The following is a 288,358-nucleotide window of genomic DNA, read 5'->3' as shown; positions in this document are numbered from 1 at the left end:
TTATTGGTTTGACTGAACTTTTTAGTGTTCAAAGTTCTGGCCTTCTAGGACTCAACTTTTCTTGCAGTAGCAGGATATGTGAGGAAGACCCTAGGAAAGGCCCCAATAGTAGTTCAAAACATTGAAGGTTCTCACAGAAATGGAAAAGCAGGTCACTAAATCATATTGCCAGTTGAATAGAAACTACCTTTCTCTGTATCTGCCTAATTTGCTCTTGGAAGAACTAATTCTTTTTATACTTGGGAACCAAAGCTTCATGGAAAAAACACAACGCTTTTTCTGGATTCCCCCCTGCCCCTCGCCACCTTTTTTTCCAGACTTAATTAAAAATTTCTTAAATCAGATCAAAGGGAAAATGAACCTGTGCATTAAGCTATAGAATTGCAATAGCTTTCTAAGTAGTTTTCTGATTGCCTGCGCAACCCTCCTCCCAAACATCCTACATTTTGCTGCCAAACTCATCTTCCTTAAGTGAACTTCACAGACATGGATGGTTCCCCATTGACCCCTGAATTGAGTACACACGTCTCAACTGTCATTCAAGATTCTCCACAGGGTGATATTTAATATGTCTTTCCATATTTATATCCTAGGGCTATCCTTCCTATACTTTGCATTTCACCTATATGGGACCATTCACCCAGAGATGTTGCAAATGACTGCACCGTCTGTGTATGGCACAAAAGCGTAGAGATAAGGAAGCTGAAATTCAGCCCGCACTCTTGCCTAGCTGAACATATTTGGGGCTGTGCCTGCTCAAAGGAGTGTCTTTTCCTAATTTGTACAAAAATGAGATAAGCTAGAGATGACCCTGTTAACTCAATATTCACCAAGAACATCTTACTATTTCCTGTAACTGTGTCTTTGTTCATGCTTATCTTCTGTAGATTCCTTACGTCTTTTTATGCTCTATAAGTTTCTTTTCATCTAATCCACTGAAGCTGTCAAACTTTACTAGTGGCCTCCCACTGGTCCTCATGTTTTTAATCTTTTCTGTGGTAATTTATTTGTTGACTCTTCCTCTTAAGTCTCTCTTATCCTGGTTTCTATGTCATATTACTTCCTCTACTTTTCTTCTAAATATCTGATTAATCAATATCTGATTAATCATGTTTGGGTTTTTCCTGGGTTCCTGCTACCCCATCTCTGCCCTTGCCCTTAAATGTTATTATTTCTCAGGTTTTTAGTTTTTGTCTTTTTTTTGTACTGGCCTACAAGTTCTACCTGGTTTATCTCCTTTTTAGCATTCCTTCAACTCTCATCTATGCCTTGACTTTAGAGAAGCAATTCTGACATCTTTCTTGAGCTCTAGACTTATGTCTTTAATCGCCTACTTAGACTTCTCTTCAACAAGCATGCCTAAATCAATGTGTCCAAAATAGTAGAGTATCTACCTTCAGATCATCTTATCCATCTGTATTCCCTGTCTCTAGTCCTGGCAGCGCCATTAGTCAGTTTCCCAAATACTAATTATCATATAATTAATATAATTTAATATTACATTATTATATACTTATTAATTTATCCTGTCCCTCTTCCCCACTCCTGACAGTCAACCAATCATCAAAGCAATTCTACATTTGAATGTTTCTCATAAGTCTTTTCTCTTTTCTGTCGAACTGATATTGCCTCTGTTCCCAATTCATCATCTTTTGGCTACATTATTGCGAAACATTCCTGACTATCCTACATTTCTTGTGCTTCTTGATATTTCAATCCATTCTCCACATTGCTGCCCCAGTTACTTTTCTAGAACATTAATTTACTATATCATCACCCTATCCTCAGCATCTAATCAAAAAACAAAACACATGTTAGTTGAATGCTTATATATTTATCTCATATAAAGTGCACAGTAATCCAGATGTGAAGATAACCTTGTGTTATAGATCAAGAAACCAAGGCTCAGAAGGGATAAATAATTTTCTCACATAGCAGTGTCAAAGCAGTATTTCAAAGACAGGTTATTCTGATTACAAAGTGCTCTCTCCTACCAAAGCTTACTGCCTCTTCAGAGATTTGAACTTAATCCTAGTATTTCATGTCCCTAATGGCCTTGTCAAATCACCTAGGTTGGGTATAATAACAATAATGACAATATAAAATTCAGAGGTATTTCTTCTTTAAGGAAAAACTAAATACATATTAAAGTACTTGCAAATTAGTGCTACACAGATGTAAGTTATTATTACAGATCCTTCAAGGCCCTGATGATATCTATTTTCTAAAGTTTTCTTGATTTACCAAGTTGAATTGATTCTTACTTCCTCAGTGCATTCATTGCACTTGGTGCATATCTCAGAGTTAAATGTATTTACTTTAAAATTTTTTCTCCACATACTGTGAGTTTTGGTTGGGGGGGGGCAAGATTATGTCTCCATTGTTACTATATATGCAGCACTGAGAAATATGCCCAACAGAGTAAATTGAACACTGTCTGCCTCCAAAAGAGAAAAATAAAAAGTTTGAGTTGAAACTAATCCATTAGCATGAATGATATTTAAATATAGAAAGATGTCTCATTCACCTTCAAAGGTAGTAAAGGTAGCAGAGAGTAAACTCCAAAGAGAAGAATTTGAGAAAAGAAGTAAAACAGAAGATCAGAATCTCGATTCAAATATAAATTGTTTAAATACTCCTTCCTGTTGAGCATCTCTTTAAGTAGCCCTTTCAAGTCATTCGACAACAAACCATTTATTGAGGATAATTAAGGAACAGGCTCTTCCCTTCTTAATGTAAGCCTGCAATAGAAAGAATGTGCTAGACCCTAGATCTCTAAGGGTCCAAGACTATGGATATGGGAATCTGGGGCATTTTCAATATTTCAGTAATCTTTTGGAGATTGTTCAATTCATTGGAATTAAAATGTGGGCTGAAAGGAAGCACATTATTTTATTTTATTTTATTTTATTTTATTTTATTTTATTTTAGAGAGAACATGAGCAGTGGGGAGGGAGAGAGGGGCAGAGGAAGAGAGAGAGGGAATCCCAAGCAGGATCCTTGCTTAGCTCAGCATGGGGCTCTATCCCACAACCCTGGAATCAGGGCCAGAGCCAAAATCAGTAGTCAGTCAACTGACTGAACCACCCAGGTGCCCCTAAAGAAGCACATTTTTAAGTTAAGAAGTGATGACTTCTTTAAGTTAAGAATTGATGATGTCCTGTTGACTTCCTGGAGATCATTGGAACAGGTAGTGGATCAGATACTGTGACTAGAACAATCAGTCAGATGGTTACTTTAATGAAATGATTGTCCTGTGGGTGATCACCCTTGCATACAAGTGCTGAGTGACATTGAAATGAGTAACTGGTAGCATTGAAAAGTGCTAAGTGTCTGTGGACTTAATTTTATTACTTATGAGTATCACAGCTGCTATCCTGACTTATGAAATATTGTAAATAATATTGTGAACTCAGAAATACAATCACTAGCTAAAATTTGAAAGAGTGTAAGAAGAAAAATAGTGCCAACAACTAATGAGTGTAGTTTTGTTAGTAGACTAATCCTTTCAGATTGTGGTGTCTACAGTTGAAAATAAGCAATAAAAGTAAAATGTACTGATGCAAACGTTAGCTCCTTACAAAAGTGCATAATCTTAAGGACACAGTGAATTTACTTTTACTGAGTGAACACACCATGGTGTAAGCACCCAAATAAATATATTGAACATTACCAGCATCTCAGAAACCTCTCGTGCTTCTCCTGTTACCTATTGCCCGCCACCCCCCCACCTGCCCCGAACCCCAGACCAAAGATAACTTTTATTCCGACTTTAATATTACAGATTAGATTTACCTCTTTGTGTACTTTATGAAATCAAATAGTATCTCATGTATTTTTGTATCTGGCTTTTTATACCCCATTTTATGATTCAGTATTTATCCATTTGACAGCATATAGTAATAGTCTTTTTTTTCATGTTTATCCATTTATTTTTGAGAGAAAGAGAGTGCACACATGTGCACACATGAGAGCGGAAGGGGCAGAGAGAGAGGAGAGAAAAAATTCCAAGCAGGCTCCATGCTGTCAGCACAGAGCCCTTTGTGGCGCCTGATCCCACAAACCACAAGATCATGACCTTGTGGACATTTAACCCACTGAGTTGGACATTTAACCCACTGAGCTACCCAGGCACCCCAATAGTAGTAGTGTGTCTTAAATCTTTGTTTTATAACACCTCATTGTTTGAAAATACACTTTAAAAATGTGTTCTCTTGTTGATGGACATGTGGGCTGATGCTGACTCATGGCTATTACTGATAATGCTGCCATTATCATTCTCATATACATCTGTTGCATATCTGTACACATTTTGGTTGAGTATATAATTAGGAGTGAGCTTGTTAAGCAATAGGAAGGCATGTGGTCCAATTTGGTAGATTCTGCCAAATAATTTTCACTTAACTAACAGTATGAGAGTTTCAGATGTTCCATATCCTACTAGTTGGTATTGCCAGGTTGATTGATGGATAGATTGATAAAATTTCAGCCATTCTGGTGGGTGTGTGGTAATATTTTATTGCTACCTCAGCTGCCATCCCCTCACCCTCCTCTTCTCACTATAATACATTATGGTTTAGTATTAATGATATCTCATGATTCTTTTTTTAAAAAAAAATTTAAATGTTTATTTGAGAGAGAGAGAGAGATTACAAGTGGTGGAGGGGCAGAGAGAGAGGGGAACACAGAATCTGAAGCAGGCTCCAGGCTCTGAGCAGTCAGCACAGAGCCCCATGCAGGGCTCGAACTCATGAACTGTAAGATCATGACCTGAGTCGAAGTCAGACACTTAACCAACTGAGCCACCGATGCACCCCATGATATCTCATGATTCTAACAGTGTGTTTGTTTCCCTGTTTTTCCCATATGTATGTATGTATATATATGTATATGATATATGTATTATATAACATATGTATGTATATATATCTATATATAAATATGTATGTATATATGTATATATGTATATACATATGTATACGTATATACATATGTATATGTATATATATGTATATATATTATATATATTAATTTTTTTAACGTTTATTCATTTTGAAAGACAGAGACAGAGCACAAGTGGGGTAGGGGCAGAGAAAGAGAGAGACACAGAATCTGAAGCAGGCTCTAGGCTCTGAGCTGTCAGCACAGAGCCTGTTGTGGGGCTCAAACCCATGAACTGTATGACCTGAGCTGAAGTGGGACACTCAACTGACTGAGCCACCCAGGCGCCCCATCCCACTTATATTTTTTAAGTCTAATTTCAGTAACTGATTACTGCCTGTTATTGTTGTTCCTTAATTGTGTGTTTATAATAATATATATACCAATTTTGAATTAGTGTGGAAACAATTTGTCCTGTTTCTTTTGGTATGATATTGATCTGCTGAAAATTTCATAGTAAAGTTTTGGGATTGTGGAGTATACGCTAATTTAGAATGAATGTTCTATGCATATTCTCTCAGGCCAATTCAGGAATTGGAATTTACTTGCCTCTCAAACTCCCCATTGATGATGAAGGCAGAGAAGGCTACCAAGCCCTTTCTGCAAACAGATGTGGCCCTTTCCATACTCTCCATTAAATGTGAATAGAAGGGATATGAGTTTTTAAGATATGGTTTATCCACTGGGTCTTCTCCTTCTAATAACATTGCAGATTAATATGGTGACCTTGGAAGACAGTGATGCCATAGGTAGAAGCAGCCTAGTTCTCTGAATTACCATTGGGAGGGGAGTCTTCTACGGATTCAGAAACATTTATTTTGGGCTTTATAGGAGTGAATGATAAACTTCTAATGTGTTTGGACCATTTAAAATTTGTGGTTTATTTGTTATGTCAACTGGCTTGTCTTTAATTAATATGAAAATTGGAACCTTGAAAAAGGGTACTTCTCTAACAACAATTAAAATATGTGGCATTGGCTTAATAGTCACAAGATAGCAAAAAAAATGCACATTGAAGACCAGAAAGATGGAGATCTATATGTAAGGGACAAACATTTGGCAAAACTGTAATCAGTTGGAAACAGATCAATCACGTACAAAATCGATAGCTCTAGGGGTGCAGACACCTGATTGTGTGCTGGTTGATTCTTACTGTATTTGGCAAGGTATTATAAAAAAAAAACAAGTATAGGAAGAATTATAAGTTTGAAAGCAGAAATAAAAGGGGATAGAAAGCTTCTAGAAATGTTGTGTCTTGCAGAGTTGGAAAAGCTGTCTGCTCCTATGTATTTGAACAGTAAGAAATGAAACCGAAAAACCTTTGAGCAACAGAGAGTTATTAAGACTTTTCCAGGGGCGCCCGGGTGGCTTGGTCGGGTAAGCGTCTGACTTCAGCTCAGGTCATGATCTCACAGTCCGTGAGCTCGAGCCCCGCATCGGGCTCTGTGCTGACAGCTCAGAGCCTGGAGCCTGTTTCAGATTCTGTGTCTCCCTCTCTCTCTCTGCCCCTCCCCTGTTCATGCTCTGTCTCTCTCGGTCTCAAAAATAAATAAACGTTAAAAAAAAATTAAAAAAAAAAAAAAGACTTTTCCAGGTAAACAACAGTGGGACAAAGATCAGACTATATTCTCACTCATGCATAAAGTATCATAAGGCTTCATGGTAGACAACACTGAGTTCAAGAGAATGGCATGAGAGGAAGAACTAAAGAAATCAGGTAGGTTTGAAAATTATACCAATAAATTTGGCCATGTTTTCCATCACATGGAACTGAGTGGAAGTGGATCAGAATCTACTAAGATGTTAAAGGTTTTTTTATTGCCAACTTCTCCGTGGACCTGGCCTGAAAGGCCTGTAATTGTAAAACAGTTTTTGGACCCCCAAACTTTCATCAGCAGGGGGTAGGCTCTGCAAGACCCCAAAGAGTGCTTATACCTCAATATTTATAGAGGATAAGAGGCCAGGACAAACCTTCTAAGGCTGAAGCCAGTGTCAATAGACAACAATGGGCAAGAGAGTTCCTGCCAGAGAGGAGGATGGTAGTCTAATGTAGGAACATTCTCCACCATCAGGTAAGAGGCAGATGTTAATAATGCCTTTCCATCAATAGCTAATTACTGCTGTGACTTTTTTCCTATTGGGAGTTTTTATTATAGTTTTCCTGTCCATGCTTCTCTATTTTCTGGGTAAGAGAGAGAAAAAAAAAGAGGGAGGGAAGGAGGGGGAGAGAGATGGAGGGAGAGAATGTATGTGTGGTAAGTAGAAGATAATTTATTAACTTATAGGACCATAAGGAGGTACATTTGGACTTGATGAGGACAGTTGCATTTTACTGGGATGTTTTGAACTTTGATGTGGATGGTTTCTGGATGGACTTTGGATGGTCTCCCTTAGGGAGAGCCTGACTTGAAGAAAAAGATGGCCAAAAGGGTGGACTGTTTTAAAGAAAAATAGTAGTCTCCTTCTAAATTGTGTCCCTTCTTCCATAATGTGGAGTTGTCACTGGGATGTGGTTTCCCAGTTAGAAATTACTTTCATCAATTTTAGGTTCACTTTTTAGGCCAGGATTTTTAACAATATAGTATGCCTTCTTCACTTGCTTTTTTATATTTCTCAACATCTTCATACAGGGGAGCATGACAACTTTTGAAGGCACATATTGAAGATTGTGGAGCCATAAGATAGGAGTCTCTGTCCCTGAATTACTGCTTGAAGGACAGTTATAGTAAATCAGGAATACATTTTAGTCTTTATAGGAGGAAGAAATAAAATTTTAATGTAGTTGACCTGTTTTTAGGTTGGTTTGTTACAGTGAGCTAGCATTACTTAACTAATAAACTGAGTATGGCTTTGTATGACTTTGTTTTTGATTATACTACAATAAAGAAAGAGATAAGGAGAAGAATTGCAGATAAGAAATACTTTGGTGATATTTCAGTGGTGAGATGCCAAGTTGAAGAGAAGTTCCTAGTGGTATGCCATATGATAGTGTCCTATCTGGTATGACATGCTTTGCAACACTTTGCGGTTTAATCACTTCACAGATGAACTACATAAATGGCATGTTCAAAATTAAATGGTTATCAACCATTAAAATTAACTGTTTATAAAACAGGGATAAAAATTTTATTTTCAGGTGAGAAGTAAATGTAATTAAATATGTAATATGTAATTAAAAAAAGGATATCACTGTATTTATATTTAATAAGATGAGTTTTAAAAACGTCAAACTCTTCTTCATTGCAAAGGAAACAACCAACAAAACTAAAAGGCAACCAACGGAATGGGAAAAGATATTCGCAAATGACATATCGGATAAAGGGCTGGTATCCAAAATCTATAAAGAACTCACCAAACTCCACACTCGAAAAACAAATAATCTAGTGAAGAAATGGGCAGAAGACATGAATGGACACTTCTCTAAAGAAGACATACAGATGGCCAACAGGCACATGGAAAGATGCTCAGTGTCACTCCTCATCAGGGAAATACAAATCAAAACCACTCTGAGATGCCACCTCACACCGGTCAGACTGGGTAAAATGAACAAATCAGGAGACTATAGATGCTGGCGAGGATGTGGAGAAACGGGAACCCTCTTGCACTGTTGGTGGGAATGCAAACTGGTGCAGCCACTCTGGAAAACAGTGTGGAGGTTCTTCAAAAAATTAAAAATAGATCCACCCTATGACCCAGCAATAGCACTGCTAGGAATTTACCCAAGGGATACAGGAGTGCTGATGCATAGGGGCTCTTGTACCCCAATGTTTATAGCAGCACTTTCAACAATAGCCAAATTATGGAAAGAGCCTAAATGTCGGTCAACTGACGAATGGATAAAGAAGATGTGGTTTATATATACAACGGAATACTACTTGGCAATGAGAAAGAATGAAATCTGGCCATTTGTAGCAACATGGATGGAACTGGAGAGTATTATGCTAAGTGAAATAAGTCAGGCAGAGAAAGACAGATGCCATATGTTTTCACTCATATGTCGATCCTGAGAAACTCAACAGAAGACCAGTGGGGAGGAGAAGGGGGGAAAAATGTTACAGAGAGGGAAGTAGGCAAACCATATGAGACTCTTAAATACTGAGAATAAACTGAGGGTTGATGGGGGTGGGGGGGGAGGGGAAAGTGAGTGATGGGCATTGAGGAGGACACCTGTTGGGATGAGCACTGGGTGTTGTATGGAAACCAATTCGACAATAAATTTCGTAAAAAATAAAAATAAATAAATAAATAAACAAACAAATAAATAAATGAAAACAAAAATACCCCATCAAACTCATAGAAATAGAGAGTAGAATGGTGGTTGCCCGGGGCTGGGGGATGGGGCAATGGGATGATGTTGGTTAAAGGGTATATAAACTTTCAATTGTAAGGTGAATAAGTTATGAAGACCTAATGCACATATGATGATTATAGTTGGTAGCACTACATTGTATACTTGAAATTTGCTGAGAGACTAGATCTTAAGTGTTCTTCCCTCACCTCACCTCCACACACACTAGTGTAGCTATGCGAGGGATGTGTTATTTAACTTGATTGTGGTAATCATTTCATAATGTATGCACATCTCAATGTGAAATCATCATGTTGTACACCTTAAATACATACAAGTTTATTTGTTAACATATGTCAGTAAAACTGGTGGAAGAAGTTAAGTTGGGTAATTTCCCTGGTTAAAAGCTCCAGTAAAGTGCTGAAAAGAAGTGGCAAGAAAGGACGTCCTTGTCTTCTACCAGTCTTTGGGTAAAGAGGTCAGTTTTTTACTCTTAAGTATGTTAGCTTAAGGTTGTTTTGCACATGTTCTTTATTAAGTTGCGGAAGATCTCCTCTATTCCAATTTTTCTTGGGGTTTTTATCATGAATGAGCATTGAATTTTGTCAAATGCTTTTTATGTACTGATGGATATGATCATGTGAATTTTGGTTCTTAGCCTGTTAATATGGTAGATTCCAGTGATTTTTCAAATATTGAATCAGTCTTACATCCCTGAAATAAATCTACTTGGTCATGAGAAAAAAAATACATGGTGGAACCTTAAATGCAGACTCCTAAGTGAAAGAATCCAACCTGCAAAGTCTGCATACTGTATGATTGCAACTGCCTGGCATTCCGGAAAAGGTAAAACTATGGAGACAATAAACAGATTAGTGGTTGCCGGAGGGGTGATTAGGTAGAGCACAGAGGATTTTTAGGTCACTGAAATGATTTCATATAATACTGTCATGGTGGATGCACGTCATAATACATCTGTCAAACATCAAGAGTGAACCCTAACATAAACTATGGACTTTGGGGGTTAAGGGGTTGATGTAGGTGCATCACTGTAACAAATCTACCACTCTGGTGTGGAATATCTGGTATGGGAAGCTGTTTGTGTGTTTAGAGAGAGGGCATATGGGAATGTTGTACTTTCTGCTCAATTTTTCTGTGAAGCTAAAAGATGTACAAAATATAAAGCTCATTAATTAAAAAAAATAAGTACACAATGAAAGATCTATGACTGGATTCGATAGTCGTTCACATAAAATATCTTGAGATTTTTCGTTGACCATAAGGTCAATGCAAACAAAAATTATGAAGTTTCTAAGAAAAAAAGAAGAAAACTTCCTTTTCTCTTCTTGATTAAATAAAAATTGAGGAAATAATAGACACATTTTAATAAGCTTTGATCTAATTACATCTTGTATTCAGATATTAGACCCTGCATTTTAAAAAGAAACATTTTCATGTAAATGAGATCATTGCTAAATTGTGAAAGGTTCTTGAGGCTTGTCATTTTAGAAACATTTGAGAGAATTAAAAATGTATATCCTAAAGAATAACTAAAAAAATACAATATTTGCAATCTGAGATTCAAAACTATCATGTGTAGTTGTATCCACTATAGGTCCAAATGCCAAGATTTGCATCAATTTACAGAAGTTAGATGGAGATTTTTTAACCTCTTTCTCTGGAAGATCTTTCAGAAAGAGTTGTTTCATGAAGTATTGAGAAATCTGTCATGGAAATCATGCAAACAGACCTCAAATAATCGTTGTAGCAAGCATTTCTTTGTGAGTAAGTTAGACTATGTGATCTCCAAGGTAGTGAATCCCAGCCTCTTCTACATCTAGGCGCAAAAGAATGAGCTGATTAAGGCTGGAGACAACTGGCTGGAGCTCTTTCCACCATATTTCTGGTGGTGGGGGAAATGCTATCTCCACCTCCCTCTAAACTGTTCAGTGTAAACCATGATGCTGTGGCAAAAGTTGGAAGAACGTTGCTTAAAAGTCATATCCAACTGTAAGATTGCATGATTCTGCATAAGAGGATGGAAGTATTTGAAATAGATTTTTGTTTCTTCAAGGAAGAAATGACTCCCATGTTGGACGATAAATGATAGAAAAGAGAACAAATACAGATTAAAAATTTCTTCATGCTTCCAGTTCTCATGTCTCTGCTACCCTACTCTGATCCTCAATGTTGGCATTGGGCAAAGTATTCTGTATTCTGGTCATTCTGAGAACTTGTCTCCAAAATTAGGCTACTACTTCATCATAAGTCAGTTGATTTTTTAAATCTGTGTAAGGAAGCAAGGAGAATCAAAATTGAATATTTGGTCTGTAGCAAAGAATTCAGGGCTTCTGGAGATGAAAGCATGTTGAACACAATGCCAAAATAACAAGTGATGATGATCTTTCCAGAGGGAGTAAGCCAAGCTGCAAGATCTTGGACTCTGTCCATATTTAGTCAATTTCAGTTCTGAAATTTTAGATCTAAGTTTTATTTCAGCTGAAGGGATTGTGGCTATTTATGTCACATTCAAGATACCAAGAGTGGTAACCAATTTGTGGCTACCATCAAAGGGAATTACATTATATATTCAACCATGAGCTTAATATTAATGCGCTAAAGAAGTTTCTTTGCTAAAGGAACTCTCATCTTTTCCAAAAAACATGGCTTTTTGGATTTCAATTCTTTTGTGAGATGTTTTAAAGTGAGGGAAGAAGATGAAGGATCTTGCCACAAAGGGAAAACATCACTCTCATATCTAATGCATTTTTCTTCTGGATTCTCACCATTTAAAACTTTTTATCATTTTATTTAAAAATGCACACTAGCAGATAATGGTGTGTGTGGTTGTTTCTTTCTTACTTTCCCTTTTCTTTTTTGTAACTGCTGCTGTAATTTTGATGCCTTTTAAATTAATATTCATTCATTTGTTCATTCATTCATTCATTCATTCACCAAACATTAATTTAGAACTTATTCTGTGCCCAGCACTGCGCATGATGTTGGAAAGGAGAGCTGAACAAGAAATAAGTTTGCCCTGAGAATATTAGGTGAGGAGATAAATATACATGCCAATGTTTTTCATAATGTAGTGCATACTCTGATCCTGTGTCTTTGGGATTGTGTACGGGGTGAAAAGAACCAAATTAGGTGGGAGGATGATTTTGAGGAATAATGTCACAACTGTGTTAAGCCTTGAGCTGAGTGTTAAACTCACTACGTGCTAAATTTTATTTAATTTAACTTACTGGATTATTATTATACATCCGCTTTCTGATTATTCCCTAATATCAGGGAAACTGTGATCCTTGCCCTTCCAAACAGGCATTACCAACTGATCCATTTATTCTGGCTGACCCCTGTTATTCACACTTAAGCCCTTTCACAAAAGCACTTTATTTTTAAGGTAACCTATCTTGCATGTCTTGATTTTTATAACTAGGCTTCCATTTAGGCCTCCTTGGATCTAAGCCCTATATTTAATAATAGATTATTCAGTTTCTACTTGTAGTTGTGTTAGTTTTTCCCTTATATACAGTCAGTTCTCATCCGTCTTGATAATTATGTTCTATCAATTTACCATGAGTACTGAAATAGTGAATATTGAACCATTCCTCTTAATAATGCTCTCCAAATGGGGCTTTGCTTTCTGCCTTGCTCTTGTCTGTCTGCCTTGGAAAACTGCTCATCTGATGTCAAGATACTCTCTCAAGTGTATGTGTGATTTCTAGTATCTGCAGTGCCTGGCTGCAGTACCTGATAAATGGGCATACTCAGTTAATTGCTTTGAATGAACAAAACTTCTTTACCAAAGCCTGATGGCCACCACTAGCACTTGATCATTCTCCCTAATATCCGTTTCTAACCTGCATTTTGTCTGTTCCATACTCCTTGTTGCTGTTCTTCATATGCTTTATTTTGGTCTTCCTTACTAACTTTACAATGATCTTTCATTAATGAATTTGCTTACTAGGAGTGCAAACTATTTTTATACAACATCTGGTAACATACTTTTCCAATTATGCTAGCCTCATTTCTGGACTTCAGGTTTTATTTAATCAATTAATTAATTAATTTGTTATTTACAACAGCAAAACATTTAAATAGTACATGTTTAATTTTAATCTTAGAAAAGTTTCAAGAGTAGTACAAAGAACTCCTGTATATCCTTTACTAGGGTTCACCATTTACTTATTCTTGTCTCATTTAATTCAGGATTTCCTCTCTCTCTCTGTCTCTCTCTCTCCTCTTTCTCTATTATATTTCAATTTAAACCATTTGGGAGTAAGTTGTGGACATCATACTCATGACCCCTAAATACTTCGGTGTATATTACTTAAAAAATTAATAATAATTATTATCAGTGCCATTATTATCAGGAAATTTAACATCGATACTATGCTATTGTCTAATCCATAGTCCATAATCAAAGATTATCAATTTCCCCAATAGTATCTATAGTCTAAAATCTATATTTAAAATTTTGTCAGTTCTGTCAGTAATGTCTACTATAGCTATATTTTATATGATTTTATAAGTTCTAACTCAGGATCATGCATTGCCTTTTCCAGCATGTCTATTAGTCTTTTTTAATTTACAATATTTCCTCAGTCTTTTTCTTTCATGACCTTGACAGTTTTGAAGAATGCAGGCTCATTATTTTGTAGAATATATCTCAGTTCGGTCCTGTCAGATGCTTCCTCATGATTAGAACCAGATTATACAACTTTATAGGAATAGCACAGAAGTGACACTGCATTCTTGTCATCACATCCTATCAAAGTGGCTTGGTGTTGATTTGTCTGTAGATAAAATATGTTAATTGTGTTGTTAAAATTTTCTATATCCCTACTGACTTATTTTTATATGTTTGATCTTCCGGATACTGGAAGAAGTATATTAAATCTTTCATTTTGATAGTGAATTTATCAGTTTCTACTTGTAATTCTGTCAGTTTTTGCTTTATATGTAGTTAGTTCCCACTGTTTTTGATAATTACATTGTATAAAATTACCATGAATACTGAAATAGTGAATATTGAACCATTACTCCTAGGGGAAATACAAGGTTAGGTTCCTGTGAGCCTCTGATAACACTATTTTTGTCAACTGACCAGTACATAATTTTGTTTTATATATGTTTCTGTTTAAAGATACTTTATTTAATACATACTGTTGACTCATTAACAATGATTTCACACCAACAGTGCTGTAATTCATGCCTGGACAAAGCTCATCTAACACATAGGTTTCCTCTGTGAGCAAATCACACTCTTCTAGTGCTTATGGAAACTACGAAACTATAGTAGTACAGATGGGGGCCACGTTAAGCAGGAAAATCACCAAAGAAAAAGCACAAAAATGCTAAAAATAAGGCATTAAACAGTTCATGAAAAAGACACCTGCTTACTGTATGAAAACTGAAACTTTTAGATAAGGCTATCACCTTGTTCATCTTTAGTTAGAAATGTGCATCTGGGGCTACTCAAATTTTTTTCTCTCCACGCATGTCTGTAGATGACCACAAAAGTACTGTATTGCTTTTGGGATTACAAATTAGGTTTGCCTGTAGGTAAATTTGCAAACATAGAATTCATGAATAATGAAAATTGTTTGAAACTTTTATTTTGTTCATATAACTTTAGAATTATGATGCCTTCTTAGTGAATTTAACTTCTTAAAAATAAGAGGATACTAGTCCTTTTAATTTATAGTAATGTTTGCCTTACAGTTCTTATATTTGATTTTAATTATACTATTTCAGCTTTCTTTTGATTCACATATATGAATGTTTCTTATATTCTGCTTTCCTATATTCTTATATTTAAGTATGTCCTTTATAAACAGCTTTTGGTTGATGTGTAAAATAACAATTGAAAAAAAAAGTCTCAGGCCTTTAATTGGAAATTTTAGTCCCTTTATAGTTGCTGTAATTATTAAATATTTGGATTCCTTTTTACCCTCTTATTTTGTGCTTTCTATTTTTCCCACTTTTTAATTTATATTTCCCCACTATATATTTTTATTTCACTTCTTTATTTGTATTGAAACTGTTTTTTCTTTTTATTCTTCTCTAATTATAGAAAGGATTTTGGCTATTTAGATAGATTATTTAATGTTTATAAGGCCAATCAGATTTTCTATTTCATCTTGGATCAATTTAAATTTTTTTTTAACTTTTATTTATTTTTGAGACAGGGAGAGACAGAGCATGAACAGGGGAGGGTCAGAGAGAGGGAGACACAGAATCCGAAACAGGCTCCAGGTTCCAAGCTGTCAGCACAGAGCCTGACGCGGGGCTTGAACTCACGGACTGCGAGATCATGACCTGGGCCGAAGTCGGCCGCTTAACTGACTGAGCCACTCAGGCGCCCCTTGGATCAATTTAGAGACCATGTCCATTTCTTTTCTCAAAGTGGTTACCCTAGATATTTTTAGCATGTTTGTTCTCTTTAGGGAAGGTATCATAGTAGGACTAGGCACCAACACTGGAACAGTATCCATACTGGAACTTTTGGTTTCAAGGAAATGTACTTTATTATTTTTGGAGTAGAGTCTAAAAATTACTTTTCTCTTTGAGTAAATGCTGGGCTATTCTCTGTTCTCCATAATCAGGCAAATTGGTAGTGGATTGAGTAATGCAGTTATTCTGTGTGCAGAGTTTGAAGGAATTCCCCTTGTTTTCAGCTGTTCTTCCTTTGTCCCTAGAGAGTCTGAGCTCAGAGATTTTCCTAGACTCTGATGGGTAGAATGACTCCCTCTTCCACTGCAGTTGCTTCATACCACCTCTGGATTATAATTTCCTTCAACCTCTTTCATCTGTAAGTATATTTCTAGCTCCTGATTTCTGTCAATTTTCTTCTCTTCACTCTAATAGGTTGATTACTTTTTTGTAATTTGGTGTTTTAATAAAGCTAAATACATTTCCTTTTTTTGGAGTCTTGGAGTCTGAATATTGAAAATAAAATTTTATTGGTTTTATCTGATTTTAAAATAATAATGTATATTTAAGTAGATTGGGAATATGGAGAAAAATTTAAAATCTACCCACAATATTATAACCTAGGGATATTATTGATATTTGTGTATTTCTCTCATATCTCTATAGTATCTGAGGTGAGGCACAGCTTAGATTCTGAATGTGTTGACATGTGGATTGACTGGTTTAAAATCTTAGCGTCACCGATAACTAGGTGTGTGGCCTTGGGTCTGTTCTTCTGGTCTGTTTCTTCTTGTCTGTTTCTTCTCTCTCTGTCTCTTTTTTAAAATTTTATTTATTTATTTTGAGTGAGAGTGAGAGTGTGCCAGCAGAAGAGGGAGAGAGAGGGGGAGGGAGAGAATCCCAAGCAGGCTCTGCACCGCCAGCACAGAGCCCTATGCAGGGCTTGGATCACAAAGCGTGACATCATGACCCTAGCCAAAGTCAAGGATCAGGTGCGTTAACTTACTGAGTCACCCAGGTACCCCTGTTTCTTTTCTCTACGGTGGAAATAACATCTCATTGGATTACTGTGAGCAATAAATGAACTAACATATGTAAAATGCTTGGGAGAGTGCCAGCCACAAAGTAAACACTGGATAAGTTTAATCATTTTTATCCATGTGATTTCAATTAACAGCTACCATCTTTACATGGATCATAGTGACTGGTTTAGGCATGGGAACTTGTTTTAAGTAGTTGCTAACCTGGAAGGATAAACTAATAGGAGGGGTGAAGAGGGAGAGCTCTTGTGGGGCTTAAAACCCTGGTTCCAATTGTTCCTTACATTTATTGCATTATTCATGCTTCTGTGGGTTGTGTTCTTGTGGCTCTGTCAGGTGAGCCAAATCTTCCTTTTGCCTCTGCTAGTCTAATTTATAAATTATTTTCAAGAATCAAACTAAAGAATCTTGAGGAATACATTTATTTCCTGGATATTAACATAACAGAGCCACATGTTTATTCAAAAAACAAACCTAACAAACATTAAACACTTTACGTGCATATAACCTTTTAGTCATGACCACAACCCCATGTAATAGGTATTATTATTGTTATTCTATTTAATATATGAAGGTACAGTGACACAGAGAGGTTAAATTTGATCCCAAACCAGGCAGTCTGGCTCCAGAATCTCTGTTCTTTAAGATTACGTACTATACTCCGGTTTGTAATGCTCAAAAACAGTGTAGACTCCTCCAATAGAATTTACACACTGAAAACTCTCTCTTCCAGGTATGCGCACGTGTACACACACACAGAGTGCATACAGATAACTAAACTTAACCTAATCTGATAAAATCATTCTTAGGTAATAACTTAATTAGCGTTTTTAATACTGCAATGTCTTTTGGCTTAAAAGGTTAGTGTTTTAGATTTTCTCCCTTTTGCCCTACTCCTCAAGGTGTCTCTGGATTGTAAAAGGGAATTTTCCCCATTTGAGATTTTGTCTCACAGGTTGGTCCAGAAAGAAGCCCTGTGTGCGACCCTTTTATTCTGCTTGTGTGAGTGATGGTAGGGGAAGAATTAGCAGCAACTGTCTCCTCGGACCAGTTTTTTTGACGTGCCTTCCAAGCTGATCACTGACTTCTTTGACATAGGTTTTAACTTCGCTCTATTTCCATGAGCAATTACACTTCATATGATAGCAGACATGATTTATGAAAGAACAGGTAATATTTTGTAAAATATTATCATTCTTTAATGTGATCATTCTAGTTTCTTTGGGTATGCTTTTGTCTGAAGTGTTTGTGTTCATTTAAAAAATTTTCCAATTTTCTCTGTCAGTTTGTTTTATTTGTTGTAAGAAACATATAGCTTTATTTTGTTTAAAACCCAAGATCAGGATTTTGATTTTTAATTGGTGTGTTTCACTGCCATGGAGTTTTTGTGTCTATGTGTTTTTTCCATTATTTTTGCCTATGATTTGGTGAAATGTTTTGGTTTGCAGCCTTGGGTATTTTTTTTAAGCCCAGAAAAGTTATTTTGTATATCTTTGATTCTGTTTCTATTTTTCTTGCTTTTTCTTTGAGATCCTCTATATTTGTTAGGTTAGCTCTCTCAGTTCCTATGTATGTCCAGTTCTCATTCATTTTATTATCTTTGTTCTTTGTCTTTACTTTCTGAGAGGGTTTCCCCAAATTTTCCTCCATAGGACTCACTTGGTAATCTGTGGTGGCTCCTCTGCTTTCTTAGCCATCTTGGTGGGCTTTAATTATGTTTTGTGGTTGAGATTTTTTGAGATGTTTTTCTAAGTATAGACAGATAATTTTGTATTTCTGCTCTCATGGTGGGCCATCCCTTTTTGTTACATACAGACCATGTACTCTTGAGCATCTTCCAAATTTTTTTTCTGTCTTTTGGAGAACACCTTTTTCAGTGATGTTTTTCATCTAATCCGTCAAAACAATCGCTCCTTTTCCTTGATTGTAGACATCTTTTCAGAAATCTCATGACCTTTGCCGTATCTACTCACTCTGGAAGAGAAATTTTTTATTTTCCAGCAGGTGGATAGGTGACGGAAGTAATGTCCTAACCTTTGTCAGTGTCCACTTCAGGGCATCTAGCCCTGAAAGGCATTTTTGTGTTCTCAGTCCTTAGGCTCCGTCCAGCATGGACACACATCCACTGAGGCTCTGTGGGAGGGCCCACTTCAGCTTTCAGCTGTTGGTAGCTTTGTGTTGTTGAGTCGTATTCCACTGGCCGTCTTTCATTATAAGTGTGGGATGTAAAAGCTGCCCCTGCTGCTCAGAGCATCCTAGCCCATCATCTGCCTGATCTTCAACCTGGACCTGCCCTTACTCCCTGCCCTGCCCTACAGCCCCCCACACACCCAGAGCCACTAAGCATACCTTGTGGTCTCCAGGTGCTTCCTATTTGCCTTCCTGGGAAACACCACACTCCACCCACCGGCTAGGCCCTGCCTCTGGGGAGCAAGCATCCTCCTTAGTTCAAAAGAGGAGAACATTACCTGATGGAAGGGCTTGGATGAAGAGGCTTGCACCCCGTTCGCAGGCTGCTGGCAGTCAAGGGAAGTCAGAAAGAGAGACTAATGACCTGAGGTGATTCCTAAAGGGGATGGCTCCAGGAGCAGACAGCCATGGTTTCCTGGGACAATTCTAGAATAGCTCACTGCTGCTGGGAGGAACAACAGGCCCAAGGAGGATAACAGAATGGAGCATGCTGGTTGCTGTGGCTCTGGAACTCAGCAGACATTGGATTGCCTCATGGCCCATATCAGAATTTCGTGTCACTGCTGTGACAGGATGCCTCCTACCAGGATGAAAGACTTTGTGACCTGTGCACTTGTAGTCTACTGCCCCCATTCTGGCCTAGGGCGTTCCTGCCCCAGTACAGAATTTTGGCCAGAGCCAGGGCCCCCACAGCTGGCTGGATGCGGGGGACAAGGCAGCACTTTGACTTTGGGGCATGGTGGGAAGCATCAGCGAGAACTGGGATTGCCTTGCTAGGTGACCTGAGCCAGGCTTCTTTAAAATGAGTCTGGGAAAAGGAGTCTCTAAGCTGCTGGGGCACACAGGTGTTTCTCATCCCCGGACTCCCAAGCCAGCACCTGTAGAATTCCCGAGATCCCATGAGATCGGACTTCCTTTAAGAAGGGTGGTCAGATTTTCCATCTCTCCACTCTGATTCCAACCATTCTCTGAGCTGCTCCTGATGCTCAGAGCATTTCAACTCCTCTCTGCTCCGCTCCTTTACTTGGACCTGCCTCAGACCTGCACTTACTCCTCACCACACACCCTGTGGACTCCAGCTGCACCCTGTTGGCCTTCTGGGCAACACCACACTCCACCACCAGGACCAGGCACCGGCCCACCGGCATCCTCTGTCAAAGAAAAGGTAAGTTACTGGTGCTTCTATTTGCCACACACCCTGTGGGCTCCAGCTGACCCTGTTGGCCTTCTGGGCAACACCACACTCCACCACCAGGACCAGGCACCGGCCCACCGGCATCCTCTGTCGAAGAAAAGGTAAGTTACTGGTACTTCTCTTTTTGCTTCTAATACTTTTTGCGCAGTTTGACATTCTGTTAACTTTAAACAGAGCAAAGAACAATTTTATTTAAGAAAGTGAGTTTATTTGGGAATAGCAGAGGAATTGCAATTCAGGTTAGCCAGCTATAGGTAATCCTCTACAAATTCAAAGGGAAAGTCAACTTTTGTTTAAAAGTTGTAGGAGGAAATTGGAGAAGGTTGTTCTGAACAGGAGCTCATTGGAGAAGAACAAGGGTTGGAGGTTGCGGCGGCTTCTCATTGGCTGCAGGTGGTGGTTAGTGCATGGTTGCTGGGCTGGGAGGGTTCTTCCTTTTTTTTAAAGGCAGGAGATACTTTCTTAAGTGAAAAGTGCCTTTCCTTGTCCAAATGCTTATCTTCCTTTTGCCTGGCTGTTATGTTGGCTGCAATGAGTGGTACTTACTTTAGAGCTCCCTCTTTGGTGCTTCCCGACTACATTTTAAATGAGGTTTCCTTTACTTATTTTCACAGTTCCTTCTGCAGCACATAAAATGTATAGTTCTGCCTACTGTTGCAATGTATACTGAGAGTTTTTGTTCTGTGTGGCTTTGAAAGTAAACAATGTGATGGGGGAGTAGCTGAGAGGAGGACGAGGTTCTGGGGTGAATGGGTTAGAATTCTAATTCAGTTGAACCAGGTCCTTTTTTTATAGCAAATTTATCCCCTGCATCCCATAATTAGTGATGCTTGGCTGGAGTCACTCAGAACATTTTTTTCTAATGGTTTTTGAACCTTCTATATTCTGGTGCGGTTTATGGAATATATTGAAGATCTTGGTTTCTAATCAGTATCCATCGAATGTTACCATTAGTAAAAATGTGGTTTGGGAAAAGTGATATTTCTATTTTTTTATTTTTAATGTTTATTTTTGAGCGGGAAAGAGAGCAAGTGGGGGAGGGGCAGAAAGAGAGGAAGATAGAGGATCTGAAACAGGATTTGGTATGTCAGCACAGAGCCTGATGGGGGGATGGAACTGACAAACCATGACCTCATGACCTGAGCTGAAGTCGGATGCTTAACCCACTGAGCCACCCAGGCACCCCAAAAGTGCTGTTTCTAAAGCTTTGATGTATATTGCCATTATAGACTTCTGTCTTCTCATGTATCTTTATAGATTGTTAGTGCAGTGCCTTGCTTCTAGTCTGATATCCTGCTCACCTGGGAGATTTAATTCCCAGCCTGATGCTATATATATTTAGACTACCTTCTTAGAGGATGTAAGATCTGAAGCATGAGAGACTGTGTTTGGAGAATGATTGGATATCTGGAGTGAACAAATCTGTTGTTCATCAGTTTATCTATTTAACAATATGTCCTCTAAATCTGAAATTTCAATAGCCTTTTAAGTTGAGAGGAAGAGCATGTGCAAAGGACTGGGAAACCATCCAGCACATCATACTGGGAATGTTGGATGTTGCTTTGAGCATGGAAAATGGGAATACTGGGAGAGCTACCTTTGGTAAGGCTCTGGATGAAACCAGATGAGTGTTTGAAAGACTTCACCCTGTTGCAGGCGTAGAAGCAATGAAGGTCATCAGTCACCAGCGTGACTGGATTCAGATTTGTATTTTAGGAAGTCAATAACTGAGGTAGCCACAGATGAGCTGGGAAGTAGAGGGACCACAGGCAGAGATACCAGCTTGGGAACTATTATAACTTAGGTGAAAGTGAATGAGAGCCCACGGTAAGATGGCAGTGACATGGAGGTTGGAGGACAGAGGAGGAGGCAGATTTGAGAAATACTTAAGTTCTAGAACAGATGATAGATTTGATGTGGTAAGAGAAAGAACAGTAGAGGACTATACTGAGGTTCCTAGGCATGTGTTAATTCCTCATGGCATCAAGATGTGTGGAAGGAGCAGCAAGGATCTGGAGATTGGTTTTGTGACACTTAAAATTTGAGGTTTCTGAGGGATAGCCAGAGGGGAAAAGGGTTTTAATGTTTACTAACCACTTAATGTGCACCCGGCACTGTGTGGTAAATTGACACATATTGTTTCCTTTTATCCCCCCAACATCATGAAACCTAAGAATTCCATTTTACAGATACATCTGCCTGTGGTCCAGCTTCATTAAATTGTCAAATTCTTATGAATAACAAAGTTACATAATTAAGGTAGTGGATCTGTCCGTGTTTCTAATTCACACACTTGGATCAATGAACGCAAGAGTTTGAGGGGTGGGGGTTAGTGGGCCCTGAGCCTGCGTGCCTGGCTTCATATCCTGCCTCTGCCAGTTTTCAGCCATGTGCCCCGAAACAAGATACTTAAACACTCTGTGTCTCCTTTTCTCTTCGATTTCGGGGGCGGGGGGGGAGACAATAACGGTACTTACCTTATAAAGTTGGTTTTTGAAGTTTAAATATGTGTGTGTCATGCCTGTTGTGCATATGTACAATTTTGGGTATATGTCAGGTCCTAGGTAAGTGTCTGCCAATAATACTATTTCTATTCTATGACATGTGCATTTAGGGTGAAATTATTTCTTAGAGACTTAGGGGTACAGATAATAAAGCCAGGAAGAAAGGTTAAACACTATAATGTAAGTCAGAGTCACTGCACTAGAAGACACTATGTTCTTTTTGGTCTTAAAAATTATTTTGGATATATAAAAATATGAATTTCTAGAAAAACACTTTTCTACAATGCCTTATATTTCTGATATAATTCCTCCAATAGTATATGCTTAAGAAATCTTCACTTGTGCTTTTAGTATGGTAAAACTCCCTTTGGTATCTTTGATAAATTGAGTTTATCTAGGTTTTTCTAGAAGTGCTTTTGGGACCTTCGTGAGGAGGGGTGGGGGAAAGCAGTTTTTATATGTAAGCATAAAGCACAAAGCAGTCTTTTTCAGAGTAATAGGAGAGATCCACTGAAGTCTTGATGGAGTCAAGCTCCAATTCTTGCACAGTACTGCAGAAGAAAATTAGAATAAAGGGAAAGCATGAGAGCCATAGATACATGAAACTGGAATTTGCTTTCAAAATGATCTTCTAGGGGTTGGAACTGGTAACCTCATTTGCCCCAGATATTCTAAAGCTCTGTCCAAGCTGTTATGGTAATCCTTTGAACTTGTCATTAGGTTAATTTATTCATTGATTTGTCAAATATCTCTCAATCTCCTTTTTGGCTCCAGATACTGTGTAAAGGGCTCAGATACAAGATTGACCAAGGAACAGTTCTGTATGATAAGCAATTAACAGTCACATGGGAGAGGCCGATATGCCATGGATTACTAAGCACTTGGTATTCTGTAATACAGAGTAAGGGCTAATACTGTTGAGGGGTAAGAAAGTCTTTCTGGAGGAAATGACACTTTAGTGGAATCTTTAAGGAAATGCAGGGTCAGCCAAGTAGAATGGTGGAGAGGAGGGAATGATGCTCTTAATTAAGGTAGAATGAAGTTAAGGTAAGAATAAAGTCCTATAGTTTAGAGGTGGCCCCACAAAGCTAGGAAACTTGTAGCCTTTCAGTGTTGTTAGAGCATAAAAGGCAAGGCTTGGTGAATTCCCGGTGGGAGGAGGAGAATCTTCTTCTTTTAAGTGTATTTATTTATTTGGAGAGAGAGTGTGTGCAGGGGAGGAGCAGAGGCAGAGGGAGAATCCCAAGCTGGCTCTAAGCTGTCAGCACAGAGCCGGATGCACGGCTCAAACTCATGAAACTGTGAGATCATTACCTGAGCTGAAATCAAGAGTTTGGATGCTTAACCAATTGAGCCACCCAGGCACCATGATTTTTCTTTTCTTTTCTTTTTTTTTTTTTTTTTTAAGGGAGAGTCTTAATTAGGCCAGTAGTAAAGATGGAGGCAACAAGTACGGACACACGTTAGAACTATGTACTGTTTTAGTGAAGAAGGCTTTCTCCTCTAGACACAAAATTCAGAAGACTAAAAAAAATTGCAAAACCTTAACCACATAAATACTTTCCATAAAATTTTGTTCAGCAAAAAAACATAAAGCCATGTGCAAATAACAGCTAAACATCTAAATTTCTTGGTATACATAGTGCTTTTAAAAATCAATAAGGAATGCCCATGCTAAAGAGTGGATTATTCCTGCACCTGGCAGGGAGGGCGTTTGTCCTTCTGAAGACCTAAATCCTGAAGCAGGCTTCTGTGCTTGCCCTGAGTCTACAGTCTCTTACCTGCCAGTAGCTATACCATGTCATTTGGTTAAGATCATAACTTTTCAGCCTATCACAATAGAAAGCAAAGAAATAAATGGAAAGCTACTTATGTCTTAGCTTAAATTGTCCTCTAAGCTAAGTGATATATGTGGGATGATGTATATGGTGACTGTACATTTCAATATCAACTATGGGGTGTATTAACTAAGAAATCTTGGAGATTGAAGAGTAATCATACATTAATTAAAGGAACTATTAACTATATCTTTAACCTAGAAATGTTTTTTTTAAGACTTCTTATTTAAAGGAAATAAAATTCTTCCCACTGGACCAGATCTTTTCTTTTTTAGCAAATATTTCTATATTAAAACAGGGAGGTAATGTCTTTTATAGATTTAATTCCTCTTAGAACTGATATTAACTGACTTTTGAAATTTCCAAAATAAAATTTTAGTTTAAGAATTGTAGAGGTGTTTTTATTGTACCATACCTGGTGCCTAGGCAAACTTACACTTCATATGTATAACTCAGAAGGGAGTGAGGTATGCACCCTACCCTTAAACCTCATGCGTGGTCCAGTTTATTCATTTCTCCTCCAGACAAAATATGTAGCTTCTTCCTACTTACTTACTCTCTAAGATGACTGAGATTAATCTTTTTGTATAGGAGCAGCTTCATAGACAGGACAGTATACTGGATTTTCATGGCAAGGATAATTTGTCAGAACTTTGAATGTATTTACTTTGGTTTCCTTTTGTAAGACATTAGATACATTTTAATAAAGATAAATTAGAATGGGATATAAAAGGAAACAATACCATTTCCCATTGCACATATTGTGTAAATTTTCAATATAGTGTTGTTCTCAATAGAGAATTGAGTCCCCGGGTCCTATTAGAGAATATAGATTGGGTTTATAAACTGAAAGTTTGGTTGTAGTTTGAGTTTTACTTAGTTATGAATTCTCTAAACTAGAATCATTTCTATTCTTAGTCTTACCAATGACAGAAACAAACATGTATGTGAAGACTTGCTTGCCATACTTTAGACAGGCTTGAATGAAGTGGTCCAATTCCTGTATAAAAATTGTAATCGAAAAAGAGGAAGAAAAAACAAAACCAAAACAGTCATCCTTAGCAACATTTTTTCAGCCAGATGCTGCTTGAAAATTCAAGAGACTGTCTTCAGAATACTTTTATATGTTGCTGAAAGAAAGTACTGCAGCTAATATAGCTACAAAGGAGAAACAGTTATTCTTAAATGTCCTCTATTTGCTGGACCTGAACTGGGTAAGGATTCAGGCTTGATTCATTCAATTACTGTTCCCAGCAGTGTTCTCACCAACATATTGCTTTTTTGGCTGCTCACGATAGCTGAAACAAGATTGGGCTATATGCAAGAAGAACCACAAGGAAAGAAAGAAGGTTATTGGCTTTAAAAACTACCAACAGTCCATTTTATACCGGGTGTTACTTGAATGAATTGAAACATAAAGCTTTTTTTCCCCCCAATTTCAGAAAACAGAGCTTATAGAAAGTCATAAAATTGATATTAAGTCCAAAACATGAGGCCAGAGTGTTGTCTTTTGTGGATTTCAAAACAACCCTTTAGTTTTATGATACGTTTATATATTTTATATCATGCAGTGTAGAAAAAAAAGTTAAAAACTAGTAAAGTTAGATAAACGTGTTTTCCATCACTATTATGCTCATTTTCTCTTTATACATCCAATACTTGTGAAAATTTCTCCTGCATCAAATATGTTTTATAATATTTGAAATAGTTTGCTGTGTCTGGAAAATTTCCTTAAGGTATTTTGTTTCTTAACTGTAGTAGTAAGCTTTGTCTAGTGTAGTTCTAACTATTTAGTAAGTTTTCAGTAAATTTGCATCAAATTGGACAAACTTGAAAGCTTTCTGACTTTAGACATCTAGTCATATGTTAAATATAAAATTAGGACCATAGTAAAATTTTCTTGAGCTTTATTTGCAAATTAAAAAAATTACCTATTAGGAAGTTATTGACTGTGGATTCATTAAAGTTACACAGACAAATAATTATTGGGCACCTTTTTTCTCCCATGTACTGAAATAAAGATTTAAAAATGGTTACCTCTAACCCTAGAACTGTAAGTAGAGTATTTGTCACCAAGTGGATCTCACTGATAGTGGAATGTTCTAGCTGATTGATGACTGAAGTTATTGTACTGCTCTTTATTTTCAAGACTGTGCCAACATACACAGAAAGTATATTTTTAAGGAAGCTGAGCCCCTTTGTGATGAGGAAGTACCTCCTGTGAGTCGTTTCCTCTTATGTTCTCCTGTAGTGAGTTTTAGAATTTTATAATTTTAATAAAGTTTATAGGAGAGTATTTCCTTAGAGGGCCATTAGTATATATAAGAATTCTGCTGTGTTTGACAAAGGAGTTTAAAAAATCATGAGTAAAATGTATTTATAGCATTTATTTTTTCTGCTTGGTGATTTTTGTGGTGCCTCTTTTCTCAGTACTACAGAGTTTCTCAACACTTAGAAAATACAGATTTGGACCTTAGTCTTGTTTGTCTTATTGTACATCTTCTGATGGATTACAGACAGAATTACATCCACTAAAACATAGTGTTAAAACAAGGTTTAGTAAAAGCCCATAGAAATCACAGGTGGATTATGAAGTGAATATTAATCTTCCTCCATAGCCATTTTTTTCAAGATGGTGCTCTGGTATGGGAGGTAAGTAGAAAAGACTGATAACATGACTGATGGTATTTTCTCCATCAGGTTCTCAGGAAAGATGCCTGATGACCTTCAGAGAGTACCCATTACCAGCCCCGATGGGGCCTAATTCTCTTTGAGGCACAGCTTCTTTGCCTTGTGGCCCCAAATTAACCAACCATCATTGATTATTTTGATAATTTCCCAACACCCCACGAGTGTATTATACTAACTTATTTTATTTTTTAATTTTTTTTTAAATTTATTTTTGAGAGACCGAGTGAGACAAAGTGAGAAGGGGAGAGGCAGAGAGAGAGGGAGACACAGGATTGGAAACAGGCTCCAGGCTCTGAGCTGTCAGCACAGAGCCTGACATAGGGCTTGAACCCACAGACCTTGAGATCATGACCTGAGCTGAAGTTGGATGCTCAACAGACTGAGCCACCCAGGCGCCCCTATACTAACTCATTTTAATGGAGTAGAAGAGGGGTACTTAGTTGGTACAGTGGGTTGAGTGTCAGACTCTTGATTTTTGGCTCAGATCATGATACCTGGGTCATGGAATCAAGCCCCATGTTGAGCTCTGGGCTCCGTGATGAGCATGGAGCCTGCTTGAGATTCTCTCTCTGTCCCTCTGTCCCTTCCCCTCTTCCTCTCTAATGGTCTCTCTCTCTCTCTCTAAAGAAAAAAAATACAGAGTAAAAGAAAACGGATTCTATTTATCTGAAAGAATTAATGAGGCTCCATAGTAAGTCACTATGATGCCCAAAGTAAGCCAGCTTTAGGAGCCTGGGGAGTTGGTTCAGCACTTTAAGGTCTGTGTCCTAGAACTTGATATAATAATGATTGCAGGTCTTAATTCTACCTCTTTCCAGGGATTCCTGACACACTCGTGGAATGAACAGAAGTCCATATCAATAACCGTAGTGACTTTATGTCTGGTTTTATGAGACAGGGATGATTGCAAATATTGGATTCTTACAAATATATTCCAAATGTGTTCTGACGTAATATTAAATGGGATTCGGAGGTCAAATAATTTTGTTGTTTTTCATTGTGTGACTATTTACTCAGGAATTTGAGAACTTTATTATGTTCATGTATATTGTGATTCTCCAAGCCTTATTTATTTGACTGTAGATCTTTTATTTTTTAATTATGATAATCCACTTGGGAGGTCTATAAATATTCGACTTATGATGTGGGCAGTAGGGTGGCTGTATACATAGCACATTTTCTCAACTACAATTTCCAAGGCATTGAAAATAAAGAATTCATGATCCCACCTATTGACAAAAGCAAAGTTTGCCTATCTGTGGTTTAAGCGCTACAAACCACACTGTTAGCAATAGATTTTTCCATTTTAAAGTGTTCTAGTAATGAACTGTGTGGTACGAAATATTGCTACATAGCTGTCTTTTTAATTCTCTTACTGGTTTGGCTTCATTCTTTCCTTAAGGCCAAGCATTCAACTTGAGATTTGGAAAATGTCTTCATTACGCTAGGATGTAACTATTCTTTCAGTTGTAAAAAGAGGCAATAAACATTACCAAAGATCAAGATAACTCTTTTATAGTATTATACCAGGCCATCAGAGGTCCTCTGAAGTTGATAAAATAGTTCCTGTGGGAATGGAGACCTTTGACTTCCACAGTGAGAACAGTTATAATGTCTTCAGTTAATTGACCCACTCTGTAAACTTGTTTTAAAATAAAAAGCCTAATTTTTTTTTATTGAAATGATGTTTTCTAACAAGTACTTAAAATTTTACGTGAGCTTAGACCCAAAACCTTATAAAACAATTGAATTTGTAATACTTTCGACTCAATGGCTAATAGCTCGCCTTTTCAGAAACTTCTGGAAACGCACATTTGCTGCATCTGCAATAAGGATGGAGCTCCACTCTGCCACATTGCAAGTGAAGCTTCTTCTCTTCCATGTTAGTGTGCCTCCTCCTTGTGTCCTCTGATTCTCTCAGAACCCTAACCAATGGTAGCATTTTTGGAACATTAAAAGGCAGGGATGGAGATACTTGGGAGCTGGAGATCTGACCAGTGTTCTGAACATCAGTACCTTTTCAGTTTATTGTGAGGTGGGACTGAACAAGGTGGGTGTTTAGCCCACTTTAAATGGATGGCCATTTAAATGGATGGTCTACAAGCACCATTTTGGCAGCAGCCTTACTATTCAAGTAATTCTTATGCTAGTGATAGTTTCATTTGTGCTTTAATCTAATAAAATAAATTAGCTATTTGAGGTGTTCCACATGCATTGTATTAGCCTTGTAAGGTGGGCTGCTAAGTGAAGTAAAGGTGAATGGTGAAAGGAGGTAGGAGGAACCCAGGATGTGAAGATAACTTTGTCAGAAAAAGGCCCAGCAGGAAAAGTAACTGTACTTACCAATTATCTCCCCCTTGTGTCTTTGGCTACCATTTATGCCACTGTATTTATAGGAGTTCTTGAGCTCTGTGCTGCTTTCTGTGCAACCCAACATGAGTGTCAGAAGATGGCATGTTAAGGTGACTCGCCTTCTCTCCTTGCCCAGCCTTGAAGAATTTCTGGAATGCAGGAAACCTGGGTGTTAAACCAGGATAGTCTGGGGCAAGCTGGCCACCATAGTTAGTAAGCAACTAAATATTCTTTGACCTTAACTCCCTTTCCCACCAGCGTAGAGCTATGGTAGCCATGGTAGCACAGTGGAATGAAGAGATCCTTTAAGATCAGCAAGTTACTGCTTACTTTGTGACTAACTGAGATAGTAAAAGTTAGTGACCCTCAGTCTTTAGATATGTAAAATGAGGATGATAAAGTTTATTTCACAGGATTAAAGGAGCCAACCCTTGGGAAAAGCTTAATACACAGAAAGCACTAAATGTGAACTTTCTCTCGTTTTTGACAAGTGATGTGACCCTTGCAGCTGTAAGAGCCCCCTCCCTTCTTTTTTTTTAACAAAAGACATGTAAATCGTGTAAATCCAAATTTATGTAATACTGAGCCACTCTAGTCCTTAATATTGGGAAGAAGAAATAGTCTTGAGAGTTATTTTACAGTTCTTGAATATATCTGACCAATGGCCTGTGAGACTGTATTATATTAGGTGGACATTTTTTCCAGTGAAGTTGTTTGCATAGCATTAGATAACTTTGATCTGGTTAGCCCAGTAGGAAAAAGTTAACTACTCCTTAAATTCCCAGTAAGAAAAAGTCACTTACTGTTTTCTTGATTTTTTTTTTTTTTTTTTTTTAAACATCTAAGTTTTGTCAAAGTGGTACATCTGGTAACTCTAGGATGAATTTATAGAACAGTTCTGGGATACATATGGCACATTTCAATAAAGACAAACCATTTTATCTCCCTTCCATCCGCCTCCATTTTCCAGGAGTGAACTAGACTCCCGAAGTCTAAAAATATAGCACCATTCTGGTATAGAAAACAAAAATACATGTGCTTTGTGACCCTTAATGATACTTGGTCACATTTGCATTTTTGAAATTTGTGGATATTTTTTCCACATAGTTTTGTTGATCATGGACTTTAAGGCACATGCCTTTTGCACATCATTAGAAATCTTTAAGAACTAAAAATGGAGTTTAAGCTTTTATCACTAAAAGCCAATGGACTTTATCATTCTTTAAACATCTATTTTTTTTTTTTTTGGCTCTACACATACATTTACTTTTAAAAAGTCAGAAGTCTTATCCTCTGAAATCCAGCAATATTAAAAATTTTGTATACATATATGTAATTGGGAAAGCTATTGTGAGGACACCTCCTATACTCCACTGACTCCAACTGTGTTCAATGTGCTGTAAAACCATAAACATCTCATGCTGGTCACTGCCTCTATGCTTTTGCTGTGCTCCCTTCCTGGAATGCCCACACTTCACACTTAGCACGTTTTTATTCATCAGTCAGTACCTCACTCAAATGATCTCCAATATAAAGCTTTCCCCAGGAAAAATGTAATGTAGTTTCTTTCTGTCCACATACCTATCTCCTCAATAGACTGTGATCTCTAATGATCGCCTTATTCATTTCTAATATACCAGATCCCAGTTTAACTTCTAGCAATGTATATAAAAGTAAAATAAAGCTTTGCTGAAAGGAGGAGCAAATAGATGGAAGACTTGAATTTTAGGTTCAATTCTGCCATTAATTTATTGTATAAACATAGGCAGGTCATTACCCTATTTAAGCCACAGTTCCTTTGCCTATAACATGGTGGCATTGAAATAAACTTATCCTTTTGGTATATGCTATCATTGTTCCTAGGTAGTTACGCCTCCTCCCCACCCCTAGAAGCAGAGTATACATCCCAGGTCAGTGCCAGTTAACTCCCGGCTTTTCCTGAAGTGAGGTGTATGTACTTTCCACCCTTGTGCAAGATGCCAGTGGAAGTAACAAAGTTTCGATTTTGTGCAGATGCTTTAACAGGGATCCTAAATTTCCATTAGTGCTTTTGGTCTCACAAATGGAATGTTTGAAATCGGTGCAGCTGCTTGTCTGGATGCTGGTATAAAAGACACGTGGAGCAGAGCTAGAGCTTGAATTAGAGCATAGCTGACCTGAAGCCCTACATATATTATGATTATTAAGCACTTGTTATTATAAACTATTGGATTCCTTAAATTGTACTTTTTTCTCTATATTTTTGTAATAGTACTAGCATTCACTAGAATCTCTCTAGTGCTAATTATTACTGCTCAGGTATTTTGCATACATTTAGATAAGATGAACTTAGGATCTGTGTGAAGCAACTTCAGTTCATTAAGTATGTCTTCTAACCAGTTGGCCATTGAACTTTTGGTTAGCCTGTACCATCCATACAGATGCATTTGACGGCCAATAGAAGCTTGTCATAGATGTTCCAGTACAATGCTTGGTACACATCTGTTATGGTGGACAGACCCAAAAATGGATCTCCCATGATTCTTATCTCCTGATATTCATGGCCTTGTATAATTCCATTTCCTGTAGTAATTTGCTTCTAAGCACTCTGCCTCAACATTGAGGGGATGCCACTTCTATTAGATTTCAGAAGATTCTCACTTTGGTCTTGGTAGCAGACTCCTTTGCTGGCTTTGATGAAGTAAGCTATATGGAGAGTGAGTCTGACAGTCCAACGGCCTGCAAGAAATTAAGTGTTGCCAACAACCACATGATCTTAGAAGCAGATAGTCCCCAGTCCGACTTTCAGATGAGATGACAGCCCTGGCTGCCGCCTTGACTGTCCCTGTGGGAGGGAGAGATCCTGAAGGAGCAGACCCAGTGAAGCTGTGCCTGGGCTCCTGACCCACAGAAACCATGAGATAATAAATGTGTGTTGTTTTAATCCTCTATGGTTAACTAAAATACCTCTGATTTATTCACTCAACCGTCTGTTCGTTCATTCCACAAATGTTGATGGAGTATTTTTTATATGCTAGCAACTGTGTTGGCACTGAGGATTTAACAGTGAACAAAGAAAACATGGTTATTGTCTTTTTGGAGCTGATTTTTAATTGAAGAAGATATACTCTCAAGTATGATACAGTAGTGGTACAGAATGGGGATTATGGGACATTTTGTGTCTATATGGCAGAAAAAAAACTGACTAGTAATGTTGGTATTGGGAGGGTTTGTCTAAGAAAGTGACCTTTCATTTGAGGTCTGAAAAATAAATCCATCAACTGAAATATGAAGGGAATGCCTCAGGGAAGAGGAAGGTACCTAGAGATGAGAGTTTGAGGAAAGGGTAGAAATTCTCTACCTTTGGAATTGAAAGAGAGGACCCCAACCTTTTAATGGGCTTATCTTGAAGGACTGATAAGCCCATTTTTCAAAAAGAGGGCTTTATCCTGAAGGAAATGGGGCATCACTGACGGATTTTAACAGGTAGAGGACACACTATGTCCTCCGAAAGAACATTTTGATTGTGCTGTGAAGAATGCTTTTCATATTGGTCAGAGTGTAATTGGGGAAGCTGTGCTATGATGATTTTATAGGATTAGAGATTGGCTATAGGAAATGTGCCTTATACAAATGTGGGAGGACCAGGAACAAAATAACTGGAAAGGGAGCTTTGCAAGGCAATCTAAGAAGCTAAGCACTCCCAGCCAGTGGAGGGAACCTGAAGGGGTTGTTCATGGAAAAGTCTATGGAAAATGATTGCCTCTGTGTGGCTATTTCCTCTGAGATCCATAGAAAAGGATCTGATGATGGGCTTTGGGTGGGAAGATGAACTGGACATTTTCCTATTTTCCCCTTTTTTTGTTCGTAGTACTCATCATCTGCTAACCTACTATATAATTTCTTTCATTATATTTATCTCCTAGTTAGAAATATCTGCTCCATGAGTATAGGGATATGTGACTGTTCTGTTTATCCTTATCTCCTAAGAAGCCTAGATGTAACCTAAAAACAGTGCCTGTCTCGTAGAGACACATAAATAGTAAATTCATGTAATTTGTTATAAAGGTGTATATGGGGTTTTTTTGAGGAGATGATAATTCTCCAGATTCATTAATGGTCTCTACTTTGCTTAGGTAAACATAAGTTATCCTGTAATTAGACTTTTAAAAATGTTTGGATACCAGGACTGCATACATCTTATTTTAATTCTTTACATGTCTTACTTTAGAGTTGATAATCAACCTAATTTGTCAAAAGTTTTTTACCTTCAAAAATTCAGGTAATGATTACATATATAAAAATAAAAGGAAATTATGCCTCTGAGTTAATAGTCACATGGGAACAAAGATCATTTTTCTTTTTCTGTAATATTTATCTTCAGTTTATAACTGACAATCTATTTTGGATGAATCACTTTCAGAAAATTAAGCTCTCTCTGTGGTTCTGCATTTCCATATTATTAGACTGTTCCAACAATGGTAACTTTCCTAATCTCTAATCCTTGTAAAGTTCTTATGCTTGTTTTGCATACTGGGACTTAGATCTGGAAGTAGACGCTTTCTGTTTCCATTAGAGATTATGTCTTGCTAAAATAGAATGGATTTCAATAACTTGTTCTCCTGAGATAAAGCCACTTTGAAGTTTCTTGAATAACTTGCCATCACATTTCTCATTATTGGTGCTCAACAATTTCTTCTGCCCTGGAAGTCTTTATACATATTAATGTTGCAAAGATATGCCTAGTTTTGATTCATAGATTCAGGTGTGGTGGTTCATTCCTTGCCCCCTGGGAAGCCCGAAGAAGTCTTTTTGAACATGAGCTTGTTTTCATGCATATACAGTGAGTTCCTGGGGCTGTGTTTGTGAAAATTTTGCTGGAAATGAATGCAGGCATCATGGGCAGGGGTGGTATCATTAAGAATGTGGATTCTACTTACATTTTAGATCTTCTTTGTTTGGCTGTTTCTCCTTCTACCTCCACTGTCATCCTAAATGATCTAGTCCTGTACCACAGCTTAGAGCTCTAGACTGGCATTGCAGGAAGACGCTTTGTCATGAGATAGTTTGGGTTAAATTATAGCTTTGCCATTTTCAAACCACATGGCTTTTGGACATTTTACTTCATTTTGTTGACTTTGTTTTCTCCTCTTTAATAGAAATAATGCCCACTTCAGTGTTGTATGAGAATTTAAATTTGTGTGTGTGTGTAGATATGCAAAAAATGGTACTAAGGTTAAAATAGGATTGAAAACGAAAATTGGATAAAAGCTTGTACACTGAAAACCAGCTTATTTATTAACTGTAGAAAAATCCACAAAGGATGGAATTTAAGGATGTGGGATTTTTTTTTTTACTCCCCTCTTTTTAATCATAATTTTTAAGGAAACGTTTCTGATTGGATTATGTGGTAAGCCCAGCTTGTTTTATTTTTAAAAAGCTGTTATGGAGCATTCTTCTCTCGATTAAATTTTTTTTTTTTTTTTTTTTAAAGACCTGGCCTTTCTCCCCCTACCTAGCAATCACCTAGTTACTACTAACATTGAGGCATCATTTGCAATGTGCCTAGAATTGTTGATAGTAAAAAAGTTGGCACTAATTTCTTATCAGAAAGACAATCTTATATGCTGATAAACATTGAACGAAGGGAGAACTAGGAAGCCAGATGAACTGAAACGTCTCTAATAGAGTGATGTTGAGTCTGTAACATAAATTTGATGTTGACTCACATTGAGTTTAAAAAAAATATGCTGCCTTCTCCATCCCCTTTATCACCCACTTTTCCAAAAGCGATGCCTCTACAGTTGTGTTGGAATTATGTAAATTCAAAACAGGCAAATTTTAATGGTGCGGTATGACTCCCTACTAACATACCTATGTGTACAAAATTTGAAGTGATGCGAATCACTACAAATAAAATCTTAGCCAGAAATCGCTTTAATCAAAAGTTGGCATGTGGAGTTTTAAAATTTTGTGTTGCTAAGAGAGCAGATCTTAAAGAGTTTTAATCACAGGAAATGGAATTTTTTTCGCAATATATGCATATATCAAATCATTATGATGTACACTTTAAGGCAAGGTTTTATGTCAATTACATCTCAAAACTGGGAAAAAATTTCCTGTTAAGTCACGTGTCAATACCACTTTTACCAATACATAAATGTCTAACGTGGTTTGTCAGAAGCGCTCTTGAGTTACAGCAGTCTTGAGTTATTCAAATCTTCACAGAATTTGTTTTTTCCTTTGATCAACTGTGCTGTCTTCATCTCTCATCCCATTCTCTCCACATCATATCACTAAACCAGCCCTTTCTATGAATTTTATACCATTAAATCTGATGGATTTGGCATTGTTAAATGTTCTCTCTTTCTTGAAATAATATCTTTCCCAGGCTTGGGGTTTTTGTTCCCTTTCTAGCTACTTTGTTTTTATTTGCAAACACATCCTATCAAATATGACATCTATAATACAGCCAACCGTGAAATATTACAGTTTTCCTAGTTTCTGTCCTCGGCTCTCTTCTTTCACACCGAACCTTGCCTTGGGAAATCTCATTCATGTGTTTGACTTTAGTTATAATAGGCAGGAGAGTTAGAAATACAAATCTCCTATTTCTTATGTGCTATGATATCTTCTTCTCTTCACTGATGGGTTTGTTTGCTTCTTTCCAATTCCAGCCCCACCGTGGTTATCTGAGTTACTATAAACTCTCACATGGATCATGCAGTAGGTTTTGGATTGGTCTTCTACACTTACTCTTGTTCTTTTTCCAATTCAAAACCCGGAAGCCAGAGTAATGTTTCAAGTGCGAATCTGATTTCTTCTCATGTCTCATCACCTCATTTTTTAAACTTTCCATAGCTGCCAGGATGAAGAACACAATACTTAAAATTTTCTGTACAGCCTTGCATGGTATGTCATTTAAATATTTCTCCAGACCATTTTGGTGCCATACTTCCTCCTATTGTATTTGGGACAGTTACCTTAGCCTTAATTTTTTTTTTATTTTTTCTATGTGCAGATTTTCTTGTATATGCTATTCCTTCTGCCTGGTATACTTGGCTCACCCTACTCAACCTTAGCCTAGCTTTCTATCTTTGGTTCTTCTTGGTGGTTCTTTAGAAAAGTGGTTCTTGACCACCTTAGCCAGATCAGTTGTCCCTATTAAGTACGACGTACACCCCTGTCTTGGACTGGTGGCTATTGTCAACCAACAGTTATGCAATTTGAGTCCTTGAGAAAGTTTCTCTCTAGTTGGAAATTAAAATTTTAGGGTTAGGGTCCAGAAGAATAGGAACACTGTTCGATTTCTTATTACTGTCAAACTTCACGACTAAGCACAAAGTAGACAGCAGAAGTATTTGAATGAGTGACTGAATGCATTCATCGAGAACACTTGAGATTCTATTCTTGTTTATAGAATAGTAAGTGTAAATTCCAACTATCCCTTTTTGGCCAAAGCACATGAAAAAATAGAAGCATTGGAAGAAAGTACTAAAAAGAAAAAAATGAATGGGTTGTAGGTCAGGTGATGCAGGTTTTGGCATTGAATCTTCAATTTACTTGTACCACTTTAAGCAAGATTCTGCCTTAATATCTTTAAAATGGAAAGAATAACAATAATAATGGCAATAACAAGAGGCTAACCTCTATGAAAATTTAGTATATGTAGCACACACCAGATTGAATGATGTAAAGGCATCATCTCACTTCATCCTTAGAGTCCCTATGAGCTACATATTAATATAAAAAAGTGGCATCTAATATTCATATAGTACTGTGTGCTCAGCACTATTTTAAGCATGTTATGTACAAGTTTTTAAAAAGTTGTTTATTTCAAGAGGGGGAGAGAGAGAGGGAAAGAGAATCCAAAGGAGTGGATATCCGTGCACTGATAGTGCAGAGCCTGAGATGGGGCTCAATCTCACAAACCATAAGATCATGACTTGAGCCAAAATCAAGAGTAGGATGCTTAACCGACTGAGCCACCAGATACCCCACATGTTACATATATTATTTAATATTAGCTAACAATGTTGTTAGGATCAGATGAAATATTTATGAGAAACGCTCATAATGTATATCAGAATTTGGTTTCAGATAATTATATCTGTATAATCTGGTTAAAAGTACATTTTATTATAATACGGGGATTAGTTATGCTATATTATGGCTAGTATCATACTATGTAGGTGAATTTGTTCTAAATTTCTAAAAGTTTCTTGACTAAAACTTTTTCTTTTATGCCCTCTTTTACAATGATCCATTGCTATTCAATTTTCACTTGTGAGAATTTTGGCATATTTGACATTGCATATTTAGTTTTCACTACTCTTTAATGCTGTATGGCTAGAGGGAAATGCTGTTTTACATTCTTACCATGTGAGATAACTGCAGAGAGTCGATAAATTATTTTTATACCCTTGAGGCCTATAAAATTAAATTTTAAATATGTTCACAGGCTCAAAAATCAGAACTGTTGGCATATCATAAACAGGTTTCTCTTACATGTATTGAGATATTTCATTAAATTAGAAATAATTACTCATTCATTTTGCAAAACTATTTGGGATAAAAGAGACAAATGACCTGTGGTCATTTTCAACTATTGCAGAAGATACTTTAAATAGTGGGGCATCTTTTCTTAGACTGCATAGAATACTACATTAAATTTACTTGTTAGGCACTAAATTGCTTTCTGTGTGAAACCTTATGGGAAATAAAAAGAATGGAGGAAAAGTATTAAAATGTTAACTTATTGCATGAAGACTGCTTTCTATTTTTAAGTTATAAGTGTATAGTTTAGAGCTTTCTTCAAGGCACAAGTTCTTTACTTACCATATTTGTGTTGGCCAGTCAGCCCATTAATAGTTAACTCCCAAGTATTTCCTAGCAAATTTTTCATACTCCCAAATAGCCAGCAGGAGTGATAATAGTGTGTAAAATCACACTGCGTTTACTTCCCAAATAAGGACACTGAGAACAGAGAGACTTGGTTTTAGTTCTGCTGTATACATAATTGAGTTTTTTATATTTCATCATGTGTGAAACAAGGAAATTGTACTAGAATTTCACTTACTCATTAGTTAAAAAAACAGGTGATTAGTAAATGTTACTATGTGCCAGGCACTGTTTTAGATCCTGGGAAAGACAAAATTCTTCAAGCTTACTTTATTTCTAGTAGAAAGAGACCGAGAATAGTGATAATAACACTCTGTGATGGAACAACATTGTTATTCCATGTCTTCTGTAGAAATATTTTTCACCTTAATTTTAATAGTACTTTGTGTTTACATCTATAATTTTGCTTAAGTTTTGTCATATCACTTGTTTATAAGGAGAGTTTCTTTTGCGACTTCCTCAAAAATTGGCAATATGTGTTATTTATTTTTTATAAATTGCAGTACACAGAGTTACTGGACTAGTATACTTAACGAGAGTTTGTTGAGTAGATGAATACGTGGATGGATGAATTGATTAATGGAAGAGGAGGAAATGAATAACATTTTCTGGAATAATCTCTGGCCAGTAATCTGTGTGTGTGGAGTCTTCCTATGTTTCTGAAGTCAGACATTCCTTTACCTTAGTCCCTTAAAGTGGAAGAGCTCATCCCACAGACCTCCCTTTATTAGCATTTTACTAACATTCTCGGAGGTTAAAGAATTTTGGTAAGCAGTGAGGATACGTACACACAACACACACACACACACACATATATATATATATATTTATTTATATATATATAAAGTATATATGTATAAATGTATGTATATATATATAATGTATGTGTGTGTATACATACATATATATAGTTTATATATATATAAAATTTTAATCTCCAAAAATATATATGGAAGGCTGAAAGTCCTTATTTATTAAATTTCTTCATTTCAGATGCTGCTTAAGCTTTCTCCTCATTATACAAGAATTCCTATCTATATGCTATATGTTTCCTATATCTCACAGACCACCATTTTTCACATTTTTCACATTTTCACTAAGTTACTTATTCTATTTGCCCATATTCATTGGTCATAATCGCTTTTTTGGCAATATGACAAATTTAAAAGACTAAGGTATCATATAACTGTGATAAATACAAATAAGGGCCATTTAAAAGTATGTGAATTAGAAGTGGGCTTGAAGAAGAACTTGCTTGTGGACAAATAGAATCAACATTATTAAATAGCCATTCTTTTGATCTGGTGCACCAGGAATTAAAACCTGGCAGCCTGTATCAGCCAAGCAAGTGGCCATGGTCATGTTGGTGTTCCCATTGGCAAGAGAAAGGATTGTAATGAGACATCAGATGAAATGCCAGAAGGCCTGGCAGCCACCTCCAGTGGATAGTGAGTCCTAAAACATATAACCTGTTTTACGTTTCCCTCTCCATTACGTAGAGGAAGACTCTACTTCTCTCTTATCCACACAGTAGTCAATGCTGCCTAGGAGCAAGAGGGTTAATGTCTCAATAGTGTTAAATGATGTCAGAGGGAAAAAAATTTTAAGGAGAAATGACCACTAATTAGTTTTATGAATGTATATTTTATTGTTTTTTAAAATGGCATTACTTATTTTTAACCTCTTAAAAATTAGTTGGGATTAATAATTTTATGAGACCCTTATTTTGGTATGAAACTTTTATTCCAAATACCTTTTATATGTGTATATTTACCTCACAAATTTATAGAAAAATATACAGTAGGTATTATATTCCTACCTACTCTGAATTGTTTTCTCAAGTAGAGCAATTTGGATGTGTTTTATATCAACTTTTTAGGACTGTGATAACCATTAAAATAATCTAGTTACACATTATTAAATTGTCACAGAAAACATAACTGTATATCTAAATGTATATCTTAGTACAGATACAGCTTTTCTGTATTCATAAACGGTTTGTAAAGGTAAAGGAAAATAAAAAATTCTTCCATGTTCTAGCACTGTTTAAATTTGGCCTTAATATCTTCCCTGAAATGTAGATTTTAGTTATATTGAAAAGTGAAATCCATAAATCACCTGGGCATTGGTAGAATCATTATCCTGGAACTAAGTTCAGAGTGTCAAATTTGAATGGCATTCTGTACAAGTCATGATGAAACATTTGTGCTTTGCTGGTGCTAGTGGGATGGGGTTTTATCTGAAGGATAGAGTCCTATAACAAATTCAGATACAAAATGGCAAAATCTAAAGTCCTTTTATAGTGAAACTGGGCTTGATTGAAGCCATGAAGAACAATTTAAGGGATTTACCTAGTTGAAGGGGATGGCAGCAGGAGATCCAGGCGATGACTATATTCGTTTTGGCAAACTCTGGTTTTTATACTGTTTTGGCATAGGACTTTTGTAGATGGTTAGGATATGGTTCATTATCTCCACAATGTGAGCCATCAACAACTAATCAGACATCCTGGACTCCAATCAAGTGGACTGGCTATCTTTCTTGGGTTGGTTTGTATTGTCAATATCACTTCATATTAACTACAAATTTACTCATTCTGTTACTCTATTCCTTCTGATGTCCCCAGGTTTCCATCTTGGATTATTTTGATACTTTTCTAGTAACCTCCCTCTAATATTTTTTTTCTGTGCAGTTTTGCCTGGTGACATTGTTTCCTTTGTTTTGTTACATTTGAAAATTTCTTTATTTCATCTTCATATTTGAAGGATATTTCGTATGTGTGCAGAAATGTAAATGGGCAAATATTTATTTTAGTACTTAAAAGATCTTGTTCAGTTGTCAATTGGGTTCCATCATTTCTATTGAGAAACCTGTAAAATCTTATTTTCAGATTTTCCCATTTGGCTTCATCTATAGAAAAATCGTTTTTATTGTGCTTAAATTTTGAAGTGCTTCTTGAAATGTGTGGATTGCTATCTTTCCTAGGTTCTGGAAAATTCTCACCCATTTTCTCTTCAAATTTGGCTTCTCATTTTTTTTTTCTTTTTCCTGATTGCTCTTTGTATCTCTTAGTAATTTTATTCTAGCTATTTGGCCACATTGTACATCTCCTATGTTTCGTCTCAATTTTTCATTTTTTAATATATACTTTTATTTTGATTATCTGCTATTAAGATCTGTTTAAAGCCTTAACACTGATGGGGCACCTGGGTGGCTCAGTTGTTAAGCATCCAACTTTGGCTCAGGTCATGATCTCACAGTTTGTGGGTTCGAGCCCTGCATCGGGCTCTGTGCTGACAGTTCAGAGCCTGGAGCCTGCTTTGGATTCTGTGTCTCCCTCTCTCTCTGCCCTTCCCCCACTTGCACTCTGTGTGGGTCTGTTTGTCTCTCTCTCTCTCTCTCTCAAAAAATACTAAAAAATAATGTTTTATCACTGCTTTTTTTTTATCAGACTTTCCTTTTGAGATCATTTTCTTTTTTTCATGAAGCAAAGTTTTCACATACATTTAATAATTTTTTGATGGTATATTTTTACAGTTTTTGTCTATTGAAAAATATTTTAAAATTTGTCTTCATTCTCAAATGATTATGTTTGGTATAAAATTAAATATTGGCAATTATCTTCTCTCAGGACTTTGAAAATATTATTTTACCGTTTCCTGTCTTCCCTTGTTGTTGAGTATTCTTTTAATCTAGTTGGGCATTCCTTTACATATAATCTGTTTTTGTTTCTCTCTGGGTATTTTTAAGACCTTCTCTTTATCTTTTTCTTCTTAAGTCTTGATATGAGGTTTCTAGATGAAAATTTTACTTTCTGTGCTTGATGATGGATATTCATTTATTCTGGAAAAGTCTAAACCTTTTAAAACATTTTACTGAAGTATAATCAAGCAGAAAAGCGCTTTTGGGTGTACAATTTAATGACTTTTTACAAACCATGTTTATTGGTCTCTATCAGCCCACAAATCAAGAAATACACCATTTATAGAACTCTACATGACCCCTTCAAGTCCCTACCAGTCACTATCAAGTCCCTACCAGTCACTATCAAGTCCCTACCAGTCACCATCAAGTCCCTACCAGTCACCATTTATTCTAAAGTATTGCCATTGTCTAGAATTCTATAACTTACAGTATAGCCAGTTTTTGAACTTTACATAAATGGAATTTCTCAGTACATATTCTTTTATGTATGACTTAATTTTGCCCAATATTTATTTTTATTAATGAGTGGAAGTCCACTATGCAAATCCAGTCACTGTCTTTTCAAATATTCTTATTTTCTTATGAAAACCCAATTACACATGTGTTAGACTTTCTTATTTTGGCTTCCATATATTCTATCTTAAAACTCATTCTATTTCTAGCCTGTATTATCAGTAATGTCTTCATATGTACTTTTTAATTTATTTTCCCTTGAGCTATTTATTACCTGTTTAATGTGAACATTTGTTTTAATCTAGATCTTTAATTTTAGCTTAACATTTTTATTTCTAGAATTAATATTCACTTATTTTAAAACATGCCTTTTAAATATCTTATTGCTCTCAATTATTCCATTTTAATCTATTTAAATATTTTAAAATACTTTTACATTCTACATCTAATAATTACATTGTATGACATAGTAGGATATTTAATTCTGCTACTGGCTATTTCTGCTGACTTACTGATGGCATCTTATTTTCTTAAGGTGTATGTAGTCTTAAGATATTCATATGTTGCATGAATAGTTTGTCTCTAAGAATGTCCAGGGTTCTTGGCATTTTTGTGCTTCTCTCCTGAGAAGATTTGCCTTTGAGTCTTAAGAATGCTACTGGTTTAATTTTCTCTTAGACCTTGAAGGTAGAATGAAACGGAGTTACATCTTTTCAATCACATGTAAGCTTGTTTTTTTTTTTTCTTTTCTTTTTGTTGTTGTTGTTGTTGTTTTGCATGTAGATTCTCTATAAAAGCTAACATTTTTGTTCTTTTTTTTTTTTTTCCCTGGCGGTATTGTATTCCCCTCAGGTACAGTTTGACTAAGACTATACACTTGTGAGGCTTCCATCTTTATGGAATGATCTCATTTCTAACACCTCACCTTATGAGACCCAAGATTCTGCTACTTGGACCATATATGGCCTAAAAACCAAAGATTCTGTTTTACTGAGATGAATAAATCCTCTTTAATCATGACTTTGGAGTGTATATTCTTGTTTCCAGTGCTTCCTGCTTTTGCCCTCTTAGTTTAAGAATTAAACCATGTCTTTAAAATGACATTTATTATACTTTAATAAATTTATACATTTCTAATTTTTTTGTGTTGAGAGTTTGTATAGGTATCTATTTTGCCATCCAGAAATAAAGGTTTTCTTATGTCTCATTGGATATACTATTTTATTGGGTAGCTCCTCCAGTAATTAACTGTATGATTGTGGGGAAGTTACATAACTTTTTTCTACTTTGCTGTTTTTTTTTTATTGATAAAATATATTGTCTATTCCCAATGTTTTAAGGGTCTAATGGTATATGTGAAATTCTTTGAATATTACCAGACACCTACCTACTAAGTTAGATGGTACTGTCTGTACTATTACTATTGACCCTTTGAAGAGGTTGGTTTTCAAATATTCAATTATTATATTGATTGATGATAATTACTATGTTTATGAGTATATTGATAGCTTTTCTATGCCACACCTTTCATGAGTGCTTCAATCCATGTTGCCAACATTTATTTGCCTTTTTCAGAGTTTACAGTTATCAAAAATGTCCTCTGTTCCAAATTCCAACCTTTGATAATAATGTTAGATTACCATACAATCTGTCTTAAGACATCCATGGATGTGGAACTCAAGGAATGTGTTTGGTTTGTAGTTATCTCCTATAATCTATTACCTATCTTTCTGTATCTGGCTTATGGAAATGATACACTAAGGTAATGAGCCATATATAAAACAAAAGGATGTGATTTCTAATATTACCCATTTCTAATATTACCCATTGTGTCTAATTGACACATCATTCCCTAGGAAAAGGGAGAAGAGAGCTCAGTGAAGAAATACACAGTGAACATGTTGGTCTCCTTTGTCTTTGGACTGTTTCAGGAAGCAGCTCAGAATAGTTTCTAGATCCAGTGAGACTATATGTCTGCAGCTCATGTGCTTATAAAAGGTCAAACAAGAAGAAAGTATGCTCAAGAGTGTTTCTGTTGATTCACTTAAGATTCTTTTTTGATTTAATGTAGAGACCAGGATTAAATATCCTTTGGGATTAAGGTCATAGATATGACATGTTTTATTGACTTCTATCCTTGCTAGGCTAACACAGCAACACTGGTGTAGTTTAAATCTGATAAGTTTAGGCCAGTTATAACAACTAATGTTTTTGCTTGTCGTTGTTTTCCCCTACCATGGCATTTTCACTGCTTTGCTTGAACATATGAGAATGAGGAGTATAGATTCTATTTTATTTCTCTGCTTCTGGCATAGTTTTAAAACCCTCATAAAATAATCAGGGAAATTGTCTCCATGAACAATTATGAAAAAAAGCTATTCAAGCTGAATGCCTCTAAGTGAAGCTTCAAGAATGATGTTAATTTGTTGTAAGATACATTTCTGATGAGAATTATTATAAAGGAAGACAAGACATACCAGAACTCTAGAAGCCCTAAAGAAGTATAAGAGCACTCATATGACAACTTCCTTTTCCTTTTCCTCCTTCAGAATTTTGAATGGAAAATATGTCTCATTTTCACTTATTGTGTTTGAAATGGGCATTCTCAGATGAAGCTTGGCTCTTTTGAACTGTAAGCTCTCTACTTAACCATCGCAGCAGAGATGAAGCCTGCCACTTTTCTGACAATTTGAGCACATGGAGAGAATCTAAGTTTTTACATCAGCAATTCAAAAGTTTCTTTTCCTGGTACAATATTATGAATTTTCAAGGATTAGCAACACTTTTGGGGTGTTAAGAAAAGATTTTTTTCTTCAAGGAGTACATCTCTAGTTGTACCCATCTTTTCTTCTTTTTGAGAAGTCCCATTGGTTACCATTGACTCATGAATGATTTGAATTTGTTTATGTATGCATGTATATATTTATTTTGAAGAGAGCACAAATGAGGGAGAGGGACAGAAGGAGAGAGACCATCTTTTTTTTTTTAATCTTTTTTCTTTCAATGTTTATTTTTGCCTGTGCATGAGAAAGCGTGAGCAGGGGAGGGACAGAGAGAGAGGGAGACACAGAATCTGAAGCAGGCTCCAGGATCTGAGCTGTCAGCACAGAGCCTGTTGACGGGGCTTGAACTCGCAGACCATGAGGTCGTGACTTGAGCTGAAGTCCCACCCTTAACTGACTGAGCCACCCAGGCACCTCTAGAGACCATCTTAAGTAGGCTTTACATTCAGTGCTGGAGGAGAGTGGGGTTGCGGGGGGAGCCTGAACTCATGACCTTGAGATCATGACCTGAGCCGAAATCAAGAGTTGGTCACTGAGGTGCCTGGGTGATTCAGTTGGTTAAGCATTGGACTCTTGTTCTTGGCTCAGGTTGTGATCTTGCAGTTCATGGACTTGAGCCCCACATGGGGCTCTGTGCTGACTGTGCGGAGCCTGCTTGGAATTCTCCCTCTGTCTCTGCCCCTTACCCCTCTTATGCAATCTTTCTCTCTCAAAATAAGTAAACTTAAAAAAAAAAATTTAAAGAAGGAGTTGGTCACTTAACTGAGCCACCCAAGTGCCCCTAAAATTTTTTAATTTTGGAACTGCACACCTGTGTATACAATGACCTGTTTTCATCCGAATGTTACACAGGGGATGTAACATTCCTTGAATTCCTTGTCTTTTCCCAAACTCTTCTTCTCTTCCCATATTGGATAAATATTTCAAAGTTGGACACATTTCCACCTACAACACCTACTAAATCCTTTCTGCTTTCTTCCTCCATCATAGATCTTAACCTTGTCTCCATGCTGATCTACTTGCTGTTCCTTCTACAGGATGCACAACTTCACACCTCACTACCTCTTCACACTCTGTCTTTCCCTGGAATACAGGTCTCCTCCTGGGCCCCTTTATGTCTTTTACTCATCCTTTTGGATTCCTGACTTTCTTAGGAAATAATAACTTAAGATGCTCTTAGTCGAGAATGAAAGAGTATTCTAATATAGAAAAATGTAGAAACTGTCACAATAATTTGTGTATGTTTTCTTTACCTTTGAATTTTGAACTTTTTGAGCTCATGGGCTTTGTCTAATTTATTTTGTATATTTGGAGTTTAACCTAAATATCATTGTATGTTTATTGCTGAATAGGAACTCAGTAAGTACCGAGTTACTATAATTCTCATGACCTACAATTAAATATATTACTTATACAAGTATTAGTAATGTTTCTTTTGTCATTTGTCAGCTCACTGAGAAGATTCAGATTTACATGAAGTTGTAAATTCTGAAACAGAATCCCAGGTGCTTTCCAAAATTAGCATATATATTTCAGACTCCACCACAGACCGTGCTTTTGAAATGCAAAGGTATAGATTAAACTAATAAATGAGTCATTAAAAGTGAATTTTTGTAGGAGTTATTTTTTTCTCTGAGGAAGGCAGCTTTATTTCCTTAGTGGACTCTATATGAAGTTCTATTTTGCTGTTGGTTTCTAGTTCTGGCTTTTGTACATGTTAGCTATATAACATATGAAATTTGCTTTTGTGGCTCAGTTTTCTTAATCGTAAACGCGAACAATACTTGCCATGATTATCTGACAGATATGGTGAGGCTCAAATGAACCAATGCGCATGAAAGTACTTTGAAATATATAGTTGCTGTGAAAGTGTAAAGTATTATGAATAGGCAAAATGTACTAGTTTTGCTCTAATCATGAAATAGAAGAAAGTATCTTTGTGTAGAAGATAATGTGAATTTTACTGGATAAAAATTCCTATCAATACTTACACTAGCATTACTGGGGCACCTGGGTCGCTTGGTTGGTAAAGCATCCGACTTGATTTCGCCTCAAGTCATGATCTCACAGTTTGTGGGTTTGATCCCTGTATCGAGCTCTGTGCTGACAGTGCAGAGCCTGCTTAGGATTCTCTCAAGAATGAATAAATCTTAATGAATACTAGAATTACCATAATACTAGCTGAACGTTTACATGTGTACAATGTGCTAGAACTCCTATGAATTACCTTATTTATTACAAATCTGTACAGTAGGAATGATAGCCATTCCCTAAGGAAGCTGAGTATTATAGTTCACTAAATAAGGTTACTCCACACTATTGCCAAACTGTAGCATCTGTTGAAAAGAAGACCACAGGCCTGAGATGGTGTCACTTAGCTTAAAACCTAATTTCATTGCAGTTTCAACCTCCCCCAGAAATGTAGTCGTAACCAATGAGTTCAGGAATTTTTTGGTCCGCACCAGTGTCTACCACGTGGGCCTTCTCCATCTTCCAAATGAAGATGAAATAATCTGTAGGAAGAGACCCTGTTGCTTTTTCTCCTAAGGGAAAGTGACCTTGCCTGGAACAATTCTTTGCTTTTGCTGACAACTTTCTTGCCCCACCATACTTGGATAAAAACCTTCCATTTTGTAACTCCTAGGAGTTTCCCTCTACTTGCTAGATGATCAAACAATTTGTGAATTGTTTAATAAAGCCAATTAGATCTTCTAACTTACTTAGTTGGATTTTGTTTTTTTTTTTTAACAGATTTAAAATAATTTTATGCTTTTTTTTAAGTGGTCATTGTAGGGACGCCTGAGTGGCTCAGTTGGTTAAGTGTCCGACTTTGGCTCAGGTCATTCATTGTCTTCCTGAGTTCGGGCCATGTCGCGCTCTGTGCTGACAGCTCAGAGGTTCTGTGTCTCCCTTTCTATCTCTGCCCCTCCCCTGCTCAAACTCTATCTCTCCCCACCCTCTTAAAAAAAATAAATAAAATCTTTAAGTGGCCCTTATAAGGGGGGGGGGGGGAATCTCTAAATGCAAGAGTATATTCTTGCTAATCGTGGAGTTATTTACTTTTCCCATACTTTAGCAAGCATTATTCTAAGGTGAAGATTACTTTGAGCATATTTACACATGTCTGATTAAAAGGAAAAAAAAAAAAAAAAAAGGATTCCAGTTATCTATTCTCAGAGTATTACACCAGGGAAGAGGGGGGGAAAAAGTGAGAAAAAATCCGTAAGGGATGCTATAGTTTCCCTTAAAATCCTCCCCTGAGGCATTTCTTACTATATGTTTCTTAAATCAGGATGTTCCATCAAATATCTTCCCTCTTACTCAAACTAGAGCCATTGGGATTATTCTTTTTCTCTCCCTCATCGCTACTTTCAGTCCTCATTCCATTCAGTCATTTGTCATATCCTGCTCTTCTACTTTGTACATCTTTCTTTAGTTTTCTTCTGTTTCCTTTTCACTACATGAGTCCAAGCCAGAATGGTACTTTGCCTATAATGTAACAAAATATATTTGAATTGGTTCTATCGAATGTACTTTTTATTCCTTCTAACCCGTTCTCTGACAGCTAGATTAACATGCTCTAATTTGCAATGTAAAAAGTTTATACATTTGCTTAAAACAGTGTGTGGATTCTAATTCTTTGAATAAAGTTCAAAGACTTTGATGTAAGCTTTGAGTCTCTGTATGATCTAATTTACTGAGCCTAATATACTATTCTTCTCTCATTGTATGATTTTTAGTCACATTGGCCTTATTTCAGTTTAGCCAATGCCCATGCGTCTTCCAGCATTGGAAACCTATGTATGAAAATTCCTGTGCTCGGAATGCTTTGTCACCCCCGTCCTGTCACCTGGCAAACATTCACTTGTTCTTTAGGCTGTGCTTTACATGTCATTTTATAAGGGAGGCATTTTTTGATCACTCTAAATTAGGTCAGATCCCTCTGTTAGCTGCTCTCACAGCATACTGTGTTTGCTTTTTTTTTTTTTTTTGATAGTCTATATCACAATAGTTTTTAACTATTGGAGAAATTACCAGCGTAACTCAGGTAAAACACATTTTGTTTTCCTTGTATCCTATTTCTTAGAGCTGGGTAGTGTAAAAATATAATTGACTCTCTTAGAATGTGTAATAGATTATAAATGTGCTCTAAAGTTTCCTCTGTTATTCCTATGTAATGTGTTAGGCAGGATTTTGTTTATTGCTGTGTTTTAGGACTGTAACAAAGTGCCTGGCACAGAGTGGGTGTGCAATGACCATTTAGTAACTATGTGAATACATGAAGTTTCTCTATGAATCATCTAGAACTCTAGGATTCTACCTAGGATAGAATAAAATACCATGCAGGTATTCCTACTTACATTAGTGGAGACTATCCCTTATTAATTTCTTCTAAAAATTAAGGGCTCTTATAGATATGCTAGCTAACTTCTATTTGTTATTGTTGATAATTAACGTATGTATTAATTTTTATCGTTTAATTTTCGAGATCACAGTCTGAGTTGGATGTTATTTTTACAAATGAAGAAACTAAGTATGGCAGAGACTTCTTTTCACCTTCCATATCCTTTTCTCCTTCCATTAGAAATAGAATTTTAGTTGGCACATGGCTAGATCACATTTCTTTGACTCTTACATTGAGATTTGGCTGTATGGCCAGTTCTCTACAATGTCTTCTAAGAGAAGCAATGTATGCCACTACACCCTGGAGCTCTTCAGAGAATGGATGTGTTTTCTGCATCCCTATAAGCAGGAAATAAACCTCCAATATACCTGTGCCATTGCAATTAGGAGTTCAGTTTTTCAGCAGTATAGAACTGGACTCAGAAACTTAAGTTACTCCCTGAGGCCACCAGGTGGCAACCAACCTCGACTGCTTGGCTCATAGACAATCCATCTCTTCCAAGGACCTCTCTGCTGTGGACATAATTTGGAAAGGTCTCTAGTTTGTGCACTTGTTTAACCCTGGTCATGTATCCTAGTTCTTATGTGATTTTTTTTTTCCTCCAATGTACTTTTTAGGTGTTAGTATGTTTCAATTATTCATTCAGTCATTTCTTCAGTTTACTTTTAATGAATGCCTATTCTTCTGAAGTAGATTTAAAGACCAGTTAAATAGAGTCCCTACTGTTCAGGAACTCATACCTTATTCGTGGCCAGGAGGAGAGATAAAGATTGTTAAATAATGAAAACACAATTTAAAAAATATTGCAGATAGCAGAATGTGAATACAGGTTTAAATGCTATAAGAAGGAAGTGCCTGTCATGTTTCTGATGATTAATTAGCCAATATCCTGCCTAATTTATTTTCTGCCGTACAACTCAGTAAAGCCAGAACACTTCTGACATCTCTATTTGGGATAGAGAAGGTTTAAGCTTAAAAGAGGAGGCCTGTGATGAGAATCTAACCCTTCATCTCCTTGTAACAACCATTATACATTGAGCTCTACAGGTTTCTAATGAGATCTAAATTGTGTCATTAGGCAGGTAGTTTGGTTTCATTATCACCAATTCTTTCAGTGTGGCAGGGCTAATTTTTCCAATTAACCAAGGAAAATCACTGTCAACCAATCCTATAACTGGACCAATGAGAATGGTTACTGAGAAGTGATTGGTTTAAACCACAATAGTGTGCTCAAAAGACTTTAGAGGAAATAATTCTAAGGGACATGTCTGGATATCAGTAGTTTTAAAAATTGATCTGAATATTGCATTTGCTTATTTTAGGAAAACTCACAAAATAGAATATTTTCAGAGATGTGATGAATTCTCTTGCTCTTCGAACTCTTGTATCTTTTCTGTGATTACGTGGGTATTCTTAACCATAGATTCTTATGTCCCTGCACATATTCAATTCACATGCTCACAAAACATTGATTTTATAGTGTTGTCTCTATTGTCAAGAGAGAATTAGTGCAGGTAAGCCAAGTTTTAAACACATTAGTTGTCTTTAACTGACATAATATTTAAAATTTAAACCAATTTTGTTCCATTAAAAGAGATAAAAGCAGGAATTTTATATCAATTTCTATGGTGCCATTTCCAGTTTCCTCCTAATCTTTCACATAAGAGCATATCAATTTTGAATTAATAGAAATCTTTATAGACCCCACTTAAACTTAGCTTTAACGAAAATACATGACCTTTGATGCATCAAGTTGTAATCATATTCTAGGGCCTTCTAAAGATAATGGCTTAAGGAATGGCTCTTATTTCATGGTCTTAACTTCAGTAACACCAATGGTTAATAATTTCAAGTAATAGAAGTACAGTTTTTATAACGGTATGTTATTCAACCAGTTTCTCTTGTTATGAAAATGAATACCTTGCATTGCTTCAGCATTTATGTACAGCAAGAGACCATTGAATAGCAAAAAAATAATTTATTTGGCATTAGTTTTTAGTTTTACTGTGTGTTTTATAAATGCAAAAAAAAATTTAGATGTTGAGTCTTTTGCAAATGTAAATTGAGAGAAACAAGCTTTTCTTACTTGAAGCCCTGTGCTTTGTTTATATATGTAAGGTGAAAATGATGACAAATGTTATTACTCACCCCATATCATCCCTTTTCAAATTTATTTTTGTTTATTTAATGCCTTAAATTATATTCTACTTTTTTCTTTTTTTATGTTGTTTTTTATTTAATAATATTTATACTTAATATAAATAAATGTATTTATTTATTTTTGAGAGACAGTGTGAGTGGGGGAGGGGAAGAGAGAGAGACACACAGAATCTCAGGCAGGCTCCAGGCTCTGAGCTTGTCAGCACAGAACCTGATGTGGGGCTTGAACTCACAAACCGTGAGATAATGACCTGAGCTGAAGTTGAATGCTTAACTGAATTAGCTACCCGGGTGCCCCCCCCCCCCCCACTTTTTTTAAGTAGGCTTGATCCCCAATGTGGAGCTTGAACTCATGATCCAAGATCAAGAGTCACATGCTCTACTGATTAAGCCAGCCAGGTGCCCCTCCACTACTACTATTTAAGATGTTGCTTGTATAACCCTCATTTTTCACATGTTCATCTATTGCAGTTATATAATAATTGTAAACCAAATCTCACATGACTATATAGTGTTAAAATTTTGTAGAAAGAAATGTTTTAGAGTGAGGTCTTCAGTACTATTTTAGACTCACTTGGGACTAACTTCTTGAGAGTCAGCAATTTGTGTGTGTGTGTGTGCGCGCGCGCGTGTGTGTTTGTGTTTGTTAGCAAAGCAAGCCAAAGGGCATGAATTACTTGTATTAAATACAATCCCTTTGGTCTTCTCTATCAGTTCATGCAAAGATTCTGTCTGTCCTATATGTTTAGGCAGAGAGTTAGAGATGATTGAGAGAAAACAAAATGTAATGGTATTAAGTGACAATTTCAATGAGGAGCCTCAGGACAGACCAAGAGATCTGATGGGAATTCCTTCCAAGAGATCTATTTAATTGGGATTTAAACATGTTTTAAAAGCTGAGATGAATAATTCTCCTAGGAAAAAATGTATCTAATAAGTAAAATTACTAATTGAACTGTAATGCTGACCTTTAAAGTAACACACATGATTAAATGCATATCGTCAGAGTGGCTTTCCTGTCTAGATATAAGGCTTTTAAGTGTTTCGTTCTTCCCTGCTTATTGACTTTGGTTAATCTATTCTGCGGATTTATACGTGATGTACTCAGGAAAGTAGAAAATAATTAACCACTACTTAGGTTACTGTCAAGAATGATGAAGTAACAGATCACAAGGCTTTCATAGACTACTGGCTTCACAACATTTTAAATCTTGGGGATCTCGTCAGTATTACCTCTAGTACAGCATCTTTGAGATGAGCCTTCTACTTTATGAAAGGGATACATGATGTCTTATAAATTTAACCTAATAGGAACAAATTTCAACAAAAGTAGGGTTTGAGAGCTACGTGTGACTGAACGCTAAGAAGCGAATGATTGCTAGGATACTACAGTTTTGGAAAACCAATAGGTGTAGGAGGGGAGAAAGAATCTCATTGCTTTTGTGTAGAAAGTGAATTAACTAATGATGTTTGTAAGGCTGTGCTACATGCCAGGAATATACATTTAGCAAGTAGAATTCTCACAACAACACCATGAAGTAGAGACTGTTATTTTTATTTTTATTTTTTGACAGATGTAGAATCCTGGACTTATTGGGGGAGGTTAAATACCTTCCCTGAAGTCCTTGTGCTAGAAATTGAATACAGGTCTGTATGGCTTCAAACTGACACTCAGTTCAACACTGTTTGGACAATGAAGCAATAGATTTTAATCTGAAAAAGAGTGAGGATTGTTACTTGATGAACAGAACCATGGAGATTAAAGGAATAACTTCTACAAGGGTAAGGTAAACCAGGAAGGCTTCACCACGGGATCCTTTTGAGGCTCAGGGTGAAGGCTATCTTGTAAAGAAACAGACACATTTCACATTTTCTGCTAGGCTTCATTTTAAAAATGCAGAAAATCCGAATAGCTGCTTTCATTTTCTACTTTGTTCTAAGAAGAGACCCACTTAAAATCAAGTGTCAAGTCAGATATGAATCTGTTTGTACTTGTTTTATATATATATTGCCCACTTAAAATTCATTATTTCATACTCATGATTTAGCATTGTTCTTTTTTACATAATTAATATAGGATTCACTGTGGAGCTCATACAGCTACCACCTTCAGCTATTAATTAAATCATTCAAGTCAGAATGGTGAAATCTTGATGCCAAGTCATTTCTCTTTTTGTAAAGATCATCAGAATCACCCATAAAGCAAACAGTAACCTACTTTAAGTTCTGCAATAAAATTATTTAGAATATGATGACAGTTTGGCATTTCAACTAAGACTGTGTCCATGTATGTGCTGGGAATTGGTTTGATTGTGACAATAACAACTCACATGGTGCTTTTCTGATGGTTTAAACATCACCACAAATCTGTCATTTGTTTGCTGTTACTTCTTTAAGAGTAGAAAGAATCGTTGTGAACACTGCCTCAGCAATAAGTTTTACGCACGTGCTCTCAATTTACTCCTATTTAAAGACCTATTTATTAGTGTAAGAAATAACAAAATGAAAAAATTCCATTTACTTTCACTTAGATCAGAAAACAGCAAACTTTTCTTGTAAACGGCCACATAGTAAATGCTTTTCACTTCCCCATGGCTGGTCTATGGACTCTCACTGGGTAGAGGCAGCCATAGACAAGACATAAACAAATGAGTGAGTCATGTTTCAATAAAACTTTATTTATAAAACCAAATTGCGGGAGCATCTGGCTTCTGATTGTAATTTTCCCATCCTTAGATCAACAGCTAATCTACTGGAAAGATGTGGTTAATAGAAAAGAGAACTTGAGAAACAAGAAATTTTAGATGTTTTCTGCCATTTGTTACTTATTTTTAAATGAGACAACTAAGGCCTACAAAGAAGGACTGAGTTGCCTAGGACAGCATAGGTATTCAGTCACAAAAATAAAGAAGGAAAATCCTAGTCTTTCAGGTCCCTGCTCCTGCATCATTCTTACCTTGGTTGCCCAGATAGTCACAGAGGAAGACGACCTACCTGAATGTGTGGAAGGACACCTTTGGTAGTCTGGCAGTGCGTTTTTGTGCATGTCAATATATGCAAATCTATGCTAATTTAAATGGGATATTTGGCAGGCTTTAGGGAACCCCATTTAGCTGCTAAGGAAGTTATCGCCAAAGAATACAAACTAGAATAAAATTGTTCCAAACCTTGATTAATTTTTTGTGGTCTGCATAGAGCTGCCTGCTCATTTATCTAATTCCCTGAGCTGAGTCTCCTCTGTGGTTATTTCTTCATTTTTGCAAAGATCACACAGCAAACATGCTCAGATTCCTCTTTCATGCACACACGCACGCAGCCACAATGGCTCACTCAGGCTTTGTGGTCCCTGGTGTGGAGGCAGATGCATGCTGTAGCTCCTTTCAAGCTGAAACTTTTCATGTTTGGAGTTGAGTGATTTTTAGCTTCGAGTGAGTTCTGTGGATTAAAGGAAGTGGTTTGACTTTGGAAACCAGACTTATCTTAGAGTAGGAGACCAAAAGTGGGAGCAATTTCCTTGAAATCTGTTTTTGCAAAGAAAATGCCTTAAATACTAAAGGCAATCTCAGTGGTTTAGACATTTGAATATGAATGTGAGTAAATCAGAAAAAAACTGAAATAGAAATTCTTAAACCATAAATATGGGTCTGATAAAGATACAGTAATAAGTATAAGGTATTGTAAGTATTGTAATAAGTATTGTATGTCAGACAGTTCTAAGTGCTTTCATATATATTGCTGTATTAAGTTCTGTACAAAACCCCTCAAGTCTCTTCATTACATACAGAATAAACCCCAAATCCTTACCATGTAGGTTAATATTCATCCACATTTTTAGTATTTTTATTACTCTCTTGCATCTACCATATGCCCCAGACAATAGCAAGACTTGGTATTTTTAAAAAGCTTTTTATTTTCTCCATTGGGCCAGACACTGCTTAGGTACTTCGAACACAAAAAAATAAAAATTACTTTTCACTTTTGAGAAGCTTACTGTATCACTGGGGAAATAGCCATTTCTAGACTTTATCAGCCTCCATTTCTTCCAGTTGAGTTTATAAAGACCTATGTTGTACCCTCAAATAGTTAACTAGAGAATCAGAGCAATGATACTATATATTTTGATCTTTTCATTCAAATCTTACCTTTCACTTATTACTTGAATGCTTTCCAAGGTACTATTAAGTAGAATACACGCTAAAAAAATTGAGTTTTTTTTTTAAGCTTGTTCATGTTAAGGGAAACAGGAATAAGCACATATGGAGAAGCTTTTCCAAATGTAGATGGAGTATTTGCATAAGAGAAAGGAAAGCTACTAGAATTAAAAATATGGTTAAAAAAAGACATTGAAAGGATGAAAAAGAGTGAAGACTGAGAAAAAGACCCTTTAATTTGTCAAGAAAGAGATCTTCAAGAAAGCATTTTTAGCAGATTAGTAGTAATAGAAGACAGATGTCTAGTAATTACAGAGGAAACAAGTAAGCAGATTCTACCATGTAGTCATTTAAGTAGTTAACAGTGAATGGAAGTAGCCCGTAGTAGCTTTAGGAACAATAGACGCTTGTGATGTCCAGACTTCAGAGTTGCCATTAGTTAGTTACCTGCATTATCCCTAGGAGGATCCTTGGCTCTGTTTATATTAATGTACCTACACGAAACATCAGCATTTGAAAAATTTCTTATTTTGATACTGTGAAGTCACTATGGTCAACAGACAGAGTATATTTTTAAGGAAATGAACCCTAATGGACCTTTCAAATCATTTTAATAATCCAAAAGCAACTATCTTTGGGGATATGCAAGAGCTTGAAGCAGTCCATAGAAAACCTAGAAGAAATAGGATTATTTTGAAGGCCAGTCTTGGCTCCTTTTTCATGGGTTCATATACCAAAGAGTTCTTTGTACCAATTTTAAGTTACAAATACCATTTTTAATAAAAGTGTTCTCAATTCTTAAAGAATATCATAACTTTAACACTCATTTACTTACCAAACACAGAGAACATGCAGGTTTCGGATAATATCAAGTCTATAACTGGGGCCTCTTTCCTTACTTCAAGCATAGTCTGATTTAGGAGCAGAGCTGGCATGATGGCTGAAAGTTCCTTTTTCCTTTATTCTCTCATTTTTGATAGGAGTAAATTAAAATTCAGATCAGAGACCACATTTTTAACATCTGGTCTGCCTTTGTATTTTAAAATTTTGGCAGGGGGAGTTTCATGGACATGTTTGGATATTAGTGAAGAAAAGTTGGATTTTGATGTATAAATGAGAAAAAGAGCAGGCAGTATCACACTGTTTATTTTGCTTAGACAGTTAATTAACTTTGCTTAGATTTCCAAAGATTTTTACTACTACTTAGTAGGAATCATGAAATTTTACTCAATCTTAGGGCATGTAGTCTAATACAGCAATTTCTAGCTTTGAGGATTTAAGGGAATTATAACTTTTTATGAAAGTTAAAAAACTGATACAGCATTATCAAGGCATCTTTTTGGCAAGACTAGTGGATAGCTGATGTTTCTGTTTAACTCAAAATTATTTACCTTCTCTCTGGTAACATGTACCCTGATTTTCTTAGAGGGTCACCTCTTCCTCATGACTACTCCATTTTGTTCAGAGGGTCTGACTCTGTCTTTGGGTTTGAGTAAACGGACCATTGTTAAAATGATTTATACATATATATGTATAAAATTTATATTTATATATATTTATATTTATATATTTGTATATATTTGTATATATAAAATATAGAATGTTATATGTAAACACAAAATATATATATATATATTATATATTTTTTCTATGTGCCAATAAATTCTGTTTAGCTTAAACTAGTTAGAGTGAGGTTTTACATATGTGCAACAAAGGGAGTTTAGACAGATATAGCAAGAAAGACCATTTCGATATACAAACAGCTACCATTTTTATCACAGTCATTTAAATTTTTAAAATAAATTTTATTTATTTTACTTTCTAGAAAGCATGTAAGTAGGGTGCAGAGGGGTGCTGAGAGAGAGAGAGAAGGCAAGTGAACATCTCACCACAGCACACCTAGGAATGGCTGGTCCATTAGGATGGTAACAGATCTGAGACTCGAGAGCAGGGTTAAGTTTCACTTCTGTGAGTAAGTATTGTATTTTATCAGGGAGTTACTTAAATTATCTTTATCTTTACCCTTCAGTTTTTAACGTGAGCAAGTGATTTCTGTATAGCTACCTCATATTCTATTTGTGAGGGGAAAAGTCAGCTAATTTATATAAGAATGTTCCAAAGTTTCTAATCACCATAGTGCATAGTTATTACTTAGCTATGATTATGACTTGAGAGCTAGAGAAGTTTTAATCTCCAGTGACTGGCAAACTAAGCTGTGTGTCTGCTTTTGTGCAGAAGTTTTCAAAGATTAAGACATTCATACCAGTCACTACAATATATGGTTTCAATTTTTTTGCTAATATTTTGGGTTCAGTTTTACTTTGATATAAAATGCACATCCATTGAGAATGTTGGAGTTAAATAAAATATTTTTCAAGAATGTTCACATTGTGTGAAGAAATGAACATCTGTTTTATAGGCTAATTATGTGATGTGGAAGGCTTTTTGTTGTTCATAGCTATGTTTTGAAGGATTGGTCAACGAGCCATATCATAAACACTGTTAAAATGGGATTTTGGTGGATGAATAAATCAAGTTCTTTTCTATATTCTCAGCAGATTTTTTAAAGAGCCCTGTTTTTAAATGAATTTTGTAACCAGAATAAAACAACTGACTTGAAATAATTTCAGCAGATAAAAAGTCTGATTTAGTGAAGTCCAGTGCTTCTTTAAGAGGGGACTATTCTCTTTGATTTTTGTTATTTTCAGTTCTGGACAATAAACTGAGTTTCTGTGAATTTGGGGCCAATGGAGAGAGATGCGGTATGTTTCTGTGAAAGAAAACCTTCATAGTGGAAAATTTGCATCACATCCAATCACATTTGGCAGAAGAAAGAGGAGAAATAGGAAAACACACAAAGCTGTTGCTCAGAGGGGTCTCCAGGCCACCAAGCCCCCTCCTTCCCTGAAGGGACACGGTGTGTCAGTTTACATTGTCGGCTTACTGGCAGCTTGTCATTCAGATTCGTGTTTCTCCTTCTCCTCTCAACTTGCCTTAGAAGTTTCCTATTGTAGGGACCAGAAGTAATGGGCCATTTTGCACAGTTGATAGGAGCAAAGTGAAAGCAGCAATTTCTCCTTCAGAAAGCTACTGAAATGTCACCTGCAGTGAGCATATGTTTGGCAACAAAAAGGTCATGTACTTGGCCATTTAAACAGTTTGATCGAAACAAAAGAGTCATGGGTTTTTGGAAGGGCTACAACTTTATTGGAGGTATTATGACTCAGCCCAAATATGTCAGCACCTTTTTTAGGCTGGCAATCAGGTGGACACTACTTCAATATTTTTCCAAATTGAACTGATCCACTGATTATACCTGTGCTGAATGTCTTCCATAGCTGTGGCTTTGCTAGATAACATCGATTTACCTGCTTCTAAAAAATACGGTAAATGAAGCACGTGGACTCTGGAGCCTGACTGTTGTGAGGCTCAAGTCCTGGTCTGTCATTAGTTAGCTGTAGGACTTTGGGAAACTTACCTAACTTCCCTGTGCCCCTCTTTCCTACGTGTAAAATAGGGGCAAAGTTTGGTTGTGAGGATTAAATAAATTAACATAGGTTAAGTGCCTGGCATATTGTAAGCATTCTGTCAGTATAATTATTACTTTAAATTATGATCATGATCCTTTTTTGTTTGTTTTACTAAGAGAGAGTGTGCACACTAGTGGGGGAGAAGGGTAGAGTGAGGGAGAGAGAGAGAGAATTCCAAGCAGGATCCTGTCAGCACAGAGCCCGAAATGGGGCTTGATCCAATGACACTGGGATCATGACCTGAGCCAAAATCAAGAGTTGGATGCTCAACCGACTGAGCCACCTAGGCACCTCTAAACGTTGATACTTTACTCAACTCTTTTTTTTTTTTTTTTTTGGCTTACCCAGAAAAAATAATGGTATTGCAAAATTGATTCTGAAATACTTATTGACCATTAGTTCTTGAATATCTGTGGTGATGTCTGACATAAGCATGTGTGTGACAAAGAATAAACATTGGCAGCTTTCGAGAGACCTTTGCAATTTGTTTTGACTGGATCAGTTAACAAGCAAGCAAAACATGTATAGCACTTGATGCTATCTATATTGAAGGCACTGAGCAAGGCATTGGAAGGTCAAATAAGTTGAGTCCTTTTTGGATGATTTGAAGCACCTTGAATCTTAGGGTCACATTTCTGTGCATCTAGGTTTAACATAACATCTGGTTTCTAAGACAGTGCCTGACACATAGTAAACATTTGTTGAGTAACTATCATTTTAATTTACAAAGTAGGTTCACATATAACATCTCATCAAGAGTTTCTCAAGCTTGGAACTATTGACTCTTCTCGGCCAAATAGTTCTTTGTTGTGGAGGGCTGTTCTGTGCTTATAGGAAGTTTGGTAAAATCTCTGGTCTCTGCCCACTAGATTTACTCTTCCACTTCACCTCAACTATGATAACCAAAAATAAATGCAGACTTTATGAAACCTCCTCTGGGGGTCAAAATTACCTTCATTTGAGAACCACTGATTGTCATTTTATCCTCAAGCTTTCTTATGGGAGTGATGATCATTATTAGGTTTCTAGTGTACAGCTAAGCAAACTAAATTTTAGTGTTTAAGTGGCTTATGCAGTATCCTTTGGCTAGTGATCTATAGAGCCACGACTTGAACTTGGAAGGGGTTTTGACTGAATCCTATGCCCTTCTGACTTAAATGATTGTACACAGCATAAAGGTAAATTCGATTGAAGCAGGTAGAGTTTAGTAGCATTCAAAGGCCACCTGGCTGAGGTGGGTCTTTCTGGTGTAGGGACCATATAGCAACTCTTCAGCTAGGTTTCCATTCTCAGGGTCATCTTGGGCAAGAATAAAAATAGCCACAGTGATTGTTGCCCTGTAGTATAAGTAAAGTAGGCAGAATGTCCCCTTTGGGAGTATCCCCAGAAACAAAGTGTCTGTCTTGTTTAGAGAGATGGGAAGAATAGCTTACTTAAGTTTTCTTGGTGATGGACCCAGCTTGTTGATATGGAAGGACATTCTGATTGTTTGTATTTATGGTAGTCTAATTTCCTTTCCTTTCTCTTAGAGAACAAAATATTCAAATCTTTCCTGGGGGAGGGAGTAAGGTAAGGAAAAGAGCGCCTGCTGTTTAGAGTTTGGTCTAAATCATTTGTGCAGACCAACCTGTGAAATACAATTGCTGCCTCTTCCAGGTGGGTTGTACAGACACAAGAGATCTAAATTTTACATAACTGTGAAAATAAATTAGGGCTTCTCCAGATGATGCTCCCTGAACTATAAATCTCCTTTGCAGTTTCAAATTCTATCTAAACAACTTGGCATTAAAATTCATTCATTATGATAAGCTGGGCTACAGCAGGTGTAAGCAATGATCACGATTCATATAAAGAGGCCAGAGAGAAAGAGAAAGTGGGAACAACAGACATGGAATGAGGAAGCTGAAGAGAGAGTTGGAGGATACCATGAAAATGAACGCATGAAAATGATTTATATGAAGAATTTGGTTAAAAGGAGAGAGCTTTCCGTTTTTAAAATCAGATCTGTTTATATGCATCACTGTGAACCTAAAGACACTCAAGACAGATTTTAACTAAGAAAGTAGGCAGTGACAGAACATGATTCGACAGGTTTATTATTTCCACAGTTATTAACATTATCAATAAAACATTTATTACATCAACACCAAAATCAAGGTAGTTAAAGCAAAGATGGAACTCAAAGCGTTCAAACCAAGGCTTTGCCATCATGACGTATAACTTTATGAACTTAGACCAATGGTTCTCAGATTTTAGCTTAACATGAATTATATGGAGGGCTTGTATAAACAGATCACCAGGCTTCAACCCAGAGTTTCTGATTCAATAGGTCTGGGGTGATGAGACAGGATTTGCCTTTATGACAACTCTCCCGTGAAGCAGATGACAAGGAGGCCATACTTTTCCAATCCCGGGCTTAGGTCGTCATTGGACCTACACAAATGTTGTTCTCCTTGCACATAGAATGTGACTGAAGACTATCTACCACCACAATATTTCTGTGTGGGGAAGTCTTTTAAAAGTGTAAATTAAAAATAAAATTCTTTCAGCTGCAATCTAGGACTATTCCACTGGTTTGACTTATTTTAGTGGGAACATAATCAGATTATTCTAGCACACCAAGCCTAGCAGTGATAATTTTATTTTTTAAAGTTTTAATTAATTTTGAGAGAGAGGCATGTGTGCAAGGAGGGGAGGGGCAGAGACAGAGGTTGAGAGGGAGAATCCCAAGCAGGATCCTTGCTGTGAGTGCAGAGCCTTACGTGGGGCTCTGTCTCACAAATCATGAGGTTATGACCTGAGCCCAAATCAAGAGTCCAACATGTAACCACTGAGCCACCCAGGGACCCCCCCAAAATGGATTTAAATTTATTTTGGGGGAACAGAATATTGGCTCTCAGGCCTTTTAAGATAGCACACCTCTGGCTATGTTTGCCTTTGCTTCCTGATTACTTTTGACAGAAAATGGGAAACACTTTTGTAACAGACAGAATATGGAAATAACCCTTCCACAGATTATTGATAATCCATTTTCAACTTCTCAAAATTCTAGAATTCTAGATAGCACTAGCAATTGCTATCCCTCTATATAGTGTTAAGTTTTATACTAATATAGTAACTTATAAGCTCCCTTTACAAATGACCCACGGAGACCCCTAATTGAGAGAGAGTAGCTAACCTGAATTATATGGATTTCCAGAAGACAAATATGTTATTAATTAAGACGTAATGGTGATTTGAGTTATTTGTAATCTCCTCCTCCATCCTTTATGTAGTTACATAAACAAGAAGAGACACTTCAGACATCTGGGAAATTAAATTATTATTCACAAATTAGGAAGAATTCCTACATGTTTAAACAAACATATTGAGTCATGCTATGTTCTAGGCACTATGCCAGTTGCTGGGGAAACACACTTAAATGAATAATTGATTCTAGTTTTTAAGAAGCTTACAATGTATGAAGAAGACAACTTACAAATAACTAATTATGTATAATAAATACAAAGTGAAAACTGCTGCAATGGGAATACATACAAAAAAGTATGAGAACAGATAAAAGGGAGTAAACAATAGAGTATGAATGGGAAACTGTTTCTAGAAAAAAAAAATGCCTCATAAGTTACCAAAGAAGCTTCTAAAACTGTTTAGCTGTTTAAAACCATAAAAACTATATCTTCAATAGAGCTAATTAGTAGAAATAAACTGCCAGAAATTTCTAAGATTCTTGCTTTACATATTATTCAGACCCAAATAAGTATACTCATACTCTATTATCTTTCCATACATCCTTACATATTCTGAATGGTTCTAAATGGTTCACTGTATTTGAAATAATGATCATTTGCTGATGAGTAAAAGGATATCCTGAGGCTGGTAATCATTTACTATTATGTTTTACTACTGTTCCTCAAATACATATATCAAAGTGCTTGTTTTCTTTTAATCATAGATATTTTTGAATCTGGATTTAATAAAATATTGAGGTTGGAAGAGAAAGAGGTTATAGTGTCACCGAATGTGAGAGCTGGGACTCCGTTTCAGATCTCTTAATATGAGCGACATTTCTGTTACATGATATTGCTTCCTTTTGAAAGCTGAAATTGAGCTGTGTTTTGAACTTACTGAAGGAGGAGTAGGCTTCAGGTGAGGAGTTTCCTCGGCTTGGAGTGGCAATTGTGTCGGTGAGTGGGTCTGGGTGTAGGGGTACATGGAAAAGTGGAATTTAAGTTAAACAGTGAACCCCAGAATTAACTTCCTTTTAAGGGAATAAAGATTTTAAAAAATATGTTACACGTGTGTATATATGTTATGTCCTTCCTGATAAGAGTCATCCCTGTGTCTGTGGTTTCCTGGACATAGCAGTAGGGTCTTTTCTGTTTTATTGACTAAGATGGAAATTACTTGTTATTGGCTGAATTGTATCTCCTCAAAACTCATAGCTGAAGCCTTCACCTCCAATGTAACTGTATTTGGAGATGGGGTCTTGAAGGTTAAATGAGGTTCTAAGGTTTGGGCCCTAATCTGATAAGACTGGTATCCTTGCAAAGACAGGAAGAGACCTCAGATATCTCTGCACACAGAGAAAAGACCACGTGAGAACACAGCAAGATAGCAGCCATTTGCAAGCCAAGGAGAGAGGCATCAGCAAAAGACAGCCCTATTGTCACCTTGTTCTTGGATGTCTGGCCTCCAGAACTGTGGGAAAATAAATTTCTGTTATTGACCCAGTCTGTGCTATTTTATTATGGCAGCTGGAGCTAATACCTTACTTAACAGTAAGAAATCGCATATCTTGATTCTATCCCTTTGACCTTATTGGTCTCAAAATCTATACATCATGTAACAAGATGAAACTGGAAGTTACATTTTTCCAAATGGATTGTTCTAAAATATTACTTTTGAAAGGATGTATAAGCTCATTGTCTGAAAGGTTAGAAAGCAATGGTCAGAAAATGCCTTGTGACAAAGATGGAGTGATTCTATATCCTAATTTAATACAATGATGGACTGTTTGCCCTTGAAGATGTCTAAATATTCATTTAAATCTACAGATTACTTCCTGGTATATTTTAACTTTGTTTGCTCAATACGCTTCTTAAATTCATGTGTGGCATGTACTGTGACTAATGCAAACAGAGCAGCCATCAGATCCATTTCATTAATAGAAGATTAGGTGGAGATTCTGAAAATTTCCCATGAAACTTTGCATGATTCATTCCTTAATTAAAAGCAAACAGTGTTGCTTTCTGGGATTAGACCACCAAATTATGTAAGAAAAAAGAGGAAATATGTTGATAAAGGAGTGTTTGGGTAAAAATGAAAACATAACCAAAATTTGCCCCAAATCAATGCCGTTCAAGAAAGTGTGATGCAGGAATGACAACCAGAAGCATTTTTGAGTAATTCTGTGGTTCTTCTATCTCCTGAAGAATTAAAATCCCCAGTGCTCTTGCAGCAGGTAGGGGTTGAGCTGCTAAGACTTAGGCAAGAGTGCAGAGACTTAGAGACTCTGGCTCCAGACTTACAGAATAATTGGGGGTTTGTTCCCACCTCCACTGCTAACTCACCACATAACCCCAGGCAAGTGAGTTAATCTTTCTGTGACTTCATTTGTGCCTTTGTCAAATGGAAATAATAACACCTACTTCATGGGAGTATTCGGAAGTTTAATTAAATTAGTGCTTTCAGCTTCTTAAATGAAAGTTGCTATAGAAATGCAAAGTGCAATTATTGAAGTCATTTTTTTTTTCCCTTTTCTTGTGTGGAACATGATGATTGAGACACATTTATTTTAATTGGAAAATTGACTAATTGCCTAAAGGAACCTTCCCTCATGGCATGTAATACATGTGACAATAGGTCATACTTCTTTATAATAAATTGGATCATAATCTAATTCTTAATTTAACCATAAAAAATCTAATCTGTGTCAAAACAGTTACTTCAAAAATCATTTAATAGGTAAAAAAATTTTACACTTTGAGGTGGTAGCAGTGGAATCTGGCTTATAGTCTAGTCTAGAAATGTGGTGTTTGTGTCTCCCATACCACTATTTGGATTGGTTGAATTTGCCAGCTCTTTTTCTGGTGAATTGATTAATTTTTGCTTCGTGGTTTAAACAAAGAAATGGTGGTGTTTAAGAAAAAAGGATGCCAACTCTTTGAGGAGAGGAAATTTCCAACAGGAAACTATTTGTGTATATATAGTCTTGTCTGGGGTATGGCCATGTGGGCAAGTGGCTCACTGATGGAAAAGAAGTCAAGGAATTGAGAGGCACCAGTATTGGAAGATTATCTAGAGTGGTAGTGTTGGAGACAGTGATGATGAGCCAGGGCACAAAATTCTGAAAACAAGGAGTGGGACCTGAGGGTCTACAGATGATTTTATAAAGAGGTGTAATGAGTAGTGAGGTGTGATAAGAGATTTAAAACTGAGTCGTGGCACCAATTCCCACTTGGGCACTTAGTTCCCAAGAACTAGGACTGCAGGCAGGTTTCAGTTAGAACAAGAAGGCAAAGGGAACATTGAGAGCAGAGGTTAGAAAGGTAGGAGGTTTTGCTTAGATGGGTTTTGAATGCTAGAGGACACTTAGTGGGAGTGAGAAGTCTTAAAATTCTGAGTTTTCTGAACCATATAGAGGTTAGACTTGATGACCACAGTTGTGAACATTGCATAGTGGGGTGGGGGGTAGGCAGGGAGTCCTCCCCAGGGGTGTGTAGAGTTCTCTGGCCCCCCTTTCTCTCTTCACCATTAAACACAAGGAGGATAGGGGAGGGAAAAACTTTGTTCTTAGCAAGAAAAGCCCTCTTGGCTGCCAGTGGGACTGGTGATGAGTACAAACAGAGTCCAGACTACCCTTTTATTGATTTTGCTTTATTTCCAATATGTTTTGGTACCCAAATATCAGTCTTGTTATGTTTTTTTTTAAATTAGCATTATTAATATACCTTATAAAAATTGTGAATTTTTGTTGCATGGTCATTTTTTATGCTTAGAAAACCTGTGTCTCATGCAGGTGAGTACCTTAGGCTTTGATGAATGAGGAGTCAGTAGTGGCTAGTATATAGATGACATTCAATAAAAGTGAAATCATCTTGACACAGCCTGCCTGTTAATGACAGAAAGGTAGAAGCAGGCCTCTCTGTGGGGGACTAAAACAATAGGATTCTTCTGAGGCTTAATTTCTGCAGTCTGGCCACTTGAATATCTGTAAGTTGCTGGTAAAATGAGACTTTACGACTCCTGTGTCTTGGTGGAGAGAGTAAGTTACAGAAAGAAAAATCTACATCTACATGAACTGAAGACTCTCTATGTTTGACTTAAGAATTTGGGAAGTCAATAAAGTGAACATACCATTTATATGTAGAGGATAATTTTATGGGACTTAAATTTTCTTATCTCCTTTTTACACTACAGTACTTTCGTGGCATTTAGGGAAAACAGAACTTACACAGAATGAGAATCAGGAAATGTCCCAGTATATCTAGTTTAATTGGAACAAAACCTATGTCATATACACCACTGCAAATGTTATGCCTTCTTTACCTGACTGTATTCTCTTCCTTTAGACCATTACATCACTCTCACAAGGCATTTATCTTTTCTTGTTGAAGCAGTGGGTGTAGGCAGAGCTCTGAAGGAGGTTCTGGGGAGACTCTAAAGGCAAGTTACTTTTGACTGCAACAGATGTTGCTGATTTTTAGGGAAATGCTGACTTTATATTGTGAATCTCTATCTCTCTTAGGAAAAAATGAGGAATTTCCAACGGCCTGCTAGCTGTAAGAACAGAAGGGCTAAACAGCCTAGCTGTAAAAATGGAACACTAAAATTCTGCAAGGAAAAAAAAATGAAGACATCTTAATGCTTATTAGGAAGCAAATTTCTCTCTCAGTAGTTCATTAATTTGGTAATGGCTCCACGAACGGCTCCATGATTAAAGAAAGAGGTAGAAATTTAACCCGTAATTCAAAATACTTGTCCCTATTATTTAAAACAAAACTAAATATAAAGGCTGGTTGTAGAAGTGCAGACAGACATGATCTTCCTTGCTGTTGTTAGTCTAGTGTTATTAGTAGTAGCAATTGTTGTAGTAGGAGTTGTTACAGAAAGTCTAATAAGCATACTGTTCTACTGTTACCTCATAGGTAAAAACATGGGGTATTTGGCTTGTGTTATTGCAGACTCGAGACTTGGAATTTCTCTTAACCAGTTAATCACTGTGTTTAAACCAACAAATATTTGATCTTATGGATATAAATATAAAAAAATTGAAAGCAATTCACAAGTTATTGAGGAAATAAGCAGCTACTATCAGATGTTGAAATATACAATCTGAAGTTCTGAGTGAGATAATTGTTGATATTTTTAGACAATTGGTTGTTTCGTTCATTCAACAGTTACTTAATGGGAAACCACTTTATTCCAGGTACTGATTTAAGCACTGCAGATAAAAACAGGTATAAGACAACCATAATCCCAGCCGTGATGGAGTTTACTTGCTGTTTGACACTATATGAAAATTAGAGAAAATAAGCAGATACAGGGCATGAAATTGAATCTTGCAGCTGAGTCAGAAGCACAGCATTTAATGAAGTGAGGAATGTCTACTTCCTGTTCTTAAGAAATTCAGAGCGCACCTAGCCAAGTACTATGGACTGCAAAGTTCATAATAGGGCCTAAGTTGGCCTTTAATTTCTGCATCCACGGTAAGTAGTACCTAGTTACCTAGTTAGCTGAGAATAAACTTGTGTATAACCTAAACTTCTTGTTTTATTATTAAAAGCTTTTTTTAGGGGTGCCTGGGTGGCTCAGTTGTTTAAACATCTGACTCCTTGCTTTCGGCTGATGTCATGATTTCCCTGTTAATGAGATTGAGCCACGCGTCAAGTTTCTCGTGGACAGTGAGGAGCCTGCTTGGATTCTCTCTCCTTCTTTCTCTGCCCTGCTTCCACTCTCATGCATGTGTGTGCACGCTCTCTCTCAAAATAAACACTAAAAAAAGTGCTTTATTTTTTATCTTACCCTATTGCCTGCTTTCTTTCCTTCCTTCATTACACATTCGGATTTAAATTCCCTTGTTTGGGGGGAGTTGAAATACTCAGGTTCCAAGAAGCTTTCATTGGGTATAAGTTTCAAAATCAGTCTAAACGACATCCCAGGGAGGTTAAGGCTCCCAAAGAGGAATTTCAACACAGTTCAAACCAATTTATGCTATAATAAATACTCAAATTTCCTTTCCTTATATTTCTCAGGAGCACTAGAAATTATATCCTTCCTCCAGGGTAACATACCCAGTGGGAATTAATTCAGTGACATGTTGGTTCAACTATAGGGTTTATTGGAGGAGAGTTGATAGCATCATTAGTCAGCTTCTGCAGAGATTTGGTCTAACAAAACAGCTCAAACGTATTTGGGAAAGTAATTAATTGGACTGTAGGGTCAAGGGCAAGGTCTTAAGTCTGTTTGTTTTATAAACATATAAGCTAGTCCTTCCCTTAAATTTATTTCACCAATACCACAATATACTTCTGCAGAGACAAAAACCACATGTTTCCTTGCAAATTTTTGATGCCTATTTTCTATTTTTTTTCTTTTTTTAGTTGAAGTATAGTTGGTACACAATATTACATTACTTTTTAGGTGTACAATATAGTGATTTGACAAGTCCATATGTTATGCTGTGCTCATCACAAGTGTAGTTAACATCTGTCACCCTACAACACTATTATAATAGCACTGACTATATTCCCTATGCTGTATCTTTTATCACTGTGGCTTTTTCCATAATTGGAAGCATGTAGCTCCCACTTTACATCACCAATTTTGCCAGCCCCTCTACTCATTTTCTGGCAGCTACCAGCTTTCTGTATTTATGGGTCTGTTTCTGCTGTTTTTTTTTTCCTCTTGGTTTTTGTTTCTTAGATTTTACATATAAGTGAAATCATGTGGTATCTGTCTTTCTCTGTCTCATTTCACTTAGCATTTCATTATACCCTCTAGGTCCATCTATGTTATTGCAAATGGCAAGATCTTATTTTTTATTACTGAGTAATGTTTCATTGTTTATGTTCACCCCCTATCTTCTTCGTTTATTAGTCTATGAATGGACACTTGATTGCTTCCATATCTTGGCTATTGTAAATTATGCTGCAGTATACATAGAGGAGCATATATGTTTTTGAATTAGTGTTTTCATTTTCTTTGGCCATATGCCCAGTAGTGGAATTACTGGATTATATGGTATTTCTATTTTTAATATTTCAAGGAGCCTCCATGCTATTTTAAAAAAAATTTTTTTTTCAACGTTTTTTATTTTATTTTTGGGACAGAGAGAGACAGAGCATGAACTGGGGAGGGGCAGAGAGAGAGGGAGACACAGAATCGGAAACAGGCTCCAGGCTCCGAGCCATCAGCCCAGAGCCTGACGCGGGGCTCGAACTCACGGACCGCGAGATTGTGACCTGGCTGAAGTCGGACGCTTAACCGACTGAGCCACCCAGGCGCCCCATGCTATTTTTTTTTTACAGTGGGTGCAATAATTTACATTCCCCTAAACAATGAGTACATGAGGGTTCCTTTTTTTTTCCCACTTGTTACTACTTATCTTTTTGATTTTATCCATTCTGATAGGTAGAGTGATATCTCATTGTGGTTTTAATTTGCTTTTTGCTGATGTTTAGTGATGCTGAGCATCGTTTCACATGTCTGTTGGCCATCTATGTCTTCTTTGGAGAAATGCCTTTTCAGGTCTTTCCCTTTTTTTCAACAAATTTTTTTTTTTGGTGTTGTGTAAGTTCTTTATATATTTTGGACATTAACCCCTTATCAGATATATCATTTGCAAATAGTACCTTTCATTTTGGTGATAGTTTCCATTGCTGTGGAAAAGCATTTAATTTTGATACAGTCCCAATAGTTTATTTTTGCTTTTGTTTCCCTTGCCTCAGAAAAGTGCTTCTGTGGCCAATTACAAAGAAATTATTGCCTATGTTTTCTTCTAGGAGTTTTATGGTTTCATGTCTCATATTTAGGTCTTTAATCTATTTTGAGTTTATTTTTGTTTATGGTATAAGAAAGTGGTCCAGTTTCATTCTTTTGCGTATAGCTGTCTAGTTTTCCCAGCACCATTTATTGAAGAGACTTTTTTCTATTGTATATTCTTGTCTCTTTGTTGTAGATCAATTGACTGCATAAGTGTGGTTTTATCTCTGGGCTTTCTGTCTTATGCCACTGATTTATGTGTCTGTTTTTGTGCCAGTGCCATACTGTTTTGATTATTAAAGTTTTGTAGTATGGCTTGAAATGTGTGTTCTCTCCTACTATCTAATATTGATGCTCCTTATGGAATTATTTGGGCTGAGTGGGCTTTATCTTGGGCTGAGAAACATAAGTAAATTCAGAATGTGGATATAAGCTTAGAGGAAAGAAAAGTTATGTATGTGGTTAAGGAGGGGGGCTTTATGACTGGACTAGAGAAGTATGTTAGGTAACAATAGAAAATAAAGTCAGAAATGTCGGGTGTATTCAGTCAGAACAGCCTGAAATTGATGTAATGGGAAGCAGAAAACTGGTGTGCTAATGAACAGGGAGTGTCATAATACTTTGTCAAGATGAGCCTGACAGAAGAATGCAGATTAGATTTTGTGAGGACAGGTTGGAGATAGAGCTATCTGACAGTAGAATTTTGCAGTACCTTTTATAGATAGAAGATGAGACCTTGTATCACTGTGGCACTGGGGTGAGTCAGTAAGATGGAGGAAAAAGTCTTTTTAAAGAAGAAACAACTGATTTTTGTATTTTAGTGAGTTTGAACATAGGGACTGAAAGTGATGGAAGAATTAATGTCTAAAACAGTGATATATTGGTGAAATGTAATGGTTTGATTGGTAAAACCAGCAACATAGAGAACCTAAAATTTACCAGGGAATAGTAGGCTAATATAGATGTGATGTATGACCTCAAGAAACTTACAGTCCAGGGTGGGAAGCAGACAAGGAAATGAATAATTTATTTGTAGGAAATGTGCTATAATCAAGGCAAGTACAAGGTAATAATGACAGTATAGAAAGAGATCAGATAGCATAGCTTAGGGAATAATTAGGAAAACTTTCTAGGAGAAACAAACTCTTAAGCTTATCTTTGAAACACAGGCAGGAATTAATCACATTAGAAAGACACTACAGGTAGTGCTGTGAGAAGCAGGAATAGCAGGAGAGGAATGATGAGAAGTGAAACCTAAGTGTTTCTATGTTGAGCATTATAGGTAGTTGTATTGTTGTGTTAAGGAGAGTAGACTTTATCCATCAGGGAAGCTATTGTATGAAAGATTAGCTCACTTATGGATATGTTGTCTTTTTTTTTTAAATTTTTTTAACTTTTTTTTTAATTTTTGAGACAGAGAGAGACAGAGCATGAACGGGGGAGGGGCAGAGAGAGAGGGAGACACAGAATCGGAAGCAGGCTCCAGGCTCTGAGCCATCAGCCCAGAGCCCGACGCGGGGCTCAAACTCATGGACCGCGAGATCGTGACCTGAGCTGAAGTCGGACGCTTAACCGACTGAGCCACCCAGGCGCCCCGGATATGTTGTCTTTAAGGTAATGGAGCATTTGTGTATGGGTATCACATAGATAGCTTGAGATCCTCAACTTGGAAACATGAAATGAATTTGGAAGTCATTCAGTAATAGCTGAAACCATGTGAGAAGGTAAGCTCTAAAAAGGAGTGTAAAGAGGAAGGAACCATGGGTTTTTAAGTGATTTGTAGAAGGGGGATATCCCTAGATAGGTAGCGAATTTTAGTTTTGGAAACTGAGTTAGTAAACTTTTCATTTCTATCTCTTTTCCTTCTTGTATTTTCCCTTTGAGTTTGAGCTATACAAGGATCTGAGTCCCAGTTCCTACACAGCCTTTATGGATCATTTAGAATAACAGATTAGGGGAAAGTTAGAGCTAAAAGGAACCTTGGGGACCATCCAGTTAAGTGGTTTTCATACTTTTTTTTTTTTTTAAACATCAGAAAACATTTTCTTACAGTAAAGCTAATAACATAGGAACATTTTAAATGGTAAAAGTGAAGTTGCTTTTATTGGAAGTGGTAGGGAATGTGGTTCATTTTCCCACCTCAATTAAGGTTGTCTGGTTTTTTTTTTGTGGTAGACTCCAAAGGAGTCCATAGAAACCTCCAGCTCTAAAGGACAGCATTTGAAAATTTCTGACAGAGCCCAGTGTTTTCACGTACAGAAACCAAAAAATTTTCTCAAAGGCGTACATTTAGACCTACTTTAGAACTAATATTCTGCCTCTCAAAGAGAGAATAACTCATCTTTACTAACGTTACTTAGAATCACAGGCACATTAATGCACATCAGGTTTCTTGTTGGTGTATCCTTTGAAAACATAGGATAAGGAAGAGGGGGGGTAGCATTGAGAAGGGAGGAATGTCTCCTTTACTTTTCCCTGGCCTGGTAGCATTTACTCTTTTGAGAAAATCTTGTTTTGCTGAAGACAAAGTATACTTCTAAGAGAAGTCTTTACTTACAGAGGAAATAAAGGCAAAATAAATCAAAAGTTGGGTAGGTGAAAATGTAAATGCTTTTTCCTTTAAAAAATGAATGTGAAGGAGAGAAATAATGCACATAACTATGGTAGCCCTTTTAAGGTATTTTGTCCTATAATAAAATTCTATATCATGGAGAGAACTATTCACCTGAGAGTAAATGAAGCTATTTTTACCTTTTTTGTACTTCCTGTGTTTAAAAGCTTAATTTAGTAAGAGATGGGAATTTATTTCCAATACAGTACATTTGGAAAAGTTAATTTCTCATGATGTTCTTAGAATGGAACCAAGTGGTTAGTGTTTTTAGGTATGAGAAGATATTCCATCTTCTTTGGTTGTTAACATTTATTGTGCGATTATTCGGTGTTAGACACTGTGAAGATGTATAAGGGAAATAATTGCCCCTACACTTGAGAAGACCACACTAACTTGGAGGAAACAAATAATGTTATGCTATAATTTCAATAATACAAGATTAATACTTTGGAAGCACAAAAGAATGAATTTTTTTTATAGACTTCAGATATAAAGTAATTTTTTAAGTGAATTGTGAATGATAAATAAGAATTTAATGAAAGAGTAAGAGGTCAGTCTTGAATGTGGATTATGAAAGAAGGTATAAACTTTACTCTTTAGTCTGAGTTAGAAGGTGAGGGGCTTGCTTGGTCATGGAGCATTTCATAAAGCCATAGCTGATTGGTAGTGCCCTTGGCCAAAGCAAAAAGTAAAACTGGAGAGGAATCAGAGGTCAGTATTCAAAAGAAGCATTTCCAAACAGGGTACTCAATTCTGAGTCTAGAAATGGAGATGAGAGGGTGGATTGAAGAGAGCTAGGAAACAATGAGTGAACAGAACAAATTGGGAGGTAATCGTTGAGAACAAAACTGAAATAGGCATTGATTTAGATTTTAAACATGTTTAAGTTTTATCGTATTTTATTTATGGAAATGTTATATGAGTGAAGGTACATGTAAAGAGCCAAAGATATAAGAAGGGAGGCTGAGGATGGGATGATATTTTTGTTAACTGAGGTTAAGAAGGAAAAGCAGAGTTGAGGGGGCAGGCAAAGGAAAGCTAAGTATTTTGGTTTGGAACATATTTAGTGTAAAGTGGAATATCTGTGGAGAAACATAAACATTGAAACGTAAATGCTCTGCTTTGTTACTTGTAAAATAAGGATAATAACGTTAGCCCTCCCTTTTCTATAAGGATGTTATAAAGCCTTACATGAAAAATAGAAATGAAATTGCCTTGAAAAACAGAAAGCAGAGCAATGGACAATGGAAAGGGTTCTTTTGGTTATGGTTTTTTATTAATTTTTTAATTTTTAGTGAACATTTTTAAAGAAGGGCAAGAAAAGCTAATTGCAAATTAATTACACATTTTAGCCACTTTGCTGGGCCAAACTTTACCTGAAGGGCAGAAATATCATATAAATATAAGAACTCATTACTTATCTAGAGACATGTTTGGTTTCTTTTTCAGCGCATACTTCGTATTCCAAGAGTAGTTTCTAATGGAGTTTAATAAAGACACTGGAGAGAGAATAAAAATACTTTTTTATTATTTTGGTTCACATTGAAGTTGAAGCTAATGAATGTCTTAAGCTCTTGGGTGGGGGGGGGGGGAAGAGAAACTGACTTCACTGACAGAAGTGGCACTGACTCTATTTGTCATGACTTTATAAATGTGACTGGAATTTTTTTTTTAATAAAAAATCTTTTTATTTTTTATAGCTGTAGATTGCATGCATATCAATTACAATAACGTCTGAACCAAGGCAAGTGTTAGAACCTTTCTTTTTTGCTATTTCTGTGTTGCTGCAGTTGCTAATTTCAGAAGAGGAGTTTGCAGTTAAATTTGATGAAGCACACCACATCTGCTCAATTTCAGTCAGATTCTAATGGGGCTGCCAAGAGGCTGCGTTAGAATTAAAAAGAATGTTTTCCTGACTCAAATAGTTACAGGAGCCTTATAATAGACACTCTGGGTCACTGAATCTGGCAAGAAGGTGCCCTAAAGACTGGATTGTAGAAAAATAGTAAGATTTGTAAAATATTAAATCCCTTTAGAGTTCTTATAGAGAACAACTGAATCTTGAGTTCTGAGGAAAAAAAAATACTGATATTAGGATGTTGATAGAAGCAAGTTTTCCTCTCTGCTGAAATTCTTGGATTACAAGACAGATAACAGACATTCAGTGCTTGTCATAAAGACGTTAATAAATTTGGGATTAAATTAGATTGCATTGACATAGTGGTGATCTTTTGGGTCATGGTTCTTTGAGAATATGATGAAAGTTGTAAATCCTCTACATGAAAGAATGTATAGCCACATATAAACACTAAATTTAACACATGTTTTCAGGGTTCATCCATCCCCAGAAGTGTATCCTTAAACTCTTGAGTTAAAAAAAAAACAACAACAAAAAAACCTTCTGTAATAGAGAAATATTAAGAAATATTTAATCTACGGATATATAGGAACATAAGGAAGAGGTTACATTTTGTATGGGGATGGGATTGTGACATTCCATTCTTTGACTGAATTTACCATGGTAGGCTGCTTCTAAGAGAGATATCTCTTCACTATTCCTCATTACATCACTTCCTACCCACCTCTGCCCTAGTAAACATCCACTCACTTTTATGACTTAAAGTATTTATTTCCTTCACAACAACTAGTACAATCAGAACTTATTTTTCATTGCAGCCTGTTCTAACAAAAATTTAAGCACATGAAGACTTTGTTGACAACTGTATTGTCTAGCACATAGTTTTGTTCAGGAATTATTTTTCAAATAAATGAATAATGCAGTATTAACTAGTTGGAAAGCCCATAAAACTATATATTGGTAATATATATGAATTCATGTGAAGTTAAGAGTGATACAGGGGCACCTGGGTGGCTCAGTCAGTCGGGCATCCGACTTTGGCTCAGGTCATGATCTCGCCATCTGTGAGTTTGGGCCCAGCGTCGGGCTCTGTGCTGACAGCTCAGAGCCTGGAGCCTGCTTGGGATTCTGTGTGTCCCTCTCTCTCTGCCCCTCCCCCGCTCACATTTCTGTCTCGCTCTGTCTCTGTCTCTGTCTCTGAAAATAACCTTAAAAAAAAAAAAAGAGTGATACAAAGAACTTAGCTGGGTGTGTCTTACCAAGCTCAATATGATAAATTTCTCTGACCTGCTTAAATTTAAAATGGCTAATGTTTCTTTTAGTCAGTCTGTTTCTTGAGATCTCTTCAAGACCTTTGTCATAAATATTCATTTTTTGGAAATGTCTGCTGATAATGTGATACTTCCAGGTCTGGCTGCAGTAGGGAATGATATATTATGGCAATATTTTAGTTTATATTCTTTAAGAAAATGGGTGCAAGCTCTTCTAGGCAGACTATGGCACTGGTAGGGATGCAAATTAGTATTGAACTGCTTTTGTGTGTATGGTTTATCAAGAAACTTCTTGCAGCACTAAGGTATTCCTGATAACTTCTCCACATTTACCATGCTGTTTCACATCTGTAACTAGGATTAATGTTTTAAGATGGTTGTAGTTATGAAAGGTACTGTGTACTTTTGGCAAGGTACAATTCTATGTCGTTATATCATTTCCAAGTTGTGTTTAATAATAATTTATACTTGTAAAGCTTATATGGCAATCAATAAACTGAGCTTCAAAGGGGATAAGTTTTCTGCCATCTGGTTTGACATTTTGGAGACAAAGCAGGCTCTAAACAGGATTAAAATTCCTCTAAGCGTAATGGAATTGTTCAACCCAAAGGGATAAACTGTATAACATAATTTTAAGATGGGAATCAGATAAATCAGCTTGGTAAAGTCATTTTGGGAGGCTTTCTTTCTGATTGGTTAAAGGGTAGAACAATTTTCTATTCAATAGACTGTCATCAGTTGAATTCATTATTTTATAGAAAAATAGCTAAAAGAATTTGAAGTTAGTTTTTCTCCCATAAGCTAATGTTTTCATTGTATTTTTTCCAGTGTAAGCTCAATTCAAAAGAATATATTTTATAAAGCCCCCAGACCTTCTCTGGAGAGTCACTCATTATGAAAAAATTTTAGTTAAGAGATTTATTTATGCTGAGCTTGCTTAATTGTAGAACCAGAAACCATTCCTTGATCTTAATTTCAGTATGGATACAGCCTACTGAATTGAGTGATATTTAGTGCCTCTGAGCCTTTTGAGAAATGACTATTTCTAGCTATGAGAAGTCAGAGATTAAGGCTTGGTGTCCTCCTATAACAGCTAAATTTTAATTTAATGCTCCCTGCCTATAGTGAGAGGTAGACCACTTTATAGTAGTTCTTGTGGTCGACTTACCATGTGGTGATGAAGACGGCAAAGTAACTATCTGTAAATGCCCATTGTTTTATAGTGCCTTAGGAACTCAAGGTGTACATAAAGGATATAATCATACCTTCCTTGTCAAGTCAGCAAGATGCCATTTTAAAATTCTGCTTACAAAAGTATCTGATATATATTTTTAGAAGGCATAGCTTTTAGAAACTCTGAAATGTCTATATTTTCCATATTGATTCTAACTCAAAGGGATACTTTAAATTTTGCTATCAATTACATTCAAATTTAGCATTTGCAGAAATGATTTGGTAATCCTGAGTGGTAAGGAGACCAGTAGGATTTTATTTTTAATTTGTTTTTGGGGGAAAAAAAGGAAAATAAAGGATTATAATATGTAACACTTACCTTAGTAGGAAAATACCTTTTATTTTTAGGAGAACATAAGAAAAACTTTATATAGTTACATTAAAAAATAAATCTTCTGTTGGAAAAATTTATACTTGTAAGTTTGGTAGATATTTTCCGGTATAAAGACCATTTTCTTAGGAATAAATTATTTCTGAAGACAGTGTTGCATTAGAAGGAGTACTATAGATTGCAAAAATGAAATGACTGAGTATGGTGATAAAATCCAAAGATTGTGAGTTTACGGTAAATCTTATCCAATTATAATGTTATATTTAGGTATCTACCATTATTTTCTCTTTTATCCTACATATTGATAATATACTAAAACACTATCATTTTATGAACTAATAGATGTAAGTTTAGATAATAAGTGTTGTGATTCAAGTGCCACAAATCCAGATGTCACGTAAACTCAATCAGACCATGATTCTGTTGTTACTTGAATGACATGGCAGTTTGTTAATGATCTGATTAATTCAGAAAATACCAGTTGCACAGTTCATTTAGGATTAAGACTTTCTGAGCTCGGATTTTTTTACTGATTGGATTATGTAGGTGATTTAAAAATATTTCCCTCATAAAATTTGAGATTAAAAAAAAGTGATTAGAGTAAGTTCTTATTTCAGGCACAAAACTGATAATTTATTAAGAAAAATGCTTTTGAACTGTAAATGTTTAATGCAAATCACACTTTAAACTCTATGACAATAATAAAATCTGTGCTTGCCCTAGCAGCACATACACTGTAAATTGGATATGGTGATGAAACCTTACATAGAAAACAATAGAGTGCTTTACAAGCTGCACATCTCACAAAAAAGCTGTGATCATCCAGGTTTCCAATGTGTGTGATACTATATTACATCATTAAAAAAAAAAACAAAAACAAGTAATGAAGACCCAGATATCCATCAGAGGCCATCTCCTTAAAAATTCATTCATTTTTGAAATTGACTTTCTTCATACAAACTCTTGATATACAAAGTACTGGCTGATTATATTTGTGATGTGTATACAATGGCAAGTGAATCCCCTAAATTTTCTAACTCTCAAAAACAGAGGAGAACTCATATAAAACATTTTGAAAGAGAAGACAACCTTGCAAAAGGACCCGAGTGGTCACTAAGTCATGCTAACTTTTTGTAGGCAAAAAGGAAAAGAAATCTTTGCTAAACTTTCACAGTCTCGAGAGTGAGTTATTTAATCCTATGACTGACAGTGAGATATTTGAGAAGTATGTTTTTACTTGTGACATTTGAAATGAATTACTCTTAAGTGTTAGCATTTTTTTTTACACAATGCTTTATCTGAATTATTATATCCTTACTTTAAAAGGAAGTTGTTAGTATGTATGTGTGAAACTAAACATTTACCACAATTTAAGTTATACATTATTTGTTATAGAATATACTTTTTAAGTTATGAAACCAACCCACACTAGTTTCTGCAAAACTGCCTTAGGTAAGTATTCTTAATATATGAAAAGTACGTCCAAACTCAGTGAAATGTGTGATAAATACTGATTATGTTTTTGGAGTTATAAACATAAAATATTACTAAAGCTTTCTTTTTTAGTTACATTATTTTGCACACATAGCGAATCAGGGTAACAAAGGGTTGCTTTCTCATCTTGTTTTCTGAATTGTTTTTTTGTACATTTAAACCGCACAGACAACTTCCAAGTCTTGCTATTTTCTTTCACACTGATATTGCCAGTAACCCTCTACAGCTCATAATGTAAATCTAGATGACATCACAGGAAGATTCTTTCTAAGAGTCTTTTTTATGTGCTTCATGTACTTTCAGATTCCTGACACAAGTTGCAAGTTGTGTGTAAAAACTTAAGTTACAACACTATATATTAGGAAGAACAAAATTTGTTTAGTTGAATAATAAATGAGTAAAATCCAGTCAAATCCAAATTTTCTGACTCTGTTGCATTTTTTGCGAGCGACAATAAGGGTTGCTTTCAGTGCAGTGAACAGAGTAACTCATCCTTACGGAATCAGTTTTAGCGTTCAGTGTTAGTGATCTGATAAACCTGGGGTAATATAAATATTCTATGTAAGGGATTTAGTTTGATTTTTTTTTTCTTCTGGTTTATAGTTTTAAATAAAGGGTTAAGTTGAAGATGTTTCCTTCTTGACCACACTTGAAAATTGGCCCATAATAATTACTGAGATTAAACTTCAGTGTATTTTATAAAAAATATTACTTACTTTCACAGAAGTGAAGAGATACAATTGCACAATGGTGGTTGCAATGGTAGAAATACATATTGCCAATAAAATGTTAGCAAGAGATTTAAAAATGACTGTACAGCACCGCATCAGAGAATTCTAGAACAGCAAAATGAGTACTATAATTTTTCCATATAAATAAAATCCTTAAATCTTTTTTAGAAATGGGAGGAAAGTGCTTTTTTTCCCCTAATTCCTACCAAAATATTTCCTGATGTAGAGCAAAAGACAGTAAAAAAATGACGATAAAAAAAAAAAAAGACATTCATGCATTTAAGCCATCATTAGTCTCTGACTCTAATATAAGGCAGATCATTAATCTTTTGCAAAACTATGACTTTAGCTATTTAAACTCTTTTTAGTGCTTTTCATGACAAGGACATGATAGGCCCTGTAAATTTAGGAGTTAAGATGTGTTTCCAACAGGCTGATTTAGACAGGCTCAGCTGTATTTTTGAAAAACCAACTTGATAATAAAAAAATGCTTTGGAGAAATGATGAGGATTTCTAATAAAGGAACAACAGAAGGGATTCTAAAGAGTTTATCACAAATGACACTGTTTAGATAAATGAAAACAAATTACATTTGCTTATGTGTCATCCTCAGTCTTAATGATGTGGAAAAGTGTGACATTGAACAGGACCTGGTGACCGTTGTTCCAGGCATAAAGAGCTCTATCTCTTGCATTGTAGTCAAGCATGGATATGTGAAAGTATTGGTTATGAAAAGGAATGTCCGTGTACTCATATGTAGAGGTTTTGGTGGAATATGAATAATACACCTTGGCTCCAGTTAAGTGGGAGTTGGTGACATATAGTGTCCCACAAATCATAAAAGATTCCCCTGCACTTCTTTTAGGATAGCCAGTGCTCCAGCTCTTCATCACCTCCAGGGTATCTTGGTTAAGTTGACTGATGACAATATTGCCTGCATTCTGGTTAGTTGCATACACAGCCCACAACCCAATTTCATCAGCCATTAGGTCGATATCAGAGAATCCACCCCATGTATAGGGGTAAACATTGTGAAAACCAGCATACTCCAGACTTCGTTGGGCAAGCACTCTCCCCATATCAAAGCTGTATTTGATGATGATGTTACTCTGATACTTGTTAAAATAGAGTGAGCCGTTGTAGACAACGTGGTTAGTTCCCGCCCATTTGAAAGGGAGGTTGTATGTCCTTGATTCAGCCCCACTGACAAAGTCTGCAATTGATTTGTACTCACGAACAATTTTATTGTTAGTATAACTGTCCATGTACCAGACCTGAGGAAAAGGGGGGAAAAAATAAAAGGAGTGACTAAACTCTGTAATTTTCTGAGAATTCCAAAATAAAGACAGAGTCAGCATATATTAATATCCCTGTTCTCAGGATCTGGAAACCACATCATCTTACTGGTGACCTCTTACAATGTGATAGTACTACAGGCAAAAATAGTGGCATTTTCCATGTGGAAAGTAAACAACTGACTTTACTGCTTTGAAGTTGATTTTCTTTTTGCCCTTTTTATTTATTTGACCATTCAGTGCATATGACCGAGTGAACTAAACACGTGTCAATGCAAATCACATCACTTTGTCCAGTTTTACAAACAGTGCAATGTGATAACTGCAAAAAATATCACCTGCAGCAAATTTATTCCATCTTTTGCTCTGAAAAATATATGGCCTAGTTTTACACATTTAATTTATTTCTCCTTTATTGATACCATAGAAACTTCTAGTAATGCTTGTTCACTGGATCGCCTTATAAGTACAACTACTCTTTAGTGAAACTATTTTACTAATTTAGCTACTAATCTCATTTGGATGTAACCCTTGAGAATGTTAATGTAAACTGAATTCTGTAATAGACTGTAAGTAGAGCTGTGGTAGGTTTCCAGTATGTTGATTTGCCTAATACAGGCATTGTGAGCTTATGAAAATGCACCCCAAAAGTTTCAGTGCTATTTACTTTAAAATTACCTTTAGATTCCAGAGACGCTTCACCTTGTTTAGCAAATTGGTTAGCTCTTGAGTTTGTCATTTAGTGTTTTTTTTTTTTTTTCTTACGCTAAGGAACAGGTTTTAGAAGGAGTATATAGAAAATTTTGTATACTTGTAATAAGCATTTTTTCCTAGCGTAAAACAGACTATTAGAGCAATTAGACTTACTTGTGAATTGTAAGATGGAACATTTTACCAAAATAAGGTTGCTGGAGATATGCTAATGTTATCAAACTAAGAATACTTGCAAACAGTGTAACACTTTTCAAGTTGAAACTAATATTCCTGAAGAAAACAAATAGTTCAATCGATATAAAGTGCAAATAAAACATAATCCTAAACAAAGACATTTGTGGAAGCAACATACTCGGTTATTTTTTTCAGATGCTAAAGGATCTGTCATCCAAGCACCAAATCGGGTTCCAGATGTCTTGACTGTAATTGGGCCTGTGATTTTCATCAATTTGCCACATGCTGAAATTAGAAAAACATAAACATGTTGGGTGAACATGACCAATGATTGTAACACACATACTTAAACCACAGTCAAACTCCTACCACACTCATACGATTTTCAAGAGTAAGAAAGGGATCCTGAAATAAAGCAAAACCATGAGATTAATATCACATATTCTGAATTAATGATCATTCATGTAGGGTACTGTGCATTTAACTATAATTTGAACCATGAGTACTTGGCTTTTTCAGGGCTCTAAATCTCAAGAATGGGTGTTTTAAAATGGGAAATGATTTGTACAATCTGGAAAGAGATAGTGAGGAAAGCCATTGTCTTTATACCACTTTAGCAGCTGCTTCATCTTAATAAAGAAGTCAGAAAAAATAAACAAATTAACCACGGGCCTGTTTACCTGATCACCTGCTCTCCTATCCCTCCTCCACCCCATGCCTTGAGATTTTGGACAATTTATGCAGGCCAGAAAGAACTCTGTAAGCTGATTTAAAGTTTGTGTTGATGAATGAGCAGAGCAGCTCCTTTGAAAGATACATTTATAGAATATACAATAAAAATTCAGTCTACCTGAAAGAGGTAGAGTTTTGAAGGGTATGCCTTGTGCAGATGGCAGGGCCTGATACAGCAGCCATTGAAGGTGCAAACAAACACAAAATCACAAAAAACTCAAGCCCTCCAGACCCTGTAGGCACATGCAGTGAAAGATATAGAGTATCAATCAATGCAATACACATGAAAAATTAATGACTTTCTTGAAAAATTATGTTTTTATCACCCTAAGTGTTAGATTTTAGGAAAGCTTCAGACTTCATAAATGCCAAAACATAAGCCAAACAGAAACCCAGGCATTTTAAAAGACTTTAAATAGCAAAAATTAAAAGTGACCTTTACACATTGTGAAGGGCAATATGAATGCCTATCAATGTTGACCTTTAGTGTAAAAGAATATCCTGTCCATTTACACCCCCTTTTCCCCCCTTTATGTTTTTTTTTTACCTACTTTTTCTTTGTTGTTCTGTTTGTTCAGTGTTTCTTCCACCCTTCTCTGCCTATCCTTGGAATTTATAAATTTCTAGTTAGTTCCTATTCCCATGTATTTGGAAGATAACAGATTCCTGGGGCCCCTAGGTGGCTCAGTCAGTTAATGACTGACTCTTGATCTCCACTCAGGTCCTGATCTCACAATTCATGAGATCCAGCCCCTTGTTGGGCTCTGTGCTGACTGTGTGGGACCTGTCTGGGATTCTCTTTCTCTGCCCCTCCCCAGCTCTCTCTCTTTCTCCCTCAAAAATAAACAAACTTCAAGGAAAAAAAAAAGATTCCTAAAGCAAATCAAGGACATAACTAACTCTCTAGCTTGGAATTTATTTTGACTCATTTTCTCTATATGTGCTTCTGGTAAGAATAATTAGTAACTGGCAGAATACTAAGCTGTTCAGGTAGGAAGATGATGAGTGATAACATATTTTGTATTATTTCAGTGATAACTGCAAATTTAATAATATCTAATACTTCATGAAACCTGAATGGAATACATTTTTTTCTCCTTTTGTGAAAGAAATTAGATATGATGGCATTTTTATATACTTTATATAAATGAATTTAGTTTCCTTATACCTGATAAACTAGGCAGATAATTAAACAGATTTTATGACATTATCTATATTGAATAGCAAATTGTTGGGTTAAACCTGTTTAGACTATCAACTCGATGTAAACATAGGAACAGTATGTGGGTAAGTGGTATCAGTTTGAACTAGACAAAAACAAATACATTCTGAATGAATCTTGTTGAGTATGTTCTCTGAAAGCACAGTAAATGAAAGTAATATGATCTTTAATGATGTCCTATGTAAATATTTCTAAGTTCATGGATGATAAGTGCATGAAAATCTCAAGTGAATTGAAATCGGAAGATATCCCATCTACTGAAAAACACCACAGAACATATTTGCTCCCTTAGGCATGAATAATGAATTCTTATTAAACAAAATAGAAGTAGATAAATTAGGTAAAATATGAAAGTAACTCTGGCTTAAATATGATGGACTAATAAATGTTTTCATCTCCTTTCTTGTCTAAGATCTAATTAAAATGATAATAAAGGAGAAACACACGGGTGGAAAAAAGCCCAAAGCAGAGAGAATGGTATAAGAGACAGTGGAGAAGAAACTTCAACCAATTTCTAAAAGGCAGAAGGTGATGGAGAGTGGTAATTAAAGATGTAGGATAAGATAAGATGCATTAGTGTCCAGGCAGAGGAGGCAAGTGCTAAGAAGGGAGCTGCTTTGCTTTGAAGAAGAGAAAGGACTCAGAAACGGTTCCTGTGAGGGTATTGGTGATATAGGGCCCTGAAAGCAGGCCACCACTGAAAGCATGCCTGAAGAGCAGTTGATCCTGTCTTCATCCCTAGATCCAGGACCCCAGGAGGCAGTTTTAAAAAATCTACAAATCTGTGTTAAATACTTGAAAAGGATTAGGGCAACTGATGTAGGCATTGGAGCTCCAGAATGAAGGCTCTTGCATTCTGACATTGGTAGTCTCCTACCTTACTCACTAGGGAATAGAGTGACAAGCCCTACCTAAATACAGTTTCCAAGTAGATTTATTGTTCAGATCTTTAAAAATGAATGGATAAGCAAAGGTAAGCACGCGTTTTCAAAAAGCTTACAACAAGAATGACTAAAAGTGCAGACAAAACAGACCCCATAAGAAGAGAGATAATACAGAGAGAAGAGATCCTAGTATCTGTAGAGTTTTGCATACTGTGAACTGTTCACTGTAAAAGGAAAACACAAAAGAGCTACTGGCAATTAAAAAATAGTACATTTAAAAAAATAGGTTGGAAGATAAACATCGGTCTCAAATCAAAAAGATAGACAATACAGAAAAAATATGGATGCGTGTAGAATCAACCCAGAAGCTCCTACATCTGAAGGCCAAGTTTTTAGAATGAAAGGAGAGAGAAAAAGTAAATTATCAAAGAAATTATACAGGATATTTCCCTAGTTACCAAACCTAAAAACAGGTATCCTCTGCCCTTCAAAAGTTTGTGTTACCCCTAGAAGTGAGAATGGCATCACCAAACTCCCTGGGAGTTCATACTACCATATGGTTCCCTGGGAACCACACTTGGCATCTTACCATCAAGCTGCCATAGCTTTGAACTATGTCTAAGAGCATCCGTGCTTTATCTGGATTTATTTTGAGCATCTGTTAGCAGATGTGCCCTAAGGGATCAGAAAAGCCTGAGAGATTATTTTTTGGGTCTGGAAATGCTTAGAAATTTCCATATACATTAATAGTAATTGCTTCTTTACTTTCTACCATTTTGGCTTTGGAAAGTTTTCATAGGAATTCTGTAGTAATCTGAGATAGTGGGGGAAACCTTTGTTCAGATTAAAAGGTCATGCCATACGGGGGGCGCCTGGGTGGCTCAGTCAGTTAAGCATCTGACTTCGCTCAGGTCATGATACCTATATTTGTGGGTTCGAGCCCCGCGTCGGGCTCTGTGCTGACACCTTGGAGCCTGGAGCCTGCTTCAGATTCTGGGTGTCTCTCTGTCTCTCTCTCTTTCTCTCTGTCCCTCCCCACCACATGCTCTGTCTGTCTCTTTCTTAAAAATAAACCTTAAAAAATTTTTTTAAAAAAAGGTCATGCCCTAATGAATGAAAAAAGATTTACTCTTAAAGAAATTACTGAAATTTTAGATTAATAATAGAGAAGACATTGGAACTTTTTCAGAGAAAGAATGGGAATTGGTCACGTGCAAACAGATGGGAATTAGACTGGCATTAGGCTTAGTGATACTGGATGCTGGAAGACAATAATCAGTATATTCAAGGACAAAAAAATCAGAGGAAAATAGAATAAGGATCTGGTCTCACATGAAAACTTTCCAAAAGTTACCTACAATGTACTTTTTCTTAAGAAGTTACCTGAGGATATACTGTAACAAAATAAACAGTAAGCCAAGACAGGGAAAGGCATGAGATCAGGAAAACAGTAACTTCTTGCCCAAGGAGGACAACTGTGCAGTAGATCTGGAGAGAGATTAGTCCAGAACAAACATCTGCAGGAAGGAGGTCTCAGAAGAGGAATTGATACAGAAATATTGGGTGAGATCCTCTAAGAAAAGGTGGGTATAGTGAAGGTAATTACTGAAGTACATACGTAAAAAGAAAATTTATTTGAACTTAACTGTAGTAATTTTCACTTTTGAATGGCACGGATATGACCTTGGACTTTTAGAGAAAAGGAATATATCAGAGTCCCCCACTGAGCTCCAGAAGAACAACATGAGCATGGTCATAATAATGACATAAATAACAAATAATAAAACTCATGTTTGGCTTGTAGAATCAGCCCATGAACTAATTACAGAATACTTAATAAATATTTCATCTATTCTGTGATTATAGAAACGACAAAATGTTTCCAACCATGATAACCTAGAAGAATAAACTTCACACTATGAAAGAACCGAAAATTAGGAAAAGAGATGAAAGAAAGAATGGAGATGTAATTCACCTCATACTTAAAAATAGGGTGTTAAGAGCTTTCCTGTAGTTGTTGAAAAAACAATAAAGTTTTAAATAGGAGGCTTGAAGTTACAAAGTTGCTAAGGGTTGAACTGTGAATAGTCCTAAAAGCATATAATGAGGAGACAAGGAAGTGGCTTTGGCTAAGTGACTTAAGTCTGCATTTTGCAGAGCAAAAGTCAGTAAATGTTGTCCAAAATTGATTAAAAAAAAAAAAAAAAAAAAAGGAAAAATAAACATAGCATTAGAGGTCTGGATTTCACCACCTGAAGCCCTAAAGTTAAACTGAAATATGGTTGCTCCTGGAGAAAGGAGGCTTGCTTTTTATTCTAAGCATATAATTTTCTAGTCATGTCCATACAGTAATTAAATTATAATTTTAAAAGTTAAAACAGTTGCAAAAACTTAATATTAGTCATTAAATTTAAAAAAGTAAAAATCACATCTATATATGTTCTATTGAAAAATAATTTCCAGGTTTTTAAATGCCTTGCTTCCATGCAAGTTTAGGAAGTAGATGGAAATTGAAGATAGAAATAGTCTCCAGAAATGAAGCCTGTTATTATTCTGATTTTTAATTAGGCTTTAGTCCTGTAAGGACCAGATTGAAATTGTGTTTTTTAAACTTGTATCTCCTTCTCACAATGGACATGGCAACCTTTCCCTCTAATTATTTCAATCCTAAAAAATTAGGATCCTTACCAGGAATTACATCCATCAGTTATTTCGTAGAGAGGTTAAAAGTTAATAGGTGATTACATTTGTTAGTACATGTGTAGGAGCTGTACTAAGAGGTATTATGCATGTAATTCAAGGAGAAATGGTGTGCATTTTATTTCAAACTAATGACTATGACCTAGGAAAAACATGACCCACTTTGCACAGGCATCTAAAATTTCTTGGAAAATATCTTAGTTTTATTTTTTAACAGTTTTTATTGGAAGTTGTATATAAGATTACTTTTTCCTGTACCTCTCAATTGTTTCTTCCTTATATTTGCCCTCTTCCTTTCTTACTTGGTAAGATTTAGATTTATTATGTTCGAGAATCTTTATCCACTTTTAGTCTACCGATAAGCACCTTGCTAGTGTGAGTGCCCACATGGATAGTTGTGCCATTTGCCTCTCCCACTGTACTCATTCAGTGTAGGTTATATATTTCTTCTTGTGAATCTGCACTACTTTGCCAATTTGCTGACCTTATGTAGTGTCTTCATACAACCTGCACCTTATCATCTCTTTGTAAGGGCATAGGTTGAATATTGTACTTCTGTCTGAGCTTTTGGAAAGAGGGGAAGACATCGTCTTCCTGCTGATGTGTGAAGGTGCACTGAAATGCCTTTTACAGTTCCTGCTGTAGTCAGAAGTCACAAAGGGATTCAATTTCATTTTGGCCACTGGCATTCGGTGATGGCCACAAAAGGGAAGAGTGAAAAGTATCTTTTAAAGATGAATGAACTTTTGAAAAAAAAATACCTGAAATCTCAGAAGTCAGTTAAAACTTATCTGGATATAGATCAGTATAATGTCTCAGTATGAAACATGAACATAATGGAATGTTCATTTCCATAACACCTTATATCCAGAGGAAATGGCCAAGTGAAAACACAGTAAGAAGTTATACTGATCTCAAATTGTATTAATACTGAAAGTGAATGGAGAATTTATAGTTATGGAGTTTGACTTAACATTTTAGATGGCCAGACTATATCATTAAAACTCAGAGTGAGATTTTTAACCTTTATCAGCAAAGTCACCTCCCCTAACATAGGTCTACTGCCTGATGACTGAAGCACAGTTTGGACAAAGCAGGACAGTCAATATATGCCTCAGATATGTGTGTATTTCACATGCTGATTGATTTTATGGGTGTGAATGAGCCTCTGGACTCAGTTTATGTAACATAGCTTTAATATGAATTGAGTTGGATAGATAAAACCTGTATAAGAACTATATTTGGGACTAGGAATCATGCCAAGAATCTGATATAATCAACCTTTCCCAAAACTGACAGCACTTGGGGTGTCTTGGCCTCTGTGGTGTCTGGATTTACCCAGCATTGTATCCATATGGCAGAGGGATACTGCTGAGCCTAGATCACTTAGACGAGGAATTAAGATAGAATTTATACCAGGACTTAAAAGCTTCTGACACATAAACTAAAAATGATTTGGCTTTCTTCTTGTAGCAATGGACATTTTATCTAAATACATTAGAGAATAAAATAAATATTTAATATTTATTTATTTATTTGGGAGAGAGATAGAGCAAGAGTGGGCGAGAGGGGCAGAGAGAGATCGAATAGAATCTCCATCCCACAACCCTGGGATCATGACCTGAGCTGAAATCAAGAGTAAAATGCTCAACGACTGAGCCATGCAGGCACCCCCAATATTTAATATTTAAATGTAAAATAATTATTCATTTAACAACCATTCCTGAGAGCTTAAGTACCAATACTGTGCTAGGTGCTGGGGATATATGGGGAATAGGGAGACAAAATAGGGCCATATGTTGTAGCTTCTCAAAATACCATGCTTATCCTTCCCATTTCTTATTTTATTCTTTTTCTTTTTTGAATCAACAGACAAGGAAAGTTAAAGAAGTTATTTTAGACTAAAACTACATGGAGAGGAAAAGGATGTAGCATCAAGTGCACTGAATATCTGTTGATATTAAATAAAAATTCTAGAAAGCCAGCCCTGAGTACTAAAATTTATAATGGCACTGTTTCCATTAAGATAATCCTCCTTAAAATTTACCTCATTTTAAACCACATTTACCTTTAGTTCCCTACAAAACATACTTGTTAACTGTCAAACATAGAAACAAGCAAGTTCAGTTAGTTTCCCATGTTTAATTTTCTATAAAAAAATGTGAGGGTCTAAAAGGACACATTTAGCAATTGTATTGATTAGACCTATTTGGTCTTACATATGTGTCTTATTGGTAGTTGTCTGTGTGAAGGAAACTTATCTCTATTATTTAGTAAATCAATACAATTTTGTAAACTTTGAGATTTCAGTGAATGTTTTTTAAGTTAGAGGTGAACTGTTTTTTTTTTTTTTTTTAATGTTCTAATGTTTGTTTTTGAGAGAGAGAGACAGAACATAAGCAGGGGAGGGGCAGAGAGAGAGGGAGACACAGAATTCAAAGCAGGCTTCAGACTCTGAGCTGTCAGCACAAAGCCCAACTCAGGGTTCGAATCCATGAACTGTGAGATCATGACCTGAGCCAAAGCCGGATGCTTAACTGGCTGAGCCACCCATGTGCTCTCAGATATAAACGATTTTAAAAATATGCATGTGAAACCATGTAGGCTCTGTTTCCAAATAAAGATATTTTATATATAAGTCTCTGGCCAGAGATATTCCTGTGAACATTTATGAACTTTGTGTTTTACATTCTTTGATTCTTCTCTGTGACTCCTCTCTCCATCATTTTCCTCCATGTCGGTCACCTATTAGCTATCTCCCATCTGCCCAGTGACTCACAGTGTGCAGTGCCAGCCTCTATATTCCTGGTGCCACCTGCGTTTGACCTGGGTCCACTGTAACTTCCCATCGCACAGTGACATTCTTTGAGTAAATGAAATTTTATAGCATTAATCTACAAAGCACACTTCAAGCGAAAAATTAAAATCCTAAAGTTATAAACATTTTAAAATAATAGCTTAAATGAGTCATTTATTTACTCATTCATTTCATTAGTCATTCATTTATCAAGCTGAGATTTAATGATCATGGAGCACTGTTCCTATGTACTAGAATTTCAATGGTAAGAAAGAAAGGACACCTTTTTTTGTGGTGAAGCTTCCATTTTGATGGGAAGAAAGAGGGGACAAAAGAAAGAAGCAAATAAGGAATATATCAGGTAGGAAAAATTTTAGTGCAGATATTTAAATAGAATAATTTGATAGTGACTCTGGGGCTGTTTTAGATTGGATGAGTAGGGAGGACCTTTCAGAAAGGGTGATACTTAATCTGAGATCTAATTGACAAAAAGCCCTGAAACCATAAGTTGAAGGAAAGGCCATTCAGACAGTGGATCAGCTAGGAGAAGGCAGCATCTTAAAGCTGGGGGTATGAATTAAGGAGTCTGACTGTCTAGATTTGGATCCTGATTCTATCACTTACTCTCCAGGGATCTTTTACAGTTTTTAACATCCTAGTGTCAAATGGATAACAACAGTAATAATATCTATTTCACAGGGTCATTGGTAAGTTTAAATTATACACACACACACACACACACGTGAAGATACATACGTGTGTGTGTGTGTGTGTGTGTGTGTGTGTGTACAACTTTAAAAAATGTTATTCTTACTGTTTTTGCAGAGGGTCTATATCTGGGCATACTTGGTGAGCAAGAGAAGCAGAAATTAAAAAAAAAAAAAAGGCCAGTGTGTCTAGGGCACACTTGGAAAAGTAGAAGAGATTGGAGAGGTGTTCCAAAAAATAAACTTTTGTAAAATCAGAATATTTGTATTTCATTCAAGCTATGATGGGAAGCTATCAGAGTTGTAAGAAGATGGGGGGAGTGAGGGTATGTGAGCTACATTTTAAAAAGATCACTCTAGCTAGTATAATGGAAATTAATTATAGAGGGAATACAGTATAGGCAGAAAAGACCAATTAAGAGATTGGCTCATTTGTCCAGGTGAGAGATGATGGAAGTGGTGACGGGGATAGAAAATAGTAGATGGCTTGGGTTATGGTTTTTTTGGGATAAAGTTGATAGGACTGACTTCAGAAGAGATGCTAGGATGTAAAGTGAAAAGAGAAACTGAAGAAAACCTTAAATTAAAAAGATAGTCCAAGATAACATCCAAATTTTGGCTTGTTCAGCTGGGAAGATTGTAGTGCCGTTTACTCACATGAAGTGATTAAAGAAGAAATGGGTTTGAGAGAGAAGATCAAGAATTCAGATTAAGTTGTTCATGATTAGTATGCATGCCAGTGGAGGTGTAAAGAAGATAATATAAAAATCTAGGGAGCAGAGACACCCTTTGAGACACAGTTTGGACAGTCTAGTGAAAGGCAGAGGCTAAATACTGCCTTAGAAGGGAGGGTATATACAGAAAAGACAAAAAACATTTAGAACAGAGCTCTGGGGCATTGCAACCCAGCAAAAGAGCCCCAAAGAAGCTACAAATGGGACTTAAAAATAGTGTCGTGTTAAGGGAAGAAAAGACAACCTTTTAAGAAGGATGAAGTTCTGACTTGGGGGGAATACCACTGAGATATCTAATAAAAATAAGATAACAAAAATGACCATGGAAGTTAGTAACAAGAAGTCACTGGTGATCACAAGAATCAAATGAAGACAGTGTTAAGAACAGAAGCTGGATCACAATTGGTTTTGAAGACTGTAAATCAAAGCTGCACTATTGAAGATTCTTTCAAAGGAGAAGCAACAGGGAGATGGGGGTGGAGAAATATCGGGCCATGGGGACGTTTTATTGTGCTGGTGCTACTGTTTATTCCTAAAGGCAAACAAACTTTTCTTAATCTAGTAGAGAGGGAGAAACTGAGATGGAAAAGAGAATAAACAAATGAACCCCATGAGTGGATGGTAGTTTAATCTATTTAGGGACCATGAGTAACCATGCTCTGTCCTTCTATACTTTTTTTTTTTTTTTTTTTGGTTGGGGGAGGTGTCTGTGTTTTTACTTCCACAAATTCCCAGAAAATTTCCAAGGAAATGTTGTTTGTGTAGTATATTCCATTCAGCTTAGAATGCTGAGGTGGGTGTTAGGAAATCTGGTTCCTAATCCAAGCTGCAGCGTTAAATCTCATGTAAAATTGGATAATGCACTTACTCTGTGGAGTGGAGTTTCCTCATCTCCAAAATGGAAGTTCTGAGGCTTGCCATTTTGTTATTCTAATTAAGGGAACTTTGGACATGGAATCAACAGACGTTTTTTTACATGTTGCTGAGAAGAAGGTGGTATTTGTGGTTGTGGTAAAACACATACACACCATCAGGGTGATAATGGTTGTTGGCCATCATCATCTACTCTTGGGAAGCAAAAAAAGCAGGGCTCTCACTGTTGATTTCTTTCCAGTTGAAGTTTATCTTCCAAATAGTTACTTGATTCCAAGCTAAAATTCATCCAAAAATTAAGGTTCAGGAATTTATAAACAATGGCTGGTTTTTTAGATATAATTTTATGGATCTTAGTGTTAAGAAAACAAAGGTATTTTCAGATTCTGATGGAGTGCAGAAATTGTAAAAGTAAAATAAACAATAGAAGTCATTTCTAGTTCTTGGCTCCCATAGACTAGTTTTTGTTCAAATAAATCATTATCTTTCTTATTTCATTCTCACTTTTTTATGAGGACAAAGCCAGACAGAAAGGATAATTTCCCCAAATGCCTGGAAGACAAATGTTCCTGCAAAAGTGGATGGCAAAGAAGGAAGTTAAGAGTTTTGCTTCACTGATTTTTATCCTGCTGTGCTTCTCCGTCTACTGTGAGACACATGAAAATATTAGCATTTTGTAATATATTGCATGTGTATGGTTATGTATGTTCACAAAATATGCAAATAACTGAGGAAAGTGACTGTTTTATTTTCTGATGACTTGTAGATCTTAAACTTTTTATAATCTGTTGCGATCCGTATTTATCAATCAGTGGCTTGGGGAAAGCTATCATTTGGGATTCAGCAGATCTGTTGTTTGGATCAATGAAGCATAAAAACCATCTGTCTTTTGTTTATTTCTTTAATATATAATTGTATTTTTAATATCCTGGACTAACAGTTTCTGGATTTAAATCCTAAGGCTATGCCCATGTAAATAAATTAAATGGAGTAGTGAATATATTTATGACATTATGTTGTTTCTTTTTACGTAAGGCCATTGGGGAACTCATTTAGCAAGTAGTAGATATGATTTGATCTTTAAAGTCTATTAAAGCTACTTAAAATAAGTTTGTCCCTACTTTACATAGTGAATTCAGTAAAGTATAGTAAAATCTGTGTGTATTACTTAAACTTTTATTTGCATATTTAATCCTACCGTTATACTGCTGAGAGAAAGGTGGCGATCATGATGGATATAATCGATGTAGTATCGGAGACGGCACTAGAATGAATTTTCAGTGGTGTCTAGTAAAAAAGATCAAGAGTAATATATTTCTAAGTACTTTCACTTTTCCAAAATTAACAGTTTTAAACTAATTATAATTGATGTTTATGCATGTGTATGATTCTGTATAATGATAAATATACTCAATATGTAGTTGAGGAAAGTGACCATTTTATTTGTCTTTATTTGTTTCATGAAATATTTTTAAAATTGTGTCAACTTTTTGTGGAAGAGAGCTTATACTATGAACATAGGTTTAAGGAGAAGCCTATGTAACATCCAGATTGAATGAAGAACTAATTGTATTATGAAATCCCAAATAAATTGGCAGTTGATGCTTGCCTCTGAAAGCACAATTTTTATATCCCTGAACGTCTTATAATCTAGTTATAATTTAGGGCAATGTAGGACATAAAAAGGAAGATAAATAATAAATAAGTTTATGGTAAAATATACCTATTACCCAAAAATGTGCTAAAATAACTAGGTTCTGGGATTCTGGAAGAATGTGTCATCACCAAGTACATGGGTAGGAGCAATTGCATTCTGTGTTACAATCTAGAATTTTAGGGAGTGTAGGGCTGTCCTTGGTGAATGACTCATTTGAAGATCTCAATTTAATCCATGGGGTTATTTTTGTTAATTTCCCCTATTAAATTTCCAAGTTAAATCTCACAGTTTGACTTTTCTGTTAATTCCTGCTTTCACTGAGATTTTCAATGTCACTTGTTTTAAGTGCTAGGTAGAACACAGTTTCATGTGTTTTATAGTGAAATGTTGCATTGCCATGAAGAAAGAACAGATGGCAACAGAAACAAAGGTGAAAAAAGGATGTGCTTTTGTTGTCTTTTTTTCCCCAAAAGATTTTTGGTTTTGTAAAAGATACAGATGTTTTATATATTTGACATATCCTCATTTATTTGTCGAAAGTAACATAAAGCTTTTTGCTTTGAAAATATTTGCTCTCAAACTCTCTGTAGACACTAATTTTTACCCATTATGTTATGGGTGTTTTATGATACTTTATTCAGCTGGAATAAGACCTAGATGGCCCCTGACCTGTCAGAGAAAGGACAACTTGTCTTTAAGGCAGTAAAGATTTAAAAAATTTAAAAAAATGGCACATTTTTTCAGAAAATTTCCAAGTTTTATGAGAAGTGGGACAGGGGAATGTGGAAGACTATGCCAGGAGAATCCAGCCACATAAAGGAGCAGTCGGAGAGGGCTCCACAGAAAAGTTGGTGTCTCGTGTAAAATGCAAAATCATTAGAATTTTGATAGGTAAAGTGGAAGAGCATTCCATGAAAGGGGAGAAGAAGGTCAGTGTCCGGATTAGAAAGCACGCATGACTGAGGAACTGAAAGATTGGGATGGTTAAAACTTACAGTGAATACATGGGGAAAACTTGTGAGAAAAGGGCTAGAGAGTTAGGCAGAAGCCATGTCATCAAGACAGACCATGAAAAGCTATTTGGATTTAATTTTTAAAGAAAATAATTTAAACATAGGTGTAATATGACGAGATTTGCATTTGGAAAAGACTACTCTGAACACCTACTGTGGTGGAGAGGGAATAACTTCAGGTAAAGGGGAGTGGGTAGGACGCCATTGTGGCAATGCAACTGAGAGCATGAGGAAGGCCTGTCTGGATTAGGGTGGTAGAAGTGAGGAAGCAGGACAGAGGTGTTTTTGAGAGATTGGTTGGAGAGAGGAATGATGTGTGAGTGTATGTAGGTGAGGTTTAGGGAAGAATGAAAAAGGACGCTCTGGCTCCTTGCTTTCTACATCAAGAAAGAAAGCTGGGGAAGAAATCTGCCTTTGAACTCAGAAGGGCTTGGATTTAAATATGTTGCCTCTAACATGCACTTTTGGTAAAATAATTTAAACTGAGTATAAATTGCCAGTAATATTGCCTAACCCAGAGTTCTTGCAGCAGTTAGACTTAAAACATTTAGAACAGCTGGCCATACTGCTAGTCAAGCAGTATCTCTCAGTACTGCTGTAGTGAGCTACTTTTGTGCTCCTTGTCGCCACTGAAATGCAGGCTTCTTGACTGTAGAGGGAGACAGTCTGCCTCTCATCTTTATATCACCAAATACCTACCAAAGTAGCAGCACATATCGGAGAGTCAATAGATACTTGCTGAATGAGCAAATAAGACTGTTGACACATAGACAATTTGGTTTCCCTTTTAAAATTTAATTTGGCATAAACATGGCAAAGACAGTAACCAAATGTCATTATTTGTGACCTAAAGTTTTGAGTGCTATGGATATTTCTGTTGAACGTGAAGCCTCAAAACTTGGTGTTAATAGAAAGATGGCATCCTGTGCTTCACTAGATGGCACCACACCATTGCCCTAAAGTAGAACTAACTTGAGGGAGTAGGGGGGCAGAGAACTGATTATAATCCACATTAAACACCTGTTGATGATCTCAGGGTGTGTGTGTGAGCTTTAGCTGTGCTTTTTCCATCAGATTCTCACATGCGTATAATTATATTTTGCATGTCTAAGAATGGGATACTTATAAGATTAAGCACAGGGGACTTTACTTAGTCTCTCATAGGAGAAAATTAAGCGCTTAAGAAAGAACATTACTTCATTCAGGCCCTAGAGTGCATTACTGTTGAAGCCCGCCCCTCCCCCCGTAATTTCTACTTTCTCCAAAACTTTAACTCTCTAGTAGTGATAAGCTGAATGGTATCCTAGTGCTCTCAATGACTTGTGATTCCTTCAGCACCTTATTTACTATTTAAGAGTAACTTAGACCTTGCAGGCAATGAAGCTAGTTTGTCTTTTAGTATCTTAAAATTTATGTGATATACACTGTGACATTTTCCCTAAAAGCAAATTCATTGAAAAGGTGAGTGGAAATGCATTCATCATTGTTGAAATTTTATTCTGTTTCCCCAATCCATTTCTGCCCTCTGCTAATTGGTTGTTTGTGTTGAAAGGCTTTTGTGAAGAATGAAGATGCCGTTGATGGATGAGCCTTCCTACTCTTCTTACTATATTGAGGATACTATAATTATCCAATGTCCCACTGCAGATCCAAAAGCAACTGGATTTTAGGTGCTTTTGGAACACTGAACGCCTGGTGTTTGTTTTTTCTTTACATGTCCTGTTAATGGTCCTGATGTTGATTAATACCTGTTTTCTGAGTCAATGTGATCTGAGATGTTGATAATTGGGCATTTAGTTATGAGTTGATAGTAGGCATGGTGTTAAAAGATCATTTGATCCGATCTTTATTAATTTCCAGCAAGTATAAATACTAAGTAGTATTAATCAAACTAGATCTTAAGACACCACTCACAATCATGTTTGTTTTTCTTCTGAAAACATATGTATGAGATACTTCCTTTCAAACTGGAATAATTTTTAAATGGACACTATGAAGATTACTTAATTTTTCAGGGACCATGTGACTTCATACCTCATAGCATTAGGGCTGTCTGTCTCTACCTGAACATGTTTTTTACTTTGTAATTAACGATTATGATCCAGTTGATAAATATCATAAATATCCTCATTGCTTAGGATACTCTCAGTAGGTAGGTTTGCTATTGGACATAAAAATGGTGTGACATAGAAAAGTACCCAGTTCTTGGGACAAAAAGCATAAATGACTTACAGTCATTGTTTGAGCCACTGGTCTCTCTACTAGGTAAGTAGGGATCTGAGGGCTGCTAATAATCCAGGAAAGAGTTTATAACATCTGAAAATTACTTCCAGTCTCTTGTAAGGTCATATCAATTAATTCAAACAGCAACCATCTCATTAAGAAAGTTGAATACTGTTTACTTGTGTCTAATATTTGTATTAGTTGCTAGATTTTGTTTTTGATTAGTTAAAATAAAAATATTAACTAGTTAAAATAAAATATTAACTAGTTAATGCAGTTAATTTGACAGTCACATTCTTTCAACTTTGTTGTTTATGAAGGAAAACTAATAAAAAGAACCTTTGTTGTTAAAAAAAAATCTATATATTGTGGATTGCAGTCCTAAGGTTTAAGGACACCATAGAAACATTATCCATGGTTCAGTAAGGAGGAATAGGATGAATTTGTGTCCACTTAAATTAAAACCATTTTTCCCAAATATCATTTTCAATATTGAAGGAGGCTGTGTGTAGGAGTTATGTGTAGACTAAAAAACAAGCAGAATTATGAAAGAGCTGAGAGTTGTGTAGATTTCATTTCCTAACTGTGGTAGACATTATTTCCAGCTGAGTCAACTCAGAATGTATGTTAGAAGTGAAATTCATTTCTAAAATTGAATAAATTCCAAGAATATTCCATGCCAGTCCCTCAAAAACCTGACTGGCACCCTTTAAGGTTCAAGGTGTTTACTAGCTAGAACTATTCTATTACCTGTCCTTCTTTTAGTTGACTGCATGTATACTTAGCAGATAACTGGTGTCAGTATACAAAGTTGATGGCTTTGGTTTATTGTGAGATTCTAGGAACAACCAAGTGAATTGATTCTCAGGCTCTAGAGCGATTCATCTGTAACAACCCGTCCTCTTCCAAAGCAAGTCAAAGCCCTACACAGACCAATCCTATGCACTGTCATTTACAGAAAATATATATTTTTTTAATTAAAAAAATTTTTTAAAATGTTTATTTTTAAGACAGAGACACAGCATGAACAGGGGAGGGGCAGAGAGAGAGGGAGACACAGAATCTTAAACAGGCTCTGAGCTGTCAACATAGAGCCTGGCGTGGGGTTCCAACCCACGAATTGTGAGATCATGACCTGAGCCAAAGTCGGACGCTTAACCAACTGAGCCACCCAGTGCCCCCAGAGAATCTTTAATCAAATATTTTCTGAGCTAATAAAAATTCATCTGGATATTTTTTTTTGTAACTCCCAAAGTAACTTAGATATTGAGGGCACTCAAACAAGTCTTGCCTTGAGATTTTCTTATCTAGTTTGGTGGAGACTTCATCTGGCAAACTATGTAAAATGTACAGTGAGCCAAAGGTATTTCATGATTTAAAAATAAAATACAACTTGGGGCGCTTGGGTGGCTCAGTTGGTTAAGTGTCTGACTTGATTTTGGCTCAGGTAATTATCTCAGGGTTTATGAGTTTGAGCCCCACCTCAGTCTCTGTGCTGACAGTGTGGAGCCTGCTTGGGATTCTATCCCTCTTTCTTCCCTTCCCCCTTCCCAAAATAAATAAATAAACATTAAAAAATATATAACAGAATTCACTTAGGTCAGTAATATTTACCTAGTGTATATTAGCAGTAAACTTCATAACAATTATAAAAGAAGAACATATAAGGAAATATTTAAGTGATATGTCAAATAAATAACTTTTGCTTAGCTTAGTCTTAAGTCCTATACCACCTGATTGAAATACGTGGCTAAGAAAGCTTTTTTTTTTTTTTTCAAATAAGACTTGAAATAGCTAATATCTATTCTTTGAAATTTATAAATTGTTACTATATGACTCGTTGTAGAATTTATTCAGCAAATACTCACTAATTTTTCTTAGGCAGTTTTCTAGGCATTGGGGAATATGAGATTTAGGGTGAGTATCATAGACATTGTTCTTGTTCCCATGGAACAAAAATCTAGGAAGATAGCCATCCAGTTACACATGCAATGATAATGAAGCATGAAAAGTGCAATCATTGGTGACCTATCAGGGTCTGGGAGCACCTAGCTGGCACATAGTATACATCGGGAGAGCAGTGAGGGAGTGTGGCAAGACATGATATTTAAACTGAGACCTGAAGAATGAATGGAAGTTTGTCTCATATGGCAAGCGTGTTGACACAGAAAGGATAAGCAGGGGATAAAATTTTTCAGGAGAAGGGACAGCATCTCAACACCTCCCTGCAATGAGAAAGTAGAGAACACACATGACTGGGATGTAGCGTGTGAGGGGAGGAGTGGCAGGACGTAAGGTGCAAGAAGTAGGGAGGGCCGCATAAGCTGTGGACTGTATCACAGGATGTAAGGGAGTCTAGGAGATTTTCCGCAGTGCAAGGTAATTTCAGATTGAGGCTTCAAAAAATCCTTTTGGCAATAATGTGAACAATGTGTGAAGGGGTGCAAGAATGGGAGTCATGTAATCCACTGGAGTCATGATTGCTAGTAGACTAGTTAAGGTGAAAAAGTGTGGGCCTTGACTGATGAGGAATAAAGATCTGAGGGTTCCTGTGTTAAGCTTTAGGGCTTACATTAATTGCCTTCTGAGTAATTTTGTTGGAATCTCTTGGAAACCCTGGGATAATGGTAGTGGGGCCTCTAATGTGGTGATTCCCCACATTTTTAACTGTACTGAATGCAACTTTTTATATCTTCACTCTTTTTTTCATTTGAATTGCATTTGTAAAATAGTCTTTAAAATATTTGTCAGCCATTCAAATTTCAAATGTTTACATTTATTCTCTGGAGTTGTCTTTAATAGAAATTGATTATCTTTTCCAAATTCTTTACTCCTCTTTTTAGTTTATTTTCTATTCGAGAAAAGTTTTTCTTTCCTTTTGGAGAATACTTTCCTGTGGTCATTGACTTGCCCTCTCTGTCGTGTTACTTCATGTCGGCAACTAAAATAATATTCCTAAATGAATTTAATAATTCCTCTTTATTCAATTTGTGTCCACATATTTATTTTGCATTAAGTTAGAGACTAGTCCCAGGATGATTTCATCTGAAAAATTACTACCTCATGAATAAAATGGAAGAGTTTGTGAATTTAGACCAGGTTGAACCATTAGGAGTCAAGAGCTAGAGTCCATATCTCATGTTACATGCTTGGCCCTTTGCAAAGTAGTGAATAAGTATTTGAGTAAGTGTCTCCCTTTTATTTCTTGTGTGGATCAGAACAGCCAAATGATGGCCTCTGTCTATAATAGAGGAATTGCGTTTGTTTGATTTAATCACTGCTGTTTCATATTTGGTCCCAGGGTAACTTTTTTCCTAGCCTCTTTCTCCACTACCAAAACTGCCTCTCCTCCCCTCTAGGCAAGCAATGATTGACCATCCCATATTATCATATAGCCAATAGAATTGTGTTATTTCAAGTCACCAAATGGTAACAGGGTGCTCTGAAAATTAGGCAACCTTTAAATAATACTGATTACACAGGCATGCTTAAGTCATTGAGGAATACTTACTTTACACTTAGAAAGCAGGCATCGGTTTCCCTGTAATAGGTATTCATGACTATTTGCAGAGCGTAGGAATGCAGTTTTCATTGAAACCACTTAAAAACACAACATGTTGTTGTACTCACTCAGCTTTTTCATGCAGTCGCGAAGCCTGGTCTCTAGGCTAAGCACCCTCTGGTGCAGTTCCTCATAGTCATAGGCACCGATTTCCTCTTGAATCCCAGTGAGGACGGCAGACAGATTCCGGATTTCCTCTTTAAATTGGGTGATTAACTTGGCATCTGTTTTGTACTGTTCTAGCACTGGGATCAAGGGCAGGAGTTCATCCATCTTCTCTTTCAACTCCTGCAAAAAGCAGGCAGCTGTTTTTGAGAGTCATTTAAACAGATCAAGCAGCTATGTTCTTTTTAATATGATACCTAAAGGGGATTATTAAAACAGATTTAAAATTCCTTTTTTTTTAAATTAGAAGAAAAATTTTACTGATGTATAATCAGGATGTAACGTTACATTAGTTTCAGGTATACAACATAATGATTCAATATTTGTATATCAAAGTAGATCAAAATCGTACTGATTTTTGGTTGAAATTAAGTACTGTGAAAATGTAAGTGGCTACTGTGATCATTAGTAGTAAATCCATTTATCTCAGTACTAGAACCTCTCTTTAAATGGTTAGGTGCTTTTCTATTAAATTGATCCTTATCATAATTACAAAAACTTCTTACAGTAGCATTTAATAGTTTGTGTTATTTCACTTTCTAGGAGCATTTTATAAAGCGAACAATGCAGTATTTATTTAGCAAATAAAATCAGGATTCATCTTCGTCAAATATCCTATGTCAACTCTAATTACCCAATGACTAATTATCTCTGTTATGGGGGTACTTAGAAGAAATTTTGGATCCTAGAACAACAGCTTTTCTGTAACACTTAGAATGTTTCCATTTCTGTCCTTCCAGAGTGCTCAGGTATTCCTCACGCTTCTTAATATCCATCTTACCACAGTATCATTAGGAAGGTAAGTTCAGCAAGCATAATAAATCATGAAAAGCTTCTCAAATCTCAAAGAAATGCATGTTGCTGTTTACCATTTTGAAATATTACCCACACTCTGACTCCATTTGCCTTAGCATAGATAATTTAGAGCTCTTTAAGGAAGGCAGAGTTGCTTACCCAGGGAGTGAATTAACTCTCTTAACTCTTTCAGGGACCAAAGTGCTCACAGTTTATGTAACACAGGACCTAGTCGTACAGAGTTGTTCGAAACTGCAAAGTTGATTTTCATCTGGAGAACAAGAAGCATATTTGGCAACATGGTGTCTCTCATTCCTAGCATCATGGAACTGAGCCCCACCTGCAGTTTTTACTTTCAAGTTCTAGGTGTGTCACCTTTTCTTCTTTTCCTTTAATTTGGTGGTGGTGGTCAGTGAAAATATTTCATGAGTGAGATTCAGTTGTGAGTTTTTTTTACAATGGTCTCATTTGTGGAAAGAGCTGTCACTGTGCGGATCATTTGAGAATAATCCATACGTGCTGTCAGGAACCATGTTGCACACTAACTAATTTAAGGAGCTGAAAATTGCATTTTAAAATTACATTTGGAAGATGTTATTACTATAAACACATTAAAATGGCAGGAGCTCCCATTGCTGCCCTGATTTATGGGCTTAGGTTTCTTGTGGGGAAGTTTCCACTCGTTCTGTAAGCTCAGAATTTTTTGAATTTGTATATATGCCCATTGTTGAGTGGGAGGGACAAAGTCTTAATAATGAGAAAGATTTCATAAATATCACAATGAAAAGGTGGAATTGCATAGCTTTACTCATTTTGGTGGCTCATTTTGAAATAAACTTAGTAGTTTGAGCATTCTGTGGCATCCCAAAAGAAAAACACAATTGCTTCATTATGATTTTAATAAGAGTTCTGTTGGTAGCCTTTGCTGCATATTATAGCAACAGTTACTATGAAGAGTTTAATGTTACACTGTGGGAATACTGAAAAGAGAGCAATTCAGTGTCACAGTTTTGGTGACTTTTTCTTCCCCCTGAACCAAAAAAACAAACAAAATAAAACTAGGTAATTGTATTTTTTGGATCTTTTCAAAAATTCATAATTGGATTATTGGTAACGAGTTTTGAAACCCTGGATGCTAGTCAGGGAACAGTGGAAAGTTTGACCAATATACATGTCAAATACTTAAAAGCTTAAAGGAGAATAGCATAGATCTTTACTTATTAATTTCTTCTAGAATTTCACCTTCTGCTGTGTTGTTCTTACAGTAGCAAAGGTTGTAGCTAGACTATTTTGCCCAACCGTGATCTCTTCATACAAGAATGATAGTCTCAAGTATGATACCTACAACAAGATTTCCGTCTTAAACAGTGTAGAAGAGGGTGGCTGGGTGGCTTCGTCAGTTGAGTGTCAGACACTTGATTTAAGCTCAGCTCAGGTTATGATTCCAGAGTGGTGGGATTGAGCCCCGCATTGGGCTCTGTGCTGACTGTGGAGCCTGCTTAAGATATTCTCATTCTCTCTCTCTCTCTCTCTCTCTCACTCACTCACTCACTCACTCATGCATTCTCCTTCCACATCTCTACCCCACTCATGCTCTCTCTCAAAGGAGTATAGAAGACAAAATCTCAGTATTTTTGATAAGTTGAAAATAGTTTACCAGAGGAAGATTTTCTTCAGTCTAAAAGGATTCTTTGATGTTAAAGTGACTTTTGGAATGTTCTAGTTCTTCTTCTCAAATATGGCACCTCAGGACATAGTGCCAAATCTGACTGGATATATAAATCTGACTGAGCCGTCAGGCTCAGGGAATACATAAATTCAGCAAACACACTGAGCATGTCATTACTATCGTTAAACTTCATCTGTAATCTACTCAGATGCAATACAGCACTGGCATTAGGAGGTTTACCTCTAGAGCTGGACTTTGTGGTTCTGATGCATGTTAGATATACAAGGCTGAAAAAATTACATCAGTTTCTTCATCTGAATGATGGAGATAAATATAGAACCTACTTTATAGTATTGTTGAGAGGATTAAATTAGTTACTATGTATTTAGGTTTGTCAAAACTGTTGAATATAATTCTTCAGAAAAATAATAAGATTGCTATTTGGATTTTTGCGTATAACTCAAGTATCTACTTGGATTACATGTAAAATCAAAATCATTACTTCATATGGTGCTGCCTGAAAATTAAGTTTTCTTACTGGCAGCCTGCCTGCTACTAGGCAAACTTCTAGAAAAGGCCAATTATTGCCTTGACTTTGTCTCAGCTTTGTATCTTTCTGTTTCAGTGTTCTTTCAAGAGTTCCCACAGATGCACATGTTTCATCCCGCTTCCAACCCTGCCAGGCCTGGCATCCTAAAACTGTCCCTTGGCATCGCAGAGTTCGGCACTGTCCATCTGAGCTTGAATAATTTTTACTCCGCGCCCGACACCCTGAGCACCTCTCCTTGGGTCCTTCTTCCTTTCTGGGAGTGCTCCCCCTATGCTGTCAGTGCCAGCTTACCATTTCCTGCTTTGTTGATGGCCTTGGCATTGGGCTCATGTTACCCCTCCACAGTCTACACCCTAACCCTGAACACTGAGAATCTTCTGATCTTCTGTTTTTCTCATATCCTCTGTGATTCAGGTGGTTGTTTGTTTGGTGTGTGTGTTGGGGGGGACTGGTCCAAACTGCCTTCTTAAAAATTGCCAAATTTTATAACTTTTCCCCGATGTTCTCTAAATGAAATTAAATAAAATTACTCTTTGTGCTGCTAAATAATATTTATGCTTCTATTTGCTGTCAATTTCATGTGCCTTGTTTTAGTTGTCTTTTATAGAAGAGAGATCCTTATATATCCAGCAGAGGGCCCAGCACTGCCTTGTACACAGTGCATGCTCAATAAATATTGGTTAGCATTAACTCATTTGCTCCTCAGCCTTATTTTTTGTTTTATTTTTTTATTTTTTGCTGTTTACCATTCCCCCGTAAATTCTGGACTCATCCAGTTCACTCATTCTCTCATTTCCAATTGTGTTTACATTTATCGTATCTTCTAAGTCTTGCTCTAATTCTAATTTCTTAACCTAATAGCTTTGTTTTTCAATTTAAACTTCATGATTCATCACTTGAGCCTCATCTCCTGTTAGTACCCTCAACTTTCTTACTCCTCTGTTCCTTCTGTTGTACCTCTCTGGTAAAACTTTATGTATTTATGTATGTTTATTATTTTTTGAGAGAGAGACAGACAGAGTGAGCAGGTGATGGGTAGAGAGAGAGGGAGACACAGAATCCGAAGCAGGCTGCAGGCTCCGAGCTGTCAGCACAGAACCTGAACCAGGGCTCGAACTCAGGAACCACGAGATCATGACCTGAGCCCAAGTTGGACGTTTAACTGACTGAGCCACCCAGGCACCCCTCTCTAGTATAACTTTAAAACTGATTCAGTGAAGAAACTGCTTCCTGTACATCCCTACTCAGTCTCCTGAGCACCAATGAAGACAATTACACAGCCATGAAAACATCTGCCATAACAAAATGTGCTGTGCAGAGATCCTGTTACATCCTAGCTCCCTGCCCTCACAATTCTGTGTGAAAAGCACTTCTGATGCTTAAACTCAGGCCCACTCCCTCACCATCAGCAGTGAATCTCACTCATGACAGAAGGGAGGGAAAACAAACCATTATGTTTGTAAAACCACAGGATGTCCTATAAATGATGTGCTATCCCTTTGTAGGCAGATAATTTATTTTAATAGAGATTCAAATGGTAGTATCATAGTCAGATTCTTAAAATCTATGGCACTGTCACACATAGGTATGAAAAGTCCACATAGCATGCTTAAAAACACTATTCCTCTATTTTCAGTGTTTCTGGATAATTGCCAAAAATTAAAGTCTAAGAGAAGACTTTGTATAAAATTAGGAAACAGCCCTCTTTTTTTTTGTATGATATTAATAATGGTATTGTTGCCTCTGTTAATAATTTATATTCTCTGTCTCCTCATATTAGCAGGGCATTAAGTCATCAGAAAAAAACTTTGATAAATTTAGTTATTAATTTTCCTTGAGATTTCCCCTTGTCTTAGATATTGAATGGCCTGTAAATCTATCCAGAGACTCCACCAAACTCTAGGAGGATTATGCTCTTTTTATAGCAAGACTTCTATGCATTCCTACCAGCTAATGGTCAGTTTCAGTGGAGAGATGATTGATGTCCCCAGTGAGTCTTTAACCTTGCACATATGGGCAGATGCACAGTTATTTCTAGCTGATGGCCATGCTGGCTGTCCATTGCACTCAGTGTCTGATTTGGATTGACAAGATTGCAGAAGTCAAACCTACTTGAAAATGCTTGGTCATTAGTGTCTTCCGATCATCTTCAATCTGCCGAAACTTGGCCTTCAGCCCTTTCATTTGGGTTTCCATTTTTAGAACATATTGGAAATCTCTCTGAGTTCTCAAGTTTAAGACTTCAATAGACTGGGACATGTTCTGAACCTGTTAAACAAAAACATTTGGCTATACATTATTGTCTATTTACAGGTATATGCAATCACTACTGAAGTAGCAAAAATGACAAAGAACTGTAAGTGCCAAATCCGTATTTGTATCCCCACACGATAGGTTTTCAAGACAATTCTTTATGATAAACATTTAAAAAATGCAGCAAGGGAAAATTAAACTGAGTCAAGAAATAATAATAAAATTGACATCCTAGGATTAGAGAGAAATAAATAACTTCAAATAAGAATTTAATCAGAAAAGTAAATTTGAAATACGGAATTTTCATTCTAGGACTTTGAAAGCATATGATGTCCCAAGCCATTAAATGTTAAAATAATTTGTTTCTATAAGTACTAACTCTGATTTCTTCAAGATGTGGGATGTTTAGCAACTGTGGATGATAGTGACATGTCCAACAGAATTAAAACACATTCATTCCTGTATGGTTTCTTTGACATCCTAAGTTCTCCCAACGGTGAGATTGAATTGACCGAGAAACATGGTGGCAATGCTGGGACACCTCCAAGCTTGGAGAGCGTACTGTTTAAGAGACCTGGAAAATAGCAGCTCAGTCAAATTGTTGGTAGGTAGGCAGTAAACACAGATTAAGCTGATGGTACCTTGTTAGGTTTATTGGGCCCTAGGCTATGTAGAAGTAGGAAATGGATGACCTATAAAAATGAGGAAAGAAACATGCTCTAATTTTTGTGTCAGCAAAAACCTCAAAACAAAGTGAAAACCTCTAATAGTTGGAGAGCTGTTAGATGAATTGTGGAATGGAGTATAAATACGCTATTTTAAAGGATAGGCTAGATTTTTATATCTTGGTACTCAAAGTATTGTGTACAGAGCAAGTTTGACATCACTTGGGAAACTTAAAAATATAGAATTTTGGGGCCTATGCCACAGCTACTGAGTCAGAATCTGCATTTTATCAGAATCCCCAAGTGATTCCTGTGTTTATTAAATTTTGCTCAACATGGAGAAATTTCCATGAGAAAAGTGAGAAGAGCTTGTGTGTGTGTGTGTGTGTGTGTGTGTGTGTGTGTGTGTGTAACATACACATAAAAGAAAATGGGGCGGTAGGTGATGGGTATTGAAGAGGGCATCTTTTGCGATGAGCACTGTGTGTTGTATGGAAACTAATTTGACAAAAAAATTCATATAATAAAAAAAAGAAAATGGGGCATATAAGCAAAAAATCATGGTGGAGAAAGGTATTAAAGATTAGAAGAATACATACTGGGTTGTTTTCCTTTTTTAATGTTATTTAGTTAGAGAGTGAGTGAGCAGGGAAGGCACACAGAAAGAATCTCCACACTGTTACGGTGCAGAGCCCAATGCAGGGTTAGATCTCACGAACCGTGCGATCATGACCTGCGCTGAAATCAAGAGTTGAATGCTTAACTGACTGAGTCACCCAGGCACCCCTGGGTTGTTAGTTTTCTGTGAAATGTGGGTAAGAGGAGAAGTAATAAATATTGTAGAAAGGAGTCCCTGTTAAACAGAATATATATAAATCTGCCTAGAATTATATGTTTTATTTTCATGAAATGGAAACATGAAAGCACCAAAAAAAATTGTGGTGGACTTTGAGATGAATTTTACTTTGTTTCATAGATTTTTATGCATTATTCTATTCTGTTTATTTTTAAATATGTATTATGCAATAAGTAAAAAATTTTTTTCATTGCAACAATTGTGAGTTGAAAATAAGGAAGGAATGATTTATTCAGACACAAATTTTTGTCATCAGGTATGTCACAAAGCTCAGTGGACTAGCTAGCTATGAAGAGCCCATTGTTGGTACATTCCTCAGCTTGGAACATTCCAAGAAGGCAGAGCATTCTGCTGCCGTGGCTTGCATACTTCCTCTATTTTTCTTTTTAAAGAAGGTTATCTTTTCCTGTTTTTTTTTCTGCTGTTTTGATCCATAGTCCTGCCCTTTATAAATCCTGTCTGCTCAAGACATATGATAGTCTAGCTTATATTAAAATTAATTGTGTAATATATGTTGGGTGGGAGCACAGAAGTGACTGCCCTTCTGTGAGCTCCAAAGGTTACAAGCTGCATCTTATTCATACTTTTTATTCCCAACACCCTACACAGAACCAGGCACAGAATAATTGTTCAATAAATACCTGTTGGTTAAAATTATCTTATGCTTCCAATACTTGTAATAAGTAATTAGTATTTTTTAAATTTATTTGAGAGAAAGAGCATGCACAGTGCGTGAGAGCTCATGAGTGGGGGTTGGGGTGGAGAGAGAGGGAGAATCCCACGCAGGTACCACACTCTGAGTGTAGAACCCGATGCCAGAACTCGAACTCACGATCCATGAGATCATGACCTGAGCCCAAATCAAGAGTTGGACACTTAACCAACTGAGCCACCCAGGCACCCCAGTTACTAGTATTTTAAGGAAAGTTCCTTCCTTCTGTCACTGTGACACTGTAGCAGTACGTGACTCCCAAATATTTCTTAATTTGCTATCATTCGTACTTAGAAAGCTTCATTCTTTTAAATCTTCAGTGGAGCACAAAATTACTGAGACAGCATTGAAACCTGGAGATGTAACTGCATCTTGGATAAATGTAATGCTTTCAAAATAATTTTGAACTTCATTACAGTTAAGTATGAATGAAGAAAAGCCATTTGTATTAAAGAAACCATCTACACATTTGAATATGGCATTCATCTCTGAAGCTGCCCATCACTGGCATGACTGATACTTTCCTAGGAATGCCGTGGGTTGGGCAGAGTCCATACAAGTAGAAAATGATAGGCAAGTGAAATATTCTGTATAAAATTAAAACAGCCTCTCTTATCTTGCCTCTGCCCTATTAATTTTCAACTTATTTGTGTTGGGGCAAATGCACTGAGAGAATTGTGGCCTTCTATATTGTAGAAATATGCATAATTATAAGAGCTGCATTTGGGATAATGGATAGAGATGGAGCTGTCTAATTGGAGAGGATTTGGGTCTGGGCTGTCTTTTGCTTTGTCTGATGACTATACCTAGGAATGTTTAGTTTTCCACTGTTTACAGAGACCCTCCCACCCCCAGGATCAATTTCCTGATGATACCCGATACTAGATCCCTATAGTTGCACTTGTAGAAAGGACACCCATTTGCTGTGGTTCCTCTTTGACTCTGTTTATCTCTGATGTTTTACAGTGTAGTTTTTCATATGTGTCCCTGTGCTTAGACCCTTCTCTACATCGTTCAGCAAGCTCATTGTCTCCCTTCATTAATAATTTTTTAAACTAATTATCTTGGATCTTTGTATAAATAAAATGTTTGAGGCCTCTCTGAACTTAACAAATTAACTTAAATTTTCACTCTAATTCATAATTAAGGTTGCGGTTACTCGGGGGGAAAAAAAAAGACTATGGTTCAGTATGTTTGGATAGCCTTGACGTTAACAAAACTAAATAGAAATTCTTTGCTGTAGGTCTTCACAGAACCTTTAGTATTAAACTGTGTGGTAGAAATCTTCAAGAGTGAAGTATCATGAATAGAGTTTCTTAAAATCATTTTACTAGGAGGGTGTCACTGGTATCCTATTCCAAAAATCACACTTTGGGAGATACTGTCCTAGACATGCAGGACATCTTCAACTGTACAGAGAAGCTACACAGCTAACAAACTTTTTAATTATTTAAAAAAAAAATTCATTTAATGTTTTTATTTATTTTTGAGAGAGAGAGAGAGAGAGACAGACAGACAGACACACCCAGCATGAGTGGGGGAGGGGCAGAGAGAGAGGGAGACACAGAATCCAAAGCAGGCTCCAGGCTCTGAGCTGTCAGCACAGAGCCCAGTGCGAGCCTCGAACCCGTGAACCACGAGAGCAGGACCTCAGCCAAAGTTGGATGCTTAACTGACTGAGCCACCTAGGTGCCCCAACTAACAGGCTTTTAAAAAAAATGTTAATTTGTTTTGAGAGAGAGAGAGTGAGAGCACAGAGGAGGGGCAGAGAAAGAATCCCAAGCTGACAGCACAGAGCCACACATGGGGCTTGAAATCATGAAATGTGAGATCATGACCTGAGCAGACATCGAGAGTCAGATGCTTAACCGATGGAGCCACCTGTGCCCTGCTAACAAACATTTTTTTAAATGAACAGTTGTAGTTTGGGCATATTAAGACCTGAAATATTGGGAAAACAATTGTAATTCTTTAAATATTAAGTAATGTAGATATGGTTAAAAATATTTGACAGAACATTGCTTAAATTAGTATGGGTACCACCTGTGACAGTCTGGATGACACTAGCATGGTGTTGAGAAAACACAGAACTGATCTGGTAAAGCCCCATAATACACTGGTTGAGTGACACTGGTAGGTTCTTTAACCTCAAAAAGCAGTTTCTTTTTACGTAAACTTACAAGGGCAGGTTCCTCAGCTGTGAGGATTGAATGGAGTGGATATAGATATGGGAAATACTGTTATCAATATTGTTAAAAACATTTCCTTAGGGGCACCTGGGTGGTTCAGTTGGTTAAGTGTCTGACTCGATTTCAGCTCAGGTCATGATCTCACGGTTCAGTTTGTGAGTTCAAGCCCTGCATTGGGCTCTGCGCTGACAGTGCAGAGTTGGCTTGGGATTCTCTTTCTCTCATGTGCACGCTTTCTCTCAAAATAAATAAATAAATAAATCTTTAAAAACATTTCCTTATTATGTGCCTAAATTAGTTCTTTGGTTAATGGTGAGTGGGTGGCCTAAACTCCTGCTCCGGTTTTCCATCCGGTGCCTTGGATATTTGTGAAACTATAGAGAAGTCAATAAGAAAAACTGGCTCAGTCTGAATAAGGAGTGCTTATTTCAGATGGGTTTTTTTTTTTTTTTTTTTGGGTCATTGCAGCAAATCAGTGCTACTCCCTTCTTCAGCCCACTCCAAGTAATGTACATAATTTACTATTACTATTCCCTCCTATATACTATTCCCTTTACTATTCCCTCCTATAATACTCTCAAATGGTAAATTTAATAAACATAACTTGTAGAGACCTAGATTTTGTTAATAAATTTTGTGGGGTTTTTTGTTAATTACATACAATGACTTTTTAAAGGTGTGATTTTTCTAGAATTTCTTTAAATCATTAAACACATTGCATATTAGATGGGGTGGTCGTATCAGTGATGGCTTGTGGTCAACCTCCTTGGTTGTAATTTTTTGCCTTCTTCATCCTACACTAATTCCCGGTTTTATCATAGTTCTGGAGTACATTTCACTTTGGACCTGTAGAGGGTATTATCCACCTTCTAACGCTTTATTTGAACTTTCTCAGCTGATTTCAGAAGAAATCTGTGTTGGTTTTTTTTTTTTCCCAACAGGTTCAGAAGAGATGTCTGAATCTGTATGGGGGGAGGTATGGATATGTAATGCTATATTGAAAAACAATAACAAAAATAAGGATAGAGTATCTAAGAATGTTCCTCACCATAGTTGATATAGAAAAAAGGTGCTTTTGCACAGAAAAAGAATATAGGATCAGAAAGTCTATAATTTGAGGGGAAATATTTAATAGAAAAGCAAATTTAATAGAAAAGCAAAATTGGATTTAAAAGATTAAATCTTTTTACTAATGTAATATCCCTAGTAACCAAACAATATTAAACTATATATTTGGAGTTTTTTTCATAGAAATAAAGAAAACCAAGATTGGTAAGGTATACCCAAGAAAAATCACAGTTCATTTGTCATGATTTCTAATAGCTGAGAGGCATATTAGCTAGAGTCGTTAACTTGAATGAAAATGACATTTGCTTTTGTCTGGGGGACAGATATTGAAGGAGCAAGGAAGATAGGATCTTATAAAAAGAGACATAAGAAGAGAGAATCGATAGATTGATGATAGCTCTGAGGAGAGGGGGAGGGAAAACAGGACTAATCATTTTATAAAAACAAGAAAAAAGCTTTTTAAAAATTTTAGAGCATCAATAGACTTCCAAATAATGTACATGGAGGAAATTTATTTTCATTATATGGTAGTAGAAGAAAGTTATTGTTGCTAAGCTTGAAATTGCATAAAGTAGGCATGTCTATATTAACAAATTTGATGCTTTCATTTTTCTGGCTTCTCTTAACTTTCCTTAAAAAGTTTTTATTCAATGCCATCATTGTATGAATGATCATAGAAATGATATTGCAGTGAGTGAATGGTTGAGCATGATGTTCTCTAAAAGCACATACTACCTAATTTATCTTATTATCCCTGAAGGTACTTAAAATTCCCACATGTTGCCGTCTTACCATCAGTCTGGCCACCCAGCTGTCCTACTATATTCAGAGCCCAACACACTGAAATTCTGAATGAGAATAATTGAAAGAACCATTCATTGTTTTTTTTTCCTCCTCAAACTAAACATAAATAATGTTTCATGAGCTGACTTTTATCTGTAAAAAAGAATAAATCAAGGGCATTCTGCATTTGATTGTTATGGATCGGCTTAAGTAAATTATATGGAGAGATTGCTGTTGAATGAAATTGAAGAGCTTAATGTTCAAAGGAATGACTTAGAGAATGATGATAAATACTTGAAATTATTCATTATCTGTTCAGATAGCTTGCATATTGCATTCCATTATTTTAACTTCCTTGCAAGGTTGTTAATGTGATTCAAATGCATGAGCTCAAACAGCCTAGTGTGATCCTGGGAATTGAGGATAAATTTCTGGCATAGGAATAAGACTTTTTGCCTTTTTTTCCCCTTAAGAAGAGACCAACTGGATATTAAGGCATATGATAGATATCCAGTCTTAAGAAGGTAAGACAGAAAAATAAAAAGTAATAAAAATAAACAGTAGAGCAGGAATCTTGAGGTACTCCTTTCAAGGAAGGAAAAAAAAGTTTGAGAAAGGGGGACAAAAATTGGAAGGACCTTCCTCATTATTGCCTGCTTTCCTGCATTTCCTTTTCAAGGAACGGTAGATTAAAAAAAAAAAAAAATGGAGGACAGGACACGTACCTTTTCCAGAAGTTGGCGAAGCTGCCTGCTTTTGGCATCCCTGGAACACAGGTTTTGTTCTGGAGCCACCACTGTGCAAATGCATCGTCCATCAGGGTCTTGTGCTGAACTGTACACTTGCCACCCTTCTTTGGGACTAATCTGGGTCTGAGGAAACCAATAGCAAACACACAACACAGACCCCCATTACAGGATAAAGAGAATGTGGGTTTGTAACATTTTAAACAAAGGATCCTCTTTGATAAAGTTTCTGTTTTTATTCTTTAAAAAGAAAGATTAAACAACTTCTACAACTTCTATAGGCAGCATAACTTCATTCAGTTACACCTTCCTTATCTGTCCCCAGGATAGTTTTTCTTTTCTTTAAAATATTTATTTTTGAGAGAGAGCGTGTGTGCATGAGGAAGAGAGGGAAGAGAGAGAGAGAGAGAGAGAGAGAGAGAGAGAGAGAGAGAATGAGAATATCCCAAGCAGACTCCACACTCATCACGGAGCCTGATGTAGGGCTCAGTCTCACAACGATGAGTTCATGACCTGAGCTGAAATCAAGAGTTAACCCACTGAGCTACCCAGGCACCCCCAATTTTTCTTTCAATGGGCTATATTAGTAACTATTTATTGACCCTACAACATTTCCTAATGCTTTTTGTCGTATTTGGACATGGCAGTGCAATTTAGAAGCATCTGATAACCACTTAATCACATATCACCAGTCTCTCTACATAAGATCTGTTAGCTTGTCTTTCTCAACAGTAAATAATAGTAGTGTGTGTGTGTGTATGTATGTATATATCTGTATATACAGATATATATGTGTGTATATATATATACACATATATATATGTATATACACATACATACACATTTCTGATTATTCACTTGTGATATTCTGAAGCAAAGCCCTATCCCAGGGCACTTCCCATGCATTGAAGAGCCAATTATTAATAAAGTTGGAAAAGTAGCATGTAAGAATAAAGGGTAAAATGATTAGATCAGCATGGTTTTGCAAAGGATGCAGAGTCCCAGAGAGGTTAAAGAGTATTTTGACATGGTCTGCAAAATCCATCTTCCCAAATTACTTCTGTGTACTTATCACCCTACCTCCCTAGAACTGTAGCTTAAAGTGGCCTTCCCATCTGGGAATGAGGCGGCTTAAAGTCTGCCTCCTATTTACATTTCTAGTTTTACCTCCTGTATCTTCCTATATAGGAAACTTCTTTCCAACAAATTGGTCCATGTGTGTCCTGAAAGTATGTTACCTTGATTCATTTCTTTATATGCTACTCATTTTGTTTCTCCTTATTGGAATACCTCTTTCATAAACATTCAGCTTACTAAACCCTTATGGTTTCTACCTATTCTGTGTTATTCATTAGGCATTTCATGTGTATTGTCTAGTATTGCCATTTGCCTTTTGTATGTCTTATTTCAACGCTTAGTTTATATTCATCTGCTAGACATATTAGATATTTTCTATCATATTAAGTATATTTTATCAGGTACAAAGATAAGTTTCCTCTTTTTTATCTAGTTACTTTTCAGGAAGAGTTTAAGTGTTTGAGAGAGAGAGATGGGGAGGAACAGAGAGAGAGAGAGAGGAAGAGAGAGAATTTCAAGCAGACTCTGTGCTGTCAGCTTGATGTCATGAACCATGAGATCATGACCTGAGCTGAAATCAAGAGTCAGATGCTTAACCGATTGAGCCACCCAGGTGCTGCTAAACATACACTCTCCATTGTATAAGGAGAAGTCATTGTGGATGCCATGATGTACTGCCCAGAGAGGCACTCATTCATTCCTCCAGTTGCTAAGATTATTAGTGGCTTGGCTTTCAGTTAAGTTTCTCTTTGGGGATTGCCTAGGCTGAAGAATGTTGCTTATTCAAGGTCAGGCTCTATTCCAAGGGACAACTCACATGCATTGACTTGATGATGCAGCAGTACAGTGAAGCACCCTAAGAAGCAGGAATTATTATTTCCATTTCACAGAAGAGGAAATGTGTTAACATGCTTGGGAACAGTTAGCTTGTATGAAGCCAGGCAGTATGTTCCAGAGAAGGACTGTCCAATGGAAATAAAGTAATTTTTACTTTTTTAAGCCTATTAGAAAAGTTAAAATTACTATCTTCGAAACTGTGCATTTTATACTTATGACTTCAATTTGAATTAGCCACATCTTAAATGCTCAATAGCTACATGTAGCCTCTTCATTGGACGGTGCAGCTCTAGAGTCTTGCTTTTAATTATGCTATGGCCATATCAGTATGATGCTGAACATCCAGATAACTGTTTTCAAGGGTCAATCATGGATATTGAAAAAACTACCTAACAGATGTTGTAGACAAACCATCCAGTTTGATCCAAATTTGTTTTTCCTGTGGAAATAATCAGATAAATCAATGGGCCTTTTCCTAGCTAAGCTCTGGCTTGCTTCTACAGCTGGGATCTGAAATTTGTCAGCCTTTCTCTCTGTCCTTCTATGTTTTCCAGGGATTCAGCAGATAGGTATTTCTTGTATGATCAGGAGAAGAAAGAGATGAATTTAGTTTAGAAAATAAGGTATTTCATGAATCAGGTTGGAGGTGTGAGGCTGAGGAGGGTGAGAGAAAGCCTGAGGGCTGGGAGCTGAGATGAGGCTAGGAACCAAGAGGTGAAGGGAGGCCAGCAGAGGACTGTCTTGGAAAATGCTCAGTGTACTGGGCTTGGATATTTGCCCATAGACTGGAGTGTTTTACCAGGTTAAAGCAAACCCTTTAAAGGACTAAACCAAGCTGACTTCCCTCTCCACAGATCTGCTATGGTCTGTGAGATCTTCTGTCTCTGGAGTTCACACCAGAACAGATATAATCTCCAACTTATTCTGTCCCAGGTCATTGCATACCATCCACCAACACACAGCTCTTTTTCTTTTCAAGGGCTTTGGCAATAATCACTACAGGGTGCTGATACGCCTTCCAACAACAATCATGAACAAATACTGGGGAAGCTATATGTTATAAACTCAGGAAACTCATAAAGGTGTCATAGTCCTTGTCCTTGATCTATAATGAGAAGCAGTTGGTGCCAGTGCTCTTTTTAATCTCCCTTTTCATATAATTCATGGAAGTGTCCTATGCTGCCTTTTATTTCTGAAGCATTGGATTCATGACCATTTCTTTTTCATTCTCCTACTCCTTCTAACATTTATGCCTGAATATCCAGTTAGGATAGAAATAGGTACCTAGAGTTATTATCAGAATCAGAAAGCATCTTAAAGATTATCATATTATCCTTTTCATATTAAGGAAGAAAAATGCAGAGATTACAGAATGGAGATGGGAATAGTTTAGCAGAGTAGTTTCAGTGATAAAATGAAAGGTTTAAGCTACATAACGGTATGGGATTAATATATCTAGACATGGGTCCTATAGTTTCACCTAGGTTTCACCTAACATTGGACACAAATCTCCAACATGTAAGAAAATTAAGTCTTGTTACCAGGATAAATTTAGCTTTTGGATAAAGGACTAGGGGTCACCCAATTATAATATTATCTCTTTAACAGCAGTGCAAACACTGATTATTAAACCTGGCAGCATTAATATTGGTGTTCACTTGCCAAGTGTTTGGCTAACTAGTGAGGAGCTTATCATGACAGGGCAAGGTGTCAGTTGCTTTCTGGAATGAGGGAAACAGGAAAGGTGAAGAGGGTTTGATGTTCATTTAGCATTCTCCCTGAAGTGTCAGCTTAATAAAAGTGGACTCCAGCCTTGTTTGTACTTCCAATTGTCTTCTTGTAAGAATCAGTGAAAAGAGCCCTGACCTTATCTACTACAGAGTTAGTTTGAATGATCCCAACTATAACAAGTTACCTCTTTGGCAAGACAAAGGTAACTCAAAAGAGAAAAAAGCTAATATAAAAGATGAGTGCCTGACAGTCCTATGGGTTTTGATAGAGACCTCTGTGTCAGGGTCAGTGATAAATAAAGGAAGTTTTATGAGTATCTCTGGTGCTCTCTTTTAGGGCATCCATACTGGCATTGAAAAGAGGCTCAAAATAAAACCAACCAAGACCTCAGGTGGAAGGAAATATTTGGACAGCTTTTGGATACCAATGGAAAAAGACCTCCCATTTTAACTTGTAATAGCAATTATTCCAGTGTCTGTAAAACTCCCGTAATAGTAATAGCAAACATTTATGGAGCTCAAACCATTACTTGGAAGTTTGCATGTACTGTTGCCTTTGAATATTACAACTTTATGGATGAGGTTATGTTATACTGCCCATTTTAGAGTTGAGGAAACCGAGACAGTAAGGAACTTGTTCAAGGTCATGCAGGGGATAATCAGAGCTGGGATTTGTACTTCGATGTCAGAGACTGAAAGTTTAACCACCACCCTGCCCACCAGTGGTCTGAAATTACCTTTTATAAATGATAAAGATAACCCTGGAAGCATTTTCTGAACTGCTATGAAGACCAGTACTTGGACCTGGAGGGTGCATGTGGTTTATTGCTATCCAAAGCATTGCTAATCACAGTGGTTACTGATGCAGCTCTCTTTGAACCTTTTGTGTTAATTAGAAGAACTAAATGAACTATTTAGCAGTTTTTAATATTGCAGAACTCATGAAATATTTAAGAATGTTCTAAATAGGAGAATTAAAATGATAATTTTAACAATTGGATTTCAAGTCTGGATTCTTTGCTTATAATTTAATTACCAAGCCATGCTTTATAAATATAAAGCTACTGGGTGAGAGTTCTCCCAAAACTCCTGGGTCTTTGTAGCAGAAAAGAAAGATCCTAAGGACTGAGGTAAATGTACAAATAAATACAAACATCTTGCATTTCAACTTGTTTTTATGTTTTTAAAATCCTTCCCTTTGTATTAGTCTCACTTTTTTTTTTTTCAATCAACTACTCTTAGATATACACACTATCTTATGAGGAAGCTGAAACTCAACATAAGCAATTTTTTTCAAGTCCTCCATTTAGTAAATGTCATGTATAGGACTCAAACCAGTTTTCTTCCACTTTCAGCCCAGAGCTCTTTACTCTCATCCTGTACAGATGAATGAGTCAGATAGTCTATGTCCATTTACCAATAGCCAGAAAATTTGCTTTGGAGGAAATGCACCCCGGCAGGTGAAGGGCATTATCTAAACAGTATGGAAATAAGTAGCAATTAGCACCTGGAGGAATTGTTAGCAGTAACAGCTCAGCAAAACCCAACTGGATATTCCTGTGGCGGACGCTGCAATCATTTCTTAGGGTCCAGGTGGAGAGGCAGGCAAGGGACAGAATTCTGATCCTTTTAAGAGAACCAAATCAGCTAGTGGAACATTGCTAGTCTTATGTTTTATCTTGAGTTTCTAGACATTTCATAAAAGTACAGACTGAGGCAAAAAAAAAAAAAAAAAAAAGAATAAGGAATCTACTTATTGAGAGTGGTGTGTAAGGTAAGGAAAATAAAGCAGCAAAAAAATCCATTTGTTAGACGCTATTCAATTTAGAGTGGAGATGCCTAAGTGATGAAACCCCTTATAAATTTTTGTCTGAGGATAGGTTTGGTCTCTGAGTGAAATGTGGCTTAGCATGCTAATGGCTTTCGTTGTGAAGAGAGGAGAAATGTGAGGAAAGGAATGAGAGATGTTGACAGACCACGCTGAAAGAAGCTGTGCTCTGGAGGATGTGTTAATAAAGATGTCACTGCATAGCAGCAGTTTTCTTCCTATTTCTCATATGAGACTAGTTGGAACTGAAATCAGAAATGCAGATTCTTCTGTAGGAGAGTCGTGATTTTCACCTCTTTAAAAGCTGTCTTTATAACAAGAAGTATAACAAAACAGAATAAAAAATGGGAAGACTCCTCCCTGAACCCTTGGAAAACCACTAATGGTCTGGTAATCCTGGAGAGCAAGCTGGTTAAGAGGTGGTGACCAGTGAAAGGTCACTCAGCATGCTGCCCCTCCTTCTGGGGCTTGTCCTAGAGGCTGTCCCCAGGGCTGTGCCCAGTTTTCTTTGGTGCAGGACTACCTGAGTTCAGTTCATGGCTCCACCACTCAAACTTCCCGTGCTTCAGCGTCCCTTAGGGAAATGAAGATAGGTTTTATTACTATCTGGTGGGGCTGTTATAAAGATTAAATGCGTTAATACTTGTAAATCACTTGAAATAGTGCCTGGCCCATTGGCAAAACCAAGTCTTAGCTAACATTATTTGTCTGCATGACTGGTCTATTTTCAGGCAAACTTCAATCTGAAACAGTATCAGTGCTCCCCAATAAAGTGGTATTTTCTTAAAAATAAATGCATATTCTTCACTCAAAGAAACCTCAAGCCTCTAAGAAAAGTAACCATTAAAGCAACAACAACAAAAACTCGACAAACAAAAAACAAAGATAAAAGTTTAGGTTGGTTGGACACCTCATGTTCTGGAATAAAGAGACTTCGAGCTGGGAAAGACTCAGAGGTTGTATCTGGTCCTGTGTCTTTCCACTCTCATGCTTCTGTCTGTTACCGTAGTTCCATTCGAGCTCTGCATGGTAAGAATTTTGCTGCTCTCTAGGCAGCCCCTTCTACTGGGGGAAACCCGAGGGGCTTGACCTAAATGTCTATCTTTGTAATTTTCCCCTCTTGGCCCTATTTGTGCTTTAAGTACTTAAACAAGAATAAATCTACTCAGTAAATAAGCCCATGTCACAGTTCTTGTCCAAAAAGGCAATTATCTCTTTCTCTGTGGCTCTCAAGATTTGCAGTTCTGTTCTCTCATCCATCTCCCACTCTTTAATTTGTTTAGTTGTCCTTTCACAAAAGGGATATTGCCTAAGGATTTGAGGAAGAAAAGCAGTCTGTAAAATACAGAAGTCTGGTGTCTTCAGACTGAAAAAGGACAGTGAGCTGAGAATAAGATATTTAGAAAAGTATAGGGAGTTTGCATCAGGGTATTCTACTCATTTTAAAGAACTTAAAACTGACTAACTCATTAAAGTGGTTATTTATGAAGAAAAGTCAGCTGGATGTTTGAAACTGTGGCAAAACAAATCACTTCTGCCCACAGGTTCCCTTTGAGGCCTCTTGTCACCACAGGAGCACAGCTGACTGGGGACAGCTGGTGTCTGCTGAATGTCCTCTGCTGGCCTAATTGCTCTTTTCCAGGTTCTTCGTGGTGTGGAGTCCACAGCAGTGGGGGGGAGGTGGATTTCTCAGAAGCTCGGCCTCAAGGGCCAGTTCTCTGCATCAGAGAGAAGTGCCAGAGGGAGCCTGAGCTTTCTCACCTCTGCAGACACCAGCTTCTCCAAAGGCTGATGGGCCCAGTGATAAATTGGAAGGAAAAAAGAAAGGAAAGAAGAAAGCAAACGGGGCTACAGAGGAGAATAAAGAAATGTTTCAAGATTCTAACAAAAACAAGAGGGAGCATATTCCTTTAATAAGGAGCTGTATTTAACTACTTATTAACAAAAACATCCTGGAAATTTAAAAACCTCTGAGCTTTTGAGACCATCAAATGGACACTATTTCAGAGACACTTGCTATAAACAGATTTAATTGCATTTAATTATTAAAACCCACTTTTTTTTTCCAGCTTTTTTGAAACTACCCTTCTAAAGATTTGATATTTGTGTAAATCTCTACTTTTTACCATCTCCACATCCCATAAGCACCCACAAAACAAATTTTAAGACATCTTTTTTTTTTATGTTTACACAATTGCAGGCTCATCCCATTCAGACTGTATAAAGTGAGAACATAGATCAAGAATGTTGAAAGGTGCAGGACATCCTAACCAAACCTACGATGAAGGGTACGGTTAACCATTCTGTCTAAGGGAGGTGGAGTCCAGGATTATGGGAAACCACCTGAGCAGAGCAGAAAGAGCCTACTGTGACACCAGGGCCAGGAGGGGCAGGGACTCATGAAGAAGGAGACCATTTCTCTGAACAGGACTGTGGCCAGGTGACTTGCGTCCACCCATGCCTCTGTCATTCACCAGCTGGGGGAAATCTGTTCAGTCCCACATTTTGGGTCATTCTTCCTACTTGCGGCATGAGGCTGTTGGATTAGCTCATTTATACTTCCAGTTCAGCTTTTGAGTGCTATAAGATTTCTCTGGAGGAATCTCATCTAGGGCAAGGGATTGATTGTGTGGGGAAGGAGCCGATGGTAGAAGCCCAATAAATGCCTCCCCCCATCCTTTATTATTTGACCCATGACCTGCTTTACAAATTGGATTTCCACTTCAGGTTTGCTCAACAAATACTTGTTCAGCATATATTACATTTAATTCTGGGGGGAAAAAAGACACTGCTGCCAAAAATAATGTGATGATAACTGGCCTGGATGGTTTCAGAAATCCTTTCCAGCATTAACATTTTATGATCTTAATCTAGGAAATACAGATTCATTCATTTTTCACCATGGGAATTGTAAGGTATGAGCAATTATCTTCAATAATTAAGGTAAGGAAATGTCATAGACCATTGTTCTATAAAGTATGCTACTGCTATAAAGCATTTAAAAAAAGTTTGCAAGCTGGTTTCTTATTTTTAGTGAAGAGTATAAACTTTCTTGATTTTTTTTTTCTTTTTTTGGCACTCAAAGGAAAATTTGGTTGTATCAGAACCAGACTATAGCAATGCTTTACATTTTTCAAACAACAGATTACTAATCAGGGAGTAAAGAAACTGAATTACTGTAACCTTACATGATAACTAGAAGTCCTAAAAGAATCATGCATATTGTTAGAAATTTGATTCTCCCCCATTAACAACAATAGGAAATAACAAAACCAGTGTCCATTATACACAAAAAAATATACATATCAGAACCAAGGTACCAAGTTTGGAATATGACTCATTTATGAATTTCTTACATTCATTTTCTGAAAGAATTAATTCAACTAAGGTGCTGAGAACTGTAAGGTTCTTGAACATTGAGAAAATTGGGCACAGTATATATTATATAATGTAAATTGATTTTATAATTGTTTATTGATGACCTATCATGCTTTCTTTGTAACTAGAAATCTTTTTACATTCCTCCTGCCATACATACATCATACAGGTAAGGAGGGGAAACTCAACCATAGAGGTGCTGAGGTGACATAAGTGACCTAAGGGAGGTAAACATAAAAGTGGGTCAAAGTGTGCCTCATATGTGCTCTGCTGGTACCCTAAGCACTGGGTGAATCTAGTAAATTATATAATTAATTTGATTTGACTCTTCTCAGTTAATTGCACATTGGTAGATTAGTTATTAGTAATAATTGCAAATAACTCTTGAAAATGTAGGGTTACCATTATTTTAGTATCTGAGTTTTTAGTACTGACTAATAATCCAGTAGTAAAAATAGATAAAAATAAAAAGAGAAAGAGCTCCAAATACTATTTTCTGCATCCTTTATTTGATAGCAGGGAAATTTTTTTCCAAGGATATTCCTTCTGTTTGAATTTGTAACTTCCGTCTGAAAAACCTTTTGTTGGAAAGGTTTTAGAGTATTGCTAAGTAAACCATGGTTCAAATTACCAGAAAAGACTTTGTTATATTGTGGGAAGGGTTAAAAAGACATTAATTTTAGGTAAACAAAGACTATAGGAGCTAGACTTATGATAGGAGGTCTTTATAAAAAAAAAATAAAGGGAGATGATCTTATCAAGTGAGTTATATATTGCTTGTGTTTCTTAGCTCTCTTAAAGTCTTTTTGGCAGGCTTTAAATTGCTGAGGTTTTTTATTCGTGTTTAAAAGAAGTTGATTTCTCAGACTAAAGGCATTGCAAACAGTCACAAGAATTGAATTCCAAGGAAAGAGACTGCTATAGTAAAATTAGATTAGATAGAATGTATTCTATTAGGGGAATTTTACAGACATTAAAAGAAGTAAAATAATAAAAAACAAAACATATTTCTTAAAGAATCCTTCCAAACTTCAGATTAATATAGTTAAATTAAAGCTTATCATTCTTGAGAATTTAATGAGTCTAATATTTCCTTTCACAGCTAATTTCTCAGTCCATTTATTTTTTTGGTGTAACTTTAAAGTGTTCACAAAGAAATATCCATGACTAAAGTTAGCACATAAATATTGTATCATTGAAGCTGCCCTGTAAATAGAGAAGCATAATCTCAGCCTTTGCAGTTTACAGAATCAAGCCCACTGATTTAATGCACTTACTTCCCAAGATGGCCAAACCCACTGGAGTGACTTACTAAGGTATCTGGCGTCGACATCCTCGTGGTGTTCAGTCCTACCAAGGATGGGAGAGTTTGGGACATCCAGTTTGAGATCATTGCCATGGTACTAAGCACAGCGCCAAGCTTCAGCAGTGGAGGACTCATTGCTGTGGAGCTAATGAGTTTTCATAGTGACTGATTAAGATCCCGGTGCTGGGCTGGCAGCAGGAGGCGTGACTGCAGCACGCCTCATCTACAGCATGAAAAGAGATCAACTTTCCCAGCTCTAATCAGTAGGGAAAGCTCACAGAACCTCTTTCCCCCACCCTCGTGGGAAGTGCCCTGCGCTTCCTTTTCCTTTCTTTCCGGGCACTTTGCTGGTTCATCAAATGAAATATTGTTGGTAGGGCTTGGTTGGTAATTATCAGAGCAAAGGTTGGAGGGAGAGGGAAACTTGAGCTCTTCCTGCTCCACTGTAGGCAGTTACCATCAACAGAGTCTGTTTCCTCTGGGGTTTTTGTGAGTATAATCAGCTGCTCTTTATCCTTCATAAAAAATACACCTTTAGATGGAGGTCTGCCAAAGTGCACATTTCAAATATCAAACTTGGTATCTACAGATTTCTCCCAGCATAGACAGAGTACTTTTAGGCAGAGCATGAAAACAAAGTCTGCAATTTCCAAGATGATCAGTTATTGAGAGTAAGAGGTTTTGTTTTTTTTGGTTTTTTTTTGGTTTTGTTTTTAGCAGTAACCTAAAATTAGCTTTGTTGCCTCTTAATTAAAAAAAAAAAGTCAAAGATTAATAGCTACTGCCTATAGAGAACATTACCCTAGGCAGCTTACTTGTGAATAGACAGAAAATGCAGACTTAGAGGAAATTAGACTTAGGGATGCAGACTTAGGGAAATTTCATATGTTCCCAGTTTTGCTTTTAAGAATGAGTGCTTCCTAGTTGCTCAGACACAGGACAAACCCAGTTAACTCTATTTTTACCTTATGAGGAATGAAAGACAGATACCAGAAGTCTGTGTCATGAGAGAACATGTGACTTATTAAAAAAGATCACCGAGCATGGATTCAGAGTCTGCGGGTCTAGTCCTATTCTCCTCTGGTTAGTTGAGTGACTGGCCAGTGACTTAGATTCTTTGGCTTACAGTTTTTGAGTTTGGACTCCGTGCTCTCCAAGGCCCATTCCAGCTTTAAAATTCAATGATCTGTTTATTAGAGTTCCATTGGCAAATGTGTATATTAAATTTGGGCCTTAGGGGTAGTTTTATTATTATTATTATTATTTTACAAATACTACGAATTGCCCATATATAAATCTCAGGTCCTGAATGGAATAAATCAGAGGCCTTTGTCTTGTATGTGTTTTAAAATAAAAAATGTAGAGAGAGGCATGAAGGGAAAAATGAATGAAAATTAAATGAAAAGGAACCTGTTATAAGAAGGAAACATATTATTTTGATTCCTTAGGAGAATTCTGGAATTGTTTGTAGCTGGAATTCTCAGCCAAAGATATATATTTTTCATAAGCAGTTTTGGCAGGAGAAATAAAGAAAATGTCTAATAAAATTGAAAGAGATACATATTTACACAGATGTGTATGCCCTTTATTCTCAAAAAGAGCTTTAAACTAAGATGAATACTGAGACACTTTTCAAATCTTCCTTGCTTCTATTACTAGGAATCTAGGCTCTTTTTTTTCCTTCAAAATATATCCAAATGATATTAGTTGACTCATATTTTTTTAACCACAGGCCTAGAAAACCAAATATTAGTTACTTGTGTTGTTCAAAAATCCTATCATATGAGAAATCAACAAGGATAAAAGTAAATTAGTTTATATATTACACTAAGCCTTGAATAGGGTATTCATACAGAGGACTGAAATTTTACATTAGTATTAGAATGTGGCAATAACAAAAAGCAAAGTGGACTTACAAATGTAATTATTAGAAAAATACACCTGGAACCCTACCTGATTTAGGAGAGGAAGTGTCTTTTCAAGAGCTTAATTTCCAAAATTGAAAACTAATACATGCGATTGCTGGGTAACTTAAGATGCAACATAGCAGATGATAATTACAGTTATTAATGAACTATGAGTCAACAAAATAATAGCATCTTTAGAAGAATATAGGATTGAATATTGGGGGAACCAGTGCTCTTATTTGCAAATTTTTAAGAAAGGAAGAGGGGCACCTGGGTAGCTCAATTGGTTAAGCATTTGACTCTTGATTGCTGCTCAGGTCATGATCTCACAGTTCATGAGATTGTGCCCTGTGTCGGGCGCTGACAGAGTGGAGCCTGCTCGAGACTCTCTCTCTCCCTCTCTCTCTGGTTCTTCCCTGTTTGCACACCAGTGCATGCGTGCGCTCTCTCTCAAACATTTTTTTTCAAAAAGGAATAAAGAAAACACAAAACAAATGGAATGCTTCTTGTAATTCCCCATAGATGCAAGTAATTAAGGAATGGAAACAGAACAATAGTGAAAATTTATGATTCAATGGTGTTTATCGACAACATCAAATCTATAATGTGTTGTTTTTAGAACAGGTTTAAATGGCACACATTGAAATAAAAATGCTTAAGTTACAGTGATTATTAGTTGTGGGAAATAAAAATAGCTACTCTTTGTAAAGAACTAAATAGTTTGCTATGCTCTCATAATCTAGTCAAGTGATTATCATTATAATTTCCATTTTGGAAGTTGAGTTCTAGTTTGCAGATGGGGGAAATGATTTTTCCATGTCACAACCTATTTTAAGGGAAAGAGACTCCACAGTTACAGAAGTTCCATAAGAATAGTGTGAAAGGGGTGATGGAACAAGTAGCAAGAGTGAGTCTGGAAATGTTAGCAGTGACCAGCTCCCAGACCTTCAGGGTCGTCCAAAGATGTTTGTGAGTTATCTTCTCTGTACTTCAAGAATTTTAAGCAAAGCAGTGAAGTCATTAGTCATTGAGATTTCCATCTCAAATTATTATTGCTTTGACATTTTTATGATGCACGATAGACAAATGGGTGTTGCAGGAACAGCAAAGCATATCAGAGACAGGAAGGTCACTTAGGGGCATATTCTCATATTTTAGGCAAGAGGATGAGGTCCTGGAATAAGAAATTTAGTGGAGTTCAAAAGGATGGATTTTGTAAAGATTCAAGGTAGAATTGACACCACTTAGAGATTGATTAGATGGAAGAGGGAGAGGAATTTACCTGGAGGAATTTCATTCAGAATTGGGGTTTAGGCGGTGAATACTCTTCAGCAGGATAAGAAATACAAGTAGGGGTGCCTGGGCGGCTCAGTCTGTTAAGCGTCCTTGGCTCAGGTCATGATCTCAAGGTTTGTGAGTTTGAGCCTCATGTCGGGCTCTGTGCTGACAGCTCAGAGCCTGGAGCCTGCTTCAGATCCTGTGTCACCCTTTCTCTCTGTCCCTCCTGCGCTTGTGCTCTCTCTCTGTCTCTCAAATAAATGTAAAAAAGAAATACAGCAGAAGTATGACTTGGGGAGAAGATAGAGTTCATTGTCACATACTGGATATGAGTTGCCTATGGTAGAGAGAATCCCTGGTTGGTAATATACCTACACATGGAGTTCAGAAAAGAGTTAATTTCACTAGACCACAAGGGCCTAGTAAAAATAACGTGTCCTACGTAGATGATAAAAATGGTTAATTTAGGAACACGTTGTCCTAAACTACCAACAATTTTATTTAGACATTTAGATAATGTCTAGATTTAATTACCTATATATGATATCCTATATACTTTTCTTGAAAAGTAATAAAAAAAAGTTCTGTCACTAGTAAATGGTGAAGATATTTCTAAATGTAGTAACCTAACAGAAAATGTGACCTGACTACACACCTACTTTCCTTTCAGAGTTTCAGTGCAGGTCAATAATGATAAAACCTACAACAGTGCATTACTGCTCATGGACTGCTGCTAAATATTGATTAATATATTTATTCATTAGATTTTTTATGTTACCCTGTCTTTTTATTACCTAGAGGATATTTCATGATAAACTTATATAATAATTAAAAAGCAAATATTGACCAAGGAAGATTTATAGGTAAGCTTAAATAATATTGGCATATTCTGTCATTAGAATTTTTTTCCTTGATTTGGAGCACAAATGTTTAACAGTGCTTTAATGCTCAACACGCTTTCTACTTTGGGGGCTATTTGGTGGTTGTGTGTGGGTTTTTGGGGAACCCAGCTTAGGCAGACCTGAGAAAGTAAACACGTGAAAAGACCCGATGGCCACATAAAACATGATAGAAAACCAAAAAGTTTGACTTTAGGCAAAATGAGAAAGTGGCTGATATTACATGTTTAACAGTAGAAACTTTAAGAAACAATAGACTACTTGTACTTTATTTTTGTAGTTTAAAATATTTAAACTTTGTGGATGGTTTAAGAGAGGAAAATGACATATTAGATGCAGTTGTAAAGATACAGTAGTGAGTAGAGAAATTGATGAAGGAGGAGGAGGAAGGGGAAAAGAGAAGGGAAATGGCAGGGGGAGGTGAGGGAGGGGAAGAGAGTAACAATTGAGTAGAATACTGAAAGATGCATTGGTTGGTTAAAAGAACACTTAAACCAAAGTGACCTCTGGAAAAAACAAAATGGATTCCTGTTAGCAACCTAAGTAGGAAAAGTAGGAAGAGTGGCATAAAATTGAGGAAAATAGAGTGCTTGTGTTGAAATCACTTTGGTGATGCTATATGCCCCAGATGTCATGGTATGTAAGTGTTTAGGTAAGTAAACAGTTTCATTTATGAGTCTACACCTTCTCATGTGTAAAATAATGGATAAATGAACCTATGTGGAAGGACTGAATGAGAGAATGAGAATATATTGAAAGACTAAAGGAGAGAATATATTTGAAAGTGCCTGTAGCATGGCAGATGCTCTGTAAATGGCAACCTTATTTTTGGTGAGAAACGGCATGATTGAGGCAGGGACAGAAAGTGTGGATCAGTTTAAGGAACATCAGGCCCTGAAAAGGTGGGAAGCATATCTTTGCAAGGATTAGCTGATTTGGACTTGGAGTGTATGAGGAGATTAATACAACTCTGCTATGCAACACAAAGTCACCCTGTGTCTCTGGAACTAATAGTCCAACTCAAAGAAGGAAAAAAGGGACCAATAATCTTGCTTCCTCCTTCATGGAGAAGTCAGAGTAATTAGAATTTCCATAAGGTCCCACTACCATATCTGCTTAGCTACCTCACCTATGCCCACATACACCACCTTTCCTCCTGTTAGAGATAAATTGTCCGTGTTCCTAGGTAAGATTGATCCCTCCCCTTTGCACTAGATCAATACCTTTCATACTGTCACGTGTGAGAATAACCTGGAAAGCTTGTGAAGACAGGTCCTTAGGTCCCACCTGAGACCCTGGGTGTTTTTCTCTGAGATACTTACTTATTTGGCTCTAGCATAGGACCAAATAATTGGCATTTCTAATGGTCTACCAGTTGATGCTCATGCTGCCATTTTTGGACTACCCTTTGAGTAGACTGCCCTAGATCACATTCATCTGGCCTACTCAAAGACAGCTTTCTTAATTCTTTCTGACATCAAGAAGTCTTCCCTCTTTAATGGACCACTTCCTTATATCCCTTATTTTATATACAAACAGTACTTTCTTGATCCTACTTCTATCCATTTATTCCTGTTTCTCACATCTTTACCAGCATACCCCTTGAAAGAGTTGTCTATAATCACCATTCAGTTTCTTTCATTTTAATCAAATTTTTGTCTGTACTTCTGCATTCCACTGATACTACTTTTATCAAGGCTACCAATAATCCCATATTGCTAAATGATCCCACATCTAGCCGTCAAGTCTTAGACCTCAACTTTCTTGACCGATGAGCAGCATTCATTAGACTCATACTTTCTCTTCCTTGAAGTAATTTCTTCACTTGGCTTCAAGGATACCACACTCGCCTAGTTTTCCTCCTACTCTCTGACCTATCTTTCTCAATCTCTTTGTTGATTCTTCCTCATCTATATGCTAATGACTCCCAAATTCATTTCTTCCTAGCAGACCTCTTCTATCAATTCAGACCTGTATATCCAATTATCTACTTGACATCTCCACCGGGATGTTTAATAGACATCTTAAATTGAACATGTTAAAAAATGAGCTCCTTCCCCATCTCCAGCAAACAAAACAAAGCAAAAAAAAAAAAAAAAAAAAAAAAAAAGCCAAAAAAAACAAAAAACAAAGCAAAACAGCAAAACAAAGCAGATGCATGCTGATATTCCTATAGTCTTCCCATTTGAACTCTGTGGTTCAGTTGGTCAGACCAGAAAGGTTTCAAACTTAACCTTATTTTTTTTCCCCTACATCTCTTACCAGTTCCATCAACAAATCATCTAGGCTCTACTTTCAAAATATATCCAGCATTTTACACCATGCTCACTGCCACCATACTGCTCCAAGTCCCCATTATCTCTCATTTAGTTGATTATAGAAGCCACTGGTTATTGACCTTGTACTACATCAGTCCATTTTTAACTCCCCGAACCAGAGTGATTCTATTAAAATATGTCTGATTATGTTATCCCTCTGCTTAAAACTCTTTGATAGATTCCTATCTAGCTCATGGTAAAAGTCAAAATGTTTAGCTTGAACTGTAAGGTTGTACATAATCTGGTTTCCTCTTATCTCTCTGATTTTGTTTCCACAACTCTTCCCTTTGTTAACTTTACTGGAGCTACTCTGCTCTTCTGGGTGTTTTTCTCTGAGATACAAGATAATCCTCCAACTCAAGACCTTTGGACTTGCTCTTCTCTGGTGAAATCCAATCTCTCTAGCCCTTTTTGTTTCATTTCAAAGATCACCTTTTCATAAGGTCTTTGCTGACCACGCCATCTCAAGTTTCTATTCTTTTTATCTGGTTACTTCTAATGTCTTTTGATTATTTTTTTTTCCTTGTTAGAACTTACTACAAGTTAGATTCCCAATATATTTTATTTATATTCATCTTCTTTATTATTTGTATTCTCCACTAGAAATGAAGATTCGAGAAGGAAGGAACATTGCCCATTTTGTTCACTGGGGCATTCTCAGTGCTTAGGACAGTACAGAATATAGTAGGTTCTCAATAAGTATTTATTAAATGAATGACTAAATGAAAATGTTACTGTTTTCTTCCTGACTTGCCCTTGGTTTTAAAAGATCATTTTCAGTGTGAAGTTAAAATAGAGCCTATTTTATTGCAAAACAAATCTGTGTAATACACACATTTTGCATGTGTTTTTATGTGAGTGATGGATGTCTATGTGACTAAAACAATTTTGTAAAATACTGAAACTTTATGCTTATAGTTAGGAATGCTTTTTCTTTCCCAATTTCAGATTTAGAATGCACACACTTTGGGTCTAAGCCAAGAAATAGAGTCTCTAACTCCTGTTAGGTCTCCTCTTGCTAAAGGGCTCAAATCACTGGAACCCTAAATAAATGTGGAAGTGGTCTTCTTTTCCTCTTGCCTTTCGCTAATGAAGTTTGTCTTTAATAACCTAGGGAAGGTGGAAGAGATCGTAAGTTTGGAAAGGATGTATTTAAATAAAATGAGTTACAGAAGATGGAGACCTGAGTGTCCATTCACCTAATTCCCCTTCATCTGGCCCTTGGCAATCAGTTAGGGACCACCTGTAGCTCCTAAAATTCAGTGTTTTGCTACTCTTGCCTTGAGCTTTCAGAGTTGTCTTAAAAGTGTTCACTAATGAAAGAATGAATTTAGAGTGAAAAACATTAGCAAAGTTCTTTAAAGGAGGGATTTCTGTCTTTTCATCTTTGCCTTCATCTGTGAAGCCGACTGATGCTCTATAAGCCCGGGGGATCGTGGTTGGCAGCTGTTGTTGCTACTTCAAAGGAGAAAAAAATGGATGTGTGGGGGAGGAATATGTTCAGGGCAAACGTGTTTTTTTTCCCCCCTGACTTTCTACTCAATATTGAAGAAGTGGGGAAATACAAGTCCAGGATTAGACTAGAGGAAAGAAGGATGCAGAGTGGTGTGACAGGCCCTTGGACTAAGTCCCCCAGACTGATTTTACACGAGCTTAGTCACTGTCTTGCTGTAGATTCTTCACCTGGGAAATGAGGGTATTAAACTGAATTTCCCATGCAGTCCCTTCCGTAATTAAGTGCCATTCTTAAGAATTCAGCTTCTGTCTCTGTAGTCACACAGACAGCTCAGTCTCTGCTCTGTTACTACTGGCTCTGTGATCTCTGAGTCTTGGTTTCCCTGTGTGTAAATTGGTGACAATAAGAAAACCTGATTTCTTAGGCATTTGTAAGGATGAAATAAACTTCTACATATAAAGCACTTATAGGACCTGGTAAACCAAGAGCTTCCAATCTATGTTAATCATCATTATTCCAGTGCAAAAGATGTTTGTCTTTTCTCCATCTTTGTGGAAGAAAGATAAAAATTGTTAGTGATAAAATGGTGAAGATCATCAAACTTTGTGGTGAACTACCGATATAAAGGCTTGTCTTTAAGAGTTTTAAAAATGCAAAATACTCTTGATTATAATGTGGTTGGTTCATAGAGAGTGACTGCTAATGGTATTCTAGGAAGGGTCTAAAACGTACCCATCCTATAGGCAGCCTTGAGCTGCCTATGTAAGCCTGCCTGATGGCACTGTTCTAAGAACTTGACTTATATGAACTTGTTTAATGTGTATTTTTACTAAAACCAGATGAGGAACTGAGGCATTGGGAAGTTAAGCTAGCTGAGGTCACACAGCTAATAAATGGCAAGGCCATTATTTGAACCCCAACAGTCACATTCTAAGTATGATCTTGACTGTTGTGCACACACACAAACACACTGTATTGTAGCAAAGGCTGATTGCAATTCTGTCTCTTAAAAAAAAAAAGAATTGGTATTATTTGGGGGAAGCATTACAGTTTAGTCAGTGACATTCTCTTGGTAAATGAATCCTTAAAGCTGAGCACAAAAATGGAAAATAACACATCTCCACTTGTGGAATTTATTTTTGAAGACGCTGACTGTCAGGTAAGTTCAGCCTTTGCTCATTTTCACTGGAATCTGTTTTCAGGGTTTTTTTAAATTTTACTTAAATCACCAGGGCAGACTGAAATGTTAAATTATTGCCAAAACCTTTTCTGGAAGAAATAGTCCAGGTAGAGAAATCTCAAAGAGGTTAGAAAAATGCCTCGTTATCAGAAAGAACACTGATTTCAGGGGTAGCATGAAAGAATGAAATTCGGTCCTTAAATGTGCAATTTTCTGAAAAGTTGTCATAAGTTGATAAAGCTTATCTCTGCTGTGAAATTTGAAATGTACGTTTGGCAGGAACCAAAAATCTGGTGGTGGTAAATAACCCCAAACATCAAAGTATGAAAGATTATGTGTGTAGCCTGGTTTTTAACAAATTCATGTCAAATTCCTCAATAGCAGGAGTTCTGCAGAGCTAATTCTCATGTAGCAGCATTAGCCATACTATTTGTCAGCATTGCCCCCTCATCAGTATGTGTGGTCAAGGTTGTTCTGTGATTTGAAATCTCTGGGCAGACAAACATAAACGTAAATGTCTAAAGATCTGGACTTGAAACAAGTCAGGCGTGCTTTGTCATTGAAGGTGTTGTGAGAGGTACACAGTTATATAAAAGGGGGTCAGAAAAACAGAAGAGGGCAGGTCACTGAAACAATCACCACATAGATGAAAGCTGTACAAACTCATTATTACCTCATTGCCTTGTCCTTTTTTTGTCTCGATGCAATTAAGAACTATTGGCCTTAAAAATGGTTTTAGGAGGAGGCATAAATAGTAACTTAGAAATAGCTCCCTTTGTAAACACTCATCTAAAAGTGCCTAAGTGACACATATAAAATATGAACTTCACAATAGATAAGTAAAGGAAAACAGTGTTGACAAATGTTATCTCTTGTTACTGAAAGTGAATGGATTTTTTTTCAGCTTTGTAATACTCTGCACGTTTTCCAGTTTAATTATGTATTATTTTCTGTCATTAGAAAAACATAAGCAGCAGTAGGTTATTACTTTCATTGACTCTTAAAGGTTTGGATACATTAAATGTTTATTAAGTTCATTCTTTGGGCCAAGAACTGGACTACACTGAAAAATGAAAGATGAGTATGATATAGCCTCATCTTTTGAGTAAGTTATCAATCTGGGACTATAATAGTACATAAACAGTTATGCACATTTGAGCTGAATAGCTCCAGTCATGTAAGTATGAACATGTGGTGCAGTAAAAAGAAGGAAAGGGTTAGTACCATGTGATACAATGGTCAGGAAAAACTTCATTGGAAAAAAATAGTGCTTGAGCTAATTTTAAAAGTCTAGTTCTTAATTTCTTAATTTTTTATTCCCTCAGGGAAATGGACTGTAATTTATTATGCATCTTTTAATAATATAAAATTTAAGCCGCAAGGAATTTGGTTCTGTGCTTCAAATACTAGAGATTTATGTACTTTAGCCCTCCCTTTGTCAGTATGTATCTTTTGTCATAGTATTTTAATACATTTTGACCTCTCTTTGGATTAATAAAATAAAATCATGATATTTACCCAAACTATAATATAGGGTTACTGAGTGTAAAGAGACTATGAAGAGAAAATGGATGTTATTATGAAAACAGCATTTTTCTTGAGAAGGGAGACAAATAGAAATATCAGAGCTTCTGAAGGACCTTGCATCATCAAGAAAATAGTATTCAAAATTTTATGCACACATCAACAAGGAGTAGTTTGAATTCTAATACTTACACATAATCTGAGTGGTAAAGTATACAGCTAAAAATTTAATTCTAGGGTAGAGTCTTCTTGTTATGTATCTGCATAGCTTTCTGCAGAGACCTGACTTGAGGAAATGTTGAATATTTGCCATTATTGGAAGTAGATTGTCCTTGTAATGCATTTTCTCTCTTTCTGTGCCCTTCTTTTCTCCCCCTCCACCTGTCCTCTTTTCTTTCTTACCCCTTTCCTTTTTTTTTTCTTTTTTCTTGTGCTATTTTTCTCTTTCACTTTCATTGAACTTGATTGAGCCTTTCTAGGTGTCCTGCACTGAAGTAGGATCTGAGTATGGTTTGCAAAAGCTCCCTAGGAGATACTGAGGTGTTCCTTTTTTTTTTTTTTTTAAGAAAGAGAAAAAGGGAGTGCTGGAGGGATGGAGAGTTAGAGGGAGAAGGAGAGAGAACATCTTAAGCATACTTCACGTTCAGTGCACAGCCCATTGTGGAGCTCAATATGGAGCTCAATATTACCACTGTGAGATCCTGACCTGAGCCGAAATAGAGTTCGACGCTTACCTGACTGACCTACCCAGGCACCCGGATGTGTTGTCAATTTTTAACTATTGCTTAGGTTGTAGGTCTGCAACTTAAGCTTGGTTAATTCTAATATTTTGTACTTCACATATGAAGTTTTATGTTTTACCTCTGTACACCTTCAGCAGTTTTTGAAACAAAATTAAACAAAATTTCCTGTAACATTCAAGCTTAGGCTATAGCTTAGGCATGCTTGGGCTATAATCGACCTCTGATTACAGTCCATATGGTTTTTAAGAAGTTACTGAGTTTAAAACTGGGAACAACTCCTAATTTTATTCAAGAATGGTGGTACATCATCCATCTGAACCTCATTAATTTTCTTCCAAGAGTGATGAATATATACATCAGTGATTAAAACTAAGTTTTTTCTCCTATATATTTTTGCCTTTAATAATATATTTATTAGTACCTATCAAAAAACATATACAAGTTAGTCAAAGTTTTCTATAAACTGACATTTAAAATTATTTCAGGAGCAGGATTTGTTTCATTGTGAATCATTAATGCATCCAACAGGGATTCATTGATCATCCTCTACATGTTAGACACTAAATGCTAGAGATGAAAGATTAATAGAATTAACTCTCATTCAAGATCTCATGTTCTGGTTGGGTACTGATAAGAACAAGGGAGAAATATATCTATAAACATTATTTCAATATAGTGTGATGTATAGTATGTACAAAATGCAATGGGACACAAAGCAGGTTAGCTATTAATTCTGTGGTGGGATAGAATTCCGGGTGGGATAGAAAAGGCTTCAGGGGAAAATAGGGTTAGGTGGACTCAGTAGAACTTCTCACATTGATCAGGAAGGAAAGGCCATTCTGCTCTGGGGAGAGAATGTGAAAATGTACCACTAAAGTCACATATCATTTAGGGAACTCTAGCTTGGAGTGGGGCAGTGTAGAGTACATGATAGGGTAGAAGAGGGAGAAGATGGGATTGGGGGAGGGAGCAAGAACCAGCAGATGATTGTGGTTCTCCAAGGAGGTCAGATCGTACTACAACTAGCCTTTGAAGAATTGCAGAAAGTGGAATGATGCCAGGCCTCTTTAATATTTAGAGGGAAATCACTCAGAAAAGATGCAATAAATATCGAGGAGAGGGGTGAGAAGGAAAATGACAGCTGGGAGAGAAGGATATTTTGGTGTCCCCATAAGAATTAGTGGAAAGATAGAGGAGGGGGCACTTGATAAAGAGCTTTGTGAATTTAGATGCAGAGACAAGACTGTCCTCTAAATTTCACAAAATTGCAGAAAATGTGCTTGGGAATCTTCTAGAATAGTGCTTCTTAAACATTAAGGTACATATGAATCATTTGGGGATTTTATTAAAATGTGGGTGTTGCTTCAAAAGTAGGGGGCAGGGCCTGAGATTCTCCATTTTTAACAAGCTCCCAGGTGATAGAGAAGTGCTGGTCTACAGACAATACTTTGAGTAGAAGGGGCCAAGGAAGCCCACTCACAGAGGGTAGAACTAAGTGAAGGCTAATGTGTATGGACAACATTAAGGAAACTCAACAGAAGAAAGGAGGAAGGGGAAGGAAAAGGCAAGGACAAGTTCAGTTCTGCTAGAGAAATGAGAGTGAGAATCTCCAAAACAAACATGTTTCTAACCAAGGAAGAGGTTCAAAAGTTCTTACCATTCAGAGACTATCACTACCGGGAAACAGAAATTTAAAATTAATCCACTTTAAATGAGTACTAAAATTTCTTAGAAGTGAAGAAAAGTTGTATTTGAAATTTCATCTTGAAAACAATGAAGATGAACACAAAATAAATAACCATATAGTTGAGAGGATGTGTTTACAAGTATACATTAACTCAGCATGAGCAAAGAATACATGAAATGTTAAAGTGTGTGTGTGTGTGTGTGTGTGTGTGTGTGTGTGTGTGTGTGTGTGTTGATGTGATTTAAAACAATCTCATTTGGTTTCACAGTACAATTATAAAAGAGATTTGGTTTTGCAAAACTCTTCAATAACTTCCATTTTTTTTCCAGGGCGACTCTTATTCCTTTGATATTGAAATTATCATCTTTTGAAGAGCCTAAAATTTCTCTCTTCAATTGTTAAATGATATAAATCTGCCAGTTGCTCTTTAATAATCCCTTTGCATTTAAACAGAGCAGTTGCCTTTTAGCGCTTCCATCAGTTTCATGAAAGCATGTATTTTTTTTTGTATGATTTTGACTATTTATCGTATTTGTATTTAATAGCATTAGATAGATGCAACATCCCAAAATCAGTGACTCAGGATAGATGCTACTGTAAGGCAGTGAGAGATGTTGTAGTGAGATTTGAAGGGGTTCACTAATTAGTGACTATTTTTGAATTTTGATGGCTGTCGTTGCCTTACAGAGCTTCAGAATGGCAGGACTTGGGGTAATTATCCTTGGATAACCATAACTCAGGGTTGACCAGAGACTTAGGCAGAATAGGCAGTCAGCCATTGTACTCTGATTTGGGGATTGGGTGGAAAGGAAGGAAAAAGATGATAATTTCACACAGTTCACTTATTTTGGGAATTTAGTCTATTAGCTATACCTAGGAGGTTGATGCATTGGGTTTCAGCACCTGTGGACACTTTGAAAGGCATTAGTTTGATTTGGTTATACTCTTTTTTTTTTTTTTTTTTTTTAAATTTTTTTTTTTTCAACATTTTTTATTTATTTTTGGGACAGAGAGAGACAGAGCATGAACGGGGGAGGGGCAGAGAGAGAGGGAGACACAGAATCGGAAACAGGCTCCAGGCTCCGAGCCATCAGCCCAGAGCCTGACGCGGGGCTCGAACTCACGGACCGCGAGATCGTGACCTGGCTGAAGTCGGACGCTTAACCGACTGCGCCACCCAGGCGCCCCGATTTGGTTATACTCTTAACTGTCAGGGGATAATCAGGAAATACTGGGAATTCTGGGTACTGCCTCAAGTTACAAGCATTTGAGTCTTAGAGAAGGCTCCTACTGTCCCAAAAGCCCCGTGAAAATACTGGGTCCATAGAAGGTGCAGACAAACAGGAAAGCCTGAAAAGTTCCTGACTGGCAAATGAGTAAAAACAAAACTACCTATGTGATGAGGGTTGGGAGGTTAGAATACTTAGATTCCAGTCTTAATTCTTTGTTTAAAGTTACCAGGATGGCATGCCTTCATTACCTTTTCAGCTCTGACATTCTAGGACTTTATGCACTTTGTATTAAGAGCATGAAGAGTTTGAAATTAATTGGACCTGGGTTGGAATCCCAGTTCTGTCACTTACCATGTGATCCTGAGTAAGTTCTTTTCTGAATGTTATTTTACCATTTCTGTAGTAAATTAAGGACTACAGTAGTTACTGATGAAGCCCATCTGACAAATAATACTAAGGATGTGCATACAACCCAATAAAATTGGGCTTATTAACTTATTGCATCAAGAAAGATTGCACATCTGAGGAAACATGGAACATTTCAGTAAGCAAAGGAAGATGCATGGTTAAAAATAAGTCTTGGGAAAGATTAGAGTTTAGACAATATTTAATAATTAAATAAAGTAGAATTTATGCTAAAAAGAGCAAGGCTATAGTGTAAAATAATTAATATGAAGCTTGGATTTGAGTGGGGGAACTCTGGATTCTGTTTCCTTGGAAAAGTTAAGGTAAATGTTGAACGTTGTGTCCGAAAAGCTCTTATCTGAAGTTTTGCACCTGGGTTGAAAATTAAGGCTGCTTCTCAGTGTCACAGTGACTCAAATCTTCCAGACAAGAGTGGACTGCTCCATTGTAACTGATCTGATTTTAAACAGCTAAGTTTCTGAGCCTATGATTTTAGAGAACAAAGTGTCTCAGCGCTACATCCTTCAGCAAAGTAACAAAAACTGTATTTAGAAGTTGACCTAACAGGCTGGTACTAGTAAAATTAGATCATGCATACGAAGTGCCGACTGAGCACAGTGCCTGTTTCATAAGCAATTACTGCTATTATTATTAGTAGTAGGAGTACTACTGCTTAGCTGTCCTTTGATGAATATACCTCCCCATAATAGAATTGGCTGTTGAGTTAAAGTGGCACGTTAGTCACTAAAAAGCACAATTTTGAAAACCTAACCAACCAGTAAAAGGAAGGACTCCATTGCCTAGACCTTAGGAGCCCTGTGCTTCAAACAGTGATCTGGATTCAGCACAATTGCCTGTTGCCTTTGAAAATACAGATTTCTGGCCCCACTTCTCCAGAAATGCTATTCAAAGGGCTTGAAATGGAACATGTATTTGCACTTTTCAAAAGCTTCTGATTATGATGTACAGCCAAATTTCAGAAACATTCATGTAACCAAATGAGCATGGGGAAGGATCATCACAGTATGTATGTCACTCCCAAATGGTTAAGAGTAAAGGTTTACAACATCAAAGAATGTGGTTGAAAAAGATCGTCTAGTCCAGTTTTCACTCAATCTTGAAATGGATTTTGCGGCATCCCTGAGCCATTGATTTTTCAACTTGTATACTTTCAGTGTTAAATCGATTCTGTGCAACTAGATGCTTTGATATCAGACATTTCTAATCACGAATAAGTCCTTGTTACCACTCATTCCGTTCATTACTTAGTTCTGCCTTCTCAGTACCAACTGAAAGGTCTACTTCTCACTGTTGCATAATGGCCCTTTAAAATATCAGGTTTTTTTTAAACAGGTCTTTTTCCAAGAAGAATATGCCCAGATTTCTTGATTGTTCCTCTTATGACACACTTTCAGGGCTTCTACCTTCCTGGTTTTTCTCATCTGAGTACACTCTTGTCGGTCAATATTACTATGCTAAGAACAGAATGAAATTCTTTGAAATACTCCAGGTTGGTCTGATCAGCCTAGATTGGAGAAAAGTAAAAAGGCTTATTTATGATGATACATTTTTCCTTTATAGGATTAATGAAGTGTATCACAATGTAAATATATCTTCTCCTTAAAGCATTGTGATTATGATTATAAGAATTATAAAGAAACATTTTTAACTCTAACAACTGCTGTATGTTAAAAGTCAAGTCCAGTTTCAGAGAACATGGTAATTTTGTACTTAGGATAATACATAGCTTACTGATGAATTAGGTTAAAATTTTCTCATCAGTCCACAGGATGATTTAAAATATATTTCATCTTTAAATCCCATTAAGGAGTCAGTAGATTAGGGTTTCCCAAATAGCTGTTTACATCTACAGAGAATTTCAGAGTCCTACATTTTAGATCTCCAAGCGTTTTGTGGATTTAGAAGTGGATTGAGACTCAGACCAGCCCAAAGGCCACCAGTGCCTCTTCTGTTTTATGGCTTTGAACTTGATACTCAAACTCAATACTCTCCCCCATTTCCTTACTCTCCTAACAAACGCAAACATACTGGGTTAGCTGATACACAACTGATTAATTCAGGAACGATGTTAGTATAATGTGAATTTGTTAGTTCATACATATTTTTTCCAACTCATTAATATTTTGCACGAGAAATAACAGAAGCAAACTATAGTAAAACAGGTGAACATAGCAAGCTGCAGAGTTCTATAGTTCTGTACATGATGATACTTGATCTGATGTCCATTTTCCTGACTTGATGTGGACATACACTTTGTCTCTTCTGTTAGTGGTATTTCTAGATTGTGCATCTTGCTCTTGTCTCTGTAGCTTTGCAGCCTCAGTAGATACTTACATCTTCTTCCATCAAGTTGGTTTCAAATTTTCTTGAAAGTTAAATCCTATATTGACTGAAATACTTCCTTATTTATTAGAAGCTATTTTTTAACTGTGCTAGTATGCTAACACTGTTATTATTTTTGCTCTCTAACAAAATTATATAGGTTTGAGTGGTCTGATATAATCTATTTACTCCATAACCCTTCTTGTTTTTAATACATGCCTTCAGGAAACATGTTTTCTTCAGGAATGTATATTTTGCATTTTATTTGCAGATTGATCAGGTGTCTCCCAAACAGAACTGGTTGAGAAACTATGTGGTTTGAAGGGTTTTATGTGCCTGGGGTCCTTATAACTTGACCCAACTTAATGCCTATCCCTCCTCTAACTCAAGCATTGTGCTAATATGCCTTAATGTCTATCTCTCCTCTAACGTGACATCAGTGCTAATATGCCTTGGTAAATGAGAAATATGAATAGCTGAAAAGATGACACTTTTTTTCTCTCAGGAATTTTAAGCTACCTCATACCACTACATATAGAGGCTGGCTCTTAAAAACAATTTCTCAGAATTCCCACATTTGTTTTCCATTTCAATGAACTCTAGCCCATTCTACTTAGTCTTATCCAATATAATTGTGCTTTATCTTTACTCCTTGGCTTCAATTTCTTATCTCAGACTCCCATAGTTGATCAGTATCTCTGTTCCCTCTGTATGTGGAATTCACCTTGCCTTTCTTCATGTATTTTCATTATGGACTTTCTGCAAGGTTTCATGTTTATTCTGTCATCCTTGCTCCAGTTCTAAGCACTATGGAGCCAGATCAACCAAGCTGAGTTTTCTGCAGTGTCTCTGGTTGGAACAACTCGAACCGATCCTTAAGAGGAAGTTGATTTAGAAGGAGTGTCATGGGAGTGCATGATGACATTTTTGATATTTTTGATCCTGCATGCTTACTTTCACAGTCACTATTACTTTCCAATAAAACTATGCCTTTTTGGTCTTCATATCTGCAAAAGTAATGTATTTAGTGCAAGGCCAAAGTGGAATTCAGTCTAAACTGCCTTTCATTTTTCTTTCATAGTGTTTTTAAAAGTTACTTTACATTCTGGTAGACTGAGTACATGATATTCTACTTTTGGGAGGAAATTTGTATAGAAGGGATATTAATTAATTTAGATCAGTGGCAGGTCATTCAGCAGTGTTTTGTGCCAATGCACCATATAACAACTTCTTAATCTAAAATCATTAGTATTTATCCTAGCATATCTAACAGCCCTATAAAGTCACAGCCTAGACAAATCCTGGGAGACACTGACTGTGCTGCCATCAGTCCAGGGTAAGTAATGTTCACATTAACTCAAGAGTTGGCAAGTTCAAGGACTACTAGATGAAAACATGAAACTTTAAAGCATTTATCTCTCCTAGATTTACTCTTAAAAAGAAGATAAGGAGTTTTTATTGAAATCTTAAAGAATTTGCACATTTCAACTTGGTTGAATGTTCATTTGTTTGGTCAGAATCTTAAAGAGAAACTCGAGTCATATGCCATTAGACATAACAAAGCCTTTTGCATTTCTAAATGAACACAGAGAAAATAGCAATCATATTTCATCAGCTGAAGGAATCTATCAATACGTAGAACACTAATGACGATTCATTTGTGTATTTAAGATATAGACAGATGAAATAAAATGTCTCTGATTCCCCCAAAATTGTTTCAACAGTCAAATGTATTTAAAGAAACATTATTTATGTTTGGTAAATATAAATGAATATAATACAATTATCTCAACTTTGAAAATGTAATTGCTCTTTTGAAAGTAGAGGCTCAGTACTTTCTCTGTTTTAGTCAATAGAATCATTCATTTGGATTAAAATGTATTTTTGTGCTGGTATTAAATTTAATAAAACTTCTTTAACAATATATATTCTATTTCTACTTTATCAAAATTAAATACTTTCAGTATCATTGTTCAAATATTGTAATTTGCTTGTTGAATCAATAGATAATAAAATTTTAAAACATAATGCCATATCTTTTTAGCTTACAGTGATGAGTACCTTAATTTAAATGCTTGGCTTCATAAAATTGTAAGTAGTGGTTAAATGTCATAGTATTTAGGAATGCAGTCTGCATTCCAAAATCTGGTTAATGTTAATTTAAAAAATAGCTAAAAAAGAATGTGGGGAATTAAAGAACATTTAGTAGTACTTAATGTAAATTCAGTAAATTATGCAAATAAACATTCAGCTATTCATATTAATGTTTTTATATATGCATTCTACATAAAAAATTGCAAGTTAGGTAATCATTGAGATGCAATATGTAATAATCACTTATCATTTATTCAAATATTTGAAGTGTTTTTTAATAGTAAGCATGGCTCAGTACCGGAATATAGATAGCTTCACTAATATTAGATTTTGTTGTTGTGTATAATTTAAAATACTTATTTAGCTTTACTATATGTTGTGCCAGAGAGAAAGCAAGCAAGGGCATTATATTTTGCTGATGTTGGAGGATGATACCATTCTTTCAAATTGAAGTACTTGACTCTTTGCTGACATGGGTAGCAGTGACTTACAGGTCTGCCTCTCCTGCAGTCATGGGGATAGGGGTATGACAATACATTGCAAGTAGCATGTTCAAATGCCTCACTAGAAGTTGCATTTCTGATACTTTTGTGGTTGCTTTGTATTGTTAAATCTGTTTTAATAATGAACCCACAGAGGTTAAAGACACTGTTACAGAGCAAGGTAGCAGACAAAAATCAAACCTCTGGTTCTTAGATGCGGAGGTTATAGGTATTAGTAATTTTATTCTTTGTGATCTTCTATGACTAAAGTTTTTTTTTTTTTTTTATCAGAACATTGTCACTAACCTAAAAATGACAGCTGCCATTTCAATCTTCCTAAGGCACTGATGTTCTTAAATTCCATGGAGAGTGCCACTGAAGGATTGTGATACTCTGGCAGCTACACAGTTCTTATAAAGGGAATCTAGACTAAAATATTACTCCAAACTAAGTTGTTTTCATGATAGGCGGTATTTTGTTCTTTTAAGAAGAGTGAAGTTCATAATTATTTTTTCCAATCATATCAGTATATCTCAGTGATAAAGTGCGTGTAGTCTAGTGTCACCTACACCTGGGTGTGAACTCTGGCTCTGTTACCTAACAACTGTGTACTCTAAAGAAGTTAATTAACTTAGAAATTACTCAGCCACCTTATCTTTGTAATAGGAATAGTTACTAGTACTTAGCTGATAAAGTTACTGTGAAGATTATTGTGGAATAAATGACCAGCTAAAATGCTGAGTGTAGTGTCTGAAATATATTAACATTAAAAATAATAGCTATTACCCACATGAAAGAGAAAGACAAAAAAGGATCAGAAAAAAATCTTCACAAATAACGAGAAAACAAGTAATAAAATGGCAATAAGTGCATATCTATCAATAATTACTTTGGATGTAATTGGACTAAATGTTCCAATCAAAAGACACAAGGTGACAGAATGGATAGATAAGATCCAAGAATATGCTTCCTACAAGAGACTCATTTTAGATCTAAAGACACCTGCAGATTGACAGGGGATGGAGAAACATCTATCATGGAAACGGATGTCAAAAGCTGGAGTAGCAATACTTGGACAAAACAGACTTAAAGCAAAGACTGTAGCAAGAGACAAAGAAGCACAATATATAATAATAAAGGGGATAATCCAACAAGAAGATACAACAATAACAAATATTTATGCACCCACCATAGCACCCAAATACATAAAACAGTTAATAACAAACATGAAGTAACTAATCAATAATACGGTAATCGTAAGGGACTTTAACACCCCCCTTACATCAATGGACAAATGATCTAAACAGAAAATCAACATGGAAACAGTGGCTTTGAATGACGCACTGGAACACTTGAATTTAACAGATATATTCAGAACATCCTATATCCTGAAAGAGAATACACATTCTTTTCAGGTGTACACAGAAAATTCTCCAGAATAGATGACATATCAGCCCACAAACCAGCCTCAACAAATTCAAGAAGATTGAAGTCATACCATGCAACTCTCTGACCACAACATTATGAAACTAAAAGTCAACCACAAGAAACAATATGGAAAGACCATAAATATATGGAGGTTAAATAACATGGTACTAAACAATGAATGGGTCAATGAGGAACTAAAAGAAGAAATATAAAAAAATATGTGGAAACAAATGAAAATGAAAACACAATGGTCCAAAACCTTTGGGATGCAGCAAAAGCATTATGAGAGGGAAGTTTATAGCAATACAGGCCTATCTCAAGAAGCAAGAAAAATCTCAAACAACCCAACCTTACACCTAAAGGAGCGAGAAGAAGAACAACAAAGAAAACTTCAAACCAGTAGAAGGAAGGGAACAATAAAGATTAGAACAAAAATAAATGATACAGAAACTAAAAACAAAAACAAAAAAACCAAAACCATAGAACAGATCAATGAAACCAGGTGCAGATTCTTTGAAAAATCAGTAAAATTGATAAACCCTTAGCTAGGTTTATCCAGAAAAAAACAGAGAAAGGACTCAAATAAAATCACAAATAAAAGAGGAGAAATAACCAACACCACAGAAATGCAGACAATTAGAATAGTCTGAAAAATTATATGCCAACAAATGTACAACCTCGAAGAAATGGATAAATTCCTAGAAACATATAAACTACCAAGACCGAAACAGGAAGAGATAGAAAATTTGAGTGGATCAGTAACCAGCAAAGAAATTGAATCAGTGATAAATAACAAAACAAAACAAAAACTCCTACCAAAAAAAAAAAATCCAGGGCTAGAGGGTTTCACAGGTGAATTCTATGAAATATTTAAAGAATTAATACCTATTCTTCTTAAACTAGTCCAAACAATAGAAAAGGGAGGAAAACTCCCAAATTCATTCTATGAGGCCAGCATTATCCTAATTCCAAAACCAGATAAAGATACCACTATAAAAGAGAAAAAGACACATATCCCTGATGAACATAGATGCAAAAATTCTCAATAAAATATTAGCAAATCAAATATAATACATTAAAAAATAATTCACCATAACCTAGTGGGATTTATTCCTAGGTTGCAAGGGTGGTTCAGTATTCTCAGATCAATCAACATGATACACCACATCAATAAAAGAAAGGTTGAGAACCGTATAATCATTTCAGTAGACACAGAAAAAAACATTTGACAAAGGACAATATCCATTTATGATAAAGACCCTCGATAAAGTAGGGTTAGAGGGAACATTCCTCAATATAATAAAGGCCATATATGAAAAACCCACACTAACATCATCCTCACTGGGGAAAAATACAGCTTTTCCCCTAAGGTTAGGAACAAGACAAGGATGTGCATTCTCACTGCTTCTATTTAACATAGTACTGGAAGTCCTAGCCACAGCAATCAGAGAAAAAAAATAAATGAAAGAAGACATCCAGATCAGTAGTGAAGAGTAAAACTTTCACTATCTGCAGATGATGTAATACTCTGTAAAAAACCCAAAAGGCTCTACCAAAAAACTGCTAGAACTGATAAACAAATTCAGTAAAGTCACAGGACACAAAATCAAGTCTGTTCATTTCTATACACCAATAATGAAGCAGTGGAAAGAGAAATTAAGAAAATCCCATTTGCACCTGCACCAAAAACAGTAAGATACCTAGGAATAACCCTAACCAAAGAGGTGAAAGACCTGTACTCTGAAAATTATAGAACACTGATGAAAGAAATTGAAGAGGACACAAAGAAATGGAAAAACATTCTATGCTCATGGGTTGGAAGGCCAAATATTGTTAAAATGTCTATACTCGCCAAAGCAACATACACATTTAACACAATCCCTATTAAAATACCAACAGTGTTTTTCACACAACTAGAACAATTTTAAACTTTGTATAGCATCACAAAAGACCCTGATTAGACAAAGCAATCCCGAAGGAAACAAACAAAAAACAAAGCTGGAGGAGTCACAATTCCAGACCTCGACTTATACTGCAAGACTGTAGTAATCAAAACAGCATGGTACTGCACAAAAATAGACACATAGATCAGTAGAGCAGAACAGAAAACCGAGATATGAACCCACAACTATATGTTCATTTAATCTTGGACCAAGCAGGAAAGAATATCCAATGGGAAAAGACAGTCTCTCCAACAAAGGTGTTGGGAAAACTGGACAGCAACATGCAAAAAAAGAAACTGGACCACTTTCTTACACCATACACAAAAATAAACTTAAAATGGATTAAAGACCTAAGTGTGAGACCTGAAACCATAACAATCCTAGAGAAAAACACAGGCAGTAACCTCTTTGACACCAGCTGTAAAAACATTTTTTCTAGACATGTTTTCTGAGGCAAGGGAAACAAAAGCAAGGATAAACTTATTGGGACTGCATCAAAATAAAAACCTTATGCACAGTGGAAAAAAAACCAACAAAACTAAAAGGCAGCCTATGGAATGGGAGAAGATATTTGTAAATGACATATCTGATAAAGCGTTAGTATCCAAAATCTATAAAAGTTTAATTAAACTCAACACTCAAAAACAAATAATCCAGTTTAAAGATGGGCAGAGGACATAAGCAGACATTTCCCCAAAGATAACATCCGGATGACCAACAGACCCATGAAAAGATGCTCAACACTCATCATCAGGGAAATACAAATCAAAACCACAATGAGATACCACTTAACACCTGTCAGAATGACTAAAATGAACATCTCAGACAACAACAGATGTTGGTGAGGATGTGAAGAAAGGGGAACCCTCTTACACTGTTGGTGGGACTGCAAAGCCACTCTGAAAAACGGTATGGAGGTGCCTCAAAAAGGCAAAATAGAACTACCTTATGATCTAGCAGTTAAACTACTGGGCATTTACCCAAAGAATATAAGAAAATTAATTCAAAGGGATACATGCACCCTTATGTTTATAGCAGCATTATTCCCAATAGCAAGGTATGGAAGCAGCCCAAGTGTCCATCGATTAATGAATGAATACAGAAGATGTGGTGTATATATATGCAATGGAATATTACTCAACTATAAAAAAAAAGAATGAAATCTTGCCATTTGCAATGATATGGATGGCTAGAGAATATTATGCAAAGTGAAATAGGTCGGTTGGAGAAAGACAAATACCATATGATTTCACTCATGTGGAGTTGAGGACACAAGCAAAGGGAAAAAAAAATAAGAGAAAGAAATAGACTCTTGATTATAGAGAAGAAACTGATGGCTTTCAGAGGGGAGAGTTGTGGGGGGCAAGGGTTAAATAGGTGATGTAGATTAAGAAGTATACTTATCCTGATGAAAACTGGGTGATGTATGGAAGTGTTGAATCACTATATCGCACACCTGAAACTAATATAACACTGTATGTTAACTAACTGGAATTAAAATAAAAACTTAATATTTGCATTATATCTTTGGAAAAATATTTACAATAAATAGCATCTAGTCAGTGAATACGTATGAAATTTTACTCAGTTACAGAATGATTGCTTCACCTTCCCCGCATAATAGAGATATTATCTCTTTGAACCTGGACATTCTAGCTCTAGGGATGTTGCTCACTGCCTTAAAAGTCTTCTATAATTTATCAAGAACATTAGGCTCACTTTTGCCTTTCCCAGTCTTCACTGACATCAGGTTTCAGCCATACTGCACAACAGTGACCTCATTGGTTTCCCCCCATTGATATCACTGAGAATAGCGAATATGAATTATCTCTGCTTGAATTATCCACAGACAACACAGTTGTACCAGTGTGGGATTTCTAATTGTTCATAAAGTATCTGTAGTCCCTGCCTAGCTTTTTTATTTGATTTTTTAATTTTTGAGAGAGAGAGAGAGAGAGTAGGGGAGAGGGGGAGGGGGGAGAGGGGTAGAGGGAGAGGGAGAGAATCTTAAACAGGTTCCATGCTCAGAGCGGAGTCCAACACAGGGTTCAAACCCACGACCCTGGGATCATTACCTAAGCCGCAATGAAGAGTCAGTTGCTTAACTGACTGAACCACCCAGGTTCCCCTTTCTGCCTATCTTTTTTTTTTTTTTTTTTCATTCAAATCCAAGTTAGTTAACATATAGTGTAGTATTGGTTTCAGGAGTAGAATTTAGTGATTTATTACTTGCCTATAATACCTAGTGCTCATCCTAACAATTGCCCTCCTTAGGCCCGTCACACATTTAACCTTTCCTCCCACCAAATGCCCCTTCAGCAACCCTCAGTTTGCTCTTTGTATTTAAGAGTCTATTATGGTTTGCTTCCTCCCTCTCTGATTTTATCTTATGTTTTCCTTCCTTTTCTCTATGTTTATCTGTTTTGTTTCCTAAATTCTGCACATGAGTGAAATCATATATTTACCTTTCTCTGACTTATTTTGCTTAGCATAATATATTCTAGTTCTATCCATGTTGTTACAAATGCCTGCCTCGTTTTCTAATTGTATGGTCTACTTTGACCTCACACATCCAGCATTAAGGCTTGCCCCAATTACTAAGTTTTTGGTTCATCTGTGCCCTTAATGCAATTTCCTTCTTCCAGAATGCTAGTAAACTTCTTACCCTTAAAAATTCAACTCAAAATTTGTTTCATCTTTAAAGTTTTTCTCAACTCCTGCCCTTCAGTAAACTTAGAGCAGAGCTTGCGGTGGGGGGGGGGGGGGGAATCTCCTCCCACTCCCCCCCCACCCCCCACAAACACACACAATGATTCCCAGCAGAAGTAGTAAAAGTCAGAATTACCCAGGGACTATGGAGGGGGCTTTTTGTTTTGTTTGACTTTTGTATTCATAGACTGGGGGCTTGTCTTCCCTCAAATGCTGTGATTATGGGCACAAGAATTTGTAATACAAAGGGACTCCTGGGTGGCTCAGTAGGTTAAGCATCCAGCTTCAGTTCAGGTCATGAACTCCTGGTTTTCAAGTTTGGTTTGCGAGTTTGAGCCCCACATCAGGCTCTCTGCTGTCAGCGTGGAATTTGCTTCAGATCTTCTGTCGTCCTCTCTCTCTGCTGCTCCCCCACTTGCACCCATTTTCTTTCAAAAATAAACATTAAAAATAATGTATAAAAAATTTCCCGGGTACTTCTTTTTTTAAATTTTTTTTAACGTTTATTTTATTTTTGAGACAGAGAGAGACAGAGCATGAACAGGGGAGGGTCAGAGAGAGGGAGACACAGAATCTGAAACGGACTCCAGGCTCTGAGCTGTCAGCACAGAGCCCAGCGCGGGGCTGGAACTCACGGACCACGAGATCATGACCTGAGCCGAAGTCGGACGCTTAACTGACTGAGCCACCCAGGCGCCCCCCAGGTACTTTTAATAAAGCATCCACTACTTAATCTTCCTGTTGCCCTACAGAGAAAGACTGATTCTTGATGTTATGACTTTTTTGTTTATTTTTGAGAGGGAGAGAGAGCATGAGTGGGAGAGGGGCAGAGAAAAAGGGAGACACAGAATCCGAAGCAGGCTCCAGGCTCTAGGCTGTCAGCATAGAGCCTGACGTAGGGCTCAAACTCACCAACTGCGAGATCATGACCTGAGCTGAAGTCGGACGCTTAACTGACCTGAGCCACCCAGGTGCCCCAATTTTATGCCTCTTATATACCTGGCTAGGGTGCAGTCACCTCATTATATACTATCTTATTTCTATATTTGTCACCCTACCAAACTTTTTGAAGACTTTTCACCTTTTTTATTCCAAGAAAGTATAGTTCTAATCACCTGATGGAAATTAATAAGTAGACAGTTATTCTGGATATATTTTAAAATGGACCATATAATGTATTTATCATTATCACCTAAGTATATGTACATATATATGTATATATACACATATATTTATAGTCTATGTATATCTATATATAGTAGATACACATATATATATAGATAGATAGATATAGATAGATAGATATCTTAGATCCAAATAGAGAAAAAAAGTCTGAGAATTAAAGTGCAAACGCTTTGTTTCATAAAAAAGCTCCCACACCATCATCTACTTTTATTGTATATGGCATTATAATAAGGTTAGTTTGCTAGTATGGTAGCTCACGGTAAATTGAATAAAATTTTTGAATGGATTTGGTTGAAATATTTTGCAAAAAGATGCACCGATAGCAGCAAGAATTCATAGTCTCACAGACTCTGAAGAGACAAACCCTAAAATAGACACCTTAAAATAGCTGAAAAGGTTTGTGTGTTCTAATTCAACAAGCATTCAATAGATATGTCACTCAAGAATGGCAAAAACAAAACATATGCACGTATATAAACACTCTAAGTTGTATTAAAATATGAAATGGTTTATAATACATTGAAAATAGAATTATTTATTTTTTTCATTTATTTTTTTTTAATGTTAGAGCACGAGTTGAAAAAGGGAGGGAGGGCAGAGAGAGAGAGAGAGAGAGAGAGACAGACAGACAGACAGACAGACAGACATAGAATCTGAAACAGGCTCCAGGCTCTGAGCCTGACACAGGGCTCGAACTCAAACTGAGATCATGACCTGAGCCAAAGTTGGAAACAACAGACTGAGCCACCCAGATGCCCCCAAAATAGAATTTATATTAAAATGAGAAACAGTATGTGTCTTAGCTCTCTGTCTTAGAACCTATGTAGCACACAGAAGTGAGGAAGATGTGGGTGCATCACATAATGTGATAAATGTTGCCATAGAAGAATTTGTTACTGTGGGATCACAAAAGGAGTTACTCACTTTGAGTTGAAGAGTTATAAAATGCATTAGACAGATGATAGTTAAACTGGATCTTTAAGAATGGGTAGCTTTCTGGATAGCATTTCACAGGGGTGAAGTCAGAAGCTCAAAAGGAGAGCCTTGATTGTATAGAGAAGGTAAGAAGCAGTGTAGCTGAATCTTAGGTGAGGATTAGAGATGACCTAGGAGAAGTGGAAAATACATGGAAAGACTCATAGACCATCCTGACGAGGTCTGAATCGACAGTAATAGTCATGGGGAGGTAGCAAAGATAGTTAACAAGGTGAAGATGTGATTAGATTTATTTCTTTGGTTTGTTAAAATTAAATACAAAATGGAGACCAGATTTGAAAATTTCCTGAACAGACAAAACCAGGTAAGCCACATAAGGAAAACCTAATTTAGCTTATCCTGTAACACAAGTGAAACTTGACTTAGGTCACTTCTGGTCAAAGCCTCTGATAATAATGATCAACAAAACCTAAATTGTTTTCCCAAACCAGCATAAGACAACCGCTTTTAACCAATCCCCTCCCATTTGTAGAAACTCCAATGCTACAAGCATTCATTACAATGTAGAAGAAACAGCTCTGCATTCTCACTCTCTAACCTTTCCTGTAACAGCAGCTTCATTCTGCCGTTGGTTTGAAAACTCCCAGTTCCTGAACTTTTCTTCAATGAACAGTAAACTCTTGCTAAATATGGTTTTGTTGATCTGGTCTTATTTTTGATAGCTTCTGGATTTTGACAGTTTTGTTTGTTTTGTTTTTTGAGAGAGAGAGTGCAGGAGAAGGGGGAGAGGGAGAGAGGGGAGAGGGTGAGGGGGGAGAGGGGGAGAGAGAGAGAATGAATGAATGAATGGTGAATGAATGAATGAATCTCAAGCAGGCTCCATGCTGTGTGAAGCCTGATGTGGGGCTCGATCCCACAACCCTGGGATCATGACCTGAGCTGAAATCAAGAGTTGGATGCTCAACCGAGCCACCTAGGTGTCCTGATAGTTGGTTTTATTCAGGGAACTTGAATGAATGAAGAGTGACTTTGGTGGAGTAGCTGGTTACGTGGTCATTGGCAAGAGTTCAGGAAGAGTTTTTTTGTTTTTTGTTTATTGTTTATTTATTTGTTTTTAAGACATAAAAAGGCCTAAAGAGAAATGATGTACTAGAAAAGTTACTTAGGATTGACTGGAGTGGGGAAAATTAAGAGATGGTTGGAACTACTGAGGATGACCCTCTAAAGGAGGTAAGAAAATCAAGATGAGGCGTATAGGTTTTGGCAGAGAGAAATGTGGGCACCTTTGTGTTAAACATAAATGAAATACCAATGGGACATCCAAGTGAAAGTGTTTCATAAACAGAAACCTGACCTGGAGATTTAGGAATTTGTTGGAGCAAGTGATTCAGATTTCATCACTCTTGATTATGGAAGTTGATGGGCAACTTGATTATGGAAGTTGATGGGTTGTTCTGCTGAACAAGAACATACAGAATTTAAACAAAAAAAGATGATTACAGACAGAGCTCTGAGATGGCATTACTTTAGATTGATTAGAGAAAATAGGATGAGCCAATGCCAAAAGAAGCAATGTTGTGAAAGGTCGGAAGAGTAATAAGAGAGTTTTATACTGTTTGCCACGGAGAGAGGGTCACAGCATCAACAGTGTCACATAGTGCATGAAAACAGTATGGGGAACTGTTACTCCATCAGTATAGAAGCCACTTATTAGTGGGCTAGCCTTTCAGGGGATTAGTAGAGCCAGCCATCTAAATGGTGCAGATTAAAGAGCAGGTGGGAGCATCAGAACACAAACAATATCCAGTCCTTTTTGCAGAATAAAGTTAAATTATATGTGGGAATATTTTTTTTGCTAAATAAAATTTTGAATGATTCTGAAATTTGAGGTTTTCAACAGTTTCTTATCCTGTATGCAGTTTATTCAGCTATAGTAAGTATATATCTTCTTGAATTCAGTGCTGTACTTATTCTTAGGATTTGGTTTTAAAAATAAAACTTGAGCTTTTCACCTTTTAAAAATAGTAAGTATCTGCAAAAGCTGTTTGTCTCTCTTCCCTGGAAAGATCTCACTTGTTCTGGTTTAATCTCATTTTCCTCAGAAGTTAGATTTTCCAAATTAAATGATGATGAATGATAATTGTTAATGTGTCATCAATAAGTTAGGCAGCATAGGATGTGGATTAAATTGTTGTATCTGATTACTGTATTTTAGTGATTAAGATTAGCACTTAGATACTTTTCAGAATTCAGAAGTGTTTTATCATTTTTGCATTTGTATCAGTTCTGTTGAAGATTGTTTCTCACTCTGTATCCTACTGAGCACACTGAGTACATTGTGAGAAATAAAGAAATTCCAGAAGATTTGGAAAATGAGTGATTTTCAGAATCTTTTTGTTTCCAGAAAGGCTAATTTATATGGGTTATAAGGTTGTAGGACACTCAGAAGCTGATAGATGAAAAATTATGGTTCAGTGAATATTGGGGAATTTTTTAGATTTTCATAAACAAAGAGAATTGCTAAAATAAGATTGTCTCTCAAAATATCACTATAAAATAGATTTATTTCAGTATGAATAAACTTGAAGTGGGACCAAATAAGGCAAGTGTGATAAAAGAAATATTAGCAAGAAAGGTGTCCAGTGTCTTTTCACATCTGCAAGCTCCCCTTCAGATGCTTTTCCTCCTGAGACCATGTGTTCATTTACGGGGGTGTGAGGGGGAAACATCAGCTTCGAGAAAATCCCTGAGGTAACTTAACATTTTATTCCTGTTGTTTATCACAATTTATCTTGTATGGGGGAAATTGTCTTTGATATATCAAGTTCAGGTTTGTAAGATCATAGGCGAATAAAATCATAAGCTTTTATATTAAAATAAAAATACAAATATTATCATGTAAGTCATTTGTGGAATGTCCTTTACACAGCAAGAGATTTTACTGCTGAATGTCACATTAAAAACTTTGCTAGAATATATTTATATGTTCAAAAGGATTAATTCCTAGAGGCAATTATGTACACACACACACATGCACACACACATGTACATGTACACAGATGCATATCACAATAATTTTCTGGCCTGTTATACACTAAAAACTAGATACATGTCAGACTACCCAGAAGGAAACCAGGAAAAGTTCTACAGTACCACATGTGGTTCTTTGAGATAGATGTGTGTGTGTGTGTGTGTGTGTGTGTGTGTGTGTGTGTGTAATGCTGATGACATATTTCCTGTTGCAGCTTTCAAAGTCCTCTTATTTGATTCTCAGAACAATTCTACGATATTGGTAGGATCCCACTTGAAAGAAAAGGGTTTCAGGAGGGTTGCCACTTTTCATGCCACATGAATCGTATGTGCTAGCTCTTGAGATTGCATTTAATTCTTCTGATTCCTAATATATTTTTCTTCCCTAGTATGATGGTATAGGCGAGTGCAGGATCTTTGTAACCTCATGCCCTGGGTTCAAATTCTGTTTGCACCGTTAACTAGCTTAGTAAGTTACTAGAAGGTCTTTTTGTGTTTTCTCTGATACAGAATGAAGAAAATAATGGTACTCACAAAGTTACTGTGTTTTGGTTAAATGATGTAATACTTGTTCAGCAGTTTAATTTGGTCAGACCAATTAACCTGTAAACATTAACTATTCCAAAAATAATTTAAATTTACTTATCAAAGTAAGTGTGTCTCCAAATTAATGATCTAGAAAATAGAGTATTTTGACTTTTGAAATGTAATATGTCTTCTCCACTCTTCGGTTTTTCATTTCTTCTTCTCAACTACCTTGATAGTGTAGGCTATCCTAAAAAGAGGGACAATCATCACAACTTTGTAATTTTCTATTTCTTAAAGTTGGAGAAAAAAAAAAAGATTCGGAACTTTTAAAACAGAGTTTTGTTATCAGTAGTTGCTTGTGACAATGCCTTCTTTTCTACCTGTTTACCATGTGATTATTAAAAATGAATTGCAACTAATTGTAGTAAACCATTAGATAGTAAATAGACACATGTTAATTAACCTAGAAGGATGCCAGGAGAAATTCCAATAACTATTTCTTGATTTTAATGCTGTCCCACCACTAACATGCTAAATTATGCTGGCTGTACAGCCAGCACTATTCATATCTGGGATGCAAGTTCTAATACATTTCTTGATCATTTTTTGCCTGTACTGCAGACAGCTATTGCTATGGTTAATTTGTTTCTTGAATCTCCACTGTATAATAAAACTTATAATAATAACATTGTTATTGACAAATACTAATTGAGCAGCAGTCAGATATCAGGCACTGTGTTAGGAATTTGGAGTACACTAAGTAATTTGGTCACTGAAGAAATCAAGTGAGGAAAGTGTCATTGTGAGATAAGGAATTTGAGGCTCTGCAGTACCAAGTACATCACCCAGAGTCACACTGTACAACTGGTACTATTCCATCTCCAGTGTCAGACTGTTGTTCTGTCTGCATTGCCAAACTGTATGAGGGAAGAATGGGAAGAGAAGGCAGATTTTCCACAAGCCTGACTGGAAGAGATAGGGAAAGGGTAGGGATCTGGTCTTACCTACCCAGCTGCCTACATAGTTTCTAACTGGCTGACCACCATGTAAACTTTTTCAACCTGATTTAAGTAACGAACAGACATTAACTCAAAGTCATTCCAGAGGCCTAAATCCCACTTCCTCTTATTTGTGGATTAGACTTTCTGAATCCCAATGACTGTGAATCCCCTCATGACTAACAATTTCATTAAATAGAATTATTTCTGAACTCCTAGTTCTGGGTGAAATCTACTTAAATAAATTAGTTTATGAAACATAGTCATCCAATTCAGTAGTAATGAAGAAAAATGGGATAACTCTGTATACACCAGAATTTTTAAATAATCTCCCCTAGATTGAGAGGAAAAGTACCGGGGTGGAAGTTAGTGAGCAACCTGAAAATGCAATTTAAATATGTACTGTATTAAGGAGGTGAAGTTGTTCTGTACAATAACTTAATGGTGGATACATGTTGTTACACATTTGTCAAAACCCAGAGAATATACAACAGATAGTGAAGTATAATGTAAACCACTGACTTCAGTTAATCATAATGTATCAATATTGATTTGTCACTTGTAAGAAATGTACTACATTGTATTAGTTAGCCTGCGCTGTTGTAGCAAAATACCATAGACTGGGTGTCGTAAATAACAGAGATTTAGTTTTTCACAGTTCTAGAAACTGGAAGCCAGAAAGTGCCAGCATATTCAGGTTGTGATGAGAGCCCTCTTCCCATTTTGCAGATGGTTGCCTTCTCACTGAGTCCTTGCATGACAGAGAAAGAGTTCTAGTATCTCTTCCTTTTCTTATAAGGTACTAATCCCATCATGAGGGCACCATCCCTCCTGATCTCATCCATCTAAACCTGATTATCTCCCAAAGGCCCTATCTTCAAATGCCATGACATTGAGGGTTGGGCATCAACATCTTAAATTTGAGGGGGATGCAATTCAGTACGTAGCATATATTAATGCAAGATGTCAGTGCGTGTGTGTGTGTGTGTGGCAGGAAGGTGCATATGGAAACACTCTGTACATAATTCTCAGTTTTTCTGCAAGCCTAAAACTGGTCTAAAAAATAAAGTATTGATTAAAAAAATTGAATACATATTCTAGGACACAGGAAGAATTAAGTGAACAAATGTAAAGTGCATACTAGGAGTGGTGGTTTATAATCCCTATAAATGAATTTTATAAAATTATTATTTTAAATATCTTTTTTTTTCTGTTTGGACCACTTGTTCCCATTTTGAAGCTGTGGAAAACCCCCAGAATGTTCACATGGAAGGGGATTGGAAAATATCATCCACTCTTACATGTGCCTTCTAGTAATCTAGCAAAAATGGCCTTGCCAATTTTGAAATAACTACAAGCGAAGACTTCAACACCATCATTTAAGTGAGCATCACAAACTAGATTTTAGATGACAAGCAAAACAATTTAACTTTGCTTGAAAAATAATTTGTACAAAAATGACTAAACTATTTATACAAATGACTGGTTTGCTCCTGCTAAAGAGGATCCATCAGAATCCTCTGGCAGATTCAATGTTATTCTCCTAATGTATTTACTGCACTTCAGATTAAAGGACTTAAGAAGTAACACAAGGAGGTTGTAAATATTTAAAGATGATGCCTTAGATCAGCAGTACTCTGTTTAAAATTTAGTTTTCCCTTACACTTAAAATGAAGATTGGGATTGTTCATAAATATTCATTTCGTGGATATCTTTCCACATCTCTTTTCCTACAGCGGAAGCCACCTGCTCTGAGCAGCCTTCGTGTGCACGGTGCATTGGAGGGAGTTGGCAAATGCCAGAAGCCAGTAGTGCCAAATGTGGCGTGGCTTCTCCTTCCTCCATACGGCAGCTCCCAAGACACCTGGGCGGTGAACACTCAGAGAAATGCTGGCTGCTGGGCCACTAGATAATGGCATACTCTCTAAAATGCTTTTGCAGACTTAAATTTACTAAAGTACCTGTATGTCCTCTGGGATGAAGAGTGGGTAAAAGATAAATGTTACCTTCAGAACAGAGCAGTCAATTTAAATAGCTCTAGCTCTGTTGTTGTCTTTGTGTTTGTTTTAGGATGAAAACAAGCTTAAGTATGACCAGAGTGAAAGATAATGGTAAAATTCCAAATGAAATATTGCCACCTACCATGTTGGTTAAGCTTTTTTATATTTTGATTTCCTTTTTTTCCCCCCATAATAACCATCCTATCTTAATTCTCTATGTCAAAATCTTTTAGGAGACTGCATGGTTTGTCGAAGGTTTCAGTATAGGCTGTACAAATCCTTGCATTGCATTGTTTTCATATTGTCCTGTGAGTCATAGTGTCCTATAGCGGATGAACACAGGCTGGACTCACCATATTAGCATCCCATGTCTACTAGTCCTGTCACTCTCTCAGGTGTGTGGCTCAGGTTAAAATTTCAGTTTGTCAACAGACTTAATTACAGGATATTGGAAACATGTTTGTTGGTGATGGAGCCTTCTTTGAACCACTTTAAAGAACAGACAACTCTATATGTGAAAGTTCTTTGTGAACAATAAAGTACTATGCAAAGACTAGTTATTAAATATGCAGATAATTGCATTATTTAGTAATCAATGTTATAAGCCATTATTTTAAATTCATTGATAATTTGAAGCAGCCTAGAGTTGAGCCAAAACCTTGGAAATGTTAACCCTTCTGTTCATTTAAGATAAACCGCAAGAGTGGCACAAGCAGACCTTGTTAGCAAAAATTAGTTCCCTCTCTTTTCATCCACTTTCCTCCTTGGTCCTGAAAGACTTCCTGAGATTGGATATGGTGACTTGACCTCCATTTTAGAAGCTGGAGAGCTACCAGTAGATCAAAATACAGAATATGTGTTTTGTTCTGGTTAAAGACGTTCAGATTTCATTGATGCCATTATTACATCTCAAAAATTAGTTTTTCAAGGAGTTCTATTTCCAGAATAGCATTAATAAATAAAAAAAAAATCACCTGAAGTTACCTTTGTATATTTTATTGTTTGTGAGAAAGTGTTGTATAATTATTTTGGAATATGAGAAAACAATGACAAATAGCTAAGCCGTATTCTAGGCTTGTAATTTTCAGTACTACTTTCAATATTAACTTATTTTTCTTTTTATTAAAAGCAAGGGATAAATTATTAAATGAACAATCTTACTAAAACATGATCTTAGTTTAAGTATTTCAAAGCAAATTGGTTACATGGGCTTAAATATTTAGACTTTAATGAAATACATTGCTTTCAGATTTTATTTTTACAACACTTTTTCATTAAAGTTTAGTTGTGACTTTAATATTGTTGCAAAGGCTTAGGACTGTTCCGATTTCTTCAGAGTTTGCTGGATAAGTTTTCTCTATTTGGTAATTAGGAAACTGGTTAGGATGTATATGGTAGGTGAATCACTTTAGATGCAGCCAAGGAATAGAGAATACCTCATGAGCATGCACGTGTAGCACAGTGGGAATTTAAGTGCCTTCCTCTGTGGAAGGCTTTTGTTTCAATGCAAGACCAGAAGCTTCTGGAAGCTGACAAGTCTTTGGAGAGGCTCAAAGCTGGATTTTATACTTTAAAAGAGACATAATATTAACTAGAAAGAGAAGCCTAGATAATAGCTTTTTAAGTTTATTTTTAGAGAGAGAGAGAGAGAGCACAGTGTAGGAGGGGCAAAGAAAGAAAGAGAGAAGCCCAAGCAGGCTCCCAGCTGTGAGTGCAGAGCCTGATGTGGGCTTGATTTCATGAACTCTGAGATCATGACCTGAGCGGAGATCAAGAGTTAGATGCTTAACCGAGTGAGCCACCCAGGCACACCTACTAGTATTTTAAAAAAATCGTAATGTTTATTTTTGAGAGTGTGTGTGCACATGAGCAGGGGTGGGGCAGAGCAAGAAGGAAACAAAGGATCCTAAGTGGACTCTGCCCTGACAGCAGGGAGCCTGATGCGGGGATTGAACCCAGGAACAGTGAAATCAGGACCTGAGCTGAAGTCGGATGCTCAACCGATTGAGCCACTCAGGTGCCCCTGTAGACAGTATTTTTAAGGGGATAATATGGAGGATTGTTTATTCCAAGTTTTTGGGTCAATGCTTACATGCTTCTTGGGGATATTGGCCAGTATGCAATGGTAGTACATCATTCCTGATCTAACCTCTGCCCAGATCGTTCTGCTATGGATCTCATCGGTGCCAGAGAAAGCAGATATACAGTTACTATGAGGAGCCTATAACGCACATAGGCATTCATATATGTTGGTCAGCCCATTGAATTATACCAGAGGGAAATAGACTGCCCAAAGCTGATAAATTTGTATCCAGCATCAACTACAATGATGAATAATGGTGACATCTGCAGCATTAAGGCCCTTATCTGGCTTGAGATTGGTTATTGTAGGTAACAGCAGGGGTGGAGATAATAGAGGCAAGATTTCAGTATCAAACTGGGCTCATGCCAAAAGCCATTACTTGTGAGCTATCAGTGTCCTTAGTAGAAACATATCTTATGGGTAATCTTTTGAGACAGGGCAGCAGAATTCTAGGAAGCAAGCTCATAATGGCAGCAGAAAATCTTACATGGAACTTTAGAAAACAAAGGCAACCAGGATCCCTGAAAACTGATTCTGAATTAGCTTAATTGCATATTTGTGCTTTTAGGATCAGGTGTAGTTTATTTAGCAGAGTGCAGTTCTGCAAATAGCATTTGAATAGACCTTATTGTGGATTTTAAATCAGTAATCATTTTCCCTCAGAAATTTATCACCTGCAAAATGTGTGTGTGTGTGTGTGTGTGTGTGTGTGTGTGTGTGTGGTTTAATTCTATTTATTGACATATTGACCAGCAGTGATTGTGAAAGTTCTGAGGAATATCACCAAGGGAAGGAAATGTAAAGGTGTAAGTTGGAATGAACTGAATTATCCCTTCAGCCATGAAGGTCTAGCAAAGTTAAAGAGCTTTGAAACTCCTTCAGAGGATCTCATGCATCCTGGTAGACTGTGGTAGCATTCTTTTGTCAATGACTAACAGGAATCCATTCTTGTCTGAAACACAAAGTATGGTTAGGGTTTGTCTATTAATTGCTATATTTTCCTTTTAATATGTGCTTTCATGGTATTTATGTGTGTGCTGCTGACTCTACAACATAGTTTGAGTGGTGACCTTCTGAGTTTATTCCTATTTCTTCCTCTTCTTGATAGTATGTCTGTCTTACCTAAATGAGAAACTATTGCTTAAAATAGTAACCTTCTTTCAATTCAATGTTTTAGCTGTTTGCTGTAACTTAAATTATTTGATGCTGTGCTCTATATCATTTCATCTTCTCTTTGTAAAAATTTTGTTTGGTATTTGTTGGATATTTTATATGTCTGTCTTGGATTTAATGAGCTATTTTGCTTTTTTGAAGCAATACATTGCGTCTGGTTCCAAAATCCTTTTCTCCTGTCTTTTATCATGGCTGGAACATTACTAATTCACATAATAAAAGTAGGTTTATACAGAAACCTAGATTTAGCTATGGACTGATTGAACGCCATTTTGATAAATAGAATTCTGAATACCAAATGGCCAGATATCTTCTATTCCGAATTCAGGAACTTTTAATTTATAGAACACTGATACAAAGACCATTTGGTAAATGCATTTCCTGAATTTTTTAAATATTCACAGAGTCAGAAGTAGCATAAATTTGTAAGACACGAAACTACTTCAGTATCAGGTTTTTCCTAAATTACATCCTTATTGTAAGGAAGAATAGTTGGTAGTAAATGAAAAAACTCCATTTTAGGGAATACTCTCCATCCCCTAAAATCTGAGAGTGTAAAAGGAGTAGGTGACACAATAAACATTCAGACCTTTTCTGTCAGAAATCCCATCTGTTTCTCTGTACTCTTGCTTAAATATTCAGTATTGTGTCTAGCTTTCTGATGAAAACATGTTGAGATTATTGACATTATTTCACAAATTAATAGTTTCATTAGTTTTATGTACAGTGCATAGAAAATGAGTCTTAAGGAAAAAATATATAATTTATTTGACTTTAAGGTACCATTGATTATAAGATGCAACATTAATAGTGTTTTTGAAGAAAACTGTATTAAACAAGTATTGATTGTGAAGTAATAGAATTTTCAGAAATGTTGTATCGATGAAAACAGACTCAACAAAAATAACACCATGTTATTTCTACTCGGTATTATTACACATATGTATTTCCTGCTAGTTCTGATATTGTTAAGTAATCATATATTCAATATCCATATATGTTGGATTAGGGTAACCCTGAAAAATCTCAAGCAAACTTTAAACCAAACCTCTTTCATGTCTGTGCCATCAACAGTCAGTACAGCCTCCCAATCCTGCAGCTGTGGCTGCCTGTAAGACGATACTGATCTGGCACCACGTGAGCTTTTGGAACTTGGAGACTTTAGCTGCAGGGACAAAACTGATGTAAGCCTGGAAGGGCATGAGGAGGTAGAGTATGAGATTCTTACTATGAGTTTGACATCTGCATCTTTGTATAAAAAACCTCCAATAATGTAGGCACTGTGGACAATGCTGGATGTCACTAATCAGTTACAGGTGCTGTAGTGAGAAACTTTATGAAGGACTAATCAATCTCAGTAAAGAAGGGATGATGACCAGAGATGGTAAGGTCCAGGAAAATATCTGGAGATTTTATAGAGTCCAACTTCCTATATAAAGGAGTCGATCACTCTTTCTACAGTAACACCAGTGAGAATGATTCCTATAAAGATCACACCGAAGACCATCTGCCCTGTGGTGAAAGTCTAAATAATACTAATGCCTGGTCTTACCATCTTAGAATGAATAAATGGTTTCTAAATCAAGAAGGTGAGATGGGTACTGATTGTAGACTATTAAAAAGTCTTCAGGAAATTGTCAGATATCTGGAGTGTCTCTTTGTAGAAAACATTATGGGGCTGAACCTACCCATTGGTATTATAGTTGTTGAGTGTTATATTAGTTTCAGGTGTACAATATAATTTAACAATTTGATTTATTACTCAGTGCTCATCAGATATGGAAATGCAATTCATGGAATAAGAAATGAAAATAGGAAATAAATACATAACAATGTATTTAACTTTAGTAACAGGAAAAAGAAAATTTGAAAACATTTCTTCTAACCTTATTAAAATGATAAGATCTAAAACATCTCTTAAATTAGTTTAGTGTGGGAAGCTGGAAGTCTCTTACCCAGCTTGGTTTGCAGGGATAGAGACAGAAGGCGTGTGAATTACTAAAATCTCTTGTAAATTAAACAGTGTCTATTAAAATTCTACCAATCCCACCGTTCAGACTATTATATACATACATACATGTATATATGTATATATATATTTACATATATACTGTATATACTAAACTATATATAGTATGTGTATGTATATTCACACTATATAGATACATGTACCATGCTTACTGCTGTGCTGTTTCAAGCAATATGAATGTCAATAGATAAGGTAGTAATTAAACAAATTATCATATATTTATATTATGTAGCAGTATGCAGCTAGCTGTTAACACGAATGTGCTTTATACATAATTATTGACTTGGAAAGATTCTTAAATTCTATTTTTTAATCAGAAAAATCAAATTGCAGGGTAATTATAGTATCATTCATTTTTATTGGTTAAGAAGAGAGTTAAAGAGGAAATCTGTATGTAATAGATTTATATAAATATTTGAATATACGGATATAGCACAGGAAACATATAAAAACACATAAAATTGTTAACATTAACTAAAGGGTAACATTGGAAGGAGTAAAAGATGCTTTTTTCTTTGTATATTTCTAATACTTAAATGTATTAGTTTTACAATTTTAAATATCTTTTTGTATCATTTGAACCAACAATTCCATTTTTCAGAAGTAATCCTAAGAAAATAATTGGAAATCCAAGGAAAAAATGTAGAGCAAATATATTTATATTACAAATAACCGCAAATTGTAAACATCCCCCAAATCCAATCAAAGAGGACGGATTAAGTCACATTGCAGTTCTAAGTATGATATTCATAGCCATTAAAATTGTGCCTTTTGAAAAGCTTTAATGATCTTGGAAAATGGTTATGACATACTAAGTGGAAAAAGGAGGCTAACTACTGCACACAGGTAATCTCATTGCTTAAAACACACACATCCTTACACACATGCTCATAAACAACCATACATGTACATGCACACAAAAAGGGAAAACAATCTGGAAGTAACTATTGCAATGAGATATTTTGCTGGGATTTGGAGTGATGTTATTTTCACTTTCCTTTTTATATTTTTCTATAATTTCTGAAATTTTTGTAAAAGTGTTTAGTGATTATTTAATTGCTCAAAAGAAAATATAGCTAACATGAAAACAGCAGAACGAGTCAGAACATTTGGGAATTGTTTAAATGGGAGTTGATTATCCTTCCAATCAAGATAAAACTGTTTTCTGATATCAGTATAAAAGAGTTAGTTATTTCATATGCTTATATACTGTGGTTATTATGCAGAAAACAGAATTGAACACACAAAACTCAATATGTTTTTTTTTTCAGTGTGCTGAATATACAGAAAATCTTGATTTCTAAAACTCAGTGAAGAAAGAACCACTTGATACTTCAATCATTATAAAAATATAATTCATGGATTTCTGTATTAATGAAAAGAGATTGTGGCTTAGCAAATCTAAGACAATAGAATAGGTTATTATCATTGAAATAAATTAATCTTCAAACAGCAAATATTTCCATTTTATAGCTGATAGTCTGAGACTTTCAGACCTTATTTAATACAGCATAATTGTAATCTAACCAAATATTTGGATAATCTGAGAATTTGATTTAAAAAAAATAAAAAAAGCTCTCATCCAAGAAGTGTTAGTAATATATTAGTTTTCACAGTGATGTGGCATATTTATCTTCCTAATGATTGTGGTTGAACTAATGTCAGAACCCTGCAGATAGTTTTTGGTGGGAAATCCTATTACTTCTACCCAGCTCTCAAGAGTTAAGAAGGATTTAGCCAGAGATTCTAAATTTGCACATAATGCACCCCATGAACCAGTAACTTAGTATGTAAAATATGCAGTGCTTTGTTGTTTGGGTTAAGCAGGGCAATTTAAATCTTTTTCAGAGATTCAAAGAGGAAATTTTCAAATGGTCATTAATTCTGAAAGATATAATAACACACTTTGTCACGTATTCCGTACAAGGAAGCTCAACACAGTATGAATAACATGCTAATTATTACTAGATGAATGTATTAAAATAAAAGCAATAAAAAAAAAAAAACCTAAGCACCAGTGGAAAGGAACAAAAATATTGATGATCTACTGATCACTATTATTCATAGGAAGCACAGTTTTTTTTTTTTTATATTTGGATCAGTTTCATACATAATATTCCCATTTTAAATGGATGTCTTTTTTCACTTCGGTTCACAAGTACTTTTAATACTTTCATGATGTGATAAATAATAAAGACCAGTATTTATATGCATTAGATCATCTGCATTAATGCCAGTTTCATTTTTGTAAAGACAAGTATTGTGCTTAGCTATTAAAGAAAATAGATGTTAGTGGCAAAATTTCTGATGAGTATATGCAAAGCTATCTACACCTTAATATTCATTACTAGTATTTAACATTTCAGTTTTGGCATGGACATTATTTACTATGACAATCATGAAATGTAGTGATATTTCACTGTATAATTAGAATCATATGAAATTGCCATTTTTTAAAGATAAAAATGTTGACTACGGTCAACTTTGTATGTTTAACATAATCCTTATCTCTCACAAATTCCCAAATTTGCCTTTACATACACCCTGGAGAGTAAAATTAGGCACACTTAGGACAACACTTTTTATTTTTTTCTAATGAGTGACATATTTAAACATATATAAAGCTCACAGTCTATACTAGCTAAAGCCTTCTAGCAGAAATGCTAAAGCATTTTCTGTTTCTGCTGGACAAGAATAAGAGTCTACACTGAATGAAACTCTATTTTTGATAATAAATGATTCTGCAGTTTATTTTTCCTACCTAAAATGTACCAATGTGCCAGGCAAGAGAGGCTTTAGTTCTGGCCTCTGTTCTGCAGCAGAATACTTGGAGAAACCTGGGCAGGTGGTAAAAGTTTTTGTATTCCCTGCCTCCCCAACTCTTCTAATAACATGCTGGTTAATATAAGAGGCCTGCAGCAGATAATTGGTCAGATTTATTGTTCTGTTTGAAGATTTCATCTACAGAAGCTTGTGAACAGCAGTTGAAACATAGAGTCAAAAATTTTTTGAAAAATAAATGAAAAGTTGCACAATTATCTAACAATGACCCTTTCCCTGATTTCTTTCCAAAAATACAACCTTTGTAGAAAAAAGTGGTCTCTTTTTAATCTAGAAAATTGAAATTTTTTACTTGGAAAAATTTAGTTTCCAGTATGTTCACATAACTTTCCTCCTCCCTTCCTTTTTCTTGCCCTCATCTGCCTCTCTCTTTGTGTGTTTCTTTTTTTCTCTCTCTCCTTTTTAATGTCCAAGACTATTTAATGTAAACCAAATAATTTTGCCACTCGTGTTTTTAAAATGATGAAAATTTTACATTGCATACGTAGTGTAGTAGCTATTTGATGTGCAAACCTACTTGCTTGACACTCATGAGTTGCTCTTTGACATTATCCTGGCCTCAGTAAAGAAACCACAACAGCTGATAGAGTCCTACAAGAGAGAGGCTGTTTATAGCAAATATTTATCCTCCATATTCAACTTCTAATTACTTTACAATCGAAGGCAATTATATTCATAATTTGCTATCATTTTCACTCTTAATATATTTGGTAAAGAATAACAGAGAAGCAAGACTTCAGTTTTTCCAAGTAGATTGTATGGTAGATCATTTGTTCATTTATTCATTTGTTCGTTCATTCCTTCATTCGTTCTACTGATGAAGCTCAATCCCTAAAGGCTTGATTTGTCCTATTGGTGAGAAGGTCATTAAAGATGTGTGTGTGAGCCAATTTGTGATGACTAAGAAAGCGGTCTTACTGACAAGGATGAACACAGTCAACAAAGCTATCTTCACTTGTGCATCAGTTGGTTTAAATTTGGTTCCCAGAGTCAGTTCATAGAAGATATTCCAGAGAATCAGAAATATAAACCAAGTGTTGTACTAGTGAGATGTCAGAAGGGAGATTATTACTCTATTATAATTTGATATTTTATAAAACAATCTCTTTTGAGATATTAATATATACTGAGACCTACAAAATGGGAGTTGTATAAATTCTCGTTTACTAAATCAGTGTTGATATTTAGTCCAAATAATTTAAACACTGAGAATAATTTTTTAGGTAGATTGATTTTTATTCATTTTATGCTGTAGAAACTGAAAAGTGAACTGTATTCTCTCAGAATGTCACGTAATATTTTCTATTTTAACAGAGAAAGAGTTTCTAGCATACGAATGACTATTTTAATATTTAATATTTTCCTCTGTGTCCTATTTAAATTGTCCTTTTAAAATTCATTTTAAATGTTGCTGAGTCCAGTGAATGTAACAATAAATATAAATTATAACTGTATTTCTACAACTTAAACTCTTTGTTCCATAACAGTGTAATTTTAAGCATCTTTAACACAAATCATGTGCATTAAAAGGATAGTTGCCTTCTTTGAGCTTGCCATTAGCCTATTTGGAAATGTTTTCCCCCAGTGGAGATTGAAATATATATATATATATATATATATATATATATATATATATATATATATTCACACACACACACATATATATATATATAATGTATATGGAAATGTATATATATATAGTATATGGAAATATATATATATATGTGTATATATATATATATATACACACACACATATATATATATATATATATATACACATATATATATATATATATAATGTAGAAGCACCTCAGAGATTTATTTTATTCAGAACTCTCAGGATATAGAAGTCATGACCCCAGTATTGAGTTGTTTACCTTTCATGGAGAGAATAAATACGAATACCAGTAGATGTAAACACTGCTTACTTTCAGGTCAGCTAGGGGTGGAGTGACTAAATAAGATGAATGGGTTCAGGGTTTTAACATGTTTATCTGCAAACCCTTTCCTAGGAGTCTTTATGTCCTTGCATATGCTGCTAACCTTTTTCCAACCTCAATTAATGGGATTGATTTCTTCATCAATTTCACCATGGCCCTGAACTAAATTCCTCTATTGGCCTATTCATTTGCAATCTGTTGTCTTGTTTCTAGTGGATTCCGCTACACCCCCAAGCCTGCAATTCAGTTGCTAGGGATAAATTATGCATATCTGTACACGCTGACCAAATTTCTTTTTATTAAGCCATGATTTTGACCTTAGACTCACATGCTACTCTACCTTGGTAAACCTCAAGGAGATTTGTGTGTGTGTGTGTGTGTGTGTATTAAAGTAGACCTAAATTTCATGCTTCATTCATCATTTTCCGAGAGTCTTGTACTAACATTATATATCAACAAGAACTTTTAATGATTTTTTTCCTTCCATTGAAAAATCTGTCCCCTCTTATTGGGCTGAATTCTGGCCCTTTGAGTCATACTGACACCTCCTGAAAGGATGTTAACTATTTGGCAAGGTCCCTGGAACAGTGGTTTACAAATTGTATGGTTTCACTGTTAGTATTTATATATTTAAATTAATTTAATAGGTCATAAATACCTTTTGAAATTGAAATGGAAGAGAATAGAATATCAGAAGAATTTCACAATTTTTACATTTCTGAGGTAGGTGTAATAACTGGGTAATTTTCAGTGTGTTGTGTGCTCACTGTGGCAAATGTATATTACTTACTCTGCTTTGTGTTTATAAAATTTTATTTATTTGTTTTGGGGGAGAAAGAGCATGAGCAAGGGAGGGGCAGAGAGAGAGGGAGAATGAGAATCCCAAGCAGCCTCCATGCTGTCAGCAGAGAGCCTGATGTGGGGCTTGATCTCAAGATCATGAGATCATGACCAGAGCCAAAATCAAGAGTTGTATGCTTAATTGACTGAGCCACCCAGGCACTATGTGTTTGTAAAGTTTTAAAGCACAGAGCAGGTTTTCTCAGGATAGAGTCATCAAATGGATCCATTTAAAACATAGATGATGATGATGATGATGATAGTAACAGTGAAATTGTGGGTAACATTCTTTAGTTTGGCTTTTGTAATATAATATTTATAAACACATATGCAGTCCAGTGTATAAAGGTTAGGAATAAATTTATTATTTGTTTTCTCCTATATAACTAAAAAGCTAAATAATTGCGAGTAATAATTTAAAGCTAAAATAACAAAATTTAAATTAATAACGTTTTTTTGGTATGCACAACTGCTTTCTTGAATTTAATCTGACCAGGCCAGGTTTAATAATACAAAGATCTATTAGCATTTAAAATTTTTCATTTGTTGCTAATATTATCTTGTAATTTTGACAGTGTTGTATCATCCTTGAATCCCTATCCTGGTTATTATAGTTATTATGCCCACTTACTGTGACTCTTACTGGTAATGAACTCCTGTAATTTGGTATGTTGTAGAGAGAGTGGCTGCAGTTTGTACGCTCAGGTACTTACTGCAGTTCTGTAGGTCATTTTATTTTTTATTCTAATTTTATTTTATTTTTTAATAGTGTGCATGAGCATGAGAGGGGGGCAGAGGAAGAGAGAGAGAGAAAGAGACAGAGAATCTTATGCGGCTAGATCCTATGACTCTGGAATTATGACCTGAACCAAAATCAAGATTGGATGCTTGACTGACTGACCCACCCAGGGGCCCCTGTTCAGGTTTTTTGTTTTTTTGTTTTGTTATTTGTTTTTTTTTTGTTTTGTTTTTTTGTTTTGTATTTAGTATGCTTATGCCCTCTGTACACCTATATCTCCATTCTCTGATGAATTTTTCTATTTGAACTGAAAGTATTTGTTTTATATCATTCCTTGGCCTCATTGGATATATTCACAGAGCTTAAGAAGTTCATAGTATAGACCCCAACGTGAAAATTTGCCCTAGAGAATTCCTCCTACTTTTTAAACTGCAGCTGGGTGTGTGTGTGCGCTTGTTATCTGTAGAAAAATAATCTGTGATAATACACATATTGAAAGAAACAAAATGGTAATAATGTATGAATTTATGTTAAAAATTAACACTATCAGTTATCCTAAAAATATATTAATTACTACAAAAATATTTAAAAGATACCACTACCAACACAAGGTAAGTTATGACCTCCTAATAATGTTCTTTGTATAAGTTATAAGAATTCCAATAATTTGTATTTGAATATGTACATGTTAAACTTTGTAAAATATTTAAGTATTAGATGGCAGAACACTAAGTTATAATGCTGAGTATATTCCTCAGTTTTAATTTGTGAATCCTAAATTAGAATAACCTCTATTAATTCTTTTAGCAAGTAACTAGTCCTCAAGTGAACATAAAAATGAAAACCAATGGAAACTGTATGAAACTAAAATGAGTATTTTTAAAAATTCAATTTCTAGTCATGAGTCCATGTGTGTAGTGAATTATACGCTAGGAAATACTGCACTAATAATTTATAATATTAGAGATACTTATAAATTTACCAACCTTTAGAGAGGTAAAGATGATTGTTCTACATTTAAAAATAAAATTGGCCTCTATATGTAACCAATCAGTTTTGTAAGTACTACAGCTAATAAGAGATTAACATAATTTAGGTAACCCATTTGATGCAAGCAGGAAAATTATTATTTCTAAAGTAAGTACAACTTCTAAGATTACAATTAGGAATATAGTTTCTAAGATCATAAAAGGAAAAATAAAACCTGTGTTTCTAAGACAACTTTCTGAAATTTCTTTTGAGATAAACTATATTCACAGTTAATACATTTCAATTGTCTACTCAGTTTGAAAAGCTGTGTTTTCATATATATAATGTATATGTATTATGGCTTTTATGTATCTTTTAGGCATGTATTTATTTGTTAGTTTTTGCATAGAAGAAGTTTTCAAAGGAAATAAGTCACCCTTCCAATATTTATCCATATTGGAAAGAACCATAGCTTACTAAAAAATATTTTAGAGAGGTCATTCCATATATTGTTTTATACAGGATGATTTAAAAATTTTAATACTTTTGAGCCAGGTATTGTGTAGGAAATAATATTGGGTAGAATAAATCATTTATTTGTCAGAGATTTTAATATTGAACCACATTGCATTCCAAGAGAAAAACATTTCTTAACTATGTAATGTATTTTCAGACTATGCCAGGATATAGGGAAAAAAACAGAAAAGTTAAAGTATAGTTTCTTGGCATTTTTAAATTGCATCACAATTTCAAAATTATCTTTAAGGAAAGAACTTAACTTGATGGATAAAGATGTTCCAGCTGGGAAAAATTAATGGCAATTCTGTGTCCTTTGGTATTTATGCATACTAGACAAAAACAAATGTTTTTCCATTTTGCAAAGCTTCCACGACCATAAACAAATAAAATGAAATTCATGATTTTAAAATTTCATGACAGTTCAACCTCCAAGTTCTACCCTAAGTTAGAGATTCTTAGGTCATATAGTGGATTAATAGATTAATATGACCTGGGTCAAATGTACTTTAGAGTGCAGGTTAAGTTAGGACATTCAGTCTATGTTTCAGAGCTTTGCAAAAAAAGATTTTTTTTTTTCGGGATGTCCTGTTTGCAGCCTAATTAGAACAGCTACATTTTTGCTTACGTTGGTCAAGCTCATTACTTAATCTTTATAAAATTTTTCTAAGGTTGGTAATATCTCTTTTTGACAGATTAGGAAACTGAAGGAGCTCCATAAGGTTAAACTACTTACCCAAGATCATATAACTAGTAAGTAGCAGATCCATGGTTTGATTTTTGACAGATTCCAAACACTTAAAATAACAGCACTTTTACTTGTGAAGTGATTACAACTTTTGAAACCACAGTGGGTGATTAAATGCAATTCTAAACCACGTTTTGATCTGACTTCTTGATGTTTAAATGATTATATTTAATACTGAGTGATTTGGGGAACTAATTTATATCAACAATTATGAATTTCTGGTGAAAGAAAAAACCCAGAATTCAATGATAAGAGTAGAAAATCCTGAACATTTATTTAATCCATTCCACAAGCATTTATATGGATACCCTAGAGTGTACAAAAGGAAAAGGCAGTTACATTAGGTATCTATTGCTGTGTAACAAAGTACCCCAAAACTTAGTTACTTTAAACAGCAAACATTTATTTTCTCAGTTTCTCTGTGTCAAGAATCTGGGTACAGCTCAGTGGATGCTCTGCCTCAAGGTCTCTCACAAGGCCACAATCAAGGCTACAGGTGTGATCATATCTGAAGGCTAAAATGGAGGAAGATCTGCTTCTGAGTTCACCTGTGGTTGTTGACAGGACAACCTCATAGATTGTTGTTGAACTGATGGTGCATTTCCTCACTGGCTGTTAGCTTGAGGCTGCACTTCGTTCTTTGCTATGTGGGCCTATTTCTCATGACTTGATACAGTAAGAACCGGTGAAAAAGAGGCTGCAGAAGCAAGACTACAACCACAGTATCTTTGTAGCCTCATGTTGAAAGTATGGTTTTATTACTTTGCATGTTCTGTTCATTAGAAGAGAGTCACTAGATGGGACCCATACTCAAGTTGATAGGGTTACATAAGGGCATGAATAGCAGGCAGGGATCTTTGGGGATAGTGTAGAAATTCCCTACCAAAGCAATCAATATTTGTTAGTTGCTGGTTAACATTTGACATATGAATTCAAAGTCTTACAGATCAGCATGTCTTTTATCTCATGAGTTTAATATATAGGAACCTCCCCAAAAGAAATGATTCTTACCCAAGAATAATTTTTAATTGCAAAAATTGAGTTTTCAATAAAAGTAGATTGAATGACACTTAGATTGAACAACATATTAATATGTGTTAAATGTGTAAATAGTTTAAACATGGAAATTTATATTTTACTTAACATTTAATATATACATTATTATTTATTAAACTTCATTTCTGTCTTTGTTCTCATGTTGAGAGGACTTCTCTGCCATATTATGGCCCTAGAATCTTAGATTGGATCATAGAAGTGTAATTGTCACAAGAAATTTTAAAATGCTTATTTGAAATAGGACATTACCTTACTATGCTTTATTTTTTTCCTATTGCTTATCATAGTCTGACATTATATTATGCATGGATTTACTTATGTGTTTGATATTTCCCTCACTAGAATGTAAGGTTTAGGATGGCCAGAAGTTTGTTGGCTTTGTTCATTCTTGTGTACAAATCATCTAGATAAGTCCATGGATATACACTTAAGAAATATTTACTCAAGAAACAAACAAAATGCATTCACGGATTGGAACATATAATAAAATACCTAACCAGCCTGTAAGCCCATGGCATGTTTGATAAGGAAAGTGTTCCCATAGGAAATATTACTTGAGCTGGAGTTAAAGGAAGGGAAGGTCCTGAATCCACAGTCATACAAGTCTGTATATATATTTGATCTTGCCTAGTAGTTCATGATCTGGGTGACATTAAGTCATTCAGTGGGTTGCAGTTGGCTGTGGGAAATCAAGATGGGGAAGCAAGCAAATTGGATATTAAGGCAAGGAAGTATTTGGGATGGGGAAATCATGGGGTCAAAGCTAGATAGTGAAGGAAGTGAAGCCAGGAAGGGGCTGATAATGGAAAAGAAAATTGTAGAGTCAGTGGATTGGGAAGCTCAGTAAAGTAAAAAACAGGAAAAAGGGAGTTACATTTTGGAGATTATGATTGAAACGTGGAGCATATTTGGGGTGAAAAAGGCAGTGGGTCATGCATGTGGGTAGTGACAGTAGGTTGGATTTGAAAGTGAATGGAATCTACTTTGAGTGCATTCTAAAGTATTACCTTTATAGATGTGATGAAAATTTAGAAATTTAAGAAGTGGCTGCCTACATTTAAACAAATTGCTAAACATATTTCAAAAATAAGGTGAAATGCAATGGGTGTTCATGAAGTTTTTGCATTCTCTGTGTCCTTTTACTTCTAGTTATCTTTGACCATATTCCTATATACAAGTCCATGTCAACAATTCAATTTAATACTGTTCTTCAGAACTTACTTATTATATAGTATGAGAGGTATAAAGACAAATAAAATGAAATCTCTTCTTTTAATAAACTGGTTAAGTCTCATACTAGTTAAGACTGGGAAACACCATTATAAGGTTTATATTATTTTGGACATGTAAAATAAACAGATATCAGCACCAGTTAGGAGAAACAAGGAAGAATTTAGGAAAATTATATTTGAGCAGCATTTTGAAGAATACATAGAATTTTATCAGTCATATAGGATGAAGTGGAATTTCAGAAGGAGACAAATACCTGAGAGAAGGTGGTGGAAATAATAGGATGTGGCAGGCATGTGGAAAAAGTGAGCAGTCTGCATGGAGATAGGATGCTTTTATACGAGGTATATAGACCTAGATCTGGAAGGATAAGACAGGTGGACAATCAGGCTACAGGAATAAGAATTTGGACTTAATGGAGTCTCTGAAGATTTTCAAGATGGCTAATGGCATAATCAACAACATGTAAGATGGATAAGGGAGCTGATTAGAAACAGGAAAATCAACTAAAGGGTTACTGTAATAGTTCCAGAAAGGAAAAATAAACGCCTGTACTAGCATAATGGAATTATGAATGGAGAAAGGTATAGATGTGAGAAATAGATGATGATCTGTAGACCAGATAAGTATTGAGTTGTGAGGGCAATTGGAGAGTTGGACATTAAAGATAACTCCTTGATTTGAACTGAAATAATGGTGATACTTTAACAGAAATGGGAAAATAAGTGGAAAAGTAATAGGCAGAATGAGTTTGATTTTGCCTGATTTAATTTAAAATGTTACAGGTAAATCAAAGTGGGAAAATACCATACACAATTGGGAATTGAGGAGTGAGGCCATAAAGAGTTTCAGGTTCAAGAACCATCTCAACAGAGATGAGAGTCCAAAAAAGTTCAGAATGAATGAAGGCAACTGGTAGAGAGCAGAGAGGGCTAAAACACCATGTCTTTGACAAGAGAGATTACTGTCGAAGGTTGAAAGAGGAAGAGGAGCCAGAAACAGAGACAAAGGAGGAATGTTTGGAAAGAAGTGGTGAATGATGATAGTAGCATTACTTGGAAGCCATGTGAGGAGAGATTTCAAGAAGGAGGGCATGATTGGTGATTAGAAGCTCAGTTAGTAGTTAGGAGAGAATGATTGCAATGTAATGTTCAACATATCCATTCAGTAGAACAGGTTCACATTGAATCCTGATTACAAGGGATAAAATTGAGGAATGAATGATTCCTGAGTAAGTGGAGGCATCAAGATGTGCTCTATTTCCATAGTTTTGGCAGCAAAGGAAGGGGACAGATGGTGTGGAAACTTGAAATAGTAGCATGACAAAGAGGAAATGAAGAAATTGAGCATGTTTGTCACCCAAAGAGGAAGGAACTATGAAATACAGAGGAAAGATTGAAGATGGAAATGAAATTAAAAGGAGCTAGGAAGCTTGGAATAGACAGAGGTCAAGAGTCCAGATTAAAAGAGAAATTGTTTTAAGAAAGAGAATCATGGTCATGAGATACGCAAAACTAGAAGTGGAAATGCCAGAAACAATTGATATGTTAAGGAAACCCCAGTTGTTTGACCCTAATTACAATACTCAGTAAAAAAAAAAAAAAAAAAAAAAAAAAAAAAAAAAACCTAATAGTATCTATTATTTGTTTAGGGGTTAGTGTTTGCCAAGAGCCATACTTAATAGTTTACATGCACTAACTCATTTGATCTTTCCAAAAGCTCTGTGCAGTATGTGCAATAAATACTCTCATTTTAAGTGTAGAAAACTAAATCTTTAGTGAATGTAACTTGTTCAGTGCTCTCAGTGAGAGAGGTGTGTGAATCAAACTCAAGACTCAATGGCTCTGAAGCCTTTACCCTTGATCACCATGTTAGGCAGGTGGATTAGGAACTTGAGTATACAGGGGATTTCTCAGCAACTGTGGTGATTCACTCAGACAGCATGGCTCATAATGTATTATTTAGTCGTCTTGTGATTTATTCCAGCAGAATTTGGCAGCGTTAGAAAAGAGAAGATAGTAGAGAATTTCAGGAGTGGTAGGACAAATACTGCAAAAGGACAAAAGAGAAGAAAAGTCTAAAGTGAGAGTTGACACTTACTTGAAACGACTGACATTTGAGTACAATCTGGGGAGGAAAGGAAGAGAAGTCAAAAGAGTTGGAAGCACAGGGAATAATCAAGGTTCTGGGCTTCACAAGACAGACAAGGACAGAGTGAACACATATGAGAGAATGAACAGGTGCATTAAGAGAGAAGCTTCATTCCTTCAAACATATTTAATAAATATGGTGCCAAATAGGTGCCACCATGATCAGCCCTGTGTATACAAAGGTTAATTAGACATAATTCTACCTGAGAGTAAAAAAGGTTTCATGTGGCTGAATTAGAGTGAAAATGGGGGTGATGTAGTCCTGGAGCTAAGGATCTTGAAACCAAGGATAGGCAAGGATTGTCATCAATACATGATGTTAATTACTGAGTTGGTGAGAACTGATAATATTAGCTTTAGAAAAGTGAGACACAATATGATTTCTTAATTTTGCTATCTTATACCTTATGATTATTGATGCTTCAGAACAGCTTGTTCCTGTTAAAATCTGTGAATTCTCTCATGTTCTAACAAAGGAAAACAATTCTTGAAACTATTTTGTGAGCTTATAGCTTCATGTATCTGGATATATGCCCTGCTTAAGGCAATTTGAAATCTGAGAAACTCTTTGAAACAAAAATATAATATTTTTTAAGAGACAAGTGTTTTTACAATAATTATGTGTTACAATAAATCATTTCTAGTTATTTTTAAATGATTCTCTGATTACAACAAAGGAATATGATTGTCTTTTATTTATTGATATACTACTGAAAATATCTATACTTTATTCCACTTTTCTGGTTACACATTTCTGTGTTGTTCAAAGGGCATTGCATATAAAAAACAAGGTATCTCTTCAATTTCCATAAAATCAAACTTGTGCAAACCTTACCATTTACTGTACTATAACAATTATATATATATATATATATATACACACACACACACACACACACATATTTATGTGTATATAACAAATATAACAACTTTTTACTAGAGAAATAGGCAGTTGAGGAATATTTTTTCTGTTGATTCAGTTATCATAGTTTGCCAGGTTATAATTCTTTATACTATATAGTCCACTATCATATGCTTCCTTGAAGAAACTATTTAGTATCATCAAAAGATAAATGGAAGAAGTTGAAAAAGTAATATTCTTGAGTGATTGAAGATGGGAGAGGATATGGTCAGGGTAGTTGGAACAGAGCTTCAAAACTAATCATGTCAAGTAGGAGGAAAAAAATCTTGACTTTATTTTAGGAACCAGTCAGCAGTTATTTGTAACATTTAGCAGGATAGGGGAAGAAGGGATGTCCCATTCTTCATTTCTGAAGATGCAGCTGCTGGCTGCAAGTCCTAGACTGAAACATGGTCTGTAGTTCTATAAAAAGAGTGGACGAGAATGATTTTGCAATTTCTAATTTTTAAGTAACTCGAGATATATTGTTTATTCTTTGATATGTGGATGAAGGCTAAATCTGTTTTAACACTAAAATAAATGGTTGATACATATATGGAAACTGTGTGTGAACAGAATTGCCTAAAGCTTGTGGCCAGCATTACAATTCAGTAATGACAAATGATTCTTTTTCAAAGAGATTTTTCTTCTTGGGAGGTGAAAATTGATGGCAAACAAATCAAGGCAAGTAACTTTCTATCATTGAAAATAACTTACAATTATGGAAATCAGCCATCCAGAAAAATGAAACTGCTGACATCAATTCTCCTTCCAACTATTTATCTCTACCTCCCCAGTGACCACTACTAGCTAATATATCAAATAACTTACTGTCAGCATGCAGTGAAAACAGACAAAATTTGTCGTCTTTGGACACGAAAGAATGTAAAAAAGAATTAGAAGGCTGGAAGAAGTATTTGTTAAAAATTCTTGTATTATGCTAAGATAAAAGAAATCTTTCCAAAGATTTCCAAAACAAGGTTTGGGTAGTGAGGTTATGGCAACAGAGATTTGATGGATGCACATGTGTCAAAAATATTTTGCATATTGCAGCGTTTTGTTTTCACTAGTAAGCCTTCAATCAGTTACTCTTGCTCCTAGCCTACATTCTTCCACTCTCCATGCCATCTCTCCTTCCATACTGCAACACTTCAACTCAACCATGGAGGAAAACACCTCCCCCAGTTTTTAAACAGTGAAAGTAATCTCAAGACAACCTAATATTCATTGGATCGCAATTGACTCCAACTGAACTTCCTGGAACATCAAAATCTCATTAAAAACAGTCATTGAATAAGAATATCACTTAGCATACACTCAATGATGGACTCAGGCCAAATGTAATTTAATGCTCAGTATCCAGACTGGGTATAGGAAGCTGCTAACTCATACAGGTGTTATATTGTCAAATGGGTTATTTTACTTTCGATCTCTTTACTTCTTGGGGGAAGCCTACAGTTTGTTCTGTAAGGGTTCCCCTGCTCATTTAAGAAAGTTGTAAAGTAAATTTCTCAGTGGGGACTGATCATCAAGCTAACAGTTGGTTTCCAGGGAGTAAATAAAGCCTCTGAAACTGCGATTGACTGCATCACAAGGAGGCGGCACTATAAAAATTGTGATCACTGGCTTTCAGAATTGGGACCGGCCCTCAGTGCTTGAAATCACAGCTGCAGTCAGTGTTTTCAAGACCAGAGTTACTGGCAGCAGCTAGGATCTACGAGAACACAAAACAACTGGCTAAAAATTGCCTTTAAGGCTTAATGAATAATTCAGAAGCAGATATAGTCTGCCTCTGACTTGGAGCAGAGGACCACAATTCTCACCAGCAGGGATCTATTCTCATCATACTGATTTTGTAAGAGCTTTTTTCCCCTTTACTATCTGGTTAAATCACCAGGAACCAGTAAGGATTGAGGAAAACTCATACATCTCTTACATTTTCTAAAATGAGCAGGAATAGGGCTGAATTTAGAATGTCTTCTCCTTGAGGAGTCAGGGGAGGAATAGCTACACTCTCCCACACCCTCTGGTAAAACTAGAGGTGTTTCCTTGACTGGCAAGCCAATTTCACAGAAACCAATATCTAGACTCTCTTGGAGAAATGACTTACAGAGACAGTTCCTCTTCATTCTTTGGTGTTAAATACACTTACAAAACACATCTGATTTCCTTTATCATTGCTAAATTATTGAACTAAAAGATGCATACATTTATAAATGTCATGGACCTAAGTTTAATCTGAAGCCTAGCAATAGTGAAATAATTTAAATATCTGAATACAAATAGTAGGTTTCAATATTTCCAACTGTGCATTGCCTAGTAAGTGTTCTCATATTTTATCTCATGTGTTTTATATTACCAAGTAGATCATCTTAGAGGTAATTTGTTTTGATACCCTCATTATACTTATAAGAAAACTGGGGCCCAATGAAGTTAAATAGCTTTTTGTGATGAGATAATAAATGGAAAGCTGGGTCCGAAATATAGGATCCTTTGATTCTAGCCTAATCTTTCTATAATTTTGTAACTTCTGCCATATTTTAAAACAAAATGATAATATCATGGGAGAACCTCACACTTTCCAGGTCCCACAAAACTAGAGCAAGAATGAAGCTAAGCTTTTGACAGAAGAAATGGATATCTACTTCAATCATTTGGAAATCTGACAGCTAGATTCACTCACTTGACTTCAGTGATCTTTGCTACCATCAGTGACCAGATTTGAATATGACATACACACCCACACACATACACACATGTATGTATGTGTATATGTCATATTCAAATACATATATATGTATGTGTGTATATATATATGGATCATATATACGTATGAGTTTAGAATATGCATGCATACATATAAATGTATGTTTTTAAACTAACGAGGTCTTGGGGTACTCATTGATTATTTTTCTTATTCACATTTAGTTTTTTTCATGTTTTAAGCTCTTCATTTTATAAATCAAAATGTTCAGTTTCCTAACCATTCTCTGTGACAAAAAAAGGATTAAAATTGAGCTAAAAGATAAACGTGACTATTTGACATATGAGCTTGAACTAGGTTCCCATTATAATAGCAATTGAAGCTTTTTTGTACTTTTCAAAATTTTGCCCTGGTATCCAGATAAGATCATAAGCTGATTGAGACATTTAGACAACCACTTAAACATGGTAAAAGGGGAAATGTCAAAAGAATTTTAAGTGTTTCATCTCTGCAAAGAATATACTTAGAATATTCCTGCTCATATACACATATGCCAGTCACACGTCAATTATTATATTGAATTATTAGGACTAATTCTATATGTCCTAAATGCAAAATCATCATAATGACAATGCTGTTCTCTGCCCACGTGGTATTAAATGTGGACAATGGAATGCTGGTTTCAAAATTTGCCTTACCTCTTTCTAATGCTTGACCTTACTTGATCTTATCTGTGCAGACTATAAAGGAAAATCACCCAGGTTACTCTGACTTTGATAGCTGCTTCTGTGGTTTTAATTAGCAGAATTGCAGAAGGGACCCAGCCCATCCAGCAAGGCTAGCAAAGGGAGATCTCCAGGTGGGTTCCAAATAGCACATTTATAAATACTCACTTTAAAGTGTTTTTTTTTTTTTTTTAAATCATCATGTGTTATTGGTATTACTGCAATGTCAAAGCTTTTTTTGGAACTTGCACCATTGTCTGCTCTAAGGCTAACTTCTAATGAAGAAGGGCAAAAGTCTCTGATCAATCTAGGGCATCTTGTGGTTATCTATTTTGAGCCCACAAGGTTCTTTTTGCAAAAGGATGAAGGCCTTTGGGATCTTTAGAAGAAGGGTCCTTCTCTTCAGAGAGACCCTTGGAAGTAAAAACTAAATAATTGAAAATTTTGGACCATGTCAAATGAAACTTTCTACACACCTATCAGCCTCCACTTATGTATTGTTACTTTACCTCTATGCAGCTTCCAAATATATTAACAGTGAAGAAATGTTACATGGAGATACAGTATTTATTATTTACAAAATCTACTTAGAATTTATTTTTCACATTAAATATGGAGATACTCAAAATTTAACATTCAAATACCATTTATTTTCACGTTGTGTTCTACACATTAAAAATGAATTTATCTGTATAACTCCATTTGATCATCACACATGCGTTTGAGGGAATTATTTTTTTAAGATTTTATTTTTTTAAATAACCTCTACACCCAACATGGGGCTCAAACTCACAACCTGGAGAGCAAGAGAGACATTCTTCCACCAACTGAGCCAGCCAGGTACCCCTAAGGGAAAATATTTTAACCTCATTTTGTGGGTGTAAAAAATGACCCTTAGTTGAAGTGATTTGACCAGGAAAGTGGTAAAACACCTCAGTAGGCAGAGCTAAATATTTTCTTAGTGGCCTTGCTGTTCTTGACTGTGCTATGTGTGGGCACCAGAAAAACATCTGTAACTAAAACAGTGGAGACAGATACTGTGAAAAGCAGTCCAGACTAAATCAGTAAATAGTGGGAGAGGGTAAATGATACGTGCTCCGGGTTCTTGAATAGCTTCATACCGTTTGTTGGAAAAACTAGCCTAGATGTTTCTCAGTGCAGTTTCTCAGTGTTCCCAATACCGAATACATGGATGTGTTTTGGACCTACTTCATGGCATTTTTGGTTGATGAAATGAGGCATGATAGACCTGAGGTCTGGAATGGAAGGAGGTTGTAGTGAGTTGAATGGTGGCTCCCAAAAAGGTATGCCCTTGCTTTAAACCCTGAAACCTGTCAATGCTACCTTATTTGGAAAAAGGATCTTTGCAGATGGAATTAAGTGAAGCATCTTAGATGAGGTAATCTTGAATTATCCAGATGAACCCTAAGTCCAATGACAAGGGTCCTTATAAGAGACCCACAGAGGAGCAAAGACACACAGAGAAGAAGAGGAGGAATGTGACCACAGAAGCACAGATTGGAGCAATGCCACCAGAACCTGGAAGAGCGAAGGAATAGTGTTTCCCTGAGTGGCCCCACTGATACCTTGATTTCAGACTCTTGGCTTCCATTTCTGTTTTTTAAGCTACCAAGTTTGTGGTTATATGTTACAGCAGCCACCAAAAACTAATACAGACGTGCGTCAGACATTTTTGTGCCCCATTTCCACTTTGCCTGTACCTTTCTTTTTCAGCTCTTCTTGTAGGTTGGCTGCTCTCATTCAGTGCACAGTATATCTCTCTGTCTTGGGGTTTCTCTGCTGCCATTTGTGGGACATCTGTGAGAACTCATCCAAAAACCTGACAGCTTTGAGTGGCTAACCAGCAGATAGGCCACATGTCTTACAGATTGAAGGATGGTCCCAGATAATTAAAAAAAAATCTTGGATCCCTCAAGGCATTCAAATATTCAAATAGACACTTACATACCTAAAAATCCTGTTTGTAATTATTTGATCCTATAAATAACACCATTTTTTTGCATAAATGGAAAATGTTTTGACATGCTTTTAATATAAGCTGAGTTTTCCAGGAATATATTCACCATGTAAACTGAAGGAGAAACATATTTGTTTAGTTTGGAATTTTACCAAGACTATTTTACCATTTTTTAAATTTCCCACTAACTAATCCAATGTGTTTTGTTGGCAACAAAATGTGAGTTGTCCATATCACATGTTTGATTAATTTTTGTTTGTAATTGTCACTTATGATTATACATATAGGCGTAAGCATTTGTTACCTAATTATGTATTTTAATATATAAAGACATATTTTTCCATTACTGTTACTTGTCTTATATATCTCAGTTATATTATAATTAGTTATATTCAGTTTTTAAATTGGAGTGCCAGTAGGTTATGTTGTTTTGTTGTAGGTTGATAGGTTTTTTTCCTTCAAAGAATTATTTGGGGGCATTAGAAATATTTCTAGTAAAAGGGTTTATGTTGGTTTGGAAAAAGTTAATATCCCCTGAGCTAGATATGTCTTTAAAGGCAGATTTGATTCTAGATGAAACATAGTCATCCAGTAAGGTTCTATGCACCATAGAAGCATAGTACTTTTTCGGGAAGACCAGACCATGTCTTAGGATCTTCATGCATAACATTAAGGTTCCCCCCCACCTTCTCCTTTGTTCTGAAGAAACTTCAACTCTACAGTTAAATAATCCTCTTTATCATAACTAGATGTTAAGTGTAACTACCATGTCAAAATACATTCTGAATGGACTGTAAAAAGCATAAATTCAGGCTTCTGTCCTCAAAAATTTATCAACAGCATGAGCTGCAAAACATATGTATATGAACTAGATTTAAAATCATGGTCAACTGTGCCACTTTCCTAGCTTTGTTCTCTGGTTAGTATTTTATGTCCTTTTAATACATACATATATATATATATATATATATATATATATATATATATATAGTATACATATACTATACATATACTATATATATACATATATAGTATATACATATATATATAGTATATATAGTATATACATATATATATATATACTATATATACATATACATATACTATACATATATAGTATACTATATATATATATATATTTTTTTTTTTTTGGCTAATATTTTTTTAGATTGTGAAGTCCTGGGCGTTTAGGACCATATTTAAATAATTCTCTTTGTAGGAACTATGAAGTAGCACAATGCAGAATTAGTACTTTAAAATTCTTTTTGATGAGAGTGAAATTATGCCTAAATCCCTGATAGAAATCATCACTATTTTCCAAATTATATAACCATTACATTTAAATCTTCTGAAATGGAGTAATTAGTAAAAACTAAGATTCAGTGATGCCTTTGAGGAACTTGGAATTCTAGTGAGCAGTTTTTTTCCCCTGTCACAATCCAGAAAGGATGTTCACTCTATAGAGTTATTGTCATTGTAGTGTCAAAATATTTGAAAGGAAAACAGCACAATGGCATAGCAAGTCATAATGGTAATATTTTATGAACCTCGTTAGTATTTCATGCATAGCTTCCCTGTGAGTAGAGGAATTATAAATACAGTTAATGATTTACTAGGGAGCTCGGTGGGTATCCTTTTAACAAAATGGAAGCAAATATATGCCAGAGCAAAGGCAGAATCTCCTGCATCTTAAAATAAATAAGGTGATATTTGGTGAATGACAAAGAAGCTAAGGGGAAAGGGTGATAGCATATTAGAATGGGACTTTTAGTTTAACCAAACAAAACTAATATTAAAAACAGGATAGTCAATACTAGAAGACCAACACTCAAATCAGGAACAGTGAGTTGAAGCCTCATGCAAATTCAGAGACCTCTGTCATAAAACAGATAAATGTCTGGAATTGTGTGGAGGTATTACTTGCTGTTGGTAGAGAGAAAAAGGATTTACTTTAAGAATTCTGATGACATGTCTACTTAACTATAATACAGTGGAAGGAAAAGAAACAAAATGAATAGGCTCTGGGTTTTACTCTCATGCTTGTTACCCAGTTTGAACCTCACAGCCGACCTCCAGGGTTGTCAAGTGGGCACCAAATACTGAGCACTTATTGTGAAGAGGCAGTAATGAGCCATATAGACACAGTTAATATTTTGAGGAGCTAATGCAAAACAAACAAAAAGGTAATTGCCCATTTCTAGGGAAGAGGAAATCCCATCTAAGTCAGATTAAGGAGCCAGCACAAAAACCACCAGTCTGTGAATTACTAAGGGAGGATTTTAACTTGAGTCTAGGGTTTTATTTGAGTCTTACACTTAAAATTGTAAGATTTCAGATTACTTCCTTGAACTCTCTCCTGTATTTTGAGTCTCTGACCTTATTTAACTCGATAATTTCAAAAATTTTATTTAAAAGTTCAACTTGTATTTTTAACTTCATATTAAATGCATAGTTACTCATATCAAAAATATCACAAGTAGTGAAATTTTGGCAACGAGGCATGACAGACATTCAGCCAGGAGGGAAAGAAAGGTGTTTATCAAACACCTCTCTGTTCTGCCTGACATTCTTTTGGTCCACATATTTATTCTAGTTATTACTCTGGCAGTGAGCTGTGCAGGTATAACCTGAATGCACCTATTGGCTGCATCAAATGGCTTTTTCTGTTTCTCTGTATTGGGGCTTCTCTACTCCTATCTTTTGGAATTCCTGTGGAAACCCACTCAGACACTGAACTCATTCATATATGTGCAAATCTGAAAGTGCAAGTAGTTTAACACTGCAAATCTTAACTAATAGAAGACCTTAGCCAGAGGGTAAATACTCTTCTCTCCATTCTTTGTGTAAGCAATTTGAGATGCATTCAAGACATGGCTACTCAGAGGGTCTTCAGCGAGTGTGAGCCCCAGCTGCCATCCATTTAATCTTTATGACAGCCCTATGAAGTAAGTTTTACTATTCTTCCTACTTTAAATATGAGGAAACTGAAGTTTAGAGACATAAAGCAAACTGGCCAGAGTTTTTTTGTTTAACTTATTTTTTTTATTATATATATATGGGGTGCATGAGTGCAAGTGTACATGTGGTGGGGGAGGAGCAGAGAGAGGGAGAGGGAGAGAGAGAGAGGGAGAAAAGGAGAGAGGGGGAGAGAATCTCAAGCAGGCTCTATGCTCAGCACAGAGTCTGATGCAGGGCTTGATCCTGCAACCCTGGATCATGACCTGAACCAAATTCAAGGGATGGAAGTTCAACTGACTGAAGTGCCCAGGCAGAGTTTATTAACAGAGGATCTGAAATTTGAATCTTTATCGGTGTGATTTCACAGATTACAGTCATTCAATGAAGCAGTGCAGTAGGACTGTATCTGTTTGCTAAAGGTATTTAGAGCAGAGGTTCAGAAAGCCATGGGGATGCCTACAGTAAGAGAGAGAAAAGTATACAATTAAGGTACATCAAACCTCATACGTTCCAATTTCGTATAATTTAAATAAAATCCAGATGCTAGATTCTGCCCATCATCTTGCATCTGCTACCTTCCTTGATAATCCAAATTTCCTACATTAAATACTGTTAGATCTTCAAGATCTGTTAAAATACAATTCCTTTTTGGAAAGTTACAGATTAAACTCTGAAAAGCTAATTGTCAGTCAACCGAGAGCAGTAGCTTTGAGAGAGTGGATTTACCAGGATACCGAAACACACACAGAAGGAACTGAAATTAAAAGAGGTAAAGGAGCCAGAAAGTCAGATTTCTTTAGGGTTTTTCCTACCAGTAACTGTAAGGAGTATGAAATTTCAAAGCAGAGGTTCATTTAAAAGTGCTACTTTCTCCCTCCTAACACACTATAATGCCAACCTGAAGATTAATTAGTATGAAGGCCTTCTGATTCGAACAGCCCTGAAAGTGTTTAAGGAGCAAAGCAATTTCTAAAGCAGTGCTCCAAGTTTAGCTTTCTAACTTTAGGTAGAATATAAAGAAATAATTATATATCTGGCTTAGTCATAATTGCACCATCTTCCCTCTCATGAAAGGCTGCAGATTATGTAACTGTAGCTATTGATTTTCCACATCAGACACTTTAATTGAAAGGTTAAGAGGAAGCTGGATCAGCAAAGTTTGAGGTTACTAATTCTGCATTAAATAATTTGGGACTTAAATTCCCTCAACATACCAGAGGCCAAGAATTTTATAAGAACAATTTCACTGCTTGGGAAAGGACTGTTACTATGACCAATCAACGGAAGATATTTAAAGCTTGGACTGAAATAAAAGACATGAACTCATTGTAATCTTAGTTTTTCAATGGAATATTCTGGCATTATTTGTTTTTGCTGATTGTGATACAGACTGCCAAACCCCCTACTGCCACTTTACAGCTGACATTGTATTTCATCGACATTGACATTTAGGGCACTTAGGTGAAGAATATGATGTCAGAATGATCATGTAGTAGCTCCTGGCATCCAGAGTTCAATCTTTAATCTTAAAAATCCTACAGGAAAAAAAAAATCAATACTCACTAATCAACTGTCTAAAATACTGATACCCAAGACCATGAAGTAGCAATAGAAAGCAATAGCTCCCATCACTATTAGGAGTGGAGATCAACTGATAATTTAGCACAAGAATAAAATGATTTCAATGCTTCAGGAAAAGAAATGAATTGAATGAAAAAATATAAAAGGGACTAGGAAATACCAAAACATTTCTAACTCTAGACATTGATCATGGGACTCATTGTGCAACTCCAAATATATTCCCTGTGTATTGCACGAATTAATGCTCTACTTGGGGCACAAAACTGAAAAATAAATATAACTAAATATTTACAGTGAGATGCTTACAAAGAATTTCAATTATTTTTTGTCAATATTTTCCAAGTGAGCTATACATTACCCTATATCATCTCTTCTTCAGAAAAAAAAATTGAGACATACCAAAATAAATACATTGCTTATTAAACATTGTGGTGAATTGGAATCGAATAGTTCTTACTCATTCTGCAACTGAGCCTCACTGATGCATCATCATGAAGTCATTCTGATTCTATTATGTGAATTGGGTTTTCTGTCTCTTGCTCCCTCCCTCCCTCCTGTAGCATGCTGCCATCCCCTTTTTTTTTTTTTTTTAGGATTTACCATATTTTTTAAACCTTTTTTTTTTAATGTTTGTTTATTTTTAAGAGAGAGAGAGAGAGCACAAGACAGAGTGAACGGGGGTGGGGCAGAGAGAGAGGGAGACACAAAATCCAAAGCAGGCTCCAGGCTCTGAGCTGTCAGTACAGAGCCCGACATGGGGCTCGAACTCACAAACTGCGAGATCATGACCTGAGCTGAAGTCAGACGCTTAACTGATCGAGGCACCCAGGTGCCCCATGTTTTTGAATTTAAATTTCAGTCTCCTCCAGTATTCTTGGTGCATGATAGAGGGTAATGACCATATTCTATACGACTTGGTAATACACTGCTATCTCCATATTGCTTGGTGGATGGCAGTGTCTGGCATCCAACAATAACTGTTAAACTGGACTGATTTACAAATTCGGGATTTAACCCATCCAGTTCTCCATCCCTGACAACCCAGTTTTTAGAATACTATTTTGATAGAACTGGGTTAGCTCATTGCTTTGGAGCACTGTGCCAGTGACCTGTGCTACCACAGATATCACTTCTAATAATGCTGTGATGCCAGAAATCACTCAGGGGTGAAAATAAGCTGAAGCAGGGATCAAGTGACAGAATTTAATGCTGTGTAAGTATGGCTGAGGGGTGAAAACCTGCAAGGGCCTCTTCCAGCCTTTAAGAGATGGTAGTGGTCAAAATAATAACAGAATGTTTCCAAATGTTCTGAAGCAGAAGCATTGAAGTTACATATATACACATATACTCACGGAATGCAGGTGTGAAAACACATTTAACAGAAGGAAAAGAGTGGGACATTTGTAGAATAATAATTTAAATGTTTGAACAGTTTTCGTAATGGTTGCATTATTCATCACTCTGTACTCAATGAAAGACCCTTGTTTTTTTTAATCTCAGTTTTGTTATGCACTTGGCCTACTAAAGTATATATATTTCAAGTCAAAAAACTTTGGTATACTCTGTGCATTTTATGTATATGATACATGTTGTTGTGGAGTTAATAGGATGTATTAGAATACCAAGCACAAAGTTGCATAAAAGAAAATAAATTTGATTTTTAAGTGGCAAGAAATTTAAGTGAATGTTAGTATTTTATGTACAATTGTGCTAATATGCTATCAGGGTATGGAAAGTACTTAAAAACTTTTTTTGATGTCCTTATTTAACCAGGAGGAATTATCTTTTTTTTTTTTAATTTTTTAAAATGTTTTTATTTACTTTCAAGACAGAGACAGAGCATTAGCAGGGGAGGGGCAGAGAGAGAGGGAGACACAGAATCCGAAGGAGGCTCCAGGCTCTGAGCTGTCAGCACAGAGCCTGATGTGGGGCTCGAACCCATGGACTGTGAGATCATGATCTGAGCTGAAGTCAGATGCTTAACCGACTGAGCCACCCAGGCGCCCCGAATTGTTATCTTTTAAATGATGTCTAGCTTAGTTTTTTGTTTTTTTTTTTTTTTAAATTTGCTGTGAATGATTTTTATATTGTGTGTCTGTTAGGATTTGAACTGTCCAAAAAAAAAAAAAAAAAGTATCTTTAAAACACGTAAAAAGCACTGATAAAGAGGGTTCTATTATCTTGAGGTAAATGATGAAGTATGCCATTGAAGCAGTGAAGTACTTTTTCTTAAAATTCATGCTTATATTTTAAAGCTTGATTCTCTACTCTTGAAGAACTTAAAGATAATGATTATAATCATTTGATAGAGCTAAAAGTATAACTCTCCTCTGTTAGAAATAGCTCTAAACCCCTCCTTGAAAATAACTTGGCAAATATTCAAAACATGGAGAAATTGATGAATGTTAAAATAAAGTAATAATCATCTTTGCAAGGTAGAATGGTTTCATTTCCTATTGCTGGAAACTGCACAGTTGAGGATATTCCAGCTTTGGCATCCTTTCAGAAGTATATTTCTTATACACTTGCCAATTCATTGGGAACTTTCTATCCTAAAAATAGATCATTGTAATGTTCTCAGTAAGACAACCCATTGTTGTGAATTAATGCCAGATTTATCTGTGCTATTAAAATTATTATGAGTATTAGCATAGCTATTAATAACACCACTTTGTGGTTTTCGAAGAGCTTTTCATTTGTATTGCCTCATTTGATTCTTTCAGCAACTCTGAGAGGTACACGGTACTGGTTATTATCATCCTCATTGCATACATGGGAAACTGAGTCATGAAGACTGAATTGACCTAGGCAGTCACACAACTGGAACTGTGATTCATTCATTAAGAATATTTCTACTTTACAAAGTAGAAGTATTTACTAAACATTTATTCTGGGAGGTCATTCTCACCTCCTAAAATAGTTACCATGTGTTGTGTGTTTGGCAGACCTTATCTTTAAGAGTGAAAACAAACTTTCAAAGATATTGTTACCCCTTCCTGCAAGTGAGAATACCAGAGGCCCAGGAAGGTGACATAATAGGTTTTAAGTTTAGATCTGTTTGATTTCCAAGTTTAAGCTCTTCCCTCTGAGCTATGACTTCATTTAATTCTCACTCTATCCTTCTGAGATATATAGTGTTTCTCTCTTTTTATAATTCTGGAGATAATCTCAGGAGAATTAATGTAGGAGAGATTGGTTGGGGGAATTGGCTTTCTGACGGGCTGAATTGTCAGTTTGCGTGATTGTTAACTTTCTTTTTGAAATACATAGTTAAATTTCCTGCCTTACTAAAAATAATGAGTAATTGGGAGTTTTGTTGATGATGGTTACCTTTCAGTACCTAAGGACAATTACTTTTATTTATATTTTGCATTATTTTTGTATAGGTAGATAAACAAATTGGCTCTAACCTGTACTGACATATATGAGTGAATGTTTTTAAAAATAAATCAGCGATGTTGAGCGGTTTTTATGACTGAGAGATCTAGGTAATTTGTTTATTATTAAGCACCTGCTGTGAGCCAGATATTAAACTATATACTGAGTCTACTTATCCCTATTTACTGAATATATACTAAGCATACCTGTATACTAAGTGTAGTGACTGTACCTGTAGCAAAGGAGACACATGAACAAACTAAGCACATAAACTAGATTTTTACAATATCAAGGGCTTACAGAGTTCTGAAAAAGATCAAATGAAATCTTTAATACATTTTAAGTTAAGATTGAGGAAAATGCTTCACTAAACTAAGAACAGTATAATAGAGAATAATAAGTATAATGGAGTCACAGACAGGAAAACAGTTCAATAGACTTACATTACTTATTAAATATAATCATCCAGTTTTATTTTCACACAATTTTATTTTTATTATATTTTCAATTTTATTTATGCTATGTATGATTTTATCGTAGAGTATTCTGTTATGTGTGTTGAGAGGAGAGGTTAGTATGTTTCAGAGTTACATCAAGAGTTAAGATGTCAATGATTTTTATACTACTCCTAAATTGCAGTATCATCTGTTGTAGTGACAATATTGCAGTGAAGGGTTGGAATGGCACACAGGATTGTTTATAAAGATAATCACAGACTGTATGGTATAATAGGAAAGTTGTTTTCAGAAAACACTTCTTTAAAAAAGATGAATTATTATTAATGCTTATTTTTTTGGACATCATGCCAAAAATGAAAATAAAAGCAGTAAACATAGTTTACAAATCATAACACTGTTGCTGAAAAAAAAAACCAGTTTATTTATTTTTTGAGAGAGTGCAAGCTGGGGAGGGGCAGAGAGGGAGACATGGAATCTGAAGCAGGCTCCGAGCTGTCAGCACAGAGCCCATGTGGTGCTCGAACTCACAAATCGTGAGATCATGACCTGAGCTGAAGTCAGATGCTTAACCAACAGAGCCACCCAGGCGCCCCTGTTGCTGAAATTTTAAAGAAATACTAAATTATAGTGATTCTATGATTACAAATATACAAAAAAATATACACATCCTGGAATGCAGTTATGTTAAAAATTTGTGAAAGTCAGATAGTGTTTTTCTAATAATGTTTAGCAATTATAGTAACATCCTCCTGAGTAGGAAAAGGTCATCTAATTTATAATCTGTCTTTTATTTATGTTGATAAATTCTCTTTTTCTTGAAATAACAGTGAAGATAAATACCACATTTTATCATTTTCTCTTTTAGGAACTCCTTCATAGACATTTTAGATGAATACATAGACATAGATGAATACAGATCCCTAATGGTGTTTTAGTTATCTATTGCTACTATAACAAATTACCACAAACTTAGTGACTTAAGATAACAGAAATTTATTATCTTACAGTTCTCTACATCAGTGGATGAATTTCACAGAGCTAAAGTTATGGTGTTAATAGGGCTGTGTTCCTTCTGGAGGCTCTAGGAAGGAAACTGCTTTCCTACCTTCTAAAGTCTCCTTGCATTCCTGGGCTTGTGGCTCCTTTACATCTTCACAGCCAGCAATCACATGACTCCAATCTCTACCTGACTTCTGTTTTCTTTCACTTATAGAGGCTGTTATGGTTAAATTCAGTGCACCTGGATAATCCAGGCTAATCTTTCCATCTCAAAATTTTTAACTTAATCACATCTGTAAAAGTCCATCTTCCATGTGAGCTAACATACTCACAGGTTCTGGAGATTAGGATGTGGACATCTGCCTACTACAAATGGTAATATGATAAATAGATTAATACTTATGTCTTATATGTTAGATATAGACATGGACACACCGAAAAATTCACTGTTTAGGTTTTCTTAATCTATTCATACAGACAATATTTAAATATTAATACAGAAGATTATAAGACCAAAAGTTCAACATATTCAGTTAGGCAAAAATAAGAAGGAAATTTGTTAATAATGTGTAGATTTAGTTAATGGACTTACATATGTATTTTCAATTCATTGTCACATATCCACTATCTAAACTGATCTTGATTTTACTTATACAGTCTGATTATCAGAGCGCAGGCACAACCAGATAATGGAACTTAATTTAGTCCTTATTTACTTCTTTATGATGAATTGTAAAACAATGAAATACTAGATTTGAAAGAAATTTTAATATGTGAAATTATGTAATGATAAATCTTTATTTTTTTTTTTTTAATTTTTTTTTTTTTAACGTTTATTTATTTTTGAGACAGAGAGAGACAGAGCATGAACGGGGGAGGGGCAGAGAGAGAGGGAGACACAGAATCGGAAGCAGGCTCCAGGCTCCGAGCCATTAGCCCAGAGCCTGACGCGGGGCTCGAACTCACGGACCGCGAGATCGTGACCTGGCTGAAGTTGGACGCTTAACCGACTGCGCCACCCAGGCGCCCTGATAAATCTTTAAATATCTTTCTAACTATCTTATGGTTCCACATATCCCTCTACCAGCCCATTTCTGTTCCTCTTTAAAATGTCTTGAAAGAGTTTTCTGAACTGTCTCCAATTCTTCCTCCCCATTCTCCTTTTAACCTATTCCACTCATGTCCTCTCCCCTCTACTCCACAGAAACTGTTCTGGTCTGTCATTGAGTACTATACTGCTAAAGCAGAGGTAAATTTCTGTCCCCTCTCCCTTACTTGATCTCTTAGGGATGTATGACATAGATGCTCATTTTTTTTCCATGAAATATTTCCTTCATTTGACAACTAGAATTCTTCCTTATTCTCCTATGCTCTTACCATCCTGTTCTTCTCAACCTCCTTTCCTCTCTTCTTCAGTCCCCTGAACTTGGATGGTCAACTGTCTGAGGAATCAGTCCTTGGATTTTTACTTTCCTTGTAGCTCTGCTGCCCATTCCTAAGTGCTACTATCTAGTATCAGAGATTTAGCTATTATCTGCCTGAAGTCTGCTCTTAAGATTTTACTTCCGGTCTGGATCTCTCTCCTGGACTCCATTTACCTAAATAAACTCCCTATATTAAATAGATATTAGATCTCCAATTGGCTCTTCACAGGCATCGTATAATCAACATTTCCTAAATTGCATTGATTTCTGTCCTGTCCTCTCACAAAAACCAAACAAAATTGCTCACGTAGTCTTCCCCATCTCAGTAAATGACAACTCTATTCTTTTTTTTTAATATTTTATTTTTAAGTAATCTCTATACTCAATGTGGGGCTCGAACTTCTAACCCCTTACAACTCTTGAAATCGAGTTGCATGCTCTACTGACTGAGGCAACCACGTGTCCCATGACTCTATTCTTTTTTTTTTTTTTTAATGTATATTTATTTTTGAGACAGAGCAGGAGACAGAGTGCAAGCGGGAGAGGGGCAGACAGAGGGAGACACAGAATCTGAAGTGGGCTCCAGGCTCTGAGCTGTCAGCACAGAGCCGGATGCGAGGCTCAAACTCACAAACCGTGAGATCATCACCTGAGCCAAAGTCAGTAACCTACCCAACTGAGCCACTCAGGCGCCCCCCATAACTCTATTGTTATAAATGCTTGAGGCAAAAGCATTGTGGTCAACCTTGAGTCCTGTTCCACATGCAACCCATTAGCCAATCCTGCTGACTCTACCTTAACCATGACTTTGGAATATGAACATTGCTCACCACATCCATCACCACCATTTATCTCTCAAGATTATTTTCATGGTTTCCTAACTGGTCCCCTTATTTGCACACTTGCTTCCCAACAGTGTATTTTCAACTGACAGAACGATCCCTTAAAAATGTATGTCAAAAAATTTAATTCATCTCTGCACAACCTTATAAAATTTTCCAACTCATGGTGAGTAAAATACAAAGTCATTAAGGTGGTCGGTAAGCTCCCGCAATTGCTCTGCTACCTACCTGAGCTCAACTCTTAGGACTCTTGCTTACTCTACTTGAGTATTACTGGCCTTTCTGATATGTTAACTCACAGATTTTTCACATGCTGTTTTCTTTTCTGGAATGTTTTTCCCTTACATAGCTTCATGGCTTGCTCCATAACATTTTTTAAGGCCCTTTCTCAAATGTCACTCTCAATAGAAAGTCTTTCCTGGCTACCTTATTTAAAATAGTAATGTTTCCCTATTTCCAGTATTTCCTATTCTTCTGTTCTTCAGTTTTCCTGGTAGTAATTAACACAGTATAGTATTATACATCTTCTGCACTTATTTATTTTTTCCATTATCTCTCTCCTTTCTACAGAAGATAAATTCCAAGAGGTTAGGGATATTTGCCTTTCTATTTCCAGTTTCAAGAATAGACTGGCACAGTGAAGGCATTCAGCAAATGTTTGTTAAGTGGATTAATAAATGTAGTACAAAGCTTAATGTGAAGTAAAATATGTTCACTCCTCACTCTTGCACTTAGAAAATCTAATGAAAGCAAGTGTGTAGATGTTTTTTTTTTTTGTTTGTTTGGTTTTTTTTTTTTTTTTTTTTGGCTTATGTTTAGGATTTAATTGCAAAGGAATTTATAATCTGGGCATTGGTAGGTAGTTAGTGACTTGTGTTATTCCAACCGGTGTCTACTTGCCAGGTGATGCAGGTATGGGGTTAAGTGCATTTCTGCTCCTGTAAGAGTTCTTGCATCAGCCAACGCTAGAGTTGCTTATGGTGCTTTAATATAAATAACAGAGACCTGTTGCCAGTTTCTTCCTTGCTGTCAGTTAGTTTGGCTGTTGCTCACATCAACCTAGCAGACTCTGTTTTGTGTTTGTATGTTTTATGTGTGTACTTAAACATCTGAGACCATTAGAGTTGTGTTCTTTTTCTCAAAAATTGGTTCCTTCTTTGTTTTTTATTACTTCTGTTATCTATATAATATTCTATTAATCAGTTTGTTCATACTATTCACTTTACTTTGCCCTCATTGAGAATTCTTCACATCCCCGATAGGAATGCCTTTATTGCTTTTCTGGTTCTCAACCTGACACTTAGCATTTAGAGATGTTCAGTGTTGAGTGAAAAATATAAATGTTGGTAATAAAGCATAGTAAAAAAAAGTTTGATAAACTCTTAAATTAGATATATAATTTAAAATATCAAATAATATATTTTTAGTAATTTAAAATCTTTATAGTAATAAGCTTCTGTTAAGACTGGTAGGCCTGATGATCTCTTGATTCAGAGCAATTTTCTTATAGGAGAATGAGACGAAAGGTGTCAGATGCTCGACTTTCAGATACGACCTCTGAATTCCAGATGCAAAGAAAACCTACTTGGAAGAAAAGAGACTGCTGCAAAGTGTCTCTCTCCTTCCAGTGTAAAGTTTCACTGGGCTAAAGAGAGAGGAACCACAGTAGGGGTGGTAGTTATGACTGATGTTTTTGAGAAGACACTTGGTCCCTTGTGGGGTAGAGTGATGCTGGAACCCCCACAGTGGCTTGGAGCAGAGGGCAGTTGGGCTCATTTCCGTCTGGGACCAATGACTCACTAAGCCTTAGAGTTCTACCATTCAACGATGGTGGGGTAAACCCTTTGTTAGGAATAATATCATTTTTTAAGCATGATAAATGCTGTAAAGACATTATATAATTTATCTTGCAACAAATCTGTATGAACTGTTGAAGAAACTGACATTCTGAGAATTTAAGTAACTTGCCTACAATTCTACTGCAAGACAGGGCATGATATCCACTGATGTTCATTCCCTGGGTGTGAATCCAGGTTCCACTTCTGATCAGCTGTGTTCCTGGGGAAAGCTACTTTAATGGCTCCCAGGCTTATTACTTTGTCTTAATGCTAATAATCATATCTGTTTTATATAGTTCTTACTAGGATTAAATGAGTTAATACACATAAAGCACTTCAGTCTTAGTAGGTCCTTAATAAAAGTTGACTAAGTTAGGAGACAAACTGTGGGTCATCTTACTCTAGCCCATGCGTTGAAGAACACATATATGATGATCAGATTCCTTCTTATCTTAAGGATTGAAGAGAAGGGGATGAGTTGACTTTTAACAACAGCAGCTCCCTGATTCTGGCTGAGCAGAGCTGGTTGAAGTTCAAGCCAACTCATTAGACTTTTCCTTTATAAAGATGTTTCTCTGCTTGACTTTATCTCCTCATTTCTTCATCCTTTCTATGGGTAGAACTGGAGCCTTTTAGAATCAATTTTCCCCATGAATGTCTGTCTGGGATCTCTTGTATTTGTCTTTTGTAGAGTAAGAGGCACTAAAGTTGTTACAGAAAGCTCCACCCCTCTCTAAAAAAATGGGTCGTTTCCTGGGACAGTTTTCTCTCAGAGATAGCACATACGCCTATGGATATGTGAGCCATTCTTTTGAATCAGGACCTGTGAAAACATGAAGAGGAATTTGTGAAATGAAATAAAATAATAGCTAACACATATGGAGTCTGTGATTTGGAAGGTACTTTTCCAAGCTCCCACAGAAACCCTATAAAGTATTTGCTATCATTTCTCCCAATTTACCGATGATGAAACTGCAACTCTGAAAGGAACTGGCCCAAACGAGTAGAGTTCTAAAACCTAAATATTATACAGGCAGTCTGACTACAGGGCCCCACGGCTTAACCATGAAACTCAGAGGCTTCTGTCCACGGATTTTCTGGATGTCAGGTAGTGTTGTGCAGTAGCCAGTGCCCTTTATTTCTTAGGCATGTTTCTGTAGAATGACTGACTTTAACCTGATTGCCCCAGTGAATGCTAATTTTAAAATTTACACAAGGATATGGTCCTTCCTGTGTGACTTTTCCTTTGCTTTTGAATATTTGCTCCTGAATATAATATAAGGAGATTTGGCAGAATTTATAAATATTTTAAAATTCTCCTGCAGCCATGTCCTTTTAAATCTGTGTATATATAATCTCAATCAAATTACTTATTTTTAACTTGTTTTTGCACTAAACTCTATAGGGGAATTTCAAAAACACTTCATCATTTCTGAATTCTGAACAACCTGGAACTAGGGATGTCTGAAATATATTCTTAGCCTCATCTAAGAGTGGAGTAATTAAAGCATGGGTAAAATCTATTAAAAGTTTATGTAATTAGCAAAGCTTGGGGGAGAAGTCCTATTTAAATCTAACAAATGAAATGTGTATTTTTTTTTTAGTTATGCACAAAAGTTATAAGAAAAACTGAGCCAATAGTCAGAAATATCTAGACTCTAAAAGTTCCTTACTTAATTATCTGGATCTTCTCTACTTACAATTCTCTTGATAGTTTCTTTGATGTTCTAATTCTGTTCATGTACATAAGTATAGCACTTAGTCAGCTGTGGTAACAGTGGGTCCCCTTCAAGGTAATATTGGGGCTGTATTACCTGGGGGTTTTACTCTATTATATTTTACCCTAACATTTTCATACATACTTTATTTAAAAAAAAAATTTTTTTTAACATTTATTTATTTTTGAGACAGAGAGAGACAGAGCATGAACGGGGGAGGGGCAGAGAGAGAGGGAGACACAGAATCGGAAGCAGGCTCCAGGCTCTGAGCCATCAGCCCAGAGCCTGACGTGGGGCTCGAACTTACGGACCGCGAGATCGTGACCTGGGCTGAAGTCGGACACTCAACCGACTGAGCCACCCAGGCGCCCCTTCATACATACTTTAAACAATGTACGATGTGGTTTTCTCCTTTAAAGATACAACTGTATTAATAGAAATTTTGAGAAACGATGACTGAGTTTAATTTATTGAGAATCAAAATTTGCCACTTCGTGTCTTTAATGTTAACAGTACCTGTGAGCATGGTCCCAAGTGCAATACACCCGTGTTTGGAATTGAAAATTATTTTCATTACCTAAGAAATGATACCAGAGGCAAAATACAATCTTTGATGAGAATATTTTCATTGCACATATTTAACTTAGAAAGTCAACCAGCTTTGTTAAATTTAAACATAAAAGGACCAGATAAGTCAATTTTGCATTGATTATCAAAATATTTATAGTAAAGTCTTTGTACAGTAGTGGCTATAAATACCTTTATTGGCTTTCGGTAGACCCGAAGAGAAGCAAAAGCCCACTATCAAAAACCAAAGAGGAATTCACGTTCTGGTAGCTTATCTTTCTGCAAATAAGAAGTGAAGTGTATATTACTGTGGTTTCCACCTCGAATTCATAGTAACAAAGAAGAGTGATGTGGAAGCTTAATATGAATCTAAGCTGTGTTATGCATATTCAGTACATCATTACTACAGTTTGAGATCCAGAAAATGAACTGCATTGTATCAGATTGCATTTGTATGATACAATATTACATATTTTTGCAGAGTATATTTGCTTTTCTCATGAACCCTTATTTGTCACTGTGACAATTCTGTGTAACATTTTCATTCCCAGTAAATCAAGTGAAGTAGTTCTACTTGGTCCCTCCAGGTCACACTCAAAAGGCTACATCTTGGGCTTTTAAATCTAATTGTTAGAAAAGTTTATTTTAAACTCTTGTATTTATTTATTCTAGCCCTACAGTTCTATAAATGTATCTCTGATCAGATCAAAGCCCTTTAAGAACAGGAGTCAATTATTTCAGATTCAGTGAATATTTATTTAGTTCCGGGTATAGGTCAAGTAATGCAGCCAGGAGTTGGGAATTTATAAGTGTGTAAGATACTCAAGAAATTTGAAGTAAATTTGTGTTCTTTAGTGTGAGAGGCATATTATATAGATGTGTACAGAATACCGGGGGATCACAGCAGAATGGATAAATATTTTAGTACAGAAAGAAGTGCAGAGATGTGACATACAGTATGAAACATTCAGTTTTTGGATGTTTACTGGATGAGTAGATGCATTTCTGCTGCATGAAGAGGAGCAGATGAGTAAGACAAGGTATGAAGGGTTTTTGAAGAACACGGTCTGCTTGGGAAGGAGAGTGATGATGATATATGGTGACAGGCTGCAAGAGAGAAAATGGTGGGAGATAATGTCACATAGGTGGAATTCACTCAAGTAGTGAAGGGCCTGAATATTTGTTATTTTTTTCTTGAATATCTGCATTTACCCTGTAGGAAACAGGGGGACATTAATCTATGTTAAGTAGGAGTGTTTAAAACTAAGTATCGCTTTCCATAAGAAGCCCTACTCTATTCTCCACCTCTATATTAGGTAACTTCTTATGCATTTCCATATTTCAAAGTGTGTTGTGTTTAGTTCTACCATAGTACCTGCTACAGAAAGTTTTTGTTTTTTTAGCTTTTAATTTTTTAAGACTATTATTATTTTAATTTATTTTTTTAGAGCAATTTCAGATTCACAGCAAAACTGACAGTAAGGTACAAAGACTTCGCATATACTCCTGTGCCCACACATATATAGCTTCCCCCATTATCAACATCCCCCGTCAATGTGGTATACTTGTTGCAATTGATGAACCTATATTGACACATTTTCATCCAAAGTCCATAGTTTACATTAGGGTATATTTTATGGGTTTGGACAGGTGTATAATGACCTGCATCCACCATGACAGTATATACAGAGGATTTTCATTGTTCTCATAATCCCCTGTGCTCCAACTATTTATCTCTCCCTCCTCTTTTCACAGCGTTTTGTAGTTGTTTGTATATGTCTGAATAACATAACTAAACTGTATGCTCCCAGAGGACTCTGACAAATCTTAACCCCTATGATACTCTGAGTACCCAGCACTTGGCTTAGACCATAGTGGATGCTTAGTAAATGTTTGATGAATATATTTAATCACATTCTTTAAGAGAATAACTCAGACCCAAATGTCAAAGATGTAGAGAAGTAAGGCAAGATAGTCAAAGAAGTGGCAACATCTAGATTTGAACCTGAGTGATTATTTTAAAGTACAGACTAGTGAATATGCGACTCTCTTGCTCATGATAAATAGCTCAATATTTAAAGCCTTAGGTTACTTTAATTGAACTAGACCATAAAAATGTTAGAATTTTCTAGCTATAGGCTTAAGCCAATTAAGCCATATATTCAAGCACATTGAACTATTTGGTCATAAACCTCTCTATGGCAATAGAGATGGTGATAGTTAATCTATACCTAATAGGGTAGTCTATATCACAGACAAAATCATATAGTATCTACTCTTAAATCTCGTATCTTTGATAGCGTGAATCAGTTGCCCAAACTGTTTCCATTAGGTCTGTCACAATATTCCTGTAAGCCTTTGATCAGTCAATGGTACAAGGCAGCCTGGTCTAACATGGAGAGCTCTCTATTAAGATAGAAGTCTGGGTACCTGGGTGGCTCAGTTGGTGAAGCGTCCAACTTTGGCTTAGGTCATGAGCTCATGGTTTGTGTGTCAGAGACCCATGTCGGGCTCTTTGTTGACAGCTCAGAGCCTGGAGTGTGCTCCTCATTCTGTGTCTCCCTCTCTTTGCCCCTCCCCCAGTTGCACGTGCTTGCTGGCTTTCTCTCTCTCTCTCTCTCAAAAATTAATGCTTGAGAGAGAAGTCTGCAGCAAAAATCTCAGTTCTGCAATTAAATCACCATGTGACTTTGGACAAGTCTTCATAAACTGGGCCTAACAACTCTGGTTTCAAGTTGGCTCTCAGATTTAAAAGAAGTAAAATAGCTAAGCACCTAGTAGAGTAAGTGGCACATTGGACGTATTGGTCCTTTCTCTGGTCACCTCCCTGAGTTTCTTCACTTACTCAAATAGGAGGATTAGTTGCAACCATTTCTGGTGCCTTAATGAGTATATAAATCGATAAAGATGGGCATTAAAATTACCTGTTGACATCTCACATATGCTAGACGGTTGTGTCTCAAATATGGTAGAACATAAAAAATGAGAACCGAACAAAGTTTTCCAACTTTGGTTTAAAAGAAAATTTAATGTTTTTATTGCATTTTTAAAAAGAAGTCTTTTAATTCCAGCCTTCCCTATTGATAAGTGAGGGCCAGAGCATTCCTTGGAATTGAAAAGCATTCGAGAACCACATTTAGCTTGAATTCTTTTAAAAATTATTTAGCCTATTTCAAAGGTAGGATGGCTTTCATTTTTTACATATAACCACTTTTGCTTTTTAAAAAATAGATAGGACTGAAAATGACAGTCCTCTATAACCCGATTCTGTAAAGGCCCAGAGAGGAACTGTAAGAAAAGAGGCAAAAACTGCCTGAAGTGGTCTGATATAAAATGCCTTTTTTTTTCTAAAATGATTTTGACTTGTCATTCAATTTTTTTTTTTTGAATGAAACAGAAAAGAAGCAGCTTTCTATTAATCTAGAACGGGTTTAAAAAAAATCCTTTTTTGAAAAATAGTCCATTCAAACATTCCTTGGCAATATGGAAGATTTATCCCATCACTGGAAATTTTTTTTTAAGAAGCCCCGTCTGATAAAGTTAGTCCATCTTTTAAGATTTGGGGAATAATGACCATCTGGTAAGAGGATAAGCAGGTTAAAGCTGGCAGCTCTGTGGAAAATTTCCTTTCTTGACTCTGCAAAGACTATTTGGTGTTTTTAAAACCTTAAAGGCTTGTAACCAATCCCCTTTGTTTTAAATTCAAGTTAATTCAGAGCCTGCAGACTTTATTAAAAGGAAATATACTGAGTAATGGCTATGACTTAGTCATTATGTTAAATAGTATAGATTGTATAAAATGCTCTTTTTGAAAAAGTAATGATATGTAAATATATAGAGAGAGAGATTAGAAAAAGTGGAAAAATACATGCCAGACTATTGATGGTATCGGTTTTGGAGAGAATGAAATGATAGTATTCTTTTGAATTTTGTATGACTATGTATGAAATTTGTATGAGAATATATGTCTTCAGTAATTAGAGAAAGGTATCACCAAAAAATTAATAGTAGGCCAACATAAGGAGAGAGATGTGAAGAAGGTAGAAACCCCATAAAGACAGGCCCCTATTTCTACCTTACTCATGATGGTATTTCAAAGCACCTGTTTCACAGAAGGCAGTTCATAAATGTTTAGTAAATATTTTGGAATGAATGAATGAATGAGCAAATGAATGAAAACATTAAAGGAAGCTGCCACAACTAATTTTGAGGCTGTCTTTAGAGACCACGTGAAATCTTTGCTCATACAGGAGCATTTGCATTGTTAGGCTAGAATAAGCACTTTCCACTCTTTAACACAGAAAACTGGAGAAAGAAAATCCATTAAGTTTTAGAATTTCACAGCCGTTCCTGATGTTTTCATCTGGCACAGGGATTCTAAGGGTGTATTAATCGGTAACTCTTTGTTTAGATGTATCTGCAACTACAGAGGCAGCAGCATAATACCCTGTTCTGAAGGCCTATTATATGCTTGTCACTATATTCATTTTCTAATTTAGTTTTTCTAATAAGACCCCTAGACGTGGATATTATTGTATCCATTTTTAGATGGCAAGATCAAGGCTCAGAGATATTAAATTTACTCACAAAAGACCTGTATGGAAATGACTGACCTTAGATTGAAATGCGAATAGACCTGGATCTTTGCATGATTGCTTTTGTTATTGTTTTGTTTTGCATTTTAATTATAGTCCATTGTTCTTAAGTCTTCACTTGCCAGCTGCCCTTCGCTGTAAAGATCATGCACATCCTGAGAAATTCTGATGGAAATTAGTGCACAGTCCTGAAATGCCAGGACTTGGATTGTACTCAAACTGTCACATGCTTTCTAGCTATGATATATGGGCCCCAGCTCATTAGTGATGGATTCTTCGCGGCAGTGCTGCGCAGGTAAAACTTCTTAACTAAGCAGATATTCCATCATCCTGGCACTGTAAAATGTCATGAGCGCTCCCAGTGTAATCATCTTTTTGTTTCTTTGCTACATTTGGATGAGCAAAATCAGAAAGCATTAGACTAATGTAGTACCACCCTCTACTGAAAGTACAGTCCAAACATAGAGGCATCTTGGGAAACTCACCTCTCGCGTTCAACTAAGCTTTCTTGGATCCCGATTATGTAAGGCTAAAAGTACTAGTTGGATTACGGTCTTGTTAATTTGAATGCAGGTGAGTAAGTGGACTGGGCTCTTGGATGCTTACCTTTATTTCTAGTCTCGACACTCCGACAGTCTCTCCTGTATCTCTACCCCTCAAGTTCTGAGAGTTTGGCACTTTGCCAGCGTTCAGCTCCTGAGACTGCCTAATGAAAGTTAATGGACCTCCAATTCAGGTAATTCACGTGAATTAAAAATAACTTAGGAAACCATTGAGAGCTCTATAAAACCAGATTTAAAATACTAAATGCAAAGGTCATAATAGTACAGTTCAAACTTTTTGCCATACAAAATAGTTTATTTGAAATGCATCTGAAATATCAAAAATTTATCAGAAAGTTGGAAGGCATAGATAATTTTTTCTATATCTTATGAAAAATAAATAACCCCACTAATGCTTTCTTGGTTGGTTTGTTCTAAATGTTCTAAGATCATATTTCAAGATTGCTTACAAATTGTAAGGTACATGGAGAAAAGACTTTCAGAAGAGGAAAACTTAAGAGAAATTATTTCATAGTTTCTAGTAATTCTACAAAATAGCATATATAGACTATGGAGGGGAAAAGAGTCATGTTTGTACAGACACACGTGAAATTCTGTGATGAATGTGGGAGAATGGAAGGGACCTTGAATTTGCTGTAAAAGAGGCATAATTTACTGCTGAAAGTTTGTTTGTTTTTTGCTACAGCTTAGAGCCACAGTTAAAACAACCCAGAAGGATTGCTGGAATCTCTTTAGAAAGCTAAATGTCTCAATTCCACAAATATTTATTAAACTAGGCATTATGAGTTCAAACAGAAAGATCAGTAATGTGTGGTTTTGTCCTTAAGGAAACTTGAATTTAGTTAATGGATAAGGCAAGTGCGGTCACCTCACAACTCAAGGAAGAATGTGGTAATGACCACAAGCAAAGCATAAAATGCTCTGTGAGCTCTCTGAAGGGAAACTACATCATGTTCAAGTCTGCAAGGTGGAGTGAGAAGATACAGAATTGAGGTTTAAATTCTGGCTTTTCCATCTTTTAGTTCCGCATCCTAGGCAACTGATTGAACATGTGAAGCTTCAACTTCCTTTGCTGTAAAATGGTGGTAATATGAACGTACTTCATAACTGTTTTGCACAAGACTTTTCCCATCATTCATTGATTCGTTCATTCATAAATATATTCTGGGTGTCCACTATTTGCCTGGTTGGACAGCTGTACAGTGTATAATGTGGGTGGAAAAAAAAGTATGGTAAGTGCTATCGTAAAAAGGACTTGAGGTTACAGCAAGGCTTTAAAGATGTGGTCAATATCACAAAAGGAAGATCCAGAATCTCTTTATAGAGGAGGCTGCCAATACAATCCTTACTTTACAGATGAGAAAATGAAGTCTTGGGACATTTGAGTAATTATCCTCGAAGTGTAGAGCTGTGTAAGTGGCTGAGTGAGGGTTTCTGCATTCTACACAATGCAGCCAGCTGTGTTGGCTTTGCAAGGGATTACCCAAACAATGGGACCTAAAGGAATCATTTATGTCAATAGGAATGCGTATTGCAGTATCTCAGAGGATTTCAGATACAGTGATATTTTGTTTTGTCATTACTTCCCATAATTATTGGTAAGTCTCACTAAATCAACTGCCATGCAAAAACAGGTTTTTACATAATATATGGAAAAATTTAGGATCTTCTAGGTGTAGGTCACTTTCAAGGAGTTTTGTTTTGTTTTTTGTCTCCAAACTAGATCAGCAAAAATGAAATCAACTGTCTCTATGTTTCAGTAATAAGCTCTTCATGACCTTCACCAAATACACATTTTTGTCTGGCAGAAAGGCACTGGGCTCTAATAGAGATATATAAGGCCAATAAAGGGTTTGTTTGTTTGTTTTCTTTCTTTTTCTTTCTTTCTTTTTTTTTTTTTTTTTTTTTTGCTTTCTTATTGCTTAGGACCTTCATATAAATCAACTGTCCCAATGGGAAGAAATCTATCCCCCCTGCCCTTCTTCTGTCTCTGTCCTTTCTCTTTCTCTCACACAGTTTTGAAAAGTATCCTTCAGTGAGTGCTTCTGTCCTTGTCTCCCTCTCCTTGCCTCCTCTGTCAATGCAGTGATGGTTCCTGTGTTGCTGCACTAGCAATCACAAATAGACTACGCAATAGAGTTGAAGTTAGAGTTCATGGAGAAAATGAGATAGAGGTGCCCGTAGCCATATTGAGCAGATGCCTGGCTCTTAATGAGAAGTGGGAAAAGATTGAAAGCTGCTCATGCTTGCCCAAATCCACAGGTGTTTTGACTTGTGCCCCTAACATTGCTTGTGGGGAGCTCAACAATATCATCTAATAATAACTCAGTCCACTGGGGTTACCCGAATTTGGCCTGTCTCAGGAAAAGAGGCACAAGAAACTTTCTGCAGCTCTGTGGGCGGATAACAGATTCAAAATACTTAAGGCACTTGTGCACATAGCATAGTAGAGAGAAGTTGAGTCACTATGTTATACACCTGAAACTAATGTAACATTGTGTGTCAACTATACTCGAAGAAAACATTTTTTTTTAAATACTTAATGACAGTTTATCCTTGCCAAACAGCAACAGTGCAGCCTGTCACCTGGGGACAGCTCATCTTGTTCTTATGTCAATCAACTAAGGGCAACCATGGAACAGTTGTTTTTTATAGGGCATGATTGTATTAAAGTACTTGGGGATCTCCTGGCAAAATCTGCCTGGCATGGATTATTTTGCTTACATGAGAAGTGCAGAGAGTTATTCTTTTCCTGCTATAAAGCTTTCAAAAAGAAAAACTGATTTTTAAAATGTCTTCTGTGGAAATCTTTTATTTTCTGAATTGACTAGATGCAGGGAAGGTTCAGACTTTGCTATGCATAAGAACTTTCTAGAATAATTTAAATTTTTAAAAATTAGGTTAGTGGCCCACCCCTGCATTCTGATTCAGTAAGACTGTTTGTTGTGAGACTCAAGAGTGTGCCCAGAATCTGGAGTGACAAGACTCAAATTTGACTTCCAACTTTGCTGCCTATCAGGGGCATGTCTGGACAAAATATTCATTCTTGAACTTCAGTTTCTTACCTATAAAGTTGGAATAATATTCACACTTAATTTCACAGTGTTGTTGAGCAAATCAAAGGACATAATAATAGCAGCTAACATTCAGTGATTTAGTAACTGCTTGCTGTGTACCAGTCAAGTTGTAAGGGCTTTACATGTTGTATCTACCTTATTTTTGTCACAACCCTCTGAGTTGGCACTATATTTATCCCAATTATATAGATGAAGAAATAGACAGTGGTTAATTAATTCTTCTAAAATCATACAGCTGGTGTACGGGAAGCTAGATTCTAAAACGAGGTAGTCAGATTCCAGATTTGGAGCTTGTCTGTACTATATTTTATTACTTTAGGAAAATAGATGTGACTTCTCTAAGTGCTATATGAATATAATAATAGGATACATAGTTTGCAAATATGATGATCCCATGTACCTGGGTTTCTTGATTAGTATTGATTCTAAATATTTAAATATCTTCTGGTTACTCTGATTACATAACAAATTACCCTGGAACTTAATGGCTTTAAAACAATCACATCAGACATCTTTCATGGTTGCTGTGTAGGTCAGATATTGAGACAGCTTACTGGAAGGATGGACTGTTTTTGTTTTATAATATTTGGGATCTCATCTAGAAGACTCAAAGATCTGAGTGGAATGGAGTCATCTGAAGGCTCTATTATTCATGTGGCTTGGTGTAAGAAGCTTCCTTTCAGTAGGCATGGAAATAATTTAGAAATGACATAACCTAATTCTCCCAGGCACATTATTTTCCAAATATTTTTCTATATGTAATCTACATAAAGTTCTAATAACAGTGTACTTATATTCTGATTTTCTCATAAAATAAATAGAAATCATGTGTTAGGATAAGCTACTTCTGTGAAACATAATCTTCAAAAGCCTTTATGCACTCATGTTTCTGACTCTTCATATTATTTTTACGGTATAAATACACAATTTTTTCCCCAAAGTAATTCCTACCAATCGTCCAAAACATTCCAGATGTCATTGTGTCTTAGGACATATTACCTGAGACTCAGACTCCCTCCTTCAAAGTTAAGAATATTTCCTCTGTATGCCCACTGCCATGTAAGAACTTCCAAAAATATCCACCAAACTCAGTTTGTTGGATGCTTATAAATGACCCCTTTCCTCTGTTCTTTCAGCTCTGTGCGAAATTCCTATCTTGTAAGTATTAATAAAATGTCTCAATTGCGTTATTCAGAGTAGAAGTTCAAATAGCTTTTCAGAGGTTCTGCAAATTATCTAGCATGTAGTGTTCAGTCCAATTTTCCATTGTTAAAATCTGAATCTCCTTCTATTTCATCTCTATCATTGTATTCTCCTTTCTGTGCCATACTGATCCACACATGGAACACAGTTCTGTCTCTTTCAATGACCCCACACAACACTAACACAAAGCTGTGTTGATGAGAGGCAAGGATGAAGTTTGTGGAGTGTGTGTTCTGCAAAGCACAAAACACAAAATAAAACAGAGTGTTAAGTAATAAGCTATTATTGTGTAAACTCCCATCAGCTGTATGCTCTCCTGACAGAATTTGTTTTCCATGCTCTTTGGTTTCAGATTACTATTATCTTCTTGGATCTCACTCTCTAGAACCATCACTTCTCATAATTTCTCAAGCTTCTCTCCCATGCTGCTTGGATTCAGACAACAACTCTTTAAATATATGTCACCTTTCTAAATAGAGAGATCAGGCTTCCTCTTTGTTTTATTTTCTTTCCATTCTAGTCTAATAGGGGGGAGAGTTGGAGAGAAAAATTCCAGTTTTAATTATTTAAGAAACATTATGACACAAAATTTTAAGTAATGTTTGATATATAACAGCTATTCAAATGTAAAAAATGAGTGCATACATGGATGGAAGAATGGGCATTTCCTCATTTTCTGTTGGATGCTTAATTTAATGGCTGCTTATTACTACAATGGATTGCTTCGCCATTTTTTACTCAGCCTAACCCCTTTATTTTTTAAAGTTTACTTATTTATTTTGAGAGAGAGAGCACGTGCTAACTAGAGCAGAGGAGGGGCAAAGAGAGGGGGAGACAGAGAATCCCAAGCAGGCCGTGCTGCCAGCACAGAGCCCAATGCAGGGCTCAAACCCACCAACCATGAGATCATGTTGTGAGCCAAAATTGAGAGTTGGACGCTTAAGCAACTGAGCCACCCAGGTGCCCCCTTAACCCCTTAGGCAGAAGATTTGGGTTGTTTTTACATTATGATAATAATATTAATAGTAGGTAATGTTTATTCAGTGTTCACTATGTTCAGATACTTGAAGTGAATTTATTTGGTACTCAAACAACTATGATGTCAGTGCTATAATTATCCCAATTTACACATAAAGAGAATGAAGGGCAGAGAGATTAAAATATTATCTAGTTATTACCCAGCTTGCAAGTAGTTGATAAGTTGAACTTAATAAATCTGATTCTGGACTCCATATTTGTAGTTTCATATGCTTATTTTCACATACCTATATGCATTTTGTTTATCTTTGCTCTATTTCCTGGCGGTCCGCCTTGTGACTCAGCTTTTACCTGGCCACTAAGTCGTGACTTGGCTGTTGCTAGTCCTATCAGGATCAACACAAACACTCTTTATGTTATACATATCACAGTACATGCTGCTTTTGCTAAAGAGGAAGAGAGGCTTTGGCCCACTTGTGTTAAAGGTTATTGGGGTCCCTGCTGAGTTTTCCCATTGACTCAGTTTTTTATATTGCTCTCTAGAACATGTTAGAGCAAACTCTTATTATACTTACTCTCTGTTTCTTAGAGCTGCCTCTCTCAAGGTATTTGTAACAAGTTCCCCTGGGGCTGGAGAGAATTAGAGTGTCTCTGTCAAGTGTTCATCCAAATCATCCTCCCATGCTAAGAATCAACATCTTTGCCAGGATAAATCCCAGATGATTTGTCTCTATCTGTGGTAAATTTCCTACCCACCTGGAGTCCTTGTGGAGAGACTGGTAGTGGAGAGAGGGGTGGTTCTTTTTTTCCTTGTTTTGTTGTATAGTCCTAATTTTAGTATTTCTTACACATTATAATGCTAAGGTACCCCTCATTTTGTAAAATCCCTACGATGCTTTGAAAACCCTGTCTTTAAAAACTCAGCCAGTTCACAACTGGTACAAACACCATCTGGTACTATAGCCAGGTAAAGAGAAAGATAGCAGGTCATAATCTAAATTTCCTAGAATTTTTTTAATCCAAGAAACGAACTCATTTGGTGGTTTGTTTGTTTATAGAGTTCCTTCAAAACTAAAACTGGACGAAGAAATCATATCATATAGGGAAGTAAACAGTTAAAGGTAATTTATATTAGAAGGATGTTTTGAAAGTAGCTTCTTTTAGTCATTTGTTCATCCAACCAATGTGTTCATTGCTTCTTAGTGGTAAGACACATTGAGCCTACAGAGAGGATTATACACAGTCCATGCCCTCCAGGACTCACAATTGCAGATATAAATCTAAATCACACTCTTTAAGAACCTTGTTTGCAAACTTGGATACCTTGTATTCTCATGAAGGCAATTATACTGGTCAGGCTCTTTGGAACAGTTGAGGGAGAAGGTAAAACTCAAGAAGTACAGGATATCTGTCTCCCAAGTTTTTGAAAGGCTGTCATGATAAATGAGTGGACTCAGCATGTGTTGCTTCAGAAGGCAAAATTAAAGAGAGGCGGACTTGGGACCATTGCAAAGATATTTATATCTAGTAGACTATTAAGAAAAGATGGGGGAAAGTATGGAAACTAAAGAAAAAAAGATCAACAGTTGCCAGGTGTTGAGTTGGAGAGATAAATAGGCAGAACACAGAGGACTTTTAAGACAGTGAAAACACTGTATATTGTAGAACGAGGATCTATGTCATAATGCACTAGTTGAAACCCATAGAATTTACAATACCAAGAGTGAACTCTGAGGTGAACTGTGGACTTTAAGTGATTATGATGTGTTAATGTAGGGTCATCCTTGGTACACACACACAAAAAAAATGTACCATTGTAGTGAGTGATTTTGATAATGGAGGAGGCTATGCATGTGTGGGAACAGGGGAGTATAGAAAATCTCTGTACCTTCCTTTCCACTTTATTGTAAACCTAAAAACTGCTCTTAAAAAGAAAAAAAGTGTTCAAAAAAAGAAAGAAACAAACAAAAGATGGGCTTCCTTAATAAGAAAGCTCCCAGTAGTGGAAATTTTCCAACAAGGCTGTAATAAGAAGTCGTCTTTTGTTGTTTTGTTTTGTATTGGTGGGAGGTTCCACTTAAATTACTTTCAGAATATTTCAGACGATCAAACTTTATAATAACCAGTTGTTACCATCGTTTCTATCCCTGTAGTGATTACAGTGATTTCTTTCTGTTAGTTTTCATCTAGTCCTTAAATCAGTCATAAAAAGAGTACTAATAATCTATAAAAAAAATATGGTAAAACTAGAATCAGGCGACTCAGTGAAAAGTATATAATCTGCTTTATATTTCCATCTTAGTTTGATCTAAACTTCATAAGCACATACACACGGGTGTGGAAATTTATGTGGGCCAAAAATAATGTAGAAGTGCACTGGATGTACTTGTGATAGGCAAGTGCCTGTCTCCTCTCTCATGCTCTGGAACAAGTTACATAAAGACATTTTCAGAGACTAATACAAAACAGTGAGACCTGGGCCGATAAAAGACCAGATGAACCACAAAACATGGGACTTGAGGGTTTATTTTTCTTTCTTAGCTTTTACTCATTTTTCAGAACTAGGATGGACCTGTGCTATCCCCAGCATCCACAGCGTGTTTATGTGTCTTTGAAGAGCTTTATTTTCTAGCTCTGCATTCAGATCCTTCTCACATTCCTCTTCCCTTGAGCTTTGAAAGAATCTGCATCTTGTTTTAAATTTCTTTTTCATTTATGTAGGTATCATTTTTGTGTAGCAGTAAGTCCCAGTAATGATGGAGGCAAATACAGGTATTTTTGATGACACACATCCCTTGACATTCCCCAAATAGCACTAAGTACTAGATAATGTATATGTGTGTCTGTATCTGTATAGCTATAGCTATATCCTTGCCTAGATCTAATCTACTTTATATATATCTAAATACATCTATATGGCTGTCCAAGCCTTGGAAACTGACACTCAAAAATGGTGGTGACAATACAGTGTGATGTATGTTCTGAATCTGTGCCAGGGAGCACATTTGTGCCCTGGAAAACAGTAGGCTGTAGGGCAGACTCGGTGTTGTCTCATTAAATTCTGCAACACTGTGGGGATCAAGGAACCCTCTTGTGAGACCACCATAATGGAAGGAAGTCTGCCTTTTCCCATTTCACTTCACGAAAAATTGTGAAGGCAAGAAGAAGGCCCCAGCAGGTTGAAAGCCTAGATCCCATGGATTTGATGGGAGTCTGCCTCGGCCGTGGAGATCAGCCACAGCAAGGGCAGAATTACTGGTGGAATGGAATGGTGATTGTGGATGTTTGAAGCAGAGCCTGACCCATAGCATTGTAGCAGGAAGAGTAAAAAGCAGCAGCATGGTAGCAGCAAATGGTGGCCCAGGCTGTGTGGCTCAGCAGGGAGTGGTGTGGGCAGGTGGTTGTCCAGATGGAATCACAGACTGTGAGAATCTCACTTGAGTCTCCTGGAAATATGCCAGTGAGAAGAGGACTTTATACGAAGAGCTGAAAGTTGGTAGTTAAATTGTTTGGCAATAACAAGGTCATAAATGTGACCTTCGTGTCCACAAGTGAGGCTGGTAAGGCCAGAGTGACCTTCAGTTATCTCTGGTGGCCCACTTATTTATGCTATTACCTAATGATGGCATTGATGGCCTTCGGGATATGCTGCCCCACAATATGGCATCTCAGGATATTTAATATTTTAAGCTGAAGATGTTGAGAAATGGCATGTGCAGGAAGGACTTTCTGACCTTCACCTGAAGCTGGTCATCAAACCCTCTTGTGACCCTCTTGTGAGACATGCCTTCCCTATACTCAGAACAGAGGAGCATCCTTATCTCCGAAGGTAGAGACACAGTGAGAAGAACATGAAGGAACAGGCCTTGATAAGTTTCTCCCAGTTTACTACACTGAGCTTACTCCTTGTCCTATCACATTTCTTCAAGACTCTAGTATTCACCAAACATAGCAGGAAAACACAAGGGTGGAACTATTTCTTGAGGTCTTCAATCCCTTATATTCCCTTTCCATGTACCACAAAGCATATATTAAAGTGAATATGCTTTATTCATTTTATTAAAAAGTATATGCTTTTCTCTTGTTAATCTTTTTTTTTTTTTTTTTTTTTTTTTTTTTTTTTTTTTTACAGGAGTCCAAACCTAGAACTTAGAAAAGTAGAGGTAAAAGGCTTTTTTTTTTTCTTCCCTACAAGGTTATAAAAGGAAGGAAAAATCCAGTAACAATGAAAAAGTTAAAATCCTACAGACATTTAAAAAACTTTAAAACAGTATATGATATTTCAGAACTTATCTACTAAGGGGTAATGAAATGCCTACGTTAAAACATAAGTAACATTTGCTGAAACTAAAGGACAGTTCGGTTCAAAGTCAGGCATTTGTGTAAGCTGCTTCCTCAAAGCAGCTGTGTAATATTTTCAGGATGTTAGAAAGCACTCTCAGGGATGCCTGGGTGGCTCACTCATTTAAGCATCTGACTCTCGATTTAATCTCAGGTCATGATCTCATGCTTCATGGGTTTAAGCCCCACTGTCATCACAGAGCCTGCATGGGATTCTCTGTCTCCTCTCTCTCTCTCTGTCGCTCCACTGCTCGCACTCTCTCTCTCTCAAAAATAAATTTTAAAACATTAAAAAGAAAGAGCTCTTAGAGTGGAAGACCAGAGGTATACTCCCTTACCCTTAAAAAGATACTAATAAAAATAACTTATGTGGGTAAAGCACTTGATAATTTACCATATTCATATTCATCATCTCATTTATTATTCACAATAGCCATTTCTTTTCTTTTATTATTTTTTTTACAATAGCCATTTCAAGAAAATATTTTCACCCCAATTTTATAGATGAGAAAATAACAGTTAAAAGAGATGAAATAACCCAAGGTCACAGGAATTTTAAGTATTTGGGTTTCAAGTACAACTGCTATTTATGAGTATGGGCTTATGCCCAGAGTGTATCTTAATCATTTTAGGTAATAGAATATTTGGGAAGCTAAGGAAGGTGAGAAGTCCTCCCTCAGGAAAGTACACAGACATGCATGTATACAAAATTGACATATTCTTTCAGAAACAATTCTGAAACATATTCAGGAATACCCTGTGTATCTAAACACCCCAGGATAAGAAACTCTGGCTAAGAGTCAGTGGTGTGTTGTGGTATAACAATTAGTTTAAATAAGTGGAAAGTTTATGGGAAAAAGCAAAGCAAAACAACAACAAAAAAATTTTAAACCTTTTCCATCCCTTCCCCTACCCCCACAATCACCGGAAGTCTGGGGATTTAATTTTAAAATTGAAGTCTCAGGGAGACTTCCAGGGAGTTATTACTAAGTGTTTCCTCCTAATATAATTTATATATTCATACTGGGGGCAAGAAGCTCCCCATTTAGTTCTTGTTTCCCTTCTGTGTATTCTCATGACACATCTCTCATCTTTCTCTACTCCTCTTGCAGTAATCCACCTGGTCACTATATAGAACAGTCATTTACAGCTCCATTATTTTATGGACCTGCTATGAATTTTCCAATTACTACTAGACAATTGCCTGTCATAATTGGTAGCCATAGGGTAAACTGGTCTTTGATGCATGTGGTACAACATGAGGACTCTTAAATTATTTTCTCCCAACAGTCAATGAATAAATTACTGGAGAGGGATCTTTGAATAATAGCACTGCATTAGAAGATCATACACTTGCACTCTCGCTTTGTTGTTAGAAAAACAGAAGAAAAAGAATTAAGAATGATCTTTAGTCTTTCAGCAATTAGACCATAATTTCCTCTGTGGTTAATAAAGTGACTGCTGTAAGCAGCTGTTTACAACTCTTATTCTTATAACACCTTAGGATGGAAATGATCTCTGGATGTCTGAGCTCAGAAACGTACAGGACTGACAGAACCCTCAGCTTTCTAGTCCCATGTCCTCTAACAGGACACTGGAGCATTATGATGGTATTTTGGATGTGTTGGTTCAGTTAGACTGTAGTCCCCGGTTATTCAATTAGACACGAATCTAGGTGTTTTGTGAAAGTATTGCGTAGATGTACTTATAGTTTATAGTATTGACTCTAAATAAAAAGGGATGCTATTCTAGATAAACTAGTGGGCCTGAATCAGTCAGTTGAAAAACCAGAAAATAGAGCTGAGGCTTTCCTTAGAGAAGAAATTCCACTTGTGGATAGCTGCTTCAGCCCATGCTGTGCATTTCAGCCTGCCCTTCATAAAAGCCTGTCCTACAGATTTTGGACTTGCCTAAGCAGCAATGATTATGTATAAGAGAATTCTTAGTAATAAATCTCTTATATACCTCCTACTGGTTCTGCTTCTCTGGGTAAACTTTGACACTGGCACATAAATACAAATATCAATTGAAGTAGAATAATAACTTCAGATATCTACTTAGCCCTCAGAAAATATATAAACTCAGCATAAAGAATGACCCTGAGTTACAGAAAAATGATATCTTTGTAGTTTTCAAAACCTTGAACAGGTCTGGATCAGTGAGCTGTTATTGTAGATATACTCTTTTCTCTTAATCTCACTTAATTAACAAATACTCTGTCAGACTTAGCTATAATATTTTCTTAAGTAAAAAATATAAAGGTTACATATGCATATCTGTATTTATATATCATTTATTAAATACCTCTCTCTATGTATCTAATATCCTTCAACATGTATTTATATAGGGATAGCCAAAGAAGAATCACAGCTATTGCATTGTGGTATATTTAATGACATTATATCTAGTTACGTTCATAAAACTCTAGGAATAAAATTTATTTGCATCATATTACTACTCTAATTTCCTGATTAAGATAAAAGTTTTGCTTCTTGCAGCATTACCTAATAGTTTATGGTCAAGTAATCCTGACACAATATTTCATTAAAAGTTATGTCCCTACTAATCTAATTAATAAAATAATGGCCACATTTTTGTTATTTCGGTGTCTGTAAAGAATCTATCCCTTCTATTTAATACTTCATTACTGAACATGAATTGTATTTAATTATTGCCAATGCCTAGAAAAATAAGAAACATTAATATCAATTCATCATGGATCAAAACATATACATAGACATTTACACGTAAAGGCTCTTAATTCTGTAAGAATTGCCTATAACTTGATTATATTAATAATCTAAAGACAGATGCAGAAATTGAAAGGAGTGGGTGATGGAGGTTGTTAGAGGAGATAAAGGAAAGAATCAGACACAAACTTAGTATCTGTTAAAGCATTGTTTAAAGAAGGACGATACTGAGAGAAATCCATTTCTTTTTTTAAAAAAAAATTTTTAACGTTTATTCATTATTTTTGAGAGACAGAGCGCAAGCAGGGGAAGGGCAGAGAGAGAGAGGAAGACACAGAATCTGAAGCAGGCTCCGGGCTCTGAGCTGTCAGCACAGAGCCCGATGCGGGGCTTGAACCCACGAACTGTGAGATCATGACCTGAGCTGAAGTTGGACACCCAACCAACTGAGCCACCCAGGCACCCCTAGAAATCCATTTCTAATCTAAAGGTAGAGGAATCTAATTCTCTTTATTTTGATTCCACATGTACATCTGCCCATCTTCCTCTGTTCCCCATTATGAGCTACTCTGGCATACCATTAATAGTAGCTGGGGCAAATTCTATTGATCTCACGTATTATAATATGTGATAATGGATTGTTAGGTATGTTTCAGTCACTATACAAACCACATATATGCATTATCAAATTAAAATTTCACCATATGACTGTCGTCATATTATTATACATCATATTTAATACTAAATGTGATTATCTAAATTTTGCAGTTAAAAAGTAGTGATTCATAGAAGTTATTTGCCTAAGGTAATATAGATAGAATACTTGGTATTATACTTTTATGTGAATTCAGTGCTTATAATGAAAAGACACAAATACATTAATGCAAGTCTGGTTGTGCTATAAGATCTAATCAATAGATAATTGGACCATAAGAGCATATAGGGTGACTCTAGATTCTGATAAAGTTGGAATCACACAGAATAGATTTACTCTCCTTTCTGATAAGATATAAAATTGTATAAAATATGTACAATAATGATTTTTAACAACATTGTACACTAGGCAACAAAGGATGATGATTCCAGAGAGATAGGAAAAAATTGGAATAAAAACTAAAATCACCTCAGTTTATCTCCATGAAGGGGTTTTCAGATAGCAGAGCAGGGGAAACCCAGGTGAAGTCCAGTGGACTCCTTGAGCTGAGTAGAGGAAACTGAAACTCTTGGAAGACTAGAGTTTATAGGACTGAGTTTCAAAGAGAGAGATCTATAGATTTGCCAAGTGTGCTTTTCATGTATGTGGCAGATATTGATCAACACACACACATGAGGAAACTGTCAGAGGCCAGAGAAGATGCTCAGCATCATATCACTGAGAAATGTAAAATCAAACTTTGAGCTACTACTCCACACCTAATAGAATGCCTAAAATTATAAAGGTTGACCATATCAAATATTGGCAACAATGTAGAACTGACACACTCATGCACAGCTAGTGAAAATCCAAAATGGCAAAACTACTTTGAAAAAAAAACATACACATACCATATTATCTACTCATTCCACTTCTAGATATATATTGAAGAGTAATGAAAGTATACGTACAGTACAAAGATTTATATGTGCATGTTCATAACAGCTTTATTCACAATGGCCGATCATTGGAAGCAACTCAAATGTTCATCAGAAAGTGAGTGGATAAAGAAATTGCAGTATCTCCTTACATAAGTACTACTCAATGATAAGAAGGAATGAACTATTGATACATACAATGACATGAATGAATCTAAAAATAATAATGCTGAGCGGAAAAAAAAAAGCCAGACAAGAGAGTACATACAGTATGATTCCATTTATGTATGATTCTGGAAAATACAAATTATACTTACAGGAAGCAGTTCAGTGGTTTTTGCAAGGAAGGGTCAGGAAGGGATGTGAAGAAGCCATTATCAAGGAGCTCAAGGACATTTTGCAAGATGACATATTCTTTACCTTGATTGTGGTGAGTTTCACAAGTGGCTACATATGTCTAAGCCTTTACAACTTATAAAACTGTACACTTAAAATATGTATTATTTTATGTCAGTGTTATACCAATGAAGTTATTTAAAAATCAAAAACCAATAAACACAACAAACAAATTTTTAAAAACAGCCTAAAGAAATACTGAGTGTGATCATAATGGAATGGATTGAAATGGGACACACTGCCTGTTGGTAGCGTTGAGTCAGGTACACAGCAAAAGTCTGAAATTGTTTGAAATGGAATCTGCTAAAGATTGTTGTAAAAGTGACACTTACGATACTCATCTTCTTTCAGAAATTGCCTGAGGCTAGTGTACTCCTGATATCATTCAATGTTAATATAGTACCTTAGTGAGCACTGTTCTCAAGCTTTGCAGATCACCAAAGTATTGTGGAAGGTAGAAGGGAAAAGTGGAGCATGAGTGTCAGCAAGAACCCAATTTAATTTGGGATATATCAAATGCCTATCATGTGGAAACAAATGAATTGATGACCTTGGCACAAATAATACTATTGTATGGGGCACAATTTTAACTGCTTAATGTATATTAAGTTATTGGATTCTTACCACAGTCCTTTGATATAAATAATACTATCATCATCTCAGTTTTATAAATGAGGAAACTGAAAGATTGAAAAGTTAGGTAACTGTCCACGTTCTCAAAGCTAATATGGGTGACACTCCTTTACTCAATTAATTATATATTCTTAGTTATGACATTGGCTCCACTTTCAAAACATTTCCGAAATAAGAACCTTTCTCACACTTTGAATGCTATCCATATAGATAGATCCATATTAACACGCATTTCTATTTTTTAACCCCTATATTCCTCTTACACTCTATTCTCTCTGAAGTAGGAAGAGTAATCTTTTTAGAAGTTTATATCAAGTCACTCTTGTGTTGAAAGTCTCTGTTGACTGCAGTTTTACTGAGAATTTGATCTAAAATCTCCATATATTTAGGATTCTTTGGGGTCTTGTCTCAGTGACTTTCCTAATTTCATCTCTAATCACTTTCCAATCCTCTCTAAACATACTGCTCTTTTTGGTGCTCTTTGAACACATCAGTAAGATTGACCATCAAACTCCTTTATCTTTCTTTACCTTGGAACACACAACCTCTTGCTTCCTTTACATTTCTGTTCACATTTCATTTTAACAGTGAGGCCTGCTATGGCCTCAGTGTATAAAATTGTAGACTGGATGAACCCTTTACCCTTTATCTTTACCTAGATGGATTTCTCACCTTACTATCCCCTATTGTTAGTGAAAATATTTAATTGTATTTCTCTTTGACTGACAGCCTCTGTCTACTAGAGTGTCCTCTATAAGAACAAGGGCTTTGTCTGGTTTGTTCATTGCCATATAATTTAGAATAGGGTCAGACAAGGAACTCAGTAGATATTTATTGATGGGAAATAAATGAATTCCAGATCTGCCACTTATTGTAACTTGCACAAGTTATGTTAAAGTTCTCTGTTCGACAGTTTCCTTATTTACCCAACAAGAGGATAGATAGTCTAACTTGCAGGTTCTATTTTAGGTTAAATAGTATATGCTATGGGGATACTATAGCATGTAGTAAGTCTTGATAAATGAGTTATATTACTATAACAGTCTGGCCAGGAACTATATGGATTAGCATAGCTTTTTAGCACCTTAATTTTCCAATTCTAAATTGCCTCAGAGTCCGTTTTACCTGAGAATAATCAATAATGACCACCACAACATACATTTTGGAAGATGAAGTGAGACAGGTGAATAAATTTTGAATTAGTAATTGTGGATGCTCTATGAGAATATATAACTTATTTCCCACTGGAGTTTATTTATGCAGTAGGATACACAAGAAAGACACAGATATTAATTTCTTTTTTTGGCAAAATATTATTTTTAAATGAAACACAATGGTTTCTTTCCTATCTTAATATTCCAGGTGTATGCAGCTTAGACCTTATAATACACTAGAGACTGACTTAATGAATCATTCATGATTAGTTCAAACTAATCATCAGAATGATCAGACTTTGGCAGGGGTTCCTGCAATGAAAGGAAATGATCTACTGTTGCAAGTGCCTCAGCATTCTGGAGGTTCTTAGCTTCTCCCCCCCCCCACCCCCCACAACACTTAGTCATTCTCCTCAGCCGTTTATCTCGAACAAGCCAAAAGAAGGAAAGGTCAGCCAGATTCAAGACTTCAGAGGTGCCATTTCTTTAACAAACATGCTCTGTTCTTGATAGATTTTGAAATACTCTGCATTTATAAAGAGTTCATTCAGAATTGTAAATTACGACATCTTCCAGTCCTTAAACTTAGAGCATGTTCTGAGCCTGAGTCAGCAAAACCATTCAAACTCCACTTTCTTTGTCTCTAGTAGTAAGAAGATTGTGTTTGCTGAAATAGATACCCAAATAGTACAGGGATGATAATTTTCCATTTTTCTATCCCTATAGAGAAAGCATATTGTAAATTGAAAGGTATTGATTTGGGTGATTGTAGTTTTTTAAAAATGAAACTAAAATATGTAGATGTCAAACTTTCTTCAAATGACCTAAAAAGATTTTAGATATTCAACATTTAGCTATCTTTTTTTTTAAACTTTCTTCCTGGCTCTCTTGATCATAAGTTATTATCTGTACAGTAACTTGGCTGTATTGTTTACCCACAGAAACAGCTGATCTGCCTAAGAAACACCTGCTTAGCTTTCAAGACTTAGGTCAAGAAAGACTGTCTGATTCTTTCCTTCCTCCTTTACTGGACTCACTTGTTTACATATCAGTACTTTTTGGCTAATTTATAGAATCCTTGACTTACTTCATCTGTCTTGTTTAGTCAACTAGTATTTAATACAGTTCTTTATTAGGGCTAGATAATTTGTTTTAAAGCAACACAAATATTTTTGTGAGGGCATGGTAAATATAATTACTCTCATATTCAATTCTTACTCAAAAAACAGTCTGGGGCTCCCGGGTGGCTCAGTTGGTTAAGCATTCAACTTCAGCTCAGGTCATGATCTCACAATTCGTGGGTTCGAGCCTAGCATGGAGTTCTGTGCTGACAGCTCAGAGCCTGGAGCCTATTTTGGATTCTGTGTCTCCTTCTCTTTCTGCCCCTCCCCCACCCATGTTCTGTCTCAAAAATAAATAAACATTAAAAAAAATTTTTTTAAAGTCTGTGGAATTAAATAAGAGCTACTGAATCACAAACATGAAGGACAACCCCCCCCCCCTTTCTCAAAAAAATTGCAGTCTAAATAATAACGAAAATACTAAGCTGATTAAAATATTTATACCTGGGAGGGGTTGATTTAGGCTCTTAGAAGTTAGCCTTTGTTCCATTGTTCATTTGTACATTCACTTATTCAGACTTTAGGTTAGGCTTTTTGGTTGCCAGTAACAAGATCTTCTCAGGCAATTTTTTTTTTTTTTTTAATTTTTTTATTATTTATTTATTTATTTATTTATTTATTTTAATGTTTTTATTTTTGCGACAGAGAGAGACAGAGCATGAGCAGGGGAGGGGCAGAGAGAGAGGGAGACACAGAATCGGAAGCAGGCTCCAGGCTCTGAGCTGTCAGCACAGAGCCCGATGCGGGGCTCGAACCCACAGACTGCGAGATCATGACCTGAGCTGAAGTCGGACGCTTAACCAACTGAGCCACCCAGGCGCCCCAGGCAATTTTGAGAACAAAGGACTCTGGGTATCACAGGACACAGGCTCTCTCATAATCTCTTTCATGGTCTAGAGCCACATAGTTCCATATGATGGCCACTAGTCAGTGGTGCCTGTTAAGGCACTTAGAACCAGTCTAGTCTAAATTGAGTCTCTGCTGTTCTAGTTAAAATGCCTCATCTAAACTGGTAGGTGCTTTGCTTTAAGTATAAAATAGATACCAGCTTTCTAAGATGTAGTATTGAAAAAGAATGTAAAATTTCTCAATTTTTTTTATTAATGACATTGAAATGCTAGCATTTGGGGCACATTAGGTTAAATAAGATATATTAATAAATCTAATTTCACCTGTTCTTTGTAACTTTTTAATGTGGCTAATAAAAAATGCCATATTACATGTATGACTGACATGACCTTTGTACTGAGCAGCAATACTCTGAACAGAGACTGCTTAACTATGGCTTGTGGACAATAAGTAAGAGAGTAACAAATCTAGATACACATAAGAGGAAAACAACTAGCTCAAGGTGCCTGGGAGACTCAGTAGCTTAAGCCTCCAACTCTTGATTTTGGCTCAGGTCATGATCCCAGGGTCGTAGGGTCATGGGGTCGAGCCCCGAGTCAGGCTCCTAGCTGAGTGTGGAGCCTGCTTAAGGTTCTCGGTCCCTCTCTCTGCCCCTCTCCCTCTCCTGTGCTCATGCTCTCTCTCTCTCTGTCTCTTAAAAGGAAAGGAAAAAGAAAAAAAAAAAAAAGAAACAACTAGCTCATATTCTAGGTGCTGGGGAGAAAGGCTTTAAGTGAAGGCTTTGAGGAGAGAAGGATTGATTGAGCAATAAGAAAGTAGGGGAAATTGTTCATCTTTCTGGCATCTTCCTACTTTGATCTTCATGAATTATATAGTGTTAATATTTCATTTCAAATGGGGTTTATTCATAAGATTTGAGTATAAATATATCTTCTAACATAAATTTAAGATCACCTTTGGATTACCCATTTAAAATTATTTTAATGATGCCACCATTTCTTTTATAATTAAGAGCTGACCAAAGTGCTTGGATAGAAGCACTCATTTGGATAGAATTGTAGCGAATGGCAAATTGCTGTTCTCTCTTTGGTTACAAAGTAAAATAAGTTAACTTGTCCACTTTGGTTGTAAAAAGATTTATTTCAAATGTAGATGTAGGAATGTGTGATTTTTTTCTACATGTAATTTTTATTTTATGAATAACAAGTAAATGAGCAAAATTTGATAATATAAATGGGTATAGATTACTATCGTGAAATCAAAATGAATTTCATTCCATTTCTAGAGACATGAAATACTCTTTCTTGCTTGTCAAGAACATGTATGTGAAAATGTTTTAATTTAGGTTTAAAACATGCCTGAATAACTTTACAGCTTGCCTAAATTGAGTTCTTGAGTTCCCAGTAATGACTTTTGCCTAGAAACAGCACATCTACTTTAATCATTTCAAGCTAGATGTGGTCATCTAACATGAAGCTAAACTAAATGAAAGGTAAAAACTAGTGTTTCTAAAGTTTAGTCCATAGGTAATAATTAACTCCTTGTCAGTGAGGAAGCCCATCTTTTCCCCCCGCCCCCCTTCCTAAAGGAGAAGGAGTGGTGATCTGGATTAGGTGAAATTTAAAATACTTATTGGATACTTTGCTACTAAGTACATTTTTAGGTGATCTCTAGTAGCTGAGAATGACTATTTTTAAGGTTGTTCCTTTATGGGCATTGCTCTTTCTCCATCCTGTTTTGAAATAGAGTACACTGTGTTGTGGTGACATACGATCATTCAATGTATCAAACTCCATTGGAATGCAGGACCTGGGAGAGAGGTAAGGAAGACTGAGCTGACCATACAGCCTACTTCATTATGAGGCTCTTTCAGCAGACCAAATATTATACAGAGTAAGGTCTTTATAGGGTTCCTTTGGCATGCTAAAATCCTAAAATTCTGAGATGGAAATCTTATAAGAAAAATGTTAAAATGTTAAATTGTTTTGCTGCTGTGGTACCTATATCTTCTTTGAGGATTTAAAGGGAAAGATAAGTGGTTGGATCAAGGCAGGCTTCATGCATTTCTAGGTCTGCTGAATATCGTCATGATGCTACTTCAGGTATTCTGGAATTGGGAAGTGGAGATTAACCCAGTTAATAAAAAAAATCTCTCATCTAAAACACTGTTATCTTGGGCTCACTCTTGCTTTTTTCTCTTCCTTTCCTTTCCTTTCCTTTCCTTTCCTTTCCTTTCCTTTCCTTTCCCTTCCTGTTCTTCTCGTCTCTCTTTTATTTCTTTATTTTGAGAGGGAGAGAAAGAAAGAAAGAAAGAAAGAGAAAGAAAGAACGAACGAACGAGCAGGGGAGGGGCAGAGAGAGAGTTCCAAGCAGGCTCCACACTGTCACTGCAGAGCCTGATGCAGGGCTTCAACTTATGTGCTGGAAGATTGTGACCTGAGCTGAAACCAAGAATTCATTGCTCAACTCACTGTGCAACCCACATGTCCTGGGGTATTTGTTGTTCAAGTTATGACACTGTCTCTCATTCCTTGTTGCACCTACTTGACATCTGTTTTTTAATTTAACCTGCCTCTGCTGCTTTATGGAAACACTAAAGTTTCTAATAAACTCATGATCACCAACTTTGATAACTTCAGCACTATTTGATATCTTTGTACAGTTTTTACTTGACCGTCCCCTAATTTTTTTTTTCTCCCTCCCTCCCTTCCTTCCTTGGTTTCTAAGACAGTTCTTTATGATTTTTTCCCTACGTCTCCAACCATTAGTGCTATGTTCCCCTTGGTGGAGCCTTCCCCTTAACTGTTGGAGTTCCACAGGTTTTGGTCCTTTTAGGTTTCATTTCTATATTATATGTATGTATACATACATATATATAGATGTTTATATATATGTATACATACATACATATAGATGTTTATATATATATATATACACACACATATATGTATGTATACATATACATATATATACACATGTATGTGTATGTCAAGATAATCTCATTTACCCAATGCTTTCAACTACCTTCATTGTGTTGATGTGTCTCAAAGTTAGGTCTTCAGTCTTGAGTTCCCTATATATATACATCTAATTGTTTCTTGAATATACCTCAGTTTTCTCAAACACTACAGACACCAAACTGAAGTGCCATGATTTCCCATTACCACCACCTCTGAAGTCTGTTCCTGTTCTTTTATTCTTTACCTCAGTTAAGGACATCACCATCCACCATTAAGCTACAAATCACAGAGTTACTAAGGCTTTATATTTCTCATGCTAGTCACCAAATTCTGTCACTTTCACTTCACGGTTCTTTCTTACATCTGCCATCACTCAATCCAACACAATACAGTTTTATAAAATATCTTTTCAGGAAATTTTTCTTGGAATTTTCTGTTACCAGTCCTTTCCCGTCCAGTCTGAATTCTACGGTGCCACCATGGTAGTCTTACTAAAACAAAATCTTCTTAGAGTCTCTTTTAGCTCTTTGATTATAAGATGAAATTAAAATTCTCTCATATGCCATGTAAAGCTTTACAATCTGGTCCCAACCTACTGAACTGGTCCAGGCTCATATCTTATCACTCATTTCAAGCCATTGAAATATTTGTCTTTAGTTGCAGCTACACCACACTTTCCACTGGGTCCTCAGACATCAGTTGTTTTACAACCCCATGCCTTTTTCCATATTCTTCTCTTACTGTTAATACTTTACCCTTGCCTTCTTTTCTTAGGAATTATCTGTTTGCCTTCTAGTAGTCAAATATATATATATTTTTTCCCTTGCAACTCTTGCCAGAGCTCTACCTTCTTTGGGGTAGTGAACCAATTCAACATTAGTATAAATTTGGCTTTGGAAATTTTGAGTGTGCATAGCTTGTTTATTTTGCCTAATATTAATGGAAAGCCCTGATATTTTGATGGCCGTTTGCAATTCTTCACGTCTGATTTGCTCATTTATTAAAAAGAGCATTAACTGCAATCAGATAGATTTCCTCTAGCACAGTCCATAGACTTTATAGGAAATGGAGGGAAGAGAGAAGGCTCCCCTCCCCCCCTTCATCTTTTTGGTCTTTGACTTTCTTAAGCCATTGCCCATACATAATCCTATCATACTGTATTATAGCAAATGCTTTATCTTTCTCTTCTCTATTGGATGTTGAGCTCCTGCAAGACAGAGATTACCCACCCTAGAACCTCTGGCTAACAAAGGAAAATGTGGCTACAGTTTAAATTGCAGGTAGGAGAATTTGATACTATCAAAGACAATTTGGAGGAAAAGTTCAGGAATTCTGGTCTCAATATTTTTTTTGATTCTACAAAACCACTTTTACTATGATGCATATAGGACTGCCTCTTCGCCCCTAAACAACAGTCCACCACACAGTTGGGCTCATTGTTCACTGATAGGTCAAATAAACTCAAATGCATGGCTATCTTTATGAAGACATTCTTTGGGAGGGGCTATCATAAGTAATACCCTTTTGGAAGACAGTCTCATATCTTTACAGATTAATCCTGATAGTTGGATTTCATCAGCCAAACCCTACAAACCTATTCATATCTTACTTACTTTTTAATTATTGCCTTTAGCTCATCTCTCTCTTTTTTAATGTTTGTCTAGTTTTGAGAGAGACGGAGTGCGAGCAGGGGAAGGGCAGAAGAGAGGGGGAGACACAGAATCCAAAGCAGGCTCTAGGCTCCGAGCTGTCAGCCCAGAGCCCAACATGAGTCTTGAACCCACAAACTGCGAGATCATGACCTGAGCCGAAGTTGGATGCTTAATCAGCTGAGCCACCCAGGCACCCCTAGCTTACCTCTCTTAAAATCACTTTTGGTACTTTTGGTGCTAGTGTTTTGGATTGTGGTGGAATGGTCAAAATGGCAAAATGTGGAGAGGCTCAACTATCTGTAGTAGGCAAAATCAAGAGGAACGGAAATGTAATGGAAAAGGAGATGATAAAGGAGGAGGTATCAAGAGTGACTTCGAGGTTTCTCACTTGCACAACTGGCTAGGTGGTAACATTTAATGGGGCAGAAAATACTAGATTCCATAGATTCCATACCATAATGGTACTAGAAGTCCATTAATTTCTTTTTGGACATACTCAATTTGAGGTACTTCTGAAACATCTTCAGGGAGATGTCAGGTAGCTGTTATAAATGTTAGGTTCGACCTCAGAGTAGGGTCAGTAAATACAACCAGTTAATTACCTAGCAAACTGAGAAATAACGTTATGGCATTTGAATTAACTTACTGATAAGTGGTTGATACTGATAATTTGTGAGACCTTACCAGTGTTGGGGATTCAATAATGGCTAAAATAATTCCATCTTTCTAAGAGCTGACACTCTGTTCAGAGAGACAGGCATATATAAGCAAAATATATAAGTAGTTACTTAGCCATATCATGGGTAAACCAAGTGCCATGAGGCCATATAGAAATCAGCAAGTAACTGTGTTGAATCGATGAGTCTGGAGTATGAGGGTGAGAAAATATAACAGCAATTATATAATTTTATCTGGGTCTTGGTAGAATATTGAGCATTGTCATTCTTAACTGAGTGAACAGAATAAGTGCATTCTCAGAGGCATTAAACTCGTGGCATATTTGAGAACCAGCAAACGTTCTTTTTGAGAAGGACATAGTCAGATGAGTGATGCTTTTCCCGCATCTCTAATTTCTGGGAAGAGGAACCTTTGAAAGCATCATTCATCAATTTTTCTCTTTCTGGTAATCTTATATTTTGCAATTCAACCAGTTCTCTCATCATAACAAAATAAGGATGATAAACTTCTAGACTCAATTATTTCCTTTCATACCTACACTTAGGTCTTTGTAAATATTCTGTGGTTTTAAGCATTCTGATTGTATCTAATACAAAGTGCCCATGTAGTGCTTTGAGAGGCTTATTATCATAGTGCATGATTTCCAGTAGGGAATTGGTGTATGCCTGACAATATAAACCATACAGGTTTGCATTCATAAGACGATTCCAGAACTAATTACCATCTGATGAGTATGAGACCATTTTACAGCTGGAATTTCTACTCAAAGTATAGTAAGGAAAGCCTTTTGGTTAGTGTTTGATTGCTGCAAAGTGAAAGATGTTTGAAGAACACTTAGACTGAATGCTCATATAGAGTACTCCTTTATAGTACCAGAGACAGTGAAGATCAGAAGGCAGGTAGATTGAGAAGCACTAGAGGGACAGTGTGAGGGCTACCTAGCAGCAAACTCAGAATACATATGAAAATTATCTTCACCTTCACAATAAACCACACAGAAGAATTCATAGATTAAAATTTTAACAATCCAGTCTAATTTTCTATTAGAACATAATCTAACACTCTAATTGTTACTATTTTGTTGCCAAATATGAATGAAGTTATACGTATGACTAGCTATTACACCAAAGAACAGCTACAGAAATTAAATAATAGTTAATACTTAATTACCTGTACCAGAGGTGCCTGGGTGGATCAGTCGGTTAAGAGTCTGCCTTTGGCTCAGGTCATGATCTCACAGTTCGTGAGTTCGAGCCCCACATCAGACTCTGTGCTGCCCGCGCAGAGCCTGCTTCAGATCCTCTGTCCCCCCGCCTCTCTGTCTGCCCTTCCCTCAGTTGTGCGTGCTTGCTTGTTCGTGCGCGCTGTCTCTCTCTCTCTCTCCCCCTCTCTCCCCCTCTCTCTAAATAAATACATAAATCTTAAAAACAAAGAAAATTATAAACACCAGATGTTACAGAAATGAGGTCTTTCTAGGAAAGAACTGGAAAATTAGGAAGCAAAAGGGTAGTTCTTAAGGTTGTAGGCTCTTAAAAGGCTAGAGACTATGAAAATTGACAAATCACCACATCCAAGCATCATATATCTAGGCATGGTAAGGAAGTGAGAATGGGAATTAGAGAAACTGTGGACAACACTTTCTTCTTAAGTGCGTTTAACTGAGGAAATATTCCAGTGGAGAGAAAGATGGTAATACGGTGCTTGCATTTTACCAATAACTAGGGCAAAATGTGAGTGCACAGCAGGAAGGGAAGCAGCAACTACAGATTAAGCAATGATTTATATGGCTGCATGAATGAAACTTACAGGTGCAGTTGCATTCAGGAAATGCCATTGGTGAGTGAATGGTTTAGATGACCTGTTCTGCCTCTAATATTGATCCTGCAGTAGACCACCCAATTTCCCTGCAACACTGAAACTTTTAAAAGTATGATGGGGAAACAGATTTTATGCTTCATTTAATACTGACGGTTTGAATTACATGTTAATTGTATCTACTGTTTTTATTAGCTTGGAATTTTTTATTGAATTTCACATTTAAAAATCATTGCAATTTTAGTAAGTGATATACTCATTTATGGAACCCATCATAATTGATTAAATTTTTCTTAGTGGTTCTTTACTATACCATCAAGCAATAGGCATGACTGACATTATTGGTCCCATTTTACTCAGAGGAAGTAGGCTCAGATAGATGTAATGGTTTTTCTAACTCAGACAATTTATTAGCATTAAAGTCAAGATTATTTCATTAGTTCAGAGTCCTTTTTACAATACTACATTGTAGATTTTGGGGTCCAAAGAGCATAAAGACAGGTGCATCTTAAATTTTTTTCAGGACATAAGTAAAAGCTTTTTGTCATCATAATTTTAGAATGTGGCCATATTTGCTCTCTTTGAGTAAACACTGAAGTTTGGATATGGAGAAGACATAGGAAGGATGTCCTAGATAAAATGGATGAGCTTGAGAGTGGATTCTTAGGGAAAAGTGATCCCTGCCCCGACTCCAAACTAGAGCATGTATGTCCTTTAATTGACTTCAGAATGCGATTTTAGATAAGATAGTTATAACCCTTTTACCAATAAGATGGCCCTAGGAAATGCTTTGGAACTCCTAAGAACAGAATTTATCTGAAGCTATAATGTATATAGACATTTATAGTGTTCTCGTTTTAAGTGATGCTATATAAATTTTTGTTTGTTTTTTTGGTGCTAAATATGCTAGGAGGTAGAAATATAAAGCTGAACTAGATAGGTTCCAGTCCTCAAAACCACATAACTCAACATACTTGTGAATCTCAGTGCATTCTTCCTTCCCTTTACTCTTTCTTTCTCCTTTTACTATCTATCTATCTACCTATCTACTTACCTACCTATTTATTTTTAATGTTTGCTTACTTTTGAGAGTTAGAGAGACAAAGCACAAGTGGGGGAGGGGCAGAGAGAGAAAGGGAGGCACAGTATCTGAAGCAGGCTCCAGGCTCTGAGCCGTCAGCACAGAGCCCTATGTGGGGCTTGAACCCACCAACCATGAGATCGTGACCTGATATAAGTTAGATGCTTAACCCACTGAGCCACCCAGGTGCCCCATAGAAGTGAAAATTTGAATCAAGATTAGTCTCTATTGTGTTGCAATACAGAAATTAGACATTTAAAAAGCTGCACAGCAAGATAGAAAGGCGGATTAATCTTGGATGAGGCTAGATGAGTGCTAGGTCAAGACCTAATACCGCAGTAATAATTAATCTCTGTTCCTTTGAGTTCAGAATCTGGTCTTCAGTTTTTTTTAATCTCAGAAACTTCATCTCATTTGTGTCCAGAACTTGACTAAATTGTTGTTTGCTGATACATGTTAACCAAAATTTACAAAAGATTGACATATGTGATTAAAATGCACACTTATAATTTCCCATGAGAAATATGACAAGTGGATTGGATATTTGCATTGGACTGACCCATAATTATCAAAAGTTGCTTCAAGCAAAGGAAATCAAAGTAAAAAGACTTAGTTATAGAATTCAGATGACACTGGCATCTGATACCTTTCAGTTTCTCTACATTTACAGGTGTTTCTGTTGTAACATGATAGTTGGATTCCTGAAAAACCCTGTATTCTGAAAAACTGTATACCAAAAATAACAGGGCTTAAGGAGAAAATGGAGTTGGGACAAACCATCCAAAACCTGTGTAAGTGTATATCCAGAGTAGTAACAAAAATGGTAATTGGTACCTTGAGTAATTGCTTAGATAACTTGGGGAGAGAGCTGGAATTTGTACCACGAGATAATATAAATGCCCAAAGAAACTGAGGGTAAATGCTGACTTGTGGTCCTGGGACAATGCATAAGAAAGCATAACTCAGAGTCATTGCTGTTTTTTAGCTGGGCACAGTGGTAAGCACAACGTGCCACAACCCAAAGCAAGGCTGGGACTACCCCTTACGGGAAAGTTGACATGGATACAGGTGCTCATTATCATTCTACTCTCATGATTCTGGCTCTACCTGTCTAGAAAAAAACCTCATTTACACAGCAAAATATTTGTGTTATATTAACATTACTCCTATAATTGCCCATCATATTATGAGCTACTTGGTCTTATGGAAGATGTGTTATAGCAGAACAGTCTGCGTGTATTTGTGCCCACCCCCCTTGGTAGTTCTCGGGTGGACACATTGTCAAATTGCCTCCGTGATTCTCTTTTTATATTTCTTTATAACTGTGCAGTTCTCCATTTTGATTAATAAATTCTTAACCTGTGTAATATCTTCTGTCCGGGTATGTCATTATCACCCTCTACAGATGGAAGGGGATTAGAGTTACCTAGAACTATAGGTCTCTGCTACTTCAACCCAGGAAATCCCATCACAACATTCATAGCCCATATTAAAGGGTGTTTGCTTGAATCCTTACAGAGTTGGGGAGTTCACTGACTCTGAGCTCCACTTTTTCATTTATGTATTAAAAAAACATATGTTCATGACGTTTCTAAACGTTAGAGTGTTTGGAGAAGACGTATATATTTAAAAGAGTCTTTAAATTGAATAGGAAGAAAATTCTGATCTAATTATTAGGGTATTATGACATTTATTTAGATAATACATGTACTCATCTAAATGTAGATTATATAATTATCTAAATGTAGGTTAAAAATGCTCAATGACTTCAGGAGACATCTTTTTGAATATGACAGTTTATCACAGGAAGGTCATCTATAGATCTGGCAAAAGAAGTTGAGGGTAATGAAAGTGTCTCTGAAGTGTATTTTTATAAATTTAATGATTTTTATAAACTTCTCAAGCAGTTAATGATATTTTTCAATGAAGAATATAAAAGAGAAGCTAAGTTTATTAGATATAATTTTACATCTAATTTGTAAATAGAGAAATTTAAGTTGGCCAAACTAAATGACTTTTTATAAAGTCTTTTATAAATGACTAACATTTAAGATGATACTGTATTAGACAGGCCTCTATTAGATATATTTGACATCTTTTCTGAAAAAGAAATCCTTTTAAAAAACTTGATTCTAGTAAATAAAATTAAGTTAGAGATAGAAGAAAACCACAATAGAAATACGTTTCCCATGGGGTGCCTGGGTGGCTCAATCGGTTGAATGGCTAACTCTTGATTTTGGCTCAGGTCCTGATCCCAGGGTCATGGGATCTGTGAGATTGAGCCCCATGTTCAGGGTTTTTCCCAGAACTTGGAGCCTACTTAAGATTTTGTCTCTCCCTATGCTCCTCTCTCCTCGTGCACATACATACACACTCTCTCTCTCTCAACAAACAAACAAACAAAAAAAAAAACAAAAAAAAAAACCAAAAAAACAAAAACAAAATAGAAAAAAACCTTTTCCTAATGACTTTGGGAGCTGACAGACTAAAGGACTATGTAATAAAAAGTGACCAATATTGTTGTAATTTGTAATCTTGCAATATTTCACAAAAGAGGAGATAAAGATTTATTGCAGATAGCAGGGGGAGACCATGCATTAGTAAAAAGCAAATTCCCATAATAGGCTGGAAATGATAGAGTAGGCAGTTTGTTAAATGAAAGTTGGAGGCAAGGATGGTGATAAATAGGTTACACATTAGAGGCCTCTGGGCACAACAATCCTAACTTTGTGGCTTCCAAGACCCTGGGGCTAATGGACCACAGGTGCAGAATATGCTCTCTCCCCTCTACCTCTGCCCTGGGGTAACCCCTAGACTCATTATAATGCATTTGCATTGTGGTTTTAGCCCCTCCTCATGGGGAAAGGCTACCAGGATAATTCCAGTACAAATATGAACCCAAATGATTGGAAGCAGTTTGTGTTAGAGACCACCATGTCCATGACCCAAAACCCCGCTTACATAAAAGGAAAAGACCCCTCTATCTTCAGAGCAGTTGCCACCCCTAGGGCCTGCCAGCTCTCCCTTATTGAGAGTGTACTGTCCTTAATAAACTTCTTTGTGATTGCTACTTTCCTTCTGCCTGTCTGTATTCGAGTGTGGATTCTCAAGTAAATCTTTGGTGGGGAATCCAAGAATCGAGATCTCCATTCATAAAACATAGCTGTCCTACTGGTAACAGAAGGTAAAATAACCAATATATTTTCATGACTTAAAGATATAATTTATAAAGTGATCCAGGAAACTGTACATTAAATTTCACACAAGAGTTCAGCTTTAGAGCTAGTATGTTTAAAAAAATAAATAAATAAAAAATAAACCATATAGCAGTATATGCATTGAGAAGAGTGGGCAGTTCTGTGAAGGCCAGGGTTCAGCTAGTTAGCTGCTTTTCACCATTTAGTGCCATAAAACACAAGTAATTTTGACTAGATATCATACAACTGACCTCCCAACCCCTGCCTCTTTTTTTTTGATCTGCATTACCTAGCAAAGCACTTCCTTCTGGTGGAGACTGAAAAATGATTAATTAATGTATGTCATGGTTGGTGAGTGAGCTGTTTGGTTTTTTTTTTTTTTCCTTTTTTCAAATACAGAAACACCAAAGGAAAAAAATTAATCATCTATAATGACTCTTATAGAATGAATTGTGCTTTTGTTGAACATAAAGGATATGTGAATTATGATCAAACTGTAACTTTCTTCTGACTTTTATTGATCCTCAATACTTTATTCAGTGGAGTGAATTTCTCTGTTCCAGAATGAAAATTCTAGCAGGTTCCAGGGTTTTCACATTTTGACAAAAGTGACAGAGAGCTCTAAAATTACTTGACGTAACAGTCCTAATTCAGGAATTAGTGTGTCTTTTGTAATAATGTAAGTACAGAAACTTCTATGTTAAATATTCTCTCAGCCATCTCTAGCTAGCTTTTATTTTGTTTTATTTTTCATTTTATTTTTCATTGCATTTATTTTTTTCTAGCTAGCTTTAAAATGGAAGCTTATAGCGTGGTTGGTAGTTCTTCATCCCTTCAACCTGTTTGTTTCCACCCTTCTGGGATAGTTTGCTCCCTGCCAAAATCAAAGTTGGGGGTTTGTGCATAGAGGGGAGCAGCAGTGGGGAATAAGCCCATTCTTAGCTCGGTGTTTTTGTGCTCATTGGGCTGCCAGTTAAATTTGATATCCCTATGGAGATGCAGTTGATGAAAGCTGACTGTCTTTACAAGTTCCCTGGGGGGCTGGCTCTCTTGTAGTTTAGCTGAAATTAGTAGATATCCATGTGCAGAGTGGAGCTCTTTTCTCTGCCCTAGACAGCTGGTAGTACAACTTCAGACACTTTCTTTTGAAGTCTCTTCATGCTACTGGGCCAGGATTCAAAAGTTGGATAATGCATGTCTTCCCCATTGCCACTCTGTGTGGGAAAATTTCATATATCCTTTTTCCTGACAAACTCTAGGAGTACAGGCACATTCCGTTATCACTCTCAGAAACAGTCTCTCCACCAGTTTTGAGTTTTGTTGTTTTTTCAATTCCACTGTCTGAAACTATTTAAATCCTTGGGCTTAGGGAGGGGTCCAAGAGAAGGGAAGAGATTTTAATTCATTTCTTCTGTAAATTTCTCATATGGGGTTGGAGGTCTGTTTGTCATCTGACTGGTTTCTCAGTGGAAACTGAGGAAAGGAAGACTCATACTAGTATCTTTTTACACTGTCATCACAGTAGTTATTAAATGTGTTGTAAATATTGATTTACAAATGAGCATATTCTACTAAGGATAGCCATGGACTCCTTTTACTCATGGTTTTTTTTTCTTTTAATTTACTTTTTGAGTGTTTTTAAATGCATTTTGAGAGAGAGTGTGAGCTCAGAAGGGGCAGAGAGAGACGGAGAGAGAGAGAATCCCAAGCAGGCTCCACCCTGTCAGCACAGAACCCGACATGGGGCTCAATCTCACAAACCTTGAGATCATGACCTGAACTGAAATCAAGAGTCAGACGCTAACCAACTGAGCTACCTAGGCTCCCCATTCTTACTCATGTTTATAATTCCAGGAACTAGCACAGTGCCTAGGATGTATAGATATTCAAAAACAGTATTAAAAACAAAATTTAAGGTGACATTGTATGGCTTTCACTTTTAGTGATATAAGCCTGCTCATTAATTGTTTCATCAGTTCAGCTAATATTGAGCTAGCCTTGATAGATTCCTAAATTAGTCTTGAAGCAGATTGTCAGTGGTGGTGGTAGATGTGTGAGAAAGCAGGTTTGGGAGGATCATAGTATACATTGCAGGCCAAGGGGATGGCAAGTGCCAAAACATGGAGGTGGGAGGAGGAGGGGCATGTTGGGACCCTTGGATATTGGTGGAGTGGGTGGCAGGATAAGAAAGGCAAGGGATTAGATCAGACAGCAGTACGCGGACTTTCGAGGGGCTTTTGAAGAATGTTCAGTGGAAGACATGTTGATTAAGAGTAGAATATGTTTTCATCAATTTGTAAATGAAGGACTTACTGCAGAAAATTCATTAATCGAAAAGTGCAGTATGTCTTGCAACATTCATGATCAAAGCCATGTGTTTCTTTTGGTTAAATATGTGAAACTTTGAATGGACCTCCCCCATTTATCAGCCTTTGTGACGTTTTGATCTTCAGTTCTAGAAAAAAAATGAAACGCTTGCTTAAAATATGGAAGTGTTTGCTGTTTTCACTTCATAATTATGAAGGGAAAGTGCTGGGAATTTTGCTCTTTCCTCCTTGAAAGCTGATCATTTCCATAAGCACTGATTTGATTCTGAGTAAAAGGAAATAAAATTCAGTACAGGGACAGGGACATCACATGCCAGTATGCAGGAGAAATGCATCTGTATTTTAAACAAGGTAGTAGAAGCCAAGGGAGGAAAATAAAAAGTGAGTAAGATGAAAGACAAAAGTGCAAGGAGACTGATGTTTAGCCGTATCCCCCTATCATGTGTATGAGGGTTGTATCCTGTCATGTAGGTAAAATATAAAGAAGCATTTCTGAGACAGCAAATTAGACCATACAAGCAACTCAGATCTATGTTCTGGTTCAAAAGAGGAAGATCATTCAAAACCTGTTTAAGTTGTGATGAGGTTTAAAAGCTGAGAAAATTGTGCAGACAACTCTTTTAGGGGAAAGGCAACATTTGTTTAAAGGCCATTAAAGGACCTTAAAAAACACAGAAATAATAATTGGAATTTCCTCAGTGCTCAGGAATCAGTGCTTTGTTATTTGTGGCAAAAAGTTCTTCAAATCTCCTGAATGAATGCGCAGTAGCAAATGGGTATGCCCAGGCTAATGGGAACTGCCACTCTGGGGCAGGAAAGGATCAAAAGAAGGATGAAGGTTATAGATTGACAGTGTGAGCTGCCAAACAGGGCAAAGATGTTGAAGGAAGGCAAAAAAAAAAAAAAAAAAGTGGTATTTCTGGAGAATTAGCTTTTAAATCATGCACATTTATTATAGCCAGACTTGGCAGTACAATTGCTGGTAAAAGCATGTCAGAGGTTTCAATATAAAACTCCTATTAAAAGCAGTTATTGTGTAAAATTAGCTATCCAGATCTTTGAGCATCCCACACCAGCTGGCAGACATGTACAAGCCCAGCTGTCATATGTCTTTATGGAGAGTTTAGAGTCACTAGGTATCATACTAAAGACCATACATATCTCATTCTGGGGAGAAGCTAGCATATTGTTCATAGCTTCAATTTACTCTGTCATTAGTTCAAATAATGCAACATATTTATTTAGAGTAACCACTATGTCCAAAGTCTGCATATACTGAAGAGGCACCTGTTTTCAATATGCACTTCCAGATCCACTCTCTAACCTTCTCCTCCTGAAATGTGTTTCAGAGGAGGGGAGCTTGACAATTGGCTTCTGGTTGGATTTGGCCAGTGGGAGGTACTGGTAGGACCTCAGAAGGCAGAAGGAAAGTGAAGTTGATATAATCATTCCTCTCTGCCTTTACCCTAAGTCCTAGTTTATTTTGAGCGAACCTTTCTCATAGGTGTTTATCTATCTCTTCAGTTCAGGTAACTGCTAACTCCCCAATGCAATAACCATCTCTTGACAGTTCCCTTAACTTTCAAATCCTTTGGTAAATGAACCTTTAATTAAAGTTCCTTGTTTGGATTTGCCACCTGTTTCCTTCCAGGATTCTGATTGATAGGTATCCATTTACTAAAAGATAAAAGGCTTAGTTTCTGAGAAAATATTTTCATGTGGTGTACTGATCTGTGTGGGGAAAACATAAAAGATGACAGAAAACCAATTAGTCAGAGCAAGAGAACAGAGAGGAAGTTCTGGCACTTTGTTTTACACTTAACAAAGTGTTTGCAGTTTGTTACTGAGGTTGGCTTGCCAGTCTCATACTTTCAGTTAACACACTGATATGTGGGCTTAATTTTAGAAGATGAGTTTCTGAAATTAGAGACATCTGTATATATTTCAAATACTGTTCCTTTTTTATTGTTAATCTCATTTTAGTTGAATATATTTCTTATATCTGACGATTGGATGAAATTCACATATAAAAATAAATAAAATATAAGTTCCCAAAGAAAAATATTCTAAATGTTTACCATGGAGATGAAGGTAAATATGGTAGTTTCATTAGCATTTTATCTCCTTCCACTCTGGCTTTTATTTCTCTGTCCTGTTTGTTACTTCTACCAGTTGCTTTTCATATTGGGGTTTCTCCAGGCTGTATGTTGATCTGTTCCTTTTTTATCTGTTGTACTGCTTCTTTTGGGATCTAATACACTTGCAAGATTTCAGTAACTAGCTATCTTCAAACCACCCATTAATTTGCATTTCTTGTTTATATCTCTGAGTTCTTTTTTTTTTTTTTTTTTTTTTTTTTTCACTGAATATTATTTATTATTTTTTTTATTTATTTATTTATTTTTTTTTAATATATGAAATTTACTGTCAAATTGGTTTCCATACAACACCCAGTGCTCATCCCAAAAGGTGCCCTCCTCAATACCCATCACCCACCCTGCCCTCCCTCCCACCCTGCCCTCCCTCCCACCCCCCATCAACCCTCAGTTTGTTCTCAGTTTTTAACAGTCTCTAATGCTTTGGCTCTCTCCCACTCTAACCTCTTTTTTTTTTTTTTTTTTTTTTTTCCTTCCCCTCCCCCATGGGTTTCTGTTATGTTTCTCAGGATCCACATAAGAGTGAAACCATATGGTATCTGTCTTTCTCTGTATGGCTTATTTCACTTAGCATCACACTCTCCAGTTCCATCCATGTTGCTACAAAAGGCCATATTTCATTTTTTCTCATTGCCACGTAGTATTCCATTGTGTATATAAACCACAATTTCTTTATCCATTCATCAGTTGATGGACATTTAGGCTCTTTCCATAATTTGGCTATTGTTGAGAGTGCCGCTATAAACATTGGGGTACAGGTGCCCCTATGCATCAGTACTCCTGTATCCCTTGGATAAATTCCTAGCAGTGCTATTGCTGGGTCATAGGGTAGGTCTATTTTTAATTTTCTGAGGAACCTCCACACTGCTTTCCAGAGCGGCTGCACCAATTTGCATTCCCACCAACAGTGCAAGAGGGTTCCTGTTTCTCCACATCCTCTCCAGCATCTATAGTCTCCTGATTTCTTCATTTTGGCCACTCTGACTGGCGTGAGGTGGTATCTGAGTGTGGTTTTGATTTGTATTTCCCTGATAAGGAGCGACGTTGAACATCTTTTCATGTGCCTGTTGGCCATCCGGATGTCTTCTTTAGAGAAGTGTCTATTCATGTTTTCTGCCCATTTCTTCACTGGGTTATTTGTTTTTCGGGTGTGGAGTTTGATGAGCTCTTTATAGATTTTGGATACTAGCCCTTTGTCCGATGTGTCATTTGCAAATATCTTTTCCCATTCCGTTGGTTGCCTTTTCGTTTTGTTGGTTGTTTCCTTTGCTGTGCAGAAGCTTTTTATCTTCATAAGGTCCCAGTAATTCACTTTTGCTTTTAATTCCCTTGCCTTTGGGGATGTGCCGAGTAAGAGATTGCTACGGCTGAGGTCAGAGAGGTCTTTTCCTGCTTTCTCCTCTAAGGTTTTGATGGTTTCCTGTCTCACATTCAGGTCCTTTATCCACTTTGAGTTTATTTTTGTGAATGGTGTGAGAAAGTGGTCTAGTTTCAACCTTCTGCATGTTGCTGTCCAGTTCTCCCAGCACCATTTGTTAAAGAGACTGTCTTTTTTCCATTGGATGTTCTTTCCTGCTTTGTCAAAGATGAGTTGGCCATACGTTTGTGGGTCTAGTTCTGGGGTTTCTATTCTATTCCATTGGTCTATGTGTCTGTTTTTATGCCAATACCATGCTGTCTTGATGATGACAGCTTTGTAGTAGAGGCTAAAGTCTGGGATTGTGATGCCTCCTGCTTTGGTCTTCTTCTTCAAAATTACTTTGGCTATTCGGGGCCTTTTGTGGTTCCATATGAATTTTAGGATTGCTTGTTCTAGTTTCGAGAAGAATGCTGGTGCAATTTTGATTGGGATTGCATTGAATGTGTAGATAGCTTTGGGTAGTATTGACATTTTGACAATATTTATTCTTCCAATCCATGAGCAGGGAATGTCTTTCCATTTCTTTATATCTTCTTCAATTACCTGCATAAGCTTTCTATAGTTTTCAGCATACAGATCTTTTACATCTTTGGTTAGATTTATTCCTAGGTATTTTATGCTACTTGGTGCAATTGTGAATGGGATCAGTTTCTTCATTTGTCTTTCTGTTGCTTCATTGTTAGTGTATAAGAATGCAACTGATTTCTGCACATTGATTTTGTATCCTGCAACTTTGCTGAATTCATGTATCAGTTCTAGCAGACTTTTGGTGGAGTCTATCGGATTTTCCATGTATAATATCATGTCATCTGCAAAAAGCGAAAGCTTGACTTCATCTTTGCCAATTTTGATGCCTTTGATTTCCTTTTGTTGTCTGATTGCTGATGCTAGAACTTCCAGCACTATATTAAACAGCAGCGGTGACAGTGGGCATCCCTGTCGTGTTCCTGATCTCAGGGAAAAAGCTCTCAGTTTTTCCCCGTTGAGGATGATGTTAGCTGTGGGCTTTTCATAAATGGCCTTTATGATCTTTAAGTATGTTCCTTCTATCCCGACTTTCTCAAGGGTTTTTATTAAGAAAGGGTGCTGGATTTTGTCAAAGGCCTTTTCTGCATCGATTGACAGGATCATATGGTTCTTCTCTTTTTTTTTGTTAATGTGATGTATCACGTTGATCGATTTGCGAATGTTGAACCAGCCCTGCATCCCAGGAATGAATCCCACTTGATCATGGTGAATAATTCTTTTTATATGCTGTTGAATTCGATTTGCTAGTATCTTATTAAGAATTTTTGCATCCATATTCATCAGGGATATTGGCCTGTAGTTCTCTTTTTTTACTGGGTCTCTGTCTGGTTTAGGAATCAAAGTAATACTGGCTTCATAGAATGAGTCTGGAAGTTTTCCTTCCCTTTCTATTTCTTGGAATAGCTTGAGAAGGATAGGTATTATCTCTGCTTTAAATGTCTGGTAGAACTCCCCTGGGAAGCCATCTGGTCCTGGACTCTTATTTGTTGGGAGATTTTTGATAACCGATTCAATTTCTTCGCTGGTTATGGGTCTGTTCAAGCTTTCTATTTCCTCCTGATTGAGTTTTGGAAGAGTGTGGGTGTTTAGAAATTTGTCCATTTCTTCCAGGTTGTCCAATTTGCTGGCATATAATTTTTCATAGTATTCCCTGATAATTGTTTGTATCTCTGAGGGATTGGTTGTAATCATTCCATTTTCATTCATGATTTTATCTATTTGGGTCATCTCCCTTTTCTTTTTGAGAAGTCTGGCTAGAGGTTTGTCAATTTTGTTTATTTTTTCAAAAAACCAACTCTTGGTTTCGTTGATCTGCTCTATAGTTTTTTTAGATTCTATATTGTTTATTTCTGCTCTGATCTTTATTATTTCTCTTCTTCTGCTGGGTTTAGGCTGCCTTTGCTGTTCTGCTTCGATTTCCTTTAGGTGTGCTGTTAGATTTTGTATTTGGGATTTTTCTTGTTTCTTGAGATAGGCCTGGATTGCAATGTATTTTCCTCTCAGGACTGCCTTCGCTGCATCCCAGAGCGTTTGGATTGTTGTATTTTCATTTTCGTTTGTTTCCATATATGTTTTAATTTCTTCTCTAATTGCCTGGTTGACCCACTCATTCGTTAGTAGGGTGTTCTTTAACCTCCATGCTTTTGGAGGTTTTCCAGACTTTTTCCTGTGGTTGATTTCAAGCTTCATAGCATTGTGGTCTGAAAGTATGCATGGTATAATTTCAATTCTTGTAAACTTATGAAGGGCTGTTTTGTGACCCAGTATATGATCTATCTTGGAGAATGTTCCATGTGCACTCGAGAAGAAAGTATATTCTGTTGCTTTGGGATGCAGAGTTCTAAATATATCTGTCAAGCCCATCTGATCCAATGTATCATTCAGGGCCCTTGTTTCTTTATTGACTGTGTGTCTAGATGATCTATCCATTTCTGTAAGTGGGGTGTTAAAGTCCCCTGCAATGACCACATTCTTATCAATAAGGTTGCTTATGTTTATGAGTAATTGTTTTATATATCTGGGGGCTCGGGTATTTGGCGCATAGACATTTATAATAGTTAGCTCTTCCTGGTGGATAGACCCTGTGATTATTATATAATGCCCTTCTTCATCTCTTGTTACAGCCTTTAATTTAAAGTCTAGTTTGTCTGATATAAGTATGGCTACTCCAGCTTTCTTTTGGCTTCCAGGAGCATGATAAATAGTTCTCCATCCCCTCACTCTCAATCTAAAGGTGTCCTCAGATCTAAAATGAGTCTCTTGTAGACAGCAAATAGATGGGTCTTGTTTTTTTATCCATTCTGATACCCTATGTCTTTTAGTTGGCGCATTTAATCCATTTACATTCAGTGTTATTATAGAAAGATAAGGGTTTAGAGTCATTGTGATGTCTGTATGTTTTATGCTTGTAGTGATGTCTCTGGTACTTTGTCTCACAGGATCCCCCTTAGGATCTCTTGTAGGGCTGGTTTCGTGGTGACAAATTCCTTCAGTTTTTGTTTGTTTGGGAAGACCTTTATCTCTCCTTCTATTCTAAATGACAGACTTGCTGGATAAAGGATTCTCGGCTGCATATTTTTTCTGTTTAGCACACTGTAGATATCGTGCCAAGCCTTTCTGGCCTGCCAAGTTTCAAAGGAGAGATCAGTCACGAGTCTTATAGGTCTCCCTTTATATGTGAGGGCACGTTTATCCCTTGCTGCTTTCAGAATTTTCTCTTTATCCTTGTATTTTGCCAGTTTCACTATGATATGTCGTGCAGAAGATCGATTCAAGTTACGTCTGAAGGGAGTTCTCTGTGCCTCTTGGATTTCAATGCCTTTTTCCTTCCCCAGTTCAGGGAAGTTCTCAGCTATAATTTGTTCAAGTACCCCTTCAGCACCCTTCCCTCTCTCTTCCTCCTCTGGGATACCAATTATGCGTATATTATTTTTTTTTAGTGTATCACTTAGTTCTCTAATTTTCCCCTCATACTCCTGGATTTTTTTATCTCTCTTTCTTTCAGCTTCCTCTTTCTCCATAACTTTATCTTCTAGTTCACCTATTCTCTCCTCTGCCTCTTCAAGCCGAGCCATCGTGGATTCCATTTTGTTTTGCAATTCGTTTAAAGCGTTTTTCAACTCCTCGTGACTGTTCCTTAGTCCCTCGATCTTTGTGGCAAGAGATTCTCTGCTGTCCTGTATACTGTTTTCAAGCCCAGCGATTAATTTTATGACTATTATTCTAAATTCACTTTCTGTTATATTATTTAAATCCTTTTTGATCAGTTCATTAGCTGTTGTTATTTCCTGGAGATTCTTCTGAGGGGAATTCTTCCGTTTGGTCATTTTGGAGAGTCCCTGGCGTGGTGAGGACCTGCAGTGCACTTCCCCTGTGCTGTGGTGTATAACTGGAGTTAGTGGGCGGGGCCGCAGTCCGACCCGATGTCTGCCCCCAGCCCACTGCTGGGGCCACAGTCAGACTGGTGTGTGCCTTCTCTTCCCCTCTCCTAGGGGCGGGATTCACTGTGGGGTGGCGTGTCCCGTCTGGGCTACTTGCACACTGCCAGGCTTGTGTTGCTGGGGATCTGGTGTATTAGCTGGGGTGGGTAGGCAAGGTGCACAGGGGCTGGAGGGGCAGGCTTAGCTCGCTTCTCCTTAGGTGATCCACTTCAGGAGGAGCCCTGTGGCAGCGGGAGGGAGTCAGATCCGCTGCCGGAGGTTTGGCTCCGCAGAAGCACCGAGTTGGGTGTTTGCGCGGAGCGAGCAAGTTCCCTGGCAGGAACTGGTTCCCTTTGGGATTTTGGCTGGGGGATGGGCGGGGGAGATGGCGCTGGCGCCTTTGTTCCCCGCCAAGCTGAGCTCTGCCGTCCGGGGGCTCAGCAGCTCTCACTCCCTTTGTCCTCCAGCCTTCCCGCTTTCCGAGCAGAGCTGTTAACTTATGACCTCCCAGACGCTAAGTCGCGCTTGCTGTCGGAACACAGTCTGTCTGGCCCCTCCGCTTTTGCCAGCCAGACTTGGGGGCTCTGCTTGGCCGGCGAGCCGCCCCTCCGCCCCGGCTCCCTCCCGCCAGTCCGTGGAGCGCGCACCGCCTCGCCGCCCTTCCTACCCTCTTCCGTGGGCCTCTAGTCTGCGCTTGACTCCGGAGACTCCCTTCTGCTAATCCTCTGGCGGTTTTCTGGGTTCTTTAGGCAGGTGTAGGTGGAATCTAAGTGATCGGCAGGACGCGCTGTGAGCCCTGCGTCCTCCTACGCCGCCATCTTCCGGAACCCATATATATCTCTGAGTTCTAATCCAACTGTCTATTGATGTCTACTTATAAATGTCTACCCTATTTAAATGTCTCTAACAGTCTGCCATTTCATTTTCACTAATACCCAAATATCATGGCCTCTATGGCTGTATTTGATTTGTCTTCTATTTTCTTTTGTTAGAATGCCGTCTAAGCTGATACACAGAAAGGCAAAAAAAAAAAAAAAATAGCTTAAACAAGATAGCAGTTTATTTCTCCCTTATGTAGCAGTCAAAGGTCAGTTGTCCAGGACTACAGTGATAGAAGGTTCTGTTAATCACTTACACACAGCTTTCATCTTTGGATCCAAGGTAGTTGCTCAAGATCTTGCCTTGTCATTTGTAACATAGTCAGTTGGAAAAGGGAAATGACAAGAGGAGTAGAAAGTGCACACCATCCATTTTAAGGACATGGCATAGGAGTAGAATAACTTATTAGTAGAAAAAGATGGTGTCTTGTGAATCCTGTTATAAAAGTTACACTAATGGGAGGTCAGACTTCATTCTCACCCTAGACCGTGTTTTTCCATCCTCATATATCCTGAGTAACAGTGAAGATCTAAGTAACCCGGACTCTTTCTTTAGAGGTGTTCGGGTGGATGCTGTTGGCGGTCATTCTTCTTAGTACCCTTCTCCTTCGGCTCCCAGGATCTTCTCTCATTCTTTTCCCTTTTACTGTAGATCCTTTTCATTAAATGTTAGTTGCCTGTTGGGACGCCCAGGTGGCTCAGTGGGTTAAGCCTCTGACTTCCCTTCAGGTCATGATCTCCCGATTTGTGAGTTCAAGCCCTGCGTCGGGCTCTGTGCTGACAGCTCAGAGCCAGGAGCCTGCTTCAGATTCTGTGTCTCTTTCTCTGCCCCTCTCGCACTCATGCTCTGTTTCTCTCTCTCTCTGTCTCAATAATATCATAAATAAACGTTAAAAAAGTTAGTTGCCTGTTGTTTTTGGATCAAGCATGTTCAGAGGGCCCTAACTTGGGTGTTTAGTTTTAGGAAGTCAGCTAGCTAATTGGTTTATTTTGTTCATTTGACAGTAGTTCCATGATGCCCTTGATTTCAACAAGGTGGAAAAAGGGAACAAACAATAAGTTGTTATCCTGTCTAGTTATTATTATGAGCCTGCATACTGGAAAGGATGGCATACAACTTTGTTATTTCCACATATTTTAAGAAGCTCCTATTTCTAGTTCATACCTTCTCCACATAATACATTTGGCACCAACTTCAGTGATCTTACGAAATTTTTTTTATGATTCCCTTATTCATACAGAGGAAAATACCACATTGTAAATAATTATGTTCCAAGAGATTTCTAAGTCATTTGACTGGAATGCAGAGAACATAGTTTTCATAGAAATGATGATCTAAAAGAAGCTTAGGTTTCCTTTCTAACATACAGAATTATATTAAATCCACAACATAGCTAATATATAGCACTAACTTCGACTCTGGGTCTTAGGAATAGGGTGCCATTGAGTAAAAGGAACTTAATGAGATGAAAAAGACTTCCTCTCTGATCGCTTCAGAGGAAAGAAAATGGCTTTAGAACTACTTTCCATTTTCATTGGGAAAAAAATGGGTTTACAACTCCTTTCCCACTGACGTATGTATCCTGCTGTCTTAAGGCTACTGTTTAGACAAGGCAAAAGTGAAACCAACTCCTGTTCCACTAGTGAGTCCTCCCATTGCCTTCAAATCAGCTAGTCCTCCTATATCGACTTGGACCAATCTCTGAATAACCTCAGTCTGATAGGGAGAATGTTATGTGATGAATAAACTCCATTAATGTGTGAACAAAACGTACTAGCTCTGTAGCATTCTTGGAGACCGTTGTAGTTTTTAAAGGATGATGACTTCGTTATGAATCTCTTGATTAGTAGAATTATAGTAAGAATAACAAGGAAGTCAAGTGAAATCAGGAAGCAAAGAGGCAGGAAATTAAAAGTCAGAACACTCCTGCTTGAGATAGTTCCATTGGGGCATTTCCTACCTTTTTATTGCTTCTCCTGTCTCCATTTAAATGTTTACAGATTCTCTTAGGTTTTCAGTTGCTCTGTTGGCAGTGCCGTTATTGAGCAAGAATGAGCAGCCTTCACGTGGCAGGACTAGTTGTATTGTTATTTCACTTACATGGCTTATAAACTAGCTAAACCAGGTCTTAACATTTCTAACTATACTTGTAAAGGGCCAAGCACAATGACCTATTCAAGGAGGAACCCAATTAAGAGTTATGGAATAGTTGAGTCAAAGTAGTTAGGCATTTTTCTTTGTTTAAAGGATCCATTTTCTTTTTGGCTTATTCAGAGTTCAATAATATACAGCCAATTCTAACATCTTAGATGGGATTTTAAATTTGTAGGTCCAGCAATCAGTAATGTCATCCTTGAGCATAAATCTGTTTTGGATTTGCCTTCTTATTGATTTTTTCCCCCTTTGGGTTGTTTTTTCTCTACATGGAATATGCTGTATAGAAGTCAGGGAGGAGGGTGTCAGTCTTAGAATGATGGTGAAAACAAGTGAGTCAGAGCCATGAAAAAGTACCAGGACCAGAATAAAGGAAGTGGTATATTTAGATGGAGAATTAAATAAAAATGGGAGCTTCTTATCCATATTAGCAAGTTGGCAAGGGAGGTCTGGGGGATTAGTTGACACCTGAGTTCTCTCAGGTGTCACCTAATGTACCTTTCAGGCCATAGGTTGCCATTTTGTCACAACAGACTCTTCATATTTTTTGTTTTCATTTAAGATTTTTCTTGGTATTTATTTACTTAAGGTATTACCATAAAAATATTTGAAGTAAGGAACTGGAAGAATGGAGAGAAAATGAAGACAGTGTTTTGTCTAATCACTATTCCCTAGTAAAGAATTAATGCTTTTCCTTTCTCTCTTCCATCTGTCCCTCCCACTTGCCTTCCTGCTTTCTCTCTCCCTCCCTTCTGCCCCTCCTTCCTTCCTCCCTTCCTCCCAGAAACATTTACCGAGTACCTACTTCCTGTCAGACATTTTGCCAGGCTCTGGGGATATAAATAATGAACACAGGACACTGATTAATGCTTTTAAGATTCTCACATTCTAGTGGGAAGACAAGCACAAACAAAGGAAAATTATAATAACATTAACTTTCATAATGATTTTTCCAAACACAAAGGGAGAAAAGGAACTCCCCAGATTTCCTGCTAAACTTTGCACAAGAGGAATAGTTTAACCAGAAGTACAGATAGGATTCTGTAAGGTGGAATAATTTGGGGAGGAGAATATTCTCATCAGAAGGAATAGCTTATGCATATAAGTATAAGCTGGTATTACATAAAATCATGTTTTGAATTTTAAAGCACATTACTACTGGGCATAATATGTGGGGTAGCTGAGTGATAGGAGATGAGCAGTGCATAGCCAGGTTATGATTATGAAGGTTGTATGCATGCAAGGGAAGTTAGATTTTGTTCTGAGATAATGAAGATGTTTTCAAGGCTTTTGAGTAAGATTCCGAAATAATTACTTTTTCAGATATTTCCAGAAAGATTACGCTGAGAGCAGTGCTTAGGATGTACTAAGAAAATATAGTATGGGAGACAAGTAGGCATCAATTTTTCTGGTCCAGGTGAGAGGAAATGAGGTCTTGAGCTAGGGCAGCCACAAAAGAATTGGAATGGAAGGGTGGATTTAAGTCAGATTAATGGTGCATATATGACAGGGATTGGTGATCTCTTGAATGTGAGATTAAAGAGAGGGGGATTTGGGATAACTTGTGCATTAGGATTTATGGATGGCCCTAGGCTTTTCTTTTCAGTTGTATTCAGCCAAATGTGAAATGGAAATTTATATTGAAAACAGTTGATGCTAGAACCTCATTCTCAAGTCTTCCCCCCCACCACCACCTTTTTAGGTAAAATTGTTTCCTTGTTATTAATTAGAGAATAGCTATACTTGTTGATAAACTTCTGATGACCAGACTGCATTCTTAATAGTTTACAAAGATGCAAAAGTTCCAAAGTGGAGTTTTGAAAATAACTTGAAGAAATACTTCTTCTGCATTCAATTTTAAATGCTTACTGACTTAAATAAATGGTTTAATTGGAGTACATGGCATTGTTTTCAATATTAAAGTTATTTTTGAGGCCCAATCAGACCAGCCTTTAGCTTGACCTGGAGATGTCCATGCTGATTCTATAGTTCACGAATAGAGCTAACAGAGTCTTAATTTGGTCAAATCAGTTTTTAATTTTTTTTTTCATTTATTACAAGGCAATTTGTAAAGAGCATGGGGAGTATTCCAAAGAGAAATAAAAGAATAGCTTTCTTTTATGTAGTTTATATGCCAATAGGATAATAATCTAGTTTTGCTGTATTTGAGATGTGTGTTTGTGTGTGTAAACATGACAAAGTGTTTGTATATTCCGAAAAGTCAGCTTTTGAGTTCATAGTTCAGTAATTATTTTTTAAATTAGATTCTTATTTTGGGGCACCTGGGTGGCTCAGTCGGTTGGGTGTCTGACTTCAGCTCAGGTCATGATCTCATGGTTGGTGGGTTCAAGCCCTGCGTGGGGCTCTGAGCTGACAGCCGGGAGCCTGCTTCGGATTCTGTGTCTCTCTCTCTCTCTGCCCTCCCCGACTCGCACTCTGTCTCTCTCTGTCTCTTAAAAATAAATGTTTAAAAAAATAAATTGGATTTTTATTTCTGAATATCTATAATAATGTAGCACAACTAGTATTTTTTTTAAAGTTTATTGTTCAATTTGTTTCAAGTCCCTGACATTTAATTTTACTGCTTTCATAGTCCTTTGAGAAAGTAATGGTGATATAGCACCTACTGTTCCTTAGGCAGATTGGGTGTTTCTGTCAAGCAGAGGATAGTCTTGTGCTATTTCCAGGAGGATATTTAAAGCTTCAGTTCATGTTGGAAATTCTACCTTTTTAAATGCCAAATATTGTTATGACAATGTTATAAGTTCTGCTATTCTTCATGCATTTTAGTGGCAAAAACAGAAAATTAATGCAATGATCCTCATATTAAAAATGCATTCCTGGGGCACCTGGATGGTGGCTCAGTCATTTAAGCATCCAAATCTTGACTTCAATTCAGGTCATGATCTCATGGTTTGTGAGTTCAAGCCCTGAATCAGGCTCTGTCCACACTGACAGTGAGGAGGCTGCTTGGGGTTCTCTCCCTTTCTCTTTGTCCTCCCTCCCGCCTCTTCTCTCTCTTTCAAAATAAATAAATAAATTTTTAAAAAAGCATTCTTCTTGCTATTTGATGAATAATATTTCCCAGTGAATTATCTTTTCTGGTTAAAATGTTTATTGGCTAATTCTTGAGATAGACTAAAGTCTAATGTTGGTCAAATTGTTGGTCTGGAAAACATTTTAGAGATGACTGAATCCACCCTCTTCAATTTCAAATGAAGTCATTGAAGTCCAGAGAGCTCACTGAGGGTATATTTCTTAGTCAACAGTGGTGACCCAGGGCTAGAACTTCAGTGCTCTGGACCAAAATCTAGTACTTTTGCCATGTTGAGTCCTTGATAAGAAAGATCCACAACTGTCAGAAATAGGAAGGGCTACATTTTGTTTTATAAGCTTAATTATTTTCTAAAATCATCTCTATGCTGAAAAGGTTAGATCTCTCACTTGGAGAGCAAGCTGTTGGTTTACTGAATTTGGACTGTATGTATCACAGAAAGTGAATTTATAGATCTGTCAATATCAGTTGATTCAACACCACTTATTGGGAAGATACTGTGTGCCTCTTTTGGGGCAATTGTAAAAAATAAAGAAGGTTGACTTTCTGGTCTTGTGATGTTCATGAGGGAGTCTGACAGAAACACAAATGACTCTAAAATATTAGGCTGTTTAAATGTTATAGCAGAAATAAAAACAAAGTTCTATGTTCCCATGGAAGAAAAAGAAAGTTTTTCCAGGCAGAGTGAACCTCTAAAGAGTCAATAGGTTTTAAGAGTTGAAGAGTAGAAATATTGGTCTTGAAAGCAAAATAAATATCATAAAGCAAAGAAATAGGGATTCTCAAAGCATAGATGGTTTTGGAATAGTACATCTTTTGATAAGGCTATGGCAGAAAGTGTCAGGGGACTAGAACGAGAGATAAGGTGACAGCGTGGAGGATTTTACATGGAATGCTACATTTTTTTTTCCCTGAAGAAAATGTAGGATTATTGAAGGTTTTGGTAAGAGGAGCAGATGGAAAATAAATTGGCTTTAACGTTTTCCCAAAGTTTTTAAAATCATGCAGCCTAAACTTTCTCCTCTTACAAAAGATCACTACAGTCTAAGGTCATTTTTTTCATTTGCAAATTCCTTTCTGCTCAGCTTCAAGACCCAGTTAATGTCACGCGTATACAACAGTATTTTTCTTGACTCTGATAGTGCTTTTCATTTCTGTTACTTGTACAGAGTCTATGCCATTAATAAAGACTTTAGTGCCTGGAACAGGTGCTCAAAAAATATTTATCAAATTTAGCAATTAATGCTTAGATATTTTCACCTCTGCTTCCTTGTCAATGTCTAGTATTTTACTCCTTAATGGTTTGTGAAATAGATTTATTAAATCATGCATTCATGTACTAGTCTTCTAGGTTTGTGAGCATTTCCTTACAAAATATATTACTTAAAATCAGCCTATTTGTAGTTAACTAATTTTAGGAACTGTAATGACACTGTAACTATTTCGGTATCATCCCCCAGATCTAATGACTTCAGATTTATAGAGGTTGGGCCTCAAGGGTTTTGACACCTCAGTTGCCTCAGTGGTGGTACCATTGCTTGCTTTAGTTTTGAATATTACATCAGTGGTTCTTTTGTAATTTTGTCTTTATGCCACACCGTGGAGATGTTATAAACTTCCTCTTACACATGTGATGAAGACCTATGATGTCCTGTCACTTTATTTTTGTGCTTCTGTTGGGTTTTTTGATGAAAAGGTATGGCTTTAATCTAACCTTGACAAGGTCAACTAATGCTCCATATTCTTAACATCTACTTATGCGTATGCTTTGAAACAGGCAATTTGCAAAGCTATGTTGTTTTGCTGTTTACTTATCTACTGTTTGATTCAGTCTGTTCACAACTAGCTTGTAAGCCCCATGGATCAGGGACTCCTATTCATGCCCTTGAAACATGTTCTCTGAAATAAGATAGAGGATGAATAGGAAATGAGAAACAACTCTATTTGTTCTACATGGTCCCTCATTTTCCATTTTAAGAAGAGTAAATTCAGTAACAGAGCTTCATGTTTTTGTTGTTGTTCATGTGGCTGATGCCACTGTTGATAACATCTGAAAAACTCTTGCTTGGTCACCCTTACTCTGGGACTTGTCTACCGAGTTGATTATGATTTCACCTCAATTAATGGGAAGCCAGTATAAAGTTATCAATAAGTGCTCCATGGAGGGATATGTTTTACAGATTGAAGTAAAGCATGTGAATCTCCCTGTTCCATGGAAGCAAATAATGTCAATTATCTAAATTAACTCCATATCCAGGTTTCTCCCAGGCATAGTTAGTATTTGGGGACAGTAGTATGTGTATGTGTGGATATTGTCAGATAATATTTAGATTAACATTTAAAGTGGCACAACAACGCATCTATATAGTCCCATGGCCAAAAAGTAATTATCAGGCTAAATCCCACATATGCTTTTAATTTTTAAAATAAACTTAAGCTTATTATTTGTGCACTGAAGTTTTTACCTATATGGAACCACAGGGAATTGGACATTAAAGAATTAATAGTAAACACTTTTTAAAAAGCTTTTTTTTTTGGTTTTCCTTTAATCTATGTCCTTTTTGCTATAGGGAGAAGAAGTCACAAAGTAACTGAAATGATTTGCTTTGTTTCCTAAAGGAACTCTGTGTGTGTGTGTGTGTGTGTGTGTGTGTGTGTGCGTGTGCGCGTGCATGTGTGTCTTTCTGACTTTTAGCCAGTCTTTTTTTTTTTTTTTTCTTGCCAAACTATCAGTGTTTCTTAGGGATAAAAATAGCCCCATTTCAGCCAGCAGAATGTCATTTGGAACTGCAAATGACCATTGTCACAGAACATGGAAACCACTTATTATTAATGCTTGCAACACAAGTAACACAATGATTTAATAAGTGATTGCTATTTCCATACAAATGGAAATTATCAAAGAGAGGTAGCAAAAGTAAGAGAAAGGCATCAGAATGGAGTTCATTACATAGAGGGTATACTCTTCCTGAAAAATATTTGGGAGAACACAAGAAGCAGTGGAATATGCATGTAGAGAAAATTGATAAAGGAGGGACAAACAATATATAACAATGACGGAGCACAAAAGAGAGGAAGGAAAGTACAGGGAGAAAGAGAAGCAAGATTTAAGAGTTTGCCACAAGTTAACAAAAGAGTAACTGTAGTTTAGTGAATATTATTCCAATGGGGCATTTTAAACTCTTTGAAAATGTAGTAAGGACAGAAAAGAACATACAATTAAGAGATAGAGGTTCCCCAAACACTAGGATACAATTCAATTTGTAATTAGTGATTTGTGTTTGTTTACTTTTTCATTAGTCTTTTAAGATAAATTGACCCAATATATAATTAAATAATTTCCAATTACTTTATTTTGTGGTTAAACCCCACTTACAGAACTCTGACCTAGTATTATTTGCAGGAGAATTAAATGTATCCAGGTGGACTGTAATGACCATCTGGTCATTGGATGGATGCCTACGAGTGGACAGACTACTGCTGACTGCTAGCTGCACCCACGCCTTTTCCATTTTGTAGAAAACTCAAATGGAGAGGGCTTACATAATTGGTAACTTAAAAAGAGACAATACACACATATAAAAATAGTAACACCAATAATATAGCTATCGTGCTGTAACTGGTATTAATATCTTTATTGTCCTTGTTTTATTGTGTTTCAGATACTCTCAGGAAATCTTATCTCCTGTACTTCCCTACAACAATCTTATGAGACATGTTCCACTTTACGTTGAATTTATATATAAATAAAATGAGGTTTGTAGAAGTTAAATAATTTGTCAAGGTTCCACAGCTAGTAAGTAGAAACTCTTGATCAAATTCAATTCTATATCATGAATTTTTAACTACTATGCTATCTTCCCTAAATTAAAAAAAAAAATTGAAGGCTTCATTATATCCTGGACTCCAGAGAAGGATAATTTTTCCATCCTTCCCTTCTTTATTGAGGATCTTAAAATTCTTTACACATTTGTTAATAGATTCACTTGGCATGATATAAAATCTACTTTATTAGGAACCACACAATGAAGAAGAAGGAGCTATTGCAATATACATTCCCTAGTTCGTGGACAGTCTCATTTAACAAACTGTGTATTCAAACAACCTTCCCCAAATTATTTGTCCTCAACAAAGCTTTCGATAAAAAAAAGTTAGGTAGTGGTAGACTAGAAATTTTACTCTCTGGAAATTCCAACGGTAGTTATATGAACTATGTGTATTAACAGCTGTGCTAGTGGTAGAATTAACATCCGTTATTAAAATGGAAGAGTCCAACATGATTAGTAATTAAATACTATTCACTTGGGGGTTTCAATCAACCTTTTCCTCATTCTCAACATTTTCACTATAACAGTTGGGAAAAGTTCTCAGATGATCCAGTAACTGATTTTATTCTATTCTGACATCTTTAATTAATCTCTGAGTTCTTTGAGATACTCTGTTTTGCTAAAGAGCTGGACCACAGTCAACTGAAATTTAGATCTGTTTGTATTTCTCTTTTTCTTGAACGCTTACTATGATTCTGGATAAATACCAAACGGGACATGAGTAGAAAAAAGAGCATAGAAAATTGGAACAAACCAAAATCCCAGCATGTGGGGGACCTGCATGAACATTCTGAAAGGAATAAATATCTTTTTTATTTTTTTTTCATAAGATATGCTGAGAATCATGTAAAACTGGATAAGATGAACTGAATGAGTAATGTCAAGATGTAGATCTATTATATCAGTTAAACAGTAGGACATATAGCCCAAGCATGTTTTTGAACACCAATTTACTGAAAAATAAGCTGCCATTCATTTAGCACTTACTAAGTGCTTGGCAGTAGATTTGGTGCTTCAGAATGTTTAACTTTCATGTAGTCCCATGAAGGAGGTATTATTTCCCCATTATATTACTGAGAAATATGTGATTTAGAGAGAAGTAACATGCTTCAAATAAGACACACCATTTCTTACAATTTCAATCAAGAAATGTTATTTACTACAATTTCCCATCATTTGGACCATATAATAACTATGATAGAGGTTAAAAAATGGTGTTTTCTTGGCATAAAAGGGAAAAAAGCAAGGAAGGAAGGAAACAAGCTTTTTTACTATAAGCAGAATTTTCATGGGGAATTTAAATCACCCATGTTCATTTAATTGATAGGATAATTTGGAAGTGACCTCATTTATTTTTACGAGTTCTAAAGCTCTCTATTAGGCAACAGTTAAAATTTGTAGGACTAACTTAGATTATTATGTGATTTGGAAATAAGCTGCATTTAAAAGTATTTTGTAATTAATTCTGTTGTCCCTATAATTAATGTAATAAGTTTCAATTGTTGAGGTTTTACTTTAATAGTTGCCATATGAAACTTCCCCTCTGTCACAAACAAGCACACATATGCACAAATACACAGGCATATGTTTGAATTTTTGTTTCCAGTTTCTTATTTCATCATTATATTGCCATAACATTCCTCATTCCTTTTACTCTATTATAATATCATCTTGTAACAAGAAAATGAGAGGACATGTCATATAGATTTTTGGGGGGGGTTGGTTTGCTCGCTTTAGTCACATAAGATTAAACTTAGCATTTTTCTTCTTTTATGTTTTCTGGATAATTAGAAAGACATCATGTACTAGATTAAAAGACCTATGTGAGCCATGTCTCCTTAGACATATGTTAGAGCAGAAATAAATTGCTAAATACAACAAACTACAAATTTCTTTCCATTAATATAGTACATTGAAGTATGATTTTATTTTGGTCTCAGGATTTGTGGAAGAAACAAAAGTGAACCCAGTTTTCATGTGTATGTTCGATGTGGCTGTAACAATATGTTTTTATGGATGTGGGAACGTTGCTAGTTGGAGCTGATAGCCTCCGTATCAGCCACCAATACAACTTTATTGTATTGCTTTAAAAATGTTCCAAGGGAATTTTCAGGGTAGAGGTTTGGCCCAATATGGTTAAATATACAATCGCACTGGCTGTCAGCTCTGCCCGTTTTTCCTAGTTATCATATCAGCTTCTAAGACTCAATGGTTGGGTCTTCCCTTGAGTACGATGTGACATCAAAGATAAATCTGGCCCAAAGTGAGGGGGAAAGAGGTGCTACATCTTTTCACTTTCTATGATACTCAGTGTTGAATGCCCTTCAACTAGTTTATGGCTTTGTACATTTTCCACAAGAGAGTTTTCGGCTGGCTAAACTTCTTCATAGAGTCAGTGAAAAAATAACTTGTTCCTGGGGGAAAACTCAGACTTGTCTTTCAATGTACATGAAAGATTCATCATCGATTTAATACAGACAGCAACATGTGAGATACTCACAATTAATCATTAGTGACATTTCCTCATGTCTACTCTCTTCTCTGAAAATCTCCTCACCTTTTTTACTTTTATTGAAATCTGGTTCTCCCCTGAGTAGACCGCTGCCTCTAAGTCACTCTCAAGCCCTTTGCCACACTCCTCTATCAAAGCCAGATAGTGGAAAAGCTGTCCTCTTTGCTCCTAATTGCAGTTGCCAGAACATTATTCTTTTCTTCTTTCCACCAATAACCCATTGTCACTCTTAGGTGATGGCCATGCTTTCTATCTCACTGAGAAGATGAAAGCAATTACAAGAGAGCTTCCATGTGTCTGCACTGCCCTATCTAAATTACAAATAGCATTACTATACATATACCTTGTCTTCCCACCTGTTCTCATGAGAGAATTCTCTGTGCTCCTATTTAAAACCATTCATAATCCTATCAGCATTATAACGTGGTGTTATTTCTTCCATTTTAGACATCAACAAAACTAAACATGTCTGATGCTATTTCCTCCTCTAACTTTACCCTGTTTCTCTTCTCTTCACAGCAAAACTCCTGTCTTGTTTATATCTGTTATCTGTAATTGTTCTTCCTTTATACTTTATTGAATCTGTTAAGATGAGGTTTTTGCCACCATCAGTCTACTGAAACTACTTCTCAATATCACCAATGATTCCATTTCCAAAGACCATTCATTTTCAGTGTTCATATTACTTGGCCCATATAAAACATATAATAATTTAATAATTTAATAAATGTTTCTCTTTGAGACATCTTGATGTAGAGGTCATGTTGTTTTCAGGACATTATCTTCTCCTTTTCTTCCTATCTCCTAAGTTCCTTCTCAGGCTCTATTAATGCTTTTCCCTCAGCTTTTCACCTCTAAATATTTGAGGCATAGTATTCAGACTACTTCTTTTGGTGATACCGTCTAGTTTTATGGGCTTGAATGCTGTCTACATATTAATGATTCTCAAAATGAGATATTTAGTCCAGACCTCTCCATTGAACTCTAAATACCAACTGCCTACTCAACAATTCCATTTGAGTGTCTAATAGACATTTCAAACATAGCAACTTTAAAATCAAACTCCTGTTCTCCTCTTGCAGTGTGTTTTGCATCTTGAGAGACATATTTCCTTCCAAGTTGCTCAAGCCAAAAACCTTCCATTGCCAATTTTCAATCCGTTGAACAAATTCTGTTAGCTACCGCCACCACTAATTTAATTTTTTATACCACCTGGTCTTTCTACTTCTTCCCTGACCACCAGAAGTAAAATAATATGTCACATCTATGCTCAAAACACACTGGTATCTTCCCATCCCATTCAGAATCCTTCAAACCACCTGCAGGCATCCATATGATCTGGCCCCCTGCTAACTTGCTGATTTCATGTCCTGTAAGTTTACTCTTTGCTCATTTCACTTGTTCAGTAGCCTCCTTGCCTTTTCTCAAGCCTGGCATGTATGCTCTTACTTTACTGAATTTGTAATTAAAATTTTCTGTCCTTGGAACCCTCTTCTGCCAGATATGTACATAGCTTACTCTCTCATCTTCAAGTCTCTGCTCAAGTATCAGATTTCTTGTGGGACCTATTCTATTTGTTTCTACCTCACAGCGTGTCACTGCCTCTTATTCTTGTTTTATTTTCTTTCCATATACATTTTACTTATTTGTTTTGTTTATTATTTATTTTAGTTATAGTTTAAGCATTATGAGGGCAGAGTCTTTTGTTTCAGACGTCACTGCTGTATCCTAGATTCTAGTTGATGCTGGATGCATGGCGGACATTCTAAAAATGCATTGAAAATCTTCCACCATAAGTCCCTGGTGATACAGATGTCATGTAATTGGTGACGGGCTCCAGACTTCCATGGCAGGCTTACCCTGGTCATTTTGGTATTTTGTTGCAACATGGAAAATGGTTTTGCCACATTTGAACTTTTGGTCTCCTCCAACTTTGACATTATGATGGGGTTTTATTGTATTTTTTTTTAATGAATAGAAAAAAAGGAAGAAAATAAGGAAGGGAGGAAAAGGAAAAATAAAGGTGAAAGAAATTTCAAGATGAAAAATCTTTGCACAATGAAAAAATCTGGTCAATAGAATTTGAAATCAGTATGCAACCTGACTAAAAGTTTTAGGTGATGTCAAATTGCAAGCCAATTTAACCAAGCCGGAATACTCTTATAACGGGATGAAAATGTAGCAGAAGATCATTTGTGTGGAGGAGACTATCTTGACAACATACTTGTTATCAAAAGATTTACAATAGTTTTAATTATTGAGAGATAATAATTTTCATGTATGATGGTGGTGATGCAATCCACAGTGCACTGACTGAGCCCCCCAGGCGTCCCAGTAATTTATGTTTTGATAATTAAAATAGGTAGATAGTTACAAAGCTAGCTAACTAGCTATCTAGAGATGAGATTAGATAGAGATAAAATAGAGACACTTAGATATATAATCATATAGAAACTTTTTAATGTTGTTATTGTGATAATTTTGTGTGTCAACTTGACTAAGCCATGATGTGCCCAGATACTTGGTCAGGCATTACCTTGAGTGTCTCTGTGACAGTGTTTCTAGATGACATTAACAAATGAATTGGTATTCTGAGTAAAGCAGATTGCTCTCCCTAATGTAGGTAGGCCTCACCCAATCAGTCGGAGTCCTGAAGAGAAATAAAAGGCTGCGTAAGACAAAATGTCTTCTGCCTAACTGCTTTTGAACTGGGACATTCATTTTTTCCCTACCTTTGGACTCCAACTGAAACACTGGCTTTTTCTAGGTCTTGAGCCTACAGGCTTCAGATCGGAACTACACCTTTGGCTCTTGGGTTTCCAACTTGCTGACTACAGATGTGGGGAAGTATCCATCACATGAGCCAATTCCTCATAATCAATATTTTTTATATATTATGTATGATATACATATAATGTATCATACATATAAATGTTTATATTTATATACATTATATATATATATATATATATATTTCCATATCTAGGTGCGCGCACACACAAACACCCTGTTTTATTTCTCTGGAGAACTCTCACTAATACAAGTATATTGCTTTTTATTTGTTTTGAGTTAAGGCAGTTTGGAAATATTTTTAAATCTGGTACAGGTCAAATTTTGGACCCTTTAGGCAATCATTTATCTTTTTTCTTTCATATTTATTTATTTTTGAGACAGGGAGAGACAGCATGAACGGGGGAGGGTCAGAGAAAGAGGGAGACACAGAATCCGAAACAGGCTCCAGGCTCTGAGCTGTCAAAACAGAGCCTGACGCGGGGCTCAAACTCACGGACCACGAGATCATGACCTGAGCCGAAGTCGGATGCCTAACCAACTGAGCCACCCAGGCGCCCCTAGGCAATCATTTTTCTACCATTTTAGTGCCACCAATAGCTCTTTTTTTTCATCAACTTTTCTCCTACTTCTCATAAAATTAGTAGTAAAAGAACTCAAGTCATGTTGAAAGATCTTCAGTGTTTCACATACTCTTTTATATCTCTTTGACTTCATATAAGCTGTTGCCTTTAATGGAATACCCCTTTCTTCCTTCTTTTTTTTTTTTTTTTTTTGGTGATCTTCCTTTAAGCATCACATCCCGCAGGAAATTTTCTCCTTTGCCCTGCCTTCTGTAGGTGTTCCTTCTCTCTTACTTGTGTGTCCTATGCAAGTGTCTGTTATAGAACATATCACATAGTACTACAATTATTAGTATATCTGATTGAGTTCTCCAGTAGAAAATATTAAGGGCTTTTTGAGAGTAGTAACTATACCGTTTAAAAATTCTGGGGCACGTGGGTGGCTCAGTTAGTTAACCCTCCGACTTTGGTCAGTCATGATCTCGGGGTCTGTGAGTTTGAGCCCCGCGGAGGGTTCTGTGCTGACAGCTCAGAGCCTGGAGCCCATTGTGGATTCTGTGTCTCCCTCTCTCTCTGCCCCTCCCCGACTTGTGCTCTGTCTCTGTCTCTCAAAGAATAAATAAACATTTAAAAAATGTTCTTAAAAATTCTTTTATCTCTAACTCCTACAATAGTGCCAGGTATGAGTATTTTGTTGAAAAAAATTATTATGATATGAATGCAAGTGGACTACTCTTTCACATGTGATAAATTAAGATCTTTGAGAGTCATTCATTCATTCCTGGACTACTTTCTTCACAAATGGTCTTAGAGCTAAAAACAAATACCAGTTATTTAAAATTAAATAAGCAAACTTAACAACATAATTTTCTCTTTCAACTGCATATAAAAGGAATGGATCTTGCTTATACTTTGTGGAATGTCACTAAGCATTCATTGTGTTTGACCATGCCTTTATTGTGTAACATGCATTGGTTCTCTAAACAAAATTGCTTTCATCTGAAGACATGCCAGCGCCTTTGGTAGATCGAATTGGACTGATGAAAAGAAGGAGCAGTCTGTATCATTTTACTAAATCATAGTAGCCAATTTATTTGTATTTTCACTATAGATGACAAATCCAGTAAAAGAATGTGGCATCAAATGCTTTTAAAATCCTAGGCTGGCAAAGAAACGGAATGACAACGATTTAATTCTTAGATTGAGAGTGAGATTTGAGTGAGAGTCTATAGGCAGACTTTACCTAACAACAGCAACTGAAGGACTCACTTTGTATCTTAAAAATGTCAGGGAACACAGTTACCTATCATGTAATGAATTTAGGGTTATATATAATCTAATTAGGCTTCTTTATAAGCATTTTTAATTTTTATATTATCTAACTGAATTTTTAGAACTCACTGTAATTTCACATCTATTGTCTCTCTAACCTTAATATTCACAAGCATAGACTATAGCATTATTTGGCTGACTTATGTTAAGTCAAAATAATTACATAGTAATTATTATCATCTAGACTAATGTGTTATTTTCCTATTACTGCTGTAAAAAATTACTCTAAACTTAGTAGTTTAAAGCAACACAAGTTTGGTGTCTTAAGTTCTAAAGGGCAGAACTATGAAATAAGTTTTATGAGGCTAAAATCAAAATGTTATTAGCAAGGCTGTATTCCTTGCTGGAGTCTCTAGAGAAGCATCCATTTTCTTAGCTGTCTAGCTTCTAGAAGCGGCCCTTATCTCTTGGCTTTTGGCCCTTCTTCCATCTGTAAAGTACCTCCCTCCAATGTCTGTCATCATCTCTTCTTTTTCTGATTCTAAGCATCTAGCCATCCTCTTTTACGGGCCTTTTTTATTACACTGGGCCCATCAGAAAAAGTAGGACAATCTTCCCATCTCAAAATCTTTAATTTAGTCACATCTACAAATTCTCTTTGGCAAAAGTAAGGTACCATATTCACAGTTTCTGGGGATTAGTATGTGAGGATGTTATTGCCTACCACAGTCCATACTATTTTTTTTTCTTATTGTATTGAGCCAAATAATGAATCATAGCTCAGTAGTATAAAATATCATTGGAAATCATAACTCAATTTAAAAAGAAATTTTCTAATTTTTTTGATTAAAAATAATCCAATTCCTTGAATACTGTCCCACTCCCCAATATTAGAAACATATGGACAAAAGTTACCTAACCACCCATTAGTTATGTTATAGAGGAGAGTTTCTCTTTATGCAGAAATAAAATAGATGGCCTATTTCTTGTAACTCTTAGAGTCTCTTTTGTTTTAACTACTGTCCGATAGACAATAGAAGCACAGTGTCCTTCTCTCATTTTTCATTAAATATTCAAAAGCTAATATAAAGGAAACATACAAAATAAATATTAAATATTATGTAATGCTTGAGATGTGAAATTAGCTTATATGTTTTACATTTATTTTTAGCTCTATGTAGATGAGTAAGTTGCCATGATTTTCTCAATGATATTAAACTTTGATTTTCAACAGCAAAGTAAAAGAAGCCTAAGTTTTCCCTTTACTTTTAACAATTTGAAAGTCTATGAGCAGAAGGGAGGATGAAACAATGATGAACTAGGTTTATAAGAGATGAATGTACCCCATTTTAAGAGGACCTACCCATAAAAAAAAGAACATTTGGCTCCACATCTTCATTTTGCACATGAGGAAATGTAAACCAAAAAATTTAGTGAGTTGTCTCAGGCCATATAACTAGACAGTTGCAAAACTGATACTAGGCCCTGGATTTTTAAATTCCTAATTTAGTACTCTGTCTGTAACACCATGGACTTTCTAATTTCCTAATCATTATGTAATTTGTTTTGATTCGGTATGGTTTCTCTTTTCCTTTATTTTCATTTTATATGTTAAGTTAATATTAATTAGGTTGAGTCCCTTGAGAGGTATCTTTTCCAAAAGAAATGACTACAAATGGACAAAATACAATCACATTTCTATTGTGTCTCTATTTGCAAAGTTAAGATGCTAGAAAGAAAAAGGAAATTAATGATGTTTTCATTGCCTTTGCTTGCTTCTGTTTCTTCTTACTAACAGATATTAAAGATTAGTTGAACTAAATTAGAGATTTTGTTCTAAAAGTGAATGCCAACAGCAATAAAATGATAACCAGTTCTCAGATTAATGAATGCAATCATTCTGTGTATATGTGGGGGGAGCCGTAAACCACTTGAAATACTTAAGTACATGTTGGCAAATGAATGCATCATCTGTAACAGCCTCAATCTATCCCCAATGTGTAAACAGATACTTATCTCCTCTCAATTCTTTTTCTTTTAGCTATATATGAAAACATTCACCTCTATGCTACATATAAGCTCATTTATGATTTTATCACTTCTTGGAGTTTTACCCCGTTTTATTTAGGACAAATATTTAGGCTTGGAGTCTTTTATTGCTTTGACTGACAGGAAAGTCATTCCTGTCAGAACTAATACGGGCACCATGAGTAAATTATTGATTGATTCCGTCCACTTGATTCCTTACTCTCACATATCTTATGCCGAGTTTTGAGTCATATTACAATAGCTACTTTTTTTTGGCATGAGCTTCATAAGTGTATATTTCCACCTGCTTATCCCTAGAGTGCTTTAAGGTATATATGGCAATCAAACTAGTCATTTTATTCTCTGAATTTGTCTAGCATTCAGCTTGTTGTAAAAAGTAGAAGATAGCTGTAGCACAATGTAAATAATAAATGGTAAATATAATCAGAAGTCTTCAGTGGGTCCCAAGTCAGAAAATATTTGTTTGTCTATTACTACAGTAATAGGCACTAAGATTTAGTCTTCATGCCACAAAACATATGTAGATGTAAAAATACTTACCATTGGTACTAATTCCAGATAAATAATTCCCTAGGTAGCCATAGACATAGATCATTCCCAGAAGTGGTGGTGTCTTTTGTAAGTTAATATTTCACCAGTGACATTTTGGTGCCAGTGAATCAACATTTCCAATACTGATTCTCTATTTGAAGAAATCCTGCCATCTGGAATTGGTCCCTCTGGTAATGCTATTTAAATCATCATGGGATAATGCTTCTTAATCACCTTCAACTTAGTTGGAAAAATAAAAAGGATCATCTATTCAATTTATGCCCTCCCTTTGGGGTTATCTAGATAGCTGTTTGTGCTGTTAGAACAATTTTATTATTGACAGTTATTTTCAAAGCCTTTTAACCTACAAAGTTAATTATGAAAATATCGAATATCTGATACTTTTCAGAAGTTACAATTCAGATGATTCTAATTCCACTCTGTATTTGCTCTGAATCATTTAATATAATTCTGTATCATGGTATTGTGCTTATTTAGTAATATAGTACAAATATAGAGCCAATATTCCTTTTCTTTATATGGTACTATGATAAGAATGTATAGGAAGAGAATAATTTTAAGGGAATATTTTTGATTCTTAAAAAAATAATGGAGTCCCTAAAAAGAGATGGAGAAATACCAATAATATACTAACTTATCAGATAAGGCTAAGACATTACATAAAATAAAGATGGTCAAAACAATAAGTACACATTAATATGCTCTTCCAACTTATAAGCCTATACCAATAAAATGGATGCCTATATATATCAAGGAATAAGAAGAAATGCTAACATTACCACCAAGTGTTAGGAAACACATCAGGTAATTCACAAGAGTGTTAAGGTTGTAGCATTCCCAAGAGCTACCAAAAGTCAAAAATAGCACTGAGGATGGTGAGATAGGACAAGAAACTAATCAGAAATTTTAAAAGACATAATCTTGCAGTATTGTTCAAGGTAAATAACTTGATATGAGTTCTGAACCTTTGAAAACAAGATTCTTAAAATTTATGTTACTTCCCTGCCCCTAATATCTTTTCTGATGAGAGCATGGATCCTAAACATATATTATGTTCATGGCTTATTTAACCCAGGATTTTAAGTTTTTTGGTGTTCCTTGACTTCTTATTTTCTTCATATATTTATATTTCACCTGAAGAGGCACTGTGCTAGTTGCTAGATAAGAAAGGACAAGGTAATGACCAAAGCACAGCCTTCTCTCAGTTATGTTATAATTTAGTAGGGGAGACACAATACAATAAATATCCAGTTGGGGTGGGGGGGGAAGAAGGTGGAAAGTGTAATAAGAGTGATTAGGTAGAGTGTTCTACAAATTTGGGGGGAAAAGAAATCCAGCTCAGTCTGTTTTCATTGAACACCTATTATGTGTCAGACACAGTGGGAGTGGCTATAGATGCAAAGGTGAATAAAACATGATTCTTGTGTTATAGGAGGTCTTAGTTTATCAGGATTACCTCTTCCTGGGGGATGAGGCGTGTGAGAGAAGAATTTATGGAAGCCGTGACATTTGAGTTGCATCTTAAAATATAGGTAAAATTTTGACATATGGAGAAGAGGGAAAGAGCTTTCCAAGGAGAGGCAAAAGCAGGAACTCAACAGCATCTGTGATCCTCTTTCTGAACTTATTTTTATTCTTCCGAGAGCTTGTTATAAGAATGACAGAAGGCATAGCTTTGTGATATATGCTTTATAACACCTTGTTTTTAAAGCATAAAGGATAAAGTCCTTGGAAAATTCTTTTTTTTTTGTTCCAACAATACTTTTGAGTATTTTTATTAGCACTATTCAAATTAGTGGCACTCTTGATAGACATGGTTTTATGTTGTTCCTGTATTTTGGAATCCTCTCTCCTCAAAAAGGTTTGCAACCTCTCATAGTAATAACAGAAATAAGTTAAATCTCACTATAGAATGGTATGCAAATATTTTTGAAACAATGCATTTCTTAAATATTAGTTTTTCATGATTAGGGTCTATCCTAAATATAAATAGTCATCCTTATCTAGTTTTACCCTTTATATTATCTACATGAATTGAACTGAGAAAAGAAAGAATCAGTTCATGAGTTACTCATGTGGACTTGATTTGGATGCATAACATTGGAGGAAGTATTATTAAGGGACTAATTAAGGGTCAGGTCTTTTCAAGCACTTGGTAAAAGTCTCTATTAAGAAGAGCAGGAAACTAAGTATAAACATAGAGACCGAGAAAACCATCCAAGAGAAAAGAGCAGAGAAATTGTGTTCATAAAAGTTGGCATTTCTCCATGACTGCTATGGTCTGAATGTTTGTGTACTTCCTACCCAAATTGTTGATATCCTAATGTCTGGTGCAATCGTATTAAGAGGTAGGACCTTTGGCAGGTGAACAGGTCATCAAGGGGGAGCCTTCATGAATGAGATTAGTGCCCTCATAAAAGAGATTCACTGAGGGGACAGTGAAAAGGCACCAGCTATGAACCAGGAAAATGACCTTTGCCAAAACTTCACCATGCTGGTAGCTAGGTCTTGGACTTCCCTAATTGCTGTTGTTAATAAACTCCCCAGTCTGTGATCTTTTGTTAGTGTAGCCTGAAAGGACTAAAACAATGACTTTCTGCCCTGAACATTTTTAGACTGAGTAACTTGGTAACGTCTCTTTCTAAACCTTCTTTCTTTAATATTTTCAAATCATAGAGAAGGTTTAAACTACTTTATCATGGGGTGCCTGGATGGCTCAGTCGGTTGGGTGGCCGACTTCAGCTCAGGTCACGATCTTGTGGTCCGTGAGTTGGAGCCCCGCGTCCGGCTCTGGGCTGATGGCTCAGAGCCTGGAGCCTGCTTCCAATTCTGTGTCTCCCTCTCTCTCTGCCCCTCCCCCGTTCATGCTCTGTCTTTCTCTGTCTCAAAAATAAATAAAACGTTAAAAAAAAATTAAATAAAAAAAAATAAACTACTTTATCATTGGTATAATTGCAAAGTCACAAGAACCCTACACTTTTTATCCTGGTCAAAGAAAGCAGGTTTATCAGCTGATCTTTGTTTAAAAATAGTCATCCTCTCTGTGATCCACTCTCCATGATTAGTTTAAAAGCTCTTTTCTGGATGTCATTTGGCTCCGATATTATGGAACCACTCTCCATGTCTTATATTTTTTTTCTAATAAATTTATAAGAAGCACCCTTTGGGATAGAAGTATGATGTAAATTTTTAAGGTGATATGTTGAAATTGGAGCTTTGACCAAAATTATGGGCTGGTTGTGAGAAATTCTTCTGATCATATAAAAACATGGCATTCACTTTTCTGAAAGCTGAGAAGGAATAGCAAGAAAGAAGGACCAGGAGAGGTCCTTTTCTATTACAATCTTAGTATATGGTACAAAAGTCTTTAGATCTGGTTATAGGTTGACTGGTTTTATGAAATATTTATTTAGAAACTTACAGTTTTATCTATATAAATAATTATATATATAAATGATATATATATATATATATAGTTATATATATATAATTAATAATGGTATAAATTCTATTGCAATTCCATCTTTTCTGCACTTGAGAAAACTGAGCTTAAGAGAAGATAAGTGTCTTACTGAAATGTTGCACAGTTAGGCCTTAAAATCAGTTCTTAAGATTTCATGTCCAGCTTGCCCTTTTATATTGAATTAATTGGGTATACAACTTAAAAAATTATACTGGAAAATTACCATGAAAATATTAGTTTCATAGGAAATCTCCTTCAAAGTTTTTAATTGGTAAGTGGTATAGACTGAGTAAATGGATGAGTAATTTCAAGATCCTTTTGTAGATTTAAGCCTGGGATCTAGGTAGTGAATGTTTAAATAGCTTTTGATATTACTTTAATATTTTAATTCTACTGTGAAATAATCTGTTCACATATATGCACACAAACATATTGACACAAATGTGCAGATGATCCCCCAAACTCACTGTCCTATCAACTAACCTGCAAAGACAACTGTCTGGTTTTGTATCTCCTCTATTACTCTCACTGATGCCAAATGTTTTTTTTTTTTTTTTTTTAATTTATTTAAATCGAAGTTAGTTAACATACAGTGTAGTATTGGTTTCAGAAGTAGAATCCAGTGGTTCATCACATACATACAACACCCAGGGCTCATCCCAACAAGTACCCTCCTTAATGCCCTTCACTCATTTAGCTTGTCTCCCACCAACCTCCCATCTAGCAACCCTCAGTTTGTTCTCTATAGTTAAAAGTCTCCTATGGTTTGCCTGCCTGTTTCTTGATGCCAATTGTTTTAAGGTAAAATGTGACTAATACCTTAGTAAATCAAATGCCAAGTCTTAGCTTTATCCAATCTCATTTTTTTCTTTATATATATTATCAGTACAAAAATCAAGATTTTTCTAATAATTGCCAGCCTAAAATCCTCAAGGATGTTCCAGCTTGGGAAAAGTCAACAATGAATATGCGGGAACTTTTATAAGTGGCCTTCCCAAATACCTCCCTATATGAGTAATTCCTTTCATATGAGAATAAGTTTTTACTTTGCTTTCCACTAGAGAATTCTTCATTAAATAAAAGAGATGAAGCAGGAAACATGTTGGCTTTCAAAGACACTAGCAGTCTTGACAGGTGAGCCCATTTTGCTGGGATGGTGAATGTGGGACAGGAGGGAAGGAGAGGACGGTGCAGAAGAAGCAGAAAACTGAAGGCTTTGAATGCCAAACCCAGAAGATGAAAACTTCATGATACTATCTAGGCAGGCTGGTCCCCAGATCTCACAAAGTTTACGATCTTAGAAGCTATAACCTGCAAAATAATTTGCTAATTTTTAATGATCAAATATTATTAAATAACATACTGCATTCTGTTTGGGCCGCTATAACAAAAAGTACTCCACTGAGTAGCTTATAAACATATTTATTTCTCTCAGCCCTGGAGGCTGGAAGTTTAAGATCTGGGTGACAGAATGGTCAGGTGGGGGCCCTCTTCCAGGATGCAGACATCTTTTTGTATCCTCACATGGTGGAAAGAAAGAGCTCTCTCTCTGGGACCTCCTATATCATAAATCTCATTTATGAAGACTCCATCTTCAGGAACTAATTACTTCCCAAAAGCTGCAAATCTTAACATCATCACCTTGGGTATTAGGTTTCAATATATGAAATGGAGACACAAACATGCCAAAAGCGTAGCATAGAGTTATTCTAGAATTTAACAAAGAAGTTTTCAGAACATGTAGGCTTCACATTTTACAAGTGAGAGCACTAAGATCACAGCTCCCTCAACATCGTTCATATATATATATATATATATATATATATATATATACACACACACACACACACACACACATACGCACATATATATACACACACATTTATATATATATATATATGTATGTATATATATATATGTATATACATATATATATATATGTATATATATATATATAATTTTTTAAGAGCGTAATTGCAAAATTACATGGGATAGAATTTTAAAAGAAAAAGGAAACAGTACCACTGTAACCTTTTCAAATTGCCAAGAGAATGAGAAAGAATATTTACTTTCTTTAAAATAAAAGTGTAATTGGGTTGAGGATGCCAAAACTTTGTCAGGGTTTACCCGTGTGTAATGACAGGTTTTTGCCAAATGCCATTGATCCATAATGTCTGTGCTAACTTGAGTGGGTCCTCTTGTATAGAGACTGTGTCTGGTATACAGGAACTACAGGAGAAGACAGATTTTTAAGTTGGATTTTACAGCAGATTTGTCTCAGCTTATTTCTCTTGTTTTTGCTTTTTATTAATATCATTTGAAAGTTCAAAGAACAAGAACTGTCACTAGATTTATGTACAAAACCACCTCTAGCCAATGTAGGTCTTTGATGATTTTCTTTAGCAGTACCAAAATGCAAAGACACTTATCCATGGTGTATTACATTATGAAGTATTACAAATTTAATTATTGAAATTATCTTAGTATTCATCATCTTTATGTGGCTTTAAAGCAACCGTATTATTTAATGTAAGAGTTCTAATTGGCTGGCTTGTCTTGGACAGAAAGAACAGTTTGGTGCTGAAGATTATTGCTGAATCATTGTTACATTTTATGTCTGTAGTGTGAGCAAGCACCATGGTGATAAGTTCTTTCATGTATTTCTACGTAAGAAGATAGTGAATGTTTTCTCAATCTAAGTGTGCCAGGACGTTTGCCAGTATATTTATCATACAAGTATGACTGCTTTAAAGTTCAACAGTCGCTGCAATGTGTGCCTATGCCCATTTCACCTCTTTTTAACTGTTCCCCAAGTATCTGACTTTGGTAAAAAATGTTCTGTTTAAAACCTGCACGGCCACATTTATACCTTCCTTTCTTCCTGGTTCATCATTGCAGAGCAGAGAAATTCATGGTTCTGATTCACAGGAATAACTATTTTGTTACAGTCTTCAAATCATGGTCTGCTAAAAATCTTCTTGTAAAAAGAAAAAGAGGTTCACTCTCCTACTATCAAGGTCATTACTGAACTCATGTGTTTAGTTTAAAAGCACAGAGATGCCATCTAGCAGCCATTCTCAGGAATTTCCTGTACTGAAATAGTCCTTTCTCTATAAAACTAAACAGTAATTGAATTCCTACAAGCTTTCACTCTTATTTTCAATTTACTTATTAAATGAATGATGGTTTGTCACATTGCCTATAATTCAGGCACTCCATTACAAATAAAATTAATTTCTCTTAAAATAGGCAAAGTAATATACCTCTGAGTTTTTCTAAATGGAACTAGAAACTTGTTAATAAGATTTTAATTAAGAAAACATAGTTCTCATAATTTTCCTGAGAGGAAAATTGGTAATCTATGTAAAAATACAAATAATTAATTAGTGGTAAAATGACTTCCTCTGCTGAAAGAAAATACTAAATTTGCCAATTATGATATATTAAATGAGAGAAAAGAAAGTACATACTGAAAGTTAATCCATTCTATGAATATGGAAGTTTGGGCTTTTTTTTTTTTTATTTAAAAATAAAATTGACTTTCAAGTAACTTATCTTGCCATAAGATGGCGATACTTAAGCACCTTATAAAATGCCATATAAGGTCTGGAAGTTTCAATCTCAGGAAAAATGATCATAAACCTAAATGTTATATAGTCTTCCATGAAATGGAATTGGCACTCTTGGTAGAAAGCCTTTTTGTTTTTAGATAAATTAATATACAAGGATCACTAAGATTTACGTTTCTAATATTTGGTATATGTGGCAATCCTGTGCCTGAAAAAAATGTATTCAATTTTAAGAGCTCTCTTATTTTGCCAATTTCTGTGCATACTGGGTAATTATACAGATGTTTACTATAAAGTGTAGTAATACAGAGGAATATGTGAATGCATTTATTTAAAAATGTGATTATGAAGTATATCAGTTCTAGCAAATTAGTATGTTAAAAACAGCTGTTTTGAATTTGTGTATATTTAAATGTCACCACTTAATTATTGCTTATTGTCCAAAAACTGTGATCTTATATGCTTCTATATTATTGGGTTTTATTTCAATTGCACCATACATAATTTATATTATGAATGATAATTTTATTATCTAAACCCTTAAGTAATAAGCATTAATAAACAAAATGCAATAAGCAAAATTTGTGAAAATTCCTGGTTCATAATCTAATTGACAATTATTTTGAGAATTCAGTGGTACCATTTGTGATTTGGTTGGGAGGGATGCTATAGTTTGGTGACCAACAACAGTTTGCTAAAACATACAAAAGTAGCTTTTATTCACTTTTTTAAAGCAAATTTTGTCTACTAGTCCAAAAGCAATTTAGACCTTAAAATCACTTGCTATGAATCTTTTAATATTTTGTATAATGTCATATGTGGTGTAGAACAAAGTATCATCTGTTCTTTGCACACTTTATTGTAGTATCTAGAATCTGAAAAGGACAATTTGAAAAGTTAATGTATACCTTTCTTTCCCTGCATTTCTCAGCTCACTTGTACCAAATAGCCCCAGTTAAGTCTAAAGCAAAAGTTTTATACTGTTGAATACACACAAATAAACTTGTCAATACCAGAAAAGATCATATTGACTAAAATGGGTCATTTATTTGGGGACTTGATCTCTGTATTTGATAGCTCTTTATTGTTTTTATATATTGAATTTGGGTAAGATGGGGTTCAAGAATTGAAGATATTTATGCACTAAAGATATCAGACAAATCACACATGTAGTTGTTAGTATAGCTCTACATTTCTGAATTCATTTTAAAGAATGACAAATTCACTTTACGTGATTTTTTTCTGCAGTAACTCAGGAATTGGCTTTGCTTTTTAAAAATGTTTTACCAAAAATATTCCAAAAGAGATATACAACAGAATATGTTCAAAAGTGGTAACCAACATAATAGAATGAGAGTGGTAGAATGAGTCACTATACATCCAGAGGCTATAAATAAATAAATAAATAAATAAATAAATAAATAAATAAAATCATCCCATTTTACCTGGATGTAAAATGCTTTTAAGCTACCCCTTAGTATGTAAAATACTCTATTACGATCATTAAGATGGCATTCAAACACTGTGTGAAGATGTCACAGTGACAATATCAGCACAACCATAGCTTAAAATAAAATTCTCATCAGATCTCTCTAAATATGAAAAGTGCACAGAAATAACTACAAGTGTGTATGATATGATTCTAAGTTCTCACTATATACTATATTAGGCCTAGAAATATTCTGTCAACCACAGTATTAGATCATGCTTGGTTACATCTTAGTTGTATGTATCCAAATATGAAAAGAAACTTCATTTCTCTACACTGCACAGATAATGTAAAGCTTTAAAAATAACTTTGCAATATTCCAAAATGCAGCTTTCAATGGTTTTGTAACATGGTATCACTTTTCTGTTTAGTCAAAGTGCTCTTGACAGGCTAAATAAGAAAAATGATTTAAAAAATTGTATCTCTTACTCTTTTTGCCAGATGCCTTATCTCTTATTCCAGATAATTGTGATTTTCTTAGAATGCTTGAGCTCTCAAATTATCTCACTTTATCGTCAAGACATTTCTCTTACACAGCTGAAAATATGTCTATATTTTTCTACCTTTTTATCAAAAGAGCTTAGCGTTCACTTTAATTACCAGTTACTGGATAATTTTCGGAGTTCAAGATCTGTGAGACAACTCATCCTTCCTACTGCCCTCCCTAGTTTGGTAGGGTTCTCACTTCCTGTTTCTTAACACTGGTAATCAGAACTTCCTCAATGCTTCGTAATTTTCTTAATAAAAAGAAAGAAGCAAATAAACACAAGCCCCTTTCACGAACGCCTCTCAGCCATGGCAGAGTGTAGCTCTGCTGCTCTGCCGTGTGTGTTACAAGCAGCATCCTAAATGTTTTGGACACAAACCGCAGCACGTCTGCGATGGGAGTATTATTGACCAGGATCAGCTGGAAAACGCTTTTCTGCTTTCAACAAAGAAACAGTGCACCATCTCCTAGTACATGTTTACAAATTGCATTGTTTCAACTGCTAACTCATTTGCATTGCCCGTCCGACTTCAGAAGAGAACATTAAGCATTGGGATACGGAATAAGCTAAATTCCCCCCGAGAACCGCATAGCCCTCTACCCCTACACATTATATTCCGCGCCTGTTCCCCCCCCCCCCCCCCTTGCCTGGACTCTACCTTGAGGAGCTATTCCTCCGTAGTTCACCTTGTTATCTTACAAGCAGTAGGGATAAGCCAGGCACAAGATAGCTGGAAGAGCTGTCTTTCGACTCTCTCTTGCCCCCCCCCCCCCGCCTTTGGTATATTTATTTGCATTTTTGGTCGGTTTGTTACATATGGCACATTTATTTCAAACAAGTTAAATATTGCCCATACCTTGGAAGGATCTAATCCAGCAAGCAAAGACAGCAGCAGGAGATTGAGTAGGTTAGACGTCGCTTGCATTCTGATCTGGGTTTTTGCCCTCTCTTTACTCTTTTATGTAGCCACTCCACTCTCACTGCGGAGACCTTTCCCTCGTCAGTTGCACTTTCTGCCTGCCAGTCAGAGCAGAGTAGAGACAGAGGCGGTGGCAGGAGCAGGAGCAAGAGCAGCAGCAGAGGTAGCAGTAGCTTCGGTAGCAGTAGCGGCAGCAGCGGCAGCCGCCCTGGGGGGCGATCATTCCGCAGGCATTCTCAGAGCTGGGAGTCCGCTCGCGAGCTCAAGAGGGTGGGTTGGGCTGCAGTGGGCGCTGACCGAGGTGCTGAAGCTCCTCCAACCCGCGCCCTAGTTTACCCTCTCTCCTGCTGCTGTCTAGCCAGCCCACCTCAAAAGTTTTGACCCAAGAAAAAGATAAAGGGAGTAACTGCTGAGAGAGGTGTGGAGACCTGGGCAACGGATATGACATCACTACAGCTCCTGGGGGCTTGGGGGTATATGTTGCTGGGAATTTATTAACCAAACAAGGCTTGACTCTCGCGCTCCAGTTCAGCATTTGGTGGCAACTTGAGCTGCAAAGAAGTAAAGAGTCAGCTAGATAGGATTATGAAACAAATAGTGTCTGGAACCTTCTGCTGTCATTGTCAGAGGACTTGATAGCGTATTTAGCGCTTTAAACAAAGTTTGCAGTGCAGACTATCAATGTGAATTTTCTGTTCAAGGCACCCAGCCTGTGGCTATTATATATGCATATTTACACCGTCATTTATAAATAGCCTATTGAAGTAATCTAGTTAGGTATTAATGAGTATTTTTCTGTCTAGGACTTTTGGTCATCTAAAGATATTGTGCATAAATAAAGAAGCTTTCTTTTTTATCATACATGGGATATTCCATTAGTGACCTCTGCTTCCAAGACACAGCTGAAATCTCTTCTCCTCACACACAGCCATACCCAGAAATATAATTTCCCTGTCAATCTGGCGTGTGTTTATGCCCGAGGAAGAATTCAGTGATGGATGGACAGTGGGATGGGGAAAGTGATTATTTCTAAGCTTCTAAATACTTCTGTTTCCCTGAGCTCAAGAAACAGGGCAGAACACCTGCCTCACAAGAGCAAGAAAGGGTAAATAACAAACTCTCTCATACACTTCCTGTCGTTTAACTATACTTAAGCAGCTTCTTTTGTTTGAAACCAGAAAAAAGTGTTTGCCATAAGATGAAAAGTGGGGAGGGGTTGGCAACCACCTTGAAATCTCCTTCTCATACAGTTATACCTCCTTGAGTTATGTCTTTTGTTGATTTTTCTAGAAATGTTATTTCCTAAGGATTAAAATATGTGAACTGATATGGCCATTGCTTCCTTAATAAAAAAAATAAGATAAATCGTTTGACATATTGGATACATACTGTGTACAAAATCTCTATCAATCTTTTACTGAAAAGTCTTCATATTTTAATACAATAAATCTAAATTAGGATTCAAATGTCTTGGAAAGTTATAGTCCCTAAGGATTTATGTCATGTATTGCCTCTATTTTTATCCTGATATTATGAATATGGATACACGTGTATGTCATTACTTGAGGTTTCTTTTGCCCTTATGAAATATAAATAACAAGAAGAAATGTAAATTTGAGAACTCCTTTTGAATAGATAGATCATGCATATAAAAGGGATTGAAGAATAAGAGAAAGAAGGTAGAATTATTGAGGGCTATTAGTTTAACGATAACCCTACCAATCATAATCACAGTTGGAAATTCCCATTATTTCCTACCAGAAACAGAAAACAGAAATTTCCTTTTGAGGTGAATAGATAAAACTGTAGAGTTACATCTGACACCCTTTGGGATAACTTTCTAGAACATATTTGGGTTCTTTTTTTTTCTCTTTTTAAACTTGTTTCTTAACCTAATGTGTATCTTCTATCTATCCATCCATCCATCTGGGATAAATCAGCATAGATTATGTTTTTCAATGATTCATACATAAAAAGTGCTGGAAATTTTATTCTGTATCCATTTCTAAACATTTCAGATCATTGCACAATTTGAAAATGAATTTGCAGAGGTACAGTGGATGTGTGGCTATATTAGTGCATTTGTATTACCTATACTAAATACAACATAATTATTTACTTTTATGTATACTCCTCTCTCTTTTCAGAATGTCTTCTACCATCTTGTCCACCTCTACCTCTCACACACAGTGCAGCATGCTTATTTGAATATGAGGGGCTGTGTTTAACAGACACATAAAAAAGTAATATGAATTCATAATCATCATAAACATAAGATCAACATCTATTCTTTTAATGATGATTTTTTTTACGAAAGATAAAAATTGTTTTGATCCCATACATGGTTCACGCTGTTAATAACGATTGGACCAAAACTCTTAAATGGGCACATTTTTTACCCTTTAGGTCTCAATTTTTCTATATTTCATGCCACTGGAAGATCATTTATAACAAGGAGTTAAAACAAATTCTATGACATTTTGTCAGAAAAAAAAATAGGAGAGAAGATGGTAACAAAGTAAGAAATGAAAGGTAATTATGTTACAAATGAAAACAGATGATCTTAGCATACTTTCAACACACTTTGCTATAAGAAAAGCTTAGCCATTTGTAGAGAACAATCAAATTTGGTAACAAAACAAAAACTTTATTAAACATGCCAATGAAAAGCAAAAACTGTGTCTAATGCCCAGCACAAACGCACCAATACTCTAGCACTTCTCTCTCTCTTTAAAACAAACTAAAATGAGTTTTCCAAAAGAATTCTGACTATTGTTTTTCATCACGTGTTTTATAGTAAAACCCCCTTACAATATATTTTCATAAAATCGATTTGATGACATTGTAGGTCATATCATATCTTATCTACACATAGCAATTTACACAGCATTTCTCCCTGAAAAATCAAAGTCCATGAAGCTCTTCACATCTTGTGTCTACATTAGCTATTCAAAAGAGTTCTGTAATGGAAAGGAAATGGTATGTCTACTTTTGTCTTCACAGTCACTTCATGTTGGTTACTATAACTTAAACTGGTAACCGAAACTTAGAACAATATGATAAAATAGGCATAGCATAGATGTAGAAACTTTACATCTTTTGCTACATGCATTAGAAGATATTTGATATTTATGTATCTAATTAAAGTCAGCTGTCTATGCCTAAAATGGGTAAAAAATTCCTTTGAAATTTATAAATCACTACAGAAATTTTAACCAGTACTGTCTATAGAAGCATGTGTAAAAATAAGCTTATATGAAATTGTGTATATATATAACACCTAGAACAAAAATGTAACATTTTAAACATTTATACCCAATATTTCAAAAGTAAGTTTTAATTGTATAATAGGTTATATTGTTGGCTTTTTTGTATATTGGTTTTCTTTTGTATGATATGCTTGTATGGTGTGCTGCTTCCATATATGTTATACTACGTAAGCATTCCAGAGATGCTTCATTTTGTTAAAAGAAATGCTGTTACCTATTGTGACTTTAACCTATTATTTAACATTGATGGACTTAGGTCTTTTAGAGAAATGCAAAGAACTATCCAATAGGTTATAGAAACCTTTGAGAAAATTTTCACCTTTATTAGATAAATGAAATAGTCTTTGATTCTTTTTCTAATGTATTTGATCTACAAAAGTACTGCCACACTTTGTTTTCCCTCTTCTATTCTCTCTTGAGGTGACTTTTCTCTCTTGGTTGCTGTCAAGCCATTTTCATCCAGATCCTCTGTCTCTCCTAACTACCCTACCTAAAATAACACCACAATCATTCTCTATTTGTTATTTTTTATTAGGTAGATTGTTTACTGTCTCTTTTATTATAATATATTTAATAAAAGGTCTTTGATATTCTGTTCTAATCTAATCATCTAGAGTACTGCCTGGCACCTGATAGTCACTTAATCAATAATGATTTAATGAATGAATGAATGAGTGAATTTCTGACCCTAATTCCTTCATGCATAATATTTATATGCCCAAGCTTTGCTAGATGTCACTAACTTGATTTCTTCTGGGCACCTCAAACTCAATATTTCAAATCAGTATTTTTCCTGAATCGTATTAGCTTGTAGCACAATTTTCTGTATGTTGCAAAGCAACAAGCACTCAGTACTTCAAAAATTCTGTTAATTTTTTCTCCATATTTTCCTCCATAATATCTGTACATTTATACCACTTATTGATTCATACCTAAGTCAGGACCTAATTTTCTATCTTCTAAATTATTATAGTGGTTTCCTTCCCTTTCCTTATCATCAGTATTTCTTTACTTCTACTTTCAACCTAAAATTTATTATCCACACAGGACCTGAGATGGTTGATTTAAAGACTAATTTGATCAAGTTACTTCTCATATTAAAGGCCTTCAATGTCTTCCTATCTTCTACATGACCAAGTCTGGACTCTTTAAACTGGTTTATCCAGGGCCCTGCATGATATGACAGTCTTCTCTTTCTCTTCAGTCTTTCTCTTCAGTCTTTGTTCTAACCATTGTCTACTAATAATTTGAATGCAGTAAAATTTTAATGCTTGTAGGTCCCTTGATAGTGTTGTCTCTTCTGTCATTAATAGCTTTTCTTTTGTTTGAATGATCCTTTCCCTGCTTTGAAACAATATTTATTTATTTTGAGAGAGAGAGAGACAGTGTGAATGAGCAGGGGAGGGGCAGAGGAGGAGAGGGAATTCCAAGCAGGCTCCACATTGTCAGTGCGGAACCTGATGCGGGGCTCCATCTCACGAACCATAAGATGGTGACCTGACCTGAAATCAAGAGTTGGACACTTCACCAACTGAGCCACCCAGGTGCCCCTCTTTTTCTGCGTTTTTTTTTTTTAAGTTTATTTATTTTTGAGAGAGAGAGCAAGAGAGAGAGAGACAGAGTGTCAGCAGGGGAGGGGCAGAGAGAGAGGAAGACACAGAATCCAAAGCAGGCTCCAGGGTCTGGGCTGTCAGCACAGAGCGCGATGTGGGGCTCAAACCCATGAACCGTGAGATCATGACCTGAGCTGAAGTCAGAGGCTCAAATAACTGAGCCACCCAGGCGTCCCAATGCTTTTAAGTTTCATTTAAAATGTCATTTCAACTATGGGGTGCCTGGGTGGCTCAGTGGGTTAAGTGTCTGACTTCGGCCCAGGTCATCATGTCATGGTTGGTGAGTTAGAGCCCCATGTCAGGCTCTGTGCTGACAGTTCAGAGCCTGGAGCCTGTTTTGGATTCTGTGTCTCCCTCTTTTTCCGCCCCTCCCCAGCTCACGCTCTGTCTCTCTCTGTCTCTCTCTCTCTCTTTCTCAAAAATAAACATTTAAAAGGTCATCTTATCTAGAAATCCTTTCCTGGGCCCCCAGCACCCTCTCTCAAGGTTTTTCTTCTCAGTTTTTTTCATAGTACTTGATTGTAGGGAGTGTCAAGAGCTCATATTTTAAAAGATTTGGGCAGAAATTCAAGGAGTTTTATGACCCAGAATTAAAAGTCCCAGGAGTCATATTTGCTGCATATTTTTTTTTGTTTGAGTATGTAACTAAAACCAGCCCAGATTTAAAGGGTAGATAATTAGGCTTCATCTCTCAGTGTAAGACATAGTATGTGCTAACAGGGAGGGGAGAATTTCATGGCATCCATATTTGAAAATACATAACAAAAGATATTATTTTACATATTCATTTAAAATCTCCATTGTTTTCCTACTAATCAGTAATAAGTTTGACCTAGAGTTTTGAAGATGGATTTTGATTTTGATAGAATTTAGCAGGGGTAAAGAAAAAAAAAATCCATGAAGGAAGATCTACATATTTACAAATAAACACCGGTATTCCCAAGGACTTCTAGTGATGAAAGTCTGGGTAATTTGGTCCAGCTCTGTAACTGAGAATGACTAGAAGGGCCAGGAAAAATGTAAATGCAATTACTTGAAGGCCTTGTAGCACTAAAATGGCAATGATGAAGTATGGGACCAAGATCTAGGAGAGTAAAGAAATAGAACGAAACCTCACATTTATGGCCAGTTTTCCATTAAGAGCATCTTCTACCTTCAGAAGGAGCTACCTGGTGGGGGGATGCAAATGGAATTCCAGATTCTACCATTAAGGTACTACCCTGTAGTGCCTTCCTCTGTCCCCATCCCCAGCTCCTGTCCTTTGAGCTGAGATGTTAAAGTACTAAAACCCCCATAGGTAAGGGTAAACCCAAAATAGAATAGTCTTCTGCTCATCTCCATCCCAGACACTGTATTAAGATGATCTGGGATTATTAGTAATCATAGACCCTGGACAAAGGTGATCTCTTTTTTGGTTCTCATTCCCAACTTAAGTATTTATTTCTTTCAACTTAATTTAAGGGTGACTTGAAAGAATTGTGTGCCTGATTGCTAAGTGGATAATTGTAAGTTAATTGAAATTTCAATCTTGGGCATAAAGTGATGTATCAGTAATTTGAAAAAATAATAAAGCACATCTGTTATATTCATTTTGGGGAGTAGGCAAAATATTTATTGGCTTTAATTAGGTTAATGAATTAATTGGGTTAACTGAATTAATTGACACAGTCAGAAAAATCTACATTATAATTAATTCAAAATGTAATCTTTGAGTGTGTGAGGGAAAAACCCAACATATGGGTTATGTATATGTGGAGAGAAATTCCGTAGTCTGTGACTTAGAACAGTCAAGTTACACATCCAGAAATATCTCACCTACTTATTTTTTTTGTTTATATTACTTAAAATAAAATCTCTTCCTAGAGTACTTAATACCAATTAGACTGCTTTTAAAAAATAACTACAGCAGCAGAAACATTTCATTAGATTATATACCCTGCACTTGAAAAATACAATATATAGGGGCACCTCAGTGGCTCAGTCAATTGAGCGTCTGGCTTCGGCTCAGGTCATGATCTCACAGTTTGTGAGTTCAAGCCCCGCATTGGGCTCTGTGCTGACAGCTCAGAGCCTGGAGCCTGTTTCAGATTCTGTGTCTCCCTCTCTCTCTGCTCCTCCCCTTCTTGTGCTCTGTCTCTGTCTCTCTCTCTCAAAAATAAACATTAAAAGAATTTTTAAAAAAATAAAAAAATACAATATATATGAAAAGATGTTCAACTTCACTAGTAAACAGAAAAATGAAATTTAAAAAATAAGATAAAATTTCACATTCCTAAATTTGAAAAAAAAATGTAAGAATCTGAAAACATTAAGTTTTATTTGCCATGTGTCAAAATGTAGTGCTCATATTCTGCTAATGGAAAGCAATTTAGAGAATAAATAGGAAAATAAATAATGTAAGGTTAAAAAGGTACATAGCCTGTGAGACAGAACTTGTAATACTCTATATATACTTTAGAGAACATATCATACATATGCCTAAGGACTATTTAGATGCCTTTTGCAGAACTGATGGTAATAGGGAAATTAGAGAAACTGTCTAAATATTTCTCAGTAGGAAAAGAAGAAATAAAATATTATATATCCATTTCTAAAATAAATGAACTTGGTTTAAATACATCAACATAATAAGAGGATAAAAATAAAGTTGAAATTATATGTCAAGATGATGCAATTTATATAAATAAAACATGCAAAATAATACTACCATCATTTGTAGACACGAATAAATAAAAATATAATAAGGTGGTTTGGAAAATAAATATAGACATGATTGCTGGTGCCCCTGGGAATAGAGGGAAATAATATAATTTTCAACATGATTAGTACTGTTTGATTTCTTTTATGTATGTTACACACATATACAAACTATGAACTATAATACATTAACATATTAATACTGGATGTGGACTTCTCTGTATTTTTTTTTTGACATTTTCAAAGTAAATGTATGGAGAAAGCAGAATTAAATTTGTATGTATTACATAAGGGTAAGTGTCAAGAGCCTTAGGGCACGATCTTCTTAAACAATAATCTTGTGAAATTTGTAAGTACCATTGGGAAAAATATATAGCAGTCATTAACTTTCAGGTGACTAGAATTTCCAAACATCACACATACCAGTTTTCCATTTAGAAGTGATTTTTTATGTGTTAGAATCTGAGGTCATCCAGTGTTGCTGAAGAAGGACTGTACTATGCTAAGAACATTACAAGCCACCATATGCAAATAAATACCTTAGGGAAAGTGCATTCTAAGATCTTTTTTCATTCTCTGACGACCTATTTTCAGGCTGCTGTGTGAAGGAGGATGCTTCCTTTTTTCATCTTAGCCATGATCTTTAAGTAGCAAGAAGTGGGTTTTCTTTTTTTTTTCTTTTTTTTTGTTTTGTCTACGACTAACCAGTAACTACTTTAGGCAAAAGATTAGTCAGAAGGGGTAAAGGTCTAGTAGACTAAGGTGGCAGAAAATATGACGGTGATACCTTCTGTGGATATGAATTTCTAATTAGTTATTTTCTTAGGCATTGCTTTTGGGTTGTTTGTTTTTGGCGCGCCTCTGGACTTTGGAGAGTGGCATTCCGCTATAATGAACTATTGCATCTAGTTAAGTGTTTTACTTACCATGGCATTGATTAGGGGAAAAAACTGGTTTCCAGAAGGAATATTCAAAGTATGTAGCAAATGTATATTGCAGATACGTTGAACCTTTAGTTACTGGTGCCTGCAGATATCCTAGGAGTTGGTGGGAAAGACAGAGGTCCAGGTGAAAGTACTGACTCAGTCCTATATGTGGAGTGTCTTGTAGGGAAATCCAGGTATTTTTGTCAAGATATTCAGTTATTAATTATGACTCTGTATATGTAATATTTATATTATTAAATACTAATTGCTTTATATACACTATTATTATATCTTTATACATTATATATACCAATTGGTCAGCTATTGATTAATTTGTAAGGAAGAATAATAAAACCCAGCCATTTTGTAACAAGCACGGCTCCAAAATTTCAAATGCAAAGTTGAATCAACTGCAAAGTATCCATCATTTTGGGGTTTAGAAAATAGCAGATATAAACCTACTGTAGGGGACATGAGCTAAGAGCCAGTAATTTCATATTCAAATTTGCATTTTATGTCAGTATTTCAACAACTGATGGGCCTTACCAGTGTACTTGTGGTACATTCCAGGATGAATATTGATTAGTCCTGCTAATTCTCATCTCCTTGCATTTCCATGAGGAAGAAGTTTACTAGAGAAACATTTCTGTTCTTTGTGCCTCCCCTCATTCACTTATCATTATGGAAGGAAGAAGGGAATATCTGATTACTGAATTTGGGAAATACCACTGGTCATTATTATTTAAACCCCTTCCTCTGTTTTTTTGCCTTTGATATTTGTCTTTGGTATCTGATATATATCATATGTGTGTGTGTATATATATACAATTTATATTATGTGTATATTTTATGTATATGTATAATGTATTACATGTATATATGTATATATACTATGGATATGTATACTATGAATTTTGTGTTTATTTATTTTGTTAAAAATTCAGAGACTTTAAAGACTTAAGCCCCAAAAGGATCAACTGAGGTGAAATATAGAGTCTCTGCACTTGACTGTACAGTGTGCCAATAAAATTATAGTTTTTGCAGTAATCAAACCGTTTAATAGTGCTACAGTGACTTGGCTTAATGAAGATAACATTTTTAGCCCTGACTCCAGTGAGACCATAATCTTCCCCCTCTTCAGAGCTACTCCTTTGGTAGAACAGAGAGAGCAGTGAGGGCCACAAGGAGATGCACAGATAAGCAATCAGATAAGGACAACTTTCTGATATGATAGTTAACCAGGGATGTCCATGTAGAAGGAGGTGTTAGAAGGAAGCAGTAGTTAAGGTCTCTGCCTCTTAAAATTCAAACAGAATAAATAGAGAAGAAATTAAGAATTATTTGAAATTAAACTATGGTACAGGGACATCTTACAATGCATTCTCACATGGGATTAGAACATCAGGAAACACAATGGTGATCTGCTAAACCTATGGAGAAAAGAAAGAAAAAAACCCAGCAACAATATGAATCAGCTGCTTTTAAGCATTTCCTACATGCTGGGGCATTGTGCTAAACCTTTAGAAGGATTATTTGACATCATCTTCACAAAAACCATTGAAAGAGATTTTGTTTTAGCGTTTTACACACGAGGGATCTGAGCCACAGAGAAAGTTTTTGGTTTAACCATGATCACACATTTAGTAATTGAAGGAGTCAGTGTTGAAGTCAAGTAATCTAATTCCATAAACTCCACATTTCTACCTTCATTTGACTGCCTTAGATTCACAATGTACTAGAAGAGTGACACATATGTCTCTTTCTTCACTATTTCTTAGTTTATTCCTTAATGCATCAGCATCAGAATTATCTAAGAGGTTTTTTAAAAGAGCAGATTCCTCAGCTTTACCCAAGTCCTTCTGACTTGGAATCTCTGTGGTTTTTTTTTTGTTTTTTTTTTTTAACAAATTTCCTACATACTGAACATGCATACTAATAATTGAGAAACATTTAAGCGAATTCTGACTAAAGGTTCCAATATATCTAATGAAACTATTGTTACAATTCAGATTTATATTACTAGTATTTGGAGGAGTAATTAAGTATACCAAATAGAATGGTGCTATCATAAAACTGAGTTCCAGTAACTTCATGTAATCCTACTTTGCTTTTACAAGTCCTCTATGTGTATACACACACAAAGTTCTTTTGAAAATTTTTTAAGTTACGTGACTATAAATTATCCAAGGAGACAGAGACAGAGTAAAAATATGTCCTTGTCCTGCTAATAGATTTCTTTTTTTTTTCTCTTTGATCCTACGGGGAAAGAAAAAAATTACACATCCATTTTAATTGGTTGTCTTTTTACATGCAGGTCGTATATGAAAGTCATCTTCATCTATATTTTAGAAACAAAATACCAGATTATGTCAAATATTTTTTCACAAGTGTTGGGATGAGGAATAGGTTGGAAGCTCTACTTGGAAAAGAGCTAATGAAACAGGAGACACTTTGAAATTCAATTCTTATTATGTATTTCTAGAGCCTGACTTTCGTTCCTTGCAACTGTATTTTTGCTTTTCAAAAATTCTGTTCCTCAAATGAGCCTTAGTACAAGAAAAGGATTAGAAAGTCTTGAGAGAGAAAATCATAACAAGGATCAACTGGAAGGTCAAGAGAAAGGAGAGAGAAGGAAAAAAAAATTTCTTTAGTGCTGTAGGTGGCTACCAGCACATTTTAGTGCCCATTCATTACCAGGAAGTAAATAGAGACAAAAATTGAACAAACACCACAAGTTACTGTCCCAGGTCTTTCAGGGATCTGCATGGGGGACCTAATCCATAGTTTACTGAACATCTGGTGTTTGCTAACATGTTCAGTCAATGAGATTTATTTAAATTAAATAATACAATTAAGTGTATAGGACCAGACATTGGAGCTTGATGAATGAATGAATGGTACAGCATCAGAGAATACGCATTTCTTGCTTTGCTGAAGAGAGTATAATAGTAAAATTGATATGCAAACTAAATCTGTCCAAACCAATCCCAATAATCAGTGGGGAAATTTATTGTTTTCCTGTGGCTTCTAAACACTTTTGTCAAACACTAAAACTTTCTTACTGTTGGTTGTATCTGTGCAGAGAAATAAAAATGTAGTAAAACTAATATATACTTTACTAAAATTTAAAAAAAAACATTGAAAATTAAAGTGTCTTATTTCTATAAAAATCATTATTATTTTTAAATTTATTTATTTTGAGAGAAAGAGAGCATGGGCGAGGGAGGGGCAGAGAAAGAGAATCCCAAGCAACTCCATACTGTAAGTGCACAGCCTAATGCTGTGCCCAATCCCAGGAACCGTGAGATCATGACCTGAGCCAAAATCAAGAGTTGGATGGTTAACTGAGTGAGCTGCCCAGGCACTCCATATAAAAAAGTTATTGGGAGTACTTTGAATAGTGCCTGCTATTTCTCTTGGTATAACATGGTAGAGAGTGAGCACCTTTGTATGCTTTGTAGGATTGCTGTACTCTAAGTTTGAAATGTCTTCCAAGATTTCTGGGGGTAGTTTGCACATTTAGTGTCCTAAAATATCTCTGAGTTGCTTTAATGTGAAGTTTTCTGATGTTGTCACTTCCACTGGAAGTCTTCCTCTTTATCACAATCACTGTTTTCCTTGATGTCCTAAGTTCACTTTTACTAACTTCCCTTGGCTGCTTTTCTTTCCTTTTTTTTTTTTTAAAGTATTTTTTAACATTTATTTATTTTTGAGACAGAGAGAGACAGAGCATGAACGGGAGAGGATCAGACAGAGAGGGAGACACAGAATCTGAAACAGACTCCAGGCTCTGAGCTGTCAGCACAGGGCCTGACACGGGGCTCAGACTCACGGACCACGGGATCATGACCTGAGCCGAAGTCAGACACTTAACGGACTGAGCCACTCAGTCGCCCCCCTTGGCTGCTTTTCTAAAGTCTTTTGAACCATGATGGTGTCACCATTGCCACAATCAGATATACTTTGGATCTGAACTTCACTTCTAGTGTTTTCACTCTTCATTGCTACACTTTCAGCTCTACTAGCCAGTTCCTTTTTTTGATTACTCATTTTAAAAATGTGAGTTTATCACTTGGAAAGAGGGAGGCAGCACAATTACACTTTTTGCTGAGAATTGAATAGGAGATAGACAGTAACCAGTCATTGATAGACTTTGAAAAAAAGTGATGTGATTAGTCATTAATCATGATGCACATCTTTTATGTACGTAGTGATTTGTGGACTAAAGAGTCATAATCAAATGGAACTTTATGTAATTACCCAGAGGTATAACAACATAGTAAATGAAATTTGAGCCATGTTTTTGGACTAGTGTTATTTAAACCATGGTAATTAATTTGTACACATAGAGCTATGCAAAGACAGGACTACCTGTACTGTGCACATTCCTTAAAAATTGAAATTCGTAAACAAAGTAATTCATCTAGAAATGTTTAAATATGTTTAAGATATATAGTGAAAGAATAAAGATAACAATGTTAAAGAGTGTTTTTTCCCTTTTTATGCTCTTTCTCTCCCACTTTTACCTCCATCAGGTTGGCATGAATTTTTTTATATATAATTTTTTTTTAAGTTTACTTATTTGTTTTGAGAGACAGGGAAAGAGAGAGGCACAGACAAATTCCCAGGCAGGCTCTGTGCCATCAGCACAGATGCAGGGTTCAAACTCATGAATGCTGAGATCATGACCTGAGCTGAGATCAAGAGTTGGATGCTGAAACAACTGAGCCACCCAGGCACCCTGAAAAGAGGGTTTTGATAGAGAAGATAAAGAAGAGAGGGCTTTGGTAACATAATAATCTGCCAAATTTAAGCCATATGATAGAGGTTTATTGTCTACATGTACACTCCACTTTATAAAGAAGTTAAAGCCCCTTTCTGAAATGAGAACTACTAGTAACCTTGAAAAACATACATAACATGTATTAACAGTGGAGGTGATAATGCCCCAAGGAGGTAAAATTTGGCTTTGGGAGGAAGAAAAAAATGAAAAATTAGGTAATACAATGTATCATGTATTACCTCTAAAGCTCTAAAGCTCAATCTTACATGACAAGATTTTATTCCTTAGTACTTAACTACATTCATTAATTAATACCTTAATTAACTTAAATTTTTCTCTTAGGAAGGCAAAAATGAAAAGGTTGAGGAACATAGAGCTGTGGCCAAGCTTAAAACCTGAAGGGTCTTGTAGGCTTTGTAGAGTTGGAACTAGAAAAAAGGGTAAAGTGAATTTTAAAAGGACTAAGCTAGATTAAGAAAAAAGTCAAGAAGGCATCATTGGTCATCTATTTGAGCTCTACTCCATATAAACTTGAAGGGGAGAATAAAGAAGTGTTAGTACTATTTGAACCCTGGATGTTTCTTGGACTAATTAATAGAAAGGTTGTTGTTGTTGTTTTTTTTTTTTTTCATAATAAACTGTATCTGCAAGCTTCATCAGATATTGTGGGAGTTAATTAAATCATCAAATCAAATATTTAAATTTCTATTCTGTATAGAGGCACCTGGGTGGCTCAGTTGGTTAAGCGTCTGACTCTTGATTTCAGCTCAGGTCATGATCTCATCGTTCATGGGATGGATCCCTGCATTGGGCTCTGTACTGACAGCGTGGAGCCTGCTTGGGATTCTCTCTTTCCCTCTCTCTCTGTTCCTCCCCTGCTTGCATATGCGCACATGCTCTCTCTCTCTCTCAAAATAAATAAGCAAAAATTTAAAAAATATATTTCTATTCTGTATAAAGCATTATTCTGTGGATGATACAAAGTCCCAATATTTAAAAACTATTGACTCCTGTTGAGAAAACAGGACTTAAATATGAAAAATTAAATAGCATACAAAGACAAATATACCCCAGTGCTGTGCAAGATCAATTATTGAATAAGTTTTTGGTTCATAAGGGCTCTGAGTTCAGAGAAATTAAAAAAATTAATTGATCTTGAAAAGACATGACATAGGCTTTAAAAGATGTGTACCTTATGGACACGAATTTAAAAATGGCACAGAAATATATTAAAGCAAGCTGATTTTTAAAAATACATTTCAGGATATCATTTTATTTTTCAGAGAGAGAGAGAGAGAGAGAGAGAGAGAGAGAGAATATGAATGGGGGAGAGACAGAGAGAGAGGGAGACACAGAATCTGAAGCAGGCTCCAGGCTCTGAGCTGCCAGCACAGAGCCTGGCATGGGGCTCTAAGTCTCAAATTGCAAGATCATGACCTGAGCCAAAGTTGGACGCTTAACTGAGTGAGTCACCCAGGTGCCCCTCGGGATCTAGTTTTAAAAGTTTAAAAAATGAGTTTGTAAACTGCAAGTCAGTTATTGTTGAGATTAAGCTTTATAAAATTAAAGGCAACTTTCCAGTTGCCTTATAAAAAAAAATCATAGGAACGATTTCTAGTCAACCTCCCAGGTTATCTTTTCCTTTCATTGTTGTGACTATGTTATTTTACAATCCTGGAGAGATAGAAATTAATTTGTAAAAAAATTGATAGCTAAGCAAATAATTCTTGTCAATAGAAATGCAAAATCTCTCTGGTGGAAGACCAATTGATTTTGTCTAAAAAATCACCGTGAGTATTTTTCCATAACTAGTTTAATGGAGTGCTGGCTACTAAGTGATATTTATGTAAGTATATGAAATCATGGCTCTCATAGAAATGTAAAATAAAAATATGCCAAAAATTTTGTTTAACTCATTAATCAATAAGGGAACCAGAAAAAAAATTATAATTGATTCAAAGGAGAATCCATAGAGCAAGATACATGTACATGCCATTAGAAATCCTGAAATGAATTTGCTTAACAGGTGCAGACTTTTTCTACAGTAGGGAAAGCTAATCAATTGAACTTCTACCAGAGAGATTTGGCATTTCTGTGGACAAGAATCATTTGCATAGCTATCAGTTTTTCTACAAATTAGTTTCTATCTCTCCAGATTTGTAAAATAGTATAGTCAAAACAATGAAAGGGAATGATAACCTGGAAGGTTGACTAGAAATCTTTCTTATGATTCTTTTGCAAGGCAATCAGAAAGTTGCCTTTTAACTTTATAAAGCTTAATCTAAATACTAATTGACCTGTAATTTGAAAACTAATTTTTTAAACTTTAAAAATTAGATCCTGAAGTAATACTCCCAGAGGCAGGGCCTAATAACTCCTTGAGGGTACTTCGAGCTATTTACTGGATGAACTGGACATGGAATCTCAGACACCAGGACC

The 288,358-nt window shown here is 36.1% G+C and overlaps 1 protein-coding gene and 1 pseudogene across 2 annotated transcripts; both read right to left on the bottom strand.

The window, feature by feature from the left end:
- Positions 1 to 79,516: 79,516 nt before the first annotated feature.
- OLFM3 (olfactomedin 3) lies at positions 79,517 to 273,074 on the bottom strand. 2 transcript variants are annotated; one of them, XM_078451609.2, is made up of 6 exons: positions 272,569 to 273,074; positions 113,777 to 113,923; positions 106,638 to 106,793; positions 101,415 to 101,634; positions 82,421 to 82,527; positions 79,517 to 81,333 (listed from the first exon to the last, which is right to left on the bottom strand). In XM_078451609.2, the coding sequence occupies exons 1-6, from the start codon at positions 272,635 to 272,637 to the stop codon at positions 80,656 to 80,658; spliced, it is 1,377 nt and encodes a 458-aa protein (XP_078307735.1). In that variant the 5' UTR covers positions 272,638 to 273,074; the 3' UTR covers positions 79,517 to 80,655. The 2 variants fall into 2 exon arrangements, with proteins under 2 accessions (XP_078307735.1, XP_060482638.1); XM_060626655.3 differs by lacking the exon at positions 272,569 to 273,074 and adding an exon at positions 123,960 to 124,199.
- LOC132673059 (large ribosomal subunit protein uL24 pseudogene) lies at positions 88,023 to 88,454 on the bottom strand (annotated as a pseudogene).
- Positions 273,075 to 288,358: the final 15,284 nt, after the last annotated feature.

Source organism: Panthera onca, chromosome C1 (genome assembly GCF_046562875.1).
Source record: "Panthera onca isolate mPanOnc1 chromosome C1, mPanOnc1 haplotype 2, whole genome shotgun sequence".
NCBI classification, from domain to species: domain Eukaryota; kingdom Metazoa; phylum Chordata; class Mammalia; order Carnivora; family Felidae; genus Panthera; species Panthera onca.
The sequence above is the reverse complement of the archived record's forward strand: the minus strand, read 5'-3'. Positions and strand labels throughout refer to the sequence as shown.

Coding starts and splice junctions, on each gene's coding strand:
- OLFM3 (XM_060626655.3), bottom strand. CDS start 124,088: ATGAGTCCTCCACTGCTGAAGCTTGGCGCTGTGCTTAGTACCATGGCA. Junction 113,924..123,959: donor TGTCGACGCCAGATACCTTA/GTAAGTCACTCC, acceptor TGGTTTCCTCAG/ACCCAGATTAGTCCCAAAGA. Junction 101,635..106,637: donor TAATGACCAAGCATTTTCAA/GTAGGTTTGACT, acceptor TGCTTTTTGCAG/GAGTTGAAAGAGAAGATGGA.